The following is a 288358-nucleotide window of genomic DNA, read 5'->3' as shown; positions in this document are numbered from 1 at the left end:
AAGACGCGAAGTGGTTTCGCCCATTACACGAGTAACAGGTTTTTCCGTAGGCTGGGCAGCCTCTGAAAGCATGTCTTCGGTTGCACCGCGTACAATTTGGGTCGCGCCTGAACCCTGTCGGAGCACTCTTCCTGGCCGCAACACCGCTCATATCTAGTTCTTCGTTTGCCTCACGCCAGACTTCGTTTTGACGAGCTGAAGTCTCAGCCGCCTTGCATCAGGTGACAGCTTTTCCCAAGGTCAGGTTTGTGTCTCTGAGCAGCTTCTCTCGAAGCTTTGGCGAATTGGTTGCAAACACAAATTGGTCGCGCACCATATCGTGTGTTATTGCCCCGAAGTTGCAGTGCTGTGCTTGTCCCTTTAGGGCACGCACAAACTGCTCGAAAGGTTCCGCCTTACCCTGAAGACGTGAACGGAAGACGTACCTTTCGTGGATTTTGTTTTGTTGCTCCACGCAGGATTCTTCGAATTTGGCAATCACGGTGCCGTAATCTTCCTTGCTTTTTTCTTCGGTGAACACATAGTTGTTTATTTATTTATTTATTATCAATACCTCAAATGCCCCAGGAATGGGGTATTACATGAGGGATGGGCTGAGTGTGTCAATAATGGGAGATTGGATGGCAGCCTTGAAGTGCAGTGGATCGGAGTGGTGCACGGGGTCGAATGGCAGGCCGTTCCAGTCTCGAGCAGTTTGCACGAAGAATGAGCGAAGATGAGCTGTAGTCTGTGCTGGGGGAGGGTAGACTGTTTTGGGATGGTTGGTGCGGCTTGATAAGCGATGAGCTGGCAGGATAGCTGAAACATCAAGTTGGCTGTGATAAAATTTATGAAAGAGGCAGAGCCGAAAGATGCAACGTCTGGACTCGAGATTAGTAAGATTAGCCTCAGATTTAAGTGCAGTGACGCTGGTGTGATACGAGTAGTCCGAAAAAATAAATCTAGCTGCGCGATTCTGAACTGATTCGAGGGTGTTTGAAAGGTTAGATTGATGAGGGTCCCAGACTGAGCATGCGTACTCCAACTTCGGCCGGACAAATGTGAGGTATGTTAACGTTTTAATAGAAGCAGAAGCGAGTCGCAAGTTCCTACGGGGGAAGCCAAGAGTGCGATTGGCTTCGTTTGTTATGTGCGATGACCAATTAAGTGTGTTAGAAAATGTGATGCTGAGATATTTATACGATTGAACAGATGCTATTTCAGATGCACTAATTTCGTACTTGAAGGGTTGATAGTTTTGACGCCGATGGAAAGAAAGCAATGACGTTTTGTTAGTGTTTAAGGACATTAACCAAGTGTTGCACCAGGCTTCAACACGTTTAAGGTCGTCTTGAAGTAAGCGAGAGTCCGAGGTGTTATGGATGGGGCGGTAGATTACACAGTCGTCTGCAAATAGGCGGATATGAGAAGTGATATTATTAGGCAGGTCGTTAATTTAGATTAGAAAAAGCAAAGGCCCAAGCACAGTGCCTTGGGGGACACCGGAAAGGACCGGGAAGCAAGATGACGAAAGTTTATTAGCATACACAAATTGTTTCCGGTTAGTGAGAAAATTGCGTATCCAATCTAATACAAGGGGGTAAATGTGTAAGCTTGAAAGTTTAAGTAGAAGTCTTTGATGGGGAACCTTGTCGAATGCCTTTTCAAAATCTAAAAAGAGAGCGTCCACCGGAATGTTTGAATCGAGATTAGAGCTTATGTCGTTAATGAATAAAGCGAGTTGAGTATCACATTATAGCCCTTTGCGAAACCCATGCTGATTAGGATGAAAAAAAGTGACAGATATCAGGAATTTTACTATGTGGGAGTAAAGCACATGCTCCATTAGTTTTGAACAAACGCTAGTTAGTGAAATGGGACGATAACTAGAACATAAAGATGGAGGACCTTTTTTCGGGACTGGAACAACCTTGCCTACTCTCCAATCTTCCGGCAACACTCCTGATGACAATGATTGCTGGAAAATATGGCATAAAATCACACTGACAGTGTTTTTCGTATGTTTTAGTACCTTGGTGTTAATGCCATCGACACCTGCAGAAGATGAAAGCCTTAATGAGTCAATGATTTTCACAATACCGGGAGGATTAAAAGTGATCTCAGGCATAACAGTGTGATCGTAATGGGGAAAATCTGGTAAATTGTTAGCAGGTTCTTGTGTGAAAACAGAAGTGAATGCACGGTTTAGTTCTTCGGCTGTTTGACTTGCAGGAATCGGGCGATTGCAGTGATCGTGTAATTGTAATGGTTGCGAGCGTTTGGGGTTTATAGTGCTCCAAAATTTTTTAGGGTCATTTTTTAACATGGTTGGCAAAACTGATGAATAGAAAATACGCTTTGTTTTGTTAGCAAGTGACTCAAACTCCTTTTCCGCAGTGTAATACTTTTTCCATGAGCATTCGTTGTTAATTCGCTTAGCAGTGCAAAAGAGTCTTTTCTTTATGTTGTTGAGACGTTTCAGCGTGCGGTTGAACCATGGCGATGATTGTTTATCGGTTACAGTGATAGTGGGTATGTACGTCTTTATCAGCTCATGCATTTTATCCTTGAAAAGTAACCAGTTAGTCTCAGCGGAACGTTTAGAAAGGTCCTCAAAAAGCCAGACGGAAAATTCCTCAAGTGCAGTATTGATTGCGGAATAATTTCCTTTGTCATATAATGTTATTGTTTTCATTGTTGTTGTACTCGGTAGATGGCAATGAAACGAACCGTGCATGATGGAATGGTCACTAAATCCTGGCAAAGATGTGAGCGAAGAGAGCTTATCGGAGTCAGAGGTAAGGATCAGATCGTGTGTATTAGACGAATTGCTGCTATGACGTGTTGGTTGGGCGACTACTTGCGTTAGTCCAAAGGTTAGACACGTGTTTACGAAGTCACTTTCAATGTTATTCTTTGATAGTGTTTTGGCGAGATTAGACCAGGTAATAGCAGGAAAGTTAAAGTCTCCGAACAGCAGAATAGGTGACTGACGGTGCGTTGCAGTTACGCATTGAAGAACTGCGTGGAATTCGGCGACAAAAGAAGCGTTGGATAACAGGCGCTGATTATTATAGGCGGGTAAGAGGCATTGGAAATAACAAATATAATTTCTAGGGGCGATGATATTTTTAATTCGATGCATTAGAGATTTCGGTGGGCTGCTATCAGTACGCCACCCCCACGCTTGTCGGTTCGATCCCGCCGGAAAATATTTAAGTCGGAAGAAAGCGAGAGAATTTCAGAGTCGGTGATTGATGATGTGAGCCACGTCTCGGTAAGAACAACAAGGTTAGACTCTGTTGTGTGAATTATATTGCTGAGAGGATCAAGTTTAGGCAAAAGGCTTCTGATATTAGTATATATAAAGGATAAGTAAGAACGGCTAGGTTTCAGACAAGTGTTTCCTACGTGTGTAAAGGGTGGGGGACAACCATCTGATTACTGCGGTCGAAAGTGTAAGTTTTCTTTCCGATGGTTAGTTTGTCATGTCTGAGTTTGAATCTGGTTTCTTCCTGTGCCTTCGCGAATTCCACAAGGCGCTTTATAGCGGCAAGAGTACTTGGGCAGTAGTCCTCAGAAATACTGTAACTTGTGCCTTTCAGTTTTTTGGCACATGAAAGAACCTTTTCTTTAACCTTAAAATGCGCAAATTTAACAATTATTGGTCGGTTTCGGTCCGCCCCAAACTTTCCCAGCCTGTGAGCTCTCTCGATATCTAGGGGAGCAAGAGTGGTGTCTAACTGCTCGCTGATAAGGGCCTCTGACTGCGCCCATGTTTCCCGTTCGTCATCTTTATGGCCAAAAAAAACCAGGTTTGATCTGCGCGACCTGTCGTCCGAATCATCAAGTCTGCTTTTAATAGCAGCAACCTGCTCAGAGTTCTGTTCGGAGGGCGCCTGTACTTCGTTCACTTGTTTCTTGCATCTGTTATCGATGAACAGTCGGCTCCAATTTTTGCCAGTCGGTTTTTAATTTCTTCAAATGCTTTGTCACTTTGGGAAAGCCTGACGCGGATAGCCTTCATTTCTGCGAGAAGTGAGGCTTGGCCGGCTCGGATTTCGTCCAGTGCTTAGAAAATGCCATTTTCACCGGAACGAAGGGTGGGGGGACCGGGGTTTAGCTCAATATCGCCTGATAAGATTAGTAACTGCTTTATGACATGGTAACAATCAGAGGCAATATGAATGCAACACATTGGGCTTGGCAGCACCAGTAAACCAGCATACCGCGTGCGTCGCGCAAATAAGCAGTATTGAGAATTTACCTGCAGCAAGAACAAGCGTCGAAGGTGAAAAGCGGTCGTCATGGTTGGGGTGCTGCCAAGCCCATAGAGCGCGGCGGTGGCTAGTGTCGCGTTTATACATCGGTCAGGTGGGGAGGAGGTTGATCGCTGGCGAATCATCATCGGAAGTAGCGGTGATAGACAGGGGGCGTTTCCATCCGGTGGTGGTGCCGGGCACTGGCGCAACGCTGTCGCTGACGTGGGGGTGGCGGGCGTGATGCAGTGCTGCCGCACATGTTGGGCACCGCGCCGTTCCGGCGTCCAGGCCGGCATCCATGAGGGCCTTCCGGCATCCTTCCAGTCCTCGCAGTGGGCGTCGCACCGTAAAAGGCAGATGGACACCTGCAGCAAGAACAAGCGTCGAAGGTGAGAAGCGGTCGTCATGGTTGGGGTGCTGGTTGGACGTTGGGGTGCTCGTTGGGGTGCTGGTTGGGACGTCCAAGGCGTCCTCTCCCGCAACGCTGAGCAGCAGGGTCGTCTTTGCTGCCTCCGATCTTGGCTTGTCGGTGCATGCCGTGGCTTGAAGAAAGAAGTCGAACTTCTGACGAAATAGATTCCAGTTCCTTCCTCCATCAGCGGTCAAACGCAGGGGCTCGGGCGTTAATCCTGACGTTCGGCTAGCCCCGGAAGCTTTCGTTTTAACTGGTCGACTTCATCCCACTTCTGACACCATGTATCGTCCTCGGGCGGGACGACGAGAATGGACAGCCAGGGTGTCAGGAGAACAAGGAGCGTACTTGTGTATTCAGTGCTGATATTTATAGCCGAAGGCGGAAAGGGGTTAGTGCCAACGAAGGGCGAGGGATAAGCACGTGGTAAGGGAGCGTACAAAGATAGCTTGCGTGCTTTCATCTAATATGATGCAGGGGGCGTCTTGGAGTGACGCCAGCGCTGCGAAATGTTGCGCGCTGCTGCCGAGATAATATCTCGGTATGTTTGCGGTGGCTGACGGTAGCTGCAGCGCAGCTCGATTTCACTACTCATCCTGTTCTTTCGTTTTTATCGAGCCGGCGGGTAGAGTGCCCTCACTTGACTGTTTCGCGACATCTCTCTACTGGCCGCGGCTCACGCGGACGCAGAAAACACGTTGCGGTTTGCTCGTCTGCAAATAGCGTTAAAGTGGCGTGGCTTCTGACCGCTCGAGCGCTCTTCCAGGTCGGCCTCAAAGCCGGTGATCGAAAGAAATAAAGATTCGGAAAAGCAGAGCAAACGTGGGTTTGTGGCGTTTGTAGAGATTGAACAATAAATTTTCAAATCCGATGGCATCGTTGCGCAGGTTCTTCATTTCTCATATTCTAGGACAGCATGGCTGGCTGTGCTGTCGCAGCATAGTTCCTGGTTTCCTGTTTCGCCCACGCTGCACTGGAGATCCAGTGCGTAAGAGCTGCTCGTGTCATGAGCAAGAAAGACATGTCGATGCAATTCAAACTAACATTTTTAATGTCTGGTTATTTGCGATAAGCGGTATGAATAGCATCCCTGGGTGTAAAAAAATGACTCGTTAGGAAACATTGGTTTAGTTTTATGATAATTGATGTCCATAAGCGACTCTTAACCCGCCGCGGTGGCTCAGTGGTCATGGTACTCGGCTGCTGGCCCAAACGACGCGGGTTTGATCCCAGCCGCGGTGGTTGAATTTCGATGGAGGCGAAATTCTAGAGACCCGTGTACTGTGCGATGTCAGTGCATATTAAAGAAACCTAGGTGGTCGAAATTTCTGGAGCCTTTCATTACGGCGTCGTCCCTTATAGCTTGAGTCGCTGTGGGATGTTAAACCCCCATAAACCATAAACCAAAACGACTCAGGCTATGGATGCCGCACCGAACCGCCACCGGTTGTTTATAGCGCAGTGGAGGGCAGCGGGTAATTTCTCACACCTGTTGTTCTTTGACGTCCACTGGCATCGCACAGAACACGTGCGTATAGCATTTCGCATCCACCAAAATACGACCGCCGTGGCCGAGATCAAACCCGGGTCTCCCGGACCAGCAGCTGAGCATAAAAACAATTGGTTGCCGCGGCGGCATTATTATGCATACTAGGAAGCCTCTGCCCCGCAGGGGGGCGCCTGCAGCTTGCAGGCGTCGCAACGGTGAGTGGCGACACCGCGGGTTCCCGAGCATCCGCAGGGACATCCCCGCAAGGGGATGATGGTGAACTGTGCATCACCACGGACCCGAGCACCCGCGCCTCGCCGTGCGTGGCATCGCCGTGTCCGGGGAAAAGGGGATCCTGGTGGTTGAGCCGATGCCGAGCGTTTGGACCCTTAAGGCCCCTCGGCGGAGGCAACACAGCACTTTGGCCCCAGCTTCCTGTAGACGGCACCTCCGGCCTGACCCGACCGGGGGAAATCGGCAGTCGTCTTTTCCTTATCCTCCCCTCCATCTTTTACTTTCCTATCATCTTTCTTACAACTCTCCTGTCTCCTCCTCCTTCCTTGGTTTTTTCCTTTTTCCTGGCGGCTAGGGTTAACCCTGTGTGGCGAACTATCCTGGGTTTCGTCATATTCGGTTATAGCAATGGTGTACAGCTGGCGTGGGCAGGACTTGTTTTCAAGTTCCTGTCCTGTCCCCTAGTTGGGCTCCATGGTGGGCGGCTGGCACCAAGGCCGAAGAACAAAATTTTTTATGGCTTCCTCCCTGCTTAATAATGATCGCCCTCTGAAAAGGGGGCGGACCGATGTCACATCCCAGTTTTTCAACAAAAAGAAGACAACTTTCCCTAAGTACCACATCGTCCACAGTAAAGAAACAGAAAAGCCAGCCAGACAAATATCCCCGTTCCTTGTTTCAAGAGTTCTTACAGAATCCCTGGGCCCTCAGTACAAAGTCACAAAGTTGGCTTGTGGTGACCTCCTCCTCGAACTGCTCGACATAACTCAGATTTCAAAGCTTGCAAACATTGAAACTTTTGGCGATATTCCTGTCTCTGTTACACCGCACAGATCATTGAACACAGTACGTGGTGTCATCTCAGATAATGATTTCCTGCACCTAACAGAGGAAGAGATGCTTGAAGGACTGAACCCTCAGAATGTTACCAACGTCCACAGAATTACAATCCGCAAAGACAACAAAGAGATTCCGACAAAACACCTGGTCCTGACGTTTGCCTCATGCACCCTACCCGAGTCAATCGAGGTAGGCTATGCAAAAATCTCCGTTCGCCCTTATATCCCCAACCCTAGACGCTGTTTCAAATGCCAGAAGTTCGGTCACGGCTCCCAGAGCTGCCGCGGCCGCAACACTTGTGCTAAATGTGCCTCCAATGACCACCAATCAGACGGCTGCGACGCCGCGCCACGCTGTGCAAACTGCGAAGGCGAGCACGCTGCTTACTCAAGGTCTTGTCCTGCCTGGAGAAAAGAAAAGGAAATCATTACAATAAAGATAAAAGATAATATCACTTTTAAAGAGGCAAGAAAGCGTTATGCAATGTCGCAAGGCACTTTCTCCTTAACACCCCACACAAACCTCGCCGATGTGGTGCGCGGGCGCGGCGCATCACACCGGCCTCAGGCACCTGCCCAGTTCACACCTAGTGAGGCTGAGGCAGGGCCATCCGCGCCCCTGGCAGATGCAGCGAGAGCTGCTATGCCACCCCCAACAACGGGCCGGCCGTCCTCCAAGTCGGCAGCCGGCAAGGCTTCCCCCGTTCGGGAGAAGTCTACCACCCCCCTGCCCGCGGGTTCCCCGCGGAACTCCAGCGCCTCCATGGAGGCGATGGATACAAGTCAAAGCTCGCCTCAGTCGCAACGGCGACGGGGCTCTCTTGACCGAAAAAAAGAAAAAACCACGATAACAGGCCCTCAACAAGGAGGGACCTGAGGTCTCAAAACACTCCTCCTTAAAATAATCATGGCGTTCCTTATCCACTGGAACTGCCGTGGAATTTTAAATAACTACAGCGATGCAACAGATCTCCTACGCTCTATGTCTCCTGTAGCACTGTGCCTTCAGGAGACCAATTTGGGACCTTTACAAAAAAATATTTTTAAGAATTATAAAGTCTTTCGCCGTGACCGTGAGCAGGCAGATAGGCTCTCTGGAGGTGTTGCTGTCGTTGTTAAGAGCGGTGTTGCAACACGTGAAATCCAGCTGCAGACGAATTATGAAGCCATTGCAGTCACCGTCATTAGCTTTAAAACAATTACCATATGTTCAGTATACCTTCAGCCACACCTCACAGTAACACTTCATGACCTAGAATCACTTTTTAATCAGCTACCAGAGCCATATCTGGTAGTTGGGGATTTTAATGCACACTCTCCTTTCTGGGGGAGTGAACAGACAGACACTAGGGGCCGTATATTAGAAGATTTTATTCTGTGCAATAATGTTTGCCTACTCAATACAGGCAAACCCACATATTGCTCTCCAGCCTCAGGAAAAATGAGTTGCATAGATTTATCTTTTAGCTCTTCTTCCGTTTTTACCGATTTTAAGTGGGATGTTCTCGATAACCCGTACGGAAGCGATCATCTTCCGGTAGTGATTAACTTTTCATCACCACCATCAGTCATCCCTAGTAAACCACGCCGTTGGAAACTACACCTAGCCGACTGGCAACTATTTAGAGAAAAGGCTAGCCTGGAGAAATTATTTTCAAACAGTCTTAACGTTGACGAACTGAATGAAATTTTTACAAGCTGCATTATTGATGCTGCGTGCCAAGCTATTCCGCAATCGTCAGGAATAGTACGACAAAACAACAAGGTATGGTACACGCAGGAATGCCGGGAAGCAAAAAAGAAGCAAAATAAAGCTTGGGGAGTTTTTCGAAGATACCCAACTCAAGATAACCTCATCAACTTTAAAAAGACGAGAGCAAAAGCTCGGTACATCCGCCGAAATGCCGAAAGAACATCATGGAGAAGCTACGTATCATGCATAAATAGTTCAGTTACGTCCAAAAAAATGTGGGAACAAGTCCACAAGTTTAACAGAAGCTTTTCTCCTTACACAATTCCTTTCTTAACAGATCCAGGTACACAGACAAATATAGAGGAACAGGCAAACATCTTGGGAGAACATTTCTCAAACATTTCTAGTTCTTCACACTACACAGAAACATTTTTAAAGCATAAACATGCAGTGGAGAAACATAGACTTCCAACAACGGGCTGCACAAAAGAACCGTACAATGGTTTAATAACACTCCAAGAAATAAACGAAGTTCTCTCGGCCGGAAAAAAGACAGCACCTGGCCCTGACAATATACATTACGAAATGCTAGCACATCTTTCCCAGCAATATGTGGAGGCGCTCTTGAAGTTTTTTAACCAAGTGTGGGTGCTCGGAAGATTGCCGAAAGCCTGGAAGAAAGCAGTTATTGTTCCATTCCTGAAATCTGGAAAACAACCAACATCCCCTACTAGTTACAGGCCGATAGCCCTTACCAGCTGCCTTGCCAAGTCATTCGAAAGTGTGCTGAATAAAAGACTAACTTTTCTGATTGAATCTCTTGAGCTTATTGACATCCATCAGTGCGGTTTTAAGAAAGCATGCTCAACAACAGACCTCTTAACTCGCCTGGAAAATACTGTCCGAGAGGCTTTTATACACAGACAGCACTGTCTTGTCGTCTTTTTTGACCTCGAGAAAGCATACGACACCACCTGGAGGTTCGGCATCCTTCGTGACTTAGCAGATCTTGGCATCCGTGGCAGGATGTTGAACTGCCTGAAGGACTTTCTTTCCGACCGCTCATTTCAAGTGCGCCTAGGATCAACCGTGTCCAGGGGCTTCGTTCAAGAGAACGGGGTTCCTCAAGGGTGTATTTTGAGCACGACATTGTTTGTTATTAAAGTAAATTCCATAGCCAAAGTAATACCGAAGGCCATTATGTATTCCGTCTATGTTGACGATCTGCAAATAGCCTGCACATCTTCAAACCTGGTAACATGCGAGAGACAAATACAGCTGACAATGGATAAACTGGTGACCTGGGCAGACGAGAACGGTTTCCGGTTTTCCACACAGAAAACCGTGGCCATTCTTTTCTCTATTAAGCGAGGCTTACAGGCTGACCCTTTTATACACCTGAACAAAACACAGCTACCGGTGAAAAATGAGCACAAATTCCTAGGCGTAACCTTTGACAAAAAGCTCACTTTCCTGCCTCATATAAATGCACTGAAAAAGAAAGCCTCCCGATCCCTCAACATACTCAAAGTACTGTCACGAAAACATTGGGGTGCCGACAGGACATGCCTTCTAAAAATTTACCGCTCTGTAGTACGCTCTACCCTTGATTATGGATGTATAGTGTATGGGTCAGCGAGACCATCATACCTTAAACGACTAGATACAGTGCATAACTTGGGTTTGCGTCTCTCCACTGGTGCTTACAGGACATCACCAATTAACAGTCTTTATGTAGAAACCAACGAACCGTCACTCGAGGACCGAAGAACCATGCTCACGTGCTCGTACGTTTTAAAAATCCGTTCGCTTCCCAAACACCTATGTTACCCCATAGTCACAAAGTGCCCATCAAGAACACTTTTTAACAACAAGCCACAAGCTACCAGGCCACTCCTCCTGCGTTTTGAAGAGATGTGTCAAAACCTCGGAGTACTGGACACATTACCTGCCATTGCTCGAAGACGAGCTCCACTGCCTCCATGGCACAATTTTCCGGCAAACTGTGATTTTACCCTTACGCAGTTCCAAAAAACACAAACTCCAAAACAACATATAGTACAGGAATTCCTTGCACTCGAAGAAAAATACAGTAGTTTTACGGACTTTTACACTGACGGTTCAAAAACGAATGTTTACGTAGGAAGCGCAGTGGTGCGAGGAAATTCGGAGACAGCAATGCGACTTCCACAGTGCGCATCCATCTTCAGCGCAGAATGTTACGCAGTATGTGTGGCAACAAAAAAAAATACTAAACGAGAACCTCAAAAACACTATTATTTACACAGACTCTTTAAGTGTACTTACAGCCCTCCACTCTAGAAACGCAACCACTCCTATACTTGGGGACATCATACACAACATTGTAACAGCAACAGCTCGAGGACAGAACATTAAACTCTGCTGGGTCCCGAGCCACGTCGGAATAAAAGGAAATGAGAGAGCAGATTTGTGTGCCGCTCAAGCTCGGGGCAAGGAAATAAAAAATGTAGATATACCCTTTAATGACTGTATGAAATTAGTTCAACAGAAATTAAGACAAAAATGGCAGTCGCGTTGGAACAGCGAAGTGAATAATAAACTGCACTTTGTAAAACCAGTTTTGGGTGAATTTAAGTCATGTGTGCACCAGGAACGTTTTAAAGAAGTGGTTTTATGCCGTCTGCGAATTGGCCACACGCACCTCACCCACAACTTCCTGCTAACAAAACAAGATAAACCTGGTTGTGTGGAATGCGGAGAAGAACTTACTGTTAACCACATTTTATTCTCATGTGTGAAACTAGAAAAACTAAGAAAAAAGTACTTCACTCAATTTTATCATGAATACATTCCTTTTCACCCAACATTGCTCTTAGCTGATAATGCCATTGTTAACATACCCTCCGTTTTTAGCTTTTTAAAAGCAGCGGGCGTCCTCGAAAAACTGTAATTTTTGAACCACTGGTTCCCTTTATTACATGATACACCTCAGCCACTTTCTCATTCCTGAGAAGTAGGCTGAGGCTTTTTATTTGATTGGTTGGGAGCCTCAGGATCCTTGCCTAGCCAAGGATAGCCGCTACGGCTGCCTGACCTTCTTTAACGCTTTTACCATTAGCGATTTCCAAATTTCTTCTCTTCTTTTACTAGGCAGCACAATGTTTTTAGCTCATCTACGCCATCGGCATTTTTTGATATTCGTAAACATTCTACAGAAAGCCAATTCTACACCTTGAGTTTGGCGCATGATGGCCTTAGCTGCCTATGTGCCATAAAACCCAACACCCAACACCCAACACCCAACTAGGAAGCCTCTGGCCAGAGATGCAACGAGTGCAATGGTGTAAGCAAATGAACACAGGTTGGCCATAACCCAAAGTGGTCCGCAATGTTCCATATTAGGCCCTTAATATTCTTAGTTTACATTAATGATATAACCCAAATATTAAATTCACCTGGTCTTGTAATGTACGCAGATGACACGAACCTGTTTTTCACTGCCCCTTCACTGCCTGCCCTGGAAAGTATGATCAACATTTCCCTAACTAGGCTGCATTGTGTGGTTGCAGGCAAATTGTCTTACCCTAAACCTGAAGAAAACTACCTATATTATATTTAGGCTCATCAACGTTGTTGAACGCCATGCAGACAATATTCATTGCGAGAAAAAACTAATTGATAGAGTCAGCAGTATCAAGTTCCTCGGTGTATGGTTTTCCGAAACTCTTTCTTGGAATATTCACGTTACTAATCTTATATGTTATCTATGTAAAACAGTTGGTTGCATTTATAGAATCTCCCATCTCCTACATCAATGGTTGAATTTATCTAAGTACTATGCACTTTTTATTTGAAATTGAATTATTGTTGTCTCGTCTGGGGCACTATGACTAAAAGCGATTACAATAAACTGATACTTGTACAAAAGAAGGCAATACGAGCAATCGAAGGGTATCATGGTCATCCTGAATATTTAACTACAGCACCACTCGTTTTCAAACACAGTTTGATTAAAGTGGATCAGGTATATTTTTATCACTTGTTCCAACACATCTACAAAGACTAGCTGTATAATACCATTCCAGACAATTCTTCATCACAATTTAGCCTCCGAGCACATAAGAAACTAGTCCCCAGGACGCGCACTAACTACGGGAAACAGCAAATGATCTATCAAGCACCTACCACCCTAAATAATTTTTCGGCTGATCTTCATTTTAGTGTTTCTCTCAAATATTTTAAAGCAATAACAAAGCGCTACTTAATGCAAAATAACATGTTAAATCTTTAAAATTTTGTGCACAGACGTTCTGACACAATCTTAGCTTACCTAATAAATACAGCCCCTTTTTGTGCCTGAACAGTATTAATACAATTCAGAAGTCTTGTGTATTTCACCTATTTGTTTTCTGTGCGCAAGCGAAGGCTGGTTTTATGTCATGTTTGTTTTTCCGCCGTGATCACATTTCATGCAATGTGCGAGCATCCTTCTCTTTGCTTTGTTCTGTAATACGTTAAATGTTTGTTTGATTTTTACATGTTCATATTTTTATCTCGGAACTGTACTGCAAACTGTACAAGAAAGCTGAGGCCTCGTCAGGCGCTACAGGCCTTTAGCCTCAGGTTCCTTTTTCTTCGGAAGGAAGAAATAAAGTCTTTGAAGTTTTAAGTTTGAAAGAATACCAGTTGGCTTATAATAGATTGCTCGTTGGGATATTCTGCGAAACAAGTGAACTGTTGCCGCGGGCTCCTATCCGGGCACTCTAGATGCGATCTTTACCAAGTGACTCTGATATGGCATGCATGGCACTTGATTTTGCGCGAAGGTTGGTATCAAGAAAGAATACTGTAAAATGGCTTTGCTCGTATAGGAATATCACCAAGGGCTCGAACCAAGGGTTACGGTACGGGGAATTTCGTGCCAAGCAGCATAGCAATTGGTTATACGACAGCATGAAGCGATAAGGAAGCACGAAGTGCACCGTTTTCAGGCAGTTAGCCAGATGAGACCGCATGAACGCGCTAACGCCGATATAGGCGCGGCGACAGCCAATGAAATTTACGATAGTTTGGGATGACGCTAGACCTGGGTAATATAAAGCCATGCATCTAAGCAGTGCGTGCAAAAGATGCCGCGAAGAGTGTCGAGGGTAGAGCGCCTCGCTATAGTTTACATTGCTGCACAGTGTCGCAGCGAGAAATGGATGCTACAGTTGGGAGGCTAGTTTCCACGGTGAACCGAATTGTCCTGGCATTCAGAGAGGAAGAACGGATAGATGATGCTGCACGCGCGATTCCGGAGCGGGCAACAACCCCAGAAGAAGACCTACTCATTGTAGCCGCTCCACTCGACGACCCCTTCCTGACAGCGCGCCAAACCCGCGATGAGCTTGGGCTACAAGTTAGCACGGACACAGTGCGCAGAACACTGCGTAAAGCGGGCATCCAAAGGCAGGTCGCAGCAAGGAATCCAGTTTTGGAAGCGTCGCATCGCCACCAGCGACTAGAGTTCACCTAAAAACATGAAGACTGGACGCCGGACGGCAAGGAATACCTCGTTTTTACAGACGAAGCGAGGTTTTGTACGCGGTGGGACCAAAGCCAAAGAGTTTGGCGTCCTGAGCTCTACAGGTAAGTCCTTGGTGCATTTTATAGCCATGTGGTCCTGACAAGTCTTTTTTTCAGTTACGATGAACGGTACGTGAGGGACGTGCGCGCAAACGGACGCACAGCTACCAGGGCCTGGGACCTATCCACAGAATTCCAGGCTGTATGACAGCAGACTCCTACGTGGACGCATTGGAGCATGTCCTCATACCTACGTGCTGCATGGGCCCTTTCCGGAGGGATTCTTCTGGTTTCAGCACCACCGCGCCCCTATCCACACTGCACGAGTTGCACAAGAGTTCCTAGATCGCCAAGCGATCACGCAACTTGAGTGTCCCAGCCGTAGCCCCGGTCTAAACATAACTGAAAATGTTTGGGGCATGATGAAATTGAATCTTTCGAGGCGCTTGGGCTCGAGTTGCACAACTGCGGACGAGCTCTGGATTGCCCTACAAGAACAATGGGAGCTCTTGCGGGCGAGCAGAGAAGTGGTTAACGCGCTCTCCAATTCGCTGCCTGAGCGTATGGAAGCCGTGAAGAGCGCACATGGCGGGAGCACGCGCTACTAGATTGTCAGTTTGGGAGAAAGTTCTTTGTACCATGTTTTTTTTTTGCTCTTTGATGCTGACAAGTGCTCCAGCCTCTATTTCTCCTCGAAACCAGGGCTGGTTTGTTAATATTTTGTGCTTGTGCTCCAACTCGGTTCGTTTCGGTTTGGTTGACGATTTCTCGCTAATAACCAGACATTAAAATGTTAGTTTGAATTGCATCGACATGTCTTTCTTGCTCATGACACGAGGAGCTCTTACGCACTGGATCTCCAGTGCAGCGTGGGCGAAACAGGAAACCAGGAACTATCCTGCGACAGCACAGCCACGCATGCTGTCCTAGAATATGAGAAATGAGAACCTGCGCAACGATGCCACCGGATTTCAAAATTAATTGTCCAATATTTACAAACGCCAAAAACCTTCGTTTGGTCTGCTTTGCCGTGGAAACGCAAAACGGCAGAACAAAACTGCAGAGCAACACTGCAGAAGGGCATAATTTTTCACATCTTTACACTCCGTTTCATACATCAGGTGCGATGCTGCCAAAGCTAGCGCTCTTTTTTTAGCAACCTGCATCAGCGACACAAAATAGCGCGTTGCTTGTGGTGAGCGAATAATAACAAATGCTTTTCCGGCAGGCTTCGTGAATAATACATTTGTCATCAGCCTGTCAAAAAACGCTATTATTGCGAGATAATCGATCGAGATGTCTGATTTTGTATCTTGCGTTTGTCTTTTCCGATTTCACGTTTTCGGTGTCCCTGCAACCCTGGCCGCCATGTTTACTGTCTCCGCCTCGCTTTCACTTTTGAGAAAATGGCGTCCAGCTCAGCGGCCCCGACCACATCTCCTGTACACATTTTTTTCGATGGTTCGTACATCCAAGCTGTCAAGGCACGCCAAGCATGTAATTCAAATCAGTACTCCCATACCATGACCCGTTTTCCGGAGAAGTATCTTCTGGAAGTACTTAGTGCTTCGAGTGAGGACACCGGAGTATCTCCGCGTATCATTGCCAAAATCAAGGCGCAGCGTCTGTGTGGGCCTTTGGCGTCTTAAAAAAGACCTCGCGACGCGAAGATTTCAAGATCGTGAACAGTCAATAATGACAGCTTCACAGTCCATGCCATTCGTCTGAAAGTGCACAGTATGTACGCGAAGAGGGAAGTCCCAACACAGACAGTATGCTAGGTTGATGAAGGACATCGGATTCATAATTTAAAAAAGAAAACGGAACCTTCCGCTGATCAAGCGAAGTGACATCATTGCCTGGCGTTGCAGGTACCTGCGGGCGATCAAGGCATTCCGACGACAGGCAAGTACTAGTCGTTCCTTGCTTATTTTCTCCCGCAGCACGTTTAGACTAGCTTCATATAGAGCTTGATGTTAGCCTTGCAGTCTTGCAGTGAGTGTTGCTTCAGAATAACACATTTAAAAGAAATCGTTTTAAACACGTTGCTGTTGGCGACCTTTTGCGTAGAGGTGACGTTTCACGGCTAGTTTTGCGCTACGTTTGGAGGTGCACTTATCTGCATGCGTCAGGTTTAATCGCTAAATTAAAATTGGTGCGGGAAGCAAAAACAGCAAAACTGCCAAAAATGTCGTAGAACTGCAATGGGTAGTGGCATCCCGTCGTCACCGTAGGAACAAATGAACACCCATTGTACACTGCCTGTTGCTCCGGTGGTGCGAGTTACTGGTGCTACTGCCGCGGACGTTGGAATTTTAGTTCGCAGTCGCCGCAGGTGCAGAGATATCAAATGTTGCCGAATTAGTCAAGTACCAAATGCAAACATAGAGTGAATATAAACTGGCTACCAAATGCCGCCTGGGCGCTAAATATAAGCCCGAACAAGGGAGCAATAAAGCCGAGATAATTATTTTTCTCGACTGTCTTTGAGCGGCTGTTTGTGGGAGAGTGGTCAGCAGTGCGTTTGTTTCAGTGCGTTGCCTGTCTACATGCTGTAGTGTGTTTGTTTAATTACAAGCATTAACTCGTGTACTCGGTTGTTTAACATTTACAGGTGCATCATCTACCTAGATGAAACCTGGCTCAAAGTAGGGCACACAAAATAGTACGTCTGGCAGGACAAGCCTGTGAAGTCATCTCAGGGTGCCTGGATTGGCTGCGCCTTCACGCAAAGGGTCCCGTTTGATCCTTGTGCATGCTGGGAGAAGTGCAACAGGATTCATGCAAGACGCTGCTAACTTCTTCAGAGCAACGAAGGGCAACCACGCTGACTACCACTCTGAGATGGATGGCAACTACTTTGAGAAGTGGTTCACCGGCAAGCTTTTGCCAAACATTCAGGTCAATAGCATTGTCGTCATGGACAATGCTCCATAACACAGCGTGGCTCTTGAGAAAGCACCCAGCAAGTCTACGCGCAAGGCCGATATTCAGCTTTGGCTCACATAGAAAGCTGTTCCGTGGTTACAGGACACAGTGAAGGCAGAACTGCTGGAGCTTCCCTAGCCACGAAGTGCTTCGTTTACCACCTTACCACTGCGAGTTCAATCCCATTGAACTTGTTTGGAGCCAGGTGAAGGTATACATCGCAAGTCCCAACAAGTGTTTCACTTAGGCTGAAGTGGAAAATCCCCTCCAGGGAGCACTGGCGTGTGTAAGCCAGGAAAACTGGCAAAATTGTTGTTTTCATGTCGAGCAAGTTGAGGCTGAAGAATGGCAACGCGATATTATTGTTGAGGTTGAAAATAAACCGGTTGTCTTCAGCATTTGTGATTCGTGCAATTCCTCTTCTGATGAGTGGAGCACTCATTTCAGTGATGAAGAATTAGGTGCCATCGAGGAGCTTATCTGACTTCGAATGGATGTGTAATACATACGCTACTGAAGAGAGAGGACTCATCGGCATGCTGTGATCACCTTTGTGTGTGTGTGTGGGTGCAAACTTGAAAACATGTGTGCATGTGGTGTGTGTGTTGATCAGTCTACCGAGGAAAGAGAGATGACTCATTGGCATGCTGTGATCACACTTATCTGTGCATGTGTGTAAAAGCACATGTTCATTAGCATCAAATTTTATCAGGCAGTAACTTGTAGTGTAGGTGTTGAGGTGGATGCCCAGGATGTGGTGGTGGCGGCGGAGCAGGAGGTGGCGGCGGTGGTGGTGGTGCGTGATGGTGTTAATAGTGTCTGTATAGAAGTAGAATTTGTAAGGGAGTGCAAATAGTACTTTTTCCACTTAGAATATGGATAGTGGTAGGCGTCGTCAATGTGTGCAGTTTTTGGAATATTCACTGAAGAAAAATACAGTGGAGCCCAATCAAGCGTTGTCAATTTTTCGAAAGGTATGAGAAAACTTGAGAGCAAATTCGATTGGTTTAAAAATTTTGAACATGTACTGTTTGATTCGTTCGACTAATTGAACAGGCATTTATTTGATTTGCTGTCCAAAAAGTTCGAACATTCGCAAACCCCTAGGAATGGTCCTCATTTCGTGTGTGGGCGTTGGCAATGGTATGTATGGTTGTCTGATCTTCATGTCCTCAAAATGAGTCCTGGTTTGGTGTTGTCTTGCATCACTGTCAATCTCTGGTCGTTTTGACATGTTTTGCAATGCTTCAGTGCCAGTGTTGAGGTAGCCAGTGCTGTATGTTTTTTCCTTAATGTTTGCGGTTTGTGATTGATTTCAGGCTGGCTCTTGCTCGGCTCAGTGTGAATTTGTTTGTTTAGAGTGATGTCGTTGTTTGTGTATGTCCCAGGAATTTCATTTTGTTGACTGAAAATGCACTGTTTTTTGAACCCTTCCCAGACATTGGTCAGGTTCTCGTTGTATAAAATAATGTTGTACGATGGTTTTCATATTTTTTTCAATTTTGGAGCACTTGACTGACTGTGTGTTAGTGTGCCTCCACTGCACGTGTCCTTTAATTTGTGTGCACTGTGATCCATGCCACTGGCTGTTTTCAGAATAAACCATTTCTCGCAAACACTGCGGGTCCAGCAGTCTTTATTGTCCAGTCTCATTTATTGTTTGCTCTTTCGAAATGTTTATTCATAGCATTGTACAACTTTTTCTGCATTCTTACATGACTTTCCCACCGCTCGGAACTTTTTTTGCCTAGCTGCATGAAAATCCCGCCTTAGCAGCTTCTGCTCTTCTAAGAGAGCTGGGGGAATCGAGACAAGCCGACTTGTCTCTGCATTCCCTTCATATACATTTTTGCACGACAACAATCTGTAACTCTGGAGGCAGTGCTATTTCTGTCACAGTGTGAATCAAGACTGTGTTCGAAATTTAAAACTTAGCACGGGAAAACAGACCATATTGGGTGGCGTGTGTAAATATATATTTTGACCCATCAGTTTAAATATACCGCTCTTTTGCCGGCCAGTCATAGAGCTCTCTTTTCAATGACAAAGAAAAATGCGCGTTCCTTAAGAACAAAAATATCTTAACAAAACCAATAGAATTGCAGGAATGAACAGTAATGTTACATATATACTGTCAAAGAATAGGAGATTAAGAAGTCTAGAAAATATTTTCAGCGCTCAGGTATAATAAACCAGCTTTCTAAATTAACAGACATCTTTCTTCTGAACTTTAAGATCATTAAAAATGATTGCTCTCGCCAAGTCCTTTGGGCTACTCTACAGCACAGTGTCAAAGTCGGTCCCAGACTCTTTTGGCGAAAACTGGCTCCGACGCTAATCGGTTGCACGGAACAATTCATAACATGCCATGTACCTTAAGAGAGGCCCCCAAAGGAGTGGGTTCCTCGGCAACGGCGAAATCGAAAGTTGCAGACGGCCAATTGTTAATCGGGCCACGGCGGAGCACTCACCACTGCGCTAATTAATTATACCCGAGGAATGAACATCATCTTTTCACACAAATTTCTCGCTTGCATCTAAAAGTATAGCCAAAATGCTGCAGAATCGAGAATAAAACCGCCTCTGCTGACCAAAAGCCGGTGCGAGCTGATTGACAACGAATTTCGGACAGCTCACATTAAGGCGGTATGCATCAAGTGAACAGATGCACGCAGTGATTACAGAACACGGCATAATAGTCAAGCGATTCTGAACAAAACGAGATTTATCATTCAAGTCACGCGAACGGCAACTTGCGATGAAAACAAATATGCGTGAAAAAATGATTTTTCACCATGCGGAAATTTAAGCCCACGCACCCCCGTTGCCTGTCGACTCTCCGGAGCGATGCGTTAGAGCACACAGCCACAGAACAGCGCGGACTGATACTCCTCTCCTTATTTTTTTTTTTTGCAGACTACTTCCGTAGCCTTCTCAGCGTTGCACTTGATGTTTGAAACGGGGTATATATACTCGAAGATTCCTTCTTGAGAAAAAAATTGATCCCTCCCTGCAGGCGCTTGAACCGGTCTGGACAGGTCAATAAAAGCTAAAAAAACGACAGTTCTAGTACCAGTTAAAGAGACGACTCATATACAGCACTGCTTTGAGAAGGCCGACTTCCGGAACATGTGCACTTGTACAGGCGCAGCACTATTGCCTCCTGATCGTTCAATCGCTCCACAGCCTAACCAGGAGCATTACCGCTTTCAAAACAGAGAGGTAGTCATCGGATCCCTCGCAAAACGTGGTTGAGTCCAACTTGGAAACAGAACTGGCCGGTCACGAGTTTCTGCCCAATAAAATGCGAAGGCTTAACTGCACGCTAGCAGGGAGAGTACCGTGCAAGAAGCACGCTTTTGCTACTCGGTTTCCAGCGGTTGTCGCCAGAAAGAGCGCGAACCAACTTCCGTCTCCCATTCTACAACCATTCCGTTTGCTAAACACCAGCAGGGGATGAAGATTTTCCATAAGATATTTCTTTGCAAGCCTAGCATTGATCACAACCAACATTTTTTTTCGACTTGACTAGATAACATCTAGAAGGAAACATTAATTGAAAGTGAAACAAAACCAAATATATAAAAGATGCAGTCAAAATGCGATTGTTCCCCAAAATTACAAGGTAATGAAAAAAACTCCAACTTATAATTAAGATCGTGCTTCATATTTGTCGTATTCATGTTTCTTTTGGGTTGATAATCAACTGCATTGGTTATTTCCCGATTGGCAGCATTGAATTGCACTGCATCATTTTTTTTTCTTGGCATTGTATTGCGGATGTTTATGTTGCAGTTTATTCCGACTTATTGTATGCCAAACTGACTCTTTGGGTGTAGTGATAAATAATTTTAAAAATAAGCAGAAATTGTGGAAGCGTCGACTGGCCATTATGTGTGCGCCTCAAAGGTACGTGAAGCGCAAAACGGGCGAAATAGGTGAATGGATTACATGCAGATGCTTTAGTGGTAGCGGCAAAACGCTAAACTCTTCTCACCTTTTGTGCCAGCCTGAAAAGCCCCTGCCACTCCTCGTTGCCTTTTATGCAGGCAAGTGAGAGAGGCAGCACGTGGTAAGCGCACACCACTCTTCAACGGACACGAACCATGCGAATGTGCTTTCGCCATCGCGAGTGAGGTGGCCGTGAAACTAATAGGGACATTTAGAATAGAGCGACGCTATAAGTTATGAGGATAAGGGAATAGTGCGGCGCCAGTGCGCATGCATAGGACGATAACCGGAGGGGCGATATTGATCTGCGCATGCTCACTGGCACCTCACGATTCCCCTATCCCGCAAATCGATAGGGCCCCCTACTCTAAAAGTTACGTGAATGGGAGAACAGAGCCAAACGTGGCATCGCACATGTAGCAACAGCCTATTGTAGACGAAGCCCTCGAATGGCATGAGGCCTCCACGACGGTAATAGAGCGCGACGTGGCTCATCCTTCTGCCACGGGCATAGAGTGCGCTGAAAGCCTTGTCGGAAGCACTTCTTCTGCCAGCAGCCCGTGTATGTGGCGCTCGCCCTCGAAAACTGCCCTGAAAAAAGGCCTGGTGTCACAATTCGCGCACATGTCTTTACTCACAGACATTGCTGTAGCGTGCGGGCGTATTTGTCCTGGCCACATAGGAGATGCACTCCTCTCAGCTTGGCATGCTCAGCCAGATACCAACTAGAAAGTTACAACGGAGGCAGCCGTTTGGTGCACAGCTTTCGTCGGTCGCAATCCAGAGAATGGGTCGCAGCGAAAGGCTCAAAATGAAGACAAGCTTCCTACAGAAACGAGACGATACAGAGGAATTTCGTATCACTTGTAATAACACATACAAAGTGTTTCCACAAAACAATGCAACCCGTGAAAACTAACACAATAGGGAGGCTGCAATGCCAGAGAGGCCTTGCATCTAAAGTACACTAATACACGAGAGAGGTAAACAAAACAGAACACAGTTTGTTCACCGGGCACTGCGACAGTACGACGACACGAAGACCACGACGGGGCCGTCCCGAAGGCTAGCGTGCGCTGCGTCCCTGGTCCGTGGCTGGGCGAGCGGTGTTGACACGGGAGTCGTGAGTACGCGCTCCTCCGAAGCTTAAACGGCGACATGGGTTGACAGATAGTGCTCAACGTCCTTGCTATTCGGTCGTTTGAGAGATGCTGGCGGCGCCACACACTCTCTTTATGAAGCAGACAGCCGGTGGTCACCCTTCGCGACGCAGGCGACCGCAGTGGTTGGAGCGTGAAAATACACTGAGATTATCTTGAAAAATTACAATATCTTGAAATTCCACACAGTTCGAACCAATATACATTCAACAAAAAAAAACGTTGTTCCTTCGAGCAAGTAAAACTTGCACAAAGCAGCGATTGAGTACATTGGGCAGGTTGGTGACGCGTTCCAACCACATGATCCGTATGTTTCTCAGCCACCTACTTTGTTGATGACACGACACCGCGTCCTTTCTCAATACATTACTGCTCGAAATTGCTTTATACAACTATCGTATCGAATTACAGTAGCACTAAACCAGTGCAGTGCTTAAACACTGAGCGGATGTGAAGTGGATTGTTGATATTAAGGCGAAAGCCTTTAATGGCTCATACGCGCGTCCGTCCGTCCGTCTGTGACGCTCTTCAACTCGATAAAAAAAGTCGTTGTGCAGGAAGGGATTCGAGCCACCATCCTTGCGTTCAGCAGCCTAGCGTGCTAAAGTCTCAGATACTTCCTACCAACGCATAAGTAGTTCTCCTTGTCTAGGACGTCGGAGAGTGTTTGCAGAAAGGCGTCGAATCAGACGGATGCCTCCTAAACGCCCTCCAGTGTCCCCAGCATTGAAGATTCACAAAATTAAGTACTTAATTAACATCTTAACAACACATCAGTGACACAAGCAGCAACACCGCGCTAAAGGCTTTTGCCTCACCGCACTTTAGGTCAACAAACTGCCCCCCTGAATTTTTTGTTGCTGACGTGTGCAGGAAACGAATATTTTTGCTTCGTCCCCGCATGTATTTCACTGCACCTAGAAAGGGAACATGAAAACTCACGTATAAGTGACTCCATGTTTGGCTTGGTGTAACTATCACTGGATACGGCATTGAGCGCCGCAGCATGAATTGAAGTTGCGTCCACAGCTAGGTTCGAATACACATACACTAGCATTCGAATGCGTTCTCCTGAAAGCCTGTTCAGAAGCCTCGTATGGAAGTTTCCGATACGTGACCAGTTTTGTTCGCAGCTGGCGGATGGTGGTGGTGTCTGTAGCAGTCAAAATTTCATAGAAATTAGCGGCTGGTTAGTGCAAAGGTCTTTCAAAGCGTTAGAAGTTGCCACGTGCTTCGCGGAACCCAGACCTGTCCTGGACTAAATTCCAGCGGACGTCCTGTACCCTGCTACATCGGAAATCAGTTTACCGATATCCAGCGAAATATGCCGTGTTTGGAGAGATGACCACTCAAAGCTGTCCGCAATCCGCGTATCGCCCAGGTGCTTTCCTCGCTACCTTGCATCCAGCAAATTAGCAGCAATGTGGACTGGTTGCAAACGAAGCTTTTCGCGCCTGCTTACAGTTTCTTTCGCTCGAATCTGTTCCTCGGTTCTCAGCGCAGAGGTGTTCAGGTTTGCTGCTAGTTAGTTTCTAATAGAATTGAAGGCTTCTCCAACGTTGGACAGCAGAACATTGTTCAACTCTAGGGACGTTACGGCTGAAGAAATTGGTGTAATGAGGAGCAGATAGTTTTACACGGGGTTCCAGAAACCGTCTCTTAATTCTTTTTGACAGTAGCTGCTCTTCATCTCTTCTGCAGAGTTCTGACTCACTTGTTTCACTTGATGACACACAGTTGGGACGTTTGGCGTTTGTTTCCTTGCTGTAAACTTTCTTGATGTCCAGCGAGCATTTCTTGCACACCAAGAGCTGCCTCGTCAGACATGTGGCATTCTGAAATACATGCTGAATATCGCAGTACTTGGTTACAGCTCGTTTTCTTCCGCTAGTGGACGTTTCGCACACATAAAAGTGTTCCCAACCGTTTGACTGCTGGCGAACCATTGTCACAACCAGAACCGTCTACCATGCTAACGAAATAGCATGGGCTCCGAGTACTTTTTCTTGTCAGAGTACAGATCGCAGCACTACGCAGCCTGTGCTCTTAAGATGATATAGGCTGCAGTAAATGTTTCGCCTACAGTCCATCTCACTTGATCCAGCTTAGTGTTACTGTATAGCCTTCCTACCCAATCTCCGTCGCTAACAAACTAGGCTTGTTTTTGGCTAAAGCCACACACGTGCGCCGCACCCTATGTTGTTTTGTGCCGCGTTTGTATCGCTGCAGAATTTTCAGCCATTTTGTTCTACTGCAACCCTGAGTTCAAGTATTAAAGGTGTGTATTTAATTTCAGCCTGGAGCATCTATGTGACCTGCATGAACTGGTGGGCGAGTTGGTCAGACAAGAACTCAGAAAGTAGTAGTGCTATGTCTTTGCAAAAACTCACTTTCGAATAAAACATGGGTTTCAGGATTACTAAAAATACCACCAAGCACACCATCACTCCTAACTTTTGAAGTGCAAAGAGTAGCCATTATTATTATTGCATCTACTGCTCAGTGTTCGTGTGTCTACTCTAAGGTGGATGTGGCATCCATAAAGGTAGCTAGCTCACTTATTTGCTCCAATCTGTGATATTGCTGGTAGGACTCCTTCCACAAGGCATTGGTGCCTTACAAAACATGAGCGAAGTGCTTCCGAAAGTGCAAGCGTCTCTCATTTAGAGACCAGCTATTCAAGCCTGGTATATGTGCTTGCTCCTGTTCTCCAATTCATAATGAATTTGGTGCTGTATATATTGACGCCCCATTTCATGGCAGGGGAGCTTAGTGTCTTCAGAATTTTTAGGAAAAGGTGACTGCTACGCTGTGAACATCCATATTTATTTTTTTTTATTCAAGGGTTACTTCCACCACCCCATAGGGCATTACAGCAAGGAGATAAAACTGTTAAAAAAGAAGCAGGCTACTCATTGAAATCATGAAAGAAAGCACCATTGGATAAGGTATGAACAGTACTTGACACCAAGCTGTTCCATTCTAGAACAAGTAAAAACAGTAATTCTTTGACCTTGAACTGAGTTATTATGTGTGTTGTTCGTTGATTATATTTTTTGCAGTTTACGCAGTTTTAGAGTAGTAAATGTTCTCGAAAATTTTAATCCAAAATTTCTTGCGAGCAAATTCTGTTTGTTTTGTTTCACTTTGCATTTCTTCTTTGCCATTCTAACTTCATGTCTATACTTTACCAGTGGAAATCGAGCAGCACTGGCGTGAATTTGTTTCAGTTTACTCATAAGCACTTCTAATTATTTATAAGTGCCTATGTATGCAAGCCCCAAAAGGCACGCCCACATTCAAGTATGAATCAGACAAGACTACCGGCCGTATTCTGAGATCATCTGGCAAATGACCGAATTTCTGCTGTAATAAACCATGAACTGATGGCGGCCTTGTTACAAATGTAATTCGCATGCTTATTCGATTTAAGTTTTAGATAAATGCACTCCTCAATTTAAATTTCTTGCTTGTTCTTGAAGTAATATCACTAACTCTGCACCTGTCAAGTCACAAGAACATTTTCTTGAAAAAGTGATGTGGACAGTTTCAAAAGCATTTAGCATTTTTGGTGAATCATACACAATTTGTGAATTACGCGAGAAGAGTATCATCACGGCCGCATACAGTTACCTGGTTAACATCTTGGAATAACATACGAATCCAGTTATATCAAAATGTGGCCTCCAGCATGCGGTCTAGCTTAGCTGGCGGTGGGAACCTAACAGTACGTGAGCAAGATGAAATAAATGCAGGTGACGATTAACCACTGCAAAGTTTGGCGTGACGCACATTATTATTGTGTATTGAAATAGAAGTACAGGTATGAGGTATATAATTTTTTTTAGTACGGAAGGAGGTCCCAAAGTAGATACTGCCGGGAAGACCTCCTGTTATTATTGTATATGGGTCATTATTAATGTATATATGAAACATGGCAGATAGCTACTACATAGCGGCAAACAGGTGCCATGGGAATTAATAATCGCCACACAAAATTTGATTAGGCGTGCTCAATATTACAAACACATTTAGAAACACGACAAAAAAGAGAACACTAAAGTAGTCAAAATCACTAAAGTAGTAAAAGCCATACACAATAAAAACAGTGTTTATTTTGCATGGCAATTGAGGTTAATCAAGAAGTAGATACTCTTTAAAGTTTTTATGGAATGTTGCTCCGTGCAGGAATTTTTGATAATTGTGGGTAGCGAGGTTGGAGGCAGCCTTACTTCATGCGGCGGCCATACAATACCAACAATGCAAGCCACGCTCAAGATGAGAGCGGCTGGGCCCCCCCGCCACATGCTTTCAGCAAGAGGCTACCGTCTAAGACCGTCCAAATTGACTTGATGTATTACATGTGTGAACAGCGGCGTGTCGACTCCGTGAGATATAGGATGCGGCACTGCTGTTTTTATGTAAGCGCGCCTTATCTCAGCCTGTATTCTTTACCGGTCCTTGTGAAACGCAATTAGGCCTCACAAAAGTGGCTGAGACATAACAACAACTTTGCCTTATCTTCCATCCATTTCCATCCGTGCCAGCACCTCAGTTCAGCCGCCGTTGTGGTTACCGTGTTCGGCTTCTTATCCGAGAGAAGCGGGTTGGATCCCGGCGGCGGTAGTCACATTGCAATGGAGGCGAAATGCTAGAGGCCCCCGTAGGGAACTTAAATCAACCCTGTTTCGGTTAGGGGAGCCCATTTTATTCCAGATTGAATATCTATACTTCCGGTATACATTTGTAGCTTTTAAATTTTTGGTTGAAATGATATTTCTCCTGCCTGGCAGATCTGCAGCTGCCGTGACGCAGACGCAGGCAATATCGCGACTCGGACCGAAAAAATTGTGGCGCTTTTAGGATTAACATTTTGACGCTGCAAAATTGAGCCTCAAGTTGGAGCAGTTGCCTTCATCATACACAATGAAAAGTGAGCCATCGAGCCAAGCTAACCTTGCAGTGGTCAATGTGACACTGAGCGCTTAGATGACTATGAATTTTCGGACAGTCCCCTGCCGGACGCACCCTTTGCTGAGTTTAGGTTTTGATTTTACGGTGAGCTGTCTTGTCTCAAATCTATACTTTTGTCATGTTTGCTGTCAGCTCTCATTTTTTTTTATGGTTCTGTTATGGTGTTCTATCTTACTAATTTTGAGTCATGCTTCCAGCGCAGCTCATTTTGTAGGTAGCGCAGTCTGCCTGAGACTGCCTGCCCATCGGTCTCACCATCATCCTTCTGCGGGCCGCGGGTTGTTTGTATCTGTGGTAGCATTGGTGCTGTTCGTGTATTTCGTGTGGTCGCGTACCTGCCGGCTTCAGTTTTTGTCCACTTGTGGCGCTCAGTGCATATTTAAGGGCAAGCAAAAATCATGCTCCAGTGTTCATGTTTGACAAGTTGGAGCCATGTTCCAGCGCAACTAGCACGTGAGCTTTCCGAGCTTCGCAGCTACCTGCGCGACCTTCGTTGGTGCTGAACTAATTATGGGAAAACTGGAGTTGAGGTGCCTTGTGGTCACTTTTCTTTTCGGAGGCTTTCCGGTCGGACAAACAAGATTTTTAGCCCGGAAATGCATGTACCACAGCCAGCAAAAGATATTGGTGTGCGTGTTCTCAAGGGCAAAAAAAGTTATTTTGTAGCTGCCTCGCTAACCAGAGTGTTTGGAATTGCTACCAGCGCGTGGTGTATGCATGTCCTTTCGTTCAAACTTCGAGCGATTGGCTTACGTGTGTCTCACACACACACACACACACACACACACACACACACACACACACACACACACACACACACACACACACACACACACACACACACACACACACACACACACACACACACACACACACACACACACACACACACACACACACACACACACACACACACACACACACACACACACACACACACACACACACACACACACACACACACACACACACACACACACACACACACACACACACACACACACACACACACACACACACACACACACACACACACACACACACACACACACACACACACACACACACACACACACACACACACACACACACACACACACACACACACACACACACACACACACACACACACACACACACACACACACACACACACACACACACACACACACACACACACACACACACACACACACACACACTGTCATGTCTTGTTAACACATTACCCGGTAATATGGAGCACTCGAATTATAGAGAATTTTGGGGGGACCATACCTTTTCAATGTATTTATGCGCTGTTAATATGGACACTCACTGTCTGGACAAACTGAAAAATCCAGAGTGTGCATCCGTCCTGTTGCCGCCCCTAATTACATGAAAATATGACAAAGGCTTCTTTGTAACTGCAAATCCCCAGCTAGTGCTTCTGTCAAACAAGCACGTGCAAACCAAAGTACAGTTTGTCAGTTTGCTGCCTTGAAGGGGGCCTTTGTGGATATTCCAAGATCTACATAAGGGCTGTTCTTCTGTGCAAAATTGACGAAAGCGGCATGATTGTAGAGTTTAACACTCCAAAGCAGTACCACTGTATCCTGTTGCGTCATTTCCGAAATAACCATTATATGAGGAGCTTGTCAGGTGACACCCGTTGTCTAATAACGGCAACATTTGTGTAGCGTTAAGTTAGCCCTACACGTGACCAACTGGGCTTCAGGTGTGAACACAGCTGTTTAGACAGGCAGGTAGTTGCCTTGTGTGATTGCGAAGTTACAGGGACATTTACGAGATGCATTTCATAAACAGTACTGTGTTTCTGTAGCTAGAAGTAGTTTTAATAGGGCCGCTATCGAGAGCTCTGTGGTAAGCACGCTGCGCAGCATCCATGTCTGATACGCGCATTAAGGAAGTAGCACACCATCTCTGTTCGCTGAGATTCCCGGCATCATGAACAAGGTGGTGAGTAGAGAAGAGCGTCCTGTGTGTCCTCTCGCAGGCAGGTTAATACCTGAGAGTCAAGGTAATTCATGTTTTGGTTGACCCTAAGATGATGAAGTCTAATGTGCGGAAATTAAGTCTGGCATCACTGCCAACACCAATATGGTGAGTGGCATCACCGAATGGGGCTAGCTTGGCTCGCATGGGTGGTTTTCGCGTGACCTCATGTCAAAGTGCACAGTTTAAGCATTTAAATCTAGAGCAGTTCGCGATCAGCTGAATACATATGCCTGCAGCGTTTTGTCATGCTGCATGCGCCCCAAAATGGCGGCCACCGTTGCGTTGATTCATACGCCCCATAACATAGCAATTCAATTTCATTCCTATATTTCCCAGCCTTCCTCGCTGGCTTTATTCTGGCTCAAGCCCCCCCCCCCCCCGTACCCTTCTCATCCCTGCACTTCAGGCAGCACCGAAGTGCAAACTTTGTGCGTGCATCACTTCAGCCAGTGGCAAAGGGTAGGAAATACAGAAGTAGAACTGGATCACTCTCACGACCATTCAATTATGCCAGCTTTGGTGTGACCCCACTCTAACAGAGCATCGAAAATGGCGTACACAAAGACAGTTATGGTGCAGCATTGCATTGTGTCTTCTTCCGTCCCTTTATTGTTGTCGATGGCAACTGAATGTAATATTTATAACAATGCAAACCACAGGACCCAAGGAAGGAGACACCACGAACTTTGTGGTGTCGCTCGTGGTGCCTTTTGAGTCCTGTCCTTCGCGAAGTTTTAATTATGACCGTTATCAATAAGCCCAAATCACTACACTTTATTCTTCACGTGAGGTCTTGTTCTGGTTCTTCCCAGGCTTCAAATTCTGTCCAGTACAAAAGCCCCAGGCACACGGACAATAAAAGGACGTGGTTGCAGTATAAGCCAGTGAGTGAAGGCCCCAATTGTGGGGGTGAAAGCTGGACTTGACTGCTCTCACGTCCAGCAGTCAAAGAAGGTAATCAGTAGCCCAAGTCACACTTGTGCACCTAGATAGAGACTGTCAGTGATCAGCATTTGGTGCCTATTAGTACATTTATAGAAATAGAGTGACCGACTGCTATTTCGAAGAGCATATCATGACCATTGTAAGGGGTGCTTGCTCCATGGAATACTGCTCACTGCTAATCTAAATGGTGGCAGGGGATCACAGAAGGAACTAATGGGTGTGGAGCTTTCAAGAGCATAAGCAGAGGCTCAACATGTTTTGTTGAAAATGCTTTCAGATAGTAAGGTGGTAGAGCCGACATGCTCATTATACAAGCAAGTAACAGTGGAGAAAAAAGTGAACTCCCGCCTATAGAATCATATGAAGCCGACGAAGTCATTGGGAAAAAGCCAAGACATCAAAGCAGTGTCACCCAGGAATTGTAGACTGAAAAGTGTGAGGATAATCAAAACGAACCATATCATATATCTCATTGTCTTGTAAGCTGTCTGCTTTGTTGTGCACTCTTCCATGTTTTTTTTTCCGTTGCGCCATTTTACAACAATAAAAGAGGGCACTTCTTTCTAGCAGTTTATGGGATCTACACCTCATTTCCCAGCCAGCTGCATCGACCCCATTCAAGAAATTGCAGAGAGGGGTTTGCTTTGTCATGTTGGGTGCGGGGCCGCATTTCACCAAACTTGGAGCTGTCTTAGAGGGCCATTTGAAAGCAGTGGCCTGGCCTTCTTTAGGATTACAGTTGTGCCCAATGAATACCGCCCCCCTTAATATGAACGACTCTGATTATGGACCCTTTTTCTCGGAGCCAAACTTTTCATAGAAGTATATAAGCCTCAGTGATATGGAAACTCGTGGTCCAGACAGTAGACAGGGTGAAAAATGTAAGGAGCCGATGGGGACTCATGTATTTTTTGTCTATTTAAAATGGACATTGATAAAAACAAAATACTATGTGTCTGCCAGCTGTTCCGCCCCTTCTGTTGAAGGTGGCGGACACTAAGTAAATGCAGTGCAAAAGTGAAAAACGGCCTCTGTGTGTCTGCGTGGTGTTTCGTGCATTACAGTGGGAGGGTGCCTGGCCAATGCAATTTACCATTTGCTGCATTCCATTAATGGGTGCGAAAATATTCATTTCTGTGTGGTGTGTTGGAAAACAGATTCAGCAGCTGTCAGCCGAGTGAGTCCAGAGATTTCGAGATGTGAACAGTCGTAGTAGGAGATACTTCACCCCACCAAGAGGCACCATCACACGTCTCGTGGTCCTCTGGATGCTCCATATGTGCTGAAACCAACACCGTATGATTTTAAATATAAGGGCGACTCGAATAATGCGCTTCGAGCACCACGATTACCCGATTTCCACCTCGCTGTTTCACTATGCACGGAAGCATTCTGCCGTCATAAAACATTTTGTTCTCATTATTTATTTTTGATATTTTCGTAAGTATTATTACAAACGACTCTTAATGGGTAGTTTTGTTCAAGAATCAAAGTGTCCATATTAATGAGGCACGACTATATATAAAGTTGTTTATGAAATTACACTGTACTATGTCAACCGTTCTTCATGTATAATAACTGCGTGCAGAAGCTTTCACCTACTTTGTTTCCTGTCTTTTCGTTCATTTTTATTGCTACATACTGAGTAAGTACTGATGCTAAACTTCTTTCAACACAAATGCTGAGTTGCATGGTACCTAAGTAGGTTTATTAGCAGATGCTGTATGTGGGTTTCGTGAGCTGTGCCTTGTGCTTGACACCCGCAGTTATCCTCTGTAGTTTATGTCCCTGTCTATTCTTCAGACATATTTTCTTCATATAGAGAAAGGCACTGATTTCTTCTTTGTGCCCCCCCCCCCCTATATTGTAAATGCACTCTATAATCAAAACCTGCATTTTCTTTAACCTTTGATATGCTGGCACCCCCTGCTTTAATGGCAAATATGTTCCAGGGGGAATATAAGAAAACAATTTATAAGAAGGTGTACAAGTAAGCCTCTATGCTTAATGATTACTCATTTTCATTGTTTAGTAATAAAACAGGCGTTCATCCTCTATTGTTTGCGTGCATTTGTGCATGTATGACAGATGCTTGAATAAGGTGATATTTTTTTCGCCCTACATTTTTCTGTGTGTTACTGCAGTGTCACTAAGGATAAATTTATATTCTTTTACAGCAGTGGCATTGTATTCATGCTCGCACTTTTTTCACTTCAGGGAACTTGTTTTAATTTTAATGCTGCCATGCGAGTTCACTTTAGTTGCTAGAGAGACACGTCTGTAGGGCTAATTGCTTCTTTAGCCAGATCAACACAAACTGAATTTATGATGTATCCAGGTGAAGCTAGCTAAATGGCACAGCTAAATTTTTAGCCAATTCCTCACTGGTAGCACTAGGATTCCGCTTGTTTTAACTGTTCATATATAATAATGAATGGTTCAGTTGAGTCATGGTGGACTTAGCCTGCTTGCAGCACGGCTTTTATGTTTAAAAAAAGGCCGCCACCGTCCGGAAGACGTTGAAGTAAAGAGTGTTAGCTGTTTGGTTTACTACATAAAGAAAGCGAAGAAGAACGCGCCACTCATGCCGAGAAACAGGATGTAATATCCTTTGAAATGGGGTGGATTGGCACCATGCTCGTCTACGCGTGGACGCACGCCGCCCAGCGGAACGATCGACGCCTACCGCCATCTATCCGATAATTTACGATTCGCGACTACCCTTTGTCGAGTTGCACTTCTTGAAGATACGTCCCAAACAAAATTTTCTTCATTTGGGGGTCAAGGTGGGCCTAGAATTCTGCTCGCGGTGCGATATGGTAACGCTTCAATTATTATTTGCATGCATACAGTGTTTACCTAATATTTATTTGTGGTTTTCTTTCTATACCACAACATATAGGGTTTTATTTGCCTCCCAAATTCGGTATACAACTGTCCCCGGATGGGTGCACGTTGTCGGAGTATATGTATATATATATATATATATATATATATATATATATATATATATATATATATATAGCGGAACTAATGTGTAACGAAGAGTGGTCCCGTAACGGGACAGCTTTCCTACCCGTTTTAGGTTAATTTTTTGTGAGGGGGAAAGGGATGAGAGGGCACATCCAATTTAAATGGCCGTCATCTTGAATTTGAGAAACCGAAACTATGCCGCCATTTCCTCCCCTGATGCCATACTCACATAGTTCAACCTCTATCCACCATATTGGTCTATGGCGTCAGCACTGGCACGCGGCAGGTGGTCGTTTCTACAATGCTATTCTACTGAAAACAAAACATTTTCACAGATTTGCCTGTCTGGCTGAGTTTGAAGACTTGTAATAAACTGTAAATCTCCAACCAAAAATTTTAATCTTATTTTTAACCACATCTTTCGAAGCCGACTCAGCTCCTTCATCAGGGGTGACTGAGGGCAGTAGCTAGCGCCTGTTAAGTATGGAGGGGAGGAGGTGGTCATAGGAACAACAGCTGTGATCCGAAAGGCGTGGGGAAGGGGGAGGGGGAAGGTTAAAGCTTTTAGTCACGTTGTCGCACTGCAGGGAGGCGGTCAATGGCGACTTTTTTTGTTGAGTTGAAGAGCGAAGTCCCTGGGCATATACTGGGGGCAGGTTTTCTTTTGTGCGGTTGATGTTGTTCTGGGTGGTTTTGATGTGCCAGGATTCTGGAATGAGCCTTTTGTGGTAATTTGTTGCGGTTCCGAGGATGCGGGTTTTTTCGAAGTTAATTCTATGGTAGGAGACCTCGAAATGTTCGGCTACTGGATTGCGCTCTCGCGAATTTGCGGACGTCGTTTTTACGTTGCCCAATTCTTAGAGCTTTGAAATTTTGGTTTCGCCGATGTAGCTTGCGTCGCTGTCGGCGCAAGGAATTTTCTAGACAATGCCTTGGGCTCTTTCTCTCCGTGGCCGGTCTTTCGGAACAGGTAGGCAAAGCGCAATAGTGTTTGTGGGCTTGTGCGCAAAGCGGGTCTCCAGGCTGCGTACAAGCACACAACACTGTTGCGATTTGCCTGCCTGTTCCCAAAGACCGGCCGCAGAGAGAAAGAACCCAAGGCATTGTCTACAAAATTCCTTGCGCCGACTGCGACGCAAGATACATCGGCGAAAACAAAATTTTCAAAGAATTCGGCAAGATAAAAACGACGTCCACAAATTCGCAAGAGAGCGCAATCCAGTAGCCCAACATTTCGAGGAGTCGGAACATAGAATGAACTTCGAAGAAAGCCGCATCCTGGGAACGGAAACAAATTACCACAAAAGGCGTCTTCTGGAATCCTGGCACATCCAAATCACCCCGAACATCAACCGCATGAAAGGAACCCTGCCACCAGTATATGCCCAGGGACTTCGCTCTTCAACTCATCGAAAAAAGTCGCCATTTACCGCCTCCCTGCAGTGCGACAACGTGACTAACAGCCTAAACCCCCTCTCCTCCCCCTTCCCCACGCCTTTCACATCACAGCTGTCGTTCCTTTGAGCCACTCCTCCCCTCCATACATAAAAGACGCTAGCTACTGCCTTCAGTCACTCCTGATGAAGGAGCCGGGTTGGCTTCGAAACGTTGGGTTAAAATTAAAAGTTTTGCTTGGAGATTTAGTTTTTTGTAATGCTATTTTAGATCGCCTACAAGTGTAAATTCGAGGTTCGCTGTTTTCTAGTTGTAGCCGAAAATGGCGCTTTGATCTCAGGGCGGTAGGAGACCTCCCGAAACCTTGAAACCTGCTGAGTAGTTGCTGCCACAGATGGCGCTGTGATCAAGGCTGGCAGCAGACCCCACGGAATCTCGAAACGTGATAAGTAAGAGCTTACGCTCTTAAAACTCTATAAAAGTTGTAAAGAACCCGGAAAGTTTATAGAAATGCATAGAGTGGAACTGCAGCAGCTGAGAGCACCAAATAATGAAATGCTAAGACATAGATTGTGCACAGGTGCTGTCCACTTGTTCCTCGTGCAAGCGGCTATATGTCATGTGTAAGAAGCCATATGCGACAGCCATGTCAATCTAGCCCCACTTATGTCGCTGGAATCTGGACGCGTGAGGAAGGGGCTGACATGCATGGGATAGGGATTTTAACTTTTTTTCCTTTATGCTTTCTATTTGAGCACAAGTGTGGTCACAAAAGCTGCAAAGCATGCTTCTCAAGATGCAGTTCAGGGTGTGTACTGAAGTACTTTTGCGTAGTGCTTTTCCTTTTTTTCAGGGTGCAGAGAGACCTTGAATAATTTGAAAATAAGCTATGTACCTTTGATTTTGCGAGATTCAATGTTGTGGTGATGTCAAACTGCTGATGAAGAGAAGAGTTTTTTATTCTCCTTCGGTGAATGCATTTTGATGCTGAGTCCTAATAGGACTGACGTTTTTCTGTGGTCGTCTTGGAGGCACTCACTCTGTTGTGAAGCACTCCTTCTTGGTCCGCTGAACATAGTGGGCGCACAATGTACACAGTTATCTGTCACTAAAGGCACCAGTACACTAAGCCAGCGCCTCCTCTATTTTTACAATGCCTGCCGCATGCGGCCGATCCGACCGTCCAACACCCTCTCCTATCCTCCTTTTCTACTCTCCCCAGTCGGCTAGCCTTGGCGTCTGCTCTACATTTGTGAGGGAGAGTGACCATCTGAGTAGCGCCTGACGACGGAAAACTGACGAAGACAGTTTTTGAAACATTGCCTCTTTCTTCGTGAGGCGGCGCTCTGCATCCCTCATAGTAATCAGGCTGCCTGTCAGGTAGGCGACCGGTCTCGAGGAGCGCGCGCCGCCGCTACTCGAGCCCGGCCGTGTCAGGAATTGACGCGTCATCGAGCGCGCCGTGCGTGGCGCTGCTTATCGTGGAGCCACTGCAGCCGCTGGTTTAAAAAGGGGCCACAGAGAGTGGGGTACAGCAGTGTTAGCTACAAGATTGTGGCGACTTGTTCGAATCGTGTATCTATTTTAGCTACAGTGCTGAAACATTCCGGAAGAAGTACTGAAACTTCTTGGCGGAAATGTGAAATCACAGGGCAAAGGTAGTTAGTAATAGGTTTGCTATATTGGTTTGCGTTTCAATCATGTTTAGTAACGAATATGAGAGAAGGAAAAAAAACATGTTAAATGTCGTAAATCCTCACGAGAAGGCACTTTTCTAAACTAGCAAATATCAACAGTTTCAAGCCATCGCTCTAGTTTTCCCAGGGTAAGCTGTCATCGGTACGACGACATTATGTTTTTCTCTGTTCGTGGCATCTGTCCGCAACAATTGTTTTAAGAAGCGAAACGCGCATTCTCTTCTCAAATGCATCTCGCCGCAAGTGATGCCAAAGCACTTCCTGGCTGCCACATTACCGGCTTATCCTCAGTTTTATAATTATGCGATGATGAGATTTATTTGTCATAGTATTCTGCTTAGCAGCGATTGCGTGTTCAACCCACGACCGTGGTGGCCTCATTTTGGTAAACAGTGAATGGAAAAACGCTCGTGTATTGACACTTAAGCCCGAGTTAATCTGGAGGCCTGCATTATGACACGCCTCGAATACGGCATGCCCCAATTAATCAACCTATTATCGCCTAAAATGTTTGAATAAGGTTGTACACATGTAGTAAAGGCGTGCGTGCCATGGTGCTTCGGCAAATACAACACGCTGCTTCGACGAGAACACGACGCGCTACAGAAATTTTAATAGAGAAGGGCATTCTTGGCCAGCACCTCGCACTTTGTGTGATACTGTGCGAATTGTGAGTATTGTTGCTATAATGACATACGCGCGTCGTTGCTAAATAGTCGCTTATAAATTTTCACGAGAGATAAGATAACATGCAGCAGTAGTGGATGTTTCATGCTTAAAAGGCGCGGTGCTTTCCGAAAAGATGTTTTTGCGTTGCTAATTTGAGCTCGTGTGCAGCGTATGCAGTGGCTCAGGTTTTGGCGTCCGTTGAGGTCAGTGCACTCGACGGCCATGTAACAAAGCTCCTTAAGTACCAAAACAGGGGTTTGCTTTGTTTTCAAGAGTTTAGTTCTTCACCGTTGCCGCTTCCAAACAGTCGGCTGAATTCCTTGCAGAAAGGTCATGGAAATTTGTGGGTCTTCCCCTCAAGCACTGCTAGATCAAGATTCACAATGGCAAACGTACTGAACTTCCTACCACGTGGAAGTCTTGGTTACTTTCACCACAAACCAGCTATGGACGATGTGCCCTTTCCGGTATCTGCTCTTCTTCCTGCGCTATGAAATAAAATTTCTCGTCGGGTGTAAAAAACATATTGCGACTTAGGGAGGCAAGAGGTGGGGGGGGGGGAGCTTCGGAAAAACCAGTGCCTCCTCTATTTTTAGAAAAAGAGGGCGCGCTGGGAAGAACAGTTAAGGGGTGCGTACGTAGGAAACTCACTTTCGGCGACTCACTGTACGGACGTTCTGCTCGGTGCTGTCAGCAACAAACGGCTGAGAAAGCGATACAAAAATGAAAAAGCGCTGGTAGAAGAAGAGGCAAATAAAACAAAAATCATGTCCGCTTCAGCACGTGGTCAGACGCAGTCATCGTAACATCGATGAGTGAGCGTGACCAAAGCGAACTTTTATACCGAGCGGTTCAGTAACTGCTCGAGATAAGATACGTGTTCACGTCTTCAGCTTCAAAGCTTGGAAGCTAGCTTTTACCTCGTATTCCTTGTTCTTTTCCTAAGGTGATACAGTGCAGTCTGCGGGATTCCATTTTTGGTGCACGATGCGTTACTGCTGTGTGCCATCGTGCAGGTCGAGGACAGACAGCATCGATGCTACTGTCTCGTTTTACGAGATTCCCAGTGACGATGTGCTGCGTGCGCAATGACTGAAAGTGATCGGACGCAAGGACTGGCCACCCAACTACGCGCCGTCTCGCTCCACCGTCTGCACCAAGCATTTTCGACCTGAGGACTTCAGAGAGGGCTGCAAGGGGCGCACACTGAAAAAAGGGTCGGTTCCGAGTATTCTCACCTCATGTTCCCCGCAAATGCAAGCAGCGAGCTCGCCTGGAAGCTGCAGTTATATTCCGGCCAAACGTGTGTCAGAGGCGGGACATCAACTCGACGAGGACGGCGTAGCAGTCAAAAAGCCTCGCAAGGAAGAGCTCCAAACCACTTGTGATGAGCTCTCTGTTGATGCTGCGGGAGGCACGTTTGATGGTCCTGTTCCTTACATCACCGGTGACCATATGGATGTAACCAGCTCTGTCGCCTCTTCAGTACCATCCTTGCACAACATCTCACAGGATTTTACGTCGACGGCTCAAGGAGCGTCTACAGAGCCAGGAACACTCAACGCTGTGACCGTAGTTACAGCTTGCGCAAAAATGACCAGTTCGGCAGATGTATCTCGGCAACACAACCATGCACCCCGAGCCCGTTGATCGTGGCATCACCTTCTGCGAACACGCTTTTGAAACCTACCACTTCTCTCATCCCTGCATCCCACCCGCAAGGGATGTATACTGCAACAAACGCGCTTTCAATGCCTGGCAGTGGTCGGAGGAACGCCAACAGAGTGTCCGTGCGCCGAAACGTAACACCGTTACTGAAAAGAAGTTACAGCTGTCAGATTGACCCCATCAAAACAAGTTTCAGAATCGTGGTGTAAAGCAGGAAATGGAAACGTAAAGAAAGAGCCCTTCTACAAAAGATAAACACCCTTACGCAAACGATGGTACGTTACTTGCAGCTTCGCCGTCGCCGCCGATGTCTGAAAGCTTAAGGTCGCCCAGTAACAAATCTACTGCAAATGCCTCTTACTGTCTCCTTGCCTCCCTGCTTTGTAATACACAACGCTAGTTGACAGCTGTTTCCAAAGACGGTAGACGCGCGGAGGTGGTTAAAGATGCACCTTCCTGAAATCAGAGCTGGGCTTTCAAAGAAAGCGCTCTCGTTTGACAGAGCTGTTGCGTTATCACCTTGTGTCGCGACGCAGGGCAAATCACCATGTAGCGGGTTAGCAGCACGAGAGGAGAGGGTCAAAGATCAAAGCTGGGCACGAGACAAATGTCACCAACAACAAAGAAGGAACGACGCGGTGGCATCGCTATTACGATGTCACTGCTACCGTTTGTATGTATCACGGATTAGTAAAACGTTGCGCTCAAAGCCAGCCTGACATATGCCTCTACCTATCGCGCGATTCCCTACTGCCCCCGTGATGTGTGTTCGAGGTTGAAGACTGAAAGGCCCAGTGGCGTACGAGCGCGACGTACCGAAGGACCGCCGGCCGTGACATCGGGATCGTCGTTGTCGTCATCGGCGCTGAAGCTCATGGGCAACTCGTCGCTCTCAGACAGTCCAGACCGTGAATTCTTCCTTTTCCGTGGCTTGACCTTGCTGCCAGATGGCATGGTCCCAGCACTAGCTGCGCACTTGCGTTAAAGTGCCTTCGCAAGCGCCGGCTGGCCGGGATAGTCGGCACTGCGTTCTGTTGAGGCGGAAGCGCTGTGGTTGTCGTGGTCCGCCTTCGGGGATCCGCGGCACGGTCCAGTTTCCTTGTTAGTCTTTCTGGCCTCCCGTTTGAATTTAGGCATCTTGCGATCGCCCAGCGCCGAGCGTTTCGGGTCGTCCTCTGTCTTTTTGGACGTCCCCGCCTTGCAGAAAGAAAAAAAATCATTCAAAAGCTGTACACGCGTCAAAACAAGTGAAACCTATCATCACCCAACGCGTTTCCAAGCCAAGTTCTGGACAAGACCGCCTGAAATTGTGTTTATAGACATCATAAACCTGACCACGTCCACCGGAGGTCCAAGGCATGTCACTTATGTCTCCATTGAACGCTCTTTTGTGCCAGCAGCGGCGACCTTATGACCGAAAACTTCCTAATCTCATCTGACTACCTAACCTTCTGTCACCCTTAATTGCTACGCTTGCCTTCTCGTGGAATCCTGTCCGTTACCCTTAACGACCATTGATTGTCTCCCCTTCTGATTAAACGCCCTGCCCGAACCCATATCTTGTACTAGATTTCAACTAAAATATCATTATGCACGTTTCTTCTCAGACCATCTCTACCTTCTTCCTGTCTCCTAACGTGGCACCTATCATTTTCCTTTCAATTACTCGCTGCGTTTCCTCCATTTAAGGTGAACCCTTTTTACTGTCCTCTACATTTCTGCCCGGAAGGTGAGTACTGGTAAGATACCGGTAATATATACTCAGCTCTTGAGGAATGTTGGCAAACTGCCAGTCAATATCTGAGAGAACCTTTCAAATGCTCTCCACTCCATTCTTCTTCTTATGTAACTCTCATGATCTGGACCTGCGGCCACTACCATCCCAAAGCAGACGTATTCCCTTACCCCTTCCAGAACCTCGCTGCCAGTCGTAAATTGCTGATTTCTTCAGAAGTCATTCAAGTTTTACGTGGTATTATACATAATAATTTTAGATCCATCGTTCTGATGTCCTAGTCTAAGTCACTGACCGTGCATTGTAGCTCATCCCCTAAGTCACTTAGCCAGGAAATGTCATCAGCGAATCGGAGATGACTGAAGAAATATATATTAACCACAACCGTTCTCAATCCAGGCCAGCATACGCCAGACGCAGCCACCTCATTTCCAACATTTTCCAGCCTCAGCCCTCCTACAAGGCCCTGGGCGCATGCAAGCTTCCACGTGTAAAGTACCTATTATCACGCTGATAAACAGTCTGTTATAGGTATTGCACAAAACACCTCATTCGCGTGAATGTAATGACAACGCTGTCCAGAGTCAGGTCACTATGCACCCATTGGAAGCAGGCAAAATGCGCATCGGTATTTAAAAAATTGAAGGAAACAGAGCGCCCGTCTAATCTTATAAATTATTCGCACAAAGAGGGTTGACATTGGCGGTATCCTTGGCTAATGATTTACGTCTGCTAGGAAGGGCATAATTAAACGCTTCAAATCACAAGAAAAATGTATAAGGGCTCAAATCCATCCTAAGAGACCAAAGTTGCAGAATTTCCGCCCAGTCAACAGATGCGCACGGATGGGAACAGCTAGAGCAATGATGCCTGGAAGAAAATTCGCTTGAACTATCCTTGCCACTCGCTGCTGGTAGCAGTTACGCAGCGTACGTCGGCGCGGGTTCTGTTTTTGCTTATCTGCCAGAATAAACAGTTCCGGTCATCTACAGGTCGTCGTGCGCTACTGAGACTCCATAACTACTTCTACTTGCGCCACTCCGGAACGTGAAATGCACCAAGCCAATGCTGCATGTTTTACTGAGAGCTGTTTATGGGAGGGGCACTTTCAGCCTCTGATCACGCGCTTATTCTGCCGGCTACGCGGGCCTCCTCTCCGTGATTGGGTTACCACCTTTTGCTTGCAAAGCATGCCTCGTCGAACCTTCATTGTCACCGTGTGAACGCCCGGTCGTAAGACACCGGCTCTCGGACGCTATAGGTGTAAATAGTTCAAAGTAAAGGCGCGGTAGCAACCTTACACTTGGCGGACACCTGGATCGTACCGTGAAGTAATTGAGAAAAGGGGAAGAGACTAAAAAGAACATATCGCGACATGGGCACCATGGTGTAAGGATAGCCAATTTTTCGGATTCACTGACATAAACAAAGTTAACGATTAGGATTATTAGTCCAGGTACTCTCAGCTCGACAGGAAAAAAAAGGCCGTACCACTTCAACGAATCTAATACACCGTGACACTCAATTCCATAATTCACTAATGTCTACGTGCCTTGAGAGCTTGACTAGATGGGACATATGCTTATTTAGCAGGTACCTTCGCGCGTTCGCGTTTGGAGCTTTTCGAGGCGTTGGCTACAGTCTCTTCGTTGCGTTCGACCTGATCCATTTCTGACTTGACAGAGAAGGCTTCCGTGTCTACATTCCAGAATTTCTCGAGAGGCTCTTCCCGCTGCACCACCTGTTTCTCCCTCTTCTCTTCCTTCTCGAGCAATTCGTCCTTGCGCTCAGGGGTCAGGCTGCATGGCGGCAAGCCCAGCAAGTAGTAGACTTGCTTGATGTCCTCCGGCTTGCTAACGCTCTCTTTGTCCTTGTCTTCGTCTGCGCCTTCGCCCACAGTGGCTTCCATTACCTTCTTCTTTGGACTGTGCTTGGCTGTCACGCCGGCCGGCCTGTTGCTGCTCCCACTGCTTCATCCATAGCATGAGCGGGTCAGGGTCGTAGCTCCTCTTCCGAAAGGTCTCAATGACCTCCTTGCGATGTCTGTTCTTGATCTTGAATACGTTGATGATCTTCTCTAGAATGAAGCTTGCCTGGTTCTGTAGCTGCTTTGCCTCGGCCGATAGTAGTCGGCGAAGGTTGGCCTTCCGCTTCACATACGTGCGGTGTTTATTAGCATGCATACCAGTTCTAATCAGCCGTTTTGGGCGAAAGGGTGTCTCATTCTCTCTTGCTCCATAACCTGCCATGGTTAGCAGAAACACGCAGAGATATTGGATTGATATCTATCACCATCTCATTAAACTACCATGAATTCGCAAACTGATACAGGGGCATTGTTGCTTCTTTTCCAAGAATTGTTCTGAGAAAAACAGCATCTTGAAAATGTCCGATGCTGTCGCGTTCGTGAAATATATAATTGCAGGCTTACACGTCCCGAACAGAAATGTAAGATATGAGTGACGGTGTAGTGCAGGCCTCCGGATTTAGTTAGACTGCCATGAGTTCTTTAACGTGCGCTAACATTGCTCTGCGGCCTGCAGTCTAAAAAGAGGTGTAAAAAACGGGTAAGGAAGGGGTAACTTCGAATTTTACCCCTTCTCGGCAGGCATGGAATAACTTTGCACCCTTGAAATACCTGCTGCGAGACGTATAGTCTGTTTCGTGAAAGTTGCACCTTTTTTTCTTTTTGTCAGTGTTCAGAACTGTGTTTCGTTTTACATGCCAAATATGGCGGAAAAAATGATATCCGGGATTTCTCCTAGAGGGAACTTTGTGTTCAGTGACTGAAATGTTGGAGGCGAAAAAATATCGCGGCATTGTTTGCACTTGCGCAATATCTTCATGCTAGCGGGGTTTTTTTACTGAAATACCCAGTTTTCTTTTCTCTCAAGAAGTAAACTCTGAACCGCGGCAGGTCTAGTTGATCAAAAAGACATCTTTCTTTTATGTGGAAGTTAGAGCAAGATGTCTTATAAAAAGAAAAAGCTCTTTATGGAAGCTTTGCTATTTATATCCTCCCAAACTTGCTGATCATAACTTGCATGGATCAAGCTTTTTGTACTTCTTCATTTCTCAAATACGAGGTGGCACATTATTTTACTTGCAGCTTTAAGATGGTGCCGTGACCAACGTTGTATGTAAAGCACGTCAGATGAGGGCAGTTGCATGAACGCGTCCATGAAGCATGTCGTTCTTAAGCGGCGAGCACCCTCAGCGATGTAAAGCTGGACCCTCGCGGTAGTACGCGCGACTCGTTTATACGTCGACGTAACGCGCGCGGGCGGCATGGCGACGTCACGTTGGCCACAGCGAGAACCTCTAGGCTCCAACGGCGCTTGACCGCCGACGCGTTCGGCGGCTTCGGCGCACCCCGACCACACAAGCGGCAACTAGGAGCATGTGTGGATTCCGCTCCGAGCGCGTCAGGCTCCGCCGGCCCGGCCAGACCGGTTCCGTCTCTCTTCGGGCCGGCGTTTTCCCGTTTTCCCAAGACTGATGGGAACCGTCTTGAGTTCAGGTTTGCACAAATTAAGGTGAATACCCCTCTCCATTTCTGAAAAGAGAACAATCGTGGGCGACCGACTCATCTCTCTTCACGCTAAACGCGGTCGTGGGTAGAGCAGGACGTGAAAACCACTATGTGAACGAGGGTGTTTGTCGGAACGCAACTTCTTGTAAGTCTGTTTTTCTGGAATCTTGAAAGTTGAAACAATAATTCTTCACAAACAGCCTTCTAAATTCCTGCTCTGCCCACAGAGGGAAGGAGAGTCAATCGCCTTCCATTTTATTCTTTTTATAAAAGAAAAGAGAGTTATGCCCCTTAATCTAAGTGAACCGGAAGCCCCACAGGTTACCACCAACTTTCGAAATCGAGTGTAAGGGGCAGTTGCTGAAGGGTACTGTGGTACACCACTGCACCTGTCTCGACCTGTTCCTCGCGTTCGCAGCCATGCTCTGCGCACAAAAGGAGAGAGAGCGAGTATTTATTGTAGATAAGCTATAGGCCAGTGCTGGTACAGGAGGCGAACAGGAGGACGAAGAGGGTCAGTAGAAATATACGATTCACTGGAAATTTTGGCTTTACATTGTGTTCTTTCAACAACTTCCCTCTCATACAGATAAGAAATCATCTTCGCTCTTCCTTTTCGAACAAGAATGCGGAAATGTGAACAAGGGTTCTCGTTTGAAAAATGTGTGCTATTTTGCAAAGGGTGCTAGTGTTCTGCAAGTTGTCAACTGATCACTTGCGGATACCAGTAAGTCATCTTTTCCGGAAAGCTTGTTTTCCAACTAAAAGGTCTCGAACTCAAACGACACCTCAAGTTCTTCTTGAGAAGGAAAACTCCGGATCGTTGCGCGCTGTCTGCAGCAGGGGTTAGACAAGAAGAGGAAGAGGCTTTTTTCGCCGTTCCGTGGTGTGTGGGCTGTTCATTGTTCGGGCTACCGGTGCAGAGGGATGAATGGAGGAAGTTAAAGCACCGCAAGTTAAAGCGCAGGTTCGATAAATTTTAGCGCCAGCTACAAAAAGCAGCCCAGCCAGCATTATGGCAGTGCGTGGAAACGTGTATAGCAAGAAGGAAAAGAGAAAGAAGGGCTTTAGGAGCAGAGAAAAATCATGAATGAGAAGTGAACCCTTCCTTGCTTCTTAAAAATACCTCTCCTATTGCTGACATGCTGACTTGGAATGCCCTTGGAATGCAGCTCTTTTGGAATGTGCTGCTTTTATGGACGCTCCTCTCCCGATCTTTTAACATGGTGCTCCTCTCTGGGTTTAAGAGACGAGTTGGTACGTGCTTAGTGGCTTTGTCCTGTGTCTCGCTGCATTTTTCATTAGCTTGCAGTTCCTACATCCGTAGTATTCTTCACAATACAGTCTTCACCAACGTCCTAGCGGTCGCCACCTCTGGGCTAGATTACGGCGGTGAAAGGCAATACGTTTTCCGGAATCCGCTTGTCGCCAACCTTTTTCCGCGTACGCAGCGGAAGGTAGCCTGTGTGACCAAAAATAACTCCCGTGAAGTCACGGCTTCTCAGAAAAACAAAAGGAGCCTTTCTTTGATATGTAATTAACTTTTTTCGGTCTTGTTAACGCCTGTATTCTTGTAACAATTATTTCTACTAATATTGAAGCATATTTCCTTGCTTTTCATAATCTCGTCCAAGCTGATGTCAATAGAAACCGCTTTACAAGGAACTACATCACGAGATCATCACCAACACTTTGAGACGCTGTTCAAGCCTGTCAAAGCGTAGTTCAACAGAGCTGGCCCTCGTTGCAGAAACTCCTTTGTCTTCATAAAAATGGTGAACACGAATTAAGAGTAGATCGACGCGACGCTGTTTTTTTTCTGCGGTCCATCGCGTTTGCGAGACGCCTTCAGAGCGGTGGATTCGCATAAGAGTAGGAGATAGAGTTCAATCGTGAAAATTTGAGTAGCCTCCCATTTGCTGGGGACATAACTCAGGGCCTAGAGAGGAATGGCCCATGGTTCAACGCCCGTATAAGCCCTCAACACAGAAGGTTCGGAGCAAAACTAGATGAGAATAAAACTTATTATCAAATGGCCGGGAACTGTAGAATAGTTGACACGGAATACACGGCCGCAGGTCCGAACGACAGGCGTGGAGTCGTTAGCAGAATATGAATGAAGGAGCTGAAGAGCACTGAGAGGCATTCTCATGGTTATGTCCAGACCTGGAAACAAATCTTGCCACACATAGATCAAAAACTTCGACGTTAACGAAAAGGCTTCAAATAAAATTATGGCGAACAAAGATATCCGTTTGAGTGTTTTAAACGACGCAGCGATCTGGACACCTTTACCAGACATATAGTATCCGCTATGCATACTTGCAGGTTCTGCACATTGACATGCCGCTATTTAGAACAGCCACGCATTTTTTAGCACACCTGCGTCAAACCTTCACTCTCAGAACGCTTTGTGGTTCGCCCCGTGTAATACTGGTGCACTCTTCTGAAGCAAGCCAGCCGAAATAGAGACGGGCTCCCTAGGAACCATTATATATCATGTTCAAACATGCACGGACCGTTTCCAGTAACGGCTGTGTTATTACGTGCAAGCCCGCGGGTGCGTTTTTTAACTGCTTAAAATTTCAGGCTGATGTTTTTGTATTTAAAACAGCGTTTTAAACACCAGTTTTCTAATCCTGACGTGCATTCTTCTAGCTGAAGCACAACCCATCAAATAGCATGAAATCAATTTTAACACAGCCGCATCTCTCCAAACGTCGGCACCCGCAACCAGCTTCCAGGCGCCCTCTATAATATGCTGGGCGATAACTAGTTTCACATAAACAGAAATGAGAAACCTGTTTTAGCAACGATGGGCCAAGCCGTCACGTGGTAGTATATTAAATTATATATTTAAGGGCACTTAAAAATAATGAGCACTTTTGTACACCTATTTCTATTTCGCAGCTATATATAAATGCTCGAAAATGGCAATATTTAGGCTATTCCCTGTTGCTGCTGCCTTTATTGGCCGGAGCACGCTGTGAACATCGAAGGCTAATGGTGTGAAGCTGAAGCTGTTAATAGCGCATATTTGTAGTTTTCCCATGGTGGAACGTTAAAAGCCAGTTCCGACTGTGGCTTTGTGGCGTCAGCAACTTCCGGAAGTATACCTTGAACATCGTTTCATCGAATGACATATGTATCATAGAATTCGAATATCGAACCGAACTTCATTTACTGAAACGACCGCAATTACACCAAAATAAATCTAGTCGCTACTTTTGTCACGAACCACAGAACGTTGCGAGATAGCCTAAGCCACGTTATATTATTCAAGTTTTCGGCAGGCTAATATGTGAAATAAACTGAAAAACTAACTTAAGTTCGACTCGAACTAGTTAGAAAGGACTTAGAATCTAGCTAGCATCCACGCAGTTTCACTCGTCCATGTGATCAGTGTATATAAGCGTTGCGTTATTTGCTTTAGAACCTCTGGACCCCCATGACATCCCAATTGTACTGCAGTTGTAATTGCGTTTTACCTGTGTTTCTCCTTTTCTGGTCCATGTTCCTTTTGTGCATGTATTGTCTGTACATATGCGCTTCGAGGGTGTGGGATGGGGGGAGGGAGTATGCATGCATTTTGCAATAAGAATACAATTGTCGCTGAAATTTTCTTTCCCTGTAATTCCTCATGTGACATCGAGCCGGGGCTTTCCTAGAAGTAGTAACGAGCCACCAGCGTCGCTGAGCTGTTCAAAAACAACATAAGCAGCGCACCGTTGCACAGAGGCAAAGTTTGAAGGAAAGAAAGGTAGGAGTCTGAGGAAGAGTGATTAATTAATAGAGGAGGCAAGCCCATCGCAGCGGCGAAGTGCTAGGACCGAAATGGTCCGCTTTCAGTACCGAAATGAAGAGAATGATGGAGACTGCGATTTTGAGAACAAAACGGAAATAGAAAGTGAGCGCTAAAAGCGCTAGGAACCGGTTGTGGAGAGCCCTCCTGTTCGTGATTATTTTGTTGTGCTCGTCAAAAAAATTTCTTTTGGTCTATTTTCCTGATACATGTCATTTTCACATTTGGCTACATTTCGGCTACTTGTTTACTCTCTTCGGCGTTTGGAGCTAGGAACCATTTGATAGCCCTGTTTGAGGCTCATCCACATGCTTAGCCGCGTGCGCTTCAGGCTGAAAATTCTCTCGGGACTATGCAACCGCCTGTGTCGCAAAACAAACGCGGACTCCCTATTCTTGTTCTGTGGGTGTTGCGCAGCATAAGTGCAACCGTTTCCTTCGGAGCAACCTAGGTACTAGTATTTGAGATTGAAGGGGGCTTGCAAGAAAGTGTTTTTTTTTTTACTTTTTCATGCACACAGCACACGCACACTGATCTTTAACACCCCCCCCCCCCCCAAAAAAAAAAGAAACAAGACCGGAGCTGCATGAGTCCCTTCGAAACACGTAAGCGTGGTTTAGCCAGCCACGTGGTTTCAGTAAAGCTGCGTTTCCCTCAAAAATACGAGTCAGCCGAAACACCAGAAGAAAACAAGTTGTGCCTCGTCAATACGACTCTCGTTAATGTGAATGACTCGAATACGGGACAATTTTACAAAGCTAGCCTTCGGGGCAAAATAAATATGACATCTGACGCGAAGGCAGCCACGCGCCCGTGTTCGGCTGCTGGCGGAATTTCCTAAATCACACACACAAAACAAGAGGCAAATTTGGCGCCGTTCCTTTCTGCCCCTTTACAAAACCTGCGGGGAGAGAGCGCCGACGGGCCGACGTGGCCTTGAAAACAACCCGGCAAGACCACCGGTACAGCGTTTCATTCTCTCTTTTTCTTTCGCCGCGGGGGCGCGGACAGCTGCGGGCACTGCCAAAAAATATCGAAGAAACTAAAACATTTTCTTTTTTCGCCACCTGACCGAAGAAGCTGGATTTTGGCGCCATTGGAAGGCGAAGCCGAAGGCAATCTTTGCCGGCGGCATGGCCAGCATGGCCGCGGTGCGTTAGGAATTTGGGAAAAATTTTCCTTCATGTCAGGCACAATTCATCGTTTGCACGGACGTTTGTCTGCTGCCTGTAGCTGCTTCTAGTCCTATCGTGTCTTTTTCTGCTCTTCTCTCTGTTGCAAAAGTGTTCAGTTCAGAATGGTTGCGGCGAAGACGGATTTGGTGGCAACGATTTCTCGTGTGCGACTTCGTGAGGCCACCGGCTAGGGCAGATCGAACACGCGAGAAGAGTGGAGAGCTGCTTCCGTCTTGACTTTGCGTCCATACATGTAAGTCATCAAGCAGTGCATGCACAAGCGTAGAAAGTTGCACTTTTGACGTGAGTTCGTCTTGAAAATAGCGCTAAAGATGAACAACACGCGCGCCTCCGTCTTTATCGTCCAGTTCTGCAAGGCGGAAATTTGGGCGAGTTGGTAAGTATTCATCATTTGTGCTCACAGCGCAACAAGAACGAGACAGCGACTAAAGATAAATACACACACGCGGTGACTATCAACTGTTTTTTATTGAACAAAATGCGTGTATATACAGACAAGAAAGACTTATCAAGATAAATGTTATCTGGAAGGCACGTGGGAGGTCAGATAATTAAATTCCCTCCCGGATAATGTATATATACGCTAAAGCTCCCCCCAGCTGCATATAGCTCAGGCCCACGTACTATGTAATAACATTGGACAGTAGGTCGGCGCAGGCATTATCAACTGAAGGTCTTAATCCTTGTTGAGGTGGAGTTCCAAGTGTGGGCTCACTAAGTAAGAAAGTGCACAACAAAAAAATCATCATAATCCTGATTTTTTGTGTGGTGTACAAAACTTAAGTAACACAGCACTGCAACATCAAAGTAAACTAGCTCCGTGGTGGCACTAAGACGGGGTGAAACCCCTTGTGCAGTCATTTCACTGCTGAGGGCGGCCCAGGCATATGCAGATGTTCTTTAGTGTGGCAAGCGCACCAAAATAAGGCCGCTGACTGCCATTTGATGCTGATTTATCATGTTATCTGGCTCGTCACTACTTTTTTTGCAGCCTGTACTTGAATATAACCCGAGAACGAGGCGGCAAATGCCAGTTAAAGGATGCCCTCGAACCAATGGTGTCGGTCGATTCCTACCATGTCCTGGTTAATCGCCTTAGACATGCTAGTGTGACATCGCCATGGGGTGGCTGTTGAAGTGGGATAAACCAGGGCTTAATCAGACTAACCGTGACATCAGAAGAAGCGGTCAGTGTCATTGGTTGAAGGGCCTTTTTTGAGCGGCATCTGCTGTTGTGTTCTTGAGTTGTTTCTGACTATAGCATGGTCTGATGGAAATCCTCTCATTTTTGCGTATTCATAGCATACATTCTCACGCACCATAATATTTGCAGTGCAGGAAGCCCCATTTAGCTGTGATCTAAAATGAATAAATTAAATTTTATGTAGCTATCTCAAGGAGGTTATGGTATAGAGAGGCATCGGAAAATGCTCTTCTCGAGGCAGTGCCATTGCTACATTATATAGCCTTAATTAAGTTATTGGTGCACACATCTAGTAGCCTCAGAGCATGAAATGGTTTCCGCCTACTTATAGCGGTTCATACCATTTTTTGATGGAGCCTTAATTTGGCACAATGTTGTGGCACATAGACCTATCTGCCTTACTTTTTCAGGAAACAAGGAATTGTGAGAAGTAATTTTTTGCACCGGTTTAATTCTTCCTTGCTTTCCTGTAAACAGTTGAGCACAGATTGTTTCATGAATTTTGTAACTTAATAACTTCAGTTCATTTAAGTTACTGTATTACAAAATCTCTCGTCTTTCAATGCCCCTCTATGTGTTGTCTAAGAGTATTAAGTGCGTGGGTACTTTCATCTGCTGGCCAGGTCTCTCCTGCTGCCTGGTTCTCCAGGATAAGAAATAGGTGGAATTGTGAGCAGTTTGGTTGTAATGTTATTTAAAATAAAGGCCATTTGTGGTGTTTTTTTCAGTTGTGAAAAATCTTGTTCTGTTATTGCACTGTGCCTTAACCAAAACACGCAACTACTACACATTATACATTCCTGTTTCTTGTGTACACATTGCACGACTTCTCTGCAAGATTAGAAGGCCAGCCATTGCATTCTGGAGAGAAATATTAACCGATAGCCAGCATAGCTTTATGCTGCTGTTAAAGTAAGATATACTGTCTGGAATAAAACATTCTCGTTCTCAGAAAAAATGTATCAATACTCCTAGACAGCCTAACGTTACACTGGTATTATTGGCGTAAATTTACGCTGCTGTGGGAGTAGTAGTTAATCCCTTTGGAATAAAATATCGTCCTCCTGACAAGGTGTAACAATAATCTTGGGAAGCATAACCTCACACTGCCTTTTAAGGTGTAACTTTACACTAGAGATAGTGTAACGCTTATGCTGTCCGTCGTAGACTAAAATATAGTCTTTCTAAAAAAGTGGAACTGTAGTCTTAAGCAGCATAAACTTGCACTGTCTGTCAAGGTGTAACTTTACACTGCAGAGAGCGGAACGTTTGCACTGTCTTTCGTGGACTAAAACTTTAGTCTGGAGCAAATACCGCAATATTACCCTCCTAAAGGTGTTCGCTCAGAGAAAAGGGTTTACCCCCTAAAATCACACTTTTTTATAGAGAGTGGAGTATTTGCATTGCGCCTTCAACGAACTACAGCCGCCACGCCCGTACGCGAGCTCGATACCTAGCGATCAGCAACCGAATGCCAAAGCCAGAACCGCTGCCATGAATTCTTCGTGATAAACAACAATAACTGATTCCTGGAATTAAAGGCATAATGACCACATTTAAACAATGTTTAATACATAGAAAAAATTAGTTCTATGGCTCCCTTTTTCTATGCCATCTTTACCCTGCACCAAAAGGCGCATTTACTGCTCAGGAAAGTTTCTTTCGAACTTTTCCGGGCAGACCATTGAAGGTTGTGACTTCTACTCAAAGAAAAAAAAAGTGTGAACACCGGTTTAAAAGAATTGGAAGCGTAGCCATCAACACAAGATCGACTAAAAAAATTGTGCCTATGCGCTGCAGTGCACTTCTGAAATCTACCGGTGATTGCGAAAGCGATATTAAATTTTCTGGCGTTTTCCAGCTTGATTAAAAGCACCGTTTTCAATGCAAGTCACATCTTTGTCGTTAGTAAATGCATGGCAAGTTATCTATACAGGTCTCATTTGGATTTATCCCACGTTACAATATTGCGTGAGAGTTGGTTTCTAACTTTAACTACAGTGGATTTCACGGCACCCATGAAGCCCCATAGAAGTAGTCACACAACAAAGAAAGCTCTTACACTCAATATATTCTCCATATTGCTTTAATGTACTAAAGACTTACAACGCGAAAGTGATAACGCCAAAAATGTCGTGTAGTTTCTTCAGAGAACGCAACAACGGATTTGCTCATCAATATGAACGGTCATACTGTCATGAAAACATTGCCTGAAAAATAGCGCTATACGCAGAACATAAGAAAGGTCGCATAACTAACAGCGATGAAACAACAGTGTTGTTGAACCATGGTTGGGTACTTCGTCTCGTTAGGTACGCAAAAAAACAGTAACCTGGAAGCTAACGCAGGCCGGAGCCCTGATTGTCCAAGTTGCTGTAGATGATGAGCTCCTTGTTGACAAATTCCTGGTACCTCACGTTCCCAGTGTCCTTGCCGTACAGGTGGAGCTCGAGCAGGCCCATCCCGCGACATTGCTTGCGCTCTTCCATGGGATGCCGATGCTAGTCCTTTCACAGGTCTACCATGTTTTTGCTGAAGGTCACCTCAATGGCGTATTCGTCCTCATTTCCTTGGCTCCCTAAGGTGATGCGGTGCCGCAGCATGTCCGTGAAGTATTCCTTTGCCCAGTAGAGAGTGCTGGTGCCTGGACCTTTCCTGTACTTCACTTTCCAGCACTGTGAGTCTTCGTTCGCCGTTTCCACTCTTTCAAACTCGGGAAGTGAGTAGGAGACCAGCGAAGGCCAGTTGTGGTGGATGAAGATTATCAGGAGTGCCTTGACATGCGACCTGTCCTGGTCTCGACCAGCTGTGAGCATAACTCGATCATAGCGCAGCGACTTGAGATCATCTACAGAATCGTACTTTTTCTTGTAGGGCGCAAATATAAAGAAACGACAACTTAGCCATCATATGTAATCCTCCCGCCTACTAGATCAAAACAAGCTGAGCGGTAACATCTTTCTATTGGTTTACATTCTTTTTCTGGCTGCCCCACCATACTTTTTGTCATTTGGATTTTCCATTGTAAGATTTCGAGGTAAAATCTATTAATGAGTGCATGAGTTAACGTGCAGGCTGAGTGCCAATACTTCAAACCTTCTAAGGGGGCGCAGGCGCGCAATTACACTCCAATGGGAGCTTTTTGTCTGCGCCCCTCACATCTGGATGGTGTAAATTAGGATTTAAATGATTGATTGATTGAAAGCAAAGCACTAGATACCAGTGCTCCTGAAGAAAAGCAAACCAGTCCGTCAAATGTAGAACTTGAAGTACTAATACATATACCTTTTATACCCACATAGATCTTGCTTCTTTTTCGCGATAGGTGTCACGTAAGGACAGACTCAAAAATTGGTGGGGCACCTGCATCTATGTTAGTGGCTGCGCTCTTCGGAATCTCGAGATGGAGCGATTGTTTCACGGTTTTCATGATGGGGAAAATGCAATGCCTAAAGGATGGAGAACAATATATATGCTACCTTCAAAGTAAAAGGAAAGCAGCAAGAAATACTAAACAGCAATATTAAATCACGGCAGTAAAACACCTTTCTACGCATGAGATGCGTGATGAAAACTTGTAAAGTCGTGAACAAGCCTGTCTAGAGCACTCGAATGCCACCGTCACCCAAAGAAACTGGAAGTTTTGAGCAGGTACACGGTTGTAAACTAATACTGGCGCTAGAGCGAAGGCCGGTATGCATACTGCAGCTGATCGAAAATTTAACTTCTTCTGTTCCGCAGAATACTACTCCATCGTTATAGCCTGGCGTGCTGACGACTGTAAGCCTGTAAGCGAAGTTACGTTACAAAGTTCTTTTACTAACATTGCAGAAAGGCGCATTAAAAGCTATAACTGATAATGTGAGACAAGACAGAGCGAGCTTTATTCACATTCGCAAGAATGGCGGCCACACCTACGAAGACCACAATCAGCGATAATGATGGATACAAGTATGCAGACATGAAGACGAAGGTCGCAAGATGATGAATAGGTAAAAAAAAAGACGTTCTTGCGGGCTAGTTGGTTCATAATGAAAAAAATGAGTACAAACTGCGCGGACAAGACGGGACGTAAGGCAGACAAAAGTACAGAGTTGGAAGTCTGCGCTTTGTGTGTACTTTTGTGTGCCTTACGTCCCGTCTTGAACGCGCAGTTTGTGCTCATTCTCTTGAATATGTACAGATGAAGTCGATGGCCATGCAATGTGCTTACACTTTCTTCCCTCACAGACGAAAGCGACCTGCGCGGCCACAGGATATAGATAAGTGATGCCACAGGCGAAGGGCTTTTAAACGTGTAACTTGGATGACCTCTGCACCGCGACAACGACGGTCATTTGCAGGTTTGACAGGGGCAGTGCAATACTTCATAGGGGCGTTTGTTTGAAAACGGTGTACGTATCAATGTAGCGACCGAGAAATTTTTCGCACAAGCTGGGAGTGCGCAGAGAAGCCCATAGCAACACTTCATCGCCAGGGAGAAAAGACAAGGTGCTGTGGTTGAAGTCATAGGCGCTTTTCCGGGAGGCTTGGCAGGCGTCAGTATTCGGGCGGGCAAGGATACGGCTGTAGGCAAAATGTGAAGTAAATTCTTCATGGGAGAGGGCTGAAGGGGTTGGGGAGGACGTTCGGGGGTTGGAGGGAGAAGAAAGATGCTTCGAGAGTGAAGGTAAGTGAGCAGCCGTACACAAGAAAAAAACTGGGAATAGCTGGTTGTTATTTGCACTGCAGTGCTGTAAGCAAAGATAACGAAATGGAGCATGGTGTTCCAGTTGTTATGGTCGGGCTGGATATAAGTGGACAGCATATCTGACAGCATGCGTTGAAAGCGTTCTGTGAGCCCTTTTGTCTGGTGGTGATAGGCGGTAGCGGTTTTCTGGACAGCTCTAGAAGCATTAAAAACTGCGGCAACGTCGAGAGAGAGGAATGACTTGCCACGGCCACACAGAAAACATCCTTAGAAAGTTATGCCAGATAGGTTGTTTCAGGGCACAGCAAAAGTTATGCTGGTATGCAACCCTTTCAGCATCTCCTGGAACATTTCAGAGGGTCTGCCTCAAATTGCCATAAAATTTGCCAGGAACATGAAGAGCTTTCCATAACGCAAGGCGCTTGTATCATTGTGCTCTTCCCCGAAATCTCCCAAAAGAAGGATTACGCCTTAAACTTGCCAAGCTGCAAAGCAGAAACCAACGATTGAAATAGAACTTTTTTCGAAGCTGCGATTAATGAAACGAGCATGCCAACACAAGCGTATGCGACAAGACATCCCTAAAATATTTCTCTACAAACCACCGAAAAGTGGAAATTTATGCCCGACAGTTTGTCTTAGAGAGCAGAGCAAGTGTTATGCCGGTGTGGAACGTTTTCAACACTGCAAAAAAATACAGACTCTATCTCTTGAAACAAAATGAAAGGCACGCTCTGATGGAATGGTAAAATTGCCGTACAATTTTCCAGTGAAAAAAAAGCTTTCAGTAACATAACCTACTTATGTGCTTGTGCCGTGCCATTTCGCTCTTCGAGAATACTCGAACAACTAAAGCCCTTGTAGTACTTTTTGAAGATATATTTTTATGACATATCCGGCAATATAATATAATGCTGAATAACAAACAATGTGAGATTCCTTCAGTGACACAAGTGTGTGTAAATCCAGACATGGAGGAAAGTCCTCTGAACAATACTGCTCAACATGATCCCTCAGTGACATCCTTTGCATTGAAAATAAAGAGCTCTCGAAGCAGTACAAAGCGTTCTTCTTCAACACTTCCTTTGTCCGAATATTTCATGATTTTCTGAGACCTGAATCACTCTTTTTGCAACAAAAAGAGCGATTAGATTCATTGGAGGTATTTAATATCTGAGACCACAGTTCCACATTGGGGTAGCTAAAAGACACTAAATGTTTATAAAATAAAAACACTGCGGCATTCCAGGCATGCTCACCACTTGTTTTGCAGACGAACGCTTTCACATATTATGCACACTGAACAATGCCAAAACTACCAGATAAAAATTTATTGCACCAGGTCGCCCAAAATAAGAAAAAAATTATGACTCAAACTACGCTGTACAAGACAACAGTTCTTCTTAATACTAGCAATGACATAAAAGATCTCCCCCATAAATAAAAAAATGAGCGCTTATTTAGGAAAAAATGAACACAAATGCGTTTAGTAGAACGCTCAAAAGCTTACACTGGAGAAAACGTTCTCAATCAATGATGTAAATGTCTATATTGCTTCACATCTCGCCATGCCTGTGGTAATTTGCCATTCTAATTCGTGTGTGCTAATTTATAAGTTGTATTGATGTTGCACATGTTAAGCTGTGTTGCTGTGTCAGATGCACCATGGGGGATGGGCCTCGTCAGGCTTGCTATGCCTTTTGCCGTCCCCCTCAAGTATGTACACATGCTTGCAATAAACAACTTACTGTCCTTCCTTCCTCCCTCCCTTCCTTCCTCACTTCCTCTCTTCCTCCCTCCCTCCATTCCTTCCTTCCACCCTTTCTTCCTCTCTCCCTCCCTCCCTCCCTCCCTCCTTCCTTCGTTCCTTTTTTCTAGGCCACATTAAATGGGGGACAGTGGGGTTAGTGTTACACTCCTTTGTCTAATGCAGTCGAATATGTTTTCAAATATGTTGTAGGCGCCTCGTAAGCAGGCAGATGAAGCCATATTTCTTGGAAAGCTCGTCCTACATCAAAAATTTTGCCCTTATTGTCACTTGCCACCAAGTTACTGTGTATGGCTGGCGCCTGCATTCAAACCTCCAAGCAGCAAACCAAGGAATGGAGGCCTCAAGGGAACTGCACATTGGGCTAGTTCGTGTTGACGAATAGTGGTGGTTCAACAGCGCAAACACACGCAGACAAAGTAAGAGTAGAGACACACAAACCAGCGCTGAATTCAGCGCTGGTTTGTGTATTTTGTCTCTTACTTGGTTTGTGTGTGTTTGCGTTGTTGAACCAGCACTATGCCTCAGGGGAGTCTATCACCTCAGAATGTCCCTCTCGAAGTGCATACCGCATTTTTTGGGATTTTTTCTTAGTGCTGGAGATATTCAGAGCATCGAGCAATTTATCCATCCGGTCGCAGAAGTTTGCTGTGCAAAGAGAAGTGTCTGGTAGCTCCTTGATATAGACAAGTGCTGCAATGGCGATTGAAATTCATGTACTCATGACCTGGATTGCTCGTTTCGCCTTCACATTGCTGAACGGTATTTTTAATACGTGCCTTTCGGTTACCTTTGGTGCCAATCTGAGCCGAAGCTCGTGTTTCGAATGGTACAATTTAGTTACATGTGCCCAGTCCACAGCCTCGCTTTAAATATTCAGCTTATGCATTCGCAGGTTATTCCGCATCATTTTCACAAGATGCGGCACAACAAAAAAGAAGATGCAGTCGCCATCAACAGTGAAAAACGGCTGCACCACCGACACACCCCGCTGCCTGGTTAAGCTCACATTGTAGGCTGCCTGGTCACATATAATGATTTTGTTGGTAATGAAAATGCCTTTCAATTTTTCGATGCGCGATAATATACGTTCGATAGTTCTGACGATTGTGTTGATGCATGGCCACGTGTGTATAGGCCACTGGATGAACCCAGCGCTTAGAACTACAAAACAGCAGATCCAACATGGCTGCCTGCGATAGCTGAAGTTCGCTCGGTACCATTGTCAGTAAATCCTTGTACCAAATGTTAGGTTGCATCTTTGCTTAAGTTTTTTTTCGGCATCATTTCTTGAAATATTAGCACACAGACACGATCAAGCTCGCACTATGAGCTAGTTGCTAACGAGATGGATGACAATATGCCTGGAATTATTCCAGTGGTCATTGTAAAGCTAGGTAGGCACCTCCTAATAGAACATTCGGTGGGCAAAGTTGCATGGCCCTTGGGCCATGCAAATGCAAGTGCAATGGAATTTATTCCGCTGGGTAAGCCGCCTTCAATTCCCTTTCTCTTTCAGACTAGCATGAGTTTGCAGCAGCTTAAACACTTCGTCTGTCACATGAGCTAGGACATCAAGCACTTCGACAACTGTGTGCATGGCTTTCAGCTTCAATTTCCGCAGTCTGGCAATAGTCTTCCTATATTTGGATACCTGAACCTGAAGCCGCTTGACGATGCCTTTCCGTCGACAAGTACATTTCTCATGAAGTGCAGCGGGGACGCCCGCAGAAGCTGCAGTGAAAGAGAAAGAAAATAACCAACAGCTATACAGTGCACTTACGGACACGAGTGTTCTTTTTAAACCGTTCCTGTTCCAATCTGTTCTCTTGTGAAAAAATTAACATTGATATACTTGGAATGGCTGGGTAACAAGGCAGGTTGAGTGCATGGGTCTGCTCTCAGGGGGAGAACTTTCAAGTGTGCAGTTATGGGTGTATAATACACCCAGACATTTGATTTGTCGAAAACATAACGGCTCATGGTCACCTTATTCAACGAGCTACAATGCCATCCTTCACTGCCTAAATTACAGCTCCAATATACATGATGAACCCTTTAGTGCGATCCTTTTTTGTTTCTATGCTTTGCACAGCCTTTAAGTACACGTACACACCTGTGTGTGGAAACAAGATGTGGGGGGCGGGAGAAAGCAGGTTGAATACGAACTGTGTTTCAGGACATTTTGATAAAAGTGGGCATGCTTTAATACCGATCATAGAAATGCACTTTTTCTAAGTGCACCTGCTTTTTTTATAAAATACAAAATTCCCTTTCTGTTTGGTTTAGGTATGCTTCATGGGGTTTTAACTTCCCAAAGCGACTCAGGCTATGAGAGGCGCGGTAGTGAAGGGCTCCGGAAATTTCGACCAACTGGGTTCTTTAACGTGCCCTGACATCACACGGTACACAGGCCTCTAGAATTTTGCATCCATCCACATTCGACCCCCGCAGCCGGGATCGAACCCGCGTCTTTCGGGCCAGCAGCCGAGCGCTTAATCACTCAGCCACCGCGGTGGCTCACAAAATTCCCTTTCATTAACAGAATTTATACATAGCTATTACATGACATAAAAAAGGGCACACGGATGACTAGTACGGAACATAAGACACACTATGATGGAAACTAACAAACTGACTACCAGAGATAATTATCTTACACAACAGATTACCTCAAGACTAATGCAACGCCTTCATCAGAGTAATCTGGGAACCTTTACATTATACTCAAGCAGAGATGTCGTACAAGAGCAACTCGTTACTTTCCGAAATAAAAAAGTAGTCGCTACTGGAGGGTTCACAGGAAGAAGCACTTTCATAGCTTGGAGCTGGTTCTGCAATACCACCGTAAAAAATATTAAGCAAGGTGGAAAATAAATGTCTCCCACCTTCAAGTACGGTGCATACATGTTCTTGCTGCACTCTCTTAGGAACTCACTTTCGTGATTAGCACCTGGAGTTGGTCCTGCTACAAGAGAAAAAAATGATTAGCCACGCAATAGTTTGCACCAATGAAACATCCCAAGCAGCATGCAAATAATGAACCACCGATGACATAAGAGTAGCGAGAATTGGCGCCAAAATCAGTTGTTTATTGGCATCTGGGCAAATTACTACAATTTCCAAGCATGGCCCATCGTTCGCGCCAGAATTGGGCCGATGTTAAGCCACTCTGACTGCCAACAATAACCCTAAGGTAACTGCCAGTGCATGGCCCAGCGTGCATGAATAGTGGCTTTTCAATTATTGGCACTGCGTGGCTGCCTACAGGCAGTTCCAACATAGCAAGCCGTTTGATTTCCCAACGTCAGTGGGGAATTATCGCTAGAAATTCGAGGTCCAGTTCGTTTTTTTGTAATATCGCAGGACTTTTTTGGATTGTAATGTGGGATTTGTTGCTATATACTCAAGAAAATTTCAAGTAATACGTAAATCTGTCTTGATGCAGTGTTTTACTTGTTAGCAATGAAGTGATTCAAATATTCTACTGGGCATATTTCATTGAAGCACCATTTATAATAAAGTTTGCTGCCGTTCTGAGTATTCAGGTCGGGCTACGAGGCTTGCCAAGCTGATGTGGCATATGGCTAAGGCACCCGCAAAGTGATTTGTGGCGCTGTCCTCCGGTGAACTGTCGAGTCGCATCGGAACTACTCATGGCACTTGTATAGCAAGATAACTTTTGCGAAGCCTTGAAACAAATTCCTCATCCAGCTTTTGCACGATGACCTCGCAATACGTTGAAGCTGTAAAGAAATCCACGTTGTGATTATCAACATAAGTATGACGATATCAGGAAAAGAAAAAAATATATTGACTTTGTGGCGCACAGTGGACGAGAAGATACTCACAATACATTTCTATAGAATAATTTGTAAATCATATTTAAGAACCATCACCACATTATTTGCCAAATGTCTAATCAAATTTATCATATTTGCCTTGCACTGAATGTCCGTTTCACACTCCGAAATAAACATATTAAAATTCACAAAGAAGTGAAATTTAGCACTGATTACAAATGAACGTAAAGTTAGCTTTATTGTCATATTTACGTATCTATAAATAACGAGCTGGTTTTTTGCATTTTTAGTCAATCAATGTTATGCCACAGGTGGTAGCATATCCTCTGAATTGACGTCAAAGAAACTTGGAACGAAAGCTTTTTTCTATATTGCCTCCGCGGTGACTCAGGTGTTATGGCGCTCGGCTGTTGACCAGAAAGACGCGGGTTCGATCCCGGCCGCGGTGGTCGAATTTCAATGGAGGCGAAATTCTAGAGGCCCGTATACTGTGCGATGTCAGTGCACGTTCAAGAACCCCAGATGGTCGAAATTTCCGGAGCCCTTCCTACGGAGTCCTTCATAGTCTCAGTCACTTTGGCACGTTAAACCCTAATAAACCTAAACCTAAACCTTTTTTTCTATATGGACAAAATTAGTCCATGCGAAGACGACTTGCACAGTTTGGCGAAATGCGCTGAACGCCGGGGACTGATTGCATTTTCTTTTAAAAAAAATCAAGCAGTTTACGCCGCTTCGCGTGCATGTAACATGGGAGAAGGAACTCTTACTTGAAAACTACACAACACTAATCTGAGAGTTCATGGCTATTTAATTCAGAGGCAACTTGGGCAAAATCAGCTGCAACGTGGAATTTTCTGAAAAACCTGCAAGCGGGCAAGCGAAAGAGAAACGGTGTGCAACTGTTAGACATATACTGACTGGCCTGCTGCAGTGAAAAATGAAGCATGTCTGATTCCCGTCTTGCACAAACGATGGACGACGAACGCCTTCATGAACAAAGCACGTGTCGGGCCGCAATGACACCCCGCACCCCTGATTGAAAAGGTGGTCAACGTTCGGTCAATGCATTCCACAAAAGATGAAAACAGTCCTCACCATTGCCGTTACATTCTTTTGCGCACGCCGTCATGCTAGAAATTTCGCAATGAGAGTTGTCACACAGAAGTCGTCCTAGCGCTTTGTCGCTTTCTCTTTTCCTGCCTAAAAGAAAAGACGCGTACTCAAAACAGCAATTACACTCAGAAACGTATTCATTTTCGAACACGAGAAAGGTGGTACTTACAAATAAGATCTTGCAGTCAAAGCTACTTAATTACGTGAGTTTTCGTAGCGCGTCTGGTGTGGATTTTCGCTTGCGCAGAGTGCGAACGGCGTCAGTTCGAGAGTACTGTACATGCTTTCTCGGCGCACTGGTTGTGTGGTCATTCGCCGCCGTGCTACCCACAGGCCAAACACGTCTAGTCGAATCTGCGGCATTGCAGTGGATCGCGCTACGCCGGGGAGACGATCACACAACGAGAGGATAGGCTCATTCTCTTTTTTGTTTTAGAATTTTGTGGTAGCAAGAGAAACCGCAGCTGAATGTGGCGAGAGGGAAATCCAGAGAGGTGATTGCGCGGTGCCGCGCGTAGCTGGGCGTGCGGGGAAAACTCGTTGTGAGTACCTAAAATCGCAAACAAAAAATAGCGCTTAGCCTGGTAGGGACGAGCGCTCTTCCGAGAAAACGGCTTTGTCGAGACAAAAGGCGACTGCATGAGACTTGAAGGAATGGAGAGGGGGAGAAACGAGCGACAGGATTCCGGAATGCATGGGCGATGCGTCATAGGGGACACAAGCTGGGCCAGATGGCGCTGCGGACACCAGTGAACAGCGCCCTCTCCGTGTGATTTCTCCTAGTTGATCGGGCAGGACGACGAGCTTCGCCACTGACTTGTGTGCGTCTGCGTCGCGTGCATGCGAAGGGAACTTGTTTTTGCGCGTGATCGTACGTTCTTGCTCGTGCTTCATCGCCGTTTGAGCGGAGTTTATTTCGCGCACGCTATGCTCTCTTTGCTCGTGCACGGACGCCGTTGTGAGAAAAATGCACGGAAGCCGTTGCGAGAAAAGAGCGCGCCCGCTCGAGGGTTGTCCTCGTGCTGCGACACTCCTGTGAAAAGTTTGCGCGCGCTCTCGTGCTTTAGAGAGGGTGCTGCTCGTATGCGCGGCGAGTCGAGGAAATAGTCCAAAAGAGCGCTGTTTTTGTCACGCCCTAATTTTGTGCCCAGAGTGCATAACCATGTGGTACGCGAACCGAAGACTGAAATTAAAGCCTACCTTCGAAAGAAACTGCGGCACGAATGCGTTTCGCGTTTTTTTTCTTCATGTCTTCAAATTGTGCTTGCTTAGCTCGACCTGCTTGCTTCCGCCGTGCGTGCTGTGGCACGTTTCTGCTACCTTTTTTCTCTTTTTCCTTTCCGCGGCGTTTCAATGATTTTGGCGCTAGGCTGCTCACCGCAGTGTCACAGGTCGAATCGCGCGGCGTTTAGTTTTGTGCGAAATACGAAAGCGCAGATCGCGATGTCAGTGCGCAATAACGAATCTCATTCTGTTGATGTTTGAGAGTTTTAGCATGGGCATACAGCTGATGCGACCAATATGGTAACGCATTGCCGTTGCTACCGGTGTCGCGCTTGCCTATAGCCGCTTCTGCCGAATGGCCGTAGTTATCCCAGGTGGCGTATTTACCATACAGATTTCAAAAAATAATATCTGTTATCCGGAACCCTTCAAAAACGGCTTTGCGCACAATTTACGTACCGCGTTCAGACGTTAAACTCACAAACCGCTGGCACGACTCAGTTCTGATGCATATCGACGCGGCACGTACACTATTGCGCGGCCGCCAGAGGTCTACAGTCAGTGGTCTGTAATCTGCAAAGCCACGCTGCTACCGCGTGTGTAAGACAGTGACACAAGGTCAGTTCCTATGTGGAATTGTGTCTGCCATCTTCGCCATCGCAGTTGTACCATTAGTGTATCATAAGTAGCATTTTTAATCAATACGGCAGTGCCCGATACTGCACCGGTACCTCGCATTGAACGATTCCTGCCACCTGGTTAATTTCTGTTGACAGCACGCACGACAGTAAGCAAATGCGTTATTTCAGGGAAACCCACAAGTCAAGCAACATGCTCCCCCGCCTTTAGGCAACCACGCTACCGCGTGCCACTTCGATCACCGCGTAAAAACTGCCCTCCGATGGACATAATAGGCGCATTGTGCACTCGTCAGGCTGTGCTCGCATCTGCCACGCCCGCGAGGAGACGGGCGCGATCAGCACGCGGGGAGAGAAAGCGCACGCAGCACGCGAACACGGCCAGTCAAAGCGCCGCGGCGCCGTCGCGCCCGATCGACGCTTCAGAATTCCGCCGCTACGGGAGGAGCACGGCGCTGTAGTCGCGCGGCAAACTTTAGGTTGGTGCCCCTATAGGCAGTTGACAAGACGATAGCAGGAAAGGAAAGCACGAAGCGAAGGCTTCCGAACGCTGCCTCAATGCAAGAGCAAAAAAAGCAAGAATAAAGAACGAGCCTCATGTTCGGCGTCGGAAAACTTCTGAAGCAAAAAACTTGGAGCATGGTCATCGAATTCACCAAAAAAGGCTTCAAATACTAGCGTGCGCTGTAGGCTGTTTGGTTCAAGATGGAATAAAAGTGCTGCTATGAAAATAAAAAAAAATGTGGAACGATAACTGAACATACATGCACAATATGTGTTCTTCGAGTGTTTCATATATGACGCATGAGGAAACAAAGTAGAATAACGCACGTCCAACCAGCACAGTTTGCCAGTGCTATGATTCGCTGGGAGAGCGCATAATCCTGCACGATTTATGCACAGCAAGGTAGACGCGTCGGCCTCACAAATGGTCATGCGGTTTGCCAGCGCCTCTTAGGGGTAGCAAGGAAAAAGCAAACAAAGAGAAACGAGAGCAATTTCGACTGATAGCAACTTCCGATGCTTTTAATAAATAAAGGCAATGTTTATAAGCAATAACGCAAGCAAGAGCCATAACTGAAAAATAATCTAAAGCACAGTAAAATGGCGAAAAAAATTTACAACCACAGAAAAGCTAACCACGTTATCTTCGTGGCATGAGAAGGGAAATGGGTTTTCTCTTTTTTGCTTTTTTAAATCTAAGCTATACCTCTTTTCTTCCTCGTCACTTCTCTCTTCACGCAGTTTGCGTGCAGCATGTAATCACGACTGCCCTTGCTCACTTGCGATAAAGCCTCAATGCCTCTTTAATCACGCCATCTATTCTATTGAAACCGGTGTTTCACATTACATTAACAGAGGATTTAACAAATGTGTTGTGGCGTAGCTAGGTGAAACCGACGATGTATTTTTTTCCGTCGCGTCGCACTCCCCAGAGAACATTTTAAATTCCACTTAATAAAATAGCTAAGATTAATTATGAAAAACTCTTAATATCATTTTAAGAGGCACGTGCGCTTTCTTAAGTTGTAGACGAGGTCACGAAAGAAGCGATCCGGTTTTTTGTAGCAAGGTATCTTCGACGCGGTCCTATTTTCCAGCATTTAAAGAAAGCCCGCGAAATATGAAGAAAACACACGTGATTGCGCACTTCAGCTTTCATACTGTAGCGCTGCTCAAGCGCGTTCTGAATGAACGATGCGTGCGCTCTCACCGTCTCGAAGTGGCGGCGCCGCTCTCAGCATACATAGTCTTGAAAGTGAGTTAGCACATTCTTCACTTGTAGCCCGGGATACATGGAGCGGTTTTGTAGGCGTTTTTCACCCGACGGCGCGCGTTTGACGCCCGGTCTCGAAAAAAACGCCCGCCAGATATTTGACGGGCGTCGTCGGACGCTGCCGGAAGCGGCCAGCAGGGACAGCTAATCTGTGGAAGTTAGCGCAAAACTTAGACAGAGACCGAGAAGTGTCTAAGTTTTGCGCTAACTTCTTCCACATCATGCAAAGCCAACTTGCCCGACAACACGCTCTTCTGGACAGCTACTCATGGCTCACTGGCTTGTCGACACTTCCCTCTTCCTCGCCGGCGCATGCTTTTCTCGCGCGCGCTTCTGTGTTTTGGTCAGCTTGGTCTGCTTGTCAATTCTTTTATAAGCTTAGCCACATGGCTATGCCCACAAAGGCAGCTCTGTGCGGTGCAGAAGCGTCCCATTTTGTGGGACCGTTCAAGGTCGGATTACAAAGACCGCAGGAAAAAGACGGAAGCGTGGGCCGAAGTCGTCAGCGAGCTTGGATGCGACCCAGGTATGTTTACATTGCTACACGTGTACCTTTCAAAGTAAGGACACCCTTCCTGCGCCATCTGCGCCTGCTTGAAAGCTGGAGGTGGTGTTGCTAGCCGTGGTCAAAGAGCTTCAACCGCGCCGCTGATCTCGCAGCATGCACGGCGGTGCCCGTCTCCCGAGCTGCTCGTCGCGTATTCCCTCGCCCGAAAGCACATTGTAGTGGCCTCTAGAACTGTTACACAGTGCAGGAACAAAGAGCGACATGCCCTTTCGTGACAGTGCAAACATTACTCGTTTGGGCAACTGCTTTAATATAAATGCAGCTTTTACATATATAGACGTGACCACGCTGTTATACAGGGCGCAATAGGACCCTCTGCAAGGAAACGAATCGAAATATATACGTAGCTTTTCGACACCAGGGCGCGTAGACATACGAGTGACTGAAGTCCGAACATCGTGGTTCAATGTGAGCATGCAGCCGCGGAAGTATTTCATTTGCGCCGTAGCACAGCAGTTGAGCGCCCTAGACAGGCTGCTCATTTTTTAACAGCTGGATTGGCCGCTCAGTAGTAATCAGTTATTTCTTACTCGAAGAACGGGTTGTACCGACCGGTATAACTTTGAGAACCTGAACCTAGTGGCGAACATTTGTGCTAGCGAGGAATCTGGTCGCGCTGCCGAAAAGCCGCGCGAGCGAGGATGTCTGAAAATGCTATCCAGAGCGGCCTTCATTTTACTAGCGCCAAGTCACGAATATTTGCCTCTCCTCTCTCTCTTGTTGTGGACGATGTTGTTGTACCCAGATGTTGACGTGGAGCAGTAGAGGGCGGGTCTCGTGAGTTACTCGGGGGGACGTACTTCGCGACTGGTGAGTTTGAGACAGGCGTGCAGGTCTTCCGACGTTGGCACTTGGAAAGGCTTTCCTCAAAAAATTATTTATTACAATAATTAACAAAACTTATTTACATAAGCCGACAGATTACGGCCTCTCCGATTTATACAAAATAAAGACAAAACTCCAACAATCTCGCGACTCCGGACCACCGTCGGCCACAACACGGCCAACCCGCCCGGCCGTCGCTCAAGGAACTCGCTTCTCGAACTGCGCGACCCCGGGACCACCACCGGCCGCACACGACCGATCTGTTCGGCTGCCACCAACCAACCTCCCGCGCTCTCCTTAGCGCGCACCCATCTCCTTGTCCTCCCGCCAAAACTACACCCTCAGCCAATAGGTGACTATCCCGCCACATTTCGGACGCAACATATCACAACACAAAAGAAAAGCGCACAATATAAAACACACGCCTTGCAACACAAAAGAAAAGCACAAAATATCGAACACACGGCTCGCTGCAAGCTGCCGTGGCTAACTAGAAAAATGCCACACCGAGGGGGTAAAAACCGTTAACGACATATGCGTCCTGTTAGCTGCTCTGGCCTAGGGTGCCCGGATGTCCGCTCGCCTCCGGCGCTGGCCCATCGAGCAAGCTGCCGTGGCTAACTAGAAACATGCCACAACGAGCGGAGACAAACCATTTACGACACATGCGTCCTGTTAGCCGCTCTGGCCTAGGGTGCCCGGATACCCGCTCGCCTCCGGCGCTGGCCCGTCGAGCAAGCTGCCGTGGCTAACTAGAAACATGCCACAACGAGCGGAGAGAAACCACTTACGACACATGCGTCCTGTTAGCTGCTCTGGCCTAGGGTGCCCGGATGTCCGCTCGCCTCCGGCGCTGGCCCATCGAGCAAGCTGCCGTGGCTAACTAGAAACATGCCACAACGAGCGGAGAGAAATCATTTACGACACATGCGTCCTGTTAGCCGCTCTGGCCTAGGGTGCCCGGATACCCGCTCGCCTCCGGCGCTGGCCCGTCGAGCAAGCTGCCGTGGCTAACTAGAAACATGCCACAACGAGCGGAGAGAAATCATTTACGACACATGCGTCCTGTTAGCCGCTCTGGCCTAGGGTGCCCGGATACCCGCTCGCCTCCGGCGCTGGCCCGTCGAGCAAGCTGCCGTGGCTAACTAGAAACATGCCACAACGAGCGGAGAGAAACCACTTACGACACATGCGTCCTGTTAGCCGCTCTGGCCTAGGGTGCCCGGATGTCCGCTCGCCTCCGGCGCTGGCCCATCGAGCAAGCTGCCGTGGCTAACTAGAAACATGCCACAACGAGCGGAGAGAAACCACTTACGACACATGCGTCCTGTTAGCCGCTCTGGCCTAGGGTGCCCGGATGTCCGCTCGCCTCCGGCGCTGGCCCATCGAGCAAGCTGCCGTGGCTAACTAGAAACATGCCACAACGAGCGGAGAGAAATCATTTACGACACATGCGTCCTCTTAGCCGCTCTGGCCTAGGGTGCCCGGATACCCGCTCGCCTCCGGCGCTGGCCCGTCGAGCAAGCTGCCGTGGCTAACTAGAAACATGCCACAACGAGCGGAGAGAAACCATTTACGACACATGCGTCCTGTTAGCCGCTCTGGCCTAGGGTGCCCGGATGTCCGCTCGCCTCCGGCGCTGGCCCATCGAGCAAGCTGTCGTGGCTAACTAGAAACATGCCACAACGAGCGGAGAGAAACCATTTACGACACAAGCGTCCTGTTAGCCGCTCTGGCCTAGGGTGCCCGGATGTCCGCTCGCCTCCGGCGCTGGCCCATCGAGCAAGCTGCCGTGGCTAACTAGAAACATGCCACAACGAGCGGAGAGAAACCATTTAGGACACATGCGTCCTGTTAGCCGCTCTGGCCTAGGGTGCCCGGATACCGCTCGCCTCCGGCACTGGCCCGTCGAGCAAGCTGCCGTGGCTAACTAGAAAAATGCCACAACGAGCGGAGAGAAACCATTTACGACACATGCGTCCTGTTAGCCGCTCTGGCCTAGTGTGCCCGGATACCCGCTCGCCTCCGGCGCTGGCCCGTCGAGCAAGCTGCCGTGGCTAACTAGAAACATGCCACAACGAGCGGAGAGAAACCATTTACGACACATGCGTCCTGTTAGCCGCTCTGGCCTAGGGTGCCCGGATGTCCGCTCGCCTCCGGCGCTGGCCCATCGAGCAAGCTGCCGTGGCTAACTAGAAACATGCCACAACGAGTGGAGAGAAACCATTTACGACACATGCGTCCTGTTAGCCGCTCTGGCCTAGGGTGCCCGGATGTCCGCTCGCCTCCGGCGCTGGCCCATCGAGCAAGCTGCCGTGGATAACTAGAAAAATGCCACAACGAGCGCAGAGAAACCATTTACGACACATGCGTCTGATAGGACCATTCCTCCTCGCTTAGGCCGAGGCTCCCGATACTCGCGCGCGACGCCGCCTTGAGAGCCTCCCTTTTGTCGGCGCGTTCCGCTGCTCCCCTTCGGCGGCCCTCCTCACGACTTACCACGATGTACGCCAGCTGCGTCGTGACACCTCTCCTCTTCTTCTCCATTCTCTCCCCCCCCCCCATTTTTTTCCCAGTTCGAAAAAAAACAAGCTTTCCCCCTAGGCTGGCTCAGGATGCCACACCTCTCTCGAGTGCGAGAATGCACAAAATCTTCCCCTCGGGATTCACTCCGAAAAAGAATACAGGCATTCAAGTACATGAAAGCAAGATACACTGCTACACACCACACTGTACGCCACAGCATCGCATATTTAAAGTGAAGGCAGAGTATACAAGAAGCATGCATGAAAATAAACAGAAAATCAACAACAGTCCACCGAGGCGAGCCTCGAACATCGCTACTCTCATGCTCTGTGCTCTGGAGTTCCTTCTGCTTGACCAGTTCGTTATAGCCCTTCACTGTTAACAAGCAGTCAATTTCGCTCGCCAACTCCTCTGCCACTGCGCACAAGATGGCAACATGTGGGCTCCCCCGATCGATTTTTAGCGGCACATGCGCGAGCTTAGCCTCAATGTGATGCCCGAAGGCTCCCTTCAATGTTACTTTGCCTCGTGGGTCTACCAATTCCTGCGACAGCAGTGACTTCCTGACTACTGTAATGTCCGTGCCTGAATCCAATCGCGCCAAGATGTCTGATTTTCCCGAGCACAGAGGAACATCGCCTACATGTATCCCCGTCAACTGAGTGCTCGGTTTTGGCTCCTGACCCTTGCACCGAATTTCAGCGCTGTGAGGGGTTACTTCTATCACCCTGGCGGTAATGTTCCTAGCCTCTGTATCTAGGCATTCTCGGGCTATATGCCCTAAACAGCCACAGCGGTAGCAAAGGGGTGACGCAGCCCTCCTTCCTCTTTCCTGCTCCAATTCCCTGCCTGCATAATGCCCCTCCGTGGCATCATTACGAACACTTAAACCTCTGTTTCCTATTTTTTTCTTCTGTCTCTTGACACTCCCTAGCCATGTGACCTGGTTGGCCACAGCGGTAACACTGGCGCATCGTCGTATGTGCTTTAAATGGCGTATTCTTCATCTCTATCTGTTCTTGCCCCTGGACTGGCGATGCCCCACCCATCTCTCTTCTACGTCCTTCACCACTGGTCATACCCATGCGCTGAACGCTAGCTTCCGATGATTTCACCCGACTGCTCTCTTCAGCCTCGACTACTTCTGCAAGTCCGTCTATTTTCAGCCAGCTTTTGTTCTCCTGAAGTGCTATCTGTCGCCGCGCGTCATTGGGCAGGGCCTCTTTCAGTTTATCCACCATTACCAGCTCCATCAGCTCCCCCATTTCGGTCACTCTTCTACTGCTGATATAATATGAGTAGTAACTGCGAAGCCGGTAGCCAAACTGGCGCCACGATTCGTGCTGTCCTTTCTTAGCCGTGTCAAACATTATTTTATATTCTGTCGGGCTTAGTCTCAGTTCCCTCAAAATTACTTCCTTAAGTTGTTTGTACTCAGGTATTTCTTTTGTCCCATTTTGCATCGCCATTGATCGCATGCGGTCAGTGAGGTAAGGAATCAGGGTGATGGATTGCACGCTCTCCGGTACCCTGAAGGAGTGGAACAGCATCTCCACGGAATCAAACCACCCCCGAATAAGTGACTCCTCTTTCGGCATTCGGGGCACTACACTGCTCAGCATTGTGGAGTATTTTACTGCTTCTTTCCCGTCTGAAAGATTAGCTGTGCCTTGTCTGCGTAATTTCTTGCTCGAATTCGATTTTGGCCCTCTCTAGCCTCATCTTCTCAATTTCCATTTCGATTTGCATATTGGGTCCAGGTTCGCCCCTTTGCGTGCTTGCCTCGCTCACTCCACCAGTCGTGCTATCATCCATCTCTGGCGACAGTAGCTTACTCTTTCCCCTCGTGAGCATAAAGCAACAAAAGCTGAGAGCAGCGCTGTTCGCTCACCGTTTCCTTTCGTCGCCTTGTCTTCAAAGATAGTCGATCAGGCCAAGTTCCAGAGTTCTCTCACAATCACTCTCGTTTTAACATGCCACCAGTCCTGGTACGAATCGCCGCCACACTCTCAAGTCCCGCTGCATTTGAGTCCGTCCTCCCTTGCTCTGTTCGGGTGCACGATTGTTCTCCACACCTACATCGGTGTCGAAGCTGCGGTGATCGGTGAAGATCCGTCTGCTGTCTCTTGTTCTTGTGCTGGCGTTCTTCTTTCTTGATGTCCGTTTTTCCACTCTTCTTCGCCACCCAAGGGCAAACGTTGCTGGTGAGCTGACTAGCTCGACGTCTTCTCAACTTGCGTTGCCTCTGTCTTCCTCGTTCCCGTCGCAAAGCAGCGGTCTCTTAATCCTGTCGACTGCGCCAGTCACGAATATTTGCCTCTCCTCTCTCTCTTGTTGTGGACGATGTTGTTGTACCCAGATGTTGACGTGGAGCAGTAGAGGGCGGGTCTCGTGAGTTACTCGGGGGGACGTACTTCGCGACTGGCGAGTTTGAGACAGGCGTGCAGGTCTTCTGACGTTGGCACTTGGAAAAGCTTTCCACAAAAAATTATTTATTACAATAATTAACAAAACTTATTTACATATGCCGACAGATTTCGGCCTCTCCGCTTTATAAAAAAAAGACAAAACTCCAACACTCTCGCGACTCCGGACCACCGTCGGCCACAACATGGCCAACCCGCCCGGCCGTCGCTCAAGGAACTCGCTTCTCGAACTGCGCGACCCCGGGACCACCACCGGCCGCACACGACCGATCTGTTCGGCTGCCACCAACCAACCTCCCGCGCTCTCCTTAGCGCGCACCCATCTCCTTGTCCTCCCGCCAAAACTACACCCTCAGCCAATAGGTGACTATCCCGCCACATTTCGGACGCAACATATCACAACACAAAAGAAAAGCGCACAATATAAAACACACGTCTTGCAACACAAAAGAAAAGCACAAAATATCGAACACACGGCTCGCTGCAAGCTGCCGTGGCTAACTAGAAATATGCCACAACGAGGGGGGAGAAACCATTTACGACACATGCGTCCTGTTAGCCGCTCTGGCCTAGGGTGCCCGGATGTCCGCTCGTCTCCGGCGCTGGCCCATCGAGAAAGCTGCCGTGGCTAACTAGAAAAATGCCACAACGAGCGGAGAGAAACCCTTTACGACACATGCGTCTGATCGGACCATTCCCCCTCGCTTAGGCCGAGGCTCCCGACACTCGCCGACGCCGCCTTGAGAGCCTCTCCCTTTTGTCGGCGCGTTCCCCTGCTCCCCTTCGGCGGCCCTCCTCACGCCTTACCACGACGTACGCCAGCTGCGTCGTGACACGCCATATTCCACGCTTCGCATTTCTTTTATGATTGCGAACAACGAAGCGCGGCGCATTTTGCAGCGTTAGCTAGGTCTCATGCGGTTTTAAACTGCGATCTGATGCATAAAGTCTTCGCACGTTACAACTCCGTCCTTTCCTCCAGGGCGTACCCCTACGCACACTAAGTGGCGCTCCTAATGTTTTCGAGGTGAGGTGGAAAAAATATTTACGAGAACAGCTTTTATCAGAAGTTGTTTTTTGATGAAAATTAACAGCGTACGAATTGTAGCAGGCAACATATCCTGGAAGCCACACTGGGTAATTCCCTGGAGTCTATGTCTTGTGCTGGTAAAAGTGGAAAGGAAAATAAGACAATAGTAATCAATTACTTTTTGTAATTGTTCAGTTACTTTTGAGGTGCTGAACTGCCCACAGAAATTTGTTGCATTTTAGATGAATTGCAATTTCAGATCTCACAGCCATACCACAGTGAGTCAATAGTCAAATTATTGGCATGCTAGCGAGGCAACTACTGTTGAAAGTGCTACCAAAAATGCTCAAGTTGACCTTTGTATAATTGCTGGCCCAACTGTCTTGTGCACTGTAGCAGTGCGCACTGTAGCAAAGAAAGTTGAATCCAGTTGGCCTCTTATAACAAATATTCCGCAACTGCCACAGCAAATATAGCCTCTGTACCTCTTCTCCAGTACAAGCATAGACTCTACAGCATAGTACCTGCCTAAAAATGTCACTGCCTGTGTGCAACATGATAGCGTTCGAGTGCTTTAGACAGGCGTGCTGACCGCTGTGCTTGATAGGATATGTGGTGGTGAACAGAGTTCAATGCTGTGAAACTACTTGCAGGCTGTGATGTCCAGGCACGATGGAAAAGCCTGAGGGACACCTTTACAAAAAAACACCGTGCCTGAAAAGATGGTGCACCAAGTGGTTCAGGTGCAAGCAATGCAAAACAGGTGCGGTGGCCATATTTTCACTTATAATGTTTCTCGAAGACCAGGTGGATATTGGCAGGTATGTTCTCATTGCTCAATGCCCGTCTTTCAAAAACATTTATTTTCCCTTTGGAGCCAAGCATAGTTTTACATCTGCGAGGCAGGGGTCAAAACACATGGCAAGTGAGACCGGCAGACAATGCAGCAGCAAGTAAAATGTGCAAATTTACAGTAGTAGCTCCAGAACCAGCAAGGCGAAAGATGCCAGTTTTAGGTTGTGCGCTGAATCTGCTTGGGTGTCTTTTTTAGGCACAGTGAGAAAAGGTGGGCAACTTTGTTATTGAACAAGTGTTTTTGCAGAGCTGCTGGGACGACAAGGCCACATAAAAACTGGTACAGCATAATTACGTAACTATTTGGACTCCCACAACACTCCTGTGGTTCTAAACAATCAAAATAAGTGTTTATGAAGATTAGATGTGAAAAGCAAAGTGTGTGATAACCAGCATGACAATTTTTTTTCAGCACAATCTGAAACAAACGCAGCCAGAGCCAAGCTGAAGAAACAGCTGAAACGTTGTTTAATTCAATTTATAGCGACACAGAAGGTAATAATGTACATTCCAGTTGCAAAGTTGTGTACTGTCGGCAGCAAAAAATTTGCAGGATCAGCGATGCGTGGCGGAGCGAAGCTAATCTGCATTGCTGTGCCGTCTGCCGTCACATAGCATGTGCCGAGGCTCACTCACAGTACACATGCAGCAGGCCGCCGTGAGTCTTGACACCACACTCTGTGACGGCAGATGGCACAGGAATGCCATTTTGCTTCGCATCACAATGCATAGCAGCTCCCACACACTTTTGCTGCCAACATCCATAACACCAGAACTAGCCAATAGTGAAGCCTCACACATGTGCAAAATGTAGTTCTGCTTTTCATAAGTAGCAGCAACAACCATTACAAAACTGCATGGTACTGGAGTGCTGACTTCAGAACTCAATGTTTGCCACAGCAGTGTGGACTCAATTCTGAAATACAAGCTTGCATTATAAAGAAACATTGCACGGCAGGTTTTTGGAGAGGTATATTGGTCTCCTGAACTACATTTAGGTATACCATAATGAAAAAAACTATACAGTGCCTCAGCGTTGCTTTATTTTTATTTTAGACACACCGGTAGACCCTCCACAAGAGGACTTCGCCAGTGCTGCCCATCAAGTGAGCAGCAGTCAAGAGCAGACCACCACCTCCAATGGCACCCTGCAGACCTTAACCACCGCAGCAGCCTCACCACAAAAAAAAAAGAAGAAAGGAGGCCCAGAGGTCGCGGTGGGAGGAGGACATGGACAGGGTAGACGCCCTGATTGCCGACGACAGAGGTGAAGCTTCCGTGTCCGGACAGTTAATTGCTCATAAACTGCCAGCGTGCCCAAAGCACCTCAAGAAGACAATGGAGCTTGAGCTACTTGAATGTGTCAAGAAATATACATTTGATGACACAGAATAAACGTTTATTTCCAGCAGCACCCAGTCGAATTGAATACAGAGTGTTGGGGAAAAATAAACCGCAGCCAAAAATGTGCAAGGAGAGCCAGCAGCTAAAGCACAGGAAACACCCAAATAAGGTCAATACACTGAGCAGAAGCGACAAGAATCAAGCTTCCTTGCATGAGCATACAGTGGCCCACAGAGAGCGAGCATGCCTAAAGCATGCTAAGGAGCTTGAACTCTTAAATTCATCACGAAATAGGCATTTCATGACACACAATAACAGCAAATACACAGCACTGTTTTGTTCCTAAATACAATGAGTCACAGGTAGACAGGATGGGAGGCAGTAAAGCACAATTACAATTCACAAGTCTGATCTTCGTATCTGCTACAGAACACCAGCTAGCCTTTTATAAACTCGATTGATATTCTGCAAACGCGCTCGTCAATGCAAACGGCATGGAGAACGACGAAAAAGAAATAGGATATTTTTGTCGACTGCGGCGCAAGCATGTACGCAATGCTTCGAAGTTAGCTAGCACCCGTGAAGGCAAAGGAGAATAAGTTTATTGCGTGAATTTACAAGTAAGATATAAATTCACGGTCGTTAAGGGCAGACATCTCTGGGATAAAATTCAACAACATAGGCTCATCATCATTACGGACATGATGAGGCCGACTTGGAAGAAAAATAGCGTATCCGAGGCCACGACACCTGATCTATACTTGGTTGGTAGTGCCATCACTGCTACATGGCGCAAAACCGGGGTAGACCTGGGTAGCGATAAAAGGATACTAGAGATCATATTTGGGAATGGCCCACCGGTAATCAGTAAGAGGAGAGTTGAGACTATACATTGCGATACCTTTAGAAGTACCAGGCCGGCACAGGACCCGATAAGCGATATTAACGATTAGAGCAATGGTGTTATTCGATATGTTCAGGACGCTACCGAAGAGATAGAATTTGAAGGTGATCCAGAAGTCGCTGATAGACATCTGGTGAGTTTATGGAAGAAAAAGAAACAGAGCAAAAGATCAGCCAGAGAAGAGGTGACAGGAATCTCAGAAAACAACTTACTGCATTGAACAAAGACATTGAAGAGCAAGCATTGGAACTCATCAAGCAATATTCGCTAATATTTTTGAAGAAACAAATAGGAATATTGGCAGTGCCATGGCGTGGAAACTACTCTGATATCTATTAGACCCAGAGAAAACAAAATCGGAGGCTCGACAGCGGCTTGAAAAGCTGCTGTATAAATATGAAGGTTCGACAAAGGAACTGATAGCAAAGGTCAGGGATCGCTACCTCCGCTGTTCTGGATTTGAGAGTCTCCCTAAATACGCGGGCTCGGAAAACCTGGAATTGGACAGCCCCATCACTGTCGGGGAAGCGGGGGCTGAATGCAAACTGCCTAAGAACCAAAACGGCTGCCGAGCCGGGCAAAATCATCAACATGATGCTCAGGAATCTTGACTACGGTTCCATTCGGAATCTTAAAACCTAATGCAAGAATGCTGGGACAAGGGAGAGATACCGCAAGCGCGGAAAGCTGCAAACCTGGTCTTCATTCCGAAGCCAAGGAAGAAGCTCAGATTTGAGCATCTTAGACCCATTTCTATCACATCTTGTGTTGAAAAATTGGAAAATTGATGGAGCACGGAACTAAAATTACAGTGAATAGATTCATGGAAGATCAAAATCTTGGTCCTGATACCATGATAGGCCTCAGATCAAACCTATCAGCATGCGATGTGATGCTACAGCTGAAGGAGTAGGTAATCAATTAAACAATGTTGATAATAGGGTCATTTTCGGACTGGACGTCTCCAAAGGTTTTCATAGTGTCAAACGCGTAGCCATACTTGAGAACCTTAGCGCGCTAAATGCTGGAGTCAAGACATGTAACTACATAAGGGACTTTCAAATCGGACTGCCACCATCAATTTGGGCGGACAATTACTCTAAAACATTAGATTGGGGAATAGAGGGACGCCGCAATGGTCCGTTCTCTCTACGACCCTGTTTAATGTAGCGATGATTGGGCTTCCAGGGACGCTGGACGGAATCACAAATCGGCATCACACCATATGGGCGGACGATTTGATGCTGTGGGTGAGCAGGGGAAGCGATGAATTGATTGAAACAACACTTCAGAGAGCCATAGATGTAATAGAGAAATATATCGAGCCGATTGGGTTAAAATGCTCGGCAGAAAATTCACAGGCTCTTTTTCTGTCATCTCAAGAAAGAAATAGAAACACTCCCCCTTACAAGGGCTGTGATATTGCTTTACTAGTGAATGGCAATGCAATTCCGACGGTAGACAGCATTGGAGTCCTAGGGCTGCGCATAAAAGCAAATGGCAAAAACACAGAAACTATCATGAGACTTGAAGCGAGTACCAGCCAGACATGCCGGCGGCTCAAGCGCTTTTCTAACAAGCATCAGGGATGAAGGAGGCCAATCTTTTGAGATTGGTTCAGGCTTTCGTCATTATCCGAGTGCTATACGTTGCCCCCTATCTCAAACCGGCCAAAGCAGGAAAGGACAAAATTGAAATCATAATAACAAAAGGGATCAAAACCGCACTAGGTCTTCCTCCAAACACTTCCACGGTAAAACTTCTAAGGTTAGGTGCCTCCAAAACTGAATGAGCTCATAAAAGCTGCACTGTGTCGCAGCATCATAGGCTTTTAAAAACAAAAACAGGAAGAAAAATCATGCAGCGACTGGGGTTCGAACCCTCGGAGTGTTCAACGAGGACAGATAACGTACCTAGAGCAACCATGATAGACTCAAAATTCCACTGCTGCCAAAGAACATGCATCCGGTACTTCACGAAGGTAGAAGGGGGACACCCTTGACGGTACTAACAGACTACAAGCAGGCATGCATGAACTACCTCAATTGCAGGCTAGGCAGGCGACAGGCAAGAAACACGGAAATCAGAGAATTAAAATTAAGAACCAGCCATGTGCTGGCATAGATGCCAGGATATGCAGGGGTCTGAGGCAACCAAAGGGCTTAAGACACTGCGTGAGGATACGCAGAAAGCTGCAAGCCACAGCAACTGCAAGACCCGAAGTGCCACCTGAACCAAGTGCTGGCAACATTCACAACAGACATTCTCGATGATTACAAAGGGACCTGGGAAGGTATCTGGAACCTCCAAAAAAAGACTCCAAGCTGATGCATACCTGTGCCTGAACAGACTAAGTAAAATGTGCCCAACACAATGCAAGGACAAATGCCCATGGTGCGAGGGCAAATCCACACTCAACTTCACCAAAATGTAGGACGACAAAGTGCCTTTGAAATATGTGGTAGAACTGAGTGCAGCGCAGTGGAAGCAGATGCTTGCCATCGAGGACCAGAAGCAGCAGCAAGGCTTTGTCTTGTAGCCAAGCGGGCACGGAGCACTGGACTATGGGTGCACCCACGAAGCAAGCAAGGGTGCCCTGACAAGGGTCTCAGGTTGCAACTGAGAAGTCTAATAAAGTTGATCCTATCTCTCTCGTGTTGTCAAAAAAACACATGATTTGCACAGAGCAGACATGGAAAGAGAAATGAGCGGCTCACCATGGCATACATATAAATGAAGCGATGTGTCACCGACGCAGAAGTGTTGGGGATTTTGTTTTTAATCAATAGTGTTGAGCAATAAGGCCTGCTACAGTGGCTCAGCGGTGTGGTGCTCGGCTACCGACCTGAAACATGCGGGTTCAATCCGCCTTTTTCATTTTCCTGTGCTTCCACCTCGCGTGCAGCGCTGGAAGCTCACTGGTAGGGTACTGCGCGCCCAACCCGGCCGGACTGATTGCCGCTGCGGAGCACGTTTTGTTGGAATCTGTCAACGATGGCGTGTCCTGGGCAGCACCTGGTAAATGGAGGATTTCTAGGGTTGACTGATGGCTTGGTGCGAAGTCCGAGGCAGGGTGTAGTGCCCACCGAAGAGCAAATTCTTCAGTATCTCCGATCATCCGGAATGCAATGCGAACACCAGCTAGCAAGGGCCGCCGCTTCAGAGATGAAGGCTACATTCGGAACATGATGTTCAATGAAATATCCCCGATCAGTGAGGTTGGCGTTTTCCGCTGTATATGTCTGCCATTCATGAAAGGTGGATACTACATCGTGCACGCCGTAGCACAGAAAACGACTGGGGACAACAGTTTTCACAAGCAATCGTTGTGCTCAAGCGCTGCAGAATAGCTACACGAGCTATAAAAGCACAAGCGCACTCGCAGCAAAGCAGCTCTGCTAGCATTTCACTGTATTTTCCCACAACACACCGCTGCATAGGTTAAACAAGCATGCGCGTCCATAAAGACGAGCGCGAGAGGCGCACATTATTCCATTCCGGCGATAACACGCAGAGCTCTTCATCATGGATGTGATTCGAACACACGCATAACGCACCTTCTTCTTCTGCCTCTTAATACATGGTACATACCCACACGGGGGGATTGGCCAGGGTGTAGTGGCTAAACAAAGAAATTTCCAAAGGAGATTATGGCAAATTTTTAGCACCATGCGTGAATGCTCTCGTAGCTTCTTTTTCGTTGCCCGCTCCATCGCGCGTTGAAAGCGGCTCATAGCACTTGCCCATTTGGCCTTCTTGCTTGAGAAAGCAAAAAGCGTCGGAACGAAGTCTGGGTGCCGCGGTGACATTCGTGGCCTTCCTGCCCATGAATAAAACACTTCGTGATAGCCTGCACACGCATTTAAACGCAGTACCTCGTCCGTACCTGTCACAAAGTGATTCCCGCACAGTCTTGACGTGCTTGACGGTGTCCAAGGGCGGCACGATCGTCGAGCCGGCGAACTGCTTTTATCCACGCTTCGCGTCGAAGGCTGTCCCGGGAAGCGCTCGGAAAGCGAAAAAATCCGAGTTTACTTCCGTTTACATATTGGGCATTGCTGCCGTATGCAACACATTTCGTAGGTATCGCCAAATGCGTCGCGCTAAACGCCCGACGGCTGCAGCAACGCACCCCGCGTAGGAAGCCGGTTTGTTTACACTTCCACGACCGGTCTCGAGTGGAGTGAGCGACCCTTCCAATATGTTTCGCTACACCGCCACCAAGGGATGGGCGCATGCGCAGTCGCGTCGTGAAAAAGGCGGATTCTGACCACGGCGGAAACGCAAGGCACCCGTGTACTGTGCGATGTCAGTGGACGTTAAAGAACCCCAGGTGGTCGAAATTATCCACAGCCCTTCAATACAGCATTTCTCATAGCCTGAGTAGCTTTGAGATGTTAAACCCCATAAATCATGTTAAGCAATAAGCAACTGACAGTGCAATAATTCCTGTACTGAAAGATATTTAATTAGCAAGTGGCAGAAAAGACAGCCAGATGCTGCAAACTGGTTTCGATCACACTGGCAGCATGTGATATTTTTTTTCTGATCTGTAATCAATTACCTTTCAGGTAAAAAAAAATTATTATGCAAGCACATCTTCAATGATTAACCCCACAAATTAAAGAAAAACATTTCCCTATGTTCTCTTTGGTATCGATGGCTGTTGGCTTACTTTATATGTAATAATAACAGCGCATTTTCAGTTTCGTACGCACTAGGGTTCATTGTAAAGTTGAATGGCGCAAGGGAACGAAAACAGGAAGACACAGAGACAGAAAGAGCGCCTTTTCTGTCTCTGTGTCTTCCTGTGTTCGTTCCCTTGTGCCACTCAACTTTACGATGAACCAACTAGCCCATCAGCAAGTACTTCTACACTAGGGCGCTGGAAGTCCAGCGTGTGGCCACTGCTATAGCACAGCCCCTTCATTCATAAAATACTGCGCAAACAGGTTTCTTGCCTGTGCAGCACCTGCCCTGAAGTTTTGCGATTGCGTTCTCTCCAAGTTGAGTAGGCCTCCTGATTCAGTATCAGCCCTCCACTGGCCTGGGGAGATGTTGCCGAAGCGGTCTTCACTATCGATGTAGCCAGGTGGACAGCAAAGAGTGTCCTTTGCAGCAGAAAGAAAATTGTGCAAAGCACAACATGCCAGGACGGCATATGCTGCATTCTTCGGCAGGAGGTTAATTGGCCCAAACAGCATCCTCTAGCGTGCAGCGAGTATGCCGAAGGCATTTTCCACGATGCACCTGCCACAAACACTTTTAGTAAACCCATGATAATTCTCTTACCCAGCAATAAAATTCCACACATTGGTTATTTGTACACATTAAAGTATCATATCTGGGAATGTGCACTGGACTAGTATTTAGTACTACGTATCACGAAACCAACTGTACAGGCCAGGTGCAGAATATATGATCTTGTAAAGTACTTTATCTATACTGGTCTGCTTTGTTTTAGAAGTTCGTTCTCCTCCTTGCCCCTCACGTGCAGCATAAAATAGTAAACAGAGTAAATGCCGCTCTTGAGGAGCAGTATGAAATAGAGGGCACTTGTGTAGTTCTTTGTTTCAGTAACCATTTTTTTTGCTTTTCCAATAAGAAATGAAGGCATGCCTAACTTATACCTTGCTCTGCTAAGCCTGTAGTTGAAGACCCGCTGGGTCCGCTGCACATTTTTACCAGGGTATGGGCGCAAGAAGTCCTCTCTTAGTTGGAAAGCTTCGTCGCCCACAAATACGTGCGGCGCAACTTTCTGGCTTTTGGGGAGCCGTGCTGCAGGCGGCACGTTCGCAGCACCGCTGCTCAGCTTATTACCAGATGTGGATGGCTTAAAGACGCCCCCATCACTGTGGCGTCGTGGAGCACCAACATCAACAACAAGAAATCTATATCTTGCATCCACAATTGCCATCAATATGATGAAAAACGTGCCCTAGAAAAGAAAAACACAACACATTCATGAGCAACCCTTGTACGTGTATGAAGCTTCGAGCAGTTATTCTAATGCTAAACTGCTCTCAATACCTTGTAGATGTAGAAGCTGCTGTCAGAACGTGGTGGGGCTGTAATCTGCAGATGCTTCCCACCAGCTGCACCAACGCAGTTGGGGAAGTTCCACCATGTGCCAAAGTCCCGTGCGTCTTTTCCCACTGCTGACGTCCTGGATCCTAGACGGCAGAAATTGAAATGCACACTACGGGGAAGGAATCGTCTAGCGGCACGCACCCCGCAGCAAATCCGTACTGAGTGGGTCCCGCGTGACCTCCTGAGCGCGCAAAGCCGTGCAGATTCTGCGAACCGCCTTTCGACCCCAACCTCGTCTTTGCCCGGAGTCCTCACTCTGGATGACACCACCTTCCTTTTAACAAGAAAGGAACACCTCCGGCGCCGCATACGGGCTCTAATCCCTCCGTGTGCGGTAATCCTCCCCCGTGGTCTCACTCGTGAAGAGGAGATTGCGCTTCGGAGGATACGGGTCGGGGTTGCCCTAACTCCAGCTGTGACACGCAAGTGGCCGCATATCAAAGATTTATGTCCCCGCGCAGGGTGTCTAGTCTGCCAGAACAGAGACTGTAAGGCGGATATCCACCACCTGTTGTGGGACTGCCCGGTGCTTAAGCCGACGAAAATTCGGCACCTGGCGGCAGTGCGACTCTCACCGGACAATCCGGATTGCTATATTGCCTGGACACAGGGTCCATATCATCGTTCACTTCTTGATTTCATCAAATCAGCCCACCTTTTTCATTTATTTCAGCGTCTTACTCATCTCTCACTTCATATGTTTTATGTCCTGAGGCAACTTCGGTTCAAAAAAAAAAAAGTTTAGCATTTCAGTGAAATGCCAAAACTGATTGTGTTTTTTATATTACTTCACCTCAGCTCTAATATTTTTATATTACTGCACTATTGGCTGTTTAATAAGTATCAAACATACATGCTACCCAATAAGAGGTGAGCAATACTCACAGGCATGTAGAGTGGCTGCAAAGGCTTCCAGATTGCTCTGCAAGTGTCATGTATCACGAGCCTACATGTCGATGGTGCGACTCGGAACACCATGACCACTTGCTTATGGCCATCCCTGAGGAGAGGTGCCTTTGTACAATAAAAAAAAACAGATGTTAACTTGTGTGAAAGCATAAGTGTCGTCCCAAGTGTTGTAGTACCTGAGGGTGATAGCCAGCCTTTCTTCAGAGCAAACAGGCTTTCTACAGAGATGATGGCGGTCCAAGTCATCACGAACAATCTTGAGAAGATCATCAAATTTGTGCGGGGTCATTCGATAATACCGGAAAAACATTTCCGGGTCTTTCCTCGTATTTTTGTACTGCAATAATGACAGCAAAACAAATATAATCTGTTAAGTGCATACCACTATTTATCACCATGTCACAATTGCTCTCCTATTCTGTCACTGCAGCCACGTCAAGCTACGGCACTTTTTAAAATGCAGCTAACAACCAATCGGGGAACAACCAGCAAATGATTCAGTGGTCACTCCTACTTGCAGCGTTTATTTAAGGACTTCATAGCTAGAGTCTCCCAGTCTCCGCTCAAAGTAAAACTGTTTGCACAATTCTTGTTACGCGTCGCGAGGTGTCGGGATTGTTTGTTATACAGGAGGCTCATGCTCGCTGTTTATAACAGAATAAACGGCTTTGGGGAACATACCGAGGTCTCGAAGCGTATTTGAAGCTTTATTAATGGTTCATGGGGTTTGTTATCCCAAAGCGACTCACGCTATGCGGGACACCGTGGTTGAGGGGTCCTGATAGTTTCTGCCACCCGAGGTTCTTTAATATCAATCAATGAATCACTCAATTCGTTTGCATAAATCAAGGTGATGCTGGTAGCGCAATCAAATAGTCGACAAAGTTGTTGCCTTGACAGGGACCACGCTCCCGGTTTCATTCTTGCCGGCAGCAGCAGAAGGAAACCGCCACGAACAGCAAACAACATACTGTGCAATCTTTGCAATATTTCCAATATAAGAAAATATGCCACGACATCCCACAGTAAACGGGCCTCTGGCATTTCGCCTCCATTAAAATGTGGCCGGCCGCGGCCGGATTGAAACCCGCGTCTTTCGGGTCAACAATCGACCACCATAAACATCCACTGGCTGAAGTGTCTGCGGGTATTAGGCGGACGGCGCAGCAACAGCGATTTTCAAATGTAGCATATAGGAAGAGACCCCTACCCAAATGTAAGCGCTTACGATGACGCGCAAGGCTAGGGCAGAATACGTCGAACGAACGCTAGTGCCAAAAGACAACACTGTCTACACAGACGCTGCCGTCTATCCATGCGGAGCACAACATGCAGCCGCAATGGTGGTAGTAGACAACGAAGGACACCTAGTGACGAGCGCCACGGCGAAAGTCGCTGGCGCAGCGGAGGCCGGGGAAATTGCCGTCGCGCTGGCGGCAGCAGAAGGCTATAGGACCGGCCGCCCCCTAAATATTCTAACAGATTCTAAAGAAACGTGCAAAAACTATACGAAGGGCAGAATTAGCAAAACGGCCCTCAGGATACTCAGCGGGGTAGCCCTACCGAGTTAAACAAACCCAGACACAATCTGATTTGGATCCCAGGCCACGCGGGGGTAGAGGGAAACGAAATGGCAGACAGCCTAGCTCGAGGCGAAGCAATCCGAGCAGGACAGTCTAACGCCCCGGAGTTCCATCTGCAAGCCTGCGAGGGGGGATACGCAGAACTTTTAAACTTACACAGGGGGATCAGAATCAAATACCCACCACCACACAAAGCTCTGACAAAGGAGGAGGCCACCATCTGGCATAGACTACAGACAAACACCTTCTTCAACCTACACATACTCAACAAAATGTTCCCATCACAATACAGGGCCACCTTCCCGTGGTGCGGAGCCACATCCACACTTTATCACATTACTTGGGAGTGCGAACGCAACAAAGCATTCCACAAACACGAACACCCGAGTGCGGAGCAATGGGAGAGCCGTCTCACCAGCAGCGAGCTCGCGGCCCAACGGGCCTTAGTGAGGCACGCGGGCGATGCAGAACGGCTCAGTGGAGCCCTGGAATAGGGGCCCACCCATGCTGAAGAGAAGACTCCGATCGCCAGCGCCAAGAACGAAGACGACGGAGCTTTCGAATCCGCGAATCTCTAGACTGTATCAAAAAAAGTTTTCACTCACTCACTCACTCTACGAGCTTTCTTTTTTTTTATTCGAGAAGTGTGCTATGAGGCATAAGTTGAAAAAGGAAAGGTGGGAAGGAATGCACGGGATTGAAAGTTAAAAGAAGGAGTGAAGAACCGTTGCGCTGAGCTAGTCGCAGAGGTTGTTAATGAAACGGTTGTCCATTGTCCACTTCACGTAGTCACTTTCGCAGTTCCACCGCAGGCCCACCTCCCTGAGGAGCCGTTTTCTGATAGCAGCCGTCGCTGGGCACGTCCACAACAAGTGCCGCACATCACAAATGTCCGATGCAGCGCTACAGTGAGGGCACCTGTCAGGTACTGGCAGATCTTTGGCACGCCACTGATGACGGACAGATGGTGTCAGAGCCGCCCCTGCCCGAATCCGGCGCACGGATACCTCCTCCTGCCGAGTAAGACTACGGGGGAGAGGGTGCGAACACGGAGGAATTAGAGCGCGTGTTCGCTGGCGCAGAACTTCGGAATCAAAAACATGGGACAGGAAAGGATCTGGGGGAAGAGGGGAAGGTGGCGGATCGTCTAATGTATGAAGATGAGTCATATCATCCGCTTGAATGTTATGTGGATCCTGGCCATGGCCGCGAATCCAGTGTATGCGCACAGGACATGGATACATTGCGCAGAGCACATGAATAGATTGTGAAATCTGGAACGTTCGTCGAAAAGCCTTAAGCTGTTTAAGGGCGGCGCGGGAGTCGGTGTAAATATGAACTGTATTGAATGTTGGAACGAGTGGAAGGGAAGCAATGGTATTATAAATGACTTGAAGTTCCCATGCCAGGGCAGTGCACGTATCCGCAGTATACGTCGCGCGAGAGTTGAGATGCGGATGAGATGGACTATACACAGCAGTAACTCCCCTCTCTGCAGAATGTGATGCATCCGTGTATAATATGCACCCTTCAGGCAGATACGCTGCTGATACCGACGGGGAAACAGTGGGGCGATTGTCAGTGAGCTGGCAATAGGACCACGGTGGAAGTGTCTTTAAACGATGAAGTTTGAGAGACTGTTTTCGAGCTCTATTTGCCACCCGTTGGTCGATGATTTCACTGAGTGTATTAAGTTGGGCGAACTCCTGTAGCACAGGTATGGATGTTAAACGAGGCAGATATGTTATGACGCGCATAGCCTCACGATTGATAGCTTCAAGGGAGTCCCACTGTCTGCGGGTGAGACGTTGAAATTGTGCCTGATATACTATCGGTGGCTGAAGGATAGAGCGCACAAGCTGGCGGGCCGTATGAGCACGTGCGCCACCAGAGCGCATAGCTATGCGACGAATCAGACCTAGAGTAGCGTGAGCCGATTTACGGGTGGCTGTCAGCCACGGGGTGCCAGTCCCAGATGAATGGAGGAGAAGATCAAGAATACGAACAGTTTCTACCTGAGGAATCAGAGAATTATGTACCGTAAAATTTAAAGGGGGAGCTTTCCGTAAGGCGGCTTTATTTCCAATTCAAATGAAACATGATTTAGTAGGAGAGAGTGTTAGACCCAGAGGTGGGAGGCGTGTTGAAGGACCGACTGATGAATAGACGCATCTGGATGACAGCACCACAAGGTGATATAATCGGCATATGCAAGCACGCGGATAGAAGGGATGGTCTCTAGGGCTCGAACAAGAGGAATTAAAGCCACATTAAATAATGTGGGGGCGAGAACGGAGCCCTGCGGTACTCCTCTATTGGAAGTGAAATTACCAAAGGGCTTTCCGTGGGCACGCACGCTGAAGGTTTGATTTGCTAAAAAGGCGTGAATAGAGAGGAAGAACCGGTGAGGGAGACCAAGAGCTTGAAGAGAGGCAAGAATGGCAGAGTGAAGGATGTTATCATATGCCTTTGATATGTCTGTAGCGATTACGGTTCGTACAAGGTGACTCTGCGGAGAGTGGTCAAGCACGTCAGCAGCCAAAGTAGCAAGGCCGTCCTCCGTTCCAATTTTTGGGCGGTAACCAATTTGGGAATCTGGGTAACAATCATGGGATTCCAGCCACCACGACAAGCGTGCGGCTAGAATGTTTTCATAAAGCCTGCAGATGGTAGGCGTAAGGGAAATTGGACGAAGGGCCGAGAGAGATATTGGAGGCTGACCTGACTTGGGCATTGGAACCACAATAGAATGCTTCAAGTCTCCCGGCATGACGCTAGAAAGCCACACTTCGTTAAAAGTATCAAGTAGGGTTTGCAAAGCCCTCCCTTCCAAGTTACGGAATAAGGAGTTAGGTATGCCGTCGTGCCCGGGAGTAGTAGTAGTTTTTAAACGTTCAATGGAGGCCAGCAGCTCTGCCATGGTGAGGTCAGAAGTAATCCCATCGGGGGGCTCTGTTACCGATAAGTTAGGTGGAGACGTAGCGGTGCAGTCATGGTTTGGAAAAAATTGACGGGCCGCTTGTTGTGCGAATGTGTCCTCATTCACAACCGCCGCGGTGGCTCAGTGGCTAGGGCGCTCGACTACTGATCCGGAGTTCCCGGGTTCGAACCCGACCGCGGCGGCTGCGTTTTTATGGAGGAAAAACGCTAAGGCGCCCGTGTGCTGTGCGATGTCAGTGCACGTTAAAGATCCCCAGGTAGTCGAAATTATTCCGGAGCCCTCCACTACGGCACCTCCTCCTTCCTTCCTTCTTTCACCCCCTCCTTTATCCCTTCCCTTACGGCGCGGTTCAGGTGTCCAACGATATATGAGACAGATACTGCGCCATTTCCTTTCCCCCAAAAAACCAATTATTATTATTATTATTATTATTATTCACATTTAGCGCGAGGCGAATGCTCTCTGTGTAATCTGCAACCTGAGAAGGCCGCTCCATGGCGTGAAACACTCTCCAAAGATGTCGATTGTCCTGCGTAGAGGACAGGCGGGCACACCATGCAGCCCAGCGTTGCCTGCCTAGCCGCTTTGCATAGCGCCGCGCCCGTGCGGTAGCGCGGTGAAGAGTGGGAAGAGCCGAAGGGTCATCGGGGTGACGAGTAGCGTAAAGATCCGCCTGGCGACGAAGAGCCCAGATTCAAGAGATGTATGTCCGGGTTTGGGTCGTCTTCATTTACAGTAGTGGTAATAGTGTGAGTAGCGAGATCAGCAGAGAGAGTAGACAATGCTGAAGAGGGGTTGAATGTAGATAAATATTGTCTGCGCGTACAGAGTCCCATGATGTTGTTCGTACAGTGCGGCGTATTTTCCGTAGACGCGTGGGCGTGAGGGAGATAAAAATAGGGCTGTGATCGCTACCCCAAGTATCACAATCAACAGCCCAACGAGGGTTACCGGGGCCTAACCACCAAGTCAAATCAGGTATATACGGGCCACCTCGTGGGCGGGTAGAAGTATTCGGGTGGTTTAAAAGTTGAAAGGAATGGGCCTAACCACCAAGTCAAATCAAGTGTATACGGGCCACCTCGTGGGCGGGTAGAAGTATTCGGGTGGTTTAAAAGTTGAAAGGAATGATCCGAAAAGCTTCCTTGGAAGTGTGCACCCCTTGAGGAATCCGATGGGTAACCCCACGCAGTGTGTGCGCCGTTGAAGTCACCACCGACTAGAATAGGGATACCCGAGTTGGTAGAACGTAGAAAACGAACCCATCCCAGATTGGGAGATGCGGAGCCAGGACGACTATAAAAAGAAACTAGAATAAGGGGTGTGCGTGCAGGTTTTACGAGAAGGGCGATAACCTCTTGACGTGTGTTGCACCACCGTGAAAGGTCAAGCGGTGTGTGAGGAACTGAACTGTGAATATAAATTGCAGATTTACCCGGGCTGAGGGAGGAGGCGGTGCAACGGCGATCATGGATAGAGGGAGAATGGTATGCGCAGAAACCTGAAAGGCGTGGGAGTGCATTATGCTCTTGCAGTAGGAACGCCCATGCCCTCAGCTTTCCGTCGCGAAGGCGGATGTTCACTTCAGAGGCCTTATTAGCAAATCCTCGACAGTTCCACTGCACCACCACCGATGATGATGCGCTATCCATGACGAGGCCGAAGAGCTTCCACGATGAGGGATGTCACCTGCTTCATCAGCGCTAATATCTTGTCCACTGTCGGGGTAGTCATGGCTAACAGGTGGTCGGCACCTGATTGTGGGCCAGTGCTTACCCTAGGTGATTCCTCTGATGATTGCTCCCGAGTTATTAGAATTCTTCGAGAGGATTGAGAACGACGCTGTTCCCGGCGCTGGGTGAGTTCGTCTAGTGGGCGGCGAGCCTCCGCGATTGCATTGTTTAAAGCTGTGTCCTCATCTGTGGTATCCACATGTGATGGATGCACTGGACGTTACGGCGTACCATTTGATCCGGGAAGGTGAGCCGCTTGTGCATATGTACGCTGGTGAGGAGACGTATAGTGAGCAGCGGGCTCAGATAAAGGAAGTTTAGGGAAGTTGTTGTCGTCACATGCGAGAACTGCAAAGCGATTACTTGTAGGAACATCCATTTTTGCAGGCGACTTGTGAAACTTCGTCGCTTGCTTCTTCTTTGGACAAGCGGGGGAGCGATTGTCATGGTCTGCCGATTTGCACAGGGCACAATGAACTGTTGGTTCATTCATGTCGGCCACAGCTGCTGGATTAGGGCAGGTATTTTGCATATGTCCATCTTTGGGGCAGTGATAACAAAAAATACGACGAGGTCGGACGGGCTGTGGTTTGACGATCGCACCGTAGTAGGTAAGGTACTTCGGAGAGTCAACGGGCCTTGCAGGATGAGCAGGTATGAGCCCCGGCGACCCATAGGCCGTGCTTGCAGTACAACATGAGTTGAGCAGCGAATATTTGCGCGCACCTCCTCGGGAAGGCTCGTGTTGTCGACATGATAAACCATGCAGCGGAGTGTGTCAGGACCAGATGCAAAATATATTTGCACCGGGACATGCTTGCTGTCATCCAGGGGGATCCGCGTAACTGCGCAAAGTTTCTCGGCGTCCATCAAGGATGACAAGTTTACCGTAATGGTGTTCGATGGGCGATGGACGACAAACCCGCAGTAGTTCGAAGAGCCAAGAGCGTGGTCAATTGTGGCTTGAACATTCCGGGCAGGGATGGCAGTCATATCAAAGCGCAATGTAGGCTTGATGGTAACGCGGAACGAGTTCGCAGCAGGCGGATGATAGCCTTGACTCACGGGAGGCATCTGTGGAGGAGGCTCAGACGCTGGTGACGGCCCTTGGTGGGAATACTGAACTGGCGCGACGGGCACAGTTTCTTGAGGGAGTGCCACGGGCACGGAGGCGGTAGAGCAGTCCATGTCACAGGCCAAAGTCGTAGCATCGGAAGACGGCGCAGGCTGGAGGCCCAGAGGCGCTGACGATTGCGTGGACGTGGAGACTGCGTCAGGTGGCAACACAGCGGGCATCCGCGTAGCTGTCGTCGACAACGCAGAATCCATGCAGACGCGTAGCGCGGCCTCGCTCGGCAGCGCCGAGCTAAGCCTAGCTTGCCCCTGAGGGTTCCGGTTGGGTTTTCTCACTTGAGAATGCGTCCACCGTGCCGGGAATTTCTCCGCAGAGGCGTCGTTAGCATTCGGTCTCACGGAGGGCACTGTCCGACCCACGCCACACGCGAGAAGACAGCGAAAAGCGAAAACACAGACCTAGAAGCAGACACGTAGCCACCCATTAGGTCTTCGTTTTCTTTTTTCCCCTACGAGCTTTCTCATTTTGAGTGCAATTACCGCGGCTCACGTGAAGCCATTCTCGCGTTTTTTTACACCAGTTGGCATCCCGAATGTATTAAAAATAAGCCGGAAGACCTGACTGATCTAAGCTGCTCGCTGAACGGTATAAAATCTGATGGTTATAGCATGTGCAAGACGGAATAACGGTGCTACTTGGATTGCACTCGTACTGTAGCAGAGTATTACACGGGATGAAGAGCGCATGAGCGCTCGAAATTAACCAGAACGTACTTACCGCGGTGTGGAATTCGCCCTCCTGCTTTCTTGATTCCCACACTGAATGTACCCAGAAGCTCCTCTTCCTTTTATCCTTTTCTTCGAGCAGCTTCATCAGCAATAGCTTTTTTTTTTAACAGCAGCCGACTAAGTGCACTCATGAAGGGAGTCGAGGCAGCGCCGTGTACTCTTTCTAAAAATCTTTCCTATGCTGCTCGCAGTGCGCCCAAAGTCTAATTTCACACCGAGCAAGCACAGTTCGAGACCAACGACCGGAAAGAAAGAGAAGCGTCGCTCACTTCTGTGCCTCGATGTCTTCTAATCACGCACAGCGTGGACATACCACCCATTTTCCAACGCGCGCTCTCCGCTAAGCAGGTACAAAACATACCGAGACATTCTTAAAAGCAGTTAAACGAGCTATAGACAACTTTAAGAAATTATTTTTTGTGTTTCAAAAAATACGAAAAAGGTCTCTAACCTTTATTTGTGCATCTCACGTTGGCCAAAGCAATTTTAGCTTGTCTGGCCGCACTGGGGCGGCACCCACCGCTTTTTCGCTCCTTGTACTCCGACCAGGCGCAAGTTGCGCCTCGCGCCGCCTCCGCGTTTTCTGCCGGGCGAAAATCGCCGACAAAAACGCTCCATGTATTTCAGGCTTATCGCGTGATCTGCGATGATATGCGAGGTTCGTTAAAGAGACTATGCAATGAATTAAAATTCGCTTGCAAATGTTTTCATTGCTTAGAAATGATGCTAAGGAGCATACACACTAAATAAAAGTGTTTAGAAGTGAGGAAGAAATTTGTTTTGAAATTTTAAAAACCGTGTTTTTTTTTAAATTTGCGGGCCGGTTCGTGTTTTCGCAGTGACTGGTTTTGAAATTAAAATCGTGAACATATACATCACTAGTTCCGTGACGTCGGCAGGCCACCACACGCTGTCATTCGCTGGGACCACGGCAGCCACGACGCTACGGGCACACTTCCGGTAGCCGTGAAAGTCGTCTGCTCGTGCCGCCGCACAAGCCCGTCGGTCAGTCTTCGCAGTGCGACATGGTTGGAGACCAGCTACGGGGACAAAAACCAGTAAGGCGACCAGCTTTTTGCGAGATCGGCCGCCGGGCAAAAACATCCACCAAACATGAACTCAGTTTACTTTCATGCAAAGCTCTGGGATAGATGAATGTTGAAAATGTATCATTTCTGAAATTTCAACGTACAGCCGCTTGCTGCTGCTGCTGCTTGGTGCGGCTCTCCTGGCGTCTGCTAGATCGAGCACAACTTCACTATGGGACTGGCTCGCAGTAAAGGCAAAGTGACTAGAGTAGTTCCTTTATTATGGCTCTGGCTAGTTCTGAAGCGCTCTCATCTACGGCATTGGTGCGAAACCAGCTAGGCTTAGCGACGACCAGGTCAGCCGGAAAGCAGCGCAGTTCATTGCTCGGCGCTCCCGCAGGCGGCTTCGTTGCCGAAAGCTCGGCTCTTGCGCAGGCATGCTATCGTTGCTCAAGTATAGCAGGCAGCCTTTCTGATAGCATGACTGTTTCGCCTTTTCTGGTGCGAACGTGAAATAGCGAGCCGCCTGGCGGGCCGACTTACCTGGATCCCATCGCCCGCGGTCATAAAAATGAGCTTAAGTAAATCATAAACGATGGTATAGAGAAATGTGAAAAATATATCATTTTCGAGGATCGTTGATCAATACCGAGATCCTGGTAGAAGTAACAACTGTGATACCAGCAAATTTCATGTCAGAATCGCCTCGCAACTGCCGCTGGCCCACCGTTGCTGTCTGGCTCGCCTGACACCTGGAGCGGTCCGGTAGCTCCGCTGCCGAAGGCGTCGCGGAAATTGATCATAGTTTACTGCGAGATTATGCTGTTGACAGCAAAGTTTTTAATATAGCGCAGGCGACTTCCGAAGCGGCGTCCGCTGCGCCTTCGATGCGAAAGAAGCTATAAGCCTAGTGACGGCCAGGGCAGCCATGCAGCAGCCAAATTCGCCGCCCGCATTCGCATCGGCCGGCGACGTTGCTGAAAGCTCGCTACTTGGGCAGGGATGCTTTGTCGCTGCTCGACTGTATATCAGGCGGGCTTCCTGATAATATGGCGATTATGTCTTTTCTGGTGTTAACTTCAACACCATGCCAAGAAGCAGTCGGTCACTGCTGCGCGTTTGGCATACCATACGCTTTGAGTTTGGGCCAAGCGGCGCATCGATGCTTGCCACTCCGAGTGTCCCTGCCTGCATAGGGGCTGCAGTTCGCAAGCGGCGACCGGTGCAGCGCTCCGGACAAGTTTTCGCAGATGTGTCGCCTGCTTTACTCCCGTCGCGAGTGTCACGCTTCAGATATGCACGTCTGAAGGAAGCAGGTATGTTTGTCCTCGGTAGCGTCGTGGGTGTGGTCGTAGATTCTCAGTCTGGAGGTGCCAAGTTCAAGTCCGCGTGTTTCATTGTTTCTGCTTTTTTAAATAAATTTTAGCCTTAAATAAACTTCCTCTTGTTTACCTGCGACCGACTGGATTTATTTTTCGTGCCATGACTTTCTGACTCAACAATTAGTGCCGGTCAGTACTGAGGGCACTCATTCTAGGTTCACAATTACAATTGTAGAGGAGTGTGCTATATTATATGGAGATTTATTTCGAAGAGTTATGACAAAAGAAGAGTGAGAACGAGAAAGGGCCAAGTCGGAGGGAGGTCTCGCATGGCGTCTCGCTAGTGCGACATGGGAGTTGGCGGACCATCGGCCAACTGCCGTCTTGTGGGAGACATGGTGCCGACGTCGACACTCGGCCGGCTGCGTTCGCCCGCGCAGTGTGACGCAGAGCCAGACGTCACAACGACACCGTTTTGCAGGCCGAATACGTCGATTGTTGGCCTAGAGTAACACGCCCTTAAAACTAGAACAGACGGCAAGCAAAGTGATCCGACGCGCACCGCAATCCGGGATGACGAGAGAATGGCCGGTCTCGAGGGGAGGGCGCACGCCCCCCTCGGGACTGATCGTGGGCGAGAGTGACCGGACCGGCGCTGTTGCTGGGGTGCGACAAACGGTAGTCTCAAACCGAGTGAGTGAGTGAGTAAGAACTTTATTTTCCACCGATGTAGGAGACTCCCTGCTCCCCATCTCCGGCACGCAGGCCTGGAGAACGGGGGCCGGGGTCTCCGCGACTAAAGACAGGCGAAGCGACAGTGTTTCTTCGCGGCTTTAGCCGCCAGGCGGATGGCTTGCTGCTGGTGGGCGAGGGACTCGCTTCGCAGCATCAGTTCCCAGGCTTCTCTACTTTTTATGTTCTCCTTGGCGCCCGGGGATCCAGGGCATTGCCAGATTATGTGGTCTAAAGTACCCCTCTCTCCACATGTCGCGCATTTACCGTCGGCTCTTTCCTCCACTTGCGTGTGGTAGAGCCAGACGGGGTTCGAGAAGTTCCCAGCTTGCAGGCGCCGCCATGGGACTGCCTCCCTGTTTGTTAGCGCTCGGTCCGGTGGTGGCAGGGACCGTCTACAAAGTCTATAGTGCTCTATGATCTCTATGTATGTCTGCAGCCCTTCGTCCATCCCTTCGCAACCAGGCGGCTCTGCGGCTGCCCGGAAGTAGAGTGCTCGGGCTAGCTCGTGCGCCGCCTCGTTGCCGGGGACGGATTCGTGCGCGGGGGTCAAATTATTCGAACTCGTCTATCGAGTTTTCCCTTTTCCAAGATTTTGACTGCCTCCTTCGAGACCCTCCCTTTTCCAAAGTTCCAGACAGCTGTTTTGCTGTCGCTAATGATCGTACTGGCTTCCGTGCCAACGCAAGCGAGCGCTATTGCAACTTCTTCGGCCGTGTCTATGTTTCGACTTCTAACGGAAGCGGCGGCGACGGGTACGCCGCGGCCGTCAACGACTGCAGCCACCGCCGCCCCCAACTTTCCGCTAGCCGCGTCCACGTAGGCGACTCCTTTCGGCCCTATTTTGTCCGCGTTTTTTGCGAAAGTCTCGGCCCTCTTCCGTCTCCTCTCCCCGTTGTATGTGGGGTGCATGTTTTTAGGTAGCAGGGGCACTGTTATGTGTTCGCGGCATCCTCGTGGAATGTCCGCGTGTTGGCATGTCCCCCTGTCTGACTGCAGCCTCACCCAGCCAAGGATGGTTCTGCCCGTGGTAGATTTGCTTAATCTTTCCAGTTGTGCCATGCGCACAGCCTCCGCTAGCTCCGTCCAATTATTGTGCACACCCATTTCGAGGAGGCGTTTAGTAGAGGTCGAGATGGGGAGTACCAGAGCCCTCTTCACGCATCGTCTGATGAGTGCGTCTATTTTCTGTTTTTCGTCCGATCTGATGTTTAGGAATGGTGTGGCGTAGCATATGCGGCTAGTGATGTAAGCCTGCATTAGTTTCAGGAGGCTTCGTCCTTTAAGGCCTCGACCCTTGAGTGCGATTCTCCTGAACAGACCCATGACTTGCGCGGCGTACGCACTCAATTTCTTTATCGTTGTATCATTGTACCCGTCCGCTTGTAGAAATAGCCCCAGGATCCTAATCTGCTCGACTTTTGGCACTGTTTGGCCCTCTACTGTTATGTTGATGTTTATCTGGCGTTTGTGCCTGAGCGCCTTCGGATTGTAGATAAAGAGCTCCGATTTTTGGGGAGCGCACGAGAGGCCCCTTTCAGCCGCATAGGACACTACGGTGTCTGCTGCCGTTTGTAAGCGCTCCTCGATGTTCGCGTCGCTGCCCTGGGTGACCCATAGGTTGACGTCGTCCGCGTACATGCTGAATTTCAAGTTTTCCACTTTTCTCAATTCTGCCGGGAGATTTCGCATGGCAACATTAAAGAGGAATGGGGACAGCACTGAACCCTGCAGAGTACCCCTACTACCTAGTTTGACGGTGGGGGATTCAATGTCCTGAAACCTTATTTTTATCGTTCTACCCGACAGGAAGTCCTTTATGTAGCCGTACGTTTTGTTTCCGACCCCCAGCTCTCGGAGGCCAGAGAGGATTGCCGCGTGTTTTACGTTATCGAAGGCCTTCGTCAGGTAGAGACCTAATATTACCCTCGCGTCCTTGGTGCTATTTTCTACGATGTCGTGTCTCAAGCGGAGCATTACATCTTGTGTGCACAGGCCGGGTCGGAACCCTACCATTTCGTGCGGCCACAGATCGTTGAGCTCCATGAAACGCGTTAGGCGCGTTTGGACTACCCGTTCCATCAATTTCCCAATACAGGATGTTAGAGAGATTGGCCGTAAGTTTTCTAGCTTAGGGGGTTTGCCCGGCTTCGGTATTAAAATCACGTTTGCCGTCTTCCACTGTTGTGGGAGGCGGCCTCTGTCCCATACGATGTTCATGTATTTGGTGAGCATGCGGATGGAATTATCGTCCAAGTTTCGGAGGACCTTGTTCGTAATGCCATCTGGACCAGGGGCCGACTGTTGTTAGGCCTAATATTTCGGCGCGAACCTCCGCTTCCGTGATCGGCGCGTCTAGGGCCTCGTTTGGGGGTCCTTCGTACTCCGGCAGGAGTGAGGTTTTTGTATCTCCTATGTACATATTAATTAATTTTGCCATGAGTTCTCTGTCCGAGCCCTCAAACGTGTGCCTGGCTTTCGTAAGTCTTATGCCCGATTGGGTTTTCGAATTATCAGGGTCAAGCAGGTGTCTGAGTAGACTCCACGTATTAGCTAGACTCATGTTCCCTTCCATCTCGTCACATCTATTGCACCAATTTTGTTCGCAGAGTTTTGCTGCGTAATCCTCAATCTATTTGTTGTGCCTTGCTATCCTTCTTCTAAGGTTCCTGTTCCATCTTTGTGACCGGAGGCGTTTCTCCATGCCGCATTTCGCTTCCCACATGTGAAGGAGTTTGCTATCAACCGTCGCTGGCGCATCGTCTTCTCGCAGGGTCGTGGTTGCCCTCTCGACTTGTTGCTTAAGTTCCTCCGCCCATTGCTCTATGTTTTGGATATCGCCTTCCGATTCACCATTTTCTCTAATTTACCTGAACATGTCCCAATCAGTGATCTTGGCTTTTTGAGGCGACGTGTTTTGACGCCCTTGCTGAGGGTGAGAGCCAAAATAAAGTGGTCGCTGCCTCAATTTTGAGCCGTGTTTTTCCAGGCCGCGTCTCTCGTGTTTTTCCCAAGGGTGAGATCTGGGGTGGTGTCTGCACAGACGCTGTTTCCCACTCTGGACGGGCAGTTAGGGTCTGTCAGGAGGGTGAGGCCAAGTTCGTGTATGTCCTCCCATAGTTGTCTGCCCTTGGGATCGTGTCTATTGTAGCCCCATTCTTGGTGGGCGGCATTAAAGTCCCCTAAGATTATGAGTGTGTTGTTTCCAGCTGCTCTAATCGCCTTGCGGAAGAGGAAACGTGCCTTTCTTTGCTGGGGGGTGCTGTACACGTTTAAGATGAAGAGACTAGCCTTGTCTTTGCGACCGGTGATAATTTCTACTAATACGGCTTCGATATCCCGTGAGTTGACCTCATGCTCGACTACCGCTATATGTCTTTTAACTAGCGTGGAGACGCGAGATTTTTCTTATCGGTCACTGTGGAACGCTTGATATCCCGATAATTTTGGTGGTCCCTTTCCCGTTTCCTGAAGGGCTATAGCTAAAGGTTTTTCTTCAATCTGCTCTAAGTGCTGCTGCAAGAGCGCTCGCTTTCGTTGGAAACCGCGGCAGTTCCACTGCCACACCAGAGTGTTTTCATTTTTGCTGCGCCTGTCCATTTTGCTGTATTTGAGTAACCGTCTTTCCTAATGTAGTTAGCATCTCGTTCAAGGCGTTCTGCACGGCAGTGAATTGCGCGAGTTGCGTCTGTATTTGATTCATTGCACCCATTAGTTGGGTGAGGAGGGTCTCGATTCATTCGAATCTTGCTTCGTACTTAGCATCTCTAGCCTCTAGTTTCTTTTCTACTCTACTTTCGAGTGCCACCAGCGGGTCCGTCTCATCCCCTTTGCGTTTTTGCGGGGGTGGCCTGATTGTTTCAGTAGTCATTTTCTCCCCTTCGTTGTCCCTCGGCTCGGGGCGCGCGATTACTGCCTTCGCAGGCGGGAGAGAGGGCGTCTGTTTCTGTGCCTGTTTTTGGGGTACCGATTGGTTCCTCGGTGGAGAAGGAGGGGTACTCTTTCCCATTTTTAGATTTTGGATCTCTGCAGTGAGCGTGCGGAGCATGCTCTTCAGTTCTTGATTCTCTTTTTCTACCTTTTCGATTCTCTCATCTGCCTCTCTATTTGCCTGGGGACTGCTGGCTGTGAAGCTTACCGATTTTCGATCTCCACTCGAACCGCGTCTGCTTGCAGGTGGCCCCCATGGCGCCTTGGGGTCCCGTGTGAAGCGCCCGGGACTGCTGGCCGTGGAGGAGGAGTCAGCCGAGGTTCTCGAGCTAGAGCGCCTTCGCCCTGAGCTGGATCGGCTCCTGGTACCGGAGCTCGAGCGGCGGCGCATGGAGTTGGCGGTTGCTCTTTCCTCCAGCCTTGGGATGTCTCCCTCCTTGGCTGTGAAATGGTTGTAGTCCTTGCTATTGGATCTGGATCGTCTTCCCGGTGTTCGGGATTCTTCGTCACCCTTCTTGGCTCTCGAGCGGCCCTCGCGTTCGCCGGCCCGTGGTGTATCGGTCATTTTTTGTTGGTCCTGCTGGTCCAGCTTCCTCTCCCATTGTCTCTTTTTGGAGATATATGGGGCCCTATATATTTCCCGGCAGCGTTTGTCGCCGAGAAGGTGTCCTTTTCCGCAGAGCTGACATTTCGGCTCGCATTGGTGGTCATCTTTAGGGTTTTCTATGCCGCACCCCCGGCACTTCCTATTCGTCGGGTCCGGGCAGACGTCTTCTCGATGTCCCATGCGGCCGCACGCGAGGCAGACCTCATACTTCTTCTTGTATAAGACGCATCTTTGTGCGAAGGGAGATAGATATACCCAGCGCGGCACCTTCTGGTCCTCGAATAGGATCAGTATTGACTTAGAGGCCGCTCCCAGTCTTCGAACGCCAAGTACTGTAGGGTTTTCCTTTCTCCTGCGTATACGCTCCAGGAGCTCTTCATTGGAGTAGTGCAGTGGGACGTCGTGCACAACTCCCTTGCCACAGTCTTCAGGCATGGTGACGTACGCCGTTACCTCGATGTTTTCGTTGTCGTAAAGGACGGTGCGTAAAATCGAGTATCTTCTTCCACGCTCTTCGCTGGTTGTGGCGATTAGTATGGATTGTTGTTTTACGTTTGCCGAGAAGATGTCGTCCTCAGCGTCCTTAGGCTCGATGCCGGCGGCGCGGGCAATTGATTCTGCGAGCTCGATCATTCCTCCTTTTATAAGGCGGTTGACTCCGCCTCGGGGGCGTATTATTATTTTCTCGGCGTCCTTGGGCATCCGCACTGCTTGTCTTTCCACTGACTTTGCCGCCAGTCTCCTTCCGATGGCGGCCTTATGTCCTGTAGTCTGCCGCTCCTCCCCATCCCTGGTAGCGGCCCGGGTTTCATCTCCGAGGGGCACCACGCGGCCCTTTTTCTTGGTGAACCACGTCCCTGTCTTCAGTTCTACAGGGTCGATGGTTTCCCCCTCCACACATTCCATCGAGCTATTCATGTTCCTTTGCGGCAAACGCCGCCGAGAATGTCTCTCCTCTGCTGGGCCTACGAGTAGGCCGAGCGATCAGGCCTAACAATCCCGCATGGCCGCCGAGAAATAGGCAGATCGCGTGCCTACCTTCGAGAGTTTCGGTCCCCCTAGACTCCTTGTCACGCTCATAGTTGATTCCAACGATGATTTGTGCACTGACGGTCCAAACTTGGGCTAGAGCGGCCGTGTTCGACGGAGCTCATCGAACATGCGTCCGCTCGCTCCGGCTGCCTGGCGTCCGAATCAGTCTCAAACCGAACGTCAGCTGATGACGTATTCATGGGCGGAGCCCCGTCCCAGGGATGTTTTCTTTATTTTTTCTGATGCCCCGAGTGCGCTAGTTAAATAGGGAGAGGAGGAGCGTAAACTTTATTTGTCTGTATCTTCCTTTTCATTGATGCTAGCTCAAAAATTCTTGCGCTGGGGGGGACGAGTCGTGGAATGCCTATCTGTCGTCCGCTTTACGTAACCTCAATTAATTTATTGTATAGTTCTTTTAACGTGCGCTGGCATCGGACAGAACACATACAGGCCGCCATAGCATTTCGCCTCCATCGAAATGCAACTGCCGCGGCCGGGATGAAACCATCGCCTTTCGGGTCAGCAGTCGAGCGTCATAACCACTTAGCCACCACGCCGCTCACATCTTCAATCTCTCTCGATATGGTAGAGGCAATATTATGAGACGATTAAACAGGTGCATCATAGCTTCTTTTTTTAGAACAGCACTACGAAATTTGTGTCGGGGTAACAAATTCATTTGGCGGTTTATTGTAGAATTTTTAAAAATTGGCGGGGCCTACACTGGGAGAACTGAGGTCAACGTGGGCCTATGTGGCCAGTTTCCAAACTCAATGAGGCCTACGTTCGAAGAGCGCAGGTCAATGTGGGCCAATGGGGCCAGTTTTTTAAGTCAGCGAGGCCCACGTTGGATGAACAGAGGTCAGCATGGGCCAATGCGGCTAATTTTTAAAGTCGACGAGGCCTACGTTGGATGAAGACAGGTCACGTGGGCTAATGTGGCCACTATTAAAAGTCGGCGAGGCTTACAATGGATGAACAGAGGACAACGTGGGCCAATCTAGTAACCCTTCTTATATGGCCTTGCCGTTTTTGGGCGAACGTCTGAAATCATGGGGCCCATGCCGTGAAAGCGCTGAACTTGTTTTTACCTATGTTGGCACGCCGCAGGAAAGCATCGTCCTATGTAGTGCCTCTCAGAACCAATGACTTCCCAATAATGGACCACTGCTCTGTGCTGCCTGGGATCGCACTATCTGCTCAGGTTAGTTTTTTTTCTGCAACACCTTTACATCAATGGATAAGCTACTGCGATGATCAGGCAAAATCAAAAAGGATAGATGTCCTGAGGAGACATTAACGATAAAACAAAATGGAGAGTGGGCGGAAAACAAGGCACCATTATCTTCTCCAGTCTGACAGGCAGCTTTCTTTAAATTATTAGAAATTTACGTGTTAGATCTTTCATATTAAGAAAGAACTGCACTCACTGGATATTTCACAGGAAGGAGCACTTTCATGGCTGCCACTTGGAGCTGGTTGTGCACTACCACAATACAAAAACATACACAAGGTACAAGTGGTGGCAAATGAACGCCTCTCGCCTTTAATGGGAAGCTGAAACGGTTTTTAAATCGCAACAAACGCTGTGGTTGGGAAGAAAGGACCTTGAAAATCATGTGTGTAAATTTTCTCCCGATTCTATCCGCAAACAGAGCTGCAATCGCTTCTTGAAAACCCGCCGCCGGCACGCCCTCGTCGCTTCCGGAAGCGTCGGGTGGGGGGACGGCAGAGAGGAAGTACTGGTGGAAGTGACGCCATTCACGGAGAGTCGGCCGGCCGTCCGGCTGCGCTTGCTTCGCTGCGGCCCGCGCTTTAGCGAACCACAGATTAACGTAATCTTCTGCCAGTGCCGTTTACTTTCTCTCGTTCGGGCGTTCTGTGTAATGCTTGAAGCCTGTATATTAACCACTTTTGGTATGGTACTCCTTTCGAACAGCGCTCAGCACACAGCTTGGTAGAATCCGTCGGTTGTTCTCCCCTAGCCTCTTCCATGTTAACCAGACAATCTGGTGGTACGCAGCATGCCGACACTGCGTGCGCAAAATATGTGCAGCAATATTTCTCTTTTCGTTATATTACTTTCAAACCTGTTTGTAAACTCTTTGCCTTTTCCAGCTGGTTCACATACACGCTGGGCTAAGGCCACTTCCAGCACTGTCTTTAAGGCACACTGTCTAGAACTTTTTTTGACCTGGTTACGCACTGTGTGCCTTTTTGCTTTTTCATGATTGCTTGCACCTCATGGCAGCACAAGCAATTCTATTAATCTTTCATCAGGGCGCAGCACAAGCAGCTGCACCTAATTGAACAAAAATACCGATTATATAAGCCTAGTATATTTGAGCAAAGCAAACATTTGCATTCATGAGCGCTTGGCCATGGCTGACAATCTACAATGGCGCCAGAATTCATACAAATTTGTCCTTGAATCAGAACGGCAAAGTGGTTGAGCAAGCGGTACGCATATATCTGCCACAACTAATTGTGCACGTTATGTCGATACGCAACAGCAGCAACTGTATCTCGCAGCACATTAGTTTTGATGAGTAGCACTGCGAGATCTGAAACGCAGCCATAATTATTGTTCAAAAGCGTGTTCAGCATGAAAAAAAAAACAACGTACGGGGGTAAGTGCAGAAGCTTCTTGGTTGAACAGTAGCCCGAACATGCGACAGCAGGAAAGCGCACACGAGAACTTCCTCCTGGTCGCCTTGTCTCTTCGCGCTGCAGTACAGCAGTGCACCCACTCCAACTCATCCAGTTTGGCATTCTTTTGTAGTTCGAAAAGGCCTTCGGGGGTAATTAGTTAAGTAACTATAAATAAATGAACACAGAAATGCTTTACCTCGCGCGAATCGTGTAAGCGTGCCGGTGATCTGAATTAGACCATTTTACAGGTGTTACAAGAAGTTGGTGCCCAGGCTTTTATTCAGCAGCGGTACACAGAAACGTTTCGGCGCAATGTACTTTTTTTTCATTGCCACTTGCACCTACACAAAACATATGCACGCGCATGCACCTACGCAAAAGCATACGTATCAGTCGAGATTTGGTTTTCGTGTTACCCTGGTAGGGCGTGAAAGGCCCATACTGGGTTAACGAAATTTCCGGCTCGCAGGCGCTACCATGCGGTCGCTTCTCTATTACTTGGCTTCTTATCAGGCAATGGCACCAGTTTTCCGTTTAGTCTGTAGTTCTCAACTATTTCGGAATAGGTTTAGGCGCACTCGTCCAGGTTCCGACAGTCCGGCGGTTCCATGGTTACCCGGAAGCAGAGAATATGGAAATGCGCTGTCTACACCGGAGTCCACGAAGATATTGATAGCAGAGAAAGCTGGGAAGCCCTGCTGCGCAGCGAAGAAACCGCTCGGCAGAAACAAGCCAATCCGCCTGGCGGCTGATGCCGCGAAGAGATAAAAGGTCTGTTAGCCTTAGTCACGGAGGCTCCGGCCCCCGCCTTCCAGGCCTGCGTGGCAGGAGCGGTCAGTAGTAAGGGGTCTACATTCCCAGTGGAAATAAAAGCTGTCATCCACCCATCCATCTAGTCGAGATTTCTAACACGCGAAAATGTCGCGACTTGACTTTCGCTGCCGGCGCACTCCGTGGTATCGTTGGTACCGCCGTTTTCTGAAGCTGCTGATGGCTCGAACATGCATGGTGAAACCAAACTGTTCAACGCTGCTTGAATTATCTATAATTTTCAGAACGTAGCCCTTAAAAGCCCGCTGAAGCAACGCGCTACGCAGCAACGCCGTCGGTGCTGGCCGATCATCGCCGTAGATAACGTCAGGACGGTCCGGACCAATCGCGGGCAAGAGCGGCGTTCGCTCGGCGCTCTTACGCGATGGGCGCGTTTTCTTCTAAAAAACAGTTTTTTCGTTTATTTCCGCTTTTTTGGAATGAGATATTCTATTTCAGCGGACTAAAAGCTATGAAATGACGTAAAGAACTAAATTTTTTTTCGAAAAGTGCTTCAGCTTCCCTTTAAGTTTGATGCTTGTGTCGGCTGCGCCCTCCGAAAGACTCTTGTTTTCGTATTTGTCGCTTGGAGTTTGTTGTGCTATCAGGGGAAAATGATTTGGCAAGCAACAGTTGGCCCCAAATAAACATATCGCACCTTCTGCTGAGGTTGCTTTTCTCGGCGAAATATTCGGGTAGTCCTGCAATTACGCAATGGCATCTCTGCCTATCAAAAACTAGTGAGGTCACCACACAAAACAACTAAAGATGAAAGGCCTACGAAGATATTAAAGAGAAAACAGAATTGAGAGTGGGAGGAAAAAAGGCACAATGAGCTTCTCCAGCCTGACGGGCAACCTTTTTTCAACCAACAGAAATTTATATGACATCCTCCAGGCTAAGAACCACCTGCGCTTATTTATTGGCTACCTAAACTTGAAGATATTGGCCGATCAAGCGCGCTGTTGCATGCACTGACCAAAGGTCTTAATCCTCATGAACATTCTCATAAAGGCAGTATTTTACAAGAAGCATACAGTAGAAATTACAACGGCCTCATCCAACCAATTTCTACTTATGCCTATGGTGCCAGCACAAGGACAGAGGTCGTAATACGGACAAAAGTGTTTGGTAGTTGGAAACACAGAAGAACAACTAAAAATTTTCCCCGGTATGGAAGCGCAGCAGACAAAAAAGGAACTCATAAAAAGGACAGATGGAGAGTTCCCCCTTGATTGTGTGCAAGATATTTGTCCGGTGTTTTTCTCAACCCTGCCTTCTCATAAAGAATCATCCAATTAGTCCAAACGAAATGTTTACAGCTGCACCAAACACACACACACACACACACCAGTGCCCCCCACGCACAGGTGTGCTTGCAGACCACTCGCGTTCTTTCTAAAAAAATGATACATAATAGTCCATATAAGCGAACAAATATGTTGCCTTGACTTCTCATGATCAGCCACTGTGTGCATGGGTGAGAAAAGTGTACTGCAGTCATAAATTCAGAATCTCGAGACTTAATCATTGGTCAAGCTGTTAAATGTTTCGCTGCCAACGCATCTCCAACGAGTCTGAAGACAGGACTGGACAAGAAAAAATTGAATCTGCAGTGCAGAAACAAGCCCACAACATTCAGTGAGAATGAGAAGTTCACAAGGCTTCATGATGTTGAACATAACAATATAGCATATCAACAAGAATATTTGTGGCTCTCCAAAGTCATCGAGCGACTGGGCCAATATGACGATATTGTGGCAGAACACAGTGTTCCACAAAAACATGCAACAGGGACCACAAGAACACCATGTATCTAATATGCTGCAATTTGTGGCACAGAAGAATGCGGCTTGTTCTAAAGCGGAATAAAAGCACAAGAAACAAAAATTATCTGCGGAAATATGCGCACATATAGAGTGCACCAAATAAAAACAAGTTACCCTCAGCTATATTGACGTGCCAACGTGACAGCGGAGGCGCTAGGAACTGCACTTTTTGTCAACTTTGTTCGCCCAGGATCCATAAAGCAGTGTGCTGCAAAGTGCTCGCTGCATATATAATACCCCTTGCGCACTGCAAAAGCAAGCTTTAAAAGAAGCTCTTCCCGCCCGGCATACATCACCCATATTTTGCCGGGGCGAGAAAAAATCCTTCTTAGGAAGGGAGTCTTGCTTTATTCCTCTCTAAACACTACCTTTGCAAAGTTCCGAATTTATGATGCTCAGATTAAGAACAAGTACAGGGCAGAATGTCTATAATTACAGGTACATCATATGGCAGAAGGGCACTTTAAATGTAAACAGGTCTGCAAATGTAGACAAGAATAGCGAAGATGTACTAAGCTATGAATTTGGCATGACAGGTGCATTTAGAAGATGCACAGCATGAAACATAAAGGTAGCTATCTTTGAAATTTACAGCCAATATTTGAAGCTGAGTGTGAAGGCGTTCGAGGATTTGAATCGAAACGAAAAAAAGTAGAACACATATGTGTGCAGAAACATTGACACCTTAAAAAAGAAGCTAGCTTATGGTAGAAACAAGTTACAACTTTGAACGTTAAACAATCAAAATATGTACATACCTGTCGTCTCGTGGCAAAGAGGAAAACTTAGTGCGTGGCTTCCTCTGTGTCTTGCCGTTATTTCAACACTGCGTCACACAGCAGTAGTTGCCGTAGGCAGCAATTCCCGACGGCATGACCTGAGAACAGAGAAATATCCCAAGCAGCACAGGTAATTGGCCCAACATTGGAACCGTATTGGCAAAGGCCGGCCCTACAAAGGGCCAGGATGGAACGATCCTGTTGCAATATTGGACCAATTACCTGTGGTGCTTGCATTAGTCGTGGCTTCTCTCCGATCCGCAGCTGCCAGAGCCAGCATATTTTTTTACATTGCCGAGCACAATTTTCGCAATACAAAAGCAATCTCTTTAGATTTATGCTTACGTAAATAACAAATTGCGAACCCATGCCTGCAGCTTTATCCCCAAAACAGATTTAAAAGAACGAATTCCCATTACTTTGGCTAAGACAGCAACTGAGTTCAACGGTCCTCTTTCTGCTCTCGTGCCTTTAATTCAAGGTGGACCCACGCACGACACCCAAAAGAGTTATTTATGAATTCCCAAACATTACAAACAATGTCTGCAGGATTAACAGGACGCCAACAGGCTAAATGATAAAATTAAGCGTCTTCCGTGCAAACACCGAGAACTAAACAAGCGTTAGCTTTTGTTCTCAGCTAAAAGGAATTATTTTTAGTCACAATTTCACACCTAGGTATATTTCTGCATTAAACCAGAGATAATTAATGCTCTAAAAATTCGTTGGCGCCACTTAGATATCTTTTAACTGCGGGAAGGCGAAAGCCATTTGCGACTCATTACACTGATTTGAATTTTCCGCGCATGAATTCATTTCACGACAGAGGAGCAGAGCAGCTGGCCCGAGCGTTGCAGACAGATAACGTGACATAAAATGTAACGGTCGGACTCCAGCGTGAGCCGTTAAAGGCTATCGCTTTAAAACATGTAATGATCACCATTTGTTAGAGCACATGCAGCCTCACTCTTGCACGTGCGTGGCTACCGAAGTTCATAACAAATAGCTCACTTCACTTATTCTGAAGCCGCTGCGCGTGGAAATAGCGAATAAAACACAGAAACGTCCTTCGCGCCGAATGGCACAGCTGTGACTACAGCCCGCGGTTTTCTGCTCGAACTGGGTAACATGCGTCTCAACGAAATACAGAGTGAATAACAAATAGTACAAAACAAAATAACTGCGGTCTTACCAAATAGAAGCGCCACCGCCGCGAGAGTACCAGGCAGAAATGAGAGAGAGAAAAACTTCATTATTGGAGAGGAATAGAGGATGTGCGAAACTGCTTGGTGGTCTGGCAGCACCGCGCCCACAGCTTCCGGTTTCTGTGTTGGTTCGGTCGAGCTACATCCCTTAGAATATAGTGCCAGTATATTCTAGGCACTGTAGCCGAGCTCGTCGAGCTGCTGCGTCGTATACTATGCGCAGTTTTTGATAGCAGTATAGCTGTCGTGAATCTCGCGAGCGGGATATAAAAATACAATGCCTCAGTTGCTGCGCTGCCTGCTCACCTTTTACCAAACGTAGGTTCTTTTACTCAGCGCCAGCATGCTGCGCTAGCACGTCCTCAGCTTCGCTTGAAATTTGGCGCTGATGATGGCAAGAATCGGCAGGGGAAGTGGGTTTGAAATTCGAAATCTGTGCCCTTGTCGTTCTAATACGCGCATTTAAGTACAGCTTCAAGTGCTGCGCATTATCATCGCTATTTTAGTTGCAAGTGGAGGCAAATTAATCCGGCGGGGTAGCGAGCGGTTATTTTGCGCTGACTGCTCAAATGTGTTTACTAACTTCTGTGGAACTGCGAACTTTCGTTCGCACTGACGCTAGCAGCTGCGTGTTCTGCGATACAATAAAACAACACCCTCGGCCAGCTGCGTACTGATATTCCCTTAAATGCAATGTGCAATGCATATCCGAGATTTTCAACGTCACTTTTTTAAAGCCGTTGCTACCGTTGATTTAACCAGGCGTACGCCTCGTTGAAACTGTGTCATGCAGTGAATACTGCGCTGTTAGCAGCCGATATTAACCAGTGGATATCCTGAAAAAATAACACATTCACACCTCAGGTTTTATACATAGTGTGTATCACATTACAAAAACGCACTAATGAGCGCGCATATGAGGGGCTGATTGCACGACATTAAAGAAAAACAACGCTTGGGACCTTGTAACAGCTACACGGCCGACAGAGCTCCCTGACCCTTCTAAAAGAAATTGAACTCGTGAAAAAGAAGTCAACACTTAGAAAACTAAACTGCAATCGGCGTATGGTTTTTTGAGTGCACTCAGTTCGTCATGGCACGAGCGAGTGAGGCTCGTAGATGAAGTGCACTTGTTGCTATGGATACGATTTGCTGACAGATTAATGAACGCGCTTCTTCGAGTCTGGACTACATGATGGAGCTACACAGGCATAGGCCGGCTGAAATAATTTGCCTCCTCTTTTCATGTTGTTGAAGTACGCTTCATGTTCACGTCCGATCGACTATGTGCTATCGGAGAGTTAGTAAATGCGCAGAATCGACTCCTAATTTTTATCAGAGAGAACAAAGACTGATCCGTAACCTAGTTTGAACGTAAATCACCTGTGAAGCTTTGTGAAACATCAGCGCAGAAAGAGAAAGGTACGCATTGGTCAGCGCGCTGACACATGGTCGATACCTCGCATGACAATTGGTGTTATTAAATCGTTGCCACAGAGTTAAAAAAATTAAAAGAGAGATGCTGAAGCGAATCTGGTTTCTGCACGCATCGTACTGCCCTCGTAGAGTGCACAACGTAGCGCAACAGTGCATCGGCAACTCACATTTGAAACACTACGCTCCCTGCAGGGGTGCGTCTGCAACTTGCAGGCGTTGGTGAGTGGCAGCAGAAAGGTTTTCTGAGTCTGCGCAGCAATATCCCCGCAGGGGGGACGATGGTGAGCCGTGCGTCACCACGGCAAGGCGGGGGCGTCGATAGACAAGATCAAGGTTTCAACGGAACAAATTTCGCACATGATCAGAAGAGTAACGAACAGAAAAAGAGGATTCAAGGAGGACGATGCACTGACGCTCGTCCAGGCCTTCGTGACGTCGCGCATCGTTTACGCGGCGCCGTACCTGAAGTTACTCAAGAAAGACCAGGACCAGTTGAACGTTATTATACGCAAGGCAACCAAGATGGCGCTGGGCATACCGACGCATTCCTCGACCGACAAGCTTCTCGGCATGACCAAGCACAACAACGCTGAAGAGTTAATAGAAGCTCATCTGTCTAATCAAAGAGTCCGGCTCAGTCAAACTTCGGCGGGACGTCGCGTTCTTGCCAAGTTGGGCTGGCAAGAGGCAGACCGGAAGGAAACGGGACTGTTACCCAGGTTGTGGGCGCATAAAATCTACAGTAAACCGCTGCCTCGAAACATGAGGCCGGGTCGTAACGACGGCCGCAGAGCGGCTCGTATAGCGGCTTTGACGGAGACATTAGATCAAATAGAAGAAGAAGAACAGGGCGTCACTCTCTTCACAGACGCTTCATTACCCAATTTTTCATCGAAAGCCACGCTGGCAGTTACGACGCGGGATATGCTCGTAACCTGCGCCTCTATTGAGACGTCTTTTCCAGAGGTGGTAGAAGAGGCCGCGATAGCGCTAGCACTCGCGCAGCCCAAAGTGGGAAGAATTGTCACTGACTCGCAAAAGGCGTATAACAGTTACAGAAAAAGGTGGGTGTCCCTTGCGGCACTAGGAATTCTCAAAAGTAAACGCGACGTTCCGGAAAGGAAAGTTGAGTTGATATGGACACCGGCTCACTCTGGGCTGGAGGGCAACGAACTTGCCCACCAGTTCGCCCGAGAGATGGAATACCGGGCAGAGGAACGTGAGCCAAAGTCCATTATTAGTTATAAGGACATTACGAACTATTACAAGACGGAGAGGCGACGTTACCCCGATCCTCACAAATCGCTTACCAGAGAACAGCAAGCGATCTACAGGCAGATACAGGCAGGATCCTTCCCGCACCTTTACCTTCAAAACAAGATGTACCCGGAAAGGTACGAGAAGGAATGTGATTTCTGCAAGGCGCAGTTAGGCACGCTCCAACATGTCATTGGAGTATGCAACTTCAACAAAGAAATCCCCCCACCTCTTACCTGCCCCACTACCCCACCCCATCCCTCACCCTCCCTTACCGAGCGATGGGAGCTCTTGCTAACCAGCCCCGCCGTGGAAGACCAGCTCGTCCTGATCTCCAGGGGCCAGGCGGCTAGGGAAGCATATGGGTCCCGTGAAGAGGGAACCACTCCCATCGACGGCGTCTAAGCAGACGTCGAGCTCGAATCAATAAAGTTGTTTCTCTCTCTCTCTCTGACCACGGACCCGAGCGCCCGCGCCTAGCCATGCGTGGCAACGCCGTGTCCGTGGACAAGGGAATCCTGGTGGTTTTCGCCGATACCGAGCGTTTGGACCTTTAAGGCCCCTCGACGGAGGCAACACACCACTTTGGCCCCAGCTTCCCGTAGACGGCACCTCTGGCCTGACCCGACCGGGCAAAATTGACAGTCGGCATTTCCTACCCCGCCCTCCATCTTTCACTTTCCTATCTTTTCTTACAGCTCTCCGGTCTCCTCCTCTCTTTTCGGTTTTTCACTTTTCATAGGCGGGTAGGGTTAGCCTGTGTAGCCAACCACCGTGAGCTGCTTCATATTTGGTTATAATTGGGGTGTACAGCTGGCGTGGGCAGGACTTGCTTGAAAGTACCTGCCCCGTCACCTCGTTGGGCTCTTTGTTGGGTGGCTGGCATCGTTATCGAATAATATATACAGTTCATGGCTCCTCCCCTTTCCAAACTTGATCGCTCTCTTAAAAGAGGGTGGAACGAGGCAGAAAACGTGTTCAGAAATGAAAAGTACCCTTTCCCAAATGCCATGTCATTAATAGCGAAGTGGAAGCTGAGCAGGCAAGAATGTTATCCCCCTTCCTTGCGTCAAAAACGCTTCATATAAACCTTGGGCATTGGCTACAAGGTATCTGAAACAGCCAGCGGCGACTTATTGCTCGAACTACGTGGCAACGTCCGACACTCAAAACTCTAAAAACCTCGTGTGATTATGGAAAATCCCTTTCTCCTTTACATCCCATCGATCTTTGAACACTGGCCGAGGCGTAATATCTGAAAATGATTTTGCCCACATCACCGAAAAAAAAATGCTCGAAATGCTCACTGATCAAGACGTCATAGATATTCACTGAATCAAGATCCGAAAGGAAAATAAGGAAATAAACACAATACACTTCATCCTGACGTTCAACACCAGCACATCGCCCGACACCATCGAAGTGGGATATTTGAAAGTAAATGTAAGACCAGGCATACCCAAACCTCGCCGATGTTTCAAGTGTCAATGAATCGGCCACGGCTCAGAGAGTTACCGTGGTTGCAAAACTTGCGCAAAATTTGCTTTGAAGGACTACCTTTGTGATGAATGTGACGCAGCCCCGCGCTGCGCAAATTGTGAAGGAGACCATGCGGCATACTCCAGTGCGTGTCCGTCATGGAAGAAAGAAAAAGGGACAATCGCCATAAAAGAAGGATGAAAACATCTTATTTAAAGAAGCACGACGGCGTTTTGCGCTTACCAACACAATCTCCTTCACAGCTAAACCTAACTTTGCTGATGTGGTGCGCAGGGGCATAGATAGCACCACACAGCACTCTGGCACTGGCCGAGCCCACATAGACCGAGCCTATGACAGGGTCATCCGCTTCCCAAGCAGGGACAGCGAAAGCTTCCCAGCCATTGCCAAAGTAGGGAGCGCCGGTCCATGGGTCGGGATCCCGCAGGACTTCTTCCCACTGGGGGAGCCCTGAACATCAGACATCCGCAGCTTAATTCGCGGTCCTCCATCACCTCTGGGGAGGTGATGGATTTAACTCTCAGAACGTCCGCTTTGGAGCGGCAGAAAAGCTCTATTGAGCGAAACAAAAATATGCCCTCAAAGCGGGCCCAGAAAAATGAATCTTCTTTCATTCCATTCCCACCCAAGAACAAAAACATGTCTTTTGTGGTTCAATGGAACTGTAGAGGACTGTTGATGAATTAGGGTGATGTAACATATATTCTAGGGTCAATGTTGCCTGGAGCCTTATGTGTTCAGGAGACCAATCTTGGCCACAACATGTAAATATTTTAAAATAATATAAAACTTAGTTGCAATCGCGAGCCGGCAAATAGACTGCCGGAAAGCGTCGCAATTGTCACTCAACGTGTTGTAGGCAGTAGCCACATGCAGTGGCTAGGTAGTTAGCTTGGCTGCGCTGCTCGCGCTCGCGCTAGGCTCGCAGCGGCTGGCACATGTCTCGTGCTCCTGCGGGTATTCGCCTGGATGGAATAAACATGTCCTGTTGGCGTCTTAACATGGTGTCAGAAGTAACGCAATTCCCACAGTAAGCCCAACCGAGGCTGCGTTCTCTCGCTCAGATACCTGTCTACGGTGGCATACGTCACAGCAGCGTCTACAGCCTGGACTACGCGGCCAGTACATGGCTTCCTTCGTCATTCAACCGCCCGAGGCCTTCTGTTTCAGGACTCCTGCCCACTGGCCGAAATGGAGGAAGCGGTTCGAGTGTTTCTACCCGGCTTCTGGTCTCTGCGAGAAATCAGGGTCACACCAAGCCAACACGCTTCTTTAATTGATGGCTGACCAGGCCGACGACGTCTTCGGAACCTTCAAACTCTCTGGAAAGAACGCTCAGAACTTTGAAGTCGTCCTGAAGTAGTTCGACAGCTACTTCACACCGCGGCGCAACGTTATTTTTGAACGGGCACGCTTCGACACGACGGTCCAAAACGACGGCGAATCCTTGGAAGACTCCGTAAATGCGCTTCACACGCTTTCCAACTATTGTATGGACGGCACCCTCCGAAAGGAACTGGTTCGAGACAGACTGGCCGTCGGCATTCAAGACCAGCAATTGTCAGCGAGACTGTAACTTGACGCTGATCTTACTCTTCAGAAGGCGCTTGAGTTTACGGGGCAGGTCGAAAGGAAACGTCTGAAGCAAGAGGAACCTCACCCCAAAACGCTGATTGTCAACAAAGTTGCATCAGGCAGACAGGAAGTCAGGCACCCCACGAACGCTACTCACGTCAACGACTGCCTAGAGCATTTTCAATCAAGGCCACATCTGCGTCCAGCTTACAGCATTCTAACTTTGTGTCATTGGTGTGTAAAAGAACGACACCTGGGTTCACTATGCCCAGCGCGGACACAGGTGTACAAGGGCTCCCACAAGAAGGGCCACTTCGCGTCTGTCTGCATGTCACGCCAGATTGACGTCGTTGAAGCATCAGTACCCGACAGCGAAGGTGTATTTCTCGGAACCGTCTCGTTTTTCATTACGTCGACATGAGAGACAACCGTCCTCGTGCAAGGCAAACCTGTCAAATTCTTGATCAGCAAAGGCTCCGACGAATCTTTCCTCCCACCTACGACTTTCAGTATGCTCGGACATCAACCTCCGTTGTCGTGTGGTCCTCGGTAGCTCTATAGTCCTGATGGGAGAACTCTCGCAGCGAAGGGCGTAGCGCGTCTTCAACTCGCCTACCGTGGACATGAAATGCTTCAAAACATCTACGTGCTGGAAGATGTCCATACTCCCTTACTCGGCAAGCCCGGCATCAAAGCTTTGCAAGTGCTTACCTCCGTCAGCGCCGTCCCAAAGAAGTTGAGTCCAAGAAACTAATTTCCTTTGTTGTTTCGGGGCCTCGGCAAGGTACTAAGAGAACACCAGATTCGCCTGCGCGAAGGTGCGAACCCATTTGTTCTAAGCTCCTTTCGCCGCATACCAGTTCCGCTCTACAAGGCAGCAAGGCTTGAACTGCAGCGAATGAAAAATGGCGTCATTTCACTTTTTGATGAGACAACTCAGTGGTGTGCACCTATGGTGGTAGTCCAAAAACGAAACGGTGATGCTAGAATCTACGTAGACTTCACTGAACTCAAGCGTTACGCCCTGAGAGAGTGGCATCCGATTCCGTCCGTCGAGCATACACTCGGGCTGCTTCACAGAGCCAAGGTGTTTTCGAAGCTCGATGCCAGTTCAGATTTCAGGCGGATACCACTCAGTGAAGACAGCTAGAAGCTTACTACCTTCATCACGCCATTCCGGAGATTTTCCTTCAACAGGCTTCCATTTGGCATTGCGTCTGCTCCTGAGCACGTCCAGAGGCATATGTCAAAAATTCCAGAAGGTGTCAAAAGTGTTGTGTGTCATATGAACGACATCCTTATATTAGGCTCAGAGGAAAAAGAGCACAACGGGATCCTTCGCACTGCTCTTCAACGACTAACTGAGGCAGGTGCCACACTAAACGATAACAAGTGCCTGTTTCACCTCGACCAGCTAACATTCCTAGGTCACAAGCTTGACCAGCAAGGAACTAAACCAGCCAAAAAAGGTTGAAGCCATCTTAAAAGTGGCCAGTCTCACTAATAGAAACCAGTTGCAAAGGCTGCTGGGAATCTCGGAATGGCTACGTATCTTTCCCGCTTTGTACCAAAACCTTTGGACCTGCTCCAGCCGCTTTCTTGTTTGCTGTCAAAAAAGAAGGAATTCGTTTCGTACATTCTTCACCAGCAGGCGATCGACAAATGGAAGCAGCTACTTTAATCTCGCCCATTGCTAGGGGTCTACGATCCCACTAAGGAGACAGTGGTCAGGGCAGGCGCTTCTTCCTTTGGACTGGCGGCATTTATTCGACGTAAACAGACCAGTGGCAAGTTTTCGGTCATTTGGTATGCCTCCCGGCTTCTATCTGACACGGAGAAACACTTTGCGCAAATAGAGAAAGAGGTTCTTTTCTTGGTTTGGTCTTGCAGAAAATTCAGTGACCACCTGGTCGGGAAGCAATTCACAATCGAAACACACAAAACCCGTTGGTAGCTATCTTTATGTCAAAAAGTCTTGATGACCTTAGACCGGAGCTACAAAGACTAAGATGCGAATGATGAGGTGCCAGTATGATGTGGTAAATGTACCTGGTAAAGAACTTCTCGCGAACCACACTTTTTGCGCTCCGTGAGGACAACCCTTCCATGAAGCAGCACAGCCTTCAGTGGCTGAAAGAATCCCAAAAATCAGATCGCGTGCGCGTTTATCTCCGCGAACTCTGCACAAAAGAATGGCCTTCCCGACGAGATTTGCCCCTTGAAGTGAGATCATTCTAAGAGCATCGTCAAGAGCTCACTGCAGAGGACGATCTGCTACACTACACATCCCGTGTGGAAGTCCCACTGTCGTGCAGGAAAGAAATTTTGCGCCTTTTGCACGAAGGTAATTTCAGCATCACGAAAACCAAGGGCCGTGCTAAGGACTCCGTTTCGTGGCCTACAGTGGCAAAATACATCGCAACCACTATAAAACTCTGTCATGCGTGTGTCAAGGCGTCCAACAGCCGAAAAATGCCCCTTGAAAGCACAGAGTTTCCGCCAACACCGTGGGAGAGAGTTGCAATGAACCTGTTCTTCTTGAATAGCCACTGGTGGTCAATCGTGACTGATTATTACTCCCGATATCCGTAACTGACTCGCCTAGAGAATCTATCATCCAGTGAAGTGATCGATCAGGGTAAATCAATTTTCGCCCCACACAGCGTTCCAGAGGTGGCGGTCTCTGATAATGATGTGCAGTTTAAATCCTCTGACTTCACTGCGTCTGCTCAAATACGGCTTCGAACAACTCATATCAAGTCCACACTACCCTCAGACCAACGCCACTCGCTAAAGCTGCTGTGAAAATCATCAAAACTTCAATGAAGAAGGCCCAAGACCTGTACCTGACCCGCTTGTCCTACCGGTCAACTCCAATGAAAAATGGCGGGGAGGCGGTTATGGACAGATTCCCCTGACTCCCGGATTGCTTGTTGTCTGGTTACCAGACGCCACTAACCTTCAGAATTTTGAAACCCAATGCCGCGAACAGCAGCGAAGAAACTACGACAGACAACATCGCGTACCGCAACTTCCGACCTTTCTAGAAGGAGAAAAATGTCTGGGTTACAGACTTAAAGCGAAAAGAGAACGTGGTGGCGTCTGCAAGCGAGCCTAGATCATATAGAGTTGACACTGGAAATAGCATTGTACGGCAAAAACGATCCCATCTATCCCTTTTCTCAAGTCTGCGGAATAGGAGAGAGACAACCAAGACGTCGTATACGAGGAATCTCTATATAGCGACTTACATGAAGACAAGGCGCTAACACTCCCTGGGACTTCAGTTTCTCCAGAAGATTCACAAACAGCCCGCGCTGACGCCTCCCACCAGCACACCAGGTGTGTTGACGTTGCGTCATTCCTTACAAGAGTTTGATTATTTGTCACGGGAGATGATGTAGGCAGTAGCCACAAGCAGTGGGTAGGCCGGCTAGCTTGGCTGCGATGCTGCGCGCTCGCGGGAGGCGCGCTGCAGCTGGCGCGTGTCTCGTGCTCGTGCCGGTATTCACCTGGCTGAAATAAACCTGTCCTATTGAGATATCAAAAGCGGAGTCCCTACTCAAGAAACTTAAAAAATTTCAGGCGGTTGTGGTTAGCGTCGTGAGCTGCAAAACACTAACGATATGTTCTGTACATCTTCCCCCGCATATCCCATTAACAGTGCAAGGTTTCGAAGGCCTCATTAATGAAGTGCCGGAGCCAAATCTAGTAGTCGGCGATTATAACGCGCATTCCCAGTTTTGAAATGCGAACGCTTTGACTATAGTGGCCACACAATCAGAAATTTTATCCTCTCAAATAATGTCTGTCTTTTAAATACGGGAAAAGCGTCATATTTGTGCCCAAGCTCAGCAAAAATGGGCTACTTTCATCCAGCTTTTGCACCACCGTCTCTCTTTAACGATATTAAATGGGATGTTTCAAATAACTTCTTCGGATGTGATCACTTACCTACACTCATCAGGCTCTCATTGTCTACTCCAGCCTTCTGCACAAGACCACTGCGCTTGAGAAGAAACCTCACCAACTGGTCAGTTTTTACAAGAAGCGCAACTCTGGAAAAAAAATTTGGTGAAGACCTCAGCATAAATGAAATGAATGAAAGGTTTACTGCATGCATAATATCCGCCGCAACACTCGATCGTTTTACCACAAACAGGGTTCATACAGAAGAAACAGAAAGTATGGTGAACTGGTGAACAAAAGAATGCACATTGGCAAAAAACAGCAAAACCAAGCATAGGGCGCCCTCCATGGGTACCCCACTGCAGAGAACTTACCTTCAAGAGGGCCAAGGCCAGAGCGCGGTACGTGCGCAGAAAAGCAGAGAAAACCTCCTGGCAGAAATATGTGTCCACAATTAACAGTTCGATATCGTAAAAGAAAACGTGGGAAAAAGTTTGTAAATTCAGTGGCGACCATACTGCCTTTACACTTCCGCTGTTTACAACTCCCGGTACACAACATCTTTAGGCGGGCGAGCGATTTGCTGAAGTCGCAAGATCATCCAACAACACATTCCAGAAACATAAAGCAATAGCTGTAAAAAAAACAAAACCACTACCATTTGGAGCAGGCATGCATGAGGGCTACAACCAGACCATCATACTGCAGGAATTAAATAGGGAATTACCTTCTGGTAAAAAGACAGCACCAGGGCCATACAATGTGCATTACGCTATGCTTGCCGATCTCTCTGAGGCTGCCGTGGAGGCATAGTTGAAATTCTTTATTATTATATGGACAAGTGGGAAAATACCTGAGCAGTGGAAGAAAGCGGTCATACCACCTTTTCTAAAACTGGGAAAACTACCAACAAGCACTAGCAGTCACAGACCAATAGCCCTAACTAGCTCCTGTGCGACATCTTTCGAAAGTGTAATAAACATTAGACTCACCTTCGTACTCGAATCTCGGCAACTATTAGATGGACATCAATGTGGATTCAAAAAAGCATGCTTGACCACTGATCACCTAGTTCGCTAGAAAACACCGTCCAGGAGGCGTTTATCTAGGATAAGCACTGTTTTGGGGTCTTTTTCTGCATTGAGAAGGCCCATGAAACACGTGGAATATTGGCATCTTCAGTGACTTAGCAGAGCTAGATATCCGCGGCAGGATGCCGAACAGCTTGAAGGACTCCCTTGCATACCATGCATTCTGAGTCTGCACGGGTACAACTCTGTCTATGACTTTCACCCAAGAGAAAGGCGTTCCGTAAGGGTGCATTCGAAGCGCAACACTCTTCGTAGTAAATTTGAATTCCATAGCTGAAGTAATTCCCAACTCTACTCGGTTTATGGAGACGACCTACAAATACCTTACACCTCATGCAGCATATCGGCCTGTGAGAGGCAAATATAAATTACTCTAAATCAACTGGCAGCTTACGGAGACAAAAATGGATTCAATTTTTTTCCTGTAAAAACAGTAGCTGTTCTGTTCTCATTGCGACGAGGCGACATGTAGATACCAATCGATATTTAACTAAACTGCACTACCAATTAAACCAGAACACAAATTTTACGCGTCACTTTTGACAAAAATATTTCTGCCACGCATTAACAACCTTAGAAAGAAAGCATCCCAAGCCCTCGATTTATTAAAGGTGCTCTCGCGAAAACGATAGGGGTCTGATGGAGCATGCCTATGAGAAATCTATCGCTCTCTGTTGCGCTCCAGGATGGACAATGGGTGCGTAGTTTATGGCTCAGCAAGAGCATCCTACTCGAAACGATTGGACCCTGTTCATAATCTTGCTCTCCATCTATAAAATGGTGCATATAGGGCATCCCTGGTAAACAGTCTTTACATTGAAGCTAATGAGCCCGAACTAGAGGATCGAAGAGTCGCACGTACACGCGCGTACATCCTAAAAACGCGTTCTCTTCCTAGACATCACTGTCGTCGCATTGTGACCAAGTGCCCATCTAAAAGATTAGTCAACAACAAACCACATATTATGAGGCCAATAATACTGCGGTTTGAAGATAAATGCGGAGTTAGTAGTAGAAGATGCCCTATCGAATATTGCAGAAATATATGAATATTTGCCACCATGGTACAAAGTCCCTTCAGTATGCCACTTCACATTGATACATGAGCAGATAGTTCAAGAATTTTTTTGCACAAGAAAAATATGGCACCTACACTGAAATTTACACTGGTAGCTCAAAAACAAAAATTCATGTTGGATGTGCAGTAAATCAAGAAAACATTGATAAAATAATACGACTACCACAGTGCGCATCGGTTTTTACTGCTGAGTATCATGCAATCTTTGTAGCCGTACAACAAATAGTAAAAGAAAACAAAAAACAGCACCATTTACGCCGATTACTAGAGCGCGCTCAACGCACTGCATTCTAGGAATGCTGCTGAACCCACAATCGGAAAAATTATACATAACAAAGTAAAAATCACAAAACAAAAACATAACATTAAATCCTGCCGGGTCCCTAGAAACGTTGGAATCGTGGGTAAAGTGAGTGCAGATGCATACGCAGCACAAGTCCGAATTGGTCAAATAAATCAAGTGAACATACCACACGGAGATTGTTTGAAATTACTCCACAGTAAACTCAGAAGCAAGTTGCAGGCTACATGAAAAGAACAGGCAAATAACAGACTGCTAAGTAAAATGCCCATTTTAGGAGAATGGAAATCATGTAGACATCAAGAACCTTTTACCGAAGTTATTTTTATCCGGCTATGCACTGGACAAACACACATCACGCACAACTTCCTTCTGAGAAAACAAGACCAACCTTTCTGCGAAATGTGTGGTGATGAACTCACAATAAGCCACATTTTAGTTTCTTGTACAAAACTTGAGCAACTAAGGAAAAACAATTTAGAATATTCTACAATAAATACATACAATTACACCCGATGTTGCTTTTAGGTGATAGAGCACTGGTTGATTTTTAAAGTATTTTTAATTTTCTCAGAGAAGCCAGTGTTTTAAACACACTCTAAGTAAAAAACCCTCACCTTTAACAAAAGCTTGGCGCATCATAGACTTATTTGCGTTTTTGCGATTAAAATCAAAATTACTAAGTACTTAAATCAAACGGAGCGCAGCAATTTTAACCCACGCTGGGCAGCGGTTTCGTTCTCTCTACCGAAGCAGCATAGCGGGTCTAGTTCTCGGCGCGACAAGAGATGGTGCTGCGCATTGCGCATATCGTCTATTCAAGGCACGCCCATGGGTGCCCGCACAGCCCTACTGCGCTACAGTTTTGTATGTTCCTATGGTCCATAACACTGGCAGCACGGCCGGTGGCGATGGTCTGCACGGCCGCGTCCTCCGAACACAGCGTCTCCCAGTCCTCCCAGGTCATGAGGTTTCTAGGCCCCGCGGGGGAGGGTCTACTAAGCAGATGAAGAGGATGTGGAGAGAAGAGGCGAAGGGTTCTGGGTATAGGGTGCAGTCTAGACTGGGAAAGAAGGGATGATAGTGGGCTAGGGTATGAGGTGAGAGGAAAGTGTGTGTCTTGTAGCCTGCACCAGAGTGTTGCGTGTTTGTTACCCAGGGAGGGGTGGGGTTGGGGTAGAGCTGGCGCGAGGTTCTGTAGGCCTGCGTCAGCTCGCTGAACGAGCGTGTGCAGTCTCTCGTGCATCCCGGATTCGAGGCCACCTGAGCCCGGTTTAGAGAACCTCATACATTCATAAAACCCAGTATGTGCACCGCCACTTGGCGGAGACGTGGAAGCGCGAGGCCGCGAAAGGGCCTGAGTTGTCCACTCTGCTTTTAGGTTATTGGTGCGAAAGCACTACTAGGCTCTCGGCAAAAAGGTGTCGCGAAAATATGGAAGCAAAATGAAAAAGATGCCGAGATCTGACAGCTACTTCGCTCTTTCCTTTCATAAAAACCTTCCCTTTCCTCAAAACACATGCTTTCGCGGGGAAGAGGTACGTATCTACCGAGATATCGACATCTGAGAGCTCCTGCACCCTCCACTTGCGTCAAAAACATGCTTTCGTGTTCCTCCACGTAAGGAGGCGTAAGCGCCCTCAGAATTTTTTTTGTAACGACGCCCTCACAGAACAACGATGAGCAATTTAAAACAATTTCCTATCGAATGCAGTACAGCACTCTGAATTCCAGCATTCAACGAGAGCTTTGCCAACATGGCATTTATTTGAACCCGCAGTGCTGTGCAACCTCTTCAATAACCTTTGCGCCAGGGTGATGTTTACTTTCGTAACATGGTTCGCGCGTTAGGAAAAATCAAATTGAAAAGTATTGTGTGTGCAGACTTCTTATTAATATGTTAACACGCATGCATAAATTTGAACTTTTCGTTTGCTAACCAAGGTATCTTTCCGTAGATGCGGTGGGAAGCACCAGCTTGACCCTTGTCAGACGGAGATTATTAAGTGCGCCAAATGTTCGGGTGCCCATGAAGCGACGGCTAAAGACTGTCCAAAAATAAAGAACGATAGACTTATACTGAAGAAGGGGGTGAAAGATAATTCAACGCATCATGATTCGGCTGCGGCTATTGCTCGACGCAAGCGTCGCTCCCGACGCAGACAATCGTAGTCGCAAATCAAGCCTTGTTTAGATAAACTAACCTCGCAGCTAGCGTCAAGTCAGCTGCCACAGCGTGAGCCTAAAAACCATGCTACGCTTGCTTGAGTCGGGAATTGGTCGTGAAGGCTCAATCAAATGCGGTTCTATTATCGGCCTCCCGGATGTTGAATGGCCTGGTCCACCATCGAAATCCGCCACCAGGGCACGCCCCAGTTGGGTTGCAACTCTAACGAAAAGCCCGAAAATCAGTCGGTGAAAGGTGTGCTGAAACAACTCGTTAACTCGGTGCGGGTGCTGCTTCCTGGCATGAACACTCCAACAGCACAGATTGTTGTTGATCTTTTGGATGCACTTGAGGCGCTCTTGGTGGCATTGCAGTAACTCACTATGGCCCGACAGACAAGAAATTCTTCTGTGACAGTGACAATGCACATGCGCCGCAGTGCACTGATGCAGTGGAATTCCCGAGGACTCCGTGGTTGTCTCAGTGACTTCCGACAATTGGTCCAGCAGTACCACTTCCCAATAAATGTGACCCGTGAGTCCAACATGTTTTCTGCATTTCGCATTCCAGGGTATGTGCTGCTGTGTTCTCCACAAGAAGACGAAACAAGCAAAGTGTTAGTGTGCGTACGCCTGAACAACGCGGAAGTCTGCGTGGACGCTGTCGGCGAGACCACCGCTGCAGGACCTGTCTCAAGTGCATGAATACCAGAGACTCCTCCACCGCATGTACTTTCAGGCGTGAGGGTCTATTTAAGGTTGGGGGGATGTGGGGACTGCCCCGCAGCTTACCCTTGTTAAAGTAATGGCTGATCAGGAGAAGTTGGCTGCCGAATGAACTCTGAGGCCGGTTGCGGCAGTGCCGCGTGTCTGCCAAACGTTGTCAGCGCTAATGCATGCAGCCCACATCTCTCTCACCACCGCCGCGTAACCTCAAAGCGCGATGAGGCGCCCACTGACCCAGGGAGCCTGTTATACGCCCTTCATTTCCTCAAAATCACCAGTGTCTAGACCGTTGTCAACGGCAACGCCAATGAACACAATGAACGCCGACGGCCTGTAACCAGGGGGGCCAGTTAAGTAACGCCTCCCACTCCCGCGCAACGCACAGAGAAGACGTTCTGGCCTCGCTCGTATGCATGGCCAGGCTCGCACTGACAAGGCCAGCGCGGCGCTCCTCTTGGCCAGACACCCGGTGAAGCACGTGGTCAGGCGGCGACCCAGCTGCGGATAAAGCATACGGCAAGCCAGTGGCGGCGTTGCCAAGGCGACGGCACAGCAGCGGTCAAATGAAACTCAAACTGCAGCCCACACCAAAATTGGCACCGCTGGGCTAGTAAAGCTTTCACCCTAAAATCCCACTGCTCTTCACTTTCTTCAACGTATCATCATGGGACAGGAGCAAAAATCAACAGCGACATGCTTCGATACAAAGAAGGTTCCAAACAAGACCTCTTGAAGTTCACTATTTTTCACATTACAGTAAAAGAATAATGTGCGAGGGACAGGAAAAATTGCATGTATTATCGTATGACCCTGTACAGCTGACAATAACTGCATTCATCGCAGTAAATTTTACAGCGAAAGCTTTAATAGATTCCTACAAGTCATAGCGATATAGGGGGTACAATGGCAGCTGTGTTACACCTTAGTGGAATGCGTTAAGTAGACAGGACTGTCTTGCACCTAAATTGAAGCGCGATTAAGACTTCCATTGACCCAGGGAGCCAGCTATGCACCATTCCTTTCGAAACAAAGCTAAACCAGGGTTTAGACTGCGAATAAGACAACATCGGGAACTAGAATAGTCGCTTCGTGCAAATGGGCTGTAAAGGGTGCCGGGAACGCGATCGAACCCAAGACCGCAAGCGGAAGGAATCCTATTCTGCACGTGTCTACACACCATTTTAAGGCGTAAGCCTTTTTGGCTCTTGAGTGACGTGGACGGAAGTTGCCAGCGCGAACTGTCAATCATAAGTAGTCTGGTAAATAAAACAAAAATATAAAAGTTGATTAAGAAACAGTTCTTACGCAATATATATCAAATGAAATTAAAAATACAGGAGTAAGAAAATAAATCCAGAAAGTAAAAAACGGGAACACCAAAATAAAAATAAATAGAGCAATAACAATTATAGCAAATAAAAAAAAGTAGATAAAAAACAAAAATTACTGAAAACGAAAAAAAAAAGACAACTGGTGGGAGAAAGAGAGGACAGGGAAAGGCTTTCGCAATCGCGCTCATAAGCAGACAAGTGCAATCCTGTATTTTTTTCCGTCTTAGCGTCGTCGGCAGCTCGCCGACTGCCTTTCTCCTCTCTGGCCTGTGCGACAGGCGGCGCCCGCGCCATGTTTTCAGTGTGCTATCTTGGTGCTTGACGCATTTTGGCCTCGTTTTTGCTCTATCATGGATTTAGCGCTTTAACAGCAGCTCGAGATCCACTGGCAACCATTGCGTCGTCTTCTGATGCAACAACTACCGAAAGCGAAAAAATCTGGAAACAGAAACATGCGAAGCTCACGGCCAGCTGCGTCGGCACTGTGATTGCAGACTTTTTCAGCTTCATCAATTTCCGCTGCACGAAGAGCAGCGACGGCATTGTGTTGCAAACATTACCAGGAGAGACTTCTCGCCTTCTCGCACCTGCTCGGTACAGTTCGGACGGATCATCAATTTTTCATCTAATGCACGAACGAAAGAGAAGTAACTGATTCAATTATACTTAAACCATTTTGTTTTCAGGTAAAAAATTATGCCTTAGAATCAACTTTTACCCAGGTGTAAACTGGATGGTGATGCATGTACCGGCAACAAAATTGCCAGTGGCTTAACTCAGCTATGCCAGAATATTCGTGGTGAGAGCTGCAGTTCCCCCTGGTCTAATCGCGTGGTCAGTTAAACGGCGAGCCTTTACATCCTCCTCTTCAGTTGTTGTTGGTGATATGTTGTTGCCATTGCTTCTCTTGATTTTCTTGAAAAGGAACCATGCGAGCTGCTATGCGCCGCTTGTTACGCTCCGCCTCTTGGCACCTCCACTTGGCAAGATGTTCTTTGCTCAGGTGTCTCCGCTGCTCGTTTAGCCTTCTGATGTTCATTCTTTGTCTACAGAGCGGCCAAGTGCCAGGCGATGATTTCTGGGTCCGAAGAATTGATCTTCTCCTTACGATACCGCCGCATAGCGGCAGCTGGAGTCCCTTTTTCGTCGCCCATACGAAGCGATTGCGATACACCTTGTGGTATCACCTCAGCTTTTATACACTAAGCCGCACATACGCAGTTTATCCACACAACCCCACACGCGGCAGCAGCGGCGGCCGAGCTCTGACCTCATGCGCCGCGCACCTGCTGCCCTTCTCCGGTTGCCGCGCATGCGCATTCACGCGCGGCGCTGGCGGGCGTAGTCGGGCCGGCGCGGCTCCTCGCGCGGCGGCGAATAGCGAAGAGTAAGTATAATAAGCAGGTCGTATGCACTGAGCAATGGGGATAGTGCTATGAGTCTGATCAAGCTTCCGCGTGCACACATTCGATAAGATACGGAAGATCCAGTGCAGAGCGAATGTCTATCTCTTAAGGCGCCGCAGGCCTGTCGCGCTTTTTCTTCGCGCTGTGTACAATCGGAATACAAAAATATAGAACGCTATCTCAGTAAAATGCCTTTATTACTAGCGTCACTAATTTGAAATGCTCATCACTGATGCACGCAGCTCACTGTTGCGATTCTACGAGCTTTTCCAGCTTCGTTGCTACCCGAAGCTCCGCACATCTCGTGTCAGCGAGCTTCACCCAACCTCAAGCAATAATTTTTCTCGTCATGCACACTGCAGCACCGGGATTAAAGCACACTATAAAGAAAACAGCTGCCGTTGACCCACATGCCAACGCACATCTGCGCGGTTTCACATTCCAACATGGCGTCGACATTGTCCAGATAATAGACGGCGCTGCGTACGCTAGATATCAGCGCCCCGGTAAAATGGTGTATAGACACCAAGATGGACCTGTGACAAGCCCATCCGAGCCGTCGCCTGAGAAACGTCAAAATGGTCCTGCGCTCAAAACCTCTACATCGTTAATACCAATCACCTTTCACTAATTTTCAAGCTAAGCGACTAAGGTTAGATCTAACAACTTTTTGGTTTGGTTTGGTTTATAGGGGTTTAACGTCCCAAAGCAACTTAGGCTATGAGAGACGCCGTAGTGAAGGGGCTCCGGAGATTTCGACTACCTGGGGTTCTTTAACGTGCACTGACATCGCACAGTACATGGGCCTCTAGAATTTCGCCTCCATCGAAATTCGACCGCCGCGGCCGGGATCGAACCCGCGTCTTTCGGGCCGGCAGCCGAGCGCCATAACCACTCAGCCACCGCGGCGGCTCAACTTTTTGGGTTTATAACTGTACAATAGTCATCTCTGTTTTTCCTGTGTTCGTCTTTTCGGACCTTTTTTATGTGTTCTTTTTTGGCATCGAGCCATTGCGCTGTTGTCTATGAACATGGTCATCTTTTGAGATGGGCACACCGCAACAGATAGTATTTTTTTTTAATTTATATCAATGCCACAATGCATGCACACTCAGCACAATCAGTAGAACTGTTAGCTTGAAACTTTCTGTGCAAAGGGTACTGCTAGTACTGTATTAAATATATAACTTAGAACATGGTGCTGCCCCTGACAGACTTATAGAGAATTGTCAATAATCTTGATTAGCAAAGTGTAAGTGGTAGGGGGAGAGAACATTTGTAAATATAATTGATATTAATAATGAAATTTTGATGAAATGGCTAATTTGAAGACTGCACATACACATGCACGTAATTTAGACAAACTCTAATAGGTTATGCAGATATGATCGCTGCCAAAACTACCACGCTCATCCTCGTATGTATATGGATTTTGCTTCACTATACAAATTCCATCTAACATGAAATTGTGTCCAAAACTAGTAGGATGGAAAAACTGGTTTTCTTACATATCTAAATTCAAAAAGCAAATCCACTGGTTTTCTGAGGTTTATATATGATAAAAAACGAGAAGATTCTCCCCTTTGTCCAATCATTTTTAACAATTTAAGCAGAGGTGTGATATTTTTCTGCAAATATCAGATTTACAGCGACCCTGGTCGAGCAGATTTCCATCGCCAACACTGCTTGAAACACCGCAAACATTACCTGCTCATTGACACACTTTCACTGCACGACACAAAAAAATTGTAAGGCTTCTTTTTGGCCGCTCAATACAATTCACAAGTAAGTCATTACTTGTACAAGGTAATTTAGCCATTCAACCCTCTGCGCAAGGTTTGCTCTTAAACCTTTATGATGACTTTATGATGTCGTTATGATGACGACTGAGTTACGCGGAGCACTGCATCTAGCCATACTGCCAAATTCCGATTCTCTGTAAACTACTGTTTAAAAATTGTTCTCCTCAGTTCCTAAAAAAGATAGTTGTTGCAATGAAAAGAAGGCCTTCTAGAAAAGTCGCCATACACAGTTGCTTTCGAGGTAACCGTTACTTTCTGCGCATCCATACAGGTTCTCAATGTTTTATACTTGTATAGCACTGTTCTAATATGCTTGCAGATCTTAAAACACCCGTGTCCTTGTGCTTTTGTTCTCGTTCGAATGACGTGGCTTTACCATTCATGAGTAACCTGGGCATGCCCATGTCAGTGCAGCCGGATTGTTTTCGGATTCACAGTCATGAGCAGGCCATTCTGTGCTTCAGGGGACTTTCTGCGATGACATACGCGCCTTACCGAGGATGGTCTCAGTAATTTTAAATAGAGTATGGCCAACAGGCTTGGTCATTCTTGAGCCGAAGAACACCAAGTGTGCGGCTTGATACTGCTGCTGCCAAGCCAAGTTTCCTAAGGTCACCAATTAGCCAAAGTAAACGGCTTGTTTTTCAATGCGTCTGCGTGCAGCTTTGCCTTCATGACATTTCTGCGGTATGGCAATATCACTTCAAAGTATTCAATTTCCCTTATCATTGATCTGTTTTAAGCGTTAATTCAGACACTGTACTTATTTTTTTAACTTTTCTAGCCTAGTATCGACTTTTATCACCAAGTATGTGATCCTCAATGTTCTACTACTTGCTCAGATGGTCTCCTGATCAACAACCAAGTCAGGTCCAAGACTGGACATAACAAAGTTGTCCAAGAAACAACTGGAACCACAAGCTCCTTCAGAATGACCAAGCTTGCCTCGTGGCTACATTTCCTTCTCATCCTTTCACAACAAACGAAGCCAGTCTTACCCTACATGGCTGCTCTGGCACAGACACCACCCGGGCAATCAGTGGCCACCGAGAACTAATAGTGGTGGTGCATGCGTCCGCTCCTTAACCATCAACAAGCCCTTAGGGTGTATCCATACTGTATCACAACCATGACCACACTTAGGAGTTGATTGCATTAGATCACGAGCCCCTTTTCAACAGCCATCCTTTTCTGGCTTTAGTGCAACTCTACTTTTCTCAATCAATACAGACTACAATATCAATATTGCATTGACATTTTCAAGTTCCAGGTGGGAAATGGAGCGGGAAACCTCCGCAGTGATTTTTACGGATCCGGGAGGCTCGTTCAATCCGAAGCACAGCTAAGGCTCGTCAAAAATAAATCCACTGCTGCTCAGACACTGCCCACTCCTTCATGTTGCTGGTTGTTGGGTGTGAGGATAAAATATTCTGTTGAAAACTATGTTCCCCTCTCTACTTTTGCTCACCAGAATAAACTATACCATAGCAGTTGATGCAAAAAATCGACAGCTGACATTTTGCAGTTCAGTGACAATATTCCTGAAAAATTATGAAGCCAGCACATAATTCAGTATTGATTGCAACCTGCCTCACTGATTTTTTTGTAAATGGCCCCACCATTTGCAAAGGAGCAAGAAAAGTGGTGTACTGGTGCGTGACTTGCGCTGCTAAGGTTTCTGCACATGACCGCTTCGCACAGGCTGACTGGGAGGCACGCGAAGTGAGCACCGCTTAACTACTTCAATATCTGAACCGCACTTGCCATGCTGCTTTCCAGTTTTGGCACTTCCTCCCATCCCCATCAAAAACTGTCGGATATGGAAGGGATGAGCCAACTGTGACCATCAAAGAAGTACAATTACTAGAATTTCCAAAGGGTACTGCTACAGTCATTTCCTTTCATGCTTCTTCTTGGTCAGTTAACTCAGTTAATTAAAAAGTTTAAAGTCAGTTTATAATTGTACCGCACATTTTGTCGTCAGTGACTATTTTCAAACTAGTATCAGGCTACTCAGCGCTGCTTACCGTATTTATCCGATTATAGGTCACCGTATTTTTTAATTAGAAAAACCGAAGTGGTGGGGTGTCGACTTACGATCTAAACCAACGCATAGCGTCATAAACAAAGGCGAGACAAACGAGATATCTGATATGCTACAGCAAGGCTGCAATTTCTTTCTTTTTTTTTTGCTCAGACGCTTTACCAAGAGCATTAGACTATTCTTCATGCTTTCACGAAAGAATTTTTTTTTACTTTCAACTGCGCACTCGGCACTGAAGGGAGTGTCGATAGTTGGTAGAAGAACCGCGGTTTCGATCGCGGCGGCGCCGCCACTTGGAACGGCAGGGCTTCCGGGAGTGTCGTTGCTGTTGGAAGAGCCGACGCCGCTCAAGCATAGCAGCACTCATACTAACTCTTTACTTCTTTTTGACGCGTTTGACCTGCCACGTTTTACCAGTTTTAATGCAATGCGTCATGAATCATCATTTGCGCTCCGGGACCTGTAAGCGTTCGGCGCTCGTTCACGGCTACATTCAAGATGGGTGTTATATTTTACGCCTAAGAAACGAAAAACTGCGCGCCGGGCCGCAAGCTGGTTGTTGCGTAACGGGTGATAAAGGCTCGGCAGCTGCAGCGAGGCAAAATTTTCAGCTGTTCCACACGATGTCGTGGTGCGGTTGATTGCGAAGTGCAGGATTTCGCGGGACGACTACGTGCTGTGGTTATTTGCGAAGTGGGGTATGTCACTGGACGACGATGTTAGAACCACGTGCTGTGGGACCGCAGCAGCGATGGCGACGGCAGTACTAGCGAGGCCGATGGTGCAAGTGTGGACGAGTAGTCCAACGACTAACACATTTTAATACTAGAGCATTAAAGAGTTCGTAAGGGAGAAAAGCCGGCGCCCCCATTCGAAGGCAGCCACGGCTCCGTCACGCCGCTCTTCGTGTTGGCCTTCAGCGGCTGCTCTATCAAAACGCAGAACCGACACCCCTCTCTCCTGCCCTCCCCACGCACGTCTGCCGATGGCGGCTGCTGATAAGTGGCGGTGGGGCAATGGCAGTACTGCATTCACCTCTTAAAGGTGAAGCTAAGCGTCTTCGAATTTTTGCGTTTTGTAGTAAGCCTACGGGAACATTTCAAGCCGACTTACATTCGAGTCTTACATTTCAAGTAAACTTGCAATCGTATAATTATAGGTTGGCAAACAATAAAAAAACAAAGAGTGCGCACGAGATTAGGATTTGCTACAAAATTTACCTTATTTTAGCCAGCACTGACAAACTTGTAGTCTCTGCCAAAAGTAACCAGGCTGCTGTGAAAATGTAAAAAGCAGGCTGGCGGCAGATTGTTACTGCTGTGGGCGTCAGTAGTCATCGGCTGCGAGGATAACCTATTTGGTGTAAATCTGCACTGCTTCTATCCTCCTCCAGATAGAATAAGCCTCCTGATAGCATGGGAGGTGGTAAAGGCAGCCTGCGCTGAATTCATCCTACCATGATATGCAGAGATCCTCAGGAAAAATTACGAGGGCACTGAAGTCGGCTTCAGTGGAGAAATGCGAAAGCGTTGCGTATGTTTCTGCTGCTTGTAACCACTTCACCACTTCGGAAATTTCCGGTTACGACATACTACGGCACTTCGCTATATCCGATTTTTGGTCACGACATGCTACGATACGACGTACAATTTTATTACTATATTGGTTTTTGAGGAAAGGAAAGAGCGCAGTAACTCTGATATCTAAACATCTCAGTTGACACTTCGACCACGTTTGAAGGATAAATCTACAGGCGCCCAAATCTTTAACTGACGTGCGCGAACGGCTACTTTTCCGTGCGTCAGCGCCGTATGACGGGGCGAGGCTGCAAACAGTCTGAGGCTAGGCGCATGCGGACAAAGCGCGCTCAGCTTGGCCCATCGTCTGCTAGGCTGTTCCCTCTTATGGACGTCACCCCCCCCCCCCCTTATCGCACTTGAGACGATTAGGCAGCGTGAGTAGGCGAATGGTTTTGCTCGCATTTCAAATTTAGGCGATCAGCGTCGTTGCAACCAAGCAAAAAATTTAAATACACGATAAATCACGCTCAAGCGATCTATCACGCGAGAAACCAAAGAACATGGCTCGTTCGTTTGTTACCTGCTGACGTAAACGCTTTTTTCATGTCTAGAAAAAAATGGCAGTTTTCAACACACTGCGTTATATATGCTTCCGAGCGGAGGTGAAGCCATAGAGAAAGAAATTGTGAAGCTTTAAGACCGCTGCGGGGAAACTTCAGCGATGCTGCTCTGCACGACGCGTTCACGGCAGTTTGCGACAGTTATCAAAATGTTCCCCGTATACGTCAAGGGGAAAGACAAACAAAACGGGATGTAATCGCAAAGGGAAGCCGCTAAAAACTCGGCCTGTCTCGCGCATTATTAGTGAGGATCGTAAGAAATATTCTGTGTTAGTCTTGGCAGCAGTGACGGCACTGTGAACGCATCGCATCCTTGCTTACGTCTCACCCTGTCTACTTGCAGCACATCTGTATCTTTGCCTACCAGCTCTACCGACGCCCCTGCAGATGCCTCGAAGCCTAGTTGCCTAGAGCTGACAAAGCCTAGAGCTGACCAAGCAGACTGCACCAGATACCGACTACGCCCCCAATCTGCGCCTGCGCCCTGGTCTCCTTCACTAGCGCCTCTACCGGCTTCTTGGCTGTATAAAAAGACCCTTCCCGCTCGGCCCCTCTCCTTGGCAGCAGTGACGGCACTGTGAACGCATCGCATCCTTGCTTACGTCTCACCCTGTCTACTTGCAGCACATCTGTATCTTTGCCTACCACCTCTACCGACGCCCGTTCAGCTGCCTCGAAGCCTAGTTGCCTAGAGCTGACAAAGCCTAGAGCTGACAAAGCAGACTGCACCAGATACCGACTACGCCCCCAATCTGCGCCTGCGCCCTGGTCTCCTTCACCAGCGCCTCTACCGGCTTCTTGGCTGTATAAAAAGACCCTTCCCGCTCGGCCCCTCTCCTTGGCAGCAGTGACGGCACTGTGAACGCATCGCATCCTTGCTTACGTCTCACCCTGTCTACTTGCAGGTTAGTTTTATGGCATTCTTGTTACGCATTCTTGTTTTGTTTTTTGCCGTCACTGCTGCCACTTTGACGCCGCACTGTTTTTTTTGTGCCACTACTTGTGCCAGTTACCTAGTGCCTTTTTTTTGCCATGCCTACTGAAATTGAAAAACTTCGAGACGTGTTGAGGAAAGAATTTAGGAAAGAGATGACAGCTATGCGGAATTCGCTAGAACGCGACTTGCGCAACGACTCAAGAGAATTAACTAAAAGTGTTGAACACTGCAGCAAAGGGTTTGATGATATGTTCGCTAGCGTTTCATCATTGGAAGAGGAAAATAAGACATTGAAATCTGAAAATGCTGCAATGTCAGCTGAATGTGAGGAACTGAAGAGGCGATGTTCTGACCTAGAGCAACGACTCATTGGTCTGGAACAGTATTCCCGAAATAAAAACCTTGAGATAATGGGACTTCCAGCACAAGAAAATGAAAGCCTACCAGACATGTTGCAAAAAATGGGCGAAATGATTGAAGAGCCAATACTGGAGAGTGATGTTGATATTTGCCACCGTGTTCAAACAAAGAATAAGGCTAGCTCGAATGTGGTTGTCAAGTTCAAAACGCGAGGAAAGCGCGACAGTGTGCTGGGAAAAGCTAAAAGACAAAGCTCGTAGCTGAAGACATCGATTACAATGGTTCGGATACTGTGTATGTTAATGAGCACTTGTGTCCCCTGCTCAAGAAATTGCTAAGTATGGCAGTAGCGCGGAAGAAGGAGCAGAAGTGAAAATTTGTTTGGACACAGAACGGCCACATTCTTGCTAGGAAAACAGTCGTCGACAATTGTGCGTATCGCCCTTGAGCGAGACCTGGATAAGATAGCATAGACACCACGCCTTTTCTGATACCTAACAGTACAACGACCCCCAAGATGTACACATTCGTTCTGCCTTCTGACCTTTGTGCTATATCTGCACACAAAAAGAATGCCGTGTCCTTCTTTCATCTGAATGCGCAACCTTTGCGAAAGAAGGGCGATGAATTGGAAGCATTTTTTTGCACACTGAGCTTCCGTTTCAATGTAATAATGATTACAGAAACTTGGTATGAAAGTAGTAACGAAGCTTTGCACCTGCCCGGCTACAACACGCATGTGCAAAACCGTTCTGGTAAACGAGGCGGTGGTGTCCTGATAGCAACGGAAAAAACTTTCAAATGCACCATTCTTACCGACTATACTATAACCCACGAGGACTACGAAATACTGTAGTTGCAAAGCGGTAGTAGTGTCTTCTCCGTTATATACCGGCCTCCTAAAGGCAGCATATCTAATTTCATCGTCTTTCTTGACGAATATCTGCAATGGATCACCGCAAACAACCTTAATCTAGTTTTAGGCGGTGATATTAACATAGACTTTCTATCTCAATCTACAAATAAACGTGAGGTCGACTGCGTATTGCACAGCAACGGATTTACTAATGTCATAATTAACCCCACACGGCCGCAGGCAGCGACGGCAATTGACGTCTTCATTAGTACCTATCCAGTTGACTGTCTTCATTCAGGAGTCATTAATGCCCGGATAAGTGACCACCTACCCATATTCATGTTTGTAGAGTCTTTTACACCCCCAAAACAACGTAAGTTTCCCGCGGTACAATATCGGCGTATAAACCAGGCCACATTAAATTCCTTTCGCGCAGCACTTGCAGGCGTGGACTCGCATCTCGTGCTCAGCAATAATGATCCAGAGGACGCATATGGTGCCTTCATTACTACATTTAAGTCTGTCTATGACCAAACATTTCCACTCATGACTTATAAAAAACCCCGCAAGGCCCGCAAGCCCTGGATAACAAAAGAATGCCTTGAAATGGTAAAACAAAAAATGAATCTTTACAACTGCTTTATCAAAAGCCGATCCCTCGATGACCTAGCACGTTTTCAGGCGTATCGAAACCAAGTCACTTCTTTTCTACGCCAAACAAAGCAAGAGTATATGGAAAAACTATTTAATCCAGTCGTAATTAAAAGGAGTGACCTTGTATGGAAAACAATAAATCAAGTTTTAAACCCAGGTGGAAATGCAAGCGGAATGCTTGAGGTCTTGGTTGATAACACACCAGTCAGTGGGAAACCTTTGGCAGAAAAATTTAACGATTTCTTCGCGTCACTGGTAAATGGCAATCACGGACCCCAGGATATCAAATGCCTCGACTCGCGGGTTTCTTCCATTGCATTCTTGATGCCAACGGACGCCAATGAAATCAAAACTTGCCTACTCACTCCCCGTAACAGCAGGTCACGAGACACAGACGATCTTAAACTCCAACCAATAAAATATGTAGCTGATGTAATTAGCCCAGTTTTAGAGCACATTTTTAATTGCTGCCTCGAACATGCGGTGTTTCCCCGACGATTGCAGATTGCCAAAGTAACCGTTGTTCATAAGGGTGGAGACAAAAATGACCTGTCCAATTATCGGCCAATTTCTATCCTCCCCATTTTCTCGAAGTGTTTTGAAAAAATATTATACAAGCGAATGTCCAGTTTCTGCGAGAAATGTAACATATTAACGCCTAGCCAGCATGGCTTCAGGAAGAACTTTTCTACAGAAACTGCGCTTCTAACCCAAAAAAAACTAATTCTAGAGTCCTTTGAACAAAAACTTTTCACTCTCAGCATCTTTATTGATTTTTCGAAAGCGTTCGATCGCATCAATCACAGCACAATGCTGGCGAAACTCGAACGCTATGGTTTTCGCGGATATTTTCATCAAATAATTACCTCATACCTTAGTTGCCGTGTCCAACAAGTAACAGTAGACAACGAGTCATCAAATTTTATACATCTGTCTTCTGGTGTGCCGCAAGGCAGTATATTGGGACCGCTGCTTTTCCTTCTTTATGTAAACGACATAGTCTGTATAAGTAAACTTCCAACTTTTGTCATATACGCAGATGACACCACTCTATTTTTCCGATCAGCGCATGTGCGAGATCTTGAACAGCAAGCTACAGATTGTTTGCAGAAACTTCACGAATGGTCTGAGTCCAATTCACTGATCATAAACACTGGAAAAAGCTAAGCTGTACTTTTTAGACCTCGTAATAAGAATCCTGCTGTCTCACAAGTTCATTTAAAAATGGGTTCCTCAGTCATTCAAATAGTTCCTTCGGTCAAAAGCCTAGGAGTGCTTTTTAATGAAAATTTATCATGGGATGAACACGTTGAAAAAGTCAAGGACATGTTGTCCAAGGCTGCTGGTATGGTATCCCGCCTGCGATACCTCTTTCCAAAGCATATTAAGCTGATGCTGTACAACGCACTGTTTTCCTCTGTTGCTAACTATTGTATTTTGGTCTGGGGAACAACATCATTTACGAATATCAAACGGTTGCATTTACTTCAAAAGAAAATTGTTCGAAATATTGTTAACGCTTCACGTTTTGAACATACGGAACCAATCTTTGCATCGCTTCGCATCACCCCCTTCCCCAAGTCATTGAATCTATACTACTGAGGCGGTATACAACAAGTATTAGAAAAAATAATCTATTTATGGTGCACCTGTCGAACTCAAAATGTAAATAACTGATGTATGCCACCCGTACTGGTTTCACATGGTTCGTGCCAAAAACTCGTACGAATTATGGTCGTCAAATGCTTTCACACACTCTTCCGTCCTCATTAAATAAGGCATCTAAATTTGTGTGCACTTAGGTACCGTGAGAGTTGTACTTATTACCGACTGAGAGTTTTACTTATTATTTGTATTTTCTTTCCTGTATGCTTACTTGCCGTTTTATTTTATTTTCATATTCATGTAATGATCCTGTTATTAACATATATGACACCCTGTATACCATCCTGATGCTGCTGTCAAGTCATTGTAGGGTGCGTCGACCCCTGTCAAGCCTTCTCTCTGGCTTTTTGTCGACGCACCCAACATCCTCAAGATGTTGAATAAATTGAATTGAATTGAAAATATTGCAGCACTTTGCATGCACCTCAGTGAAAGAACGAAAATTGAGGTCGTAAACCATTTTACTCTGCGCTTCATTCTTGCTGAAATGCTAAGAAACAAAAGCAATGGTGTGACCAATAATAGGCGCACACAGGTCGTTAAGTAGCGGGTGAAGTCACCGTCATTCCCGACCACAGCAGACATGCGTCGTGGCAGGGAGCCGTAGAGCGCCGGCACAAGGTCATTGTCGGCCTTCAGCTCTTCCCACTGTCTGCTGGTGGCCTCCCACAACTCATCCGGAGTAGTGGTATGGAGGCCCATTTTTGACATGTTGACTTTTAAAATTCCCCAAACATTTTCAATAATGTTCATATCTGCACCCTTGGGAGGCCGATCTAGCGTCATCACTCCAAGGTTTTCGAGGTGTGCGGTTACTGCGTGCGCCGTGTGGATCGGTGAAAGATCATGCTGTAGCAGGAAATCTCCATCTCTGTAGGGTCCATCCAGCACGTGAGGAAGTAGCTGGTGGTCAATGATGCCAATATATGTGGTGGAGCACAGCCGACCATCAATGCGGTGAAGAGGCCCGAGGCCATCCTTCGTGATGACCCCCCACACGTTCACAGATGTTCGGCCACTTGCCTTGACTTCGTGGATATAACAAGGATCATACCTTAAAAAAAAAGCAGTATTTAATGCGAATTAATGACAGTGGGTAGCAAAATAGTAATATCGTGTATAATAAAACAAGCCACGAGAGAAAGACAAAAGTTATTGATTTACCTTTTTGCTTTTGGCCGGTATACTTTTTGTTTCTGGTCCCACTGAGAGCAGAAGGTGCTCTCAACTGTAAACGCAACGTTTCGCCAACCGTCGGCGGTTCATTGGAGATGGTCGTGAGCAAAGGCTAGCCTTTTGCCCTGGCACTGTCGGAAAGTAGAGGCTTCTGCGCATCTGTCCTGTTTCTGATTCCTGCTTCCCTTAGCCTTTGCCTAATTAGTTCATCTGACACATTAAGGCCGAAGGCAGCCCTTATTTCCCCCGCTGTGATGAACGGGTTGTCACTAGCGCAGACAAGAATCTGCAAGTCTTCTTCTTCGCTTGTTTTTCTGGTGAGGCAGCGAGGAGCATCTCCAATTCGTTCTTCGTCCCGGTAGGCACGTATTATTCTGCCCATAGAAGCTGGAGCCACTCCAGTTGCTTTAGCAATTTCCTTCTGCGATGAGCCGCCTATTGCCATTCCTATAATTCGAAATCTCTTCGTTTGAGGTATACGGGGTGGCGTTTTGGTAGCAGCTAGAAGCTCCCGCGAGCACGGCCTGTAGAGCAGCTTCACTGAAGTCTCTCAGCTGTCTTACAGCTTCGCCTCCGCGCTGAAGCCTAAATAACGCAGTGTGTCGACAACCGACCTCTTTTTTTCTGGACATGAAAAAGCGTTTACGTCAGCAGGTAACAAACGAACGAGCCATGTTCTTTGGTTTCTCGCGTGATAGATCGTTTGAGCGTGATTTATCGTTAATTTAATTTTTTTGCTTGGTTGCAACGACGCTGATCTTCGAAATCTGAAATGCGAGCAAAACCATTCGCCTACTCACGCTGCCTAATCGTCTCAAGTGCGATAAGGGGGGGGGGGGTGACGTCCATAAGAGGGAACAGCCTAGCAGACGATGGGCCCAGCTGAGCGCGCTTGGTCCGCATGCGCTTAGCCTCAGACTGTTTCCAGCCTCGCCCCGTCATACGGCGCTGACGCACGGAAAAGTCGCCGCTCGCGCACGCCAGTTAAAAATTTGGGCGCCTGTACTCTCAGAAAGCATGTAATTAAAGTTGCATATGTATTTGGTCCGAAACTCTGTCGCAAGCTAGACTCCAACTTGACTAATACATGTAAGCTATATGCAAAGAAAAATGGCATGACAGCACCTGGAATGCTGCGGTTGCTCAAAATTTTGGTGAATGTATTCGAGAATACTGCCACCACATTGAGGTGGTCCAGTCATGTCACTGCTGGGTTTTCGTCGCCACCTGCGACACCTGTTGCTCAAACCAGTATTGTCGCTTCACGGACGCGCTTTTGTACCCGGCGTCTCTTTTAATCTTTCCTCCTCTCTCCTGTCTGCACGTGACAGCGATAATGACTCAGTTCAGGTGCGACGGAGTCAATAAAAATTTTTGAAGTCATCCTCACAAGTGCTCTTGGTGTGACGTCACTAGCTTGACACGTGACTTCCTATTTTTCAAAATCATCTTGTCATGTGTGTTTAGTGCGACGGCACCACTTGATGTTACACCACCACTTGGCACGTGGTTTCCAGTTTCGCAAGCAATCTTGCGCAGGAATTTCGTGCGACGTCACCACTGTGACAGGTGACTTTCAATTTTCACAAGTCATCTTCTGACATTACTTCGGCTTTATTCATTTTTAATATTTCTTCAATATCACCAATTACCCTTCTTAATTAGCACTGGCTAATTACATTCCGTCACCATTATTCATCGCGATGTATTACATCACCCGTTATACATTACTCACATTAAACTCATATACAGTCAATCATCGCGTGTGACGTCATCGTAGGACACATTTTGCGGACAGGTTTTGTTGGCATGACCTTGTGCACCAAGCTGTCTAATGCTGTCGCAATAATAATACTAATGCACCTTGTGCATGTCGGCCGAGATGCATGTGACGCCACCAAGGTAGAAGTTGAAAGGATGCAGCAGGAACCAAGTTTCATTCATGAAGAAAAGTAGAGACCGTCAGAGGCAGGCGTCAACATGGACAGGGATGTTGTACTTTGCCACAAGCTGCAGCAAGAAGAAAAGTCAGCATCCCCAAGGTATGCATGTCGGCCGCTCGCTCACGCGTCCAGATTCCAGCTACTCAAGTGAGGCTAGATTGAAATGGCTGCTTGCACATGGCCGCTTGCACGTGAGGTCCAACTGGACAGCACCTAAGCACAATCTTTGACTTAGCCTTTCAATGCTCGATGCTCTCAAATGCTGCGGTGGAGTCTATAAATTTCAATAAACATGCCTCGCTCTTTACAGCTTTTCAGTAGTTTTTTGTGAAAAGAAAAAAATATGAGCTGTAAGCAGATTAAGTTGAAAGTGGCTAAACTGAATTGTTCATTCTGATTTAGGACCAGTTAAAACAAGTGAAACCCTCCTTCCACCAGTCAGAAATAGGTTAAAAATCTAGCTGTGCCATTGAGCTATCTTCACCTGGGTACATCATCCAAGTCATTTTGTGTTGATCCGGTTAACAAAGCAATTAGCCCTGTAGATGGGTCCCTTAAGAAAATAATCTGCCCTGGCGTGGCTGCGTTACATTTTACCAAAAAACTCAAGTAAAAAAGGCAGCATAAATAAAATTCAAAATGAAATACTACAAATAAAAACATGAATAAAATACAATAAATTGATCCTTACTGACACTGACATAGCATACAGTATTGCAAGGCACCAACAATTTTACCTCATTCAAGAATCTGTCAAACATGCACCATGAGTAAAGCTGAAATTTGGGCGAGTTGGTAAGCATTCATGGTGGGTGAACAGCGCAACAAAGGCAGGACAAAGGCAAGACAAGCGCTGTCTTGCCTTTGTCCCGCCTTCGTGGCGTTATTAACCTACCACGAAACATGCACAAATGTACGCAAACAATACAGGCTGAACGCCTCAATTTCATCGCTCCAACAGTGAAAATGGAGTAATCACTACATGTACAAGCTCTCTTGTACACCTGCTTATGAACTGTTTTTCTTAGATTCTCCTTGGCATTAAAGCAGAGGGTGAAAGTATATGAAAGGTAAAAGAAAATGCAGGTTTAAAATACAGAATGCATTATTATACAAAAAAGAAAAAATGAGTGCCTTTCCAGATATGTAGCAAAATATAGCTGTAGAAAAAACAGGGACCGGGACTGCAGGAGATTAATCGGCAGCTTTGAAGAATGAAAAAGCGTGTTGTGTTGTGTTGGGTTTAATGGCGCATAAGCAGCTAAGGCTATCATGCGCCAAGCTAAAGGTATAGGAAATCTTTTCGCCAGAATTTACAGATAAGAAAAAAGCGGTGTAGAAAGTTCCAAAAGTTATTTCCTGCACCTAGTATAGAGAGCGAAGACAAGATTGATAATTGGCTAGTATTAAAAGCTTCAAAGGAGGTTGGGTAACCTCAGCAGCCGTCCTTAAGGGGCCAAGGATCTGGAGGCTACCAACCAATGAAACAGACACCTCGGCCTTCTTCTCAGGAGAGAGAATGTGGCCGAGGTGTGTCAACGACAAGTGGGAAATTCAGTTTATCAAGAAAACCCGCTTCTCTTAAAAAGTTAAAAAAAGAAGACATATCAACAATTGCATAATCACATAAGAGCAGTGCAGGGTGAAACGGGATGCACTGGTTGTAAAACTGAGTAAAATACTTCTTTCTTAGTTTTTCCAGTTTTGGGCATGATAATAAAATATGGTGTGTTGTGAGCTTGTCTCCACATCTTTTACAAAGAGGCTTGTCCTAATTGGTTAGTAAGAAATTATGCGTCAGGTGTGTGTGTCCGATGCGGAGGCGACATAAAATTACTTCTGTTAAACGTTCCTGGTGTGTACATGTCTTCCATTCGCCGAGGACAGGCTTTACGAAATGCAGCTTGTTGGTTATTTCATTATCCCAAGCTGTCTGCCATTTAGCCTTCAGATTTCTGTGTATTAATTTCATGCAGTCTTTGTGGAGCACGCTGCCTTTTCCAATTTCACGCCCGCGAGCTTGTGCAGCACTTTTGTCGACTCGTTCATTGCCGTCTATTCCAACATGGCTCGGCACCCAGCAGAATTTTATGATACGTCCCTGTGTTGTAACTTTTTCTATGTTGTGTACTATGTTTCTTACTAAGGGTTCGACTGCATTTATGGAATGTAATGCTGTTAGCAGACTAAGAGAATCTGTGTAAATTATGCTCTTTTCCAAACTGTTATTTATTATTCTCCTTACAGCTACAGAGACATAACACTCCGCAGTAAAAACGGATGCACAGTTTGTTAGCCTTACTATCATTTGCCAGTTTCCTTGCACTACCGCACTTCCGATGTAATCTGCTGTTTTTGAGCCGTCAGTGTAAAAGTCTGTGTTGTTCGCATATTTTTCTTGTAGTGCCCGGTATTCATGTAATATGTGCTTGTGTGGCGTTTGTTTCTTTCGGTATTTTGTTACCGTGAAGACACACACTGTGGGAAGGCTGTACCATGGGGGCAGTGGGTCATACCCTGAGGCGACATCAGGAAGGGAATCCAGTATTCCTAAAGTTTGGCAACAATCCTCGAAGCGGAGCAGCAGAGGTTGAACTGACTGGGGTTTGTTGTTGAATAGTGTTCTGGAGGTGCAGATTGTAACAGAGGTGTTTTGGCAAGGAACGGATTTTCAGGACATATGTGCATGTGAGCATAGTTCTCTCTGTAAGGGAGGGTTCGATGATTTCGACATAAAGACTGTTTATGGGGGATGTTGTGTATGCGCCAGTTGAAAGTCGTAAACCAAGGTTATGCACTGGGTCCAGTCGTTTTAGATATGAAGGCCTCGCGGACCCATACACAACGCATTCATTGTCTAGAGTAGAGCGTACTACAGACCTATAGATTTGTAAAAGACGTTCTATCAGATCCCCAGCGTTTTTGTGACAGTACTTTTAATATATTCAGGGATTGGGAGGCTTTCTTTTTGATGGTGTTTATATGTGGCAGGAATGTGAGTTTCTTGTCAAATGTTATGCCCAACAAATTTATGTTCTTGCTTAACTGGAAGTGCACTTTCATTTAAGTACAAGGTGGGGTCAATCTGCAAACCTCTTCTGAGTGAAAAAAGAACAGCAACTGTTTTTTGTGTTGAGAACATAAACCCATTTCTTTCAGCCCAAATCGCAAGTTTGTTTAATGTCAGTTGAATCTGTTGCTCACAGGTTGATAGGCTGGAGGACGTGCATGCTATTTGGATGTCATCGACATATAACGAAAACATATTTGACTTTGGAACTATTTTAGCTATAGAATTTATTTTTACGACAAAAAGGGTAGTACTTAAAATACATCCCTGGGGTACACTGTTCTCAAGAATAAATTTTTTGGAAAGGGTGGAGCCTAAGCGTACCTGGATTAAACGGTCAGAAAGAAAATCTTTTAGGCAGTTCAGCATCCTTCCACGGATCCCTAGGTCCGCGAGGTCACAGAGGATCCCAAACCTCCAGGTAGCATCAAAAGCCTTCTCCATATCAGAGAATACTGCAAGGCAGTGTTGACTTTGTATGAATGCTTCTCTGACTGCATTTTCAAGGCGGATCAGATGGTCAGTTGTTGAACAAGATTTTTTAAATACAACTGGTGGATATCAAGAAGTTCACGACATCTAAGAACAAACATCAGCCTAATGTTGACAAAACTTTCAAACGATTTAGCGAGACAGCTAGTAAGGGCTATGGGTCTGTAACTGCGAGGGGAGGTTGGTGGTTTTCCCGGTTTCAAGAATGGTGCAACAACAGCCTTTTTCCAGGCTTGGGGTGTTTTTCCTGAAATCCATATTTTGTTAAAAAATCTCAAACGTGCTTCTACAGATGGCTGAGAAAGATGTGCCAGCATTTCATAATGAATTTGATCAGGACCAGGCGCAGTCTGTTTGCCTGCAGACGGAACTTTTCTTATTTCATGAATTGTGATTAGACTGTTGTATGCTTCGTTTGTGCACGCGCTTGTAGGAAGTCTTTCTTTCTCCATAGTTTTTTGTATTTTATGAATTGTTGTGTATAGCGTGAAGAGCTGGAAACACTTGAAAAATGTTCACCTAGGATGTCTGCTTGTTCTTCTATACTTGTTTGTGCAGCAGGGGCTGTTAGAAAGGGAATTGTGAAAGGAGAGAATCCGCCCTTCAATTTACGAACTTGCTCCCACATTTTTTTGGATGTAATGGAACTGTTTATAGATGATACGTAGCTTTGCCATGAAGTGTTCTCCGCATTGCGGCGGGTATGCCGGGCTTTTGCGCGTGCTTTCTTAAAGTTTATAAAATTCTTGGCCGTTGGATAGCTGCGAAAAATACTCCAGGCTTTATTCTGCTGTTTTTTGGCTATTCTACAGTCTTGGTTATACCAAACCTTGTGGTTTTGGCGTACCACTCCCGAAAACTGAGGAATGGCTAGACGTGGTGCAGCAATTATGCAAGACGTAAACATTTCATTTAGTTAATCTACACTAAGATCTCCTGAGAAAACTGTCTCCAGTGTAGCATTTTCCTGGAATAAATCCCAGTCGGCTATGTGGAGCTTCCAATGAAGTGGTTTATTTGGAATGATTGATGGTGGTGATGACAAGTTAATTACTATAGGAAGATGATCGCTTCCGTACAGATTGTCAAGAACATTCCAACTAAAATCAGTAAAAACGGAGGGTGAACTAAAGGACAGGTCTATGCAACTCATTTTTCCTGAGGCTGGGGAGCAATATGTGGGTTTACCTGTATTTAGCAGGCAAACGTCGTTGCAAAAAATAAAATCTTCTAGAACACGACCTCTAGTGTCAGTTTGTTCGCTTCCCCAAAAAGAAAAGTGGGCATTAAATTCCCCAACTACCAGATATGGCTCTGGTAGCTGCTTTAAACGTATTTCTAGGTCATTTAGTGTAACTGTTTGCTGTGGCACGAGATCTATAGAACATATGATAATTGTTTTGAAATGTAGGACAGTCACTGCAACAGATTCAAAGTTTTAAGTTTGATTTCTCTGGTTGCAACACCGCCATGGATTACAATAGCAACACCTCCAGAGAGTTTATTAGTTTGCTCTCTGTCACAACGAAAGACTTTGTATTTCCTTAAAAAGTTATTGTGTTTTGGACCTAGGCTTGTTTCCTGAAGGCATAAAGCCACACGGGAAAAAGTGTCTAACAGATCTTTTATGTCACTGTAGTTATTGAAAAGTCCAAAGCAGTTCCATTGTATTAGGAGTGCCATTTTATATTTTTTGACGGAAGAAGTGGGAGCCAAGGTTTCTTTTACAAGAGGGCCCGTGATTCGGGTCCTTCCTTTGTTTTGACGGTCAAGTGACCTGTGCCGCCCGTGCGGGACGGGCGTGCCAGAAGATATATCCATCACCTCGGTGGAGGCGCTGGAGGCCTGCGGGGATACCGCGCGTGTACGTACTTCAGGCCTCCTCCGAGAAGGAGGGGTCTGATCGTCCGCCGACTCAAGGGACGGCGAGACCGTTTGGGGCGGTGGCAGGGCAGCATTTGCTGACCCTGCCAGGGGCGCAGGTGGCCCTGCCTGAGCTTTTGCCTGGGCAGAAGCCGGAACGCGGTGTGCTGCAATGCCCCCGCGCACCACATCGGCGAAGCTTGTTCTTGCTGTGAAACTGAATGTGTGTTTTGCATAAAAGAGTTGCCGTGCTTCCTTGAAAGTTATATTTTGCTTTGTCTTCATTGCTATGATTTCTTTCTCATTCTTCCATGAGGGGCATGATCTTGAGTAGGAGGGATCGTCCCCTTGACAGTTTGCGCAATTTAGTGTTGCAACTTCTCAGCTTTCAGAGACGTGCTCTTGCGAGGCGCATTTCGCACATGTTTTCCGACCACGACAGCTCTGTGAGCCATGGCCGTATCGCTGGCAGTTAAAACACCGTCGCGGGTTTGGGATGTAGTGTCGGACATTTATCTTTAGGTAACCAACTTCGATTGACTCGGGCAGTGTGCTTGAGCTGAATGTGAGGACAAGATGTTTTGTTGCGATTTCTTTGTTTTCCTTTCGGTTTTTTATGCGGTGAACATTGATGACATTTTGGTCTTTTAGACCTTCAAGCATTTCTTCTGTGAGTTGAAGGAAATCGATTTCGGAGATCACACCCTGGACGATGTTCAAAGATCTATGTGCAGTCACTGAGACAGTTGTATCCCCAATGGACACTATGTTGGACAGTTTAGAATATTGATCGTTCTCTTTCAGGTCTAGTAGGAGGTCGCCACTAGGCATTTTTTAGCTTGTAACCCGTGCCCAAGGCAGAGGTTAGGGTTTTTGTGACTATGAATGGGGATATTGTTCGCGCGGTCTTATCTGTTGCTTCGCTGTGAATGACGTGAAACTTCTGTAAAGTGTCCTTAGACTTCTGAAGGTAGTGGGTTGTTGCTTCGGTCCGCACTATATTTTGAGGGCGATCTATTTGTGAGTGGAGGGGAACCATGGAATACGTCTGTTGTTCGGCCGCGGTGCCAGCCACCCACCATGGAGCTCAACAAGGGGACGGGACAGGAACTTGCAAGCATGTCATGCCCACGCCAGCTGTACACCTCAACTATAACCAAATACGACGCAACTCAGGGTGGTTGGCCACACAAGGTTAACCCTCGCCGCCTATGAAGAAAGGAAAAAACCGGGAAACGAGGAGGAGACAAGACAGTAGTCCGAAAGAAGATAGGAAAGTAAAAGATGGAGAGGAGGAGAGGAAAAGGCGACTGCCGATTTGCTCCGGTCGGGTCAGGCCGGAGGTGCCGTCTACAGGAAGCTGGGGCCAAAGTGGTGTGTTGCCTCCGCCGAGGGGCCTTAAAGGTCTAAACGCTCGGCATGGGCTCAACCACCAAGATCCCCTTTTCCCCGGACACGGCGATGCCACGCACGGCGAGGCGCGGGTGCTCGGGTCCGTGGTGATGCACAGTTCACCATCATCCCCTTGCGGGGATGTCCCTGCGGATGCTCGGGAACCCGCGGTGTCGCCACTCACCGTCGCGACGCCTGCAAGCTGCAGGCGCCCCCCTGCGGGGCAATGAAAAAGCAAACACAAGAATGGTACGAGGCATTACTCCCTTCTATAAGAAGCATCGACCCGATGCTTTAAAACGTAAGGTGAATAGAGACAAAACGGTTTGTGAAGAATAGACACCGAGTGCTGAGACGCAGCGTCCTGAATTTTAGCGCCTATTAATAGTTCTTTAGACAGACGACATAGACAACCTCTTGTCGTACACAGTGTCGCTGGGGTGCAGGTGTTTCGTAAGGGATGACTTCAAAATCCAGTTCTCGTACTGGGCGAAGAACGCTGTATGGGCCCAAATAGCGGCGCGAAAACTTTTCACTCAATGCGCGGCGGCGAACGGTCCAAACCCAGACTCGGTTTCCTCGCTTGTATTCCGCTTTGCGGCTTCGTACGTTGTAGCGTCTGGCATCGGTCCGCTGCTGGTCTTTGACCCGTAATCGGGCAACTCTTCGAGATTTTTCTACGCGTTGAAGGCAGGCGGCGACGTTATCTTCTTCGGAAACGTTGCGCAGCATGGTGTCTAACGCGGTCGAGGCGTTCCTGCTATGCATGAGCCTAACCGGCGTCATCTGGGCGGTCTCCTGCACTGCGGTGTTGGAAGCCAAGGGGACGTAAGGCAGGATGACGTCCCAGGTTTTGTATTAGTCATCGACATACATGGGTGGCATATCGGCGATGTTTATGTTAAGATGCTCGGTCAGCCCGTTGGTCTGCGGATCATATGCGGATCGTATGCAGTTGTCCTCCAGTGGCTGGTTTGGACGTAACGCAGGATGGATTGCGTGAGTTCCGCCATGAATGCTGTTCCTTTGTCCTTGATTAGGACATCGGGGCCTCCGCGTCGCAGAAGAATGTACACCACGAATACTTTGCGACTTCGTCTCCTGTCTCGTTCGGTAGGGCTTTCGCCTCGGCGAAGCGGGTCAGGTAGTCGGTCGTTATGATAATCCCCTTATGTCCAGACGTTCGCATCCTAAGCAGCACAAGCAATTGGCTCAAAATTGCAGCCGTATTGGCAAAGGACGGCCCTACAAAGGACCAGGATGGGACCATCGTGTTGCAATATTGGGCCGATGACCTGTGCTGCTTCGGGATGCAGGAGGTACTGCGTTCGATCCTCAGTACCGCCGGGTACCCACCGGTGATACAACGGGTACAAGCTTTCACCTGGTCTGGTGCTCGGGTTATTTAGAGTGAAATGCTTGAGAAATGGGCCTGTGACCTTAGTGTGAGAAGTCGAAAAACCTTGTGCCATGACGCTCTTAGGCCATAGATGCCCTTGCGCCATAAAAATTCATAATCATTATCATTTCGGGACGTTCACTTCGGCAAAGGCCAAGCAAGTCCATGCCGATCTGCTGAGAGGGCCTTGAGGGGAGTTCGACGGGGTGCAGAAATCCTGTTGGACGGGGGGGGGAAGGGCCTTTCGCCGCTTACAATCTCGGCAGGTTTTCACAAATAATCAACATCGGCAGACAGTCGGGGCCAGTAATACTTGTCTTGACTACTGCGGAGGGTGCAAGAAAATGCGAGATGTCCAGCTGTTTGCTCTTCGTGTGGAGCCTGTAGGACTTTTTGCGGAGACTTTCAGGTACAACATGGAGGTAGGCGATGTTTTTTTTTGGTGCGAAGTTCTTCACGAGGATGTCATTCTGTACGCAGAAGGAAGGCAGCCGTTGCTTGAACAAGGGGGGGGGGGGGGTTAAGAAACCTTGAATTTTAAGTGCTCGATGAGGCGCTTTAGGTCGGGGTCCGAGCGTTGCTGCTGTGCAAAAGAGATAGAGCTGATCGGTCCCAGGAAGGCGTCCTTGTCGTCCAGCGGCGGTGTATGTACAGGGGCTCGTTGCAAGCAATCGGCATTAGAGTGCACGCACCCGGACTTGTAAACGACGGCAACGTCAAACTCCTGGAGGCGCAGACTCCACGAGCGATGCGCCGGAGGGGTCCTTTAAATTGGCAAGCCAGCACAGAGCCTGTTGATCGCTGACCAACCTGAGCCGTTGTGGTCTAGAGGCTTGGGCGTCCGCCTCGGCTGCGGAAGGTGGTTGGTTCGAACCCACCACATGCCAACCCACCGGCAAAAATAGGCAGAAGCGTCCCCCGGCTCGGCGCCCGGCTTCCTCAGGGGTGTGTGCTTGGAGGAGGCTCCGCAAACCTCGCTGCGCTCCTTCGGGGGCAAACCCAGTTTCAAACACTCAGCCTGCAAATGTGGTTCATGATTCAGATGAGCTCGATCTAGGGAGTTCAGCAGATGAGAATGTGCTCGAAGACGTTCAGCCTGCTGCACCATCAAAAACATGGTGACAAAAACTACATGGTGACGGAACAAGAAGAATGTGTTGGGTTTATTGGTACCCCTTTATATAAGTGATGGGGGCGGGGCACTAACAATACCAAGCGGACAGCTTACGGGCGCGACATGATAAGGCAGTCAGTGCGCTGTAACGATAAGGCAGATAATGCACACGCGATACATCCCCTGAGGGGTAATGAAAAAGTTCAGGATATTTGATTAAATTCTCTATCGTAATGAAGTCGTTGTGGTGGCTTGAATCACTGTACAAGCCGATCTTCTTGGAGCCGGTGTTGGCTCGAGAGAAGGTGTTCGCATGGGGCGCACAACACTTGAGGACGCTGCGCTGTTGATGGCGGGCTGTTGCTCGAGCGAGTGAGCAGGTGATAGCGCTGTGGCAGCAGGCGAGATGTCTGGAGCAGTTGGGCCGAGGTCGACATGTTCACGCTCGAGCGAATCCCTATCGTCGTTACTAATGTCTGTTGCACACCTCTCACGTGTTTGCAGATGTCGTCTGTTGCGCCTAAAGACCCCACGATCTTCGGCTTGCACTTCGCAGGACCTGGAAGCAGTAGTGGCGACGACTTTACCTTTTTTTGACCATGATTTGTCCGCGAACCTCACGACTGATCCTTTGAACAGAAGTGGTAGAAGATTTCCGCTTCTATTTTGAATGTGCTTCTTCACCGCAGTAGTCAGCACAGCAGCAAAATCTGGAAGATTAGCGCTCAGGCTGGTGCTTCGTTTGCCAGTCCCAACTTCTAGAATGTCAAAGTTATCGTCACTGCTGTCTTTGCTCACTTGGCCAACTTTAGACGTTTCTTGACAGCACAACGCGAAATGGTGCAGCTTCCCACATTCTTTACACCTTTTCCCACAGGCTGGCACTGCCTGGGCCTGTGCCGTCGATTGCACTTTTTGCAACGGTAATGCCTACTGCACTCAGCACTGCTTTGGCTTCGGGATGATGGCGCGTGGCTTGAAACAGTATCGACGATGTCGTCCGCAGCTTTCCAGACCTCGTTTCGTTGTGCTAGAGGTCTTGCCACCTTGCACAGTTCTTCAGCTTTCTGCAACGTTAAAGACTTTTCTCGTAGCATTTTCCCGCGTAGTTTTGAGTTATTCGTGCCAAAGACGATCTGATCCCTGATCAATGAGCCTCGCTGCTCTCCGAAATTGCATTGCGAGCCTTACTTTTTGAAGTCACGGACGAATTTCACATATAGTTCTCTCTCTGCCTGCTTTCGTGAGCAAAACACATAACGTTCGTGAACTTGATTGCTCACCTCGGTACAGTAGGACTCGAATTTTCCCACGAGCATTCCGTAGTCTTCCTTGCGTTCTGCTGCTTCGAACTTGAACGTGTTGAGCACGTCGAGCGCTTCATCGCCGGCTATGCTTAGCAGGAGCGCGGCTTTTGCAGCTTCGCTTCGAGATTGTTCCTCCGTTGTGGTTGCCTGCAGGAACAGGTCGAACTTCTGCTTGAAGCGTCTACAATTTTCAGAGGTTGCCGGTCATAATCAAGGGTGGCGGCGCCTTCAGAAGTTCCATCGTTGTCGGTCGGGCCCACTTCTGACACCATGTAACGTGATGTGTGTCGAACTAAGGAATGGAGGCAACTACATGGTGGCAGGAACATGAAGACCGCGTATGATTTTTTGGTACGCCTTAAAGTAGGTGATGGGGGCGGGGCACAACAATGATAATCGGACAGCTTATGGGCGCGACATGATAAGGCAGTACGTGCGCTGTAACGATAAGGCAGATAGTGCACGCCGGATACAATCCATTACCTTTCTGAAGAAGGACAGCGCCTAGGCCCACGCTGCTTGCGTCGGTATGAGCTTCGTTATTGGCGTTGTCATCAAAATGCGCGAGGATCGATGGGGACTGTACTCGACGCTAAAGTTCTTTGAAGGCTTCTGCTCACGGCGCTTCCAAGGTCCGCCTTTTTCAGCTGGGCAAGAGGCTCGACGATGCGGGAAAAGTTCTTGAAAAATCGTCCGTAATACACGCACATCCCGAGGAATCTACGCACAGGTTTCTTATCGGCGCGCACTGAAACAGTATTGGAAACAGCCGGTAGCAGCTGTTTACTGCGGATCTCGTCGTACACCCTCCTCTCTAACGATGTGGCCTAGAAACAGAAGCTCTTCGTAGGCAAAGTGGCACTGCTGTGCTTTCAAGGTTAGGACTTCTAGTTTCAAGGTTCGAGGACTTGATTGCCTGTAGTACTGTTCGAAGCCTTTTTAGATGGTCGTCAAAGTTCGAGGCGAAGACTACGACGTAATTTAAAATATACTATACAAATTTGCCACTTGAGTACTGTCAGCGCATCCATTACACACAAAAACGTCGTTGGTGCGCAACAGAGATCAAATGGCATCACCTTGAACTCAAAGAGGCCATCTGGAGTGATGAATGTAGTCTTCCCGCGATCTCTTTCACCGACCTCAATTTGCCAGTAGCCGCTCTTGAGGTTCATCGATGAGAAATACTTAGCGTTGAAGAGCCGGTTCAGTGTGCCGTCAATGCGAGAGGGAGACGTTTTTCTTCGTTATGCTGTTTAATCGGCGGTAATCGGCGCTGTTTTTTGCAGGATGGTTTTCCGCAAGGTAGTGTGATTTCAGCACCTCCACAGGAACAAGACAACTCAGCGAAGCACTGACTGACCTGCAAAACTGCATATAAAAATAAAAAAAACAATCAGAATAAGATGCAGAATGACCAGTTACTCTGCAGGTAAGTCGCTATGCCTGCTGTGATAAGTTTTATATTGTCACGAAGTGGTGACTGCAATCTGGGGAGCAGAAAGACTGCAGAAATGGGGTCAAAACAAAACTCTACAATCGGGCTGACTTGCGCCCACAATGGACCAGTCACTTGCAGGCGGCGTAGCAACAAGCGTGCTCGGTGGTCGTCGAACCGAATGCCCGCCGCTTTCGGCAGTGTTCAATTGTAAGCTGATAGCGAACTTTTGAAATAAAGCGTGCAAAGTTACTACAACATTCTGGAACAACGTAGAGTCGCTCCACTTGAATGCGATCAACCGAGATATATTTGGTCGCGTCTTGCACCGCACACAAAGCGATAAAGCTACATTCCGGCAGCTGGGAAGAAAGAAAACACAAACACTTCAAAGATTTGCGGCAATATCAAGCCACAACCATAGTACACAATCAGCTGATTCAGTGAGAATTCTTCGTGCAAGCCTCGAAACAAACGCAACATTTCATTCTTATTTTGAAGCAGGAGTGACACCCTCTCAGGGTATGTACCACCATGAGACTCACGTCGCTACGCACCCAAATAGGCCACAACTTCTTGCGAGAGGTATGAACCCCAACTAAAATGACTGTGTATTACTTGCACGAACATTGGCGGACCGCGAAGTATGGACCATGCGGGAGTCCACTGGCCAAGCCGCAGGAAAAGATGCCGTAATATGCAGCCCGAGGTATGCAAGAACTTCCAAAAATCCCTTTAAATGTTTGAACCCTATGCAGCATGGCAAGTTGGTGTACTTGTTCCTGCTCGTACAAAGAAATAAGGCTACCACACTCAGTAACAGGAACTTTCTTAGTCTCTACAAGGTGAAGCACGAACTTAATAGTACAGCTGCTATGCAGCCTAGTAGATCGCTTCTGTAGAGCATAGCAGCAGTTCTCCGCTGGCACGCTGCGCTCGCTTCTCTGTCGAAAGCATTGTTGAAACCAACTGTACCTTAATAGGCACTAAGATTAATATATATATATTGTGTACCAGTGGCAAGATTACCCTCCTTATATTAGGTTACTGACTAGCTCTAAAGCGCTGTGCGCTGCGGTTCCCGATGAAAAGCATGTTACGTCTAGCAATGCCTAGCGAGTGGTGTGCTACCAGCTATCTTATGGGCGGCACTTTGTTGCAAAAGCCCGCCGCTTGAGTGAGTGCTATGTATTCTTGATTTAAGGTTACAGAAACACTCTTGCCATTTTTTATACATCGAATAATCAGTATATCGAAGTTTCCGGAAGCCCCATGAATTTCGATCTACCTGAGTTCGAGTATTGTTGTAGTAGTTGGTTGGTTGGTTTATGGGGTTTAACGTCCCGAAGCGACTCAGGCTATGAGAGACGCCGTAGTGAAGGGCTCCGGAAATTTCGACCACCTGGGGTTCTTTAGCGTGCACTGACATCGCACAGCACACGGGCCTCTAGAATTTCGCCTCCATCGAAATTCGACCGCCGCAGCCGGGATCGAACCCGCGTCTTTCGGGCCGGCAGCCGAGCGCCATAACTACTCAGCCACCGCGGCGGCTTATTGTTGTAGTTGTAGTCTTTGCAGCAGTAGCAATGCCTGTAGTAGTGTGGTTTTGGTTTATGGGGTTTAACATCTCAAAGTGACTTAGGATATGAGGGTAGCTGAAGTAGAGGGCTGCGGTAAATTTAGACAACGTGGGGTTCCTTTACATGCATTGACATCGCTTAGTACACGGGTCTAAGCATTTTGCCTCCATTGAAATGCGACCGCCATAGCCGAGATTGAACCCGCGTCTTTCGTGTCAGGAGCCGAGCGTCATGACCACTGAATTAGCGTGACGGCAAAGTAGTAGCATTAGTAGAAGTAGTACTACTAGCAGTAGAAGTAGTAGTAGTAGTAGTAGTAATATGCAAGCTAGGACAAGACAGAGAAAAAGAGGGAAATAAAAGGAGGAGAAGAAATCACAGACAACATGGCTCTCGCCAAATATTTTAACTAACCTGCTGCCCTGTTCGGTCAGGATTTTTCCACACAGTACAAGTGCGCCATCAGTCATGAGCATTGTGGTAGCAGCCATGCCTCCTAGGCAAAACTGTGATCCAACATTATTTATGACACAACCAAGAGATATTCATTTGCCAATCAAAGCTGGAAACATTGTGTAGCACCTTTTATTTTCTCCTCCCATGAATACTGGGTAGCCCAGAAATATAACTCCTGAATATGATGCACATCTGGCGAAAGTTTCAATCATACCTAGCATATGCCAAAGTGATAAAATATAGTTACTACAGAAAAGGCACACAAACGATTGTCACAACAAAATGGCGCAATGTTGATTTGTGGTAGTAGTACAAGTGCCATGTGAATTCGCTCCAAAAATCATAGTAACTGCGTTGCTGTATTTGCGTCTCTTTAACGACTATTCAGCATGTTCTGATTGCGTAGGCATATATATTTGCGCCAGCAGTAAGATAGATGATAGGTTGGCGACTCTCGTGATCACACCCATTATGCATCATGCTTAGAGGATGCAGTGAGCTCAAGAACTCATCTTTGTTGACTTGATGGCTTCGTGCGACACTGCAAGGATCACAGTTACAGCGCTCCTGACAGCCACAAAAGGCGGTGCAGTGCCACAAGCTGTGCTCATACGCAGCTCACAGAGCAGGGAGGGCTACACTTGGACACAGACGTAAGAGTTCTTGACATAATGCAGGAGCTGGAAACTAGCAACAGTGATTAACGGGTGACAGTTGTAGATTATGTTGCCTAATTTTCAAGGAAAATCAAATGGCGTAACCAGCATCTGACATGCTGTTGTTTCTTAACATCAGTTTTTCCTGTCAAGATGGTATCGGAAAAGCTCTGACGATATCGACGCACATAAACACCATGCCCAAATAACTTTTGCGAAGGTAAACTTCACATATAAATAATGTCATTGCTTGTCACATGGTTATGCCTTTACTACCCATGAGTACAAAAACGTGATAATTTTTTAACGTTACTTCAATGCTTTATTTCGCTGCATTAAAACATAAAAATAACTAGCCAAACAACCTTTACCAACACAGTACACGGGCACCTCACTCGCCTGCAGTGCCTAAAAGAATGCTTATCTTTTTGGCGGATGTCAACTCTCGTTCAAGGCCCCTGCTGCATTCACGTCCCATTCCTCTCGGCCTGAGAAGGCTGCCCTGCTTGACGTCTCGCCCTCAGCACGACGACAGCTGTTGTACCATTTTCACATCGTACAGACAGAGTGGATGGGGATCCCTTTTTCACTTAACAAGGTGGACAAAGATGATCGACGCTGCTTCATGGCAGCCTTCAAAAAGGTACTGCTATCTGATTGCGCGTTGAGAACCATATACAAAGGAATCAAATGCTTTGTGAGAAAATTTAAAAGACGGAAGCACTACATATAAGCTCTCATATTGTTTTCGTGCTACACATGACACAGACAAAAAAACTTAAACACGACGAAGGTCTTCTGTCTGTGTTGCAACGATGCTAAAACAATACGAGTGCTTACCAATTTTTCCAGGTTTCTATTTTTCCTGCACCACATCTGAACTTGATAAGCTTAAGATTAATATTTTGGTGAAAAATTGATGTAATCTTTATCGATGGCTAAATACTAAAGGCATAGTGATGTGAACACTTGGATGCGTCTAGTCTGAGCCAGAATACACATTTTACACTAACGAAACAAAATTATTAGATATCAGCTTACCAACTTTGCACATTAATCAGTGAAAGCTGATTGGCGTTAGCAGCTGAAAGGTGTGGAGTGGCAGGCCCAATTTTACGTATCACAGGATCCTGCCCGGTTGGGTGCCTTACAGGCCTGTTTTGGCGTTTATATGCTCACATGAACACTCGCCTTCTTGCACTTGCAGCGTCCCGTTCGATCCAATTCCCGGCACACTTCACGGACCTCCAAGACCTGTTTGCACGAAACAAACATAGTCTATAGACGGGTACAACTATGGAAGGCAGCCGCATTTGCCCCTAAAAGGCAGATGCTCACGAGCCTCCGCCAATAGGCGCGCCCTTCAGGTGATGTCGCGAGCCGGAGGGCCGTTGACCCCGCCGACGGAGAACATGCCTAACATGGCCGCCTCGGTTCGAACTGGGCCAAGTCGCGTCAGCTGTGTGCCTCAGTTCGAACTGGGCCAAGTCGCATCAGCTGTGTGTGTCTCCCTTCGTTAGAGTGAATTCGAATTGTCTGTGGGCGTTTTTCATGCGGGAAATATTATTACGAGCTTACGATGCACAATTTGTGCCGCGTGCGTTTGTTCTGAGCCGTGAGCCGACGAAAAAAGATTACAGCGAACATAGGTGACGCTGCGCTGCGCTTCGTCCGGAAACAGGACCCCGCGGCGACACACCGCTGCAAACAAACATCGTGCGGGTTTGTTCTATGGTGTTTTGTTTTGCTCCTAAATGAAGTTACGACGAGGAGAGTTTGCCAAAGTCTGGTACCTACTGTGAGCGGCGGGTGTGTTTGTGTACTGTGCCCCTAAGTTTCTCGTCGGACGTGGCGAAGTGATAGAGCAAAATCATTATCAGGATAAATTAGAAAAGCGAGCGCGGATGAAAGCAACCTACGAGTTCCTCAACCGAAAAGATTTGCGAAAGCAACATCCAACGCAAAGATTAGTTGCTGCCAGCTCAGCGCGCAAACGGTCGATCGTTGGCAGCAGTATGATAAGATAGCCGAGCGTCTAGCAGAACAGCGCCTCCTCTATAGGGGAGGCGCTGCTCCTGCCGATTGTCGTTGGAAAAAGCTCTGCGCCGCGGATGAATCGAGAGCTACGCAAGAAGGGGTACGAAGCAGGAATCTGACAGACGCATGGTGTAGGTTGGTAGCATAGGAGTAGGACAGATAACGCCAGCACCGCGCGACTGTTGGCAAGCATGATGCAAGCATTCGAACCATCCTCGTAGCGCCGCAGCGTGAGGCGTACCGGTGGGTCCCATTGCGATGCGAGCAATGTGGCTGGCATTGTAAAAATTGCAGGGCGTCGTTCGACTGTCGCTCGGTGCTGTCGATTTTGCTCAGTACCAGACGGCGCACAGCGTTGAAGAAGGCACGGAGTTACTTTTCTCTCGTGATCCGGCATGTGCTGTAGCATTTCCATCATGGTAGTTTACCAAACCACTCATCAAGATACACAAGTCTTATTTATAACGAGAAATATGCGTTTTAGAAGCAGTCACAATTTTCTGAGCGGGACTATTTCTTTAGTCGCGAAGGCAATTGGCTGCTGCGCTTCGGTCATCTGGGCGGGGCCTCTACTGTCTTCTAAAGTTGTATCCGACTATAGTTTCTAATGTTGTATTAACTGCGGTCTAAACACTCCGTTCGCCTTCGGAAAGAAAAGGCATATTACTGGCTGCCAGGGTAAGCTGACACCTTAAAGAACTCTAGATTCCTAATTTTTGCTTGCGTGTTCTGTTTCAAACGATGCGACAGACATTTTATACATACAGCATCCCGCTGTATTCACCTACAGCCGCTGAATTATATATTCAAGATTTGAGCGCCAATTTTTGGCATGCGGCCCATACATGCGATGTATACAAAAAAAATTAAAAGTAAAACAGAACACTCAGAGAATTAGCGGGATTTATTCTACGTTCAGTCGTTGCTCGCAGAGTCTTCCGGCTCCTAGCTGGTGCCGAGCTATAGTTCACGCTCCTGCCACAAGTAGTCGCGCAGCATGCCCAGTCAAATAAAACCAATGTGTCCACTTGCACACAGTATTTGTTTCCAGTTGGTCAGCCAATTGGGCTTATAATCCAACTGAATAGTAAATTTGATTTCCCTAGTTCCAGTTGGGCATTCCAATTGGTTCTGCATTTTTAACTGGATTACCCAACTGGTTCGTGAGCTTCCAATTTGTTTCGGAACTCCGAGTTCGATCGCGCAACTAGAACCATTTGGAACCAGTTGGAGCTAGCCCAAATGGAACCCAGAAATCCAATGGGAAGGTGACTGGAAGCTCCTCTTAGAAGCTGCACTTGGGCAATCGAAATGAAAAATCTAAGTGGAAGGCAATGTTGGCTGTCACTGAGATCTATTATAATTTTCTTTAAGCGATTTATTAATCTAAGTATTATTATCCCAATGATAAGCATAACACATAAAAAAAAAATTAACGTTCCCCTATGCACCTTGGTTTCGGTGACTGTTGGCTCCCTTCATAAATTTGTCAAACGGGCCCCTCATTTCATTTAACTTGTCTGCTAATATATATATATATATATATATATATATATATATATATATATATATATATATATATATATATATATATATATATATATATATATATATATATATATATATATATATATATATATAGTTGGTTATAAAACAGAATGCTGGAATAATTAGGTTCCTGTAAAAGAAATATTAGCAGCTTAATCTTTTGAATTATTTTCATCTCCGTCATCACCGCGGACATTCAAAAATTAGATAACTTCGCTTAATGGTCAACCACCACCGGCTGCAGCTAGAAGGTATCATGTGTGGACTACATAAGTGACTGTAAAAGTGGGTGGTGTGGATATATGTTGAGAATTTTAGCACGGCCCCGGGCATGGTGGCCCCTACTCCGACGCACGTTCGCTGCAGGACCTCTGTGTCCAGTTTCGTTTGTCAGACGCATGGGTGTCCCCGCAAGGCGGCACCTTCGGGCCTACCTGGCAACGAGGACAGTCCGCCAGTACATTGGACAAGTTTCTCCTCTCCCACCCCGAGCTTGCGCGCTTTGTCTCCTCTTGTAATGCACTGTCGCGCTCAATATGATTTCCAACGCACCGTCATCGACCGGAGGTGGCTCCCTGGTGTGCATCCTCCCAACAAGTGCTCGGAATTGTGGGAAGAACTGCCATTTCAGGAAACGACCACACTCCCTCGCAGGAAACAGCTTGCTATAATTGAAATGCGTTCCATTTGACTGTTTTATTCTACTGCATCCCAACTACCATCGATAAGTTCATTATATATTTCCTGTTATTGGCCCATTAAGAATTTAAGACGAAATATTTGAAACTGAATTCAATTTCGTGCAAGCGAATTTCGTGAACACGTTTTTCAATCGAGGCGTGATGCATATCGAACTAAATGATTTTTATAGCCCTCTGCAGCTATGGCTGTCGTTAGCTTGCATGAAGTTGTCACTAATGATTCGCGTCACGTGACCATGCTCATGCATAGCAAATTATTTTTCTACCTGGAAGTGACGCATATCGAACAAAATGGTTTTCATAGCCCTGCTTGGCTATCACAATAGTGAGGCTCCAAGGCTGTCTTTAGTGACCGTAGTCACGTGACCACGTTCTAGCACAGCGAATTGTCTACCCAGGCATGTTGCATATCAAAGTGAATGGGACTTAAAAGGAGGAGGAGGAGGAGGAGGAGGAGGAGGAGAAAAGGCAGGGAAGTTAACCAGACGAATAGCCGGTTTGCATCCCTGCACGGGGGGAAAGGGGTGAGGGGAGAAAAAGACGAAGGAGAAAAGGCAGTTGCAGGAAATTAATGTCACTATGTAAAGTCACAGCGTTCAGTAAAGTCACAGCCTATCGTGCAGGCCACAAGTCTTCAAAAAGCGGAGCAGTGCCTTCGACGCCTTCGCCGACGACTGCCGCGGCCAGTGGCTGAGGATCTTCGTTTCCGTCAGTGGGCGCAGGTCGAGATGCTCCAGTGCACAGCAGGGAGACTGTCTTTCGGCGCTGCAGGACTATCAGCCATACCTATTAAGAAAGAGTAGTGCTTCGTGAAAGCTACACCAAGCCACAGGCGACACAACAAAGTTGCTTCAGGTCGTGGTAGGCCGGATGGAAGCCGACACTTCAAATCTGGCTCTGAGTATTTAAACGCGGATGCGAGAATTGGCCTGAATTCCACGCGGCAAGCGTGATGTCCCGCGACAGCGGTCTAAGCCTATCCGCTGCGTCGGCTCTCGAGATGGGATGGACACGCAATCACCTTCATGGTGCGCAGTTCGCGCGGCCTTGTCCGCGCGGTGGTTGCCTGCGATGTCGCTGTGTCCTGGCAGCCATTGGTAAACAATATCGTGCCCTTTGTTGATGGCTGTGTGGTGGAGCTCTCGGATTTCGGCGACAAGTTGTTTCTGGGACCCATGACGAAGAGCAGATTGTAACGCTTGGAGGGCTGCCTTTGAATCAGTGAAAACGGACCATTGCTGGGGTGTTTCTTCACTGATATGCTCAATGGCGACACGAGTAGCAGTAAGTTCTGCACCAGCCGATGAAGTCCGGTGTAATGTTTTTACTTTCTTAACTATGGTCCTTACGGGGATGACTACGGAGCCCGAGGAACTGGAAGGGGTCACTGAGCAATAGGTGTATACATGCAGTCGGTGTCCGTGTTTCTGATGCATATATTCTATAGTTGTCTGTTTTAGTGCTGCCGTCGATAAATCAGCCTTCTTTTTGATGCCCGATATGGAAAGAAGCACACGAGGTTGGTGCAGACTCCATAATGGAGAAGACGAGAAGACGGCCTAGAGGCTGGTGTAAATTTCGTTGGCAGGAAGTCGGGATGTGCATCAATAATTTTCGCAAACGATGTACTTGGCCGGTTAGCAGGAAGACTGGCAAGATGGTGCGCAGGAATCCGAAAGAGGAGATGAATACGCGCTCTCAAGGCTTCGATTGTGACATAGGCGTCACTGGATTCTTTCGAGCGATGAGTACTGTTGCGGCTGTAGACGCGCATTTTGGCAGTCCTAGGCACGCCCGCAGAGCTTGAGCCTGAACACTTTGCAGACACGGTGGTATGTTCGTTTTCCTCAAGTTTCCTAGCGCATGGATACTGTACCGAAGGAATCCCATGAGTAATTCGGTGCACAGCTGGAGCATCGACTGCACTGATGCTCCCCACGACTTCCCTCCGAGAAAAGAGAGAACGTGAACGATCGATGTCAGTCGCCTTTTCATGTACGGGACATGTGGGCTCTATGTTACATTACAATCGATTATCACTCCGAGGAAGCGGTGGCTTCTTTCACAGGGTATTGTTTACCCATTTATGCGTACGGGGTCATCAGACATGTCCTTGTGTGTAAAGGTAACAACGGAACAATTTTCAGTACAAATCTCCAGGCCTTGCAGGCGGAGGTAGGTCGCAAGAATCCTTGCCGCCTTTTGAAGCCTTGCTCGAACTTGTGGTCGCGTAACTTCTGGTGCCCAGGTACAAATATCGTCTGCATAGACTGAGACTCTCGCCGACAGTGGTAGTACATCGAAAAGGCCGACAAGCGCAAGATTGAAAAGCGTTGGGCGGAGTACTCCACCCTTTCGGACCCCACGGGAAGTGTAATTTGAAGATGTTGGTCCGTCCTCAGTCTGCATAAATAGTGATCGGTTGGATAGATTACTGCGTATCCAGCAGAACATGCGACCACCAAGTTCTGCAGCTTCCAGAGAGTCCAAAATAGCTTGATGAGTGACGTTATCATACGCCCCTTTAACATCCAGAAACAACGCCGCGGTCCAGCGCTTCAGATGCTTCTGATGTTCAACAGATGAAACCAAGTAAATCACGCTGTCAATAAAAGAACATCCGCGCCGAAACCAGGACATTACATCTGGGCATATTTGATAGCGCTCCAGACACCATCAATTCGCGTAAGCACCAACCTTTCCATGAGTTTGCCCACGCCACTAGCCAATGCGATTGGGCGGTACGATGCTAGGTCAAGCGGCGATTTTCCAGGTTTAAGGATTGGAACCAGACGACTTGATCTCCACACATCCGGAACTGTGCCCGCACACCATGATGAGTTGAAGTGGTCTAAAAGAACACGTCGAGCCTCCTGACCAAAGTTTGCAAGTGCAGAGTATGTTACTTCATCGGGCCCCGGCGATGAAGACCGTTTGCAACCGGCCATGGCGGCGTCTAGTTCTTCCATGGGGAAAAGAAGGTCCATTCGTGAATCCCTAGATCTAGGCACTTCGCAGCAATTCAGAGTTGTGGAGTTGTGGCGCAAAAACTTTCACCAATCTCCGCTTCGCTACGCCCTTGGTGAAGTGCGAGAGACTTGAATGGTTGGAGCTGCTGAGGAGATCTTCGCAAACCACGCACCACACTCCAGATGTGTGAGAGAGGCTTTCGAGGATACAGTAATTCACAGAATTATTTCCAACGGTAAGCCTGCAAGATTTGAATTCTACGCTGAATTTTCTTTTGTGTGCTCCTTGCATCCTTTAAGTCGTGCGGTGACTTTGTGCGCCTGTATCTTCTCTCTGCTCTTTGTCGAAGTGATCGGAGGCGCTGCAGCTCCACATCGAAATCTGTGAACTTTGGCATTGGAGGGAAGAAGCATTTCGCGTGTTTCGTAGCCTCCTTCATGCGCTCTTCAATGCATGTTGTAATGTATTCTCTGCATGCTTCTTCCATAAAGGTTTTAAAAATAGACCAGTCTATTCGTTGCAAACGTTTGGCAGATCTGCATCCAGCGAGACCAGGAACAATAATATATGTGGTAATGTGGTCACTTCCATGCGTTTCCACGTCGGCAAACTACCGGACGCGTCTCACAAGGCACCGAGACACAAACGCCAAGTCCAGACAACTGCTGCAAGACAACCCGCGAATGTGCGTTCGAGAACCGTCGTTAAGGCGTTGTAGGTCGTGGTCAAATGCGAAACAGACAAGATTTCTTCCTTTCGAATTCATCCGGATGCCTCCCCACATGGCGTGATGCGCATTAAAGTCACCAGTGGCGATCCAAGGCCCAGGTGTTGCAGCCAACAAGTCCTTCAGTCTGTAGGCGTCAAACGTTGTTAGAGATGATGAGTACGGGCCCACAAGCGTAAACGTCGGGGCGCGCCTTCTCACCGTTACACAGACGTACCGGTTATGGTCGTGAGGGGGAACCGTATGGTGCACGTAAGTAAGCTCCCTTCGAATGTAGAGGATGACCTTGTTATTCCCCCTGTGAGTGGAGGATGCAAACGATTCATAGCCAGAAATTCGGATGGGATTTTGTAAGTTGGGCTCACAAATCTCAAGGACTGAAAATCTCAGTTTATAGACGTATTCGCGAATGTCCGAAATGCGGTAATTGAGACCACGGGCATTCCACTGGAAAATTGAGGCTTCTCTGACTTGGCTTTAAAATGACAACGCTGGGAGAGCCATTGTGTCTGCTACTGGAAAGATGAAAGAACTGGATTTAGCGCGTCCAGTACCTGCAATGCATTCCGTGCTGCTGGCGAGTGAAAGCTACACAGCATCACACGCATGGCGTTCATAACGGACCTCAAGATGGCAAACACCTGGACTTCCTCACCTAGGGCTGGATCTCTGCCTTGTGCTCGCTCAGCTGTAGGCGTGGGACAGTGGGGGCGTGGTGCCTGCTCAGACACCAAGGTCGAGCGTGGTTACGGGAATGGTGGCCATGTCACCTCTGAAGCACTCGTTCCGGCTTCACAAGTCACTGGGCTTATATTACTCGGTGGAGAGGGAGGACAAGTAGCAGGAGCGATGGGGGCTTCCCTGCCACTGTCGCCTTTTGTCTAGCAGATCGTCGACGACGTGAACGACGCCGACGCACCGTAGCTGCGGCCTCTCTGTGCGTTGAATGGTCTCGCACCATTTGCTTCAACACCGCCCGTTATTTCTTCAGGCGGGGACAGACTTGCGAAGAATCGTCATGAGGGCTACGGCATTTGGCGCATTTCAAGACAGTAGCGCGGCAACTGTCACCGCTGTGTTTCAGAGCAGCGCGGGCACGTGATGGTGTTATTACAAACACCACTTACATGCCCAATTTTCATGCACTTCCGACACTGAAGCGGCTTCGGGACGAATGGGCGAACTGCATGTAGAAAGTGGCCAACCTTCACGTGCGATGGAATACAATCGCCCTTAAAAGTGAGCTTGACGCACCTTGACTTGCCGAGGCGCTGAACCTTGGTTATTTCGATGCTGTTCGTCGCTGGTTTAATGAGTATCGCCAGACCGGAGTCAGGGATGTTCTCATCGATGTCGTAAATGACTTAATGGGACTTAAAGCCATGCTTGGCAATAGGGATGACAACCTCGCACAATGAACTCACTAGTGATTCGGGTCACGTGACCACGTTTTAGTGTAGTGAGCTCTTTTTCAACCAGGCATGATACATATCAAACAATGTTTTTCGCAGGCCTGCTCGGCTCTCACTAGAACAAAGGGACATGACCAAGTCACTAGTGACTATAGCCACTGAGCACCTTCGAGGACTGCATTATTTTTACATCCAGGCATGTTGCATAGCAAACGACTCAGGCCCTAAAGCTCTCTTCGGCTATCAGCATGACGAGCTCGCATGATCAAATCACTAGTGATTGCGGTCACGTGACAATGTTCGAGCATAGTGAACGTTTTTTGTACCCAGACATGATGCACATCAAACGAAAGGTTTTTCAAGTCCTTCTCGGCTGTCACTATGAAAAGACCGCATGACGAAGTCACTAGTGAGTAGTCACATGATCACGTTCGAGCGCGGTGCATTAATTTTATATCCAGGAATGTTGCCTATCAAACGACTCAGGTGTTAAGCTCTCTTCGGCTATCAGCATGACGAGCTCGCATGATCAAATCACTATTGATTGCGGTCACGTGACAATGTTTGAGCATAGTGAACTCTTTTTGTACCCAGACACGATGCAAATCAAACGAAAGCTTTTTCGAAGCCCTTCTCGGCTGTCACTATGAGAAGACCGCATGACAAAGCCACTAGTGAGTATAGTCACGTGACCACGTTCAAGCACGGTGCATTAGTTTTACATCCAGGCATGTTCCCTATCAAACGACACAGGTCTTAAAGCTCGTTCCGGCTATGAGCGTGACGAGCTCGAATGATCAAATCACTTGTGATTGCGGACACGTGACAATGTTCGAGCATAGTGAACGCTTTTTGTACCCAGGCGTGATGCATACCAAACGAAAGGTTTTTTGAAGCCCTTCTCGGCTGTCACTATGAAAAGACCGCATGACCAAGTCACTAGTCAGTATAGTGATGTGACCACGTTCGGGCACTGAGCATTATTTTGCGACCCTGGCATGTTGCATACAAAGTGATTCAGATCTTCAAGCTCAATTTGGCTATCCGCATGACGAGCTCGAATGATCAAATCACTAGGAATTTTGGTGACGTGACAATGCTCTAGCGCAGAGAACTCTTTTTTTACTCAGGCGTGATGCATACCAAACGAAAGGTTTTTCAAATCCTTGTTTGGCTGTGCCTATAATACGGCCACATAAGCAAGTTATTAGTGACTATAGTCACGTCACCACGTTCGAGCACTGAGCATTATTTTTACCCTGGCATGTTGATTATCAAACGACTCAGGTGTTAACGATCTGTTCAGCTATCAGCATGTCGAGCTCGTATGATCAAATCACTAGTGATTGCAGTCACGTGACAATCTTCGAGCACAGTGAACTCTTTTTGCACCCAGGCATGATGCATATCAAACTAAAGGTTTTTCTTAGCCCTTTTCGGCTGTTACTATGAGAAGACCATATGACCAAGTCACTAGTGAGTATAGTCACGTAACCACGTTCGAGCACTGACACCGCAGCGGTGGCCAAGTGGTTGAGCATCCGCCTCGTATGCGGGAGGTGCGGGGTTCGATCCCCAGTGCCGCCGGGTACCCACCGGTGATACAATGGGTACAAGCTTTCCCCTGGTCTGGTGCTCGGCTTATTTAGGGTGAAATGCTTGGGAAATGGGTCTTTGACCCCACCTTAAGAAAAAGAAAAATACCTTGTGACATGGCGCTCTTTGGCCATAGCTGCCCTTGCGCCATAAAAATCCATAATCATCATCATCATCATCACGTTCGAGCACTGAGCATTATTTTTCACCGTGGCATGTTGTATACCAAACAACTCAAGTGTTAAAACTCTGTTCGGCTATCAGCATGACGAGCACGCATGATCAAATCACTAGTGATTGCGGTTACGTGACAAAGTTCGAGCATAGTGAACTCTTTTTGTACCCAGGAGTGGTGCGTACCAAACGAAAGGTTTTCATTTCGAGTCAGGGATTTGTTCAGGTAAGGCCCATAGCAGACTCCTCGGTCTTACGCCAGCTACGCGCGGGCGCCCTCGACGAAGATGCCTCCGCTTTAATCGAAGAGGTGATCCTCCCTTACGGGGTCAGTATTTACCCGCCACGTGCCACAGCGTTTTGCCTCTGGCGTCGAACGGGAGGACAGCCCGTAATTTCACGATGCGACACCGCGCACCGGTGTCGCGAGACGAGCTCCGCGCCACACTAAAGGGAATGAGCCCCGCCTTGACCCCTGGCCCTGGCGGAATCCCTAGCAGTTTCTACTAGCGATTTCATGATGTTTTAGAGGGTCACATATTCGACATGATGAACAAGTTGGCGACTGACGGAGCTTGACCAGAGTCCTTAAGGGAGAGGCGAGTTGTGCGTATCTTGAAACCCGGCGGGTGCCCATAGGACCCGCAAGCGTGGCGCCCGATCACACTGCTCAAAGGAGACTACAAGATTGTGCAGTCACTGCTGGCGAACAGGTTGAGCGCGACTCTGCCCACTCTAATCAGCGCTGCAGGGATGTGCAGCGTGCCGGGCAGTTCGGTCCGCTCTGGCACTCGTGACTTGTTCATGTTCATGTTCAGGGCGGGGGTCCCGGGCAGCTTTGTCTCCCTTGACCATTCCAAAGCGTTCTTCCGCGTCGAGCAGCGTTACCTTCTAGGTGTCCTAGAAGCCTTTGGCTTCCCTGCTGACTTCATAGCAAAAATTAACCTACTCTACTCGGGCCTTTCAGCCAGTTTGTCAGTAAAAGGAGCGATCAACGCTCCTTTTAGCATCGCCCACGTTATTAACCCTGCAAACACAAAACCTACACAAGATCTCTCAAAGATAGCCCATCGGGACATTTGGAATCTCCCCAGTAGGTGCTCCTTTTTCCCGAACACATCCAAAGAACGTCCCCACAACTAACAGTGCTCCAAAAGTTGTGCGTTCCAGGGAAAGCCCCAAAAGGTCAATGCTCAATTTCTCGGCTCTGGGTCAATAAAATTATTTCTCCTCTTTCATGCAGCCTTCAAGCATCTAAGCGCACATATGTGCCAAATTTCAGGCATATACTTACGTTGTAGGTGGTGTAATATATCTGTCCACTCGTGTGAATGCATGTTGGCTCGGCCGCCCTGGACATAACTTAACGGCCGCCCTGGACATAAAGGAAATATGAATTCAAAAAGTAGCCCGTCCCGCCCATATAACAGGAAATAGCCGCGCAATACCGATGTAATTTCAGTTTACTATACGTACTTTTTGCATTTAAATGAATACAAACAGTAGAAGCATATGCATGCACCATTTAATTCGAAATGTACATAGCACTGCGGCACCAGCATATAATAATCGCCACTTTTTTCTCTAGCTTTGAGAAATCTGAAAAATCAAACAAGAAAAACATAATACAGGCTGAATTTTGCTGCACCTTAAGCAAGCATTCTAAGGGCTACAAAACCATATACGCACACGCAAAAGCAAACGCATGTAAAGAGCAACCTGGGTGCCAAAAAAAAAAAAACGAGATGGGCGTACGCGCCAGATACGCGGTTTAAGGTCACGGATTTTCTGCAGGTTGAAACCTCCCTCTCGCTTTTCCTCTCGCACGAGCCTCGGAGTCAGCTTCTGCGACGTGCTCTCAAGACAGGCAAAAAATATTAGTTCTACGAGGCGAAAATAAAACAAAAGCATAAGCAACATGCCTTGACGACGTTGCCAACGGAAATCCAGGAGTAAAATAAAAGGCTGCAACAGCTGAAACCATGAATTCAATGCAGGCTTCTGTCCTGCGCCTTCTCCTCGCACAGCGATTGCTCAAACATACGCGTTACATCCTCGTTACAGCCCTTTTTACAATCTTGCAACAAAGTGTGGGGATAAGACAGCTCGGAGCCAGACGGGAAGGGGGGACGTCTTGAGGTAGGAGCCTTGGCACGCCGCACCAATGGTACAGCAGACCGCGCGTGCGGCACAATACGGCGTGGGAGGCGAGATCAAGGTGATCAAGGCACAAGTAATCCGGTGGGGATGGAGGGTCACTTGCGACGCGAACATAACACAAACTATACCGCCGCAACAGGACGGCAATGTAGGTAGAGCAGGTTAATCCATGGGCACTCGCAGCAAGAGTGTGGTAGGCCTCCGAAGGTCCCTCCCGCCTATGACCGCAGTGGACGGCCACGCTGCCACCAACAATACACCGCAGTCGTCGGAGCCGCTAAGGAATGCAGAGTGCGTGCTAAGAGTCGCCCATTGCCTGGAACTCCGCCGCCGCGAACGCCGCCTGGAACAGAGGCATCATGGAGTAGGGCCGTAAAGCTGCGCAAAGGACTTGCGATGCGCCACCGCTGCATCAGTCCCAAAGGAATTATGTGGGCACGCCGATGTGCGCTGTAAAGCTGCCGTGAATCCCTGTTACGAAGTCCATGGCAGCCCAGTAATGAAAGCAAGAGCTGCCGCGCGCTAGGGCTTGCGCGCAAAAGGCTAGGGGCTGCGCGAATAAGTCTGTGCAAGATGGCTTTCGTCCAGCGAGGAAGGCGGGCGAGCGACGGGAGGCAACTACTGCACGTCTGCTAGACAACGACGCAACAAGGACTGCTGGTAGTTAGAGATGCCTGCAGGGACCGGCGCCCGTGTTGAAGTTGGAAACACTATAGAAGACGGGAACGTTGGTGACCGTCGCTTCCGGCGGCGCGATGAAAAGGTAGACCGCCGCGCCTGCCTGCAGCATGGAGCCGAAAGCCCAAGTGCAAGAGAAATGCATGCGCCGAGAGAGATGCGCGGTGAACTGCTTCCTTCGGCTGTTCGAGCGGAACTGTTTGATCTCTCAAAACGGCGAGTGCAAGAGCAAAACCTTCTCTCCCCCACTCAGCTTGTGGCGCGTGTGTGTGTGTGAGAGAGAGAGAGAGAAGAGAGCGAGCAGTCGGTTTTTATTTCTTGCTGAAAAGAATTGGTTCCGAAACGTTCACCCCAGTTACCAATATGCTATGATTCATTTTTGCTTCCGCTTAACACTTAAAAGGGCAATGGGAGCACTGCCCATTTGCTTGTGTTTCTATGCCCTGCCTCTGCGGTCTGGAAATGTTTGATAAATGTTGTACTGGGGCTGGGACATTCCATCCCTTTTTATCGCACATGGGGAGGCACGTTGCTTGCTGGGAAGCAGGGATGTCTTTTGTAGCGCATGATTTTCGTGCTCTGTATCGACCCCCTGCTAATGCGCATAGCCGACAGTCCATACGTGCGCGGATTTCCCCTGCCTGGCCAATGATATAAAATGGAAATTCGTTTCCGGGAAAGGAAGTGACGCAGTAAATGTCTTACGTATCTCGGTGGACATCCGAACCGCGTCGTAAGGGAAGGGATAAAGGAATGAATGGAATAACAAATGAAGAGGTGCCGTATCGGAGGGCTCGGGAAAACTTCTGACCGCCTCGGGATCTTTAACGTGCACTGGCATCGCACAGCACACGGGCGCTTTTGCGTTTCGCCTACATCGAAACGCGGCCGCCGGGGTCCGGTTGGAACCCGAGCACTCAGGCTCAGTAGATGAGCGCCTTAACCACTGAGCCACCGCGGCGGATTACCTGGACAAGGCGAGGTTCAGATCTCTGTGTACGCCGATGACGAGGATATACAACGCGGGCGATGTAGATCAGGGAGGCACATACCGACTCAACTCCAGAACAATTGGCGCGAAGCGGGCCGATGCGGTGGCGAGACCTGAGGCATTCATCGCTCCCTGTGTAGGGGACGCTGATACCTGATTAAATACCTGCTGTGGGTCCTTCGACCCAAGATACTGATCTTATTTTTGTAATATGGCGGAGTGCTAGGTTGAAGCACTCTGGCACGGGTCGGCCCGGTATTGCACTGCCTCCGGGATCAGCCCGGGGCATTTCAGCGCGGCGCGTCCTTTCTTTCACTCTTTGCTCTCCTACTCTTTACTCTCCTATACTTTAACTCTCCTACTTTCAGCACTCGACCGCGACCGTGGCTCGGCTTGAGCCAGTAGGCAGGCGCGTGCACTTTCCTTTTCTTTCTTCCTCTCAGCAACAGCAGCAGCAGCCACTCCCTGCCCAAGTGCGAAACTCTGGCTGGCTGCGGGCTGGCGGGTTGTACTCACGGCTGATCGCATCGCTGCATGGGCGTTGGCGCCCTCCGCCCGTTGCCCGGAGTGCGGTCTCTTGGAAACATTGCAGCATACCAGAACCATCTGGTCGGTTATGTCGCGAATGTTTGGGGGCTCACCTCGGCTCCAACTCAATATTGTGCGACTCATTTGTCTGCATTTTTTATTGCGTCGCTGCATTTCTGCAATGACTGCAGAGGAGTAGCGGCTTTGCGGAAGACGAAGACGTTGTTCGACCTACTGTCGCCTCAGCTCTGTTTCTCTACCTAATTTTGCCTATTTCACCTAGCTTTATTTTAATATTCGAGGACGGCGGCATCTTCAAGGCGTTACTGTCCCTATGGGAAGAGTACAGCTGCTCCGGCGGCGGCAAGCCTAAAGGGACCACGCCAATCTAAGGAGGCTGGCTCGGAAGAGGCGGCCATGGCTTTCCGGGCTGTGGAGGGACCAGAACATGGAGACGACTACCCGTCCACTGAGACCTCATCGCTTAGTGGGGATGAGTCAACGATCGTGGACGGTGACGAGTCAGTGGCCGATATGGCTGACGTGGACGACGAGGGCTTCAAATTGGTGAGTCATCGCAAGCAACGAATGGTCGGGATACCGATTGTGGTTGAGCCCACAGAGAAAGAGATTTATTTAAGAGAGAGGAATCCCATCTTACTTTTCGCGGCCATTCAATAACTGCTGGGAACAGCTCCGATTTGTAGTCGGTTCACCATGCACGGGGCTCTTCAGCTGAATATCTCGAAGGAAGAGCAGGCTGACGAGCTCTTGCAGAGCTTTCAGATTTTTGGCATCAAAGTTAATGTGTGGTTTCCCCATTCCTACATGAAGAACACCTGTGTTATTAAGGGTGTTCCAAAGTGGTATATAGAACACGACCTACTAGATTATGTGAAACCACTAGGTGTTCGCACGTGAAACGACTTGTGCGTGGTGTGCAGTCTTCAGGAAAAGAATGGGCTGCGAAACCTACCAACTCTATCGTGTTTACATTGGCTCCCAACTCCCAGCGCCCCGAAAAAATTGATCTGAAATTCACAAAAAACGCAGTTGCCGATTTCACTGAAGCTTCTCCGCGGTGTTTTAGATGCGAACGGTTTCGGCACGTGTCCAGAGTTTGCACAAAGCATCCACGCTGCAAGCGGTGCGGAGATGACCACGACTTTAAAACCTGCAAGGCAGATTTGGCTTACGCCAATTGCAGTGGCGATCATCCGGTGAGTTTCGGAGGCTGCCTCTTCCGTGTGAGCGCTATGCACCATCGAATATCCTTTATTGCTGGTCCGAAAACCCAACCGATTGAGACGCCTATCCTAGGATTAGACGAGTTCCCAGTGTTGGAGTCTGATGTTGTGGCGTTACCCAACAACGTCCCTAAGAGACCTGAGTCCAGCAAGACGCCAAGGTTCATTGTGTGCGAGTCGGTTGTTCGACCTCCAGCAAAAAGTGTCCATGTTCCTGAGCCACCGGATCACAGCCAGACTCGACGGCAAGGGGGACTCTCATATGCACAACTAACAAAAAAACAGCTACTGCGGCCAAGAGCGTGTCCCTGTCGGCATATTTTGTCGATGTTGTAAGTGAATGAGTTGCGCAAAATAGGGAGCTCAAAAATCCAGGTATGTCTGACCTTCTTCATGCTGTTTGGGGCACTGCGTTCAAATGTTCCATCGATAGCGCCTGGTAGCCTGAAGAACTTTCTGCAGCTGGTGCTTTCTTTTGAGTCCCTAATTACCACCTTCGCAGCGAACTTCCTTTCGATCTAATATAGATGGCGTTAAACCTCGTGGATCTCATATGCACCGAAAAGTTCTGTTTATATTGCAGTGGAACTGCAGTGGGATTTTAAGTCGGTTAGCTGAACTAAACTATTCTTGAAAGAGACTAGCGTTCGAGTATTGGCCCTGTCAGAAGCTGGCCTGCCAAGCGGGAGATGTTTGATTGGATATGTCGCCCATAAATACTGCACCATAAGGTCATTTCCTGCAGGATGTGCCGCGCTTTACATAGGAAGGGAAATTCCACATGTTTCTCTAAGCGTTGCCGATTTTTGCACGGATGACATTGAGGTAGCGGCTGTGAGAATACAGCTCGGCTTTGGAACCCTTTCTATTTCATCCGTGTGCGTGTCCCCGCGGAAGAAGGTAGCATTGAATTTTTTTCTACAACAGCTCTGCTACCGCTGCACAGCTCCTCGAATCATCTGCGGTGATTTCAACGCCCATCATGCCATCTGGGGTGACAGGAACACGGATTCCCGTGTACGCAAACTCGTAGACGTTATTGACAGTTTGGACCTGTGTGTTGCCAATGACGGAAGCCCCGCATTCTTCCGGCCTCCAGCCTCAGCGACAGCTATAGACCTGACACTGCATTCACCTGACGTCCGCGTGAGGTGGTCAACAGCACCTGACCGCATGGAAAGTGATAACTATCCGATTTTTTGTTTGCTGCCGACTTTCTTATACATGGTCCTAAAATTAGCAATGTGGTCAACTGTGACAAGTACAGAGAGCACATAGAATGTACTTCTGGTGATGTTATTTAAAAAATGATTTCTAGTAAGCTGGCAGCAACTATGGCGGCCAAGTTAACAGATTATTTTGCGGCCCCGGATTTAAAGCTCAGGAACCTTTGCGCAGAGAGAAGGGCGGAGCGCCAACTCGTGCGGAAAAAGGACGACAGGGAATTGAATACGACCAACAATAGGCTGAATTCTGCCATTAGACGGCACACGAACAAGCTGTACAGGTCGCAATGGGCCACATTCTGCGCTGGTTTGACTGTTTTCTCACCGATGACGAGAATATGGCGAGTTATTGTCAGCCTTGCTGAGAATCTTGCCCTTCGAAGCCTTTTGAAGCTCTTGCAATACGCAAGGGCAAAACCTATTGCGTGCTTGGCAGAGGAATTTGCAGACGCACTCCTACGTGCTAATTCTGGAATATATATATATATATATATATATATATATATATATATATATATATATATATATATATATATATATATATATATATATATATATATATATATGAGTTTATGGGGATTTAACGTCCCAAAGCGACTCAGGCTATGAGGGACGCCGTAGTGAAGGGCTCCGGAAATTTCGACCGCCTGGGGTTCTTTTACGTGCACTGACATCGCACAGCACACGGGCCTCTAGAATTTCGCCTACATCGAAATTCGACCACCGCGGCCGGGATCGAACCCGCGTCTTTCGGGCCGGCAGCCGAGCGCCAAAACCACTCAGCCACCGCGGCGGCTGTATATATATATATATATATATATATATATATATATATATATATATATATATATATATATATATATATATATATATATATATATATACCACCTGCTTCCTCAAGATCTATCATGGACGTCCCGTTCACGCTTCGTGAGCTTCAGGCTGCGCTCAGTGGCCTGCGGCGCCGATGTGCACCAGGTCTGGACGCCATCACCAATGAAATGCTAAACAATCTGCCCTTGGAACTCAGGAAGGAGCTCCTCAACTTTATCATTCGAGTTTGGAAGACTGGCAATGTTCCTCCGTCAGGGAAGGTGGCACATGTAGTTCCAGTACTGAAGCCTGGCAAAGATATGAAAGACCTTGCCTCGTATCGCCGTGTGTCATTGATCTCCTGTGTATCTAAGTTGATGGAGAAGCTGGTAGATGAACGCTTATCGTGGTGGCTTGAGGACTGCAAGGCACTGCCAACATACATGACAGGATTCCGCCGAGGTCTTAGTGCCCAAGATAGCGTCTTAGACTTGGTGAGTCACAATGAACACCAGAGAGCTTTCGGCCTTTCCACCTTAGCAATTTTTCTTGACGTTGCGAAAGCTTACGACAATGTGCTTCAGAGCTCAATTCTACCAACTACCAATTCTATCAACTACCAAAGCCAGTGACGTCAGCAGACCCACTTCCACCCCAGGATATAAAAGCGGGACTTCATGCCGAGCCCTTCAGTGGACTTGGTGGCACCGTCTCGGGACGCATGTTCATGCACGTCTTCTTTATTGCACAGATTGCGTGGTGGCAACTCGGTATTAGCCTCGGATCAACCGCGCATGCCTCGCCGGGAAGTAAGCAGTCGCCAATGGCTGTCACCTTGCGGCCATCCCAAGGAAATTTCCGGGACCTACTGAGGACGGACGCAGCTCAGGAATGCGGCTATCAACTACCAAAGCCAGTGACGTCAGCAGACCCACTTCCACCCCAGGATATAAAAGCGGGTCTTCATGCCGAGCCATGCAGTGGACTTGGTGGCACCGTCTCGGGACACATGTTCATGCACGTCTTCTTTATTGCACAGGTTGGTGACAAGTATTTCGTATATTCTGTTCGAGATGATATCACCCTGACGGTGCTACCGAGTCCACGATTTCTTGCTGGTTTGGTGTGTGAATGCTGTGATGTTATAAGACAGTTACTGCTAATGTCAGGAGATGTAGAACTTTATCCAGGACCGCACTCTGACTCAGAAAATGATGAAGGCCCGAACACTGACTTACTGAAGAAGATACTAAAAGAACAAGGTAAAACATATAAGACATTGAAGGATTTGGCTTCTAACTTGAAGCAAGTGGAAAAAACAGTAGCCGGTATACAAACAAGAATAACGTCCATTGAGGATGAGCTATCTCGATTCAGACAATGCGAACAAAAAATATCGGAATGTGAAAGTTGTTGCAAAAGCATGAACGAACAATTGCATGAACTCGTTAATAAAGTGGATGATATGGAGAATAGAAGTCGCCGAAATAACTTAGTAATTTATGGCGTTACTGAAGACTCAGACGAGGAAGCGAGAACACTAGAAAACAAAATAAAAGAAGGTTTATTCAAGGATACACTCGACCTTGAAGTTAAATCTATTGAAAGAATCCATAGGATTGGCAATAGTTACGGTCAGCGCCCACGCCCAGTCATTCTTCGACTTTTCGATTACAGAGAAAACAACAAACTCAAGGGCACACCGATATCAATATCAGAAGATTTCTCAAAAAGAATAAGAGACATCCGATCTAACTTGTGGCGTTCAGCGGCAATTGAACGGGCAAACGGTACAAAAGCCTCACTATCATTTGATAAACTAAGACTGAACGGACGTATTTACACGTGGGATCCCGATAAACGCACCAGAGTAGAAATAACAAGAAACGTTGCACCTGCCTTAAGTGATTCCCACAACTCGTCATCGGCACAGGGTAGCACGAAAGAACGCAGAAAGAAATGACAAGGTAACAAGACGCAACGGATATCTGCGCCGCTTTCGATATTGTGCCTGAATGCTCGAAGTCTCATTAATAAAATTGATAAATTAGAAGAGATAATCATACTGTATAGTCCAGATATTGTAATAATTACCGAAACATGGCTACATGCCCAAATACATGATACTGAAATTTCGCCTGCCTCAAATTCATTGATACGCACAGATCGTGATAGCCGAGGAGGCGTCGTAGCTATTATGATAAAAAGCAGTTTAACATTTCAAGAAGAGCCTGGAATAGCTAACCATGAAAGTGCTTGGTGCACAATTCAGTTTGATAATACATCATTGTTAATAGGTGCTATTTACAGACACCCTGGAGCGCATGAGGAATACCTTTTGAAAGTGCATGATTACCTACACAGCAAAATTAATAACCGTACAAAGCTGTTTTTAACTGGGGATTTTAATCTAGCTGGGATAGATTGGAATAAGTTAACTATCGGCAACAGAGATGCAAAAAACTGTGAGCACCTTTTTGACATAATGTTTAGTTTTTCTTTATCACAGATTGTTAATGAACCTACGTGTGTCCAGGGGAATGCCTGTTCAGTACTTGATCTTGCTTTGGTATCGCAGTCGATAACACCACATTTACGCGTTGAAGAAGGGATTTCAGATCATAAGATGCTGGTTCTAACATTTTTTACTCTGCGTATGAGCGCTGGGTGTAAGACCAAACCATCTCGAATAGCTTTCAAGGACTATAGCCGAGCTAACGATGAGAGTGTTATTGACTACTTAGAGGAAACCTTGGATGGTTTCTCAGCTGAATCCTGTGGAGGCGTTAATGGCCTTTGGATAAAACTAAAAGAGGCTATAATGCATTGTGAAAATAATTTCATACCTACAAAATTCAAAAGAACCGAGCGGAAAACACTGTGGATCACGCGGAGCATAATTCACCTAAAACGAAAACTAAGAAGGCGTCGAAGAAAAAGGATAAATTCTGCGGAGATAATAGAGCTCGCATGCAAATTGAAATTAGAAATAAAAGCTGCAAAAGACGACTTCTTTTCAAATAAGTTAACAAATTTCATAAGGAATCAACCGCAAAAGTTTTGGCGCTACTTGTCGAAGCCAGAAGGCGTGCGCAGTAAAATAGAAGTTGCAGGTTTGGTCATAGAAGACAAGCGCGTTGTAGCAAATACATTTAACACCTATTTTCAATCCGTCTTCACACGCTGGCCAATATCGAGTGCACCCGTGACAGCCGCTGACACCCGGATGGGCGGAGTTGTGATAACAGAGTCGGGCATTTTAAACTTACTTTTGGAAATAGACACCAAGAAGGCGCCGGGGCCCGATAATATATCAAATGTATTTTTGAAACGATACTCGCAGCAGCTGTCTCCCTTTTTGCAAATTATATTTTCTGAATCGCTGAGTACAGCCTCTCTTTCCAAGCATTGGCTATGTGCCAAAGTAATACCCATTCATAAAGAAGGCAATAAATTACACGTGGAAAGATATAGACCAATATCACTAACCAGTTGCTGCTGTAAATTAATGGAACACATAGTAAGTAAAGCCGTCATGACATACAAGAAAATAACATATTATATCCTAAGCAACACGGTTTTAGAAAAGGCTTGTCAACTATAACACAATTATTAGAAATAACACATGATTTCGCATCAATAATTAACTCCAAATTCCAAGGTGATGCTATTTTTATTGATTTCTCGAAGGCTTATGATCGCGTCGTGCACTGTAAACTAATCGAGAAAATAAAGTCTATCGGAATTGAACACAATGTAGCAGAATGGATAGCAGCCTATCTGTCAAACCGAACTCAATATGTTACTATAAATAATTATGACTCGGACCAACTCGAAGTTTATTCAGGGGTACCACAGGGGTCCGTATTGGGGCCATTATTATTTCTAATATACGTTAACGACATCGCCGATTGTGCAGAAAATGGAGTAAAATTGCGGCTATTCGCCGATGACTTGGTAATTTATACAAGTGTACAAGGAATCGAGGACCAGCTTAGACTAAATACTACACTAAGCAATATTGTCACGTAGTGGTGACGGTAGTCGAAGCAGCGATGAAGACGGACGAAAGGGTCTTCTAAAAGAACTGTTTATTGGGCTGACTTGCACCCAAAATGGACTGAATCACTCGGCGGCGGCGAAGCGACAAGCGGGCTCGGCGGTCGTCGAACAGAATGCCCGCCGCTGTCGGCCGTGCTCAATTTAAAGCTGATAGCGAACATTCAAGATAAAGGGCGCAAAGTTACTAGAACATTCCGGAACAACGTAGAATCAGCTTTGCCTGGCTGCGATCAATCGAGATAAATCTAGTCGCGTCTTGCGTCGCAAACAAAGCGATAAGGTGGTGTCGCGGCAGATTTGAAAAACGAACAAACACTGCAAATATTGGCGGCATTACTCCCCTCTCAAAGAAGCATCGACCCGATGCATTAAAACAAATAATGCGACTAGTAAGGGAAAAAAACGGATCTTGCGAAAATAGAGCATGGAAATGCAGCGGCCTTTAGCGCGCATAATACGGCTTCAGACGGACTACATGGACAACTTCTGGTCGTACGCGGCGTCGCTGGGATGCAGTCATTGCGTCAGGGATGACTTCATAATCCAGTTCACCCAGCCGACGAAGAACATTGTACGGGCCGAAATAGCGGCGCAAAAGCTTTTCACTCAATCCACGGCGGCGAATGGGCGTCCACACCCAGACTTGGTCTCCTGGCTTGTATTCCGCGTTGCGTCTTCGTAGGTTGTAGCGTCTGGCGTCGGACCGCTGCTGATCTTTGATCCGTAATCGGGCAAGCCTTCGAGCTTCTTCTGCGCGTTGAAGGTAGGCGGCAACGTCGACGTTCTCTTCTTCTGTAACGTTGGGCAGCATGGCGTCTAGCGTGGTCGTGGCATCCCTGCCATGGACGAGCCTAAAAGGCGTCATCTGGGTGGTCTCCTGCACTGCGGTGTTGTAGGCGAAGACGACGTAAGGCAGGATGACATCCCAGGTTTTATGTTCGGCATCGACATACATAGCGAGCATATCGGCGATGGTTTTGTTCAGGCGCTCGGTCAGTCCGTTGGTCTGCGGATGGTATGCAGTTGTCCTCCGGTGGCTGGTTTGGCTGTAGCGCAGTATGGCTTGCGTGAGTTCCGCCGTAAATGCTCTTCCTCTGTCCGTGATGAGCACATCGGGGGCGCCGTGTCGAAGAAGAATGCACTCCACGAAAAATTTGGCCACTTCTGCTGCTGTTCCGTTCGGTAGGGCTTTCGCCTCGGCGTAGCGGGTCAGGTAGTCGGTAGCTAGGATGATCCACTTATTTCCAGATGTTGACGGTGGAAAAGGGCCAAGCAAGTCCATGCCAATCTGCTGAAAGGGTCTTGAGGGAGGTTCAATGGGGTTCAGAAATCCTGCTGGTCGTGTGGGAGGAGTCTTCCGTCGCTGACAATCTCGGCATGTTTTCACATAGTGTGCGACATCGGCAGACAGTCGGGGCCAGTAATACTTGTCTTGAATGCGGCGGAGGGTGCGAGTAAACCCGAGATGTCCAGCTGTCGCCTCGTCGTGTGAAGCCTGTAGAACTTCTTCGCGGAGACAAGTAGGTACAACAAGGAGGTAGGCTGTTTTGTTCGCTGTAAAGTTCTTCTTCACAAGGACCTCATTCTGCACACAGAAAGAAGACAGTCTTCGCTTGAATGAAGCGGGGGGGGAAGAAACCTTGCCTTCCAGGTACTCGATGAGGCCTTTTAGGTTGGGGTCCGAGCGTTGCTGCTGAGCAAAAGAGCTTGCGCTGATGGGTCCCAGGAAGGCGTCCTCATCGTCATCCAGCGGCGGTGCATCTACAGGGGCTCGTGAGAGGCAATCGGCGTCAGTGTGCTTGCGTCCGGACTTGTAAACGACGGTGACGTCAAACTCCTGGAGACGCAGACTCCATCGAGCGAGTCGGCCAGAGGGATCCTTCAAATTGGCAAGCCAGCAGAGCGCGTGGTGGTCGCTGACCACCTTGAACGGCCGTCCGTAGAGGTAGGGGCGGAATTTCGACGTAGCCCAGATGATGGCAAGGCACTCCTTCTCAGTGGTCGAATAGTTAGCCTCGGCCTTGGAAAGGGAACGGCTAGCGTATGCGATGACCTTCTCCAGCCCGTCACTTTTTTGAACGAGAACGGCGCCTAGTCCCACGCTGCTTGCGTCGGTATGAACTTCAGTATCGGCGTTTACATCAAAATGCGCAAGGATCGGTGGGGACTGTAAACGACGCTGAAGTTCCTTGAAGGCTTCTGCTTGCGGCGCTTCCCATTTAAACGGCACGTCTGCTTTCGTCAGTTGGGTCAAGGGCTCGGCGATGCGCGAAAAGTTTTTCACAAATCGTCGGTAATAAGCGCATAGTCCGAGAAATCTGCGCACTGCTTTCTTATCGGCCGGCGGTTGAAATTGTTCAATAGCAGCTGTTTTCTGCGGGTCTGGGCGTACTCCTTCCTTGCTAACGATGTGGCCTAGAAACAGCAGCTCTTCGTAGGCAAAGTGGCATTTCTCTGCTTTCAAGGTTAGGCCAGACGACTTGATTGCGTCTAGTACTGTTCGAAGTCTTTTGAGGTGCTCTTCAAAGTTCGAGGCGAAGACAACGACGTCATCTAAATATACCAGACAAATCTGCCACTTCAGGCCTGCCAGCACTGTATCCATTACTCGCTGAAACGTCGCTGGTGCGGAACAGAGACCAAATGGCATCACCTTGAATTCAAACAGCCCATCCGGAGTTATGAATGCTGTCTTCTCGCGATCTCTTTCGTCGACCTCAATTTGCCAGTAGCCGCTCTTGAGGTCCATCGATGAGAAATATTTGGCGTTGCAGAGGCGGTCCAGTGTGTCGTCGATGCGGGGGAGGTGGTAGGCGTCCTTCTTTGTTATGTTGTTCAAGCGGCGGTAATCCACGCAGAATCGAAGTGCGCCATCTTTCTTTCTCACTAGAACAACCGGTGCCGCCCATGGGCTGTTTGAAGGCTGGATGACGTCGTCGCGAAGCATTTCTTCGACTTGGTCCCGGATGGCTTGTCGTTCTCGCGGAGACACACGGTAGGGGCTTTGACGGAGAGGTCGGACGTGTTGATCCGTTATAATGCGATGCTTGGCAATTGGCGTCTGTCGCACCTTCGGCGATGTCGAAAAGCACTCACTGTAGTTTTGAAGCAGATTGCGGATCTGGTCTTGTCTGTTCCGGTGCAGGGCTGGGTTGATGTCGAAAGTGGGCGAGTTCTCTTGGTCAGGCGGATCTTCTGTGGAGGGGTCGGAGAGGGCGAAGGAATCTCGTACGTCAAATATTTCGTCGTAGAAAGCAATCGTCGTTCCTCTGTTAATATGCCGGTATTCTTCGCTGAAGTTAGTCAGCAGTACTTCGGCCTGGCCATTGCGGAAATGTGCGATGCCTCTTGCGATGCTGATTCCTCGGTCTAGTAGCAACTGCATGTTCCCCTCGATGATGGCTTCAGTGTTTATGGCTTTCGTGGCGCCTACGGTCACGATAACGCTTGAACGGGGTGGGACGCTCACTTCTTCCTCCAGGACACTTAGGGCAACGTGATTTTCCCGAGTTTTCATCGAAGCGATGGCTTCGTCCGTCGAAAGCGTGATCAGCTTGGATCGCAGGTCGATGATCGCCTGATGCTCATTAAGGAAATCCATACCCAAGATCACTTCGCGGGAGCATTGCGGTAGCACAACAAAGGTCGCAGGATAGGTATGTCCTTTGACAGTCACTCGCGCTGTGCATCGTCCTGATGGCGTAATGAGGTGGCCCCCAGCGGTGCGACCTTGTGGGCCGTCCCAAGCCGTTGTGACTTTTCTGAGCTGCGCAGCGAATGTTCCATTCATCACCGAGTAATCGGCTCCTGTGTCGACTAGAGCGGTAACTTTCCGGCCGTCGATAGTCACTTCTAGGTCGGAGGTCCTGGCTCTTGCATTGCATGTCGCTCTCGGCGTCGGGTCACGGCTTCGTCGCGTATGCGAGTCACGGGTTGGGCGTGTGGTCGAAGCTCCTCTGGGTGGCGGCGTCGATTTCAAGGTAGCTTGCGTCGTGGTCGAGGTTCTCATTGTGTGCGGCGTCGGTGCAGCGAGTGTCGGTTCTTCATGCGGCGTCGCGGGTGCAGCGTCTTCATGGGGCGTGGTCGGTGGAGGATCTTCGGCGTTTAGCTCGTGAGCAACCTCACCTCCAGAGGTTGCTGCCTTTAGTTTCCCCTACGGGGGCTGGGCGACCTTCCTCGTACCGCGGCTGCGTAGCTGCGGCGTGGCGACGCAAAACGCGAGGTTGAGGGCGATGGTGAGCGCGAAAAGCGGTTCGGCGTGTACTCTTCTCGACGCAGGTACTCGTCGATTTCGTGCGGACGTTGTCCGAAGCGTGGTCGTGGGGCATTAACGGCAAATCCTCGAAGACCGATACGTCGGTACGGGCAGTGACGAAGAATATGGCCGGCCTCACCGCAATGGAAGCACAACGGCCGGTTGTCGGAAGTCCTCCAGGCGTCGCATTTCCTGGGGCTTGAGCGTCGGTCATAGGCTGGGCGGGCGGGGGCTGGGAGGCGGCGTTGTGGAACGATTGGCTCATCTCGGGGAGGACGTGGGGGTTGTCGCTGGGGCTGAGCAGTACTAACTGCAGCGGCGTAGGTCATGGCCTGGGGTTCTGTGGCCATCGGGGTGCCAAGTGCCTGTTGCACTTCTTCCCGTACCACATCCATCAGAGTCGCTGCTTGTGGCTGTGGGGAAGATGGCAGTAATCGGCGTAGCTCCTCTCGGACGATTTCGCGGATAACTTCCCGCAAGCTGTCGCTGGTGGTGGCCGGCGTGTCCAAACGGATTGCACAGACAGAGAAAGGGCGATTGTACTGCCGAGATCGAACGTCGAGGGTCTTCTCAATCGTGCAGGCTTCTTGCATAAACTCCTCGACTGTTTTTGGCGGCTGGCGGACGAGGCTTGCAAAGAGTTGTTCTTTTACGCCACGCATTAAAAACTGAACTTTCCTTTCCTCGGTCATCCCGGGATCGGCGCGGCGAAATAGGCGCTTCATCTCCTCGACGTAACTGCGGACGGGCTCATTCGGAAGCTGGATCCTGGACTCGAGGAGTCGTTCGGCTCTTTCTTTCCTCACGACACTGGTGAATACCTTCAATAGTTCTCTCTTGAATAGCTCCCATGTCGTAAGGGACGACTCGTAGTTTTCGTACCACGTGCGTGCGGAGCCATCCAATGAGAAAAAAAACGTGTCCAATCTTTGCCGCATCATCCCACTTGTTGAATGACGCCACGCGCTCAAATTGGTGCAACCATTCTTCAGGGTCTTCGCCTAGGGATCCATTGAAAGTTGGCGGCACCCGCGGCTGCTGCAGTATGATCGGTGTCGACATCTTTGGCGAGGTTGCAGTGCTGGTAGCAGCGTCTTTTCGCTGTCTGGTGCGGTCCGGCAGTTTCCCGAACTCAGGCTCCTCTCCCTGGAGACGTCGGCTGGCTCGCTGAGCTGCTGGTTCGTCCTCGGGTGTGAAGCGCTTAGGGCTGGGTTCACGACTTGAAGGGGGCGTCCGGAACATGGAAGTTACCCAGCACCTCCACCAGGGGCGCGATTACGGATCAGTCTCAAAAAACTGTCTCAATATTGAGACAGTGACGTCAAAATGACGACACCGAGAAATGCCGACCGCCGAATCGGCCAATGCGGAGCAAGGAGGCGGTGGGCTCCGCCCCGAAACCACTAATCGCACGACAAGGGACCGTCGACTAATGTTTTGCAGTAAAGACGCAGTGAATAAAAACGAGTAATGTTTTATTTTGCTAAGAAACTGTATTTAAAACCCAACAGCACTAAGCAAAAGAAGCAGTGTTTTCATTTTTGCAATTAAGTTTGCGGTTCAGTCACTTTTTTTTGCCGCGAAGGTGTGCTGTCAGCGGTATAGCGTGAACATGTTAGTCTGAAAATGAACAAAAACGCAATGAAGAAAACAAGTAATGTTTTATTTTGGTAGTAAACTTTGTTGCAATCTCAACAACACGAGGGAAAATTAGAAGCATTTTCAGTTTTGCATTTAAATTTGCTGCAGGTTAACTTCTCTTGCCATGAGGGCGCGCTGGCAGTGGCATAACGTGAACATGGCGGCCTGCAAGAAAACAGCTGATTCCATGGCTAGTTCCTGTTTTTTCGCGTGTCGTCTAAAATCAAGGTACTTTGCGGATGTCTTAAGTGCGCAGAAAAATCTGATTGAAGGCAGTGAATGCTACGGGCCTGCCGAGATAAACTTACAAGCAGCGCTCGGCTCGAAAATCGACGAAGACAACTTTAGTCTGTGTTCTCGGTCGGCGCCTATCGATCGCCGAGTGACGTGTGGTTCTGTTTATTTTATTTAGAAAATACCAGAAAACCATGAATCATCACATAGAAGCAACTGCCGACAGACAGGTGCAGCTGCTGATAGCTTGCAATCTCGGTGCGGGAAATGAGAGCCGACACGGCCTGCCTCTGTGGCAGCACTCTTCTGCCTCGTAACCAAGTGTTGCCGCCCACATCGGGCTCCACTTGATGTTCCGTTTGTATTTTTGTAGCTCCGTTCGGTTCATGTTCAGTTGTTGCCGTAGTTTCTTTTTTTTCCTGTGCAAGATGCAGAAATTGTGATGTTTATGCTCCACTTTGTTTAGAGAGAAAGGAAGCACTTGACTTGATAACTTTGCTATTGTCACCGAGGAGAGAACGAGCTTGTTCCATTAACGTTATTTACTGATCATGTAGTAGATCCAGGGTCAACCTGGAAAGAAGTAGTTTGCTTGTATAGAGGCTAATTGCAACTGGGCAGAAAGTTGAGCAAGTTTGTTCATGTTTGCTGGTACACAGCGCTTGAATTGCATATGATCCAGGGCAGTGAGGTAGGTAGGACAGGGCAGTGATGTGTAATATTGTATTTTGCTCAGCAGGCGGAGTGATGTTGGTATAACTGGGTTTGGTGAGGGCAGTGTTTGAAGGGCTTTAAATACTTTGCATAGCTTCTAACATGCACTTCCTTTCAGGTCGGAAGACCACTTGTTTTTTTTTTTTTTAATTATGGTCCATCATATCTGAGACACCCTGTATACAGGCCACTCCAGTTTGAAAGGGAACAGCCAGTTGAAAATGACTAGGAGATTAAATACTTAGGCGAAAAGTAGCTTGACAGCAGTTGCACTTATCACACATATTATATGATAGCACAAGGAGCTTGTCCGGCCATTCGGCATTGTCACCGTCTCGTGTCATCATGGACAAGACTTCATAGCCCTGTGTTACGCAAACCAAGCTAGGTGTCAGTTATGGGGCAATAACCGAGTGCTCAAAATTTCCCACAATGGAGCTGCATGTATATTCTTAGAGCTGTAGAGCATTTCCAGTAACGGTGTTGCATGATTTGCGATTGTAAACTAACCTCTAATCACACACCATCTCCTTGATGATGTGTCTGTGATGTTTACACATCTTTGTCTATCTGTGAAGATGTTCTAGTCATTCAGCAGTCATTGTAGCCACTGCACCTTACAATCTTTATTATGCATTGTTGTACAGCGGTTTCCTTGCAGTAGGTGCAGCTTTTAGCACAGAGCGAAACCCCTAGCCACACACCATTACGCTAAAAGCTTAGCTTTGGTATTTACACTACTTATATGTGCCAAAATGTTTTGTACTCCGGAAAATGCATCATGTACACTGTACTATGCCATATTTATTGTACAAATAGCCTCTGTATGAAAGAAAACATGCACTTTGAACTCAATTTTTCAGATTTTTTTTCTTAACTGCACTCAGAAATGCCATACGGTAATTGTACATCAAGGTAAAGTATGCTTGTATGTACACTGCCTTTTCTGCAATAGAAACACTCGTGTCAAATGCTGTGCCTAAAAAAATAAACGCGCTTACTGAATGTATGATGCAATAAAAAACAGCTTTTTGATTCCAACAAGCATCACAAATATTTCATGCCTTATTCCAGCACTACACGTTTGGTTCATGCATGTTCGTCACACAGGTAATGACCACAGGCACTCCACCAAGCTGGAAGGAGGCAGCAGAGAAGGGGCAGGTGGGCTGACATAAGCATTGACAAAAGAGAGTTCAAAATGATGCTTTTCAGAAATTGAGCGAGCTGCTTCAACACCTTTTCCGTCTTCAGGAGGAGACTGTGCAACACGCTGCTGAGGGACTGGAAGATATACTAGCAAACACACTGAAAATGAAGTGGCAGCCGGTGGGGGGCACTTGTTTGTCACTGCTGGCTTCTCGCTGCACACAGGTTGGCCAAGGGCACAACCACATCACACAATTGCTCACACACTTGCAGATGTGAGTTGTGCAATGACACAAGGAAATGACAGTGGCAACAGGGGAAGAGTGCCTGATATGACTCTCTATGCCAGCATGGTGAGTCGTCTCTGGACGCTAGATTTTCCATCGCAACTGCCGCTGCACCATCCCTCGGTACGCCTTCCTCTGGAGACGGGTCGTCCTAGAGAGGCCAAAAGTACAGCACCGCATGCTCTTCGCAGGAGGCAGGTGAGGAGGGATCCTGTCTGTACGAGGCAGCCACCATTTAGAGGTGGCCCGTTGTTATCTGGGTCAGAGGTAGTGTCGCCTGCACCCTCTGCTGATATGGGCACATCCAAACAGAGGCTGTGAAGTGCAGCACGTGCGGTGATGATGCGCACTGTCCACTTCCACTGGCACTGGTGCATCCGGTGTCCTTGAAAGCAACGGAAGCAGCTCTTCGGCACACCAATACAGCGCTCAGCCACAAATTGTGTGCAAGCATGTGGCGTGTTGTACAGGCCTTCTGCTGAGTCAGGTCTGTAATGTCATGCAACTGGTGCAGGCAGCCATGGCTCCAGTGGGTAGACATAGTCTCCTGCATAACAAAAAATGATGCAGCTAAGCATGTCCTTTCTCAGTGATCTCAACAGCATTACAGGACACTCTGCTATACAGTAGAAAACTCACGCCAAGTAGCCCACATCCAGGCTTTGCTGAATATGACATTCAAGAGCATACATACATGCAGGATTTAGATGTATAAGTGAGCACTACTGTAAGGTCAGTCTTTTATCACCATATTCATATAAATGATGCGCTATGATTGCTTACAAAACACAAGCACTGTCAGGTGCATTTTGCTTTGGTTTCTTCAACAGGAAAGGCTATGCATTTCAACAATGTAATATGTGTCCTGTGTTTCTGCTGCAATTATATTTAACAAAAGGAAAGGGTGGCAATACACTATCATACTGTAAAGTGTCTGCATTTGTGTAACTGTCCAGACTGATTCTTGTAGCTTTAGCAGATCCGGCCAAATGCATAGTGCTGGAGCTCAATAGATGTGACTGAGTTCGCCCGACGGGTGACACGGCTATTTTACTGCTTACCCAGAAAAAAAATCACCGTCGTCCAGCAGGCCTTCCTCCGCCTCGGAATGCCGCCAGACAAACGCGTCGCGGAAGGATCCGGGTCAGCGCGAGTCCACGGCCAGGATGCACATGTTCGCGCCACAGATCTGAGAAAAAACAAGCACAGCCCGTACTCACTCTCGCTGCCGAGGCCCTCACTTGTAGCTCATGCACTTGTAGCACTTGAACTCATGCGGTCAAAAACAGTGGCCGAGGTATACTCACTATTACGTCCGCAGCGTAGAACCGCTTGCGGCTCGTTCGCAGCACTGCCCCCAGACTCCTTGATAGTGATGAGTGCCCAATCGACACACCCGACGACGCCGGAGATGCTGCCGCGGCGAACGTTTAGGCAAAGGACACCCTCCTTCGCCGCCGCCTTCTCCTCGGGTCTCCTCGGAAAGCGAACACTCCCCTTCTGTGACCCAACGTTGACATTGGTCTCCGCTGCCCGCCGCAAAGGCTTGTTCACAGTCGGTTGGGCTGCGCCGACGTTTTCTTCATTTCCAACGGCGCCTTGAAACCCACCGGAGGCGAAGAAGCGCAGCGCGCACAGCACCTGCCGCTCCACTGACAGCGCACTCACCCGCGCACCTCCCAGTTCAACGGCGAGTTCGTCAAACAGACACTGCGCAGTCTCCTCGAAATAACTCTCCCGCGCGTCAAAGTCGTCTTCATGCACCCTCCGACACCGTTGCTCGCGCGGTCACCCGCGTATACGACGATGTAAACAGCCGCCATTTTCTGTCTCAAACGTGTTGATACTACTTTTTCCAGTCTCAAAAAATCGTCTCAATCTGCCCGCATAATTAGATGGCCAACGTCACCACTTCTGCGCCATTTACGACGTCAGTCAGTGACGAAAAAAATCAAAATGGCCGCCGACCAATAGGAGAGCGGCAAATGATATACTTTTTGAGACAATTTCGATTGAGACTGATCCGTAATCGCGCCCCAGATGTCACGTAGTGGTGACGGCAGTCGAAGCAGCGATGAAGACGGACGAAAGGGTCTTCTAAAAGAACTGTTTATTGGGCTGACTTGCACCCAAAATGGACTGAATCACTCGGCGGCGGCGAAGCGACAAGCGGGCTCGGCGGTCGTCGAACAGAATGCCCGCCGCTGTCGGCCGTGCTCAATTTAAAGCTGATAGCGAACATTCAAGATAAAGGGCGCAAAGTTACTAGAACATTCCGGAACAACGTAGAATCAGCTTTGCCTGGCTGCGATCAATCGAGATAAATCTAGTCGCGTCTTGCGTCGCAAACAAAGCGATAAGGTGGTGTCGCGGCAGATTTGAAAAACGAACAAACACTGCAAATATTGGCGGCAATATAGCCCGCTGGTGTGACATGTGGGGAATGGAAATTAATCTTAAGAAAACACAGTATATGACCATAACTCATAGAAAGTCGATCTTTAGGTTCAATTATACATTAATGGGCAACGATTTAATACAAACTTACACAGTAAAATATTTAGACATAACCTTTACAAGCGCGTTAAAATGGAATACCCATATCGATAATACATGCACGAAGGCCTTCCGAACACTAGGTTTCTTGCGAAGAAAATTAACTGCAGCACCATCCTATGTGAAACTAACAGCATATAAAACCTTAGTAAGGCCAATTCTTGAGTATGGTAGCATAGTGTGGAACCCGCACCAGAAAGGACTCTCACAGAAATTAGAAAGCATCCAAAATAAAGCGTTGCGATTTATATACCACAAGTATTGTCGACACGAAAGCGTAAGTGCTCTTAGAAGCCAGGCAGCACTGCCTACCCTTGTTTGTCGGCGTCGTGTGGCTGTCATGAAATTCCTTTTTATGCTATGTAATAACAACATTAATATAGATAAGCGAGATTACGTGCAGCCACCACACCGACACTCCAATAGAACCTGTCATAATAGACACATCAGGCAGTATCCGACACAATGCGACACGTTTAGGTATTCATATTTCTCATGGGCAATTGAAATCTGGAATACATTGCCAAAGGAAATTGTAGAAACAGATTCTGTGGATAGCTTTGTTGCAAAATTGGAGTCATATTTTGGCTGTTCATGAAAGTATTTGAATGCGTAGTTCCAAGATATTGCGTTGGTTGAGTGATTGGACACTAGTGCACGTGTGATTTCATTTTAAATGTAAATATTGCAATGTGCTGAATAGTGGTGTTTTATAGATCCGCGATAACTACAAGAATATTATATGACAAATATTACAATTGTTTTGAATACTTTGTTCCCTGATTCATGTGAAACAAAAGAAAGTGTCTTGTATTGAATTCCAGTGCTGTTGTATGGCAGTTTTTTTTGCTCTATCTATTTTGTTTTTTTTTTCTTTTTTCCTGCTTTTCCCATGCTCCTGTGTATATCTTACAATCCACTTCCTGTTTGGGCCTGTGCAAAGGCCTACAGTATTGTTAAATAAAAAAAAACCGCTTGCTAGGCATGGGGGTACAGGGCTATATGTTAAGATTCATTTACAAGTTTATAAGTGATCGCGCGGTTCGTGTACGGTTAGGGAGTACCTTAGGCACCAAAAGGGTTCTATCACGAGGTGTGCCTCAAGGAAGTGTTCTTTCCCCCACTCTCTTCAACGTCCTAATGGTTGGCCTTCTCGATTCGTTGAAAAACAATTGCAGGTAAGTGCGTATGTCAATATACGTGACGACATCGGTATTTGGATTACTGGCTACCAACACAAGCGATTAGCCCTGATAGCTCGACAGGCTCTACTTTCGGCACAAGCTTACCTTAAAGGTGTGGGATTGCCTCTGTGAGTGGAACAATCGGCTTTGTTCTGTTTCGTGGTGCAGCAAGACGTCAAGCGCGGTTGACGATAGACCTCGGTCACTCTTACATCCGTCAATTCCACCACACGTGTTTCCTGGGCGTCATTATTGACTCCCGTCTACAGTGACGAAAAGCTGTAGACGCGATTGTTTCATCTTTATCTTCGCGTCTCAATGTTATTCGTAGAATTGCACGCGGGCAATGAGGAAACCATCCATCTTCAATGGTCAAACTTCATGAAGCGCTGGTGGTCAGTCGCATAATGTATCAATTACCTTTAATTTCCCCCTCGGCATCACAACTTCGACGTCTCGAAATTGTCCACAGAAAGGGCCTAAGAAGAGCCATTGGAGTTCCTCAGGCTGCAGCGAATAAGGCAGTACCTCATGAGTCTCTACCGAAACCTTTTAGCCTTGTCGTTTCTTAAAGTCTACTAACGCATCTTGGCCGCCTAGGAGAGACGGTAGCTGGGCGCTCCTTTCTCCAGCGGCTCTGCAAGAGATATGAATCGAAGGCTTACGTGGCACTGTTGTGCTCGCGCTCCCTTCCTGCTGTTGAGTTCGGTGAATTTGGACATGGGAAGGATTCCCTGAAAACCACCGCGAAGGTGAATGAGTTCTCTGGAAGAAACGTGGCTGCAGGAACATCGGGTGCAGCGACGATAATAGCGTCCCCACGTGTTCGAACAGGAACATGGGGTGCAGCGACGATAATAGCGTCCCCACGTATTCGTTGCGGTGATCAGACGACGAAGTACAAGATCAGTGTTGCCCTCTTCAGTCACGCTGGGGTTGAACAATTGCCCGAGTGCCGCGCCTTCGACAGAGGTTCCGCGTTCCGGTCATCAGTACAAGATCTTTCAACCCCTGCTGGGAGACAGCTTGCATTCCTGTGTCAAGCAGGCGCCTTCCGGGTCCACATGGGCGCGGTCCGGACACTCGTGCGCGTCCACCTGGAGGCCGCGTGGACGGCAACGTGACCGGGTCCTGTTCCCTTTCCCTCGACCGAGCTGCGAGAGAACATCAGGACCGCCCTGCCGTGGGTGGCACCATCAGTGCCATCGTGTTATTGGACATCATTCTTCGAACTTATTCCCCAGCTAGGGATCTGTGGAATACGAATAATAACGAGCTGCTGGTTTGATACCAGAGAGAGCCCCCCTCTTGAGAGATACCCTATGCTGGGTGAGGCTGCCGACTGGTAAGAAGCTCCCTTTAGTGAGAGGCACTCTCACTTGCCCTTACTTGTACATTATATAAATAGTCTTTGTATAAAGTTTTCCAAGTTTTCTTCCTCCGATCGTCCTCGTCTCTTATCCGGCCCAGTCACGCTACCTGAATCCCAACAACTGGTGGCAGCGGTGGGATGCTGCTACCTGAAACTCAACAGCACTCAATACTCTCAGTTCTTTAGACCTTAATGTCCGAAGGCAAAGGAAACGGTTGAAACCCCCCTGGTCTTTTCTGACCCTTGACTGTAAGGTCAAACTTCCCGATGTGAGCGCAAAGCTCAGCTCTCCTTTGGCAGCAACGCGTTCGCTTGCACTTGAACATTTCGGAACAGAATATGCCCGCCATCTTCAAAATTTCACGGATGGTTCTGTGGACAAGGTCAAACAAGCTAGCGGAGTGGCTTTTTACATTCCTTCTTTGGACTGTGAGTGGTCCGTGCGCTTTACTGCTGTCGTATCCTCCTCAACGACTGAAAGTGTTGCTATTGAGGCGGCTTTACGGAAGTTAGGGTTTTGTCCGGCTCAACCTGTTGTCATCCTAACTGATTCAAAATCTGCCCTTCAGATGTTGGAGCGCGGATTCCCTACTGATGCCTTGTCTATAAGCTCTCTGCACTTGGTGCAGAATCTGCACAGCAGAGGCTTTACTCTACATTTCCAGTGGGTGCCCTCTCACATAGGAGTCAACGGTAATGAGGTGGCAGACAGTCTCGCCCATAAAGCTCTCTCAACGATTCTATCAAAAAAGTACCTCAAGATGAGAAAAGTCTCTACAAGAAAACGGTGCTCGATCATTTCAGTACCCTGTCCAGTGCGCCCCACAAGCCATGTGTGACCAAGGGACTCAGAAGATCCCAGGCGACTCTTCTACATCAAATTCGCACGGCCTATGCTCCCACTCCTGCCTGGATGCATAAGGCTGGCATAGCATCGTCTCCGCTCTGTTCTTTATGTGGTGTGTGTGGGGATATCGAACATTATATTATGTACTGCCCCGAGTACAATGCGCAAAGGTATGCGATGTTCGCTTCCTTCAAGAAGACAGGAACCCGTCAGAGTATAGTTCAGGACATTGTCTACTCGAGTGGAAACCAGACATGCAGAAGGGAGGCTGGACGTATTTTTTTAACATTTCTGCCGGACACGGATCTTGTTTCTAAATGGTGACAGCAGGAACGGACTATGGCTTACTGTGATTGAATGTGTGCGTCGTATATGGTGTCTTCTGGAGTGGACTACGTTATACTGGGAGAGAATGTGTGTATGGATTGTGGCACTACAATGACCTATGTTCTACTGTGACTGAATATGTGCATAGATGGTGACTTCTGGAGTGGACTGTGATATGGACTGTGTGGAGTGATTTTGTGCATAGATGGTGACTGCGGGGGCGACTGTATGCTATTATAAGAGACTGTGCGCATAGCGGGTTAGATGCGACAGGCTTTAGGACATTATTAATATAGAAGGAATGCGCGGTGGAGCAATTGCCAGCAGAATAAGCAAGTCTAACCCCACCTGTAGCATTCAACATCTCAACTCAACTAGCGGCTTTGCTGGGGCGGGCGCAAAGGTCCATGAACTTATCACCTGCTGCAGCGCGTACGTTAGCACATGCTAGAGCAAGCGTGTGAGGATTTGGTGACGCGGGAGGAACACCAGTTCCTTCGACGGTGGTCCACCCGTTTCATCGAGGTGCGCCACGGCCGTGTGACTGCGCTGCCTCTGGCGTACTAATCACCGGCGAAAGTACGTGATGTGTGCGTGAGAACACCGTGTGCCGGGCAACTTCAATCACAAGAGTGCGCGGTAAACTCCGTGATGCGAACTCAGTGACTGTGTCCGCGAACATTGGCAGGCCTACCGCCTGTGCGTTTTTGTTGCGCCTTAGGCGACTTCGGTCGCTGTTTGTTGTATTGGTTTTTCGAGGGACAGCAGTCCCTGAGGCCTCGCAGTCAAGTAACTTCTCTTTATTCTTCCTCTTAACTATGTATGTTATTGAAATACACATAATATCTTGGAGCTTTCCTGAACCGCTTGTAAACGAATGCTTCTCTCTTTTAACTCAGGTGTTGTGCAGAGCAGGTGGAAAGGAAAATAAAAATTGGTTTCTGAGGAAAGGAAATGGCGCATTGGTTGTCTGCCATATCTCGGTAGAAACCGAAACGCGCAGTAAGCGAAGGGAGCAAGGTGGGAGTGAAAGAAGAGAGAAAAATGTGATGTAGTGGAGAACTCCGGAATAAATTTATCACCTGGCGATCTTTAACGTCCACTGGCATCGCACAGCACACGGACGACTTTTTCGTTCCTCAGGTGGCCGAAATTATTCCGGAGCTCTCCACTACGGCACCTCTTTCTTCCTTTCTTCTTTCACTCCTTCCTTTATAACTTTCCTTACGACGCGGTTCATGTGTCCGCCGATATATAGATAGATAGATAGATAGATAGATAGATAGATAGATAGATAGATAGATAGATAGATAGATAGATAGATAGATAGATAGATAGATAGATAGATAGATAGATAGATAGATAGATAGATAGATAGATAGATAGATAGATAGATAGATAGATAGATAGATAGATAGATAGATAGATAGATAGATAGATAGATAGATAGATAGATAGATAGATAGATAGATAGATAGATAGATAGATAGATAGATAGATAGATAGATAGATAGATAGATAGATAGATAGATAGATAGATAGATAGATAGATAGATAGATAGATAGATAGATAGATAGATAGATAGATAGATAGATAGATAGATAGATAGATAGATAGATAGATAGATAGATAGATAGATAGATAGATAGATAGATAGATAGATAGATAGATAGATAGATAGATAGATAGATAGATAGATAGATAGATATGTTTATTTGAGTGTGCCTCAACAGCCAAGTGGCCTAAACGAGCGCACACTAGGTCAGATACATCAAAAACACCACTTCAAAAGATTTAAAAGCAGGCACGAAAACAACAATTAGGCAAATATGTCCATGTCATTAAACGTTTTGTTATATAAGATTTGTAAACGAGTCATTGGACAGATGGCGTGCAAATCGGGATAAAATGTGTCGAAACATTTTGCAGCTTTTGCATGCGGTACACGAAAATTCAGCGACATCAGTAAGGTCCCACAGTTAATGTAACCGCGCACGACGTTTTCCAGAAACTGCATGTCACGTATGCGTCGCCTGTCGCCAAGGGTAGACATATTGAGGTCTGCCAAGAGAGAATCATAGTCGTAGAAACGACGGCGACCAATATATCTATCATAATAGATGCGTATGAACTTACGCTGGACATTTTCAATTTTCGTGCAATAGGCGACAGATACGCTATTCCAGGCTACTGACGCGAACTCAAGACGCGGTCTCACAAGGGCACAGTATAGAGTGCGTAGACATTCGTGCCGCCGAAATTTTTTTGTTAATCTAGAGATAAGACCAATATGCCTCAATGCGCGTAACACAATTGAATTTACATGCAGTCTAAAATCAAGATACTGCGCCATTTCTTTTCCTCAAAAACCAATTATTATTACAATTTCGCCTCCACCGAAAGGTGGCCGCCGCAGGCGGGATCGCAGGAAATTGAATTTAGGCTGTTTCTTTCAGGGTACTTTGCAGTTGGTGTTTCCCACAGGCTCCATCTCCACCCATAGCGCGAGACTAAGGAAATTGGAAATTGGTTTTAAGGACAGGAAATAATGTAGTAACTTTTCACATATCATGGTGGGCACCCGAATCACGCCTCAAGGGAAGAGATAAAGTAGAGAGAGAAGATAAATAAGGAAGTGGTATCGTAGTGTAGGCCTCCGAAATTATTTCGATCACGTGCGAATGTTTAACGTGCACTGACGTAGCACAGAACACGGGCTCCTTTTGCGTTTCGCCTCCATCAACACGCGGCCGCCGCGGCCTACTGGCATTACCGCGGATTCTATTAAGACCGTACACAGATGAGCTGGGAGGTGGATCGAAACAAATGGAAAATAATGAGAGGTGAAATCTCTTGGCTTTGCTCTCCTCCGCCTTGAATTGCTTGGGGAACGAGCGTGAGAAAATATCTATAGTTGAAATCAAAAAGGAGATATGACAAAGATTTTAATGTGCGGAGCAAATTCTCTAGGCAGATAACGAACTTAATAACAGCAACAGAGACCACCGAAGCGACCACGCCAGCTGCAAGATACCCCAATGGCCCCAATGTTTCGAATTGTTGTTCTTGTGACTGAAGGGCGAATGGAAAAAAAATTGCACGTGCCTTCCCACTGGCTCGAGCTGAGCCACAATTGCTTCCACGAGCAGACAGAGGAGAGTTTATATCCGGATTGTCCGTACCCGTGGAGTACCTGTTACGGGTCCAAGTTGGACTTATTTTTGGAAATGTGGCGGAGAGTTTGAAGGATGCTTCACCCCCGCCACCGATTGGCCCGGTATTGCACTACCTCCGGGATCGGCCTTGTCTTTAGCGCGTCTTTACTATCCTGTCTTTCTATCCCCTCTTATGACTCTCCTTCTATCTGCACGTGGTAGCGATTGTGGCTCGGCTTGAGCCAGTGAGCAGGCCTGTGCACTTTCCTTTCTTTTTTCCTGGCAGTAACAGACAGACATGAGAGTTTAAAGAATAGATGGGCGTCGCAAAACCGGAGTTCGCCGAAGCGACGAGGCCTGATTTAAGAACAGATCGCTCCCCTCCTCCGATTTCCCCTATGCGCTGCCAGCACTTTCTTAAGAGCAGTTAAAGATCTGTGCAGCTGTTGCGCTCTTGCTGTACTTAGCTATATATAAAATTGGTTTTTTTGGGGAAAGTAAATGGCGCAGTATCTGTCTCATATATCGTTGGACACCTGAACCGCGCCGTAAGGGAAGGGATAAAGGAGGGAGTGAAAGAAGAAAGGAAGAATGAGGTCCCGTAGTGGAGGGCTCCGGAATAATTTCGACCACCTGGGGATCTTTAACGTACACTGACATCGCACAGCACACGGGCGCCTTAGCGTTTTTCCTCCATAAAAACGCAGCCGCCGCGGTCGGGATCGAACCCGGGAACTCCAGATCAGTAGTCGAGCGCCCTAACCAGTGAGCCACCGCGGCGGGTAATTAGCGCTCTGAACGTTTTGTCTTTCGCTGCTCGCGCTGAGATTGGCCCGTTGTTAAAGGGAATGTGCAAGTAATAATAAGTCGCTTGTAAATGTTTCAATGCTTAGAAATGATGCTAGGAAACATCCGCACAATGTGTCTTCGGAAGTGAGCAGGCAATTTATTATTATCATTTTTTTTAATTGTTTTTTTTTATTTGCGGGCGGATTGGTGTTCTCCTAGTGACCGATTTTGAAACTAAAATTATGAATATAGACGTCACTAGTTCAATTATGTCGGCAGGCCGCCACACGCTTTGACTCGATGGTACCACGGCAGCCACGACATCATGGGCACACTTCCGGTAGCCGTGAAGGTCGTCTGCTCGTGCCGCCGCGCGAGCCCCTCGGGCAAGCGCGAGCCAGGTCATTGTCTTCGCGCATATGGTTTGAATTTACCCCTCTGGCCTCTTTCTGTCGGAAGTTCCGGACCCATTCAGAGTATCATTTAAGAACGTGAGCTCTTCCTCATCACGTTTCGAGATTTCGTGGCGTCTGATACCACACTGAGATCAAAGCGTTATCTGTGGCAGAAACTACTTATCACGTCTCGAGATATCGTGGGAGCTGCTACCACGCTGAGATCACAGCCCCATCTGTGGCAGCAACTAGAAAACAGCACATATGACATATAGACTTGTAGCGCCGTCTACAATAGCATTGTAGAAACAACCACCTCCCGCGTGCCAACGATGAATCCAAGATGGCGGCCACAAAACTTGGTCGTGCTATAGCGCCTAGAATATACTGGTTAGTGTGCAGAGCGCCAGCGCTGCGCAGTGGGAGAGGGTGGCGCCGTTAACAATGAAAGCCCACCGATGGAGATGGAGGGCGCTGCTTGTCAGGGGGGTGCTGCCGCAGAAGACGACGCTGTTTTCTCGCTTCGGAAGGCACCAACCAGGTCTTGTGCGTGCGTTATTAGCCTGCTTGTGAGCGTATTTTTTGTTGAGCGAGGTGTTGTGTTGATTTGTGTGGCTGCTTGCACATGCAAGTCATCGCGTCCGCTCCTCCGAGTAGTTCTATGGTGATTTCGCCGGTTTTGTGCGCGCTTTCTGTGCGCGCGTGTATCCGTTCTATGCGTTTTCGTCGTGTAGTGAAACCATAGACTGAGCCCCCGATTGTTGTTTTCACGTGCACATTACTAAACGAGCTACATATTACGGCGCAAAAGATGTCAAAACCAAAGCGACCATTCAAAGTGACTTGCTTTCGAGTGCCGCAGTGTAAATGCTGTTACCGTTCGATCAAGGAGCGTGTTTGAATATGTTTACTGCACCACCTGATGCTACACGGCTCGCAGAATGGGAGCGAAACTTCAAAAGAGAAGACAGAAGGCACAGACTGGCGAGCTCATTCAGGCTCATTTTAGATCATGATCTGAGCAGTGGAGTGAGTCCGGACTCACATTCAGCTCATGTTCTGAGCCGTGAGTGAGCTCAGACTCATGTGCCTATCATGATCGGTTGTGAGTTCGAAGTCGCGTTCAGATCACGATGTCAGTCGTGACTCCGGGCTGACAGTCAGATCATGACGCGAATCGCGAATACGGGCTCACATTTAGATCATCATCTGAGCCGCGGTGAGTATGGGTCCTTTTCAGTCCGGTACTGAGTGGGCCTGTCAAATAAAGTAAGTCCGTGATGTAAGGTTGAGCAAACCAATTATCCCAAGTAAATCCCTGATGCCGATGGGGCGTGAGTTTGTAACGTTCATAAATGCGTTTCCTGCGCACTCGCAATACGGAATAGCTTTTGGTCGAGATGATGATGTAGAGCAATTTTGTTGTTTCGTGGTTCTGCACTCTGGAACATTGCTAAAATGCAAGAACAGTTGACTAGTCGCAGCGCTTGGTCTCGTAGGATATTAGCTATAGCTTGCTGTATCGCGGTTGACCAAGCAAATCATTTGGCGGTTTTTTAATTGGTTGTAGAATACATTCAGCGGCCGCAGACTCTTACGACCCTCGAGCGGTCTACAGGCCTCTGAGCCTGGCCAGGCTACAGGCTAGCTGCAAATAAGAGCTCATCGCACACCATGTCTTTGGCATTTTAGGCATGTAACTTGGGCTGTTGGGCGTAAAAACTATTCATCTCTCCTTTGTGCGAGTTTATAGGAGTCCCGGGTCAAGGGGAGCCTGGGCTAGCTATGAGCTGAAATGTGCAAGTGTGCCCAAAATAGTGTTGCGCAGGTGACTTGTAAGTCGAAATGAGTGAGCCCAGATGAGTCGTGGGTATGAGTGAGACGTGAATCGCCATGTGTGATTGACTCCGCATGACTGGTGAGTCAGTGAGTGAGCCTAAGTGAGCTATCAGCAGTTCGAGTGAACCCGGCCTTCCATGAGTATGAGTTCTAGTGAGCCCATATATTGACCAAACATTTGTGAGTGAGCATTCGTGATTTTGCTGAGGTATTGCAACGCTGACACCAGCTGATGTGGTTTGAGAGAAACATTTTTAGAGCAGTTTTATCAAGCGCATGTTCAGTATCACCGTGAACGGCGTAACCGGCCAGATTCCCTACGATATATCGAGTCTGAAACCCGGCACGATATTCAAGCATTATCTAAAACACATTGTGCTTAAAATATCAGTAAAGAGCAGAACTAGAAATCTGTGCGAGCAAGACCCTCCAGCAAAGATTCACTGAAATAAAAGGCTGCGCAAATCAGGACACAGACAAGAAAGAGAGGCCTGTGTCCTGATCTGCGCAGCCGTTCATTTCATCATGCACCAACTCGCCCCTCAGGCCGTTATTCTAAAGCTTCACTGCTATGCGTGTTGTGTTGGAAGCCTCCGCGTTGTGCTACAACTGAGAGTGCCAAATCGGCGAGCTCGGAAGGGCCTGATGCCGACAACAGAGCTCTACTAGTTGAAAAATGCACCACGCGCTGTGGTTCTAAAGAGGCAAACGCTGGTGAATTGGTGAATTGTGAACGTCTGCCGACCGCCAGCGAGAGTGCACCGGTCCCACTCTATAACGTCTCTATTACAATTACATGGTTAGAAGTGCTATCTGCGTCAGTGGATTAATTATTTTACGCCTATTGTACGGCTGAAGAAAACAACTTTGTTTTATGGGCAATCAGCGGTAGCTGCGGTGTACCTGAGGGGAAGAGAGGAGTGAAAACATACACGATCACAATTAGCTTTGCAAAGAGGCCGAATCCTTGATCAAGGAGGTTTCTTTGACAAATCTTAGTGGTGGATGCGGCGTATAAAAAGCCGGCCTCAGGGAGGCACACTTCCAACAAAGGCAAGTTTGTTGATGAGAAGAGTTTATTTTCTACGAGATCCGAAGGAGAGTGCTGAACTTTCTGTAAGTACCAAAGAATTGTGGCTCAAAACCAAGCACGCACAACATCTGAATAAAAGCCAATTAAATGAACTAACACTTTCACCTGATTCGTTAAAGAAAATGTTACCTAAAAATGTTTTTTTTTTGTAATCGCGTCTAAAAGACATTTCCTGTTCCCTTCGTGAGTACCGGTTTGAAGCTCGAAGATGTGCTGAACTTCACAGCTTTTTCCCAAGCGACAAGCAGTAAATGTGAATCTTCTAATCTGAGACTCGAAATAAACACTGAAACCTGCAATCAACTTCCTTTGTGGCAGGTGTGGTCTGACCTTACAATCGTGAAGAACATCCATAACGCTACGTGGACAAATCTCGGAGAGAGCTTAGGTAGCGACCACTACATCGTAAGCACGTCTATCACCTCCGCAAACATTCGTCGCACCCTGGGGACAGCGAAAATCACGGACTGAACTAAATACCGTGCACAGCCCGTTCCGGAAGACCCCATTCAATCAATCAGTGAATGGAGTGAACAGATTCGGAAAGCACACAAGGAGGCCACCACCGAAGTACAATGCACACCCGATAATTTGGCGGTCGATCGTCACCTTCTGAAGTTGTGGCAGACCCGACGGACTCTGGTTCGCAGATGGAAACGCCAACGCCTCAATCGTCCCTTGAGACTCCGCATATCACAGATCACGGCAGAAGCAGTAGAGTATGCACAACACCATTCTCAACAGAATTGGCAGGAATTTTGCGTGTCACTACGCGGCACGCTGGGGACATCCCGCACCTGGGCGATCCTCCGCAGCCTCGTCGATCCGCAAAACATCGCGGTCTGCCTCTAACCGTACACTCAAGAAAACCGCCCATCTGTACCCCGGAGACAACGCGGCCCTCCTCACCGCCCTCAAAACCAAATACACCGGCGCCCCCCAACCTCCCAGCACAATCTCGTACACGGGAGGCCCAAATGAGAGGCTGGACGCCCCCATCACCACTGCCGAGGTTTACGCCGCGGCTAGATCTGCCACACGCAACACGGCAGCTGGCGCGGACAAGATCACAAATGAAGTGATTCGAAACCTGGGCAAGTCGCAGATCGAGGTCCTCACTACCTACATAAATGACACCCTATGGGAGGCGGGAGAACTCCCTGCAGAGTAGAAACACTCCGAAATCGTGACTATCCCAAAACCAGGCAAACGACCAAGCCTGGGAGCATTACAACCCATCTCCCTCACCTCTTGCCTGGGCAAACTATACGAGCGCGTTATCCAGATCCGCCTCCAAAACTACATAGAGGACAACAACCTCTTTCCAGCCACTATGATCGGCTTCAGGAAAGGTCTTTCTACGCAAGACGCTTTCCTCCTTCTCAAGGAAAAAGTACTCAGTAACATCCCGAGAGGCGGCGAGCACCTAATTATGGCACTTGAACTGAAAGGCGCTTTTGACAACGTTTCTCACGACGCCATCTTGAAAGAACTCAATGCCCTCGATTGCGGACCCAAGACCTTCAACTACATCAAAAAGTTTCTCAGCAACCACACGGCCACGATTGGCATGGGAGATGTCCGCTCCGGCACAGAGCAGACACCCAACAAAGGCACTCCCCAAGGCTCTATCATCTCTCCTCTTCTCTTCAATATAGCTATGATCGGCATGACAAAAGCACTCGAGGCAATTGAAGGCATCGGCTATACTATCTACGCTGATGATATTACCATCTGGTCCACCTGGGGTTCCCTTGCCGACAAAGAAAACACCCTTCAAAAGGCGATCAATTGCGTAGAAAGACAAGCAGCAAACTGCGGCCTCCGCTGCGCACCCGACAAATCCGAAATTATCCGCATTCAGGGCTATGCCTACAAATCTCCCGGCGACATCGAGGTTTACCTCGAAGGCACGAGAATAAAGGAAGTCCCTCTTATCCGCATCCTGGTCCTTTGGCTTCAGAGCGGCAGGAAAGCCAACCGCACGTTACAGCGTCTCCGGACAACTGCCCTCCAGATCTCCCGCATGATTCAGCGCATCACTCGCAACCGAAAAGGCATGAGAGAGGACACATTTCCACTGATACAGGCTCTAGTTATGAGCCGCCTGTCATACGGCCTCCCATTGCTACCACTTCTGGGGAATGAGCGAGACAAAGCAGATGCCATCATCCGTACCGCCTACAAACATGCGTTAGGCCTCCCGATGTACACGGCCAACTGCCACCTCGAGGACTTGGGACTGACCAACACAATATAAGAAATTCGAGAAGCCGTCCTAGCATCGCAAAAGGAACGCCTCCTCACCACCAAAGCCGGACGCGCAATCTTGGAAAGAGTGGGTTCCCCGGCTGACATACGCGCCGTCCAGGACAACCGAGACCTACCCTCAACTCTGCGAACTCGCGTGTATGTAGCTCCACTCCAGAAGAACATGCACTCGGACACACAAAAGGGACGACGAAAGGCGCGAGTGGACTATCTGCGCCGCACACATCGACAGGCACAAAATGATGTATACGTCGACGCAGCCATGTACCCCGACTAAACAAACGCGGTGGCGGTCGTCTTGCACACCAATTTCAAGGAAATCTCCAGCGCCTTCCTACGAAACTGCTCTCCCATAGTAGCAGAAACTGCTGCAATTGCCCTCGCAATCCAGCACGGCGATGCTACGGGAAATGAGTTAAAAATTATTACCGACTCCCAGTCCGCCTGTCGCCTCTTCCTCTCTGGCATACTTCCACACTCCGTCGCTCCCATTCTGACGACCCCACAAGTTCAAAATTCCACATGCAAGCACCAAATCACTTGGACTCCTGGGCAGGAGGGGCTCGAGGGAAACGAGGCCGCGGACAGTCTAGCTCGAGGATATACTAACCGAGCGACTAACCTCCCCGACCTCACCCCTCTCCCCTCTACGTACGGCGAGCGCGCCCTCCTTCTCCGAACACAAAGACAAGTCTATCCCTCACCACACCGTAAGCTAATGGCGGCAGAGGCGAGGGAATGGCGACAACTACAGACGAAGACCTTTCCTAACCTACACAAGTACCGCATCATCTTCCCCGATAGATATGACAGCATCTGCCCATGGTGTGGCGGAATTGGGCACGTCAGCTGGCCTTCGGTCAACACCGTCTCAAATCCGTTCATGTTTTTCATACAGATTTGCTTCCTCGGCTTGGCGGCGAAGGTCAGCGCAGATCAAGACACGGCATGCTTCACCATCGACACACCGACATTCCAAGCCGATCACGCACCTGAGGCAATCTTTTGTGAAGATAAGTGGGCGGCATCACGTGCAAGCTGGTCGACGTCATCAGACAGCTGGAGCTTAAATAGCCTGCCACCACCAAGGTTCCTCAGTGGGCACGTCAGCTGGCCTTCGGTCAACACCGTCTCAAATCCGTTCATGTTTTTCATACAGATTTGCTTCCTCGGCTTGGCGGCGAAGGTCAGCGCAGATCAAGACACGGCATGCTTCACCATCGACACACCGACATTTCAAGCCGATCACGCACCTGAGGCAATCTTTTGTGAAGATAAGTGGGCGGCATCACGTGCAAGCTGGTCGACGTCATCAGACAGCTGGAGCTTAAATAGCCTGCCACCACCACGGTTCCTCAGTGGGCACGTCAGCTGGCCTTCGGTCAACACCGTCTCAAATCCGTTCATGTTTTTCATACAGGTCAGTAAATCTTCCTGTACCTTTAAGTCTAGCAATCCTTACTTGTTCCAGCTGACGTGCCCCGAGTGTATATGCACAATGTGTGCCGTTGCCTCCGACTTCGTTTTTTCAGTGCTTATGCTTTGTCGTGATGTCGAGCCGAACCCGGGCCCGTCAATTGAGCAACTACTGGGCGAACTTTTAGAGGGACAGAAACAAATAAAAAACAGGCTAGACGACATTGAATCGCGCCTTAAAACGTATGAAGACTCGGTTTCAGCTATTTCCGAAGTATGTTCAATAGCTCGGAGCTTAGAGAAGAAGGTTCAGGGCTTAGAACTCAAGCTTACCGATTTGGAGGACCGCAGTAGGCGTAATAATCTTCTGGTGTTCGGTGTAAAGGAAAAGGAAAATGAGACGCATGAAGATCTCGAGGAATCCGTCCTCAAGGATGTCTTCACAGAAATTCTAGGTGCACACGTCAGTTCGGTCGAACGAATACATAGAATTGGTCGGAAACAACCCGACAAAGTACGACCGGTAATCATAAAGTTCTACGACCACCGTGAGAAAATGAATATCCTAAAGAATTGCTTTAAGCTAAAGAACGGAAGTGTGTCTGTCTCGGAGGATTTTTCCGCAGCCACAAGAATGAAAAGAAAGCAACTGTGGGACAGTGCCGCTTCTAACAAAAAGAATGGTCAAAAAGTCAAGCTCATATACGACAAGCTTAAGATAGACAACGACTTGTTCGAATGGGACGAGGAACGAAAGATCCGAGTTCCAGTTAGCCGGAAAGATAGAGTACATGAACCGTAGCCCCCGAGGATAGGTCGTTTGTGTGTATTCAGCTAAATGCGCGAAGCATCGTTAATAAAACAGTTGACCTAGAAAGTATCGTGCTCACACACAGGCCACATATCGTATGCCTAACAGAAACCTGGCTGCACACGGATATCGAGAGCACTGAAATAGTACCCGTAGGCTACCGAATGCTTCGCAAAGATAGGAACTCTCGGGGCGGTGGCGTAGCAATTATTTTCCGAGAGTCATTGCATGTAACCAGTCTTCCCGACATACCCGATATCGAATGCATACTGCTAAAGGTTTCTTTAACCGAATTTACCTTGATTGTAGGTACATTCTACCGGCCGCCAGATAGCAACAGCACATTTTTTGAAGCACTGAATGAATTCCTATGCACTAGTAACATTGCTACTTGCAACACAGTACTTGCTGGAGATTTTAATATGCCTTCCATCAAGTGGGACAGTGAATTTCCTGAACCACTATCTGTCATTTCTGAGCCATTTGTAGATTTATTCTTTTTTCACAACTTTACTCAACTAGTTAAAGAACCCACCCGCATAAAAAAAGACGCTAAATCAATTTTAGATCTTTTCCTCGTGAGCAGCAGCCTGCTTTGCCGAAATCCGGTTACGCATGTCTTGTGGGGTTGAAATGGGGAGATAAGTACTTTCTCCCCACTCAATCGCGGCTGACACGGTTCAAAGCCGCCCGGACCCCACCCCGTGATCGCGTACGCTACCGAGCGCTCGCCGACCACGGCGGGCCTTGCTCTGGGGGAACAAAGGAACGACACATTGGCTGACACAAACAGGCATTTATTGCTACAGAAACAATAACGCCAGCTAGCAACAAGGTACGCTAATGAATCAAGGACGTCCGACTCACCAGCAAGGTTCCGAGCGAATGTTCGCCCGCGCTAGGGCAAGGGATATAAACTCCGCAGGCCGAACGGGACGAGTACGGGAGCCTGTCTCCCCGTCGCTTCTTCGCCCCGCCGGCGAAGAGCGGAGCCGCGAGCGACGCGTCCGATCGCGGCGATTATCCCAGCCGAAGAGACCCCATCTCCCGCGGGCGGGCTTCAGCAGTCTCCCGCGCAGCGACGCTGGCGCCCTCTCTTGCCAGTTAATGTAACTGGCAAGGGAACGCGCTCATCCTCGGGGTGACTGCTGCTGCACGGTGCCTCGCGGGAAAGCAAACTCAGGGGGCTGCAGGGCAGGTCCCCACATCCCCCCAACCTTAAATAGACCCACGCGCCTGAAGGTACATGCTATGGAGGAGTCTCCTGGTCTTCATGTCTTTGAGGCACGTCTTGCAGCGGAGGTCACGCCGACAGCGTCCACGCAGACTTCCGCGGTATTCCGAAGGCGGCGTGAAGGTCTCCGCTGGGACGACTCGTATGGCCCGCGGACTACCGTGTCCGCAGGCCCGCGAATCGAAGGCCGGTGGGAAAACTGCAGGCCAGGATCCTGCAGTAGTCGCCAGGGCAGCAGCAGCCGGAGGTGACTGCTGTCTGGTCTCGCCACAGCTGCCCCGGATGGATGCGGCGAACAGGATACAGGCCGCTCCGTCGCAGCAGGTGGCAGCGAGACGATGTGCACCGGTCAGCAAGCCTGGGTGGCTCCACCGGATCTGCAAAATTGTCGAAACGCTCTCGGCGTGCCTTTAACGTAGGTCACGGGAGGGGAAACGGCATCCGCAAGGGCCTCGTGGCACAATGCCTAACTCGCTAGCAAAACGTGTCGGCGGCTGTGCAAACGCAAAGTTCGAGTGAACAAAGCCCTTTCTTGAGTTGAACGAGACTGCTCAGTTCGTGCGAGGTTACAAAAAAAAACGGACGGGCAGCAAAGTGCGCCCCCTCTCAACGTCACGGTCCGGTGGTCATGTCTCTTTTAATGTGGTGCAGGCAGCTCCGAAAAGCCTCAGGCCTAACGACCACTCCTACAACGACCGTGACCACACCAAAGACCCGAAACGGGTTTTATGCGCGCAGCCGCGAGGAGACATCAGCTTTGTGGGGTGGTCCTACCCCGCTCACTGCACAAAGCAGCTTCTGAGCGGTCGGCGCCCACCGTATCGGACGGTGTCGGAGCGCCCGGTGCCGAGCTGCAATACCAGCGAGCTCGTAGCGGCACCCGTGGCCCCAGGCCACCCGGCTCCCGGAGCCGCGACTCCCAGAGTCGAAAAAGAGATAGTAGAGACGCGCTAGGGCAAGGGATATAAACTCCGCAGGCCGGACGGGACGAGTACGGGAGCCTGTCTCCCCGTCGCTTCTTCGCCCCGCCGGCGAAGAGCGGAGCCGCGAGCGACGCGTCCGATCGCGGCGCTTATCCCGGCCGAAGAGAGCCCATCTCCCGCGGGCAGGCTTCAGCAGTCTCCCGCGCAGCGACGCTGGCGCCCTCTCTTGCCAGTTAATGTAACTGACAAGGGAATCCGCTCAGCCTCGAGGTGAGACCGCCGCGCCGCCGCTGCACGGTGCCTCGCGGGAAAGCAAACTCAGGGGGCTGCAGGGCAGGTCCCCACAGTCTACGATGGCATATCTGACCATAAGATGGTATCGCTGAATATCGCATGCGCTCCTGCTGCTAAGAAAAACAAAGACATGCGTAGTCCCGCAATTCGCACGTGCGAACGACGTTGCTATCTTAGATTTGTTGGACAGTTCGTTCTCAGATTTTGTTGCTTTAAGTGAATCTACCGATTGCTCTGTTGATGCTCTGTGGTGTTTTTTCAAGAGTCTTGTTATGAAGTGCGTGAATGATTTTGTGCCGGCTTTGACGAAACGAGTACGAAATACTAGTCCTTGGATGACTAAAGAAGTTATTCGGCTAGAGCGAAAAACAAAAAAGTTAAGAAAGCAAACCCGGCTTTCTCCTACAGCCGCCAACAAAAATAAGCTCTGTGTGCTACGTACGCAGGTAAAGGAATGCATAAAAAGGAACATGGACTACTGTTTCAACGTCACCATGAAGAGCTTTCTGCTCACCGCGCCAGAAAAGTTCTATCGGCATTTGTCTCCTAAAAAGAAAATAACATACAAATTGTGTACAAATGGCGAAACAATAACGTCACAACCGCAACTGGCATCTGCTTTTAATCAATTTTTCTGTTCAGTATTCACAAACTATGATGGTAAGGAACCACATCCCGACTTAGTGTTACATTGTCTGCCAATTAATAATGTTATTGTTTCTGAACAGGGCCTTCTGTCGTTACTGCTGAATATCGACAACAAAAAGTCACCAGGTGCTGATGGTATACCCAATGCTTTCCTTGTTAGGTATGCCGAGTGGTGCAGTAAATATTTATGTATTATGTTCAATCTTTCTTTGACTAAAGCAGAAATCCCCTTTGATTGGAAATGCAGTAAAATCGTGCCGATACCCAAAGCAGATAATTCATCATTACTTTCGTCTTATAGGCCAATATCATTATTGTGTACATGTTCCAAGGTTCTTGAGCACATTATTTTTAATCATATCTCGACATTTGTTGAACATAATAATCAAATCGACAGCAGGCAACATGGGTTCCGAAAAGGACTCTCCACAGTAACAGCACTCCTGGAGCTAACTCACGATTTGCAGCAGCCATTGACATTCAAAGCCAAGTCGACATTATATTTCTTGACTTTGAAAAGGCTTTTGATCGCGTCTCTCACCCTAAACTTCTTTCAAAACTAGAACCGCTGCTGAAAAACAATTCTCTTCTTGCATGGATCGAAGCTTACCTATGTGGCCGATCCCAATGCGTCAGAATAGATCACGTGTGCTCTGCTCCTGCGCCTGTCAAGTCCGGTATACCGCAGGGATCTGTTCTCGGGCCCTTATTCTTTTTAATATTTATTAACGACATAGTTCATAACCTACCCGTTAAAATCAAGCTATACGCCGATGACTGCATAATCTATCACGAAATTCACAACTCCAGCGATCAGGCTCTACTTAATAGTGCCTTAGCAAGGATTGCAACCTGGTGCTCAGACTGGCAGATGTCAATAAACACAAAAAAAATCTGTTGCGATGACCGTGACACGCAAAAGGCAGCCATTAAATTTCTCATATTCCATAGGCAGCAGCACTCTCGCAGTGGTAAACAACTATAAATACCTAGGCATAATCATAACATCGGATCTAAGGTGGAATGAACATATATCGGATATTGTGAAGAGGGCCATGCGGAAATTAGGTTATTTAAGAAGAACTCTGCGACAATGTACAAACGAATTTAAACTAATAGCATATAAAACCTTAGTTCGACCAGTTCTAGAATATGGATGAATTGTTTGGGACCCGCACACTCGTGGCAACATAGACAAGCTCGAATCTGTACAAAAGAAAGCAGCTAGGTTTATATACCGATCATATAGCTGGCATACTTCCGCGAGTACTCTAGTAAAAAAGGCCGGTTTAGACAATTTACAAAAACGGCGTCAGTATGATCGATTAAAATACATGCACTTGCTGTTTCATGATAAACTAGGTATGAGAAAACACGATTACATAGAGCCTGTACACCGACGAACCACCCGATCGCATCATAGCAAAAAACTTAAAGATTATTCCTGCCACACTCAAACCTTCGCTAACTCTTTTTTTCCGAAAACTGTCCGTGAGTGGAACCGGCTTCCGGCCAGCATTGTAGAATGCCCTACTACTGAAGCATTTATGAATGCTGTCAGAATGCGGTCAGATAGTAATTGATGATTACGGAGTGTTCTTGAGATTTTTTTGGGGGTTTCTGCACGCAACTTTCCTTCATCTATTTTTGCTTGTGAGTGCATCTCATTTGTTGAAGGCAGCGTGTTGTGGCTTGATTCGTTTTGCGCATGTCACTTATGTTCCTTTTTTTTTTCTCCCGCTCCTGCTTACAGCCTCACCTAGAGGCTAGCAGTGCAGTGTAAATAAAATAAATAAATAAATAAAATTGCAACAACATATCATGTAAAATGGGGCTGCTCCGGTCCCAAGCCCCCCGAACTAGACAAACATTACTCCGAGGAACAGTGGGAGTCTGCCCTGCTCAGCTCTGACTTCGCGACGCAGCGAAAGCTGATATCCCAAGCAAGAGCAACTGCGGTGGACATTGGGGTCCTGAAATAAGGACTCCACCCAAAATCTGTATTTTCGCCTATCTTACCTTTTTGGAATAAATGTTTTCTACTACTACTAATACTTAACGAAAACAAATGTACTGCACTCCTTTTGCTGATGTCACGAGAGCGCGGCGGCGCGACCCGCACCCTCATGACACGGATGGATTGATTAATGGATCTGAACCCTTACATTCGGCGGTGGTTCAAGCCACCAATCCATGACTTATGAACTTTTACTCTTGTCTTCATTTTAGCCACCACTCAGATAACCTTCGCATGGTTACTTCTTAAAATCTACTTTCCCTTCACTGTCCTTAAAACCCCAATGCCTTGGATAAATCAGCCCCGCAGCTTTCCACTGTAGGGTTAAGCCCTTTAAAGAAAAGTATGAAGTGTTCAGCCGTTTCCTCCTCCTCTGCGCAAGCAACGCACAAAGTGTCTACCTCATGGTACCTGACTCTATATGTCCGCAAAACTCCCGTCCTGGCCTCAAACAAGGAAGAACTTCCCTACAATTATCGTAGATATTTTCGGCAATATCCTGCTTAAAGATCTTGTATGTTCCCAGTGCCGATTTCGTCAGCATCCCTGTTTTCACAAAGCGCTGTTTTTTAACCGTTCTCTTAACCGATAGCACCGATAACTAGTAAGGCAGAAACTTGGGCTAGTTGGATATTGTTTGAACTCATATTTCACTCATGTTCACTAAGCGCTAGAAAATATGAGTTCAAACACCGATAACACTTGCAGCGGTCCACGCGGCGGCCGTCGGCATTCGCTCGCGGTGCCATCAGGGAGGCCTCTGGTCGGCGCAGAAGCCAGTATATTCTAGGCATATAGTTCTGCCTCTTTCTTTTCCCACTGACCCCCGCAACAAATATCCAATAACGGGTCGGAATACTGGGCTGTTACCGGACCGCTATGTATGTATACATTCGTTCCGCTATATACTCCTACCACAAGCAGCATCCATCCGGGGACAGTTGTGTACCGAATTTTGCAGGCAAATAAAACCCTATCGGGTGTGGTATAGAAGTAAAACCGCCATTAAATAATAGGCAAACATTGTATACATGTAATTACTAATTGAAGCGTTACCGTATCGCACCGCAAGCCGACTTCTAGGTCCACCTTGACCCCCCAAACTAAGCAAATTCCGTTTGGCACGTATCTTGAGGGGGTGCAACTCTACAACGGGTAGATGTCCATCGTAATTTCTCTGATGGATGGTGGTAGGCGTCGATCGCTCCGCTAGGCGGAAAAGTTATGTTAATTTTCCGAACTGCTCAGGGTTTTCTTCACTGGCCCCGCTGGATGCGGAAAGACTTTCGTTTTACGCATGGCCAATAAAGCTAATGGTCGTCACTTCAGCGTCTTCCAGACGGTGACGTAACAATAAATAAATTGGCAACATGGGCACACAGAAAGGGCTGTCGTTTTTATCCACAGAAATCAGTGGCCATTCTTTGCTCACTGAGATGAAGCATCTAGATATATCCCTCCCTACACCTGAACGAAATAGAGTTACGCGTGAAAAATGAAGATAAATTTCTAGGTATAACATTTGACAGAAAGCTCACTTTCCTGCCTCACATAAACACGTTGAAAAAGAAAGCCTCTCGATCCCTAAACATACTCAAAGTGCTGTCGAAGAAAACTGGGGACCCGATAGAACATGTCTCTTACAAATTTACCGCTCTGTAGTACGCTCTACCCTGGATTACGGATGTATTTGTATAGGTCAGAGACGCCATCGTGCATTATACGAGAAGATCCAGTACATAATTTAGGTTTGCGTCTCTCCACTGGTGCGTACAGGACATCACCTAAAAACAGGCTCCATGCAGAAACCAATGGACGATCGCGTACTGTTAAAAGAATCAGGCCCACATGCTCGTACATTCTAAAAATCCGTTCGCTGCATAATCATAGAACACTCTTTAACAACAAGCTTTAAGCTACTCGGCCACTACTATTGCGATTTGAAGGGATGTGCCTGAACCTCGACGTACTAGACATAATGCCAAGCATTGCTGGAAGGCGAGGTCTACTGCCGCCATGGTTCAATTTACCTGAAATCATCGATTTCACTCTTGCACAGTTCCGTAAAAAAGAAATTCGGCAAGAACATATCATACAATTATTTTTTACTCTTGAGGAAAAGTACAGTGTTTTCACAGTTTTTTCCGCAGATGGTTCAAACACAGATGCTTCCGTGGGAAGCGCAGTAGTACAGGGGAATTAGAATTAAATAGTAGGACTTCTACAGTGGTGCTTCCATCTTCACTGCGGAATGTGACGCCATCTGTGTAGCCATAGAAAAAATAGTACGAGAACCTCGCCAATAGTATTTACACAGACTCACCAAGAGTGCTAACAGCTTCTTCGTTCTAGAAATGCAACAACTCCGCTGCCTGGCGACCTCATACACAGCATTACAACAGCCACAGCTAAAGCAAAAAACATAAGGCTCTGCTGGGTGCCAAGTCATGTCGGCATAAAAAGCAACTAAAGAGCAGCTAAAGAGCAGATTTGTGCGCTGCTCGAGCTTGTGGCAAAAATTTAAATATGTCCTATAAAGATTGCATGAAGTTACTGCAATGCAATGGAAGGAAAAAAATAGCAGAATGCTTGGAACAAGGAAGTAAATAACAAACTACACGTAATAAAACAAGTTCTTTGTTAATGTCAGTCATTTGTGCACCAGAAACGTGTCAAGGAAGTCCTTATCTGCCGTCTCCGTATAGGCCCGACACACATTGCACACAACTTTCTGCTAACGAAAAAAGAACCAATTCGTACATGTGGAGATCACATTGCATGTTCGAAACTGGAAAAGCTGCGGAAAAAGTGCTTTTCTCTGTTTTATAACCGATGCATCCCTTTTCATTCAGCACTGTTCTAAGGTGAAAATGCAATTGTGGACATGTCCAGCGTTTTTCGAGTTTTAACAGAAGCTGGGTTTCTTTAAAAAAATGTAAATCATGACCCAGGGCTTCTCCTGATGCACGTCATCCACTTTCTCATTCCTGAGAAGAGGCAAGAGGTTTTCTTTTACTGGCTTGGATGCTCATCCTTGCCTAGCCAAGGATGCCTGGTGAGGTAACCTGACCCTTTTTAAAGCTTTTAATAGTAGCCATTCATAAAAAAATTTCTTCTTTTATCTATTGGTAATAAAAACAATGTTTTATGCCCTGCACATCTCCGATAATAAATATGTCTAAAAAATTCTGCAGCGAACAATTTTCCTTACCTTCAGTTTGGCGCATGATGGCCTGAGTCGCCTATTTTCTATACAACCCAACACAACACAACCCGTCGCGATAGAAAAAGGAAACAAAAAATTGTAGAGGACACCAAAGCTCCGCCTTAAGGGTATGACGCGATAGCGCAGTGGGTTAGGCTTTCCATTCTGAGCCCACAACGTTGCCAAAAGCAATGAGCACAGTGAACGCTGGCAGCCTACTGCTCCAGTGCGGCGTTTCTGCCACTACATTGTGAACGCCAAAGCATGCGGCGCACATCTCTCACCACACCACGTACCTCAAAGAGCGATTGAGTTGTCCACTAAAGCAGAGACAGTTACGCGCCTTTCCGTTTCTCAAACCACAAATTACCATGATACAATTTTTTTTCCTGAGTTCCCGATTGCAGGTCGCTGTTTCAAACCCCAGCCGTAAGCCACGTTCTCACTTAACTAGTAAGTTTATGCTGCGCGAAACGTTGAATCGTATAACACCATATGGTACATTCTGCGGCAAATTATTATCATAGTGCGATTTTTTTACGCAGCCCCCGATTATTTCCGACGCGCGATGCCGGCTACGCCGACGGCTTTTGGACCGAACGAGCTGTATACGTTGTGGCGTAAAACCTCTGTCGGCGTTGAGAAAAGGAAAGGCGCATAACTAGTTCACTTTATCGGTGGACGCCAGAAGCGTGCCACGAAGTTCGACTAAAACACTACAATTTCAAGCTTTTATTCGGCGTTCGTTGTGCCCCACAGGTGCCCACCGACATGATCTAGCAAAGCGCCTTTCTTCTCAAAACCGAGAGAAGTTTCAGACAGCCCTGCCCAGGCTTGGGACTAATAATTGTTTTTTTTTGGGAAAGGAAATGGCGCAGTATCTATTTCATATATTGTTGGACACCTAAACCGCGCCGCAAGGGAAGGGATAAAGGAGGGAGTGAAAGAAGAAAGGAAAAAAGAGGTGTTGTAGTCGAGGGCTCCGGAATAATTTCGACCACCTGGGGATCTTTAGCGTGCACCGACATCGCGCAGCACACGGGAGCCTTAGCGTTTTGCCTCCATAAAAACGCAGCCGACCGCGGCGGCTGCGTTTTTAATGGGATTTATTAATGGGATTGAATGATGGGATTGAATGATGGGATTGAATGAGTCCTGCAGGATGCAACTCAACTAATGGTACCTATATCGCTACTGAAATGCGCCTTACTGGGGCAACCGTTCCTTCAACCGGTAGTTTTGAACAACCAGAGGCTCCAATGTGAGCGTAACTACTCCGCAACTGCGCACTTTATTTGATAATTGCTTTTGAACAGGTCACCTTAGTTTGAAAAAATTAGCTGTTACGTAGACGTGCTGAAAAGTAAAAAAAATAAGGTGTGCTATGGCTTGCCAGGTTTTTTATAACTGCGGCGTTTGCTTGGTTTGCTTTGCGCACACCCTATACCCATCCCTTGCGCGAGACCACGGCTGGCGCAGATGTTGGAAAATTAGTTTTGGGGGAAAGGAAATATCAGAGTATCTGTCTCAGACATCGGCGGACACCTGAACCACGCCGTAAGGGAAGGGATAAAGGAGGGACTAAGACAACAAAGGAAGAAACAGGTGCTGTTGTGGAGGGCTGCGGAAGGAGGTGTTAACATCAATTCTCACGTGCTCGACTCCCCCTTCCAACAATGAAGCGACCAACGAACGCAGACACAGTTAACATTTGCTTCGCGCTCGTAACGCCCACTCCGTAGAAAAAAAATATAAAATGAAATTTGAAATATGGTTTTTAGGGATAGGAAATGGCGCTGTATCTGTCGCACATATCGGCGAGCACCTGAACCACGCAGTAAGGGAAGATATAAATGAGGTATTAAAAGATGAAAGGATGAAAGAGGTGCCGTAGTAGAGGAATCAGGAATAGTTTCGACCACTTGGGGATCTTTAACGTGCTTTGTCATCGCACTTCACACGGGACCCTTAGTGTTTCGCCTCCATGGAAACACAGCCACCGCGGTCGGGTTCGAACCCGGGTACTTCGTATCAGTAGCCGTGAGCCTTAACCACTCAGCCACCGCGGCGGGTAGCTTGAGTATTTTTACAAACGTTTCCTTTTTGTTTTGTTTTTCTTCCCTTTCTGTCTCTTGATTGCTTGGGTATTTTTTTTCTGTTCAGGCATACACTCGCCCCAGTGGATCAGTGATTCAGGCCGTCGGTTATTCAGCCGGGGAACTCGGGTTCGGTTCCGACCGAAGCGGCCACGTTTTCATGGAGGCGAAGTGCTAAAGGTACCCATGTGCTGTGCGTGTCAGTGGACGTTAGAGATCCTTGGAGGTCGAAAATATTCCGGCGGCCTCTCCAACGGCAGCTCTTTCTATCCTGCATAATTCCCCCTTTATCTCTCTCCTGCCGCGCGGTTCAGGTGTGTACCGAGAAACCAGGCAGTTACGCCGCGGTGGCTCAGTGGTCAGGGCGCTCAGCTACTGAGCCGGAGTACCCGGGTTCGAACCTGACCGCGGCGGCTCCGTTTATATGGAGGAAAAACGCTAAGCCGTCCGTGTGCTGTGCGATATCAGTGCACGTTAAAGATCCCCACGTGGTATTCCGGAGCCCTCCACTGCGGCACCTCTTTCTTCCTTTCTTCTTTCATTCCCTCCTTTATTCCTTCCCTTACGGCGCGGTTCAGGCGTCACCGATACATGACAGATACTGCGCGATTTCCTTTCCCCAAAAACTAATTATTATTATTATTATTATTATTATTATTATTATTATTATTATTATTATTATTATTATTACTGCGCCATTTCCTTTCCTCAGAAACCACAGATTACGTTAACGCCGGCCGCGGCGGATCCGTTTATTTGGGCCTGGAATGCACAGGACACCCGTGTGGTATGCAATTCCAGTCCACGTTCCTGTTTTTATAGCGAAAGCTTTAATCGCATAGCGAAGCCCACCCATTTTAACGCGACAGCGTAAAAGAGCTCGTGTCGCAGAAAAGCCGGTGTCGTCGGCGTCGGCGTCTTTGGCCGTGAGCGAAAAATGGCGCATCTCGGTCGACACCTGAACCGCGCCGTAAGGGAAGGAATTTTAACGCGATAGCGTCAAGGATTGATTAATTGATTGATTGATTAATTGATTGATTGAGTGATTGATTGATTGATCTCTCGACCGGTGGATGGATTTTTCCTTCCCTTACGGCGCGATCCGGGTGTCCGCCGAGATATGTGAGACAGGCGTCCTTTTCTTAAAATTCTCCAACAGGCCACGCGTCACGCCGAACGGGCGATGGCGTTCCGTGTACTCCTCGGCAACGCTGCGACACGCTGTCGCATCTCACCCTTAAAGACGAAGCTTAAGCGTCCTCAAATTTTTGCTGTGCCTGCACGATTGACCTTGAACAGGAGAAGCGGAGCTGTTTAAGTAAACAGACGACGTACCACGTTACTCGCAGCAGCTCCAGCCGCGCGCTCCGCAGTCGTCGCGGCCGCTGCCAGAGCCCGCTGCGCGCTGCCCATCCAGTGTGTCGCTATGGACGGACCAAGTCAGCTTGAGCCGACGTCTTGTAACATAGGTACTCGCAAATGTCGGGCCGAATCTGATCATCCGCTCGACATTGCCAACCGTGAGACCGGTGCAGGAATCGATAGGAAACGTAAAACGCTCTAAACGCGCAGCCGAAACCGATAAATAGGGGGAGGTTCGAAAGCAAATGAAAGGCGCTTAACTGGCCCCCTGGGACAATGGGCACCTCAGTCGCGATTTAAGCTAAGTGGCGGCAGTGACAGAAGTACGGTTCAAGCGCTGGCATTGAGAGCGTTGTGGGAATAACGAGGCACCTAAGCTATCTATAGACGTCGGCGTCCTTTGTGTTCCTAATCGTTGGCCTGAACATTCTAGACTCCGATGAATTTGAAGAAATTAAGGGCGTATAACTGGCTCTTTGGGCTATAAGAAGCCTCAGTCGCGCTCCAAGGCACGTGGCAGTGGCGAGAGAGATTAGAAACCTCTCACCGCAATTAATCGGGGCTGCGTAAAAATATAGTATCATGGCAATCGTTTGTGGCACAACTTTCCGGTTAGTGTCAAATGATTCTGCCCTTCGTGCATCATAGGCTTTCTAACCAAGTTAGAGCGTTACTTGCGGCATGGATTCTAACCGACGACCTGTAATCGCGGCTGCGTGAAAAAATAGTAGGACGGTAATTTGTGGCTCTAGTGATTGATGACTAATTGGTGTGTGATAGGCAAGGAGGAGTTTATAAAACCACTGCGCCTAATTGATTATTAAAGAAAATAAAAATGAAAAAATTCTAAAATATAGGGGTCAAAGGTGTTAGAATGCTCAGAATGAGGACGCAATGTTTAATGATGGCAATTAAAAAATTTATAGTGCGTTATAGATCAATGAATAATTGAAAACTTTTTAAAAATGAAAAAAGTGCTCAAAGATGTCAAACTGCTCAAAATGGAAAGCCTAACCCACTGCACTTTTGCTTCATGCCCTTGAAGCAGAGTTTAAGCGTGCTCTCTAAGTTTTAAGAGGCTCCTAGCGCATTGCCTAACGGGCAATGCGTCGCGCTGAACGAGCGATGGCGTTCAGTGGACTACCTGGCAGCGCTGCAATACATTGTTGCGTTCCACACCTAACGGCGATGCTTAGGCGTCCTCCGATTTTTTATTTTATTTCTGTACCACGACGCGGTTCAGATGTCAACAGAGAAGTACGGCAGTTATTGCGCCTTTTCTTCACACAAAAGCATTTTTTTTTTCACAAAGCCGCGTAGGTGTCCCGGCTGGGACCAGCTGCTGTGGCTCAGTGGTGAGGGCGCTCGGCTACTGTGCCGGAGTTGAACGTCGGCCGCGCTGGCCCCGTTTCGATGGAGAATTACAAAGGCACCAAAAACATTTGCCTTCCTCAAAACACATGCTTCGAAGCACATGCTTTAGCGGGGTTCAGGTGTCCACCGAAATGTCGAGATGTGAGAGCTACTGCATCCTTTTCTTTCGTCAAAAACGTTTCCTTTCCTCAAAACACATGCGTTAGTATTTGTTCACGTAAGCAAACTTAAATGCCAGCAGAATTTTTGAGAACGTTTGATAAGTCCTGAGAGACGTAAGAGCAGTTCTTCATCAAGGATCCCTGTCGCCTAAACTGCGACTCGGGCTCGTCGAACCAGGTTGAGCTTCCTCTCTGCGTCCTCGGCCTGCAACTGGTCGTTCCACTGTTAGTGCGAAGGGGTGGAGAAAGAGCACCGCCAGGCTGCCGTGACTGGCTCTGGCTGACTATGATGACGCTTTCTGGCGCGCATCACCGCCGTTAGTTGCGGGGGTCCCTCAGCAAGCTTCACGTGCACAAAAGTGCACGTGAAGCTGCATAGAATACATGTTAAAATTAGTGCGCCGCAATGTCTGGTTCGTCCACATTAGCAGCTGGAAGGTAAGAGCTCCTTCCTTTGGAATTAGGTATTAAAAAAATCAAAGCCCGCTCCTTCTGCAACAGAATTTATACATAATACACGACCAGAAAAAAACCGGGGCTTCACCGCATTCACAGACAAGGGTCTTGACGAGACAGTATATTGTTCTGACCTATTTCTTGAGCGCCCTAATTAAGGCGCACCGAGGTTCACCACGCATGGGCGCGCAGGGCATACGAGAGCGAAGCGCTATGGAGGCGGCAACGGCGAACCAGCCCGCACTCCGCTTCAGTACGGCCGAGCGGCCGACGAAGCAAAGTGGAGGCGCGCTCCTTCCGACTGACCGCCAGCACCCAAACAGGTGAATGGCGGACTTGAACTTTATCAGTCGTGGGACGTGCCCAGCATAGAGTGAGGGTAAAACTTCGTCGTCACTCAGTGCACCCTCACAGCGAGCGCCCGACGGAGATTGCAGCGCCGCAGTGCGGCTCCACGGCCGCTCGAGTCGTGGCCGCGCATTTTTGATAGCAACTGTACATACAAGCTGTACCACCACTGGGTCCCGATTCTCAATCTTTGAAATACTGCGCTGTTTTGAAAGCACAAAGATTGGCTAAATGGTAACTGCTCCTGGTGTCTATATAGTCCTGAGCACAAAAAAAAAACTAAACGACAATACAAGAAAATCCAAGTTAAACGCTGACATCACAGAGCACATGGGCGTCTTAGCGTTTCTCCCTCCTTAAAAACGCAGCCGCCGCGGTCGGGTTCGAACCTGGGAACTCCAGATCAGTAAGGCGCTCGGCTACTGATCCGGAGTTCCCGGGTTCGAACCCGACCGCGGAGGCTGCGTTTTTATAGAGGCGAAACGCTAAGGCGCCCGTGTGCTGTGCGATGTCAGTGCTCGTTAAAGATCCCCAGGTGGTCGAAATTACCCTGGAGCCCTCCACTACGGCACCTCTCTCTTCCATTCTTCTTTCACTCCCTCCTTTATTCCTTTCCTTGCGGCGCGGATAAGCTATCCAGCGACATGAGACAGATACTGCGCCATTTCCCTTCAAAAAAAAAACAATTATTATTTATTAAACTCTGCACGTGGGTCCATTCAAACGTAGCGCTTTATATGTGGAGGCGCTATAACTCAGCCCTCCAAATGCGCAGAAAAATGGAAGCCTGGCATCCATGAACGATCACTCTGTGGAAAAGGATTCCTTAGTCGCTTCTGTTCCTCTTTGGCAAGTCCAGGGATTGCGCCTGCGCATATAAGTCCCTTTTTTATAAGCCACGAGTTGAAGCCCACCATTTGCTCTGTGTGTTCCTTCCCTGCTCTGTGTATAATTTCTAATGCGTCCATATGAACAGACGTTAGCTGACGTCAAGAGCGCTGCTCTGCGACACAAGTGAAATCTCTGCGCATTTGCTACGCTGAAGAGCCAACGCTCGTGCTATTCTAATTCAGTAGGGAGCATTTTAAACCATAAATTTGTTATAGAAAGCACAACATCCTAAAAAAAATCATCCACAAAATCCTCAAAAGCAATTGAGTGAAGGCAACCTCCCTATGGCTCCTGCGCACCCTGGCCTGCTGCCCCGGAGCTACAGCTAGAGGTCGTCGGCATCGCGGGAAAGCGGAGCGCACCCCTCAGTGCTGTCCAGCAGCTGGCCAGAGCAGTCATACACGAGGAGCTCCAGGACCATCTCCTCGTGTACACCGACGCCTCAGTGGCCCGCGCCAGCTGCTCCCTTGCAGCGGCGGCTACCATCCCCGCCCTGCGACTGCACAGCCAGCAACACGCAACCTTTCTGGGCTCCTCCACCACGGCGGAGTTAATGGATTTCCGGCTCGGGCTGGACCTGCTGCTCACCCTCGGCCCTCCGCCGCCCAGGAGTGCTCTGCTGTGCGACTCCCGCGCCGCCCTCAGCCGCCTGCAATCTAACGGCTGCGGTACCGCACTAGTGTGGCACATTCACTCGCGCATCGAGCGCCTCGAGGCAGAGAGGATGCGCCGTACGTTCACAATAGGTGCCCGGTCACTGTCGGCATCGCCGGCAACGAAGAAACTGACGACCTCGCGACCACTGCACATCAACTACCTGCCAGCGATCTGCCCCTTGCGCTAGAGGACGTGCGCCGGCCATCCACGACCATCTCCGAAAGGAGCAACCCGACCCATGTATCGAAGGAGGTGATCGCATCGACAGTATCACCGGCTGTCGCGCACTTACACTGTCGCAACGTGTAATGATCCTCCGCGCGCGCATTGGCTGCGTGTTGCCCGGGGAACGACGGGAGCGTCACGGAATCGCGACGAGTGATGTGTGTGACGGATGCGGTGCAGTGAAAACACTAGAACACATTCCTTCATTGTGCCGCGTTTTGCCGATGCTCGTCGCTATATGCTTGCAGCCTATAAAGCGCTGGGCATACTACCAGACTCCCTCAAGACGCTATTGTGGCCGCAGGGTAGTGCGCGCACTCATGAGCGAACCTTGGTAAGCCTCTTTGCATTCCTCGAACACACGGGCTTGACGTCCCGTCTGGTCTCTGCCAGGTAGTTACACGCAGTGACCGAACGCTCCGCGAGTTCACCTTGAACGATTAATAACTGGATGCCCTAATCCAGTTGTAGCCAACACAGTGCTGTGCGCGTGTGTTTTAATTCCTTCAACATGAACTAATCACGCGCAAAACTGGGCACATTTCTTATTGTGTAAATAGTTTGTATATATTACTTCTTCCCCTTCCTCTCTTCCTGTCTCTTCACCTCTTTCATTTCATTTCTTCATTCTGCCTGATATCCTTTATTTCCGCTATCCACAGCTCAGTTGCTTCAGTATCGATGGCAGATGCCGGGGCTAGCAAAAATCCTTTCCTTCTTTTTTGCTATTATTTAAAAAAAAGGCACTACTGCCACGACCTCAAAATTTACTTTTTTTTTGCCCTGCAGAACAAAGCGCGAGCACTGCAGACTGCGTTATTATGGAGGAAAAACGCTGAGGCGCCCGTGTGCTGTGCGATGTCAGTGCACGTTAAAGATCCCCAGGTGGTCGAAATTATTCCGGAGCCCTCCACTACGGCACCTCTCTCTTCCTTTCTTCTTTCACTCCCTCCTTTACCCTTCCCTTACGGCGCGCTTCAGGTGTCCAACGATATATGAGACAGATACTGCGCCATTTCCGTTCCCACCAAAACAATTATTATTATTATTATTATTCACTGCAGACAAACCTACTCGTCTGTACAAGTTCTAACATATATTCCTTCATGCCTGCATGCAAAAACAAAAAACGCCAAGAACACGTGCATCATTCTTTTTTTTTTATTCGAGAAGTGTGCCATGAGGCATAAGTTGAAAAGGAAAGGGGGAAGGAATGCACGGGATTGAAAGTTAAAAGAAGGAGTGAAGAACCGTTGCGCTGAGGTAGTCGCAGAGGTTGTTAATGAAAGGGTTGTCCATTGTCCACTTCACGAAGTCACTTTCGCGGTTCCACCGCAGGCCCACCTCTCTGAGGAGCCGTTTTCTGATAGCAGCCGTCGCTGGGCACGTCCACAACAAGTGCCGCACATCACATATGTCCGGTGCAGCGCCACAGTGAGGGCACCTGTCAGGTAGTGGCAGATCTTTGGCACGCCACCGATGACGGACAGATGGTGTCAGAGCCGCCCCTGGCCGAATCCGGCGCACGGATACCTCCTCCTGCCGAGTAAGACTACGGGGGAGAGGGTGCGAACACGGAGGAATTAGAGCGCGTGTTCGCTGGCGCAGAACTTCGGAATCGGAAACGTGGGACAGGAACGGATCTGGGGGAAGAGGGGAAGGTGGCGGATTGTCTAATGTATGAAGATGAGACATAGCATCCGCTTGAATGTTATGTGGATCCTGGGCATGGCCGCGAATCCAGTGCATGCGCACAGGACATGGATATTTTGCGCACAGCACATGAATAGATTGTGAAATCTGGAACGTTCGTCGAACAGCCTTCAGCTGTTTAAGGGCGGCGCGGGAGTCGGTGTAAATGTGAACTGTATTGAATGTTGGAACGAGCGGAAGGGAAGCAATGGCACTGTAAATGGCTTGAAGTTCCAATGCCAGGGGAGTGCACGTATCCGCAGTATACGTTGCGCGAGAGTTGAGATGCGGATGAGATGGACTATACACAGCAGTAACTCCCCTCTCTGCAGAATGAGATGCATCCGTGTATAATATGCACCCTTCAGGCAGATACGCTGCTGATACCGACGGGGAAACAGTTGGGCGATTGTCAGTGAGCTGGCAATAGGACCACGGTGGAAGTGTCTTTAAACGATGAAGTTTGAGAGACTGTTTTCGAGCTCTATTTGCCACCCGTTGGTCGATGATTTCACTGAGTGTATTAAGTTGGGCGAACTCCTGTAGCACAGGTATGGGTGTTAAACGAGGCAGATATGTTATGACGCGCATAGCCTCACGATTGATAGCTTCAAGGGAGTCCCACTGTCTGCGGGTGAGACGTTGAAATTGAGCCTGATATACTATCCGTGGCTGAAGGATAGAGCGCACAAGCTGGCGGGCCGTATGAGCACGTGCGCCACCAGAGCGCATAGCTATGCGACGAATCAGACCAAGAGTAGCGTGAGCCGATTTACGGGTGGCTGTCAGCCACGGGGTGCCAGTCCCAGATGTATGGAGGAGAAGACCAAGAATACGAACAGTTTCTACCTGAGGAATCAGAGAATTATGTACCCTAAAATTTAAAGGGGGAGCTTTCCGTAAGGCGGCTTTATTTCCAATTCGAATGAAACGTGATTTAGTAGGAGAGAGTGTTAGACCCAAAGTTGGGAGGCGAGATGTCAATACATCCAGCGCGTGTTGAAGGACCGACTGATGAATAGACGCATCTGGATGACAGCACCACAAGGTGATATCATCGGCATATGCAAGCACGCGGATAGAAGGGATGGTCTCTAGGGCTCGAACAAGAGGAATTAAAGCCACATTAAATAATGTGTGGGCGAGAACGGAGCCCTGCGGCACTCCTCTATTGGAAGTGAAATTACCAAAGGGCTTTCCGTGGACACGCACGCTGAAGGTTCGATTTGCTAAAAAGGCGTGAATGGAGAGGAGGAACTGGTGAGGGAGACCAAGAGTTTGAAGGGAGGCAAGAATGGCAGAGTGAAGGATGTTATCATATGCCTTTGTTATGTCTGTAGCAATTACGGTTCGTACAAGGTGACTCTGTGGAGAATGGTCAAGCACGTCAGCAGCCAAAGTAGCAAGGCCGTCCTCCGTTCCAATTTGTGGGCGGAAACCAATTTGGGAATCTGGGTAACAATCATGGGATTCCAGCCACCATGATAAGCGTGCGGCTAGAATGTTTTCATAAAGCTTGCAGATGGTAGGGGTAAGGGAAATTGGACGAAGGGCCGAGAGAGATACTGGAGGCTGACCTGACTTGGGGATTGGAACCACAATAGAATGCTTCCAGTCTCCCGGCATGACGCCAGAAAGCCACACTTCGTTAAAAGTATCAAGTAGGGTTTCCAAAGCCCTCCCTTCCAAGTTACGGAATAAGGAGTTAGGTATGCCGTCGTGCCCGGGAGTAGTAGTTTTTATACGTTCAATGGAGGCCAGCAGCTCTGCCATGGTGAGGTCAGAAGTAATCCCATCGGGGGGCTCTGTTACCGATAAGTCTGGTGGAGACGTAGCGGTGCAATCATGGTTTGGAAAAAATTGACGGGCCGCTTGTTGTGCAAATGTGTCCTCATCCACATTTAGCGCGAGGCGAATGCTCTCTGTGTAATCTGCAACCTGAGAAGGGCGCTCCATGGCGTGAAACACTCTCCAAAGATGTCGATATCCCTGCGTAGAGGACAGGCGGGCACACCATGCAGCCCAGCGTTGCCTGCCTAGCCGCTTTGCATAGCGCCGCGCCCGTGCGGTAGCGCGGTGAAGAGTAGGAAGAGCCGAAGGGTCATCGGGGTGACGAGTAGCGTAAAGATCCGCCTGGCGACGAAGAGCCCACTGGTTCAAGAGATGTATGTCCGGGTTTGGGTCGTCTTCATTTACAGTAGTGGTAATAGTGTGAGTAGCGAGGACAGCAGATAGAGTAGACAATGCTGAAGAGGGGTTGAATGTAGATAAATGATTGTCTTCGCGTACAGAATCGCATGATGTTATTCGTACAGTGCGGCGTATTTTCCGTAGACGCGTAGGCGTGAGGGAGATAAAAATAGGGCTGTGATCGCTACCCCAAGTATCAGAATCAACAGCCCAACGAGGGTTACCGGGGCCTAACCACCAAGTCAAATCAGGTGAATACGGGCCACCTCGTGGGCGGGTAGAAGTATTCGGGTGGTTTAAAAGTTGAAAGGAATGATCTGAAAAGCTCCCTTGGATGTGTGAACCCCTTGAGGAATCCGATGGGTAACCCCACGCAGTGTGTGCGCCGTTGAAGTCACCACAGGGATACCCGAGTTGGTAGAACGTAGAAAACGAACCCATCCCTGATTGGGAGATGCGGAGCCAGGACGACTATAAAAAGAAACTAGAATCATTCTCACCGGCACCGGAAGAGAACTGAAGCGTGCTGCGCCTTGTCGCGAATACATCCCCTGCTCGTGGTGCTGCAACAATTAGCGACGGCGGAGATAAACCTCCAGATAACATGCATTGCTTTCCCCACGATATAGCTCCAGCTCCGTGATGTTTATTTCGCACGCGCCTCATTTGGGATTGGTGGTGGTGGTGGTAGTGGTTTATTAAAAATAATAGTAAAAAGGAAGGAAAACATTTTTGCTAGCCCAGGCATCTGCCATCGATACTGAAGCACCTGAGCTGGGGCAGCGGAAATAAAGGATAGCAGGCAGAATGGAGAAATGAAATGAAAGAGGTGAGGGGACAGGAAGAGAGGCTAGGGGGACAAGTAATATGTACAAACTATTTACACAATAAGAAATGTGTCCAGGTTGTGCGCGTGATTAATTCATTTTAGAGGAATTAAATCACACACGCGCACAGCACTGTGATGGCTACAACTGGAGTGGGGCGTCCCGTTATTAATCATTCAAGGTAGAACTCGCGGAGCGTTCGGTCACTGCGTGTAACTACCTGACGGAGAACAGACGGGACGTCAAGCCCGTCTGTTCGAGGAATGCACAGAGGCTCACCAAAGTTCGCTCACGAGTGCGCGCACTGCCCTGCGGCCACAATAGCGTCTTGATGGAGTCTGGTAGTATGCCTTGCGCCCTATAGGCCGCGAGCATATCGCGACGAGCATCGGCGAACGCGGCACAGCGAAGGAGCAGGTGTTCTAGTGTTTCCACTGCACCGCATCCGTCACACACATCACTCGTCGCGATTCCGTGACGCACCCGTCGTTCCCCGGGCCACACGCAGCCAATGCGCGCGCGGAGGATTATTGCACGTTGTGACCTTGTAAGTGCGCGACAGCCGGTGACACTGTCGATGCGCTCACCTCCCGCGATGCCTTGGTCGGGGTGCTGCTTTCGGAGATGGTCGTGGATGGCCGCACGCACGTCCTCCAGCGCAAGGGGCAGATCGCTGGCAGCTAGTTGGTGTGCAGCGGTCGCGAGGTCGTCAGCTTCTTCGTTGCCGGCGATGCCGCAGTGACCGGGCACCCACTGTGCACGAACGGCACAACCTCTCTGCGCGAGGCGCTCGATGCGCGAGCGAATTTCCTGCACTAGTGGGGTACCGCGGCCGTTAGATTGCATGCGGCTGAGGGCGGCGCGGGAGTCGCACAGCAGAGCACTCCTGGGCGGCGGAGGGCCGAGGGTGAGCAGCAGGTCCAGCCCGAGCCGGATCCCCATCAACTCCTCCGTGGTGGAGGAGCCCAGGAAGGCTGCATGTTGCTGGCTGTGCAGTTGCAGGGCGGGGATGGTGGCCGCCGCAGCAAGGGAGAAGCTGTTGCGGGCCACTGAGCCGTCGGTGTACACGAGGAGATGGTCCTGGAGCTCCTCGTGTATGACGGCTCTGGCCAGCTGCTGCACAGTACAGAGTGGTGTGCTCCGCTTTCCCGCAATGCCGACGATCTCTCGCTGTACCTCCGAGTCAGCAGGCCAGGGCGCGCAGGAGCCGTAGGGGGGTGGGCCTTGTGTGAATTGCTCATACTCGAGCAGCGCCGCGCCCATTCGTGAGCGCGGGTGCGAGCGCATACGCTGCAGCAGCGAGCCGCCCGGTGCGCGGTGATGCCGGTCGATGTGATTCAATGCCCTGCGCGCTGCTTGGAGCTCAAGTGGCCACGCTCCTGCCTCGGCCAACGTTGCGGCGCACTGCGAGTTTATGGGCAGGCCTAGGCACACGCGCAGGGACTTGCGGTGCTGAAGCTCGAGTTTCTTCCAGCACGGCTTGCGCACCGTGACGAGCGGCAGCGCATAGAGCACCGCCCCCAAAGCTGCGGCATTGTATAGACGCAGCGCGGCTTGCTGGGAGATGCCCTGGCCTCGAGCATTGAGCTTGTGCACGGCGGCGGTGATCCTCTTCATCTGCAGACAGGCCTTGGTCGCCGCGGGGCGAAAGGAAAGGCGCCAGTCGATGTCCAGGCCAAGGTACCACACCGATTTACGCCATGGAATCGGAGTCCCGTCCAGTGACAGTGGTACAAGGTGCGCGCGCGAGCGCGAAACGCAGGCCATGGCCACCGATTTGACCGCGCTCAGCGACAGACCAAGGCCGCGCAAGCTGGCATCGATTGCGGTCAGGGCTCCCTGAAGGCACCCCGGACGCGGAACGCCTCGTCCGGTGGTCCCCGGCACCACAGAGCTATGTCGTCTGCATATATGGACATGTACACATGGTGTCGGCCGCTCGTGGGGAGGGAGGCCGGCACCACCGACATGGCCACATTAAACAGAAATGGTGATAAGACAGAGCCCTTCGGCACGCCCATGTCCGCCCGGCGAGGCTTGGAGAGCTTACCCCCTACTCGTACGCGCATGGTGCGCCCGCTCAGGAAGCCATGAACGTATCGCAAAAGGCGCCCGCTCACACCAGCCCCCTCAAGCACCGCGAGAATTGGTGCGCGGTGAACATTGTCAAAAGCGCCCGAGACGTCCAGTAGCAGCAGCAACGCAACCTGGCCTGCCGCCCTGGCATGCTCCAGCGCTGTAACAACGTCCGATATAGAATCAGCCGTACACCGCATCCCACGGGAACCCGTCTGCCGCTCGTCAAACAAATCAGCCTCCGCAGCCCGCTCGCTCAGACGCTGCAACGCCATATGCTCCATGAGCTTACCTGCCGCCGATGTTAATGCCACCGGCCGGTATCCGCTCAGCTCCGTAGGCGGGCGCCCTGCCTTTCGGATGGGACAAACGATCGCGGTTCGCCAATCCTCCGGTAGCTCCCCGCGTTCCCACACCAGGTTGATCTGCGGCAGGAGGATCTGCTGCAGGAGGATGCCAAGGAAATTCAACTTGGCATAAAGGGCACAAATACTTACCTCATGTTGGTGACTCGGCTATGGTCAACGCTAGTTAAGGTGCAAGGACGCAGCGATAGAACGACGCCAAAATAAACCAATAAAATTAATCTACAATATAGCAGTTATCACAAGAGCTAGAAAATAACAAAGAAGAAGCTCTTGCAGAAAAAAAAACAACGGACGCAAAAGAGCGTTCAGGCGTTGATAGCATGACAGCGCCTCGCCGGTCGGACCTGTTCAAATCAGTCTGCGAAACAATAATAATAATTGGTTTTTTGGGGAAAGGAAATGGCGCAGTATCTGTCTCATATATCGTTGGACACCTGAACCGCGCTGTAAGGGAAATGATAAAAGTCTGCGAAATGCAAAATGCAAAGCACTCACGAGAGCGAACACAAATAATACCACAAACTCAAATGACATAGAATCCAAAACATAAAAAACGTTTTTATAAAATTCAGAAGCTTTGTATTGCAATGTTTTCAAGAATCTTGATTAAAACTGGGCAAGCACAACAAACAAATGTTGCTAGGGGCGGCGAATTCTAGGGTGGACCGGAGCCGGGTACTACTGGGGAACGTCTGAAGTAAACATAAAAAAAAGACTGGTTCGTTGTTCTGCCAAGACACTTCACTGCTTCCATCGTTGTCGTGACACCAGTTAAGCAACATTGCATCTGCTCCTTCGCTGCTCCGCGTTCGCCGATGCTCGTCGCGATATGCTCGCGGCCTATAGGGCGCAGGGCATACTACCAGACTCCATCAAGACGCTATTGTGGCCGCAGGGCAGTGCGCGCACTCGTGAGCGAACTTTGGTGAGCCTCTGTGCATTCCTCGAACACACGGGCTTGACGTCCCGTCTGTTCTCCGTCAGGTAGTTACACGCAGTGACCGAACGCTCCGCGAGTTCTACCTTGAACGAATAATAACTGGACGCCCCACTCCAGTTGTAACCTACACAGTGCTGTGCGCGTGTGTGATTTAATTCCTCTAAACTGAACTAATCACACGCACAACCTGGACACATTACTTATTGTGTAAATAGTTTGTACATATTACTTCTCCCCCTGTCCTCTATTCCTGTCCCCTCACCTCTTTCATTTCATTTCTTCATTCTGCCTGCTGTCCTTTATTTCCGCTGCCCCAGCTCAGGTGCTTCAGTATCGATGGCAGATGCCGGGGCTAGCAAAAATCTTTTCCTTCCTTTTTACTATTATTTTTAATAAAACCACTACCACCACCACCATTTGTCAGAAACGGGCATGGGCAAAATTGGGCTTGGCTGCAGTGAATAGTAAGCGAAAACGCCTGTGCAGAATCTGTAAAGGTGAAATTAACGCATGCGTGTTTACAATTTAATAAAAGGTCTGCGCAGCCAAATCCTTTCAATGATACATTTGCTTCCGCGCGAAAGTTGCTGCGCAAATAAACTAAACTTTTGCAAAAAAAGTTATTGAACACCTTGGGCAGAACTGCGCGTTAAAAAATATGCCTTATTGACAAAGTTCGCATATTTCAGCAGATTTTTCTGCGGTTCCACTGATAGATTTCCTGCAAAGGTCTGCCGCATCCTAATAGCTGTCTGCGAATTCACTGTTTATTCTGGAACGCCGGGTAATATCGGACTGGTTCTTTGACATAATTGTTCTAAACACAGCGGTGATGAGACGTTTGAGCAACGGGTTGTGATTGAAATTATTTCAGGTGCGCGTCTCGTATGTTTGCGGCCTCAATAAAGGCTGCTGTCTTCTTCGATTGATGTCGCGTACACGTAGAGGGAGACTTCAATTCCTTTTCCGCGATGCGCTGACTGGGGTCGGTCGAGCTAGAACGCTCGTGAGCTTCGGCGCCTTATACAGCAGTTTTCGCTGGTGGATGCTCACGCGCTACTAAACGGCTCCGAATTTTTTTCGACATGGCGCCGCGGTGTGTACGTGTTGCTGACGAACGTTTCCGCTTTGCCGTCTACGCCGGTGTACTTTTCAGATCATCGATTCGTACTGCTTGTGCTCTCTCCCTGGAGTTGGAACCAGTCGGCCGTGGCGTCTAGACGTGCGCGTGCTGCAAGACGCGTTCATAAGCGAGTCTGTCGCGTGCTTTGAGTGCTTCGCTGCTCGACAGTGACAGCAACACGTGGGACGCACTGAAGACGTTAGGGAACTTCTATTGCTCCGTGGAGGGCCGCGCGTTGCACCATTGCGTGTAAGATGACCTGGTGGCCACGGCTTCGAAACTAAGAATCGTGAAGAGGGCTGGCCACCAGACGCCTCTTATGCACGCATGGCAAGATGATCTGCAGGAGCGGAAGCAGTGCCTTCTTTCAGCTTCGCCCCCACCCCCCTATGCTGCAGCTTTGCGATGTAGGCCTGGCCCTTGCGCGTCTGCCTGAAAGTTGCGCTTTGCACGATCCACCTATGTACACAGCTCAAGACCAGGTGGTCAATCGCCCAATGTGTTGTCGCAGGTTCGAGATCGTGCCCAGTCTCTGGCGCATTTAGAGACTATGCCGCAAACAGCAATCGCTGTAGATGAGGCGGCTAATAATAATTAATAATTGGTTTTTTTGGGAAAGGAAATGGCGCAGTCTGTCTCATATATCGTTGGACACCTGAACCGCGCCGTAAGGGAAGTGATAAAGGAGGGAGTGAAAGAAGAAAGGAAGAAGAGGTGCCGTAGTGGAGGGCTCCGGAATAATTTCGACCACCTGGGGATCTTTAACGTGCACTGACATCGCACAGCACACGGGCGCCTTAGCGTTTTTCCTCCATAAAACCGCCGCCGCCGCGGTCGGGTTCGAACACGGGAACTCCGGATCAGTAGCCGAGCGCCCTAACCACTGATCCACCGCGGCGGGTTAGATGAGGCGGCTGCTGTAGCACATTCCATGTTGACCGCGTTACAAGAAGCCCCTGAGGTACATGACGCGCATTTCGCCCCTCAGACCTTGGAGGAGGCCAAGGCTGCCCTAAATGCAATGAAGCGGGGATCACCGCCTAGCCCGGATGGTCTGCCGGTGGAATTTTACCTGGCATACTGGGAAATCCTAGGTCCCTCTTACATTTGTTAGGCGCTGGTGTTTCGGGAACTGCGATTTTCTTGGAAGTTCGCGGAGTGGAAGCATTATTCTTATATCCAAACTCAATCCAGGGTCACCTCCGCCGGAACACTGGAGGCCCATAACGCTTTTCAACGTGATCACAATGCTTTTGCATCTGTTGTAATTTGGTGCTTGTGGGGTGTGATGGCCACCCTCATTGTTAACCATCAGGCCTGCTCGGATCCCTGAAGGGAGATTCATAGTATTTATTTCGTCATTCGCGACGTTATCTTGATGCTTGACAAGCGGTCTCTCGGTTTTTTTAGACCAGGAAAAGGCGTCTGACCGCATGGAACAAGGGTACATTTTTGGAGAACTCAGAGCTTTCGGGTTGTTCACGGAAGGCTTCAGAAGCCTTATTCGTACGTCATACGAGGGTATCCATACCACTCTGGCTATGGATGGCCGGGAGAACCCCCCCTTCCCCATCACCCGTGGGGTAAGGTAGGGTATCCCCTCTCACCATTACTGCTTGCTCTGAGCATTAAGCCTTATCTAAAAGCCATAATACGACATCCTGGCGTTCATGGTATTCCTCGCCTGGGCAGTGGGGCAGTTAAGGTGACGGCTTGTGCTGATCACATAACCCTTTACGTGGGCAATGGGGGCAGCATCATCCGGTGTCTTCGTCTTTCCGATGAGTATAGCAGGGTGTCTGGAGTTGTCCTCAATTATGCCAAGAGCAAGTACATTGTTATAGGTCGGCCTAATGCGCGCCTCAGAAGTCATACAGGCACAGTGTTGTCGGCGTTTTCGAAAAAAAGTACAGACTTTAATCTTTACGCTAAAAAAGGAACGCCTTACCACCCTACGTTAGCTGCAAAAAAAAAACGATAACGCGTTACCGTTACCTAAAAACTACCGCACGTCACTTTGACAGTAATTTGTGACGATAAATTTTAATCAGTCGTCGTCGGAGCAAGAACTCACGAGACCAAATTTATAAATATCATACTCCACATTAAACAAAACCGAAAAACGATTTTAGCCGAAATCCCCATTCAACGAGAATACTTTGCACAAATGTACAGGAGCTTAGCAATTTTATAGTGGCCTGCAGTTGCCCGTAGAGTTACAAGTGATGGCCTCTAACTCTGTCGCACATGGTGAAGGCATTTTATGAATGACATTAAGCACAAAATGACAAATCATCAATTCTAACTTCAAAAAGAAAACAACACTGAATTCTCAACAAATTTAAAGTAATTCTGAAAAATGTTATCTTCCAAAGTGCTCGGCATGCTTCCACTGTTTAGAGAGTTGTGTATGTGAGTGGTTTGGGAAGGGGAGGAACGTGGAAGGAAGTGTGTGAATGCGTGTTCGTGCAAGTATTTCGCGCGCTATGGGTATTTTTTTTTTCAGTAGCGTGCGTTGTCAACTGCGGGTGTTTTGTGGAAAGCATGCGAGCCGCAAAAAAGGTCGTCGAGAGCACCTGTACATTTTGTTTATTTGCAATATCATTTTAGGTGCTCTGCACTTTTTTGTTTCCAGAAAAGCCGGCTGAGGGGAGCACAGTTTAATTAAAAAGTAACTAGTGACGTGACACCTCACGTTAGCGAAAAATGTTAACGCAAGTACGGTGCCTGTTACAATCGCGAAATGATAACGAGTACGTTACTTAGTTATCGAAAAAAGTAACGCGTTGCCGTTAACGCCCTTACTCGTAACACATTACGGCGAACACAGTATACGCATCGCGCACAGTGTGAAGATTCGCATTCTTGGTGTATAGTAAAACGCTTATGGTGTGAAAAAGTTATCATCGGACATCATATATACTTGACGAAGTTCGAAGCTAGGTCAGGATGGCTTCAGAATTTGATCTGCCGTTGTCGGAGCGCCGATACCTCGCCCACGGTCTTTGGGGGCCGAGCATGGTATGTGGGGCATATCACACAACCTCATCTTCGTGTTCTTCGTGCATTGCAGTGTCTGCTGTGTTCATTTTTCTGGGGAGGTCGGACGGAGCAGCTCTGCTGCGAGGCGCTCGGGCAGCCACGCTCCTGTGGTGGGTTCGCCTTTCCTTCCGCGGCGACCAGGGCCTGTCTGCAGATGAAGAGGATCACCGCCGCCGTGCACAAGCTCACCGCTTGAGGCCAGGGCATCTCCCAGCAAGCCGCGCTGCGTCTATAAAATGCCGCAGCTTTGGGGGCGGTGCTCTATGCGCTGCCGCTCGTCACGGTGCGCAAGCCGTGCTGGAAGAAGCTCGAGCTTCAGCACCGCAAGTCCCTGCGCGTGTGCCTAGGCCTGCCCAAAAACTCGCAGTGCGCCGCAACGTTGGCCGAGGCAGGAGCGTGGCCCCTTGAGCTCCATGCAGCGCGCAGGGCACTGAATCACATCGACCGGCTTCACCGCGCACCGGACGGCGGCTCGCTGCTGCAGCGTATGCGCTCGCACCCGCGCTCACCAATGGGCGCGGCGCTGCTCGAGCATGAGCAATTGACCCAAGGCCCACCCCCCTACGGCTCCTGCGCGCCCTGGCCTGCTGCCTCGGAGGTACAGCGAGAGATCGTCGGCATCGCGGGAAAGCGGAGCACACCCCTCTGCGCTGTGCAGCAGCTGGCCAGAGCCGTCATACACGAGGAGCTCCAGGACCATCTCCTCTTGTACACCGACGGCTCAGTGGCCCGCGACAGCTGCTCCCTTGCTGCGGCGGCCACCATCACCGCCCTGCGACTGCACAGCCAGCAACACGCAACCTTCCTGGGCTCCTCCACCACGGCGGAGTTGATGGGGATCCGGCTCGGGCTGGACCTGCTGCTCACGCTCGGCCCTCCGCCGCCCAGGAGTGCTCTGCAGTGCGACTCCCGCGCCGCCCTCAGCCGCCTGCAATCTAACGGCCGCGGTACCCCACTAGTGCGGGAAATTCGCTCGCGCATCGAGCGCCTCGCGCAGAGAAGTTGTGCCGTGCGTGCACAGTGGGTGCCCGGTCACTGCGGCATCGCCGGCAACGAAGAAGCTGACGACCTCGCGACCGCTGCACACCAACTACCTACCAGCGATCTGCCTTTTGCGCTGGAGGACGTGCGTGCGGCCATTCACGACCATCTCCGAAAGCAGCACCCCGACCCACGCATCGCGGGAGGTGAGCGCATCGACAGTGTCACCGGCTGTCGCGCACTTACACGGTCGCAACGTGCAATGATCCTCCGCGCGCGCATTGGCTGCGTGTGGCCCGGGGAACGACGGGTGCGTCACGGAATCGCGACGAGTGATGTGTGTGACGGATGCGGTGCAGTGGAAACACTAGAACACCTGCTCCTTCGCTGCTCCGCGTTCGCCGATGCTCGTCGCGATATGCTCGCGGCCTATAGGGCGCAGGGCATACTACCAGACTCCATCAAGACGCTATTGTGGCCGCAGGGCAGTGCGCGCACTCGTGAGCGAACTTTGGTGAGCCTCTGTGCATTCCTCGAACACACGGGCTTGACGTCCCGTCTGTTCTCCGTCAGGTAGTTACACGCAGTGACCGAACGCTCCGCGAGTTCTACCTTGAACGAATAATAACTGGACGCCCCACTCCAGTTGTAACCTACACAGTGCTGTGCGCGTGTGTGATTTAATTCCTCTTAAATGAACTAATCACGCGCACAACCTGGACACATTACTTATTGTGTAAATAGTTTGTAGATATTACTTCTCCCCCTGTCCTCTATTCCTGTCCCCTCTCCTCTTTCATTTCATTTCTCCATTCTGCCTGATGTACTTTATTTCCGCTGCCCCAGCTCAGGTGCTTCAGTATCGATGGCAGATGGCGGGGCTGGCAAAAATCTTTTCCTTCCTTTTTACTATTATTTTTAATAAAACCACTACCACCACCACCTTTCCTTCTGTGTTCGTCTACTGCCGGGTGCTAGCTCTCCGCTTCCTTCTCCTTTTGCTGCAGGGTGGTGTGTATAGGAAAACGTTTACTTCCAGCACTGAACCCAAATTCGCACTACACTACATGGCTTCCAGCCCATCACTCTCGGCGACCTTGTGAGCCCTGTCCGTGGCCCGGACATGTGTCAACGGGTCTGAGCTGGCCAGCTCTAGAGAAGGGACTGGTAGTAGGTCCACCGGAGGCGGCACCTTTTTGCAGATGCATTAAATGGGACCGTATCCGGCTATTCCCGGCATTCTTTGCAAGTCGGATAGTAGTGCTTTGGATACATCAGTGCCAGTCTCGACAGGATAAAGAAGCATCGCGTCTGGAGTCACCACGTTAGGTCACCACCTGGCTTTTGCCGAGCTTTTTGTCTGGTGACAGGTAGATCCTCCTTTCCAGCTTAAACTCATTGGTGTAGTCGTGAAAGGATATGAATGGATCTCTCGTAAAATTGTGGGACTCAACCTGGCTTACTGCTCGGATGACATAACATCGAGCTATACTGTGAGCCAACTTCTTTCCCCTGTTCCCCGAATGTGCCGGCGCCCATAATATTTCCACTTCTCTTTGGTTCCGGTATTGATGTCTTAGGATTCGTTCTGGCTCCTGGGAGATCATACCCCACACGAAATTGTTTATAGCGACCTTAGAGTCGCTAATTATGGCGATTGCTTTGATGCTGACCACTGCCATAAGGATAGTGGCCTCCTCCGTTTTCCCCTAGTTTTTTCTTTCGACCGAACCAGCCGTTAATGTTTTACTCAAGTCGTTCACACCCACGAGCCCAAAGGAGCCGCTTCCTTCGTATTCCGCCGCGTCTACATAGCGTGCGTATCCCGAGCCTTCAATCTTCGCTTCAAGGGCCTTTCGTCTTGCTCTCCTCCTGCCTTCGTGAAAAGCAGGGTGCATGTTTTTTGTAATTGGTTTAATACTGAGAACTTTTCTCACTTCCGTCGGTAAATTTGGCCGCGCGTTTCTATCCGGGATTCTACCATGCAGTCCTAGATCGCTGAGGATCTTCCTCCCCCCCCCCCCCCCCCGTAAGGTTGGCAGCCTCCTTAATTGCGCAATTATAGGTGCCTCGCACAGTTTCGTGTTGGTGTTGTCGATCCCCAGCTCAAGAAGTCTTTCCGTATAGGGAGCAGTGGGGCAGCCCCAAGGCTGCTTTATATGCCTGCTTTATGATCCCGTATATTTTGTTCTTTTCCACTAGCCCTAGCTTGAAGTAGGGGGTGGCGTATACTATTCTGCTTATCACAAAAGCCTGAGCCATTCGGCACAGATCTTTCTCTGACTCCCAATCTTTTGTTAGCTATTCGTCTTAGGAGCTAGGTTGTCATGTTAATTGTTAAATTAAATCTGTTCATGGTCTCTGTGTTCTTTCTATTGTCCTGTATTATCAACCCAAGGACACTGATTCTATCCACTCTGGCTAGCGGCGTCCCATTTACCTCTGCGAGAATGTCTTTAGCGTTGGTATCGCGTTCGCTCGACCACCGGACCACCAGAAGTTCTGATTTCCTCTACGAGCATTTTAATCCTGCCCATTCCGCCTCTTCCTGGGCAATATTGATCGCTTGTTGGAGATTTTATTCTATTTCCCCATCGTTGCCCGTGTGTGTCCATATCGTTATGTCATCCGCATAACATCATCACCTGCTTGAATACACCCACTGCAGGGCAAAGGCCTCTACCATTTCCCTGCAATTAACCCTGTCTTTGCCAGCTACGCCTACCCTGTTCCTGCAAACTTCCCAATCTCATCCCCATACCTAACCTACTGCGCGCTCCCTGCTACGCTAGCCGTCTCTTGGAAACCACTCCGTTACCCTTAAGGAGAAGCGGTTATATTGCCTTCGCAGTACACGCCCTGCCCAAGCCCATTTCTTCCTCTTGATTTCGACTAGGATGTCATTAACCCGCGTTTGTTTATAACCCACTCTGCCCGCTTCAGGTATCTTAACGTTACACCTATCATTTTTCTTTCCATCGCTTGCTTCGTTGTCCTTAACTTAAGCAGATAGTCACAGCTGATCCGAATCATGAGAGCGAAATAACTAGAAGGATAAGGGTGCGGAGCGCATATGGCAGGTTTCCTCATATCATGAATAGCAGGATACCAATATCCCTCAAGAGAAAAGTGTACAACAGCTGTATCTTACCAGTGCCCACCTACGGGGAAGAAAAGTGGAGGATAACGAAAATGCTCAGCTTAAGTGAAGGACAACACAGCGTCCGCATATAGCGCATGTTTTATCCCTTCGACAGTCTTCAATAGTGGCTGTAGGTTCTTCAACGCCAGGTTGAATAAGAAAGGACAGACAACTGCTCCTTGCGGGGTGCCCTTGTCTCCCAGCTTCAACGTTTCGGCCTTGATAGTGGGATGACTGGCCGGCACGGGCACACGCCTCCTATTTTTTAGGCCCACGCCTCAAGCAATGTTTCCCTGATGCCCCAATAATTCAATGTACGCAAGCTTTCCATATTCCTTTATTTTAGGCGTCGACGGTGGCTTTCCACCGGCAAGCCCATCGCGTCAGCCCCGACTTAGGCGTTGATGAAGAGCAGTAGAGTCGATGGGCGCTTTAATTTACGTCTGGCGCCGCCGGGGCACAGACGGAGGGCTGCGTCCACTTCGTGGTTGTCGCGAACAGCGGCCTCCCTTCCGTGTCACTTGCGTCACTTCGTTAGGCACTTGGAATGGAGAGTTTTACCTACGCCTGACCGCCTGGAACGCTGGGGTGTTGTGCGTACAGCGCAGTGTCCTAACTGCCCTCTCCAAGAAACCAACCGCCACGTGCCACAGGAATGTGTTGTGTTCCTTGTTTTTTTGGAGGGCGGTGCATGCCGGATTTCCAGGTCTACGAGTTCGACGATTTTTAACGGCAAGCAGTCACTTTCGGTTCGGCCATTTTCCGTGTCTGGTGGTACCTGCCGGTGCTTTTGCGCTCAGGCACAATCCTTGTTGTGCTGTTGCGTCATCACACTGTCGCCGAGCTCTTTTTCCGATCATAGAGCGCCTTCGTGGGGAGTTCATAAGCGTCATTTCCAGAGAGCTGCATTCTTTTTTTTTGGGGGGGGGGGGGGGGTAGGAAAGTTCCTTCTCCAGTGGTCCTGCAGTTTCGTGTCCGTTTCGGACGGGCGCGGAGGGATTGTTTTCCGGCCGGCTTTGTTTTTGTAGCAGTGTTGTTATTCTCGGTTCATGTCGTTCATTACCATCGCACTGTGTACATCAACAACACAACCATTGCCATTGATTCACTGTATGTATATATATACACCCAAAACGCGTTACATCAGTCACTGTAGATGCATTCATTATTAATATGTATTCACTGTGTATATCTTCATGCATGTCACTGCTCTCTTCATTGTGCCTTTTGTATATAATCATCATGACTGGCGATTAGCACGTAAGTGGTGACCCATTTTGTGCCGTACTTGTGTGATGTGGACTCTGTCTTGTGTCTTCTTGCCGCTCGTTCCAGTGTCAATCTCAATGGCATTGTCAACACCAAATAAACATTTTCTAACCAGATATTGTACCTCTTTATTGGCTCTCCTTAAGTGCTTAGCGTCTTATCTACTTGTGAATGTAAAATGTATCCGGTAACCCTGTCATGTGTACAAATGTAAATAATTTTTTTTTCTAACTAGGTAACCTTGGCCAGAACCCAAGGTGAATAATGGGCGCAATGAGTATGGACTTTTATAAGAATTTTTCTCTCGTCCCATTACCGCTCGTTCCCGTTGTCAACGTCAAAAAGTTTTTTTATCACCAGGCAACCTTGTCATGTGAACATATTTTTTTTTTATAAACAGCACTCTTGTCAATAGATTATTGAAGAGTGCTCTTAGTTTGGCTGTCCACTGGACTTCAGCGGAGCTTCAGCCCTGCTCAAATGTAGTCGCGAGATTTTGGCGGCCATTGAAGTCGACAGCGCACAACTGGCTAAATTCTCGTCGCAATGCGGCAGCTAACAGACGTCTAGACCTGCGCTATTCTTTTTGGAAGCGGCCAGTATCAAGCTGTACTTGAAGTGATATTGCACGCCCGTGGCACCAAAGCAACCAAATCGAAGAAACCTACGCAGGGGTGTAGCAGTTACAATTTCAACAATAGATAGGCTGATAAAGAGCGCACACTCCCATTCTGGCCAACCGCCCAACAAAGCGCCTCAATTAAGCAAAAGCAACGAAAAGATTTGAACTTTCCGGCTTCTCTCCCCTCGTAGTGATCCCCTGAATAATCGAGCCTACCATATGGCCGAGGCGCCGCGGTCGCGTGTAAGAGCGCGCTTTTTGGCTCCGCAGCAGACGCCGGCGCCATTGTCGGGGATAGAAATCGGGCTTCGTTTTCTTTTTGCGGGACTGAGTTTCGGCGGGAAGCGTTTTCTCTGGCTTTGGCGGTGTGTAGGCGCCGCGGCAACGCCGAGCTTCTGTTGCGCTTACGGGTACAACAACCAAGGAGGCAGCGGGAAAAGGTTCCTTCTCATTCCGCCCGGAAAAGGCAACGCGGATCGCCGAAAGGTTCGGCTGCATAGGACCTGTCGGGAAAACATTGAAAACGTGCTGGATCCGCGTCTTTGCGATGTGAGTGGCTATTCTTCAGTTGTCAGTGGCGTTTTCTTTTTTCGCACGATTTGGTGTGAAGCGCGTCTTTCTTCGCAGTTAATGCCGTTAGGCATTGTTGTAGATGGATTCATTCCCTTGCGGGCTACGGAAGATGTGCTTCTCGTTGTCTTTAGGACCGCCGTTCACGCTGCTGGCTGTGCTAGGCTCTGCAGATGCCGCTTTGATGTCGCGCATTACGTGGCGTATTGGTTTGGTTGCAGTTGGACTCGTTCGCGGTACCGACAAGGTAGATGTACACTGGTAGCGAAGGCTCCATAGACGCCCACTGGTCCGAAAAATGGCGGCTCGTGGGCACTCCAGCGCCCCCTGGATTTTGGGGGGCAAACTACGCAAACGTGACGTAGAATGACGTCACACATACGTATGCTTTTGGCGCGAATTATAAAGCGGTCTTTCTGTAGAATCCGCGTTTTCGAGCCCGTACCTCTCGAAGGTTGCTGCCTTTCAGCGCGCCCCAACCTTTGCCAGTCAAATGTGCTCGAGTTCCTGCTAGTTATGACCTTGTTAATGTGCAATTGGGAACGCAATGAAAGTGACTGGTAAAGGAGGGGCAGCATAGAAAGGCAGCAACACTTCCAGACACTGGCGAAGCATGTAAGATATCGCTTCGTAAGCTCCCGCCACTGTGGCCGGGTTAGCCGGGTATCGAAACAAGGCCTGCAAAGACGCGCTGTAATGGACCGCACACTCATGAATAGGGGGCAGGTCAAGAGTGTTGCAAAAATACAAAATTTGCCAGGTTTTAATAAAATGACTTACCTCTTTCATAAAACAAGGTGCTAATATATTTTTTCTTTTCTATTGGCAGATTACATTCCAATTTTGTAGCTTTATCATTTCTTTATATGAGTGTTTTGCCCCCCATCCTCTGGTAGTGCTGCAGTCGCGCTAAACCACTTTTCGGCCCAGCCTTCGCCACCACTTTAAATCCGCCTTGGTACCGACTCAAAACTGGCGCTTCATGTTGTTTGAGCTTCGCAGTTTACGCTGCCAGTGGTGCAGGTCTTGCGCTCCTGTGCGCATCGCTGCACCTATTTGCTTTGTTGCAATTGCGCTCCTTCGTTCAGAAACTCGATAACAAATGGGCGGTTCTCGCTGTTTATTGAAGCCACCGCTGTTCAATCCGCGCGCGGTGCAGGTATAGCATTCATGTTGCGCGCATTGCGGACCTTATTTGTTCTGGCAGTGTTCATATTAAAACCGGTCTTTTCTGTAACCCCAGCTATCGCTTGAATGTTTCGTGTCTGCTTGGTTAATACTTGACAATGTAAGCGAGGACCTTCGTTAAACATATTTGATGACATTTCCTCCTTGCGTTTACAATTTTCGCGTCAAGCAGGTTCGTAAACAAACAACGTGTTTGCTTCAAACAGGGCTGAGTAAATTCGAGTCTTGGTTTTTCAGTGCTTGATTTTTTTTTTCACGCTGCTTCGACCGAAAGCGGTTAATTAACTATGCAATCCAGACTGTTGAGCGTTGCGCATGGCAAATACACGAGGGAAGACAATGTCGTCTTGAAAGCCATTATTGCACATGCTGAACAAAGAAGACAACTGCCTAAATAAACAAAAAATTCTAGTGAGTCATGCAGCCATGTAGCTGCGCGCGAAGGTGAATTTTAAAGCCTTTTTCAGATTCCTGTTAATTGACCCAAACTATTAACCATGCTACAAAATTCTTCTAGTCACAACCATTTTACAGTGCGCAACCAGGGCTTCATATTCACCTATTTACAAACAAACATTAAGGAACTACAGTCAGTCGGATCCTTTTAACTTTATCCTGCGATATATTCGAGGCATAGTAACTCCAAAATAATCCCTAAACTTTCCAGCATTAAAAAACTAACAGCAAAATGGGATGAGTAGGCGTGTGCGCAAAGCCTATTACACCAGCAAACGCGCCTTTGAGAGAAGAACATATTATGGCAGGATTACACTGCCATGCGTTCATATAAATCCTAGACCGCACGTCTAGTCGTATGGCGTACCACTTTCTTTAGGCGGAGATAACTTTTGAATAAAATTGGGCAAAACACGCCAGCTGAAAATCAACAATCCGATTATGTTCGCTGCTGCGCCGCGAGGTCACTCACGACGCCACTTCCACCGTGCGCGCTGCAATCAAAGCGATCGCTGTACAAAAAATCCGATGAAGCAGTGCAAACATGGGACAGGCAGTAGTTTGGGTAAATATAGTTTTTGAATCTCCCATGCCATGATCTTCATGCGACCAAATCGAAGGCAGAAAATGCAACAAAGAAATTATTCCGACGCGCGGTCCACTCTGCGTCAAAGCGCGAGCGCTGCAATGGTAGCGTCAGCTAGTTTCCCGCCGCCTAGGTGCCGGCGCCGTCGGCGCCAGGGAGGAGCCGAGAGAACGAGTTCCGGCATATGGGGACGAGATATCGTAACTTTTTGTTCATGTAAGAGAGTTATGGCCCACTTGTCTGTCGCCCACCAAGCGGCTGGGTGCGGGGACTTCAGGTTTCGGTTTCAGGCGCGCGCAGATAGATGGTTAGAGTGCTAGCATGCGCTGCGGCCTGCCGCCCAGTTAAAAACACTGTACTCTCATTGCGCATTATTTTTGTTTGGCATGGTCTCGTACTGTTATCTGTTTGCTTTTGGTCTAGAAAGATGAAAAATTACGTTCCGGGCGCTCTTGACAGGCCATAAACTCAGATGCGCCATGGCCTTCGCCAAACAGTGCCAATCCAGAAACGACACCAGGTGCTTTGTGAAATGAATATTTATTTTAATACATATAAACCCAAAACAGATACACTAGTCCTCCCCAATGCACATGGCTAAGCTCGTTCCGCAATTCTTGAGCGCCCATTATTAATGCAATCCGGCTCACAGCAGTGTCTGTCGCTACCACCGTGAAACGTCAGCTGGAAAATGTAAATTACGAGCAGGTGTCATTCTGATAAAACTTACACAAAATCTGTGCGAACAGGCGAAACGAATGAAAGCTGCAAAATTGCGAACAGGGAAAACATGGCTTCACGAACCTTGCTTGCGGATCATTTACGCACTACACACAGTACTGCAAGATATCTCGAATGATTTACAAGCAGTCTTCCGTTCCCGGACGTTATTCTCTCCCTACAAAAGCTGCAAATCCCATTACACGGCCAACTGTGCGTTTTGGTTTTCAAATATTTGGCACTGTGACGGCTACAACACGGGCTTCCAACCAGTCGCTCACAGTGTGTTGGAGCACTAAGATCAAATGCGCAGGTGCGATTTGCATGTCTTCAGAAGCTTAAAAGACAATTTTAGGAGCACCAGGTCCTTGTGTTCACACGAATTTAGTTTTTGCCGTCATCGTTTTGAAAAATACAATCACGTATTTTCACTACGCGGGCGCAATGCGCGTTTTCACTGGAACAGACGGAGTTCAACGCATAGTCGCGAATATTGCGCGCCCGTACTAAAAACTTGAGAATGCTCCTTTTCGACATGTTGGCCATTTTTTTCAAGTTGACATATTTTACTCGAACGTCAACCAATATCACTCTAAAGAAGTTGTACCGGGGTAGTCAAAAAATCCCAGGCCGCTCCGAACGGCCGCGGAGCGGCTGCTCTCCGTTATCAGGGCGCTGTTATCGCACGCTTGTCTCGCCGCGCTTGTGTTTCCAGGGTGTGCGCAGAGAGGGGGTGATGCCCCCCTCTCTCGCTCTCCTCGATAACGAAGCAGTGAAAGAAATAGTGCGGCGTACGCCTGCAGCGTTCGCTCTTCGCTCTCCGTATTCGGCTGTGGTGCAGCGTGTCGCGCTGTACCCAATCCCAATCTGTACGCATCTCTTCCAACAAGATTGCAAGACATCCAGGCTGCAAACGGCGGGTTCTCTCGCCACTGACCACATTTCATGTACAGATTGGCGGCAATCAAGCTGACCGCTTCAGTCGTGTCTGATTTCTTTTTCTATGTGCAGCTATTGAGCAGTCTTTCCCCTTATTTCCGCATTTCCGGCCTAGAAGATATGAAAAACTGCAGGTGGGGCTGAAGATTCAAATGTTTTCCTTGATATCCAGGATATATGAATAAAATGTTCAAAAGTTGTGATGGGGAGATATCCCAAAACGACTTCATCACCACGGCGGTGGCACATCCTGGATCGCCATATTTCGTTTGCATCGTGCTTCTATTCGATAATCAGATGTGGCTGCGGACGTGTTACAGTAAAAATACTGTTATACATTTTTTTTTGCCCTCTAAACTGTCACTTATTTGCCGGTCAGGTTTGGCGCGTCATAGCTTCCGCGGTGCCGAAAACAATACGAAAATAAAAGCTGCATACACTTAGGATACAAGTAATGAATTGACGCTATCAACAGCTCGTCAGACGACTGCTCCAGATCGAGCGTGACTACCCAGATTTCATGAGCAACACTTCCACTGCAGCCGCGCACGCAAGGACAATTATTGACTTGAACCGCGGAGACATACAACTTGCACTGAAGTGCGAGACGGCACACGTATACCTTACAGCAGAAACGGTGGGCAAGGAGCCGTGTCATTCAAATTGATTCTGTCCATTCACCTGCTGTTCGCTGACAAGCGACTGCATCCACCGGAGGCGCAGAAATCCTCTTGAACATATGCCCTTGACTGCGACTGCTGGCTCTGCCACCGTATGTATTTTAGAGAGAAAGCACTATTACGATAGTGCGCGCGAGAGCACTAGCCGGCCCCCGAAACCGACACACTCGTTTTAACGCGGAGGCGAGGAAGCAGCTAGGAGGGAGGAAAAACGTCTGCCAGGGCAAACGGCGCACGCAAAGGAGCAAGAAAACTGTGTGGTCCATTCCACGCCTTTCACGTCCGCTGGAGGCAACAGCATCTCTAAACAGATGACACTGGCGGTATGTCAGCGGAGTCACGGAGATCGTGCTCCCGCACCAAGCGGCGCGATCAGCCGCTTGATCGGGGACAGATACAGCTGGAGTGTACCGATGAGGAAATTAACAAGAAGTTTAGGACAGAAAGGCCTGCTTTTGCATATCGTAATCGGTTTAGCTATATTAAATCCCTACCATTTTATCGCTCTCCTCAATACAAGCGTGAGGAAGCAGAAGCAAAACAGGTTCACTGACAGGGACACCGTGGGTATATAGTAGAGATGCGCATAACTGCCCAGGCGCGAAATGATTCGCTCCTTTTCCCAAGCCGAACTCAACGTGCTTGAACGCCAAGTGGACTGGCCTGGGGCAACGCCAACCGCAGACACATCCGACTACAGGCAGGTAGACACCGATGCCGACTTTATGCCTGTCCAGGGTTGACGACTACATTGGTGCGTCCAAGAGTCGCGCGTACCTGACATCAAAGGAACGGTGCAAGAACATCTCGCTCAAACTATTCGATTTTGACTAGCCATATGACGGCGTGTCCTGGAACTCATACGTTGGGCGCTTGTATTCTGACATCATGGCAAAATACTCCACCTCTTGCCCTCGTGAGTGCAGAGGGAGGAACGCAAGTGCAGCAAGCGTAAACCTCATAGCTGGAGCATACTGCGTAGCATTACATTAAATACCAGCAGAAGCTTCCACAAAACGTGCCAAATCTCCAACACACGAGCGACTTCATCTGCTTTGCCTGCGCGAACACGCTAAGCCTGTTCATTAACACAATACTCGAGATGACAACCTGTAAATAACTAAGCAATAAAAACTCTTCAGAAATAAAGGCAGAGAATGCGTCTTCAAACCCTGTTCGAGTGTACTAAGCTTCCAGAAAGTTGAACAAAAATACTGGAAATACTGAACGTGAAAATTCAAAGTTGACTGCTCAGAGAGCCGCTACAGAACTTAGGTGAAGGTAAATGCACTTTATCGTACGCCAGGAAACCGAAACGTACGAAGAAGCACACGAAGTCATACTAAATACGGCCGCCAGCATAGTGCGTCCCTTTATGCGAATGGTCGTCTGCACCGCGACGCGCTGCACCACAGCCGAATACGGAGAGCGAAGAGCGAACGCTGCAGGCGTATGCCGCACTATTTTTTTCACTGCTTCGTTGTCGAGGAGAGCGAGAGAGGGGGGCATCACCCTCTCTCAGCGCATACCCTGGAAACACAAGCGCGCCGAGACAAGCGTGCGATAACAGCGCCCCGATAGCGGAGAGGAGCCGCTCCGCGGCCGTTCGGAGCGGCCTGGGATTTTTTGACTACCCCGGTACGTTATTCGGGGCCATAAAAACAACGCGTCCCGTAAAACTCGACGCGGAACCATGTGAAACTAACCGCTAGGCGCACAAGGGACATAGCATGACCGCGCCCTTCCCTAACTGCGCACCGACCGCCACCTGGCTCGCGCCATGGCGCTAGCAGAATGAGGCAGGCGTGCCTTTCACAACAGCCATATTCCGCCGGCCGGCGTGGACAACGAACCTGCTTGAAATGCAGCCTAGTTTGGCCAAAACAAAACGTATCTGAAATTGCCGCTGTCATAAAGAGCAAGAGTGACACGAACCGCGCCAGAACAGCCGGCAAGCCACGAAGGGTGCGCGCCACTTCACGAACTGCGTTATTCAAGGCACCGGCCGGCGCGGTCAGTATAAACTGCTTTAAATGCAGATTGGTTGAAAAAGAAAACATTTCTCACCTTGCCGTCGTCAGAAACCGCGCGAGTTTTGCGTCGAAGACCATGACAGGTGCAAAAACAGAGTCTGCGCGCTAATAAAGGCTTTGCACGCACACAGGCGCAGATAACCTTCTCTCGTCCTGCCTAGAGGTGTTCGCCGAGGCATCGCCGCGTCGCCGCCGACTGCCCTCGCTGCGCCTCCCCCGCCGCCGCCGCCAACAGTTTCCACTCGGCACGATCGGCGCGCCCTCTAAATATGAATGAATATATATTTTCCCCGCAAATCTAGCTCCTTTTGAGATTTTGTTTTGTCTTGTTTAATTATCTGCCTGGGGCAGATAATCATGTGAAGGAGTTGAGCAATGAAGCAGCACAAAAGAAACAAAAGCAACCTTGCTCTGCGCGCGTATGCGCATGCGTATCGTTACCAGACAACGCAACGTGAGATTCCAAAACTTCTTCAAAAGCGCGACATGGCGCGGGTGTACTGAGCCGGAGTACCCGGGTTCGAACCTGACCGTGGCGGCCGCGTTTCGATGGAGGCGAAACGGAAAATTTCCGTGTGCTATGCGATGTTAGAGCACGTTAAAGATCCCCAAGAGGTCGAAATTATTCCGGACCTCCGCTACGGCACCACTTTCTTCCTTTCTTCTTTCACTTCCTCCTTTGTCCCTGAGGTGTCCACTGAGTGTCCTTTTGGTGTCCACTGAGGTATGTGAGATAGTTGTTGCGCCATTTTCTTTGCTCAAAACCATTTTTTTTTTCAACGAGAAGAAATAAGGGTCTCGGAACGTCGGAATCACGACTTCAGGGCCGTGGGCACTGTGGCTGTGGATGGAATCGGCGATATGTCTGAAAAAGGCATCAACACATCATAACATCTAAGCGGGGGCGCGATTACGGATCGGTCTCAAAAAACTGTCTCAATTTTGAGATCGTGACGTCAAAATGACGACACCGAGTACTGCCGACCGCCGAATCGGCCAATGCGGAGCAAGGTTGCGGTGGGCTCCGCCCCGGAACCACTATTCGCACGACAAGGGACCGTAGACTAATGTTTTGTAGTAAAGACGCAGTGAATAAAAACGAGTAATGTTTTATTTTGCTAAGAAACTGTATTTCAAACCCAGCAGCACCAAGCAAAAGAAGCAGTGTTTTCATGTTTGAAATTAAGTTTGCTGTTCAGTCACTTTTTTTGCCGCGAAGGTGTGCTGTCAGCGGTATAGCGTGAACATGTTAGTCTGAAAATGAACGAAAACGCAATGAAGAAAACAAGTAATGTTTTATTTTGGTAGTAAACTGTGTTTCAATCTCAACAACACGAGGGAAAATTAGAAGGATTCTCAGTTTTGCAATTAAATTTGCTGCAGGTTAACTTCTCTTGCCATGAGGACGCGCTGGCAGTGGCATAACGTGAACATGGCGGCCTGCAAGAAAACAGCTGATTCCATGGCTAGTTCCTGTTTTTTTGCGTGTCGTCTAAAATCAAGGTACTTTGCGGATGTCTTAAGTGCGCAGAAAAATCTGATTGAACGCAGTGAATGCTACGGGCCTGTCGAGATCAACTTACAAGCAGCGCTCGGCTCGAAAATCGACGAAGACAACTTTAGTCTGTGTTCTCGGTCGGCGCCTATCGATCACCGAGTGACGTGTGTTCTGTTTATTTTCTTTAGAAAGTACCAGAAAACCATGAATCATCACATAGAAGCCACTGCCGACAGACTGGAGCAGACAGGTGCAGCTGCTGATAGCTTGCATTCTCGGTGCGGGAAATGAGCTGACACGGCCTGCCTCTGTGGCAGCAATCACTCTTCTGCCTTGTAACCAAGTGTTGCCGCCCACATCGGGCTAAGCACTTGATGTGCCGTTTGTATTTTTGTAGCTCCGTTCGGTTTATGTTCAGTTGTTGCCGTAGTTTTTTTTTTCCTGTGCAAGATGCAGAAATTGTGATGTTTATGCTCCACATTGTTTAGAGAGAAAGGAAGCACTTGACTTGATAACTTTGCTATTGTCATCGATGAGAGAACGAGCTTGTTCCATTAACGTTATTTACTGATCATGTAGTAGATCCAGGGTCAACCAGGAAAGAAGTAGTTTGCTTGTATAGAGGCTAATTGCAACTGGGCAGAAATTTGAGCAAGTTTGTTCATGTTTGCTGGTACACAGCGCTTGAATTGCATATGATCCAGGGCAGTGAGGTAGGTAGGACAGGGCAGTGATGTGTAATATGTTATTGTATTTTGCTCAGCAGGCGGAGTGATGTTGCTATAACTGGATTCGGTGAGGGCAGTGTTTGAAGGGCTTTAAATACTTTGCGTAGCTTCTAACATGCACTTCCTTTCAGGTCGGAAGACCACTTGGTTTTTTTTTAAATTATGCTCCATCATATCTGAGGCACCCTGTATACAGGCCACTCCAGTTTGAAAGGGAACAGCCAGTTGAAAATAACTAGGATATTAAATACCTAGGCGAAAAGTAGCTTGAAAGCAGTTGCACTTATCACACATATTATGTGATAGCATAAGGAGCTTGTCCGGCCATTCGGCATTGTCACCGTCTCGTGTCATCATGGACAAGACTTCATAGCCCTGTGTTACGCAAACCAAGCTAGGTGTCAGTTATGGGGCAATAACCGAGTGCTCAAAATTTTCCATAATGGAGCTGCCTGTATATTCTTACAGCTGTAGAGCATTTCCAGTAACGGTGTTGCAGATTTGTGATTGTAAACTAACCTCTACTCACACACCATCTCCTTGATGATGTGTCTGTGATGTTTACACATCTTTGTGTATCATTGAAGATGTTCTAGTAATTCAGCAGTCATTGTAGCCACTGCACCTTACAATCTTTATTATGCATTGTTGTACAGCGGTCTCCTTGCAGTAGGTACAGCTTTTAGCACAGTGAAACCCCTAGACACACACCATTAAGGTAAAGCTTAGCTTTGGTATTTACACTACTTATATGTGCCAAAATGTTTTGTAGTCCGGAAAATGCATTATGTACACTGTACTATGCCATATTTATTGTACAGGTAGCCTCTGTATGAAAGAAAACATGCACTTTGAACTCAATTTTTTAGAATTTTTTTTTCTTAACTGCACTCAGAAATGCCATATGGTAATTGTACATCAAGGTAAAGTATGCTTGTATGTACACTGCCTTTTCTGCAATAGAAACACTCGTGTCAAATGCTGTGCCTAAAAAAATAAACGCGCTTACTGAATGTATGATGCAATAAAAAACAGCTTTTTGATTGCAACAAGCATCACAAATATTTCATGCCTTATTCCAGCACTACACGTTTGGTTCATGCATGTTCGTCACACAGGTAATGACCACAGGCACTTCACCAAGCTGGAAGGAGACAGCAGAGAAGGGGAAGGTGGGCTGACATAAGCATTGACAAAAGACAGTGCAAAATGATGCTTTTCAGAAATCGGGCGAGCTGCTTCAACACCTTTTCCGTCTTCAGGAAGAGACTGCAACATGCTGCTGAGGGACTGGAAGATATACTAGCAAACACACTGAAAATGAAGTGGCAGCCGGTGGGGGGCACTTGTTTGTCACTGCTGGCTTCTGGCTGCACACAGGTTGGCCAAGGGCACAACCACATCACACAGTTGCTCACACACTTGCAGATGTGTGTTGTGCACTGACACAAGGACATGACAGTGGCAACAGGGGAATAGTGGCTGATATGACTCTCTACGTCAGCATGGTGAGTCGTCTCTGGACGCTAGATTTTCCATCGCAACTGCCGCTGCACCATCCCTCGGTACGCCTTCCTCTGGAGACGGGTCGTCCTAGAGAGGCCAAAAGTACAGCATCCTGTCTGTACGAGGTAGACACCATTTAGAGGTCGCCCGTTGTTATCTGGGTCAGAGGCAGTGTCGCCTGCACCCTCTGCTGATATGGGCACATCCAAACAGAGGCTGTGAAGTGCAGCACGTGCGGTGATGGTGCGCACTGTCCACTTCCACTGGCAGTGGTGCATCCGGTTTCCTCGAAAGCAACGGAAGCAGCTCTTCGGCACACCAATACAGCGCTCAGCCACAAATTGTGTGAAAGCATGTGGCGTGTTGTACAGGCCTTCTGCTGAGTCAGGCCTTTGATGCCACGCAACTGGTGCAGGCAGCTATGGCTCCAGTGGGTAGACATAGTCTCCTGCATAACAAAAAAATGACGCAGCTAAGCATGTCCTTTCTCAGTGATCTCAACAGCCTTACAGGACGATCTGCTATACAGTAGAAGACTCATGCCAAGTAGCCCACATCCAGGCTTTGCTGAATATGACATTCAAGAGCATACATACATGCAGGATTTAGATGTATAAGTGAGCACTACTGTAAGGTCAGTCTTTTACCACCATATTCATATAAAATGATGCGCTATGATTTCCTACAAAACACAAGCGCTGTCAGGTGCATTTTGCTTCGGTTTCTTCAACAGGAAAGGCTATGCATTTCAACAATGTAATATGTGTCCTGTGTTTCTGCTGCAATTATATTTAACAAAAGGAAAGGGTGGCAATACATTGTATCATAGTGTAAAGTGTCTGCATTTGTCTAACTGCCCAGACTGATTCTTGTAGCTTTAGCAGATCCGGGCAAATGCATAGTGCTGGAGCTCAATAGATGTGACTGAGTTCGCCCGACGGGTGACACGGCTATTTTACTGCTTACCCAGAAAAAAAAAAATCACCGTCGTCCAGCAGGCCTTTCTCCGCCTCGGAATGCCGCCAGACAAACGCGTCGCGGAAGGATCCTGGTCAGCGCGAGTCCACGGCCAGGATGCACATGTTCGCGCCACAGATCTGAGAAAAAACAAGCACAGCCCGTACTCACTCTCGCTGCCGAGGCCCGCACTTGTAGCTCATGCACTTGTAGCTTGTAGCACTTGAACTCATGCGGTCAAAAACAGTGGCCGAGGTATACTCACTATCACGTCCGCAGCGTAGAACCGCTTGCGGCTCGTTCGCAGCACTGCCCCCAGACTCCTTGATAGTGATGAGTGCCCAATCGACACACCCGACGAGGCCGGAGATGCTGCCGCGGCGAACGTTTAGGCAAAGGACGCCCTCCTTCGCCGCCGCCTTCTCCTCGGGTCTCCTCGGAAAGCGAACACCCCCCTTCTGTGACCCAACGTTGACATTGGTCTCCGCTGCCCGCCGCAAAGGCTTGTTCACAGTCGGTTGGGCTGCGCCGACGTTTTCTTCATTTCCAACTGCGCCTTGAAACCCACCTGAGGCGAAGAAGCGCAGCGCGCACAGCACCTGCCACTCCACTGGCAGCGCACTCACCTGCGCACCTCCCAGTTCAACGGCGAGTTCTTCGCACAGACACTGCGCAGTCTCCTCGAAATAACTCTCCCGCGCGTCAAAGTCGTCTTCATGCACCCTCCGACACCGTTGATCGCGCGGTCACCCGCGTATACGACGATATAAACAGCCGCCATTTTCTGTCTCAAACGTGTTGATACTACCTTTTCCAGTCTCAAAAAATCGTCTGAATCTGCCCGCATAATTAGATGGCCAACGTCACCACTTCTGCGCCATTTACGACGTCAGTGAGTGACGAAAAAAAATCAAAATGGCCGCCGCCCACGGCCGACCAATAGGAGAGAGGCAAATGAGACACTTTTTGAGATAGTTCCGATTGAGACCGATCCGTAATCGCGCCCCTGGAAAAATGTTGACCCGCTGCAAAAAAAGAATTATAATTCTTTTTTTTTACCGCGGGAAAGCTCGTTATAACTAATGTTACTTTAAACAAATGGTGAATAATGTTCTAAACAAGTGATTTCACAAACTGTCCAGTCAGAAATTTTTGTGTTATAATATTGACTGATTGGTTGACAGGTAAAGGGTTGAACCAAGCAAAAGCTTGTCATAGAAGAGGCCTGTTTCTTTTTACATAAAGCTTAATATATAATCTATAAACACAATCTCATTAAGAACAAGGAGAAGTACGATTAACATATCGCGTGTCACATGCGTCAGTGCCGGCTTAGCAATTCTAGACGAATTGACTAACTATGCGCAAAGGAAAACTAACTGAGGCATAGCAGAAAAAGAAAACAATTACCACTACGACGCAGAAAACAAGAAAGGTTCTGCACATTTGTGGAGCAAGAAATATATAAACACAATCAACATACGCGTTTGAGTTATGTGCCTTATTTTGTTTTTAAATATGGCGCTTAAAGCACTAAAGATTTACAGAACATTTTGTATTTCTCTCACCCTTCAACCCCTCTGTATTCTGTCCTCTCAGCACTTAGCACGAGAAGCCCTGAAATATGGACCAGTTTAGCAAACACGGCTGTAGCGATATAGCCTTTTAAATTTGTGGTTCAGCTTTCCACGCCACCGGCGCCGCCGCCGTTGAGTACCCGGCACCGCGCCGCCGACACCGCCGCCGCCCACTAGAAACGACCGGGCCGCCGCCGCTCTTCGAAACCGACACTGCGCACACCTCTAGTTCTGGCTCGTCTGCTCCACCAGCTCCGCCGTGTGGTAGAGCATCCGCCTCGCATTCGGGAGGTGCTGGCAACGATGCCCAGGGCCACCTGGTACCCACCACTTCTCTAATGGGCACAAGATTTTCCCTGGGCAGGTGCTCTGCTCTTCCAGGGTGAGATCAAACCCTTGCATTGACGAATTAGAGATAAGTTCCGTCAAGACAACGGTTTGGTCCAAGGCAGAGACTGAACGAATGATTCGATAAAATGCGGTGGCAGCAAAGGCTTTAAGGCGCCAGAAGGTGAGCCCTCTACCGTCTGTGCGAATTTTAAAAAGATTGCTGTGCCACCTGCCTCATGGGGAGGATGCTTGGACCCAAATAGCCAACTAGCATGGAGCGCATGAGGAAGGAGGAAAAGCAAGCTTCTTTTTAAGGTCTGTAAGTTTAAGGAATTTTTACAGCTCATGCTCTAAAGAGGCCTCAAGGAGGTGAACATTGTGGACAACATGTTTGAGGTCCTTTGACTGCTTGGAAGCTTGTGAGGTGTACAAAGCTCACACGGCACCGTTGCAGTGTGTGACAGGTCATAGTGGTGATGATGGGTCTCTTCGATTTGGCTGCACTCCCTGCACTTGTTCTGTGAAGTTTCGTGGTGGTGCCGCCAGCGTCAGTTCTAGTGCAGCTCGGCACTGGCTGTTTCCAAAATGAATGGTCGAGTGCAGGCCCGATTGTCTGATAGCCTTGCCGTCGTCACGAAATTGCAGCCAACTGCGTGCCGCCGACACCAACGACCACCAGAATCCCGAAACACTTGATAACTTTTCAAGCAGCAAATCGCAAGGAAGATTTATCATGAGCGTGCTCCAGGAACTCGTCGCTTCAGAGAAAAAAAAAATAGTTGCTTGTATATGCGCAGACGACTTACGAATTAGCGCTGAAATGCTACCCATGCGGCTCGACTTGACCGCTTAGGTTTACAATGATGACGCCTCGAACAGTTCGTTGCTCATCTCCTACATGTGTAGGTCAACGAAGCGGAAAAGGTATGGCGCTAGTTATTTAATGAAATGATGAAGGTTCTTTGTTGATTGGTTTATTGTCTAGGGGATTTAACGTGCTAAAGCGAATCAGGCTATGAGGGATGCCGTAGTGAAGGGCTTCGGAAATTTCGACCACCTAGGGTTCTTTAACGTGCACTGACACTGCGCAGCACATGGGCCTCTTGAATTTTGCCTCGATCGAAATTCGACCACCACTTTCCTGATCGAACCCGTGACCCGAAAGACGCGGGTTCGATCCTGGCCGCTGTCAGAAATTAGGCGAGTTGTGACTGGGCCACTGTGGAAAACGAAAGTAGAGCAGCGGCAAACATGCCACCAATGATGGGTAGGTATAGTTCGAAGGCAAACTTTGATGTCTGTGTTGCCATTGTGATCAAAGTTGTCTGTGAGACCCTCAAGGGCAGCGCCTGTTCTGAATGCATCGCATAGCAGTAGATCAGAACTTCAGCTTTACAGCTGGCTCAGAGGCCTCCCTGCAGGAGGTGTATGAATCGGTTCAGGTTTCACATTGAGACGCATCAAATTCAGCAACCTTAATTAATACTCAAAATTACAGTAAAACCTCGAGGTGCACCTCGCGGCATAGCGAAAAAACTACGTGCAAAGCGGCACTATGCCCAGTAAATCTTTATCGGCTTGCGTTGTTTTTTATAGCGTTGTTTTTTGCCTCTGGGCATAAGGCGATTTGGGAAGTAAAGAGAAAGGAAAGAAATGAGTAAGTGGGTGTTAAATAAAGAATAAAAAGGTGGACTGATCTAATGAAGGCGAGGAGGGAGCGGTGATGTGCCTTCTTCGTCCAATCAATATATGAGGACGGGTTGTATGGGTTGAGACCCGCTGCTGCCAGGTGGCGAAATCTAGTTGGCTTCAGTGCCGGGCTAACCCACAATAAGTTGTGAATGTCAGCCTCAGTGTCTTGCGAGTTGCAGACTGGGCCTCCTAGGCGGGGATATAAATGGCGAAATTGAGGCCACGTCCGTGTTACGGAAGGTGTGAAAGGCAACCCCGACCTAGATCCTACGGAGCACAACCTCCTCAGCCGGGTAAGACCGCGGGTGAGGGCTATCGCACATGGATGGACGAAGGCACATGTTCGACGCCGGAGGTGTTCCTTTCTTGTGAGAAGGAGGGTTGCATAATTTATACTGAGGAATTGAGGCATTGATGTGGGTAAGGTTGGCAAGCGAGTTGCAGAATCTGCAGATCTTTGTGAATTGAGTAAGTCACGTGGAACTCACTCAATCCGCCTTTTTCATTTTCCTGTGCTGCCACCTCGCGTACAACGCTGGAAGCTCACTGGTAGGGTACTGCGCGCCCAACCCGGCCGGACTGAGTGCCGCTGCGGAGCACGTTTTGTTGGAATCTGTCAACGATGGCGTGTCCTGGGCAGCACCTGGTACCTGGAGGATTTCTAGGGTTGACTGATGGCTTGGTGCGAAGTCCGAGGCAGGCTGTAGTGCCCACTGAAAAGCAAATTCTTCAGTATCTCCGATCATCCGGCATGCGATGCGAACACCAGCTAGCAAGGGCCGCCGCTTCAGAGATGAAGGCTACATTCGGAACATAATGTTCAATAAAATATCCCCGATCAGTGAGGTTGGCGTTTTCCGCTGTATATGCCTGCCATTCATGACAGGTGGATACTACATCGTGCACGCCGTAATACAGAAAACGACTGGGGACAAGAGTTTTCACAAGCAATCGTTGTGCTCAAGCGCTGCAGAATAGCTACAGGAGCTATAAAAGCACAAGCGTACTCGCAACAAAGCAGCTCTGTTAGCATTTCACTGTATTTTCCCACAACACACCGCTGCATAGGTTAAACAAGCATGCGCGTCCCTAAAGACGAGCGCGAGAGGCGCACATTAATCCATTCCGGCGATACCACGCAGAGCTCTTCATCATGGATATGGTTCGAACACACGCATAGCGCACCTTCTTCTTCTGTCTCTTAATACATGGCACATACCCACACGGGGGGATTGGCCAGGGTGTAGTGGCATAAACAAGGAAATTTCCATAGGAGATTATGACAAAATTTTAGCACCATGCGTGAATGCTCTCGTAGCTTCTTTTTCGTTGCCCGCTCCATCGCGCGTTGAAAGCGGCTCACAGCACTTGCCCATTTGGCCTTCTTGCTTGAGAAAGCAAAAAGCGTCGGAACGAAGTCTGGGTGCCGCGGTGACATTCGAGGCCTTCCTGCCCATGAATAAAACATTCGTGATAGACTGCACACGCATTTAAACACAGTACCTCATCCGTACCTGTCACAAAGTGATTCCCGCACAGTCTTGACGTGCTTGACGGTGCCCAAGGGCGGCACGATCGTAGAGCCGGCGAACTGCTTTTATCCACGCTTCGCGTCGAAGGCTGTCCCGGGAAGCGCTCGGAAAGCGAAAAAATCCTAGTTTACTTCCCTTTACATATTGGGCATTGCTGCCGTATGCAACACATTTCGTAGGTATCGCCAAATGCGTCGCGCTGAACGCCCGACGGCTGCAGCAACGCACCCCGCGTAGGAAGCCGGGTTGTTTACACTTCCACTACCGGTCTCGAGTGGAGCGAGCGACCCTTCCAATATGTTTCGCGACACCGCCGCCAGGGGATGGGCGCATGCGCAGTCGCGTCGTGAAAAAGGCGGATTCGAATGGCTTGCGGTATGCGAGCCGCCAGGCGATGTATATTCTGGCACATTTCGGGGCTGCGGCTGACGCGCCGGAGTAGACGAGTTGCTTGAAGGGCGTCAGTACGGATGATAATGTGGGCTTTAGGGAGCAAGGTAACTGCGACTACAGACCGAAGCGCATCTTGTATAGCAAGCAGCTCAGCACAGAAGGAAGTAGGGGGTTCCGAGAATCGAAACCTGGCTGTCTTGATAAGTTCAGGCTGGAAGGGACAGTAAAGTGCAGTCGTCATTACACAGCCCTGGATACTGGTATCAACATATATAATAATTGAGCCGCGGGGTATGTGACTATCTTTTTTCGCGATTCGGTCGCGAAGGAACGACGCCGCATAAGGTGAGGTTGGGCGACGATAATCGTGAGGTTTGTTGTCGCTCTGCTGCACAAAGTCCCATGGAGGAAGAACTGACGGTGGCGGCGACAGTATGATGTGGGATGAAGCAAAGGTCCGGAGCGCTCGAAGTGAATGCAAAAGGCTACGAGGATTTTATAAAATTGCATACTAAAAGAGAGAAATGCAGCATGTCAATAGAGTGGAAAATGGCAGCATGACTTATATTGTCGTAAGCATTTTCGATATCCATGGCAAGGACGGTACGTACACTGTGGCTGCCAGTTGATGACAGAACTTGCGACGCCACCACAGCCAAGCCAACTTGAGTGCCGATGAATGGATGGCAGGCAATTTGGACGGGGTGGTAGAAACCGTGGTCCTCCAGCCACCACGACAGACGTGTGGCTAACATTTTCTCTGTCAGCTTGGACAGTGTTGATGTTAGAGAAATAGGCCTGAAGCTGGCCAGATCCGTGGGTGGCTCTCCTGCTTTTGTAATTGGGATCACAGTGGCCAATTTCCAGGTCTCAGGAACAGAGCCGTTTAGCCATACTGTGTTAATGGTGTCGAGAAGTTGAAGGAGCACAGCACAACTCATGTTCTTGTACACCTCATATGAAATGGCATCCGGACCAGGCGATGTCTTTCGTTTAGCCTCATATATTGCTGCAAGCAACTCAGGCATGCTAAAAGGAAACGCAATACCCTCGGCAGCGGGTGCTGATGGCAGTTTATCTACGTGAGCTGGAATCCCTACCAAGTTAGATGGGGTAGCTGAGGGCGGCAACACATCATATTTTGGAAAGAATTTCCGTGCCGCTTCTCTGGCGAATTCATCCGGAGACAAGTTAGCTGCGAAGCATGCGGTGCTAGCTACGTCGGGGTGACGGTGACCGTGTTCCATTGCACGGAAAGTTCGCCATAGAGATGGATTCGACGACTTCGCAGAAAACTGCTCGCACCATGCATGCCACTGCCTTCGTGATAGATTGCGTTCGTACTTGCGAGCCTTAGCATTAATATAGTTAATTCTTATACGTGGCTGTGCAGATGTGGGATCACGTGAGGCTGCCAGCTCGGCCTGTCGGCGAGCAGCCCACAAGTTTAGCAGACCGATATCTGGAACCGGTCGATCGATGTCTGCCCAGGTGCAGGTGGTAGCCCAACTTAACGCGCATTGTATGCGGTCAATAAGCGATGGTGACAACTCTGCAGGAAGAGCCTGGAGAACAGTACGGAAACAAACCCAGTTGACCATCGTGCACTTGCGGTGTAACCGGTGAGCACGTGATGGATGGACAGCGATGATTATAGGGTGGTGGTCACTACCCCAACAGTCAGGCTCAAGGAGCCACGATGGAGTGCCGAGGCCAGACCACCACGTCAGATCAGGAGCATAGGTGGCACTGTGACTGTGATATTCCTTGCATTAGGGGTGCCCCCGCCAGAGAGGGTTGGCTGATTTGACTGACTGAATGCTTTTTCGAGCCGGGGGTTCTCCGTCAGAGACGGTTTTGCGACGAATTAGGATGCAGGTATTAATGGAGTACGACTTGAAGCTTTACGCACAAAAATTTACATTACATAAAAAGTTGATGCACAAGACACAATTTAGAAGGCAAAAAGGTTTAAACATAAAAAAGCTGGAACTAGCCAGCACTAGAAGTGGCCCTACTCGACATAGCTGAAGATGCAATACATCTTACCGTAGCCCAGGGCAATTTTCCAGGCTCCGGGTTCCGGTTTTTAAACACCTCAGGGCCTAACACATGGCTGGTTTACATTCTGCATGGCACGCCTTCTAGTTTCTGCAACATTCATAACCTCTCCATAAACTGCACAACACGATTAGAACATCAAAGTTACTTTAAGAAAACGGCATTGCGGGAATGGACCATCAAAATGATTGGCCCACTGGGTTCACGTGCCGCGCCCCATACTCCCACAGTATTACTCAAACTCTCTCCCTTAGAAATTAAAAAGAGACACACGAAAATACATCAAAAACACCCTCACGTGTCGCAGGCTTCCCGGGAACCAGTGAACCTAGCGGTCCCAGGAACATGGCAATTATCGATCTCATCCGAGCCGCCACCACCGCGGGTAACACACTACTCGTCTTCGCGACGACTGTTGGCAGGCGTCCCCCAAAATCTGTAAACTGGCGCCAACAATGTCGTTGCAGCCTTTGAACGTGCGGCAGCACCCATTTTGTCTGGCTATGTTTCGTTAGGCCGGCCCGTTCCCCTAAAACTGTTGGCATACTGTGTCCTTGCGCGCCGGAGTCACCGCGGCGCCTGCTAGTCGCGGCCGAGCCTGGCGGTTCGCTACTGTTGCAAATGGGTCGCAAGCCCCAAAGGTAGCGTTGGCCTGGCGGCCTGGGGCACAGCTGGAAACATCCGAAGGTCCTGGCAAAGGATGAGTCGACTGCCAAGAGAACAACTTGTTTATTCTAGCATCGCAAAAGAGCAGCCGGTCAGGGCGACCACGTTACTCGACGGAATAAATCGAAGCCTCTCTCTTGGCGTCCGTGGCAGCTGCCTTTATACCCTCGGAGTCGAGGGCAAGAAGGAACGGCTCGGGATGAGGCGCACGAGACGGCGACGCACGGACACGTTGAGACGTGACGTGACGCGTCCGCCGGGCCGGCGCCGGTCAGACCTCCTCGCCTCCCAGTTGGGGAGCTTCTCTCCCCGGCTGCCGCGCTTTGACAAGCGTGGGCACCAACATGCACACACACACACGCACACATGAAGACACGTGGCATTGAAACCTGCCTGGACGCGCTTGGCGGGAGGCGTTGCGGCAGCGCTGAAAGGGCCAAAAAGTCCACCACTTTCAACGAAGCCCCGGCGTCCGTTGCATCCGCGCCGGCTATACCGCGCGTCGTAGGCGAAACGTAACAGACCGCCCCGCCGGGAGAAGGAGATCCCGATGGTCAGGGGACTGCATCCGCTGTCCGGAGGGATGTCGCTCGATGATGCTCGTAATCGAAATCGGTCGTCCCTCGGCGTGGCCTGAGCGCAGCGCACAGAGAAGGCCTCGTTCTCAGGTTCAGGTTCACACAAGACACTGCAAAGTGACTTCGGGAGTGTTGCCATTTTTGTTCTCGTTCCCAGCAAGCGTTAGAACTACGCCGAAACGCAACCGCTCATTCAGCAAGCACGACACAACCCTCACTAAGCTCTGCCAGGCTCTTTCCCCTTTTATACTACTGCCTAGTTCCTTACAGTAGTCAAGCAGCACTCAGAACGCGTCCACAAATGGGAAAATTGCACTAGAAAGCACGTCATCACTTTGAAGCACTAAACAAAAGCCATATGTTAAAAATCCTGCCACAAAAAGAAAACATCAGTAACAAACAACTTTGAGGCGGATTCCTACGTTAGGGGCCTCGACTTAAGCCATCGGCGTTAACGTTGAGACTCCCCTTTTTGTAACGCACCTCAAAGGAATATTGTTGCAAAGCGAGGCTCCAGCGCAGGAGGCGGCCATTTTTGGGAGAGACGGTCTGCAGCCATTGGAGAGGGCAGTGATCCGTCTCAATGATAAACCTCGAGCCGGCTAGGTAGCATGACAATTTCTGAACGGCCCATACGAGACACGCACACACTTTATCGGTGGCGCTGTACGCCTGCTCACGACAGGTCAGCTTACGACTAGCATACAGGACGGGGTGTTCCACTTCTCAATTTTCCCGTTGGCACAGTACAACGCCCATGCCTCGCTCACTAGCATCGCACTGAACAACGAACCCTTTTGTGTAGTCTGGAGATCGTAGCACAGGCTGGCTTGTTAGGGCGCTCTTTAGGGCGCTAAAAGTTCTTTCCTTTGTCTCGCCACAGACGACTGTTTGGGGCTCTGTTTTTCTTAGAGCATCCGTCAGGGGAGCCGCGATATCGGAGTACCTGGGGATGTACCTCTGATAGTAGCCGGCGACACCTAAGAACGACCGAATATCGGTCTTCGTGCGCGGTTGCGGGAAGTCTCGCACAGCGGCCACCTTTATTTCAGAGGGGCGGCGACGACCCTGTCCAATCACGTGACCGAGGTAGACAACCTCGGCCTGTGCTAGTTGGCACTTGGGAGCCTTGACTGTCAAGCCCGCTTCGCGCAGGCGGGTTAGCACCGCCCGCAAGTGTGCCATATGCTCAGACCAGGATGCGGAGAATATCGCTACGTCGTCTAAATACGGTAAAGCGAATTCTTCCTGTCCCCGCAACACTTTGTCCATGAGGCTTGAAAAGCAGTATGGCGCGTTCTTCAAACCAAAACTCAAAACTTTAGCACGGAATGTTCTCATTGGTGAAATGAACGCCGCATACCTACTAGCCTCTTCTGTAAGTGGAACCTGCCAATAACCCCTGACAAGATCTAGGGTGGAAATAAACTGAGCGCTACTAACTTTCTCAAGGCGCTCCTCGATGTTAGGGATCGGATAAATTTGATCCTTAGTGATGGAATTAAGCCTGCGGTAGTCGACGCAAGGACGAAGTTTCTTGCCCGGTACCTCAACTAAAATCAAAGGGGAGGTATAATCACTCTCACCCGCCTCAATAACACCGAGCTGTAGCATTTTCTTTACCTCAGCCTCCATAATATCGCGCTGGCGGGGTGACACCCGGTACGCCTTGGATCGTACTGGCTCTGGGAAGGTAAGTTCTATTTCATGAGTAAGGATAGAAGTCCTACCAGGCCTCTCAGAGAACTGACCTTGAAACTCTTGTAAGAGTTGGTGTAGTTCGGTTTTCTGCACAGGCGACAGCGGTGCTTTACTGAGTAACCGCCGTATTCACAAATAACTCTCCACTCGACGCTGCGCCTCCACTACCGGGAGTGGAGGAGAGCGCTCATCCTCGGCCCGAGGAGCAGTCGCGCTTCTTGAACACACCTCGGACATTCCTCCATCGAGGAGCTGGCCGAGTTGCCCTCCTCCACTCCAGTGCTTTCGAGGACGAGAAAGAAACTGCTGGTGTTGAGAGTATTGTAAATTCGTGCAAACAGAACACCACCTAATTGATAATATAGAAATCCTTTTGTCTATTTTAGCGGTAAACTGCAAGATAAAAACAAATAAACTGCATATTTTTTGTTTTTCTATAAAAAACGTGTACTTTTAGAAGAAATAACCAGTTTTCTTTACCTGTCTGGCAACCGCAGCCGTCGCAGCTGCCCGGCGCGGCATTTTTGTTACGGTCCCTCTTCCCTTTTTCCCCTTGCTCGCCGCGTGTTTCTCGTCTGTTGTGCTCCCGACTCGCTTCGTGCAGCTTTGTTGCAGTGTTTGTGCTTGCGCGTGTTCGACTGTTCGTGTGTGTTTAGGTGTTTTTGTACCTGCCCTTCCTTTTTTTTTGCGTGCACAATGTTCGACCATGATGAGGTATCGGACTTCGATACGACACCGTCGGCATCTGCTTCGGACGCTTCCCAGCGCGCCAAGAAACGGCCCGCAGTTCCGCGGTTCATTTTCACCGCAGATGAACGCCTCGTGTTAAGAAACATAATGGCGAAGTATCGGGACGTTGTCGAAAACAAGCGAACAGACAACACCTCGAAAAAGGCAAAGGACGAAGCCTGGGCTCAACTTTGCGAAGAGTATAATAGCTTGGCCGGCACACGCACTGTGTGTGTAGCACAGTTACGGAAACTGTGGGACAATATGAAGTGCCGCTGGAAGAAGAAGTCCGAAGAAAATAGGGAAATCTTTCGGACAGGTGAGCGAAACAGTTTTACATTCAAAAACTGTCCCATACATTTTCCTGCATGTTCGCACGTTTCATCTCCAGGCATCATCTTAATCCTAACAATTTGACGTTATTTCTTACTAATGCGAAAAAATTATATGGTTACGTCACCTCAGCAAAACGTGTCCGCAAATTCTGTCCGCGCGATTATGTCGTTCTGTGGAGATAAATATGCAAAAGTTTGAGTTAGGCAGTGTGCGAGTAGATCTTGAAATGGGAAAAGTTTTTTGATTAATTGTAATTAGTTAATTAAGTTGAAATAATGAAAATAAATGCTGTCCTTGAAGCAGGTTTTGTATGACTGATTCGATGAAAAACGATGTAAATGCACGAGAAGGCTTACTTAGTATAAAAAACTGAAGTTAAAAAATGAAAACAAGTAATAAAAAACAAAAAGAAAAATTAACTGAAATCAAAACAATTTCTAGTAACGAAAACAATATAAAAAGTTAAAATAACGGAGGGAGAAAGAGAGGAAAGGGAAAGGCTTTCGAATTTCCGCTCATAAGCAGATGTATGTGCAATCTTCTAATTTTTCTTAATGTCAAAAATCTTCGAACTACTTTTGAGCAATACATTGCTGGTTTGTGCTGTTCTGGTTAGCTTTTTTTTTTTTCAAGCATTGCATGCTGCGTACAAAATACACCTCACTTCAGTGTGTTTCACTGCACGGATGGTGCTGTGGGAGATGCACAATTAAGAATTTTGGTGCAGGTGGTGGTACTCTCGAATGCCGGCCAATGAGTCCGGCTACGGAACTGGTTGGCGCAGTTGCTGACCATATGGCAACAAGACTGCCAAACCCATTTGACAGTGACGGAGCCCACGTGGGCGAGGCAGTGCTGTCCCTGCCACCTGCTGCACTATTAGAGGCCATGGTGAACGGCAACGAAACAAGCCAAGGTGACTTTTCCAGTAAATAAGGCTGCCCTCTTTAAATACTAGTTACAACTGTCACGGTTAGTTTTCCTCGTGCATCAAGTCCAAAACGTGCGCCTGGGCTGAGAAAGACTTTGTCGGGCAGGGCTATGGATTAATTTCAACTGCAAGGGATTCTTTAACGCCCGCATTACATGCCGCATGCCGCATTACACGGGCATTTACACATCTCGCACCTATCGATATGTGGCCGCAGCATCCCTGATTCAATCCGCAACTGGTGCTCAGCGATCGAGCGGCACTGCAGCAGACGTTAGTTATTTTCTGCTCGTTGTATGTGCATGTGCTCAAGCAAGCGGGGCCACATATTTATTAGTACTTCTTGACGGGCTCCTACTGGGTCCGTTTATCATGACGTCACATATATGTTGATAAGTTTATTTTTAGATGTCTACAATAGTCGTGACCATGTAAAGGATGTTTTTGGTTCTCTGTTATGGTCTGAATAGCCTCTATTCATGGTCTTATTTGTTCTTTGCGTGTCATATCACAGTAGTCTGTATGTAAGCATAAGAGTCCACCAATTTTGTCACAGCATTGCAGAGTTCTCATGAAGGCATTGTATGTATGCACATGTTTTTGCAGATGATGTTCCTGCACAGTCACCATTGCTGAACAGCTTACCCATAAACGAGGATGAACTTCCTGTTCAGGAAGAGTGCCTCAACGCAAGCAGACGAACAGTGGTCGTGTCAAATCAGAGCTCATCTGAAGGCATCCCACCAACACAAACTGCTCGCACGAGGGCAGGTGGCCCCCGTGTTGCTGCGGTAGAGCGGACGCTGGCTCCTGAAGTAGCCACCAGAATTACGGCTATTGAAGCTGAGGAGCAGCGCAAGGAAGAGTTGCACCAACTCGATGTGCAACTCCGCAGGAGCCAGCTGGCCGAGCAGCGGCTAAAAGTCAAAATGCAGCGCAAGCTGCTTTCTCTCGACATTCAAATTCGGAAAAAGCAGTTAGAAGCAATGCAGCGCTAAATGGAAAAATAAAATTTAGTTGTACATATTTGTCTGGGAACACTTCTGTGTATAATTACAAACACTGTCGTCATTTTGATGCAGTCGTACAGTATATGCTCATTCCTTCAGTTTCTTAAAAACAATGTTCTTTATTTAACACGCTGCACATGTATAAACAGCACAAAGAAATATAATATGGAAAAGATCAATCAGTAAAAAAGGGAGGTAGCCTAAAAGCGGCCAAAAGGAAATCCGTCGTTGGCCGAAATTGGAGAGTGCCATAGTCGTTCACAAGGAAATTGACAAAATACTAGTTGTGAAGGGTGTCACGCAGGGAGACACGTCTCCAGTACTATTTGCCACGTGCTTCCAGGATATTTACAGAGAACTAGAGAGGAAGCAACTGTAGATGAAATTTAATGGCGTATGCCTCAATAATCTGAGATTTTCTAAAACTATTTCACTGCTAAGTAGCTAAGGACAAACTTCCAAGCATGATCGAAGACAAGCAAAGGAAGCAGAACGGTGGTTGTAAAAATAATATTGACATCTCCAGTAATGTTAACACTCGGAACGGAACAGCCCACGAGAGGCAGCAAAGCATTGAAAGTTGTAAGGTAAATGCATCTATTTAGAGCATAGTGACCACAGATCCGCACCACACGTGTAAACTAACTAGGATAATAAGAATGATGGTGCAGCGCATTTGGCAGGCACTCTCCAGCCATGAATGGCAGTTTACTAGTATTCTTCAACAGCCATATCTTGTGGGGCAAAGCCTATAACCTATGGGGCCGATACAGTGCAGAACTACAAAAAGGAAAAGGATAAATGTAGCGGTTAAAGTGCAGAATGAATGAGGGAATAAATGAGAGTTGGTGACATCCTAGATGGAATCAAGAAGAAATGGGCATGGGCAGGGCATGTAATGTGAATTCAAGATGAATGTTGGGCCATTGGTAACAGAATGGATCCCAAAAGAAGGCAAGCATAGGAGAAGGCGGCAGAAAGTAGGTGGGCTAATGACAAAAGGAATTCTGCCACAACAAGGCGGCCGCAGCTGACACAGGACAGGGTTAATTGGAAAGATACGGGAGAGGCCTTCGTCCTCCCGTGGACGAAGTTCAGCTGATGATGACATTAAATTGCTATAAGAAATAGAAAAAAGAAATAGGCAAAAACAATGCAAATACCATAAAAGTAACGGTTCTTTAACACTAGAAAAGTATTGTGTACATTTGCCGAGAAGGTAATTAGGACACCTAACGGAATGATCTGGCTATAAGCCCCACCCGAACATGAGAGCCATTCACTGTGTTGGCAGAAGGCTGCGCTGGCACATGGAGCTGCTGGGGTTGCACGCTGGGCCGTGGCTGCTGGATAACAGGGAGGGCCACAGCAGGTGGCTCCGGGTCCTTCCGTAGAACGGCGAGGTTGTGAAGGGCGCCGCAGGCAGTTATTATAACTGCTGAGCGCTCAGGGCGGTTTTGGAGGCCCATATCTAAGCATGGAAAGCGGCGCTTCCAAACTCCAAAAGCCCTCTCCACACTGTTTCGGGTTTTGATGTGGGCCGCCTGATACCTGCGTGAAAGACGAGCAGTTTGAAGTAAAAACTTGTATAGCTGTGCTAAACTGAAGAGCACAGCAGTCTGCGCATTACATTCTCAGTGGCCCCATTGCAGCTACTAATGAAGCTTTAATTACATTTGCACGCCTCGCGAAGTATTAAGTCATCTTCAGGGGCTTTGTCCGTCAACCTGTGGCAAATGTATTAAGTCTGAATGTTGAATTTGTGTTGAATTGGATTAGAAAAATGGGAAAAGCATGGGAAAATTAAGTGTTTCGGTAACAAAAAAAAAAAATGGAGGATCCACTCTTTGATGTAAAGAGTTTACAGAGCAGAACAGCAGCAAAAGGAGATGACATTCGTACATTTGTGTTGCCTTCAATCAAAGAAACTATGGTGTATAAGTTCCCTCTTGTACTTACCTGCCCTCTGGGGTATTTGGTGGGTTGGCATCTGCCAGAGGTGTCATTAAAAATGACATGCAGGGATAACCTGCGTCTCCCAGTAGCAACCCGGGAACTCTCTTTGTCTCGTAGAGGACTCGTGCACGGCTGTTATCAAAAATTCTGCTGTCATGGACTGATCCAGGCCAGCCGACGACGAAGTCGTAAAATTCCAGTCTTGGCCCCGTTATTGCCTGAGGATAAAATATTATGTCTCTGTCATGAAGATATTCTCAGGAAATTAATATAAATTTTTGTGGCTACATGTCAAATCACTGTACTCTTCAGCAATTAATATCTATTTATATAGCTTAGGTTCTATGTTTTACAAGCAACAAGAGCCAGAAAAATTAGCACATTCATTAAAACTTCGCAAATTGTTTGCTTGCAATGCGAGTGAAAATTTGGTGCTTCATGTAACAGGAACGCTAGGTAACATACATGGTATTTATTAATTTTTACCCTCAAGGTCATGCAGGCATTTCAGAAGGGTGCAGGCAGAAAGAAATGTAAAACAAGCAACGTGAAAAACAAATGACTTCTCCTACATATACAATGTTAGCTAAGAAATAGAGCACAAATTTATTAGTGGATACAGAAGTGCGCAAGCCAAAATATTGAGGCATAACTAAAATATTGTACAAAAATATACCTGCATCACTGATAAATTGATAGCACAAGTCGGTTTGGACATAAAAGGAGTTTGCGTATACTTAGAAACAATAATTGAACCAGACCCTCCAATCTTGAAAAGTGATGCAGTGCAGGTTCAAAGCACTGCAAGAAATCGATTATCTTTTTTTGCTCAATGTTTACATGAACATTATTTAAATAAGACGACAGCTATGATGGGCAATGTGAAGGAAAGCGGCCCTTATGTTTGTTCTAAATATCAACACGCGTTAATATGATATAATGTCACCTAGATCGCGATAAAGTTTTGCAAAAAGAAAAATGGGCTCACCTGCACATTGATCGAAAAGTAACCTTTTCGGTTGCAGAATACTTCTCCGAGTTGACCGCCAGGAGACTTGATTCGGATGTGGGTGCAGTCTATGCGCCCAGTCACCCCAGGGAAACGGCCAAGGCGGTAGAAGGCTGTCGTATCCGCTTGGAACTCGGCCGCTGTAGCAGGGAACTTCACAGTTCGCGGGAACAGATGTGCAGCGATCAGCGTTGATATTCGTTCCACTGCACGGCACACCGTCGGTTGCGAAACATTTATCAAGTCACCGGTGACGACTTGGAATGTTCCACTTCCATAAAATCGCAGCGCAACGGCCAGCTGAAGCATCGGTGGCAGCGGGTGACCGCGATTGCTGACGCTTTCTTCCATGGGCAGGCACTTCAGGAGCTCTCGCACGGTGTCCTTCGTAAACCGGTACCGGGATAAAATCTCCCCATCGCTGAAATGCTCCAGCGGGTTTATTCTATCCCGCAAAGCCCGCCGTGGCACAACTGCAGCTTCGCTATCGTCGGCGCCATCGTGAAACAGTTCGTCCACACGTAGCACATGTTCGGCGAACTAGGCGAGCGAGCCGGCAGCCATCCTGACACTGTTGAGGGGGGACGCTTCGGTCGAGGAGGCGTTCAAGGTAGGAACAGCGCCACCTCGAGATTTTGGAGGAAACCGTGGAGGAGTTCCTCCGTTCGAGTGCCGGTAGGAGTGGAGGAGGGTTTAAGAAGCACGAAACCGGCTTCGAGGAGCAACTCGAGTGAAATTTCAAGTGGAGGTCTGTTTAAGAATACGGGGGTAAGTCACTAATGACCTGATCGGTGTCTTTCCTGTTCGTCACTGAGCCTAGTCCCGGAAGCTCGACCGGAAGCTCTTCGGGAACGTTTACCATCATACACACCACTGCTTCCCGTTGTCTATTGGGTTTGAGCAGATTACAGTGGTAAACTTGCTGTGTTTTCCGTTTTCCTGGCAGACTCACCACGTAGTTAACGTCCGACAGTTTTTTAACAATCCGTGCTGGGCCCTCCCACTGCACGTCGAGTTTGTTTTTTAGCGATGTGCGCAATATCATTACCTCATCGCCCACCTCAAAACGACGGGCCCTGGCTGTCCGATCATAATAAACCTTGGCCCTCTGCTGGGCCTTTGCCATTGCTTCACCTGACAACTCCTGTGCCCTTCTTAAGCGTTCGAGGAGCCTGAGCACGTACCCGACCACGACTGGGTCGTCGCCCCTGCCTTCCCACGAATCTCGAAGCATGCGAAGCGAAGACCGCAGCGAGCGACCGTACACCAGCTCAGCTGGCGAAAACCCCGTAGCCGCATGCGGCGCGGTCCTTAATGCAAACATCACTCCAGGCAGACACAGCTCCCAATCACTTTGTTGTTCAAAACACAATGCTCTCAACACGCGCTTCATGACGGAGTGGAGCGCTTCTCAACGGAATTCGACTGTGGGTGGTACACTGAGCTTTGTAACAGCTTTACCCCACACCTTTCGAGAAAGGCTGTCGTCAAAGCGCTAGTAAACACTGTGCCCTGATCTGACTGGATTTCCGCAGGAAAACCAACTCGCGCAAATATGGACAGTAGTGCATTGACTACCTCAACTGAGCTGAGTTCTTTAAGCGGCACTGCTTCAGGGAACTTTGTCGCTGGGCAGATCACAGTCAAAATGTGTCTGTACCCCGTGGCTGTTACCGGCAGAGGTCCCACTGTATCCATAACGAGCCGTCTAAAAGGCTCCGTAATGATAGGTACCAACTTCAACGGCGCCCTCGATTTGTCCCCTGGTTTGCCAACCCACTGACAGGTGTCACATGTCCTCACAAAGTGTTCTGCGTCACGAAAACACCCTTGCCAATAGTACTCTTGCAAGAGACGGTCCTTAGTCTTCTTAACTCCTAGGTGTCCGGACCACGAACCCCCATGCGACAAGCGCAACAGATCCTGACGGTAGCACTGAGGCACGATCAGCTGATAGAACTCCACTCCCCTGCGGTCTAGATACTTCCGGTACAGGACCCCACCTCTTTCCACAAAACGACCATTTTTCTTGGCGATACCTTCCTTGACATTGCAGTGCATGTTTTCTAGGCTGCCATCCTTTTTTTGCTCGGCTATCAAAGCCGACCGGCTGACTTTTAGCAACCTATTAAGACCATCTGACGTAGGCGCGATGAGGAAATCTCCAGATAGCTCTTCTAACTTTCCCGTGTCGGGCATTTCCTCTCCAGTACCTGGTGCCTCCAACGCTACAGGTTGAATTTTATTCAGTTCGGACGTGCTCTGAATATCAGCTTGCTGCGCCTCCGACCCTTTCTCATTGTTGGACAACGTCGGCCCCGCAACTACCGCCTTTGCAGCGAGCTCCCAAACTCTCGATCTGGTTAAGGCCTGAACGCTAGCCTCACCAAACAAAAGCCCCTTCTCGCGCAGGAGGTGATCGGACCTGTTCGAAAATAGGTACGGGTACTGGGGGGGGGGGGGGGGGGGCAGCATAGATGACACTGCGGCCTCCGTCTCAAGTGTTCCGAAAGGTCCTTCAATAAGCACTTTTGCTACGGGCAGACACACGCTATGAGCTTCCACGGCTTGCTTGATCCATGCGCACTCGCCCGTGAACATATCGGGTTCTACGTAAGAGGGGTGAACTACATCCATTGTAGCTGCGGAATCACGAAGCACTCGGCACTCTTTCCCGTTCACGAGGAAGTCTCGCATGTAAGGCTCGAGAAGCTTCTTGTTCTCGTCAGTGCTACATAATGACAAAAACACGACTTTTGTTTTTGTTTCTGAACACTGCGCCGAAAAGGGACTCGGCTTCTGGCACGTATAACACACGCTCGCTTGCCTCGTCTCGAACCGCTTTCTGCGTTCGGCTTCGGCTGCCGCCGTCTCCTTACGTTCGGTCGGACTGCTTTCACTCGCATCCGCACTACGTGTGTCCCCCCTTGCTCTCATGGGTGTGAACTTCGGCCTCTCAGACTTGGAACCAAATTCACCCTTTTGACCATCCTTAGCTCCGCGAGACCGACGCGTCACAAACTCCTCGGCTAGCTCGGCGGCTTTAGCCACTGTACTAACGTCTGGCCTATCCAAGACCCAGTACCGCACGTTCTCAGGTAACCGACTATAAAACTGTTCCAGCCCGAAACACTGCAGAATTTCCTCGTGGTCACCAAACGCTTTCTCTTCTTTGAGCCACTCCTGCATGTTTGACATGAGCCTGTAGGCAAACTCTGTATATGACTCACTCCTGCCTTTTTCATTTTCCCGAAACTTCCGAAGGAACGCCTCCGCTGACAGCCTGTACTTTTTTAGCAGACTCGATTTCACTTGGTCGAAATCCTCTGCCTCCTCTCTCTTCAAGCGAGCGACTACGTCGGCCGCCTCGCCGGGTAACAAAGTGAGCAAGCGCTGTGGCCACGTTTCCCGAGAGAACCCCTGCTTCTCGCAAGTTCGCTCGAAGTTAACCAGGAGCAAACCAATGTCCTCTCCAAGCTTAAACGGCCGCATCAGGTCAGTGATTTTGAACGATACTCGTTCTCCTGCACCGTGTGCCTGACTTCCATTACGAGCGCGTTCCATCTCTACCTCGAGACGCTTCATTTCCAAAGCGTGTTGACGGTCGCGCTCTTCTTTCTCTATCCTTTTGTTCTTTACGTTCGCGCTCGTCTTTCTCTTTTTGCTCTTTACGTTCGCGCTCGTCTTTCTCTTTTTGCTCTTTACGTTCGCGCTCGTCTTTCTCTTTTTGCTCTTTACGTTCGCGCTCCTGTCTTTTTGCCCTCTCCTCAATGGTCTCAAGGCATTCCGACAGCTCGTCATCCTCAGCCTCCAACTCAAGAATAGCCCTTAGCAGTTCTGGTTTTCTGAGTTTGTCTGAGACATCCAGACCCAACTCTCTTGCAAGCTCCAGCAATTTCAGTTTGCGCAACGACTTCAAATCCATGGCTGCTCCGAATGCTGCTTTCTCTACTGCCTACTATTGTCTTGCCGCAAACTAACCCGGCAGCAACGACAACCACAATTACCAGCTCTGTTTCTGACACTAACAAAAGCCTGGCAAAACTCAGAAGAAGAAAGTCCCGCACTCACCAAACCTCGCAGCCAAGAATTCAGCGCAGTCGTTCCGCTGCAGGCAACCAGTCATCACACAGGGCTCGTTGCACTGCTCCCGGATGGTCGTTGTGCTGCTCAGCATACAGTTGACCGCATATCTTCGCTGCTGGCCTCCGTTGTCGGGATCTCACCGCTGGCAACCAGTTGTTGCATTTGGGTTGCAAGCCCCAAGGGTAGCGTTGGCCTGGCGGCCTGGGGCACAGCTGGAAACATCCGAAGGTCCTGGCAAAGGATGAGTCGACTGCCAAAAGAACAACTTGTTTATTCTAGCATCGCAAAAGAGCAGCCGGTCAGGGCGACCACGTTACACGACTGACGAAATCGAAGGCTCTCTCTTGGCGTCCGTGGCAGCTTCCTTTATACCCTCGGAGTCGAGGGCAAGAAGGAACGGCTCGGGATGAGCAGCACGAGACGGCGACGCACGGACACGTTGAGACGTGACGTGACGCGTCCGCCGGGCCGGCGCCGGTCAGACCTCCTCGCCTCCCAGTTGGGGAGCTCCTCTCCCCGGCTGCCGCGCTTTGACAAGCGTGGGCACCAACATGCACACACACACACGCACACACGAAGACACGTGGCATTGAAACCTGCCTGGATGCGCTTGGCGGGAGGCGTTGCGGCAGCGCTGAAAGGGCCAAAAAGTCCACCACTTTGAACGAAGCCCCAGCGTCCGTTGCATCCGTGCCGGCTATACCGCGCGTCGTAGGCGAAACGTAACACTACGCTTCATTGCGCCCGATCAAGTGCGGGCGTCCAGTCCCGTCGCGCACGGCGGTGGTGAGCGTTCAAACCTAGACAGACTTTCTTAGGACGAGGGGGGGGGGGGGGGGGGGCGTATGGCGCCTTCGACAGGGCGACTGCTCGTGTCTCCGCGTGCAGCCGCATCGTCGCCGCGAAAGGGGGCCTCGAGGGGTTCTAGTTAAAACGTCCCTTCTCCTTCCCTTTGGCGCGGCCTCGGTTGGTCAACTCGTCTTGCTCGGCTTACCCGTTTCTTGAGACACACCGACGGGGATTAGCGAGGAGAAACCTCCGCTTCATGGCACCGGGCGAGCAACAAATTTACGGATGGTTCCCACGAAGCCGCGGGCCTCCGCAGATTCCTTACATGCCTAAACTGAAATCATCCTGAATATATTCATTTAGCCGATAAAAGAAGACACCTGAGGAATTTCACAGAATGCGCTGCCGATACCTTTTAATCGCATAGCTACTAGTGCAACTTCGAAGGCATGTATGCCGGGTCTCGGGTCCCAGCTAGTGTATTAGGCCGTACATGGGCGAACGGGCAAAGCACGTCTAGCACGCATGCAGTTTCTCCAACAGTAGTGGCTTAGCTGTGGTCAGCTTCCATGTAGGCGTTACTTTCATTGGATGGCGTTTTTTCAATGATGGAGGCAGCAGTGTCAATACCAAACTGCGCTAAAGAAGTCTAGGACTGCAGTGTCTAATACATCTACAGTCATGCAAAAAACGAGTCTCCACAATGCTTCCTCCGAAGCGAAATACCTCCTGTTTACAGGAGGTATTCCGAGGCCTGTATTAGGAATAGTTGAGGATAAGAGTTAATAGAGAATACCGTACTAATCTGCGCTTCGAAGGTCTCATTTCCTATCTTAGTCGCCCAGGAGAAGAACTGCAAAGCAAGATCAATGAGCTAGACGGGCAGAGCAGAACGGTGGGTCTAAACAATAACATGCGTAAAATCAAATAGAAAAAAAATGGAAAATACTCTGGGCCACTCGCTCCAATGCCCATGCTGTGTTGTGTATAATATTGCTACGTGGTGGCCAGCCAAAGAATGAGGCGCGATGAACGATGGCAGAGATGTGATTTAATGGCCGCTGGTCTAGCGCAAGCGCTCCGTACCGCGCCACTGCCAGCTTAGTCACCATCGTCACACCACCCGGGACCACCGAGCAATCTACGTGATCGTTGACAGAGACGCACGAAATGTGTATGGGCTTGAGACGATTATAGAACAGCAATGACATAGTGGTGAAGTGCTGGCCGCCAGGATGAAAGCGATGAGCCAAAATCCTGTCTATAAATTGCAACGAACGATCATAAAAGAATGTATATGCAAAGTGTGCCCAAAATAAGAGGTGGCTTGCTCTCTTTTGGGTGGGGTGCTTTTCCGGGTTTAAAGAAGGGGACCATGGGAAAGTCATCTGCTACCGCTGCTTCCGGTTCCAAATTCCTCCCCCTGCTGGCTTGCTTCGCGGCAGTCACTGTGCTGATGTCGCGTCTTACACAAATTTATTTGCACTTCAACACCGCTGAATGTATTGAATCATCGCAAGAATGACACGACGTCGACTCTGCTCTGCGTCGTCGTGTAGTTTCGCACGAATGCAAGTTCAAAATAATGTAAATGGTAGGAGGTTTTCTATGCGCACGCATGCGATGTATTGAGACTCGCTGGGGCAGTGGCGTGTATGAATAGTTTGCTAGCCCACTGGAAGCTTCTACATGCTGTTAGGAAAATAAATCTATCGTCTGCTAAGCTGTGCAAGTTTCACCCTGTATTTGCCCCGTAGTGCCGCCAAGAAGAAAAACACATACGTAATTACCGACGCGTTATGCGAGTTCAGACGCACGTTAAACCGATTGCCGTGCATCGACAGAAGAGCCAGCATGCTGGCATATTAAATACAAGCACGGCAAAACACTCTTAGTTTTCATTAATGTCGATTTCTGCGCACAGGACGCATTCATATGCAGCACGCGCCGACCTTCCGGTGATGTTGTGCAATAACCGATGTCGCAGCGCAAATAAATGTTTGAATAAACGATGCACGCATGCATAGCAATTGCTATGGGAGTATGAAAAACAGCGCAGCAGACAGGACCAAGAAAAGGAGAGACAAACTGCGGCAAAAGAATATGTAGATTAAACACTGTGTTCTCTGATTCTTGTCTCCCGAGCGTAATTAGGAGAAGTAGTGGAATGAAGATGATTCTAGGTCATCTTAAAACCAAATTGTCGTGTAGCAAAGAAAAGGTGAACGATGGCGCGGAATCCAGACACTCGAAGAGCTTAAAACATAGTGACTGGCTAGTTGGTTCTGCATACTGGAAAAATTGCAGCGCAGCAGTAACAAATACGAGACGAGAAGGACGCAAACACAAGAGCCACTCGTTTTACGGCTGGCGCGGTTTTAGTTTCATGTTGGTGGCGAACGATTTATCTTCTCATCGATGGCAGGTGACGTTTATTGCTTTATGGTGTGATTTACCTTCCAGGCGTGCTTTTAACCTAACTGCATAGCACAGCCACGTTTCAGCACGAGAGCAACGACTGGCAAGAAAGACGAATAGTGTAGCGTGCGTGACACGCGCTGTTAGAAGTCAACTTTACCAAGCATCAAGAAACAAAGCCCAATCAGGCATAATTGGCTACATTACGATACAGTACATGATACACTTCGTCGAAAAAGCAGTACCATATTTTCGGGGGAGCTAATGTGAACCAGCAGAACACAATCGGCGCCTCACCTGATATTACATTCGCCCTCGCTCCGGTTCAGTCTAAACATAATTCGGTAAAATGGTCACTGCGAAGTCGGGCAGCCTCGTGAAGGATTTCACCTCTTCTTTCTTAACTTTATCCCCCATTGATGGTATAACTTGGGCTTAGAGTGCTATAACGTGCACCAGAACAACGAGCAGACTGGCGACGCTAGCTCAATGGGACGACACAGATCTGAGCAGATGAGGCTCCGTACGTACTGTGTGTAGCGACGTCCTGTCGTCTGCTAGTGTCGTCCTTTAACGATGCAATGGACCCCTATTTTTGAAACGTCTTTCCCGAAGACTTTGCTGGTTCCATGATCTCTTCATGCAGTTGACCGCGCAACAGCTAGGCACTTTCTTAGAAAAAGACGATAACGGCGAAAATAAGAAAAACGAAGTGGAAAACAAAAACAAACTGAAAGCCGTGCTAAGGTCCCATTTCGTGCACTGCCAAAGGCTGACTTCCGGGACGCGCCTTCGCCAAACGCAGCCGGCACAGCCAGACGGCCGCCAATTGGCTGCGCTGCGCGTTGAAGTCATTTCCGCCCCATGCTTCTACGCTGCTTGTGTGTTGTTGTTGTTGCTATGGTAACTGCTGAGTGCACCCATGGCCGCTCGCATTGCGCCGGCCCGTTCGTTGCGCACCTCGGGGACGCGCGTTTTTCTGCTACTTTGGCCTCCTTACTTGCGCTAAAGGGGGACGACTGTGAGTTATATGCGATATGCAACTGGCACGTACTGTGTTGTACGGCCGCGAAACTCGCTCCTTGGCGGCGAGTGGTGGTCACTTAACTTTTCACTTGTTGGATTGTTTTCGATACTTATACGCCATACTGTTACCTACAGCAGCCGACAGACTGCATGGCATTGACTGGTGTGTTAATTCAAAGTGCATTTGCGCGTGAACTGTTTATGCGCGCCACAATCGCACTACTACGTTCTGTTAATTGTAGACTGGCAGTGGACTGTGCAGTGTATAAGTAGGCGCTTATGTCTACATATCGCGTGAAAATTATAGGTTCATTGGTTCCATTATACTGCCTATTCTAGGCACTACAGTTCAGAACTTGAGTAAAAACTATGACTATAATAAAGGCACATACTGCAGACCTTGCAAGTTTCATGGCAGTGTTTGCATGTGTGTGAAGGGCATGTTGACAGTGAGGCCGATGTCCGATTGAGAACTGTTTAAGAAACCCAAAAGCATGCTCTCTTGAGACTGGAATAATGACTTCATCATAGATTTTTTTTTATCCTACTACTAGTGTTTTGTTACTGCTTCCATTCATGCGGTCCTGAAGCTGTGAATGAGAGTGTTAAAACACAAATGAAGGAGATAACTCCCTGTACATTGCAATGAGGCGAGTAGCTAGCTAGGGCCTGCGGTGACCTATGGGATAGGTTAGAGACGTACTAATATATGGCAATGGAATCTTGCATAACTGAGGAGCCTACCATGTCGCCTTTCACAAGAGGTTAAAGTTAACACATAGGTGTTGTTATATTTGTCTAAGGATGCTTGGGAAGCTGCTCACAATGCTGAGAACACTGCTGACATGGAAGGTAGTGGTAGTGAAGATTTCACGCTTGTGAGTCATTGCAAAAGCTGGACAGTAGATACAGCGAGGCTGATTGTGACAAGGACGTCAGGCATGCTTATTGAACTTAGTTCTACTCCATCACTCAAAGCCACCTCGGTGCTTGCCTAATAATGGGGCATTATGAGTCAGAACTAACACTTCTTCAGAAGTAAAATGCCTTTGACATGACACTAATAACTGTGACATGACGCTAAATTTCCTAATTTGTCTACCTATCAGCAGAGTACTTGCGTTATAAAATTTGTTCTCAAAGCAATAATCTGATAAGGAATTTCTGAGCTTTCTTCAGTCCACAGCATTTTTTGCATATTTGCAATATACTAGTATGCTGATTGATGTGATGGTACTTCTTGTACTTCTCTGACTATATGTTTGCTTATTTTTTAAACTGTATCCTCTCCTCTGCTGAGATATATCCTAGTGATTGAATTTTATTACTCAGGTATATGTCAAGTCTCCAAGTAATCCACTGATAAAATATCAGTTGGTGCACTCATGATGATGTAAAAACTGAAGCCAGAGGAAGACGCCCCTTTAATTTTGTCATCCTAAATTTTTCACTCAACACTGAGTGGCCAGGTACTAATTAACTTAAACGTGTGGCTGCTGATGTGGAGTCAGGTATATGTGATTGGAAGTCTGACGTACTAGTTGAATTCACCAATTCTTTGTCATGCACTCTGGACTATTAAGAAAGAGCATTCAAGTGTGGCTGACTGCAGGAGGAAGTAACAAGTTAATGGAATTAGTTGTGATAGCATGGCCGTGGCTGGCACAAAACAGGAAATTTAGGGGCGAACAGGAGGAGCCTCTGTTCTGTACTGCACTTGGGTGGTGCTGATGACGACTTATATCAATAAAATTTGTGCGCAGTTGAAGGTACTGGCCTCTTAGATTTACATATGAAAAGGAGCATTTTGCATACAGGTCATGACTTTTGCTAGTGTGTACAGACAAGAAAGGTTACATATTTCTTCTATGCCTAAATTAAATTTGCCACATGGACATTAAATTTGCCACATGGACATCGCATGGACGATAATACAATTGCACACAGCTGTTGTGTATTTGCCATACCAATGTACTGTTGGTCCTGGCTCTATATCAAAGCGTGGGGTATTTTAATAAGCCTTAATTTATTTGCCACTTTCCACAAGGGGGTGAACCACAAACATTTAGCTTTAATACTGGCTGTGGCCCCGTACGAAAATAGATTCTTAAAAAACAGGCACGTAAGGAAACACACAAACAAAAACAGTAATACAGTAAATGTGTAAAAATTGCACAGTTCGCACGGCAACTAAACTATTGCAAAGCAGAAAACAGATCAATGAAACAGAAAAAACTTTATGTAACAGAAATGCACTGAGGTATCGTAGCGGAAGGCAACAAAAAAAAAACAGTAATACAGGAAAGTGTAATAATTACACTGTTCGCACCGTGACTAAGCTATTGCAAAGCAGAAAACGGATCGGTGAAACAGAAAAAATTCTATGGAACAGAAATGCACTCAGGTATCGTAGTGTAAGGCAACACACAAAAAAACAGTATACAGGAAAGTAAAAATTGCACAGTTCGCACCGCGACTAAGCTATTGCAAAGCAGAAAACGGATCGGTGAAACAGACTAAACTCTATGTAAGAGAAATGCACTGAGGTATCGCAGCGTAAGGCCACACAAAAAAAAACAATAATAGAGGAAAGTGTAAAAGTTGCACAGTTCGCACCACGACTAAGCTATTGCAAAGCAGAAAACGGATCGGTGAAACAGAAAAAAACTCTATGAAACAGACATGCACTGAGGTATCGTAGCGTAAGGCAACACGCAAAAAAAACAATAACACAGGAAAGCGTTAAAATTGCAGTTCGCACCGCGACTAAGCTATTGCAAAGCAGAAAACGGATCGGTGAAACAGAAAAAAACTCTATGGAACAGAAATGCACTGAGCTATCGTAGCGTAAGGCAACACACACAAAAAAAACAATAATACAGGAAAGTATAAAAATTGCACAGTTCGCACCGCGACTATGCTATAGCAAAGGAGAAAACGGATCGGTGAAACAGAAAAAAACTCTATGTAACAGATATGCACTGAGGTATCGTATCGCAAGTCAACACACACAAAAAAAAACAATAATACAGGAAAGTGTAAAAATTGCACAGTTCGCACCGCGACTAAGCTATTGCAAAGCAGAAAATGGGTTGGTGAAACAGAAAAAATTCCATGGAACAGAAATGCACTGAGGTATCGCAAACATACCAGTAACCTCGTCTCCAGTTGTTCAGTTTTTTCAACAACTAAATAAAGCTTTACAGCCTTTCTCTTCTGCCCCTTAGAGCTTCTTTGGACACCTCATAGCACACTCCAATATGAAATAGGAATGCACACTGAGCACAACTGAGGTGGGAGGCCTTTTCTAGAAGTGGCAGGCATAGCAATGCGACACTTTGCAAAGTCAGTGGCATAATGCAGCAGTGGCGTCACGAGGGGTGTGAGGGGGTGCGGTCCGCATCGGGTGCAGAGCTCAAGGCGGTGCAGCTGCAGGATAGAAGGATGGCAGGGGGCACGCAGTGCCTTTATCGACTGCCACTTAGCTTAATGCTTCATTTCCTAAACTCACAGCTCTCTTTGATCAGTTGTTCGAGCCAAAATATTTTGGCTACGGAGACACATTGAAGCAGCAGGCACTGACCTGCATGAGGCCAAGCATTCGTCCTTGTGCATATCTTCGCGTTCATCCCTCAGTTGCGTTTTTCATCTTTTTTCATCTTACAGAGCTTTTTCACTAGACGTTCAAATATTCCTTATGATACCCCTGCCTGGGGCGTAATGAGATGGTCAGTGGTTCTAATTTCTAACTCTTCAAAAACTGCTTAACATCTACAAATAAGATGACTAGGTTCTCAGGCCTTGCATTATTATCTCTTGAAAGCAAACTGAGGAAAAGCACCGAAGTTGAAGAAACAATCAGGAGCTTCTTGCAACCCTCTCCTTGAATTAAAAATTATTGCTCGTTGTATTTGCGCGATACAATCTCAAGGTGAGTGAGTTGTTCACCAAGGGCTAATAGGTTGTCTACTTGCATTTGAATCATAATTTTCGAAGAGAAATTGAACGTCTTGTTATCAGTGTAATGCCGCTTGACATGAAAACACATTTCATCTTACGTCATTGCTCTCACAACTGAGGAGACTTCTTAGCGCTGCAGGAACCTGCTTAGCGCTTCTTGATTACATTATCGTCAGGAAATCATTGCCCAGGCAGAAATTGCTTGTATTACAGAAGATAAAATAATCACCGCCACCGAGGCCTGAACAGCACGGTGAATGCTCAAGCTTCATGAAGCCGCCTTCCCAGATAGCTTATATTTGAAAGGCTTGTATACTGGCGCATCGACGTGAGCAGACTTGCCGTAATGCAGTTGCTGTCAGCTTCACACGACATTTCACTTTGATTTCTCCCATATTTCTCGTTACTGAAGCATATTGAAGTCTTCGTATTACATGTCATGCATTATAGTAATGAAAGCCTCCTGTATTGTAAAAGGCTGTTGACGTAATCTTTCCAGCTGAAATTTATACACTACATTTCTTTAGATACAGTTGGGAACCCTGTGATTTCATTGCACAGAGTTTGAAATCCTTTGATGTATGTTTAGCCCACACTTAACTACAGTTGTCATCCCGTTATTGCCAGTGCTTTATTCGGAGTGAAGTGCTAGTGTGTACATCTCCAGAAGTGTTTCGCATACTGCAATTAACGACCTACTAGTTCTGAAGGTGTTTGTTTTGCAGTAATAAATAACGTTGCACTGTCATTCTTGCATTTTAATTCAGCTTTCTAGCTGTCAAAACTCTCTTGAATGGTAACATTTTTGTTGCTTATTCCAACAGCAATAAAATTCAGTTGTTTTCTGTACTTTTGTCAGGGCCTTGTGCACTTGGACACTTCAATGGTCCTTCATGGTTCCTGCGTAATGAGTACGCACATTTTCACATACTGGAAAGGAGTTTGCATCAGTTTAATTATTGTTTCTTTTTAATTACCTCTGAAGATATCAATTCAGTGGTTCTGTATATCTGAAAGAGTCCTTAGGCGGTTACCGTTATAACTGTTTGTAGCATTTGGTACTCATCTCTTCGCAAACCTTTTAAACGCCCACACAATTTTCGCAATTATTTTCACACTGTCAGTCGCTGCATTCATTCATGTCTTCAAAAAACTAGTGTACATTTCTCTTAATTGGTGCACCTTTGTTGAAAAAGCAAATTTCAGAGGTTTCGTTTTCCTGGCTCTGCTAATATGAATATGAAAGTTCACCAAGCATGTTTTTCATGCCACTGTTAGTTGAATTATATTCATATGCTATCAAGTAAGCTAAACAGTGAACGGAGTAGGGCTCATGCGCCACACACTGGAAGATAAGGTGGAGGGGGAGGAGGGTGACGTAATTGCCACCGCACTGGGTGCAGTTATAGCGACGCCACTAGGATGCGGTAGCAGTGGTTGTAGTCTTGTGCTGCTGCATCCTGTTTGTCTTTACCTATGAAAGCAGGTCTAGTGACTTTTTGCCCCCGGTACATTTTCTTGAATGCTACTGCCTAATTTGTGGCCACGTTTGGTTTTTGTTGCTTGTCCTGCTGTGACTGGCCGCCCAGCAGGAACGCGTTTCGAGCCCCTCGGTAGGCCAGGCCGGCGCCTTGCCAGGCTTGTTGGCTGTACTCTTATTATTTGGCCACGCCTCCTATCTGCTGCAGAGGAGGCCTTTAGCTTCAGCAGAAGAGCATGTGCACCACTACTTGTCACATTTTTGAGCTGTGCAGTGACTGCATCCAGTAGTTTCGGATAAACAGCGCTGTCTTCAGCCAGCTTGTGCACACGTCGCAGCTCCTTTTCAACTGCAAAGTATTTTTCCTCCATGTCCTGCAATGTAAAATAAAAAAATATTCATGATACTATCTCTGACTGTATACTGAAAGAGCGAGTCCTGCTTAACCCTTTAGGGCATTTTGTACATAACTGTGTACAGGGCAAACTAACGAGCTTTTCTGACAGTGGGCTATGCCTAGCAGTAATTTCTTTCTTTCATATGGAATTAGTGTTCTTCATGTCACATATGAAGTGGTTCTTATTTATGCCACTTAGTGAATACAATAAGTAATATTCAGCGAAACATTGAGCAGGGTATTAGCATGTCCTTCGCCATTTTTATGCAGATAGATCTTGCCACCAGCAGTAAGGTCATCTTTTGTCTCGCAATTTCAAGCGTAATGTGTAACTCAAAAACAAAAATTGATTTCACTATTTTTCGTCTCTTTACTCGACAACTCCTGTCATTTCAATATTGCTGTTTCGATTAATTGTGACACATTGTACAGGATTTTGCACATTCGTTTAAAAAATAAAGTGGTATTTCACACTTGCAAACTAACAAATTATCTCTTCATGGGGCTTGAATATACTATTTAGGATGAAAAATGTTTGTTTTCGATTAAAACAAAGATAACACCGCAAAGGGTTAAAAACTGATGCGACATTTTTAAATGGACGGGTGGGCATAGTGGGTAACAGGTAAATGAAAATAGCCAGAAAAGACGGTACACAACACAAAGTGGTTGACAACTGCTGGACTAAAATATTTATTGAAGGCAGGCTGCCAAATAATACAGCCTAAATATGCCAAAGCTGCCGCTAAGAGAAATTTACATACGAGAATTCATAACATAAAATTCCTTTTTCATCAGCGCTAGATATGGTACACACGCATAAGAATCACAAAACTTCTTGATATGAAAGGCCTCAAGAATGTCGCTGTGGGCTAGAATGTAAACTTCACTAAACGTGACGTGCAGTCAGGGCCGCAATTATATAGAGCAAGCTTCATTTGAACTTTTTTCGTACATTTAGCGAAAGTGTGAAAGCTTTTTTGACGTTATGTATGAACACACCAGCGGAATTTGTGTGCATGTCGGGTACCTCCTAATTTACTATAGGTGAGGTGCGAGAGGAGTTTGATCATTAACAAATGCTTTTATTTAAATGGCTGCGACTATACATACTGCGGTACATCAGCTACGTTAAAAGGCAAGACGACCATTTTCTCCAGCATCAGTATTGCTCATTACCTTAGTACTTTTACAATCTGTCACTTCTCTTATCATTAACACACGCGCTGCCAGGCATAACTTGTTCCACAAATTAAAGGAATCTTGTAAACCGCCTGTGTGGTGCATTACATGTGCTGGCTGTCATGTTTGGTGGTGCACAGTTTCTTTTTTACTCAGTGCATATTTCATGAGGCACGATGGCTTTGCTGGTCTTGAAAAAAAGATCACATTTATGCCTTGATGTTTGGTAAATTTTTTATGCTGTGCATCTTGTTGTGCAAATAAGTAATGAATGACTTTAATGTACCTTTTTTGATCACATCTCTCCTTTTTTCTGTCTTGGCTCTGCCGTTCTTACTTTTCAAGGCGGATTCTGCTGTTTTGTCATTCCTGATGGAAAGTCCGAGCTGAGCAGGCATTCCGCCTTGGTTGTAACGCTACCGTTCACTGTAGCAGATGTACCACCATATTTTGGCAAGGTTTCCATTCTAGGCCACCAGAAAACACGTAAGGCACGCAAAATCTTTCAGACCTTCCTGATAAGGAAGCACAAATTGTGGGTGCAACCAGTATGACAAAGACATTGATGTTGTGAATTTTCATAGATAAATTTCTGTTTGCCCATGTATCACTGTGTTACTAATTCGCAGCCAGTCTTCAATACAGATTTTAGTTGTTAGTGAAGCCACTGTTCTGCCCTCTATCTTCTGCACCTTTATCCTTTTTTGCTGGTTTTCACCCTCCTGAACATCCTACACCAACTGACCAACCATCAGCCTTTCCAGCTTGAGTTACAGAAATGTGTACATTTTTGTTTTGGTTGCATGCCTAAAACGTGCTGCTGCCAGAACTACCTCTACTATCACAAACATGACGCTTATCCTAAGCTACAGTCTGTATACACACAATAGCTCTTGTTTGTTTTGGAGATTATAGACGACAATATGGACATATTCCAACTTCTTAAGTAATTGAATTCAACTTTCCTTCTCTCTTCAGTTTTGTCATTTTTTTCACCGTCTCCTCAAGTAGGGCAGGCTGCTGGGCATTTCCTGGTGAACCTTGGTGCCTTTCCTTGCATCTATCTCTCTGTTATCAAGAATAAGTGAAGTTTCCTGGCCATTAGATTTATCACCCTGTCAGTATTCTCAAGGAGGTTTCCCTTCCTGATTATGTGTGCACTGTAATCATAGCACATGCACGCACGCCATCCCAAATGAAGGTGAACGCACTGATGCATGATCTGCTGTTTCATTTTATTTTTACCTTCAGGGCCTTCTCACCTGAAAAGGAACTTTCTCACTAGCGACAACTGTATGTTTGCCATAAATGTGTGCCTAGACATGCATGCATATATACATGCATGTATATGACTGCATGTAGTATAATAATGTGTTCATGTATGTCAAACACATGTGCTTTTCAGTGCATCAAGATGCACAAAAATTATCTGAAGGCTCACTACAAGATATAACACTATTGGGAATGGGATGTTGGTGGTGCATGTCTCGGCCTTGCATTCATATATACTGTTTCACACTTATGTAATATGGAGCTGCTGGTTACAAGTTGGGGCAAGCATGCCCCAAACTTTAACCCTGCTGCACACAGTACATAACAAAAACTGTCCACAACCCAGTCGTTCATTACAATATTCTTATCAGGCAGGTAATAAGCACAGGGATATACTATGCTGAAAGTGATGACTATGCCATTAACCTCCAAGAGGTTTTGTTATGCTTCTACAATAGTTCATTATAACAGTTGAAATGATTAATGCTCCACTGTACCTCAGGTTTCTCTTTCCTATCTGTAAATGGTCTGGGAGGAGATTCTGGCAGCTGACTCACATCTTCATGCATAGCCTGTGTGCCGATGTACAAGCTCCTGTGACCTCTTCATTGCTTCTTGGCATCATTAGAAGAAAGAATTCTAAGTTTTGGCAACGGTCACCCAGTGCCAGGTAGCCGAGCTGTCGGCGGTCTTCGGGCGTCAGCTCCGGGCTGTTCGGAAAACAGCCACCAAAAGCCTTCTGGACAGCAGCCTGATGCTTGCAAAAAGCTCCTTGGCTGCCTCTCCAGCAGCTGCAGAAGCCATTGTCTGCATCCGCTTCATAAGTGCTGCTGCCAGATGAGCTCGGCACACTATACACAGCGCCATCTACCTGTACAATGGACTTAGCGAAATCATTGGGCAGCTTTTGCAATAGGTGCTGGAATACAACATGATGGGAGTAGTCACGGTTATGCGCATGCCTCAGCAACCGTGCCTCAAAATATTTTTCCCAAGTTGTGATGGTAAACTCTACCAGGGCTACTGCATTGTAAGCCTTGGTGCGGCACAAAACAATGTCCTTCAGGATTCGTATGGATGCCTCTGAATAATTATTTGTGTTAAGACCTCTGGTGACTGTTCCTGCACGGTAGAGGAGCACCCGCTCTTGCTGGTATTGAAGAAAGGTCTCCACTCTCTTTATGAAGGCTTCGTTTTTGTGGTAGTGAAGCTCTTCCTTAGCTGTCTGGAGCTCTTCCATTGTTTTTGCATACAGAATCTGAAACCAGAACAAAAAAAAGCATATCGTCTACGCTTACAGTGGTGTTTTGTATTACTAGCTGCGTACCATTATTTCTGTACCATACCATGTGAACTCATTTTTGAAGTGAATGTCTTTATATCACTAAAGGATTGGACCTATATCTTGAGCAAGTAAAAGCTGTTTCTCCATTCCTCATCATCGTTCCTTGAACAGTTAACTTTGCTTAGTTTTTCTCACCTGAGATCCTCTGTCACATGAGCAATCTAAATGCATAAGGAGTCAAAGACCACAAAATTTTTCAAGGGCCATACATGTGTGATGCTGTCGCAGATATGAATTTGTTAATAAGAAAGCATGAAATCTGTTGGCTGGCACCAGATATATCTAACTAGGTAAGTTACATTCGGGACGAACACTCGGCCTGAAGCAGCAGATTAGGAAAACATTTGTTATTGTTGTAAATGGAGTTTTTAATTCACACATGTTCAGAAAATAAAGCACTGCACACTTTGCAAGTAGGCACTATCCAAAGACAGAGATGGGAGACAACACGGTGCATTTCGTTTCAGAAGCCTTCATATTTTTTCCAGTGGTACTTTCACAAACAAATTGTTATCTGTTCTCTTCTCTTTGTGTTGTAGCACCAGTAGGGCATTGCCAGTTCTTGGTTGTCATGAAGCATGCAGTTATGCTTAAATGGGCAAAATCGGCAAAATACACAGAGGTGGCATACAAAAAAGATGGCATTGCTTTGGTCACTTCTGGAAATTTGCGGAGCTGTTATTTTGATGATCGAATAAAAAATAATTTCTGAAGGACTCTTTTAAGTCAACAGTTAATAAAATAATGAACAGAAAATTTTCATTTTTCTTGTTTCAATCCTCTGTATTTTTTCCAATGTATGGTTACCATGTGGTTGTTCTCATGGCTTCTTGACATTATATAATTGCAATTTCAAACCTGTTAAGTTAATCCCCATAGAGTTGAATGGCGAGTGAAAAAGGTTATGCTTGGCACCAGCGGATTTTCATTCAGCTCAGTGGCCATTGAATCAAGTGGCAATGAGAGTACAGAAGGTTGGGCGAGTTGATATGTATTCATGATTCACAACAGTGCAGCAAACACGGGTGAAAGGGAGACTATACACAACAAGTGCTTGTTATGTCCAGTCTCTCTCATCTGTGTTTGCTGCACTATTGTGAAGCATGGCAATGAGACTATGTATGTGACAGGAAAAGTGCATGGAATTCTTTCCTGTCATCGTGAGTATGTTTACCTCAAGATGTGCACTATATGTGCCAGGTTCTGCATATTGTACATACTTCGTTAAAAATCAAAAACAAAATTTATAGTGCCCCACAGTCATATGGCAGTGAAAGAGGCATTTATTTCTTAGAAAGTTGGATGTAAAAATGAAACACTTGTTTTCTTCCCTCCACTTGACTAAAACTCATGCCGTCAAGACTGGAAAGAGCTCTGTGATCACTGTTTAGAAGTGGAAGGTGATGGATCCTTGCCATGGTAATCTGCGTATAAGATTAGGTCTTAATGTCATTCTAGTTTGCTTGTTAGAATGGTTGTGGTAGCGATAACTCTCGTTTTTTTCTGTCTGTTCACTTCTAAAAGCTACATAATTAGGGGTGTGGTTAGCCTCTTTTCGTTAGATTGCAGGAATCTATCAGTGCAGGCCAACTTACGTTTATCCTTAGCGTCCTTTTAAATATTAGCTGTATGTTCTTATTTCTGAGTAATGCAATGTTTCAGCCAAAATTGGCATGGCGAAGTGTTTTATGTGCAGAGTGTCTCTCTTTTCTTTTGTATTGTATGGCCTAGGCAGTTTGTCAAATGACAGTGTCTGCATCACCTTCTGAAAAGCTCTCGTCAAGTGACGTCGCTCTTCCTTGGCTGCCTGGTTCTTTGTGGAGGTCAGCCAACGCCACTCGGCCTGTAGAACATGAAAGTGGCACAGCAGCTGTCGTGCGCAGGGACATATTTCATGTAGGGCACCTTTTTCGGGTCTTGAGTTGTCAGTCATAAACACAGCTGGAGCCTTTAAGGTGAATAGGAACCCATCACAAGCATAAACCAACAGGCTGACGCACTCGTATACACCTCGACAAGATTGTATTTTAACATTCTACCCATCTGCCAACTCTATGCCCTGTTTTTTTCTTGAATATTCTGCCAACAATGTGGCAAGAGGATAAAAAAATTATGCTTACTTCTGGCACATAATGGAGCCTGTGGGTGGCAGGTTTCTAAATGCAGAGGCACTTACAGCCCATGTTTAAAATGTTGCAGCGGGACATGTACTTACTGTGGGGACATTAACACCAATGCTGACCAGCACTTTGGCATGTAAAAAAAAGCACTCAATGCTGTTGATTATGATTACTGATTAGCCCATGTTTTGTGAGGGTTTTCCAAAGCCACTTTCTGTTCCAAACATGACCTTATCAAAATAACCACTTTTTGTGTGCGATCAGGTCATATAATCCGGAATAAATAGCCACTCCAAAGGGTTTTCATTTTCTAACTTATGTGCCTTGCAACAGCACTCAGAGAAGAAATCATTCTCTACTGTGAAGAACTCTTGGAAAGATAAGAAGAAAAGGATGACTATGCAGCTAATTACATAACTTCTCAAAACTAAGCTAAAGATTCATCTAGAATTCAGGAACCTGCTTGATTTTATTTTTTGTTGTTATAGATACCTCAAGAGCCCTTGAGTGAGGGATTTACATGAGGGGTAAAGCAACAGTCTGCAGCAGCAGTCTGCAGGATTTCCTTAATAAAGACCAAGAACGAGTTGGTGGAAAAATTGGTAGCTTGCTTTTCCTGCATTGTGTTTCCTTTTGAAAATTCCTTGGCGGAAATATGCCTTGAAAGGCAGCGTTGTCGAGAAAATCAGCTTGTAGGCAGACACGCCTTAACCAAAAAATTGCTAATTTCGACATGCAGCTGTTTGTCTGTCATGTGTCCTCGCCTCTATCCAATCTTCTTCGAAAAGGAAAGTTGGTAATCCTTCGCCTGACATGTGACTGAACGTATACCAAAAAATTGTTCAGCTTGTTGCATTATAAACCCATCTTCTCCTGCAGTTGTGTTCGGTTTTAGATATGCACTGTATTTATTCATTTATTTATTCATAATACCTTACAAGGGTCAGAAAGGCATTGAGTAAGAGGGACAAGAAGGGACATATGTACAAGAGAAACTAAATATGACAACATGAGATGGAAGGCAAAAAGTAAATATATTGTACGTGGCAAAACTTAAGGCGAAAATATACATAGGTACAAGGTGTCCTTAGAAGCAGCATTAATGCAGGGCATATGACAAATAGGCATCTAGGAGAAAAATACCCTGGTCATATTTTGAAGTATCCGACGTAAATGTTGTAAGACGCACAGAAAACCAAATCAAAATACAATATCGTGCCACATCAATCTGTCACCATTGTCATATTTCGGATAGTAACGCGGTTTGGATAGGAAGTCTTCTAAAAAATTAATTTTATTTCAATTTGCTCATAATTCAATAAAGCAACAAACCGGGCTGTTTCCAAAGCATAATGGATGCTGGCTTTTGAGTTGCTCGAAGGCCTGTTTGTACCCCTCCCTGGTCTGGGAGCAGTGTATGACGAGTGCAATAGGCACTGCCCCTGCCTTTGTGGCTGTCAGAAGCACCGTTATCGTGCTCCTAGGTTCGTCGCATGATGATGTAGTGTCCACGAATATAATGTCACGTGCGGACTCCAGCTGCTGGGCTCGATGCATGATGGGTGTGACGACAAGGACTGCCCAGCTGTCATCTGCCACACTCGTGATGCTTACATCTGTGCCTGCAAAACAAACAAGCATATCATTGAAGGAGCATGAAAAGAGTGATAAACATGAAGATTAGCCTCTCCACCTTTTGTGTTTCTCTTTATGCCCAATAGCTAGCTTTCGTAACATTTTTATGTACATAGGAGAACCCTCTATTACTCACTATGGATTACGGCAGCGGAGTAAAGTAAAATCTGTGTGTTTGACTTCACAAGCTTGCTCGCTATTGTTTTCATAAAACCACAGCACTCTGAACATCAGTTTTTACTCCGCACTGGAACTGGTGTGCAAGGTATTTTGAACAAGAGCTTATCGCTAATTTTAGCTAGTCACTAATCCTGATGCAGGTGTTCCCACATATCATATTCCAGCTCTTGTACTGGCAGTACTTTGTCTAGAAGATTTTATGCATTGTAAATTTTTATCACAGCATGGTGCCTCTGATAACATATAAGCTTGTTGAAAGGCAGTCTTGTTTATTTGGGCATTGAAAATTTTTATCACAGAACGTTCCCTCTAGTAACACAAGCTTGTTCGAAGACAGTCTTTTTTAATATCTTTGCATCTTAACAGTTCATTTTCAGAGCAGTTTGATGTTTCATGCAAAATGAATAAATTAATGAATGAGCTGTTTATTTAGAAAGGGAGGCTCAAGACCATTTCTTGGGGAATTGGGTTGCTAAGGAAGGGAAAAGTAGGGGTCTATTGATAGATTAATGAAGGACACGGTTGGTTTAGCCACGCTTTATACTGCTTTGTAGAGGCCACTTATCTTAGCATATTTGCCAATATTTTTTGCCAATGCAAAATAAAAAGATATTGTATTGTAATCTCTTGGCGAAAAAATGTTAATAAATAGTTTATTTTTCCTTAGAATTCTAGAGCAGGACAAATCTGATATTCCCATATTCCTCTTCTGTCCACCGCAGCAAGCGTAAGCGACAAAGTCGACAATAAATTTGTTTTCACTTACTCTAAAAGATAATGTGGCTCAAGTGTGTAACTCCCACATTGGTCAGGTCTCTGGACAGTGAACAAGGATTAGCACGTTTAAGCCAGGAAGTTTATCACTCTTGTATACCACAGCTCTTGAGTTTCTGGCAGCACTTTATAGATTCTTTGCCTAAATCGATTCATTACCTTTATATCATTGAAGTGATCAAATTACTGTATGCATTTTTAAAAATATTCATAGATTAATAAGTGCGCGTGCTGGAATGCTACCAGCAGCAGTGAGTTGCAAAGTCTCCATATACGCGTATGTAATGCTGAGAATCTTTTTGCGCCGCCTGAGTTGGTGCATTGTTTACATGGTTCATTTCCTTTATCATGTAATGCATCAGTTCTCTTGTTGCCTTCAATGCTTTGCAGCTTTCTAACATAGGCTCAACAGTGAATATAAGCCAGTTTGTCAGAATAAGGACTAGTGGGACACAAACAACCTGCAACTCATGCAGTGCAGCAGCAGTAGAGGCGGTGATAAATTTTTTACAGTATTCATACGAACAGGTAATGCTTCTACTCAAAGATACACAGAAGGAAGGAGAAAATGTATAAAAGCGGCTGTATTCAATTTTATGATGCTTCTTCAAAATGGGTGATGACGATGTACTTAAGTGTACACATATGCAGTGTATTGCACATCTACCATTCATGTATATTTCTCAGACAACTTAGATTTACAGTGAGTTGCATTGTGGCCTCATTTCGTTTAAGGTGTTTTCAGGTAAATAATAATGAACACACATCATTTCGGTATGACTTCGTAGACTGATAATAACTGAGGTCACTGTGGTGACAGTGCCGCTTTTAGAACCTTGTAACATTGTAGTGTAGTATTGAGACTATTTCATGGAAATGCCTCTGTTGCTTTTTGTGCTCAAACATGGCATAGGTGTGTCACTACACAGCTTTTACATGTGCAGTGTATTGGCGTACAAGAATAATTTTGAAGTCAGCAATTAACACTGAGCACTTACTGCATTCATATATGCAGCACTGG

General features: G+C 47.8%; 1 protein-coding gene and 2 long non-coding RNA genes across 3 annotated transcripts; 1 reads left to right on the top strand and 2 right to left on the bottom strand.

The window, feature by feature from the left end:
- Positions 1–91738: 91738 nt before the first annotated feature.
- On the bottom strand, positions 91739–243676 carry LOC144104810 (uncharacterized). Its single transcript, XR_013308633.1, has 6 exons — positions 243518–243676; positions 225117–225249; positions 165402–165482; positions 116545–116648; positions 105596–105714; positions 91739–91935 (listed from the first exon to the last, which is right to left on the bottom strand). It is a non-coding gene; the product is annotated as an uncharacterized LOC144104810 (long non-coding RNA).
- LOC144116058 (uncharacterized) lies at positions 182884–186126 on the bottom strand. The gene is made up of 3 exons (XR_013311705.1): positions 185400–186126; positions 185154–185281; positions 182884–184639 (listed from the first exon to the last, which is right to left on the bottom strand). It is a non-coding gene; the product is annotated as an uncharacterized LOC144116058 (long non-coding RNA).
- Positions 243677–260307: 16631 nt separating the features above from the next.
- On the top strand, positions 260308–261696 carry LOC144126529 (uncharacterized). Its single transcript, XM_077660440.1, has 2 exons — positions 260308–260683; positions 261305–261696. Exons 1-2 carry the CDS (start codon positions 260407–260409, stop codon positions 261694–261696), a joined length of 669 nt encoding a protein of 222 aa, XP_077516566.1. The 5' UTR covers positions 260308–260406.
- Positions 261697–288358: the final 26662 nt, after the last annotated feature.

This window comes from Amblyomma americanum, chromosome 1 (genome assembly GCF_052857255.1).
Source record: "Amblyomma americanum isolate KBUSLIRL-KWMA chromosome 1, ASM5285725v1, whole genome shotgun sequence".
Lineage (NCBI taxonomy): Eukaryota > Metazoa > Arthropoda > Arachnida > Ixodida > Ixodidae > Amblyomma > Amblyomma americanum.
The sequence above is the reverse complement of the archived record's forward strand: the minus strand, read 5'-3'. Positions and strand labels throughout refer to the sequence as shown.

What these genes read in the sequence shown, in the direction of transcription:
- LOC144126529 (XM_077660440.1), top strand. Translation starts at nt 260,407, where the DNA reads ATGCTGCGTACAAAATACACCTCACTTCAGTGTGTTTCACTGCACGGA. An exon ending in CGGCAACGAAACAAGCCAAG is followed by an intron (nt 260,684 to 261,304) that starts GTGACTTTTCCA and finishes ATGTTTTTGCAG; the next exon opens with ATGATGTTCCTGCACAGTCA.